This window comes from Tenrec ecaudatus, chromosome 5 (assembly GCF_050624435.1).
Source record: "Tenrec ecaudatus isolate mTenEca1 chromosome 5, mTenEca1.hap1, whole genome shotgun sequence".
Classification (NCBI taxonomy): Eukaryota; Metazoa; Chordata; class Mammalia; order Afrosoricida; family Tenrecidae; genus Tenrec; species Tenrec ecaudatus.
This window is the reverse complement of record NC_134534.1, coordinates 145,882,866-146,118,762: the sequence shown is the minus strand read 5'-3', so window position 1 is coordinate 146,118,762 and position 235,897 is coordinate 145,882,866. Positions and strand designations below refer to the sequence as shown.

The 235,897-nt window shown below is 42.0% G+C and overlaps 1 protein-coding gene, 2 non-coding genes and 1 pseudogene across 8 annotated transcripts; 3 read left to right on the top strand and 1 right to left on the bottom strand.

Moving 5' to 3' along the window:
* Positions 1-10,052: 10,052 nt before the first annotated feature.
* Positions 10,053-163,816, top strand: SLMAP (sarcolemma associated protein). 6 transcript variants are annotated; one of them, XM_075549992.1, is made up of 24 exons: positions 10,053-10,250; positions 83,168-83,315; positions 92,564-92,636; positions 98,692-98,728; positions 100,449-100,511; positions 103,080-103,175; positions 103,412-103,483; positions 104,751-104,891; positions 105,749-105,886; positions 107,751-107,919; positions 108,009-108,059; positions 108,556-108,606; positions 114,078-114,140; positions 126,430-126,489; positions 134,007-134,087; positions 134,368-134,427; positions 145,745-145,867; positions 146,935-147,009; positions 150,658-150,978; positions 151,420-151,537; positions 155,661-155,832; positions 159,626-159,760; positions 161,668-161,757; positions 163,050-163,816. In XM_075549992.1, the coding sequence occupies exons 1-23, from the start codon at positions 10,053-10,055 to the stop codon at positions 161,749-161,751; spliced, it is 2,529 nt and encodes an 842-aa protein (XP_075406107.1). In that variant the 3' UTR covers positions 161,752-161,757; positions 163,050-163,816. The 6 variants fall into 6 exon arrangements, with proteins under 6 accessions (XP_075406107.1, XP_075406108.1, XP_075406109.1 ...); XM_075549993.1 differs by lacking the exon at positions 108,009-108,059; XM_075549994.1 differs by lacking the exon at positions 114,078-114,140.
* Positions 78,205-78,299, bottom strand: LOC142449512 (U6 spliceosomal RNA; annotated as a pseudogene).
* On the top strand, positions 133,494-133,657 carry LOC142449415 (U1 spliceosomal RNA). Its single transcript, XR_012784604.1, has one exon. It is a non-coding gene; the product is annotated as a U1 spliceosomal RNA (small nuclear RNA).
* Positions 153,549-153,739, top strand: LOC142449393 (U2 spliceosomal RNA). The gene has a single exon (XR_012784583.1). It is a non-coding gene; the product is annotated as a U2 spliceosomal RNA (small nuclear RNA).
* Positions 163,817-235,897: the final 72,081 nt, after the last annotated feature.

The following is a 235,897-nucleotide window of genomic DNA, read 5'->3' as shown; positions in this document are numbered from 1 at the left end:
ACCCAGGGAGAAGGGAACAACAAGTGATTCAAAATCGATGGCAAAAAAAGAAAAAATAAAATCGATGGCAAGGAGGGCATAGGATGCCTGGTGGGGCTTGATCAAGGGCAATGTAACGGAGAGGAATTACTGAAACACAAATGAAGGTCGAACATGATAGTGAGACAAGAGGAAACTAAAAGGAAATAGAGGAAAGAACTAGGAGGCAAAGGACATTTATAGAGGGTGAATACAGGCATGTACATATGCAAATACATTTATATAAAATATAGGGAAATAGATCTATGTACATATATTTATATGTTAAGTATTAAGGTAGCAGATGGATATTGGGCCCCTACTAAAGTACTCCCTCAACACAAGAACACTTTGTTCTAATAACCTGGAATTCCATGATGCACACCTTCCTGACACAATCACTGAAGACAAATTGGGTGCATAGCAAATGTGGGGAAGAAAGCTGATGGTGCCCGGTCTTCAAAAGACAGTGTCTCGGAGGTGGGGAGCGGGGAGGGATGGGGAGGGAAAAAAGGAAAATGAGCTGATTCCAGGAACCCAAATGGAAGGTGAATTTTGAGAATGATGAGGGCAACGAATGTATAAGGGTGCTTTAATCAATTGATGCATGTATGGATTATGATAAGAGTTATATGAACCCCGATAAAATGATTTACTAAAATTTTTTTGAAAAAGAGATAGCATCTGGGGTATTAAAGACTTGAAGATAAACAAGCAGTCATCATCTAGCTGAGAAGCAACAAAGTCCACATGGAAGAAGCACACCCGTCTATGTGATCATGAGGTGTCGATAAAATCAGATATCAGACATCAAAGACCCAGAACAAAATATCATATCATTGAGAGTGAGGGGCAGTGCAGAGTAGAGACTCAAAGCCCATCTGTAGACAATTGAACATCCCCTTACAGAAGGGTCACAAGGAAGAGACAAACCAGGCAGGGTGCAGTATAGCACCGATGAAGCAACTTTCCTCTAGTTCTTTAATGCTTCCTCTCCCCATCCCCCCACTATCATGACCCTGATTCTACCTTACAAATCCAGCTAGATCAGAGTATGTACAGTGGTAGAGATAAGACCTGGAAACACAGGGAACCCAGGACAGATAAACCCCTCAGGACCAATAATGAGAGTAGCAATACCAGGAGGGGAAGGGGAGGCGGAGGGAGAAAGGAGGAACTGATTACAATGATCTACATATAACCCCTTCCCAGGGGGACAGACAATAGAAAAGTGGGAGAAGGGAGACATTGGTCAGTGTAAGACATGAAAAAATAATAATTTAAAAATTATCTGGGATTCATGAGGAAGGGAAAGTCAGGGAAGGAGGGCAAAAAAGGAGGAGCTGATACCAAGGGTTCAAGTCGAAGAAATGGTTTTGAAAATGATAAAGGCAACATATGTACAAATGTGCTTGACACAATGGATGTATGTATGAACTGTGATAAAAGTTGTATGAGCCCCCAGTAAAATGATTTAAAAAGATAACCATCTACATCGTGCTTTGGGGAGTAACAAGTGGGGTCTTAACTGTCTGTGAATGGCATTCTAATCTGCAACTATCTGTCTTTCCCTGTTCAGAGGAGAGCTTTGTGAAGAAAATTGAAGATGTGAACCCTAGCCTTTAGCACCCTGAGACGTGAAGAACTAGATGGTGCTCAATGATCACTTCTGACGGTTCTGAAAAGGACGCAATACAGGGTCTAGGATATGGTGGGCGAAAAACATGGAACAAAACTCGAAGCCATGGAAAAGAGCAAGCTTGCTGGTCTGATGGAGACTGGAAGAACTCCTGGGGCACTCGGCACTACGGTATCTCCAGTCCTGAGACCCACGTGGAGCCTTCAACTGCACTCATAAGTGTGGGTCAACTTTGAGCCACTGAATAGCCAAGCATATGAGGTGGACAATAACGATAGGAAGGTACACCCTTCTTAGAAAAACCAAGCGTATGCAAAAGGAAAGCTTTACCCAGGGGACAGGATAGAAAGCACAGCACTGGATAGAAAGACAAATGGAAATGGAAAACATAGGAAGAATTGGGAAGAGTGCTGTTACGTTATGTTCCCCATTGCAATTAATGTTATGAAACAAAATATGTATGAGCTGTTGAGTGGAAAACCAGTTTGCTCTGTAAACTTTCACCCTGTTCTAGAGGAATAGAGGAAATACTAGAAAACAAAACCCACAAACAAAACAAACTCACTGCCAGCTAGTCAATTCCAACTCAGCGATGAGACAGGACAGAGTAGAAACTCACTCCTGTGAGTGAGTTTCAGAGTTTGTAAATCTTAATTGGAGCAGGAAGTCTCATCTTTCTCCCAAGAAAGGGCTGATGGGTTAGAACTGTTGACCTTGTGGTTAGCAACCTACCTTGGAACCCACTAGGCCATCAGACCTCCTTTAGGGGAGAAAAGAGACCCCAAATTCAACATCAGTTATCAAGACACATTCATTCAGTCTTAAACAGGACAAAGACAAGACAGAGACAGAGAGAAATCATGCGGGTAAACAACACCATCAGCTCAAAGCAACAGTGTCATCCAAAGATTCACAGAAATGCAAACACCTCAATAGGACATGGAGCACAAAGAAAACAGCTACAAAGTCATGACTGGAAGCAGATCAATTCATCACAGTTGCAGGCAAGACTACAGAAGTGGAAGAAGGACCATGATTGGAATATGTTGTGTGCACTACAGCAGATTTGAAAGACTTGGAAAGAAAAGATTGGCTCCGGGCCCTCAGGGTATGGCTCATAACTAAGCCACGCTTGCGCTCCAATTTTCATCAAGGGCACATAGGGCAAGTCTCTGAGGGGGAGGGGGACCTGTGTTGGTCTGGTAGGGGAGTGCCGGGAGTCCACTTTCAAACACACTCTTCCTGGGGGCAAAGCTTTTCACCTTGCTGGTCAATGATCAGAAAGAACTCAATGGAGGCCGAATGACTGCTGTTCCTGTGAGGGGTCATCAAGTCAGCTCTGATTCATAGCGACCCATTTACACACAACAAAATGAATCACTGCCCCGCCTGTGCCAGCCTCACCATGGTTGTTATGTTTCAGTTCAGGGTTGCAGCCACACTGTCAATCTATCTTTAAAAAATGTATTCATTTATTTAAAGTCATTTTATTGGGGGCTCTTACAGTCCACCTATCATTTTGAGGGTGTTTTTTCTTCTTTTTCTGATCTACTTTAGCAAGCATGATGTGGAGACTAAAAAAAACCCCAATTTCTTCACGCTTCCATTTCTCTTCATAGAACAACAATTTTGCTGTGTCATTACCAAAATTATGAGCAACTCAAAGGAGTATATTTTTTCTCTTCATTGTTTGATTTCTAGGCCCTTCCAAAGTATTTGTCTCCCAGTAGGCATTTAATTCAATATTTATAGAATGAAAGAATGCATTGCTCATTTGTACGTTCATGTCCTCCTCATTAGAGAGTTACAGAGAGCTCTATCTTACTTCATTCCATATTAACCTACAAGATAAAAGTTTCCTAAAATGAACATTTTTTCATCCTCTGAAATGAAAGCCTTCCAGGGCATCCTTATTGCTACAGAATAAAGTACCCGGAGCACAGTAATAGTTCAATAGACATTTGTGAATTGATGAAGATTCTTCAAAAAACATAAAAGGGGCATTTGAATTGCACTTCCACCATCTTTCCATGCCTGTCAGATGCAGCCTGGAGATACTTCTCAAAGATCCATCACGTTGGCAACCCAAGGAGAACCCCAAGTCCTGTTCAAACTCGTACCGGTGGGTGACGGTGGTACTGGAAAAACGACATTTGTGAAATGCCACCTGATTGGTGAGTTTGAGAAGTATGTAGCTACCTTTGGGGGTTGAGGTCCATCCCATTGTGGTCAATACTAACAGGGGACCTATGAAATTCAACTTGGGGGATCCGACTGGTCAAGAAATGTGGGGGGAATGCCAGCACCCCACAACTAATCATGGGTCCAGTAAGCGCAATTGGACGGTTAAGCTTGCTTCTCTGCTAGATGGCTGCTTGTTTATCTTCAAGCCTTTAAGACCCCAGACACTATATCTTTTGATAGCCGGACACCATCAGCTTTCTTTACCATATTTGCTCATGCACCCATTTGACTTCAGCAATCCTGCTGGGAGGGTGAGCATTATAGAATGCCAGGTTATTAGAACAAAGTGTTCTTGCTTTGAGTAAGGACTTGAGCAGAGGCCCAAAGTCTGTCCACTTCCTCAGTGTATTGCCATATAAATATATTTACATAGGCCAATACCTCTATTTTTATGAATTAATATATTTACATAAGTGTACACCTATGTTTATACCTTTATCCATAGCTTTGCATACTAGATCTTTCCTCTGTTTCCTTTTACCTTCCTCCTGCCTCACCATCATGCTCGCCCTTCTGCCTCTTAGGAATTCCTCTCAGATAGACTGCTGTTGCTCCAACACCACCGAGAGCTCTACGTTTTCCTCCCTGTTGCTTTTAATTCCCTAGTTGTTCCCCTGTCTATGGCGTTGTTTGCTCACCGCTCCTTTCCTCCACCTCTCTCTCCCCACAAGTCCCTCCAGAACTGTCAGTCCCATTGCTTCCTACTTGGGCTTGCTTCCCATGCCTATCTTATATAGGTAGGCAAAGCAACAATAACAGAGACAAAACAAAAAGAAAACAAAAGATTGAATGAAGAGAGAGAAAAAAAGGGGAAAAACTAGCAAACCCCCTCCCCCCCAAACAAAACAAAACAAAAAAGCATACTGTCTGTCTGCCAACCTTTATGACTCTTCCCCACCAGTCCTGGGGGGTTCCGGGAACTGCTCCTCCTTGCCTGAAGTCTATTGCCACCTTGACTTTAGTCCGGCCTTGATACACACTAGAAAGTGCTCCCATGCTCACCTTTTAGTGGACTCCTTATAATCCCGGGTCGTGGGCAGCACAGCTGATTCTCGCTCTGGCTAGTTTTCATTCATCACATGTAAGCCGCCTGCGGATTTCCTGGGCTCCTTCAGTACTCACACTTTCTCAAAATGCATCATGGTTTGTCCTGGATTTATGATGACATCTTTCCAGGCCAGATCAGGGTAGGGTGAGGTACTGGAAGGCATCTAGGTATTGCTCTGGATTTTCTGAGTAGCTGGCTAGGTCACTTTAAAAATAAAAGTTTATTGATACAAAAATTCACATATCATAAACACTTTCATAGTTAAGTTGCTTTAAGAAAGTTGTATATACATCATCACAATCAATTGTGGGCTCCCTCCTCTCCTGCTGCATTCATTATTTGCTCCCCACATTGCCTCACCCTTTCCCCCTCCCACCCTTGATAAACCAGTGCATCAGTTATTGTCTCCATGTATCTACTCCTCCTGGGCTTTATAAACTGGGAAACCTAACAGAAACAATAAAAAAACAAAAAAGAAAGAAAAATAATACTATAAATATCAAACAGCCAGAGAGGAAATTTCTGTCATGGAACAAGTAAGAAATATTTAAACCTAGAGCAAATTCAGGTTGGGTCAAGAGGAATGTCAACTGACCAGGTATCAGATTATACCTTAATCCCTTCCACCATAGTCAAGTTTACAATCATCTCTGTCAGATAGGAAAGCTGGGCACATCCCTCGACTGTGACCAGAGGGGATGTGCTAGAGGTTAATCTGACTAGAGACTCTGCAGATGGATCTGGGGCTCCCACAGTCCTCCATCACCTTCTACAAATTGGGTGTTCACAATTCAGGCTCTGATACTTTTTGGTCATCGTGTTTGGATTTTTGCTATCATCATCTTTGGATCACATAGGCTGGTGTACTTCTTCCCTGTGGATCTAGTTCACGTCTCATGTAGATGGCTGCTTGTTTGAATACAAGCCTTTAAGACCCCAGCCACTATTCCGATGGGTAGCTGGGACCATCTGCTTTCTTTGCCACACCTTGGAACCTGAGGGCCTCAGACTGATGTCTCTGTCCTTGGCAGTTGGGACTCCACTTTAAATCTATGGCCAAACCCAAAGTGTCTTCTAGAAAGCAAACTAGGCATCAGAGGACCATGGGCTCATGGTTCATTTTCCGGAACCACCAGCTGATGGTGGCATCATATCAATTTGTGCGGCTTGGAATAGTAGGCTACTCAGAGCCACAGGATCTGTCTTCTGGCCAAATCTGAATGTGGTCTCCTATTGGGAAATTGGGATCCATGGTTATCTATTTACTAACTCAATGAAATTGGAACCAAGGATGTAAATAGACCAGTGTAGGGGGCCATTCACTGTGCAGGGAGAAAGGCGACATAGGCGGGGCTGAAGAAGCCTCTCGAGTGGTCTTTGGAATGACAGGGTTGGCGATTTTTCAATGACTTCCCAAATGATTTTGGGCCGTGGCTTGGAAAAAGGAAAAAAACAAACAAGAAAACAAAAACCCAAACCCCAAACAAAGCAGAGCTCAACTCTATAAAACAAGGGCCCTTGCCCCTTGGTTACTCTATAATTTGGAAGAAGGATGTCTGAACGGTCAGGAAAGGCATTAGATAACCCAAAATTTAGCTCCCACTAACACATGGCTGGGTCAGTGGGTAACTTCTGATGGGGAAAGGGAGTCCATTTTTGTAATGAGGCAGTAGAAGACCATGCGCCTAGCTTTCCTGCAGAATTTTAGAAAAGCCAAGGGATTGAAAAAAACAAGATAGAGTGAGTTCACTTGAACATAGAGACTAATAGATAGTGATTAAACAGCATGAGGCGGTAGCAGTTACATAGATTAAAAAGAAGACAGCCCAAATAGGGAGTGAAATGTCCCAGAAGAGGGAAAGAAGGTGGAAGAGGGACTCAGGAACAGAAGTGCAGGGCCATGGTTCTGCACAGGTGACATGAGAGACAAAGAGGCTGCAGGAGAAGGGCACGGAGTAAAACATGGGGGAGTAGAAAGGCTGGCATGTGGGGTGGGTGGCCAGATACAGGGCTCAAGGGTGCCCACCTTGACATGGGCCTCCAGAAACAGTAGGCCACAAACTCACTGCCTCTGAGGAGATGCTCCCTTCGAGCAATGCCATAGGACAAGGTTGACTTGCCTCTGAGACTGTACTTGCTGATGGGAGCAGAGAGCCCCATCTCCCTCCCACAGAGAGACAGGGGCTTTCCAAGTGCAGCCTTGCAGTTCCAAGCGCAGCCTAGTATGCCACCAGAAGGACTCCACTTCGTCATGGTGAAACATGAGAGTGGAAAGGCAGGAATGTGACCAGAAGGTGAAGCCAAGAGATTCACCCCCGCCTCCAGGGACACCCAAGTGTTCTCCTGAGCCTGGGAAGTTTACCTCGGAGGTTTGACTTAGGAAGTCAAGAGGGATATCTGCGTCACGGTAGCAAAAATATTAGCATTTGGGGATGGTTTTCCTTGATTCTGGCTTCTATATGTAGAAAGAATTCACACACGGCAGAAGCACAATTGTAAGTCACAGTAAACCTTTATGAGTGAAAATAGAGCTTTTACATCCTCACAGGCAAGAATGGATAATCTCAATTGATGCAGGATTGTTATAAGAGCGGTAAGAGCACCAATAAAATGATTTATTAAAAAAAGAAAAGGAAAACAAAATGGGTGATCTTGGGAAAATGTGGAGCGCTGTGTAAAGGGCCACGCGGAGAGACGTGGAGACTAGGTAAGGAGGCGTGGCAGAACGGAAAGAGGGAGAGAACGTGCCATCTCCAGGAAGGGTAGAGACAAGGGAAGCAGGTGGAGGTGGAACCTAAAAAGAGAGAGCCAACACCTGGCCTTCACTTTGATGTCCTCCCGCCCTGGCTGGTCTCTGTCCCCATCCACTGGGAGGGCATGGTTGTGAGCACCGGGGATTCTTAGTGGATGCCTTGCTGCGACGTGGTGTTGCTGGCTCTTATTGCGCACGCCCAAACTTTGATCCCTGTCCTGCGTCCAGTTCCTCGTGCACCTATGGTGAATGGATCTGTTGCGAATCATGATTTTGTGACAATCCTCTCTGTCCTACTTAATTAGCCATGAGTCTCTGAATCCTTGGACAGAAGATTGGCCTCACGCTGGTGGTCTCCCTCATCTGGATTAATTATTTTTGTCCTGTTTGTAAGACCTAATAAAGACAGTCTCTGTAAAATATACTTGAATTTGGGGCCTTTTACCAACTAAAACCAGACCAACGGTTGATTCACTGGAAATCCTTTTTTATTCCTCTGATGCACAAGTTGTGAGACTTGTAGGAGTTGAGCTGCTCAGCCATGAGACGGCCAGGAGTGGGTGGATGAGGGCATCATTTTACCCACAAATAAGATGGCTGTTAATGAACATCTCGATTGGATGTGTCTGTTCTTTTTCATCGTTGGAGTTTTCAACGAGCACCATAGTATATACAATGGAGGAAAGCCGGTCCCTTCTTATCCGTAGGTGCAGTAGAATGCCGGCAGGTTTCGCTTAAACACTCTTCAGCTCGCTGAGTCTTCCTTGCCCTTAACCAAAATGGTCGTCAAGGTGATCCCCTGGTTTGAAGCTGGCAGCCCTTCACAAGGATGGCCCTCAAAGGGGCGTTACAAACAACCTACCCGCTCCTCTGCCCTGGACCAACATGGCCGCCGCGGCGTCGCTCACGTGACGTCTCGCGACTACGGAGCGCGAGCAGGGGTAGGCGGGCCTTTGAAGGGTGCGCGCTCCCGCGGCGGTGCACCGGGTAGGTCTCAGTCAGAGTCACTATGGCGGCCGGCGCTGGCAAGGTAAGCTGCGGCGGCGGCGGCGGCGGCAGCGGCGGGGGCGGCGGCGGGGGCCGAGGTGTCCGGGCTCCAGTCCCCGCGCTCCGTCCGCGGGAAGGCCGGCCGAGGAGGTGTCCGGCCGCGGGGGCCGGCGAGAGGCGGGCTGAGCTGGGCTTGGGCTGAGGCGGGCGGGCACCGGCGCCTGACGGCCGTTTGTTTTGATATTTCCTCCACCAGGTCGGAAAGTTTCCTGCCTCGGCGGGCACCGCCTGAGCGCGCCCCGCGGGCCCCGAGCCGGGGACGTAGCGGCGGACTCTGCCGGGGCCTCCAGGCCTCTCCGCAAGCCCAGGGCCGGCCTCCCCCCCCCCCCTCCCGCCTCGTCCGCCGGGAGCCGCGGCTGCCGTCCCTGCGATGCGACCCTCGCGGAGGCGACCCTGAGCGCCGCCGGCCCGGGTGCTGAGCCGCGACCCGGACGTCCCACGGTCACGGACCAACTTCCCGCCGGCCGGGACCCACGCGTCTCCCCGGGGTCGCGGGCGGGCGCCTCCGCGGTCCGCACCGGCCTGCCGAGCCGGATCCCCGCCCTGCGCGCGGGGACGCCCGCCAGGTGCCCGGGAACCCCGGCCCAGCCGCTGCCCGCGCCCAGGTCCGTCGGCGCCGCCGCCTGGGCTCGCGGCGGCCCGGGGACCCCGCGCCCTCTCCCGCGGGCAGCCTCCGCAGAGGAGCGGGGCGTGCGGACCGCCTAGCCCGCTGGCCGCCCAGAGCCCCTTGCCGCCCCTTCGCTGCCCCCGCTTCGGGACCTTGCACCCCCGAGGCCCTCGAGCACCACGGGCAGGGCTGCCCGGAGGCGCTGGCCGCCCCGTCCTTCGGCCCCCAGGGACGTCCCCCGCGGCCCCGAAGCGACCCTTCCTTCATGCTGCAGTGCTGTAACGTTTCCGCCACCGAGGGGGGAGCGCGGCCGCGATCCCAAACCGAACCCGAGAATTGGCGTCTGACTCAGCTGCGTCGGCACCTCCAGTCCCCAAACTGTCTTCCAGGAGTTTTCTCGGCCCGAGCCGCCCGATGGTGGAGCCGATTTTTGTCCAGGGAAGAGGATGGATTGAGCTCTGCGGACGGGGGGCTTTTTGTGATCTGGGCACAGCCGGCTTTTAAAGGAGGTGATGGGGCTTGCGCTCGCCGGTCTCCTCGCCCAAGTGAAGAGTTGTTGATGCCCGCTGGTGATGCTTAGACAATGCGCAGTGAGCTGTAGTTGAACGTTTTGGGGGGGATAGGCTTGGGAAGAGCAGCCCGGATCCGGAGGAAGCCCTCTTTGTCTCTGCTAGGAGAGACACCCCGTCTGTCCTCGATGCCGTCAGCCCTGGCCATCTTCACTTGCCGCCCGAACTCGCACCCGTTTCAGGAGCGCCATGTCTACCTGGACGAGCCCATCAAAATCGGCCGCTCGGTGGCCCGCTGTCGACCCGCGCAGAATAATGCCACCTTCGACTGCAAAGTGCTGTCCAGGAACCATGCGCTCGTCTGGTTTGACCACAAGACGGGCAAGGTAATGTCACCACGTTCGTTGTCCAACTGTCTTTGCTTTTTTTCGTTGCTTGTCTGTGAGAGGCATCAAGCCGGCAGCACCCCAAGGTTTTCGCACCTAGACAACTGGCAGCCAGGCCACGGAGTCCCCCATTTTTTTTTGGTGTGCCTGTTTCTAGTGCAGATTTCATTGAACGGGTTGAATGGAAAACAGAGCTGGTGTTGTAATTAAATGCCCCAGGAGGGCAGTGATAGCTTGATAATGTGGTCATTCCCAGTGAAATCCCAAACCCTGACACTAGATAGTGAAACTTAGTCCTCTTTGTAGAAAGGTGAACTTGGCCGTCCCTTCTTTGTGTTTCCCTCCGTCCCCACCTCTCCTTGATTAAGACAGCCAGCAGCGATTCCCAGAGCAGTGCGGGAATCCCGGCAGCATTTCCCTGGCGTTCCAGCGGCTCAGCGTGGAGATGTGCTTAACACAGCTTTTGGTCGCGTTGTGATCAGTCTTTCGAGTAAGGGCAATGCAAACAGCCTTTCTTTTTGGAAAGATTTGTTGCATGTTTGCCTACAGCAGCAACTTTCAGTACTGTAACCTACGTAATTGAATCAAGTTTGAAGAACTGTGACTTGGACATTTTCTGAGGTCCCTTTACCATTTCGGTGAACAGCTGCACCTTGCTGTTGAAAATTGCTTTTTCATGTTTCCTGGAGCTCTGTTCTGAGAACCCTACTTAAGATGTACTTACAGAGGTGGCATTTGAAAGTTTATGTGTGGAAATGAACATCTTTGTGTATGGAACTCGTCCAATTATTATTGTATTACCTACTTGTGATAGGGTCAATTCCGTGTTCTTCATGTCAAGTGTAACCATTCTAACATTTTAAGTTGGCCTAATACCATGTGTACGGGTGCTTATATTTTAAGAATACAAAGAAAAAGATTGTGTTAGGTCATTTCAGTTTTTAAAACTCGATGTGTGTGTGGAGAGTATAGGAGAGAGCTCAGTTTTGGGCTTAAGCTTATTGTTTTTGATGAGCTACTGACTAATTTCCAACTAAAAGTAAGTTATGTAAGACTAATAGGAATATCTCGGGTTTCATCTCCTGACTTTTTGCCCCTTTCTGGGTTAAATGATTGTCTTGCTTAAAAGAAGACTTTACATCTTCAAGAATAGTGTTTTGAAATGAGAGACATCTGAGCCTCAAAGGGAAGAGAGAAAGCATACTTTTGGAGCGACTGAATTTTGGAGTTATTATATAAATTATTTTTAAAGAAAGGAGGAAGAGATCGCTAAAGTGCTTTGTGCTTGCATAATACCTGCACCCTACTCTGTGTAGGATGACAACTGAAGAGTATGGGAATTTTTCTGTACAACGGCAGATGCTCATTACCTGTGGCACAGACCGACCGACCCCCTTTTCCCTCCTTGAAAATGAAAATTTGGGTACTTTTGAAACTTAATAGGTTACTCATAATCTTTCAAAGTGAATATTCACAGAGCTCATCTTCCCAGTAATCTAGTTCAACAAAATCATTAACTACTGATACCTTCACTAGCTTTTATTCTTTTACCGTTTTTGTATCTAGGCAACCATGAAGGTCCAACCGAATCAGAGAGCAGGTTTAATCTCAGTGCATTCTCTGCACATGTACTTTCTTTTATTCTTTACTTTGATCCAACACTTAAAGGAGACTGAGTTTTTCTTTCACTTATTTGAGAATTAGTCATTGCATGAGCAGTCTAATAAAGCCCTCATAATAGCTAACTTTGACATGACTCAGATATATGAATAGTGACTGTACAGTGTGTGAATTGAGATATGTTAAAACCTTGACCCAAATATGCTAATTAGAAGAACTTATTTCTACCATTTTTACTTCCTTCATTAGCACAATAATAGTCAAGATTATAAGGCTATTACTTTATTGTACCATCCAATGTAACAAAAGCAAATGACCAGTCAGTTCCTGCCAAGGAAAAGGGTTCTTTTTTTTTTTTTTTTTGGAAAAGGGTTCTTTTGAGAATTAGATATCAAACTCAAAATTTAAGTTTGATCACCCAGTATCTGTTTATGGAGCATCAAGTGTATATGCTAGACACTGTACACAATCCCAAAGAAGACAATTGACCAAATATCTACTGCAGTTAGCTCGTAGCTACAGGGACTATTGAAAACCCCTTGGCCTACTGTAAATTCCGGAAAATTTCTGTTTATAACAAAGTAATCACGGACTTTCCCCCCCCCCCTCTTTTTTTAATTGACATTTTTAAGCCTTGGTTTTTTATCAGGTGAGAGTAGTATGTACTGTTCTTGTAAGATTGAGATAATCATTGAAGTTACACCCTTTCTTAAGACTCAGTACTTGGGGAGAGGGAAATGCTTCCAAACTGCTCTTCACAGTTTGTTGCAGGCTTTTAAATTCTAGGAAGGCAATGAGAAATTAATTTGTGTGTGTCTGTGTGTATATGTGTGTGATGGCATATATAGAAATAATTTTTTAGTGTAAGCACATGAAATTGAGAACTTTGTCTAGATTGGCACTTTAGGTCAATGGAAAGTAGAAAGCTGGGAAGTGGAAAGTTAGTAATGAGCTGGTTGACTTTCATTTGTGAGTGACGATTGCATTGCGCATTGGTCATGGGAGTTTATTAAAAGCTAGGAGAAATAAACAGGTAATGTTCATTGTAGAAAAGTGGTAAAATCTAATGAACCAGGTGAAAATTTAGGTGATACTTTTTTTTTTGATGTTGGGAAATTTTTTACTACCAGATTTCTCTTTTTAAAAAAATCATTGTACAACTCTTGTCACAATCCACATATATTCATTGTGTCCAGCACATTTGTACATCTTTTGCTGTTATCATTCTCAAAACATTTACTTTCTACTTGAGCCCTTGGTATCAGCTCCTCATTTTAGATGACACTTTTTAATGCTAAATTAATGAAATGTGTTACTATGTTTAAGCCTGTATATCGGAGGATTACAGGTTTGCCATAAACAAAATTGAATAATCTTCCCCAAATCATCTTTTCAGGGGTATGTTGTTAATGTGTTTAGGTGCTGCTGAGTTGGTTCTGACTTACCGTAGCCGGGTGTACAACAGAAGGAAACCATGCCAATCCTGCACCATCCTCAAAATTGCTACTATCTTTGAACCCGTTGTTGCAGCCACTGTGTTGATCCATCTCACAGAGGGTCTTTATATTTTTACTGACTCTACTTTACCAAGCATGGTGTCCTCCAGAGACAGATAACAGGCCTAACTTGTGTGAGATGAAGTCTTGCCATCCTCACCTTTAAGGAGCATGTGGAGTTTATTTCTTTCCAAACAGATTTGTTTGTTCTTTTGACAGTTCATAATATAGTCATTATTCTTCTCTAACACTGTAATTCAAATGGGACAGTTCTTCTGCTGCCTTCCTTTATTGTCCAGCTTTCACATACATAGGAGGCCATTGAAAATACCAGGGCTTGGGGCAGGTACACCTAATCCTCAAAATGATGACTCAGATATAACCAAAACAAACAAGCAAATCCATTGAGCCAATTCTAACTCACAGGGACCTTACAGTACAGAGTAGAACTCCTCCTTAGGGTTTCTGAGACTGTACGTGTTTACACAAGCAGAGTGGCTGGTAGATTTGAACCTCCAGTTTTGTGGTTAGCAGTCCAATGTTTAACCCAAGATGCCATTTCAGAGATAGTAGTTTGTCAGTGTCCTGCCTGTTATCTTTCACTCCACTTTGGCGACCAAGCACTTTACAACTGGTGGTAGAAAATAGACTGAGTATTAGTCCTTCTATTGACTTGAGGTAGAGTGGTTACATAGAAGGCCAGTGAGTGAACTGCCTCCTTGTGATGTGGATGACATTGTTTGACTTGAAGTTTAGGGGATAAGTGACAAGTTAGTAGTTGAACAGTAGTCTACTTCCAATCTCATTTTTTTTTCTTGTAACAAACTATTTTGGAGGACCTGGTCTATCAGGATCATCTTAGTGGAGGGCCTCGTGTTGGTAGGGGAAGAACTGACAAGAAACTGTTGTTTCCTTCAAGGACTTTATATTTTAGCTAGCGAAGGAAACCTGACCTTGAGAACACTTGATTATGATGTAAGCTTAAGTACTAAACTGCTAGTGTTTGAATTGGACTTTAAAATATAGGTAAATAGATAAAAGTTAAGGAAAGGTGAGGTTTAAGTCTTCCTTCTCTGGGAAGGAGAGTGAAATAACACTGGTGAAAGCAGATTATTTTGAATGAGTTTGGCATCTTTCAAATGATGCTGAAACTGAATTTGTTGGTTTCTTCTGGAAAATAGCTGTAGGTGAACTTCCATTCTGTGAGATGATTGTATGGTTATGTCTTGTCTTTGTAATTAATTGTCAACCTTGGAGGAGGAGGACTCTGCCGATGTGTCTGTTCCCCACTCTTGTATGAAATAGATGGTGAGTGGGTAAGCGAGTAGATCATGCAGTGCCTGACTACCAAGCTTAAGGACATGGACCTGTGGGCTAGTGAAGGCCATGTCTCGAGAGTCCTGAGTAGGTGACAGAGTGATACCACAATGGTGTGTGGAGTGGCCGGGAGCAAGGAAAAGTGGCTAACAGATAACTTATGTACTATGCTCCATCCTAAGTGCTTTGTGTGTTAATTTACTTAATTTTCAAATAACTGTTTGAAGTAGGTGCCTGTTATGCCCATATTTGCCATAATTTATGAGGCAGTTGGGACAAAGTGAGATTAAGTTAATTTGCTAAAGTTCACGCAGTTTATAAATGTCATAGCTGTGATTTGAATTCAGATAGTTCTGATTCTTGACTCTAGACTAGAGCATAGGTTTCCGAACTTACTTGGCCTACTGCCCCCTTTTCTGGGGCAGGAGCTGGGGAAAGAGTTGGGGTGAGGTAAGGTAGGCATTGCTTAGTGCCTCCTGGCATTACAAACTTCTGTACGTAGACCATAAACTGGATAAAGTGTAGATAGCTGCTTTTGCAGCTCCCCCTGGAGAGTGGTATTACCCATTTTGGGAAACACTGCTTTGCAGGCTAAAACTCATAGCACCCTTGTAGGGCAAAGTAGAACTGCCTGTGGCTTTCCACGACTAACTCTTTACAGGAGTAAAAAGTCTTATCTTTCCCCCCAAGGAATAGTGGGAGGTTTTGAACTGCTGACCTTAGGGTTAGCAGTGTAAAGTATAGTAACCAGTATGCCACCAGGGCTTCTAACCTCACAGTCACTCTGCTATGCCAAGGTGCTATCATAGTGTAGATGTGATGTGGTTTTAGTAGGGGCATAGCCCAGATTGGCAGGAGGAGTGAAAATAAAAATGTCAGAAAGTGAAGGGAAAAAGAGACAAGTGTGCTAATTTGTCCATTGAGACGTCACCAAGAGAGCAATTCTTTATGGGCTAAGATTTAGGGAAAGTTTTATGGATGAGATGCAATTTAGGACTTTGAAAAAGGACAGAATGTAGAGTCAGTCCGGAAAAGAACTTGGAGTGGAAAGAATAGCACAAGGGCGGGCACAGAGACAGGACTGATATGGCATGCTCCAAGGACATGGCAAAGCAGTCATTGCAAAGAAAGAATCTCCAAAACTCAGCAACCGAGACCATTTCTTTCCTATTTCTTCACATATCTTACCATGACCACAAAGATCCTGTCTCCGGTGTTCCCGAGAACAGCATCCACTGATTCTGTTTGTGGGTTTGTCTGAACAGATACTTAGTTTTTTCTTGTTGGCAGACATTAGAAAGGTCATTAGGAGGTGCTGGTTTTTGTAAGAAAGTAATTTATTTGACTTCTGTAAATGTCTCTGGGTGAGGCAAGTGAATAAGCTGAAAAACTGATGGTTCAAAAAATACTCCAAGGCACCTTGGAAGATAGGCTTGGCAATTTGCTTTAGAAAGGTCTCACTCTGGAAAATCCTACAGAGCAGTGGTGCTCTGCTCACCTGGAGTTACTGTAAGCCAAGCCGACCAGCAACAACACGAACAGTGTAAAAGGTACATGTTCCTAAGGTCAGGCTATTTATCCCCACAGATGACTCCACATTCATTCTCTTCTCTGCTCCTTTTCAGAGTAATGGGTAAGGACTGGCGAGCTGTATCTATTATCTCAAGCTGCTAACTGTGGGAAGTGCATCCAGTTAGTGTCTAACCTCCATTAGTTGGTGTTAGTTGCGGTTAAATTTACTTTTTATCTATGCAGGCTCCTATTTGGTTATCTTCAGTGGAATTCATACTAAAGTGGGCTGTCTATTTTGTTTGATAGAGTGCTAGAGTTTCAGTGAAAAGATGGTGAGATTGGTTTAAAATGTATGTTTTAAATCAAGAAAAATCATATTTGTTAGCTGCTGAAATGTTCTAAAGCAGTGGTTCTCAGCCTTTCTAATGCCGCGACCCTTTCATACAGTTCCTCATGTTGTGACCCCCAACCATAAGATTATTTTCATTGCTACCCAAAGGGGTCTCGGCCCACAGGTTGAGAACCACTGTTCTAAATAAAGACTAACTCTCCTGCCCAAGCTTCTCTCACATATACTAGATTAATGAGACAGTTCATACTTTTTAAAAAAAGTTTTATTGGCATATAATTCATGTATAATACAATTTAAAAAGAGTTGTACAATCATCACCATAATCAGTTTGAGAACATTTTAATTCTTTTTTGTACTTACTGTTATTAGAAGTAGTTGATATTTGTTCAAAAACCTTTGCTGTTGTCCTGCTGGTTTTTAGCATGATGAAGTCCTTTTAAAGTGCCTCATTTGTACCCCAGTTTTATCTTCTACTACTCTTTTCCTTTGCGTCAATCTCTGTGCACTCGCTATGTGACAGTGCTTACTGTTTCTGGAACAAGTGCCCTTTCTGCTGTTTTGCCTTCCAGAATGACCTTTCCCCTTCATCCCTTGAGGCTCAGTTCCACTGAGAAGCTTAACTCTTAACTTCTTACTCTGTACTCCCATAGAACTGTACACATAATTCCATTATGGGACATAGACACGAAATAACTATGATGCAGTTGTACTCTCACTGGACCAGATAGGAGCTCTAGAGAACAAGGGGATAGGCACTGTATAAATGTTTGAATGGTAAAATGAGAACAATAGAACAGTCAAAGGGCAGAAGGTCATTCTAGGTAGTAATCAATTTATGATCATGAACTCAATTATCAATGTTTTCTATTGAAAACTTAACATTGTGGAGTCACAAGCAATCTAATAACTAATCTAATAACTAATTTTGAGCTACTAGATATAGCAAAAAATTATATATGTATTGCAAAATAATATATTTTAAAAAGGGTTTATACTATTTACAGTGCTTTAAAATTTCATTTTATCAGTTGTGGCTGATTCTCCTTTATCCAGGAAGAGTTTGATGTATAGAGGTTATTTGTATAAGGTCGTCTAGTAGTAATTATATGTTAGCATCTAGATCTTCCTTCCCCAGAAGTAAAAGCCAACTGCTAGATACTTATTCTGAGCCATCATATTATGAACTATAGTGTTTGTTTTTTTTAACCAGGGGAGAGCACACGAACGCAGTTTTTTTTTTTTAAAACAATTGTTATGAAAAAATACTTTCTTTTGCTCTCTGGAAAGGTAATCTAAGCTATTGTTTTTGAGCATTGCTAAAATGCTGCTATTTGACAGACTCCAAAGACTGAAAAAACCTGAGTTAATTATTTCTCTGAGTCAGCTAGCATTTTGAGAAGTTACCTGTACTACTCCTAGCAATAAAAATACTCTTTCTTAGCTCGCATTCACACAGTGGATTTGGATTTGGGGCTTTATGCAAACAAATGGAAGAGTTTTGGAAAAATTTGTTGGGTCATGTAAATTTTTTGTTCTTTAAAGAGAATAGCTGGGAGGGGGGGGAAAAATGAGGAGCTGACGCCAGGGGCTTAGGTGGAGAGCAAATATTTTGAGAATGATGAGGGCAATGAGTGTACAAATGTGCTTTACACAATTGATGTATGTGTGGATTTTGATAAGAGTTGTTTGAGCCCCTATTAGATGATTAAAAAAAAAAGAATAGCTGGCAGATGTAAAGAAAAAGAGTAAAGTTTATGTAGGCATTTGAAAATGTAGACTTTTTTGATGATTAATATTGAATCCTTTGCCAAATATTACAATATGGATTAGATTTTAAATTTAAGGATATAAAGAACTTTGTGCAATAAGACTTTATCATTGCTTTTATACTTGTAGTTTTACTTACATTTATAACTACTGATTTTTCTGAGTCAACCAGGAATGGATTTTTAACATAGATATCAAGCTTATATATATATGTGTGTGTGTACATATATATATACGCATTGATTTAGTAATAAACAATAGGAACAGTTTCATAAAAGTTAAAATTTACAATAAAGAACTGTATAGAGTAAAAGATGAATGCTCCCATGTGCATACATAGCCAGCAATTTTTTCCTATTCCAGAAGGAACTGTTGTTATTAATTGGATATGTAATTTTCAGAACTATTTCTGTCTTTGTGTAGATAAGGAAGCATGGTTTTATTGTTGTTATTGTTCCTTTTTCCCATACACATTTGGATCATAATTTAAAATGTGCTTTTTAGCTATGAGATGATCTCATTTGGAAGTGCCAGCCTTACTAGACATGTCTCTATGTGCTCTCAAGGTTTGACCAGAGTTCAGACTGTTGTGAAACCACGGCTACTAGTCAGTGAGTGCTCACCGGGTGCTGTCTTCATTTAATTTTCAGAACAAACTTTAGAACTAGGTGCTGTTACTATCTCCCCTTTAACAGGCGAGAAAGCTTAGGCACAGAGGGGTGAAGGAATTTTTTCAGGTTTATACACGTAGTTAGTGGTGGAGGCATGATTTAAATGCCAGTCACACTCTTGACTACCGTTAATCATCAGTAGTTTTATCATCAATCCTTTAGTGAATGATAGATGAAATGAAAGAAAACACTGAAAGAACCGTTTTCCACTAATTCTTAGATATTTGGGAGGATCAGTGTAGAATTTTACTTTGTAGGCTTTATTTATTTGGTGGGTATTGAAAATGTACACTTAAAAACATACACCAGTTCATCGGTTTCTGCAGATACACTGAATGTGACTGTACGTTGGTTACATCCTTGGACTTGTGCAGCCACGTTCACCTCCTTTCTGACTTGCTCCTTCCGGGAACATGAACTCACTGCTCTCCGCCTCCTGTGGCATCTTTTGGTTGCTGCTGCTGTTGATTTGATCCCATATTGGTAATTCTTAAATGCTCAAGTTTGATCAGTTCAGAATTTCAGTTGAAGACTTGTTCCTCAATCAATATTTATCACTTAAATAAGCTAACAAGATGAGTAAAAACAACTCTTTACATGTAAACAGTTTTGGTGTATCAGTGTTCAGATACTATGATAAACTTATAAATAAATAAACTTCCCTTACATTGCATAAATTCTAAGGTTAATGTCTTTGGAGGTTTGTGTTGTAGGTTTAGAATTACATATTTATATCTATCCAATAAATGAGCCCTCTAGTTTAGAAACATGACTAGATTTGATTCTTAACCCATAGAAAGGATATAGCATTTGTTTTAACAAGATTTATTTATAAAATTCAGGCATTGTTAAAATAAGATCATGCTGTATATTATCAGCTTAGCGATAGTAGGTAGGTTTGTAGCATAAACATACTTTGTAGTTTTGAAACTTTTTGAAAAATTTGCTTTGTGAAAAAGAATGTTGTGGAATTCTCTGGTGATCCAAAAATTCCACTCCTATTACCCAAGAGACAATAAAAAAAAGCCTTCACAAAGACTTGTACATAAATGTTCATAGCAGCATTCTTCATGATAGCCCCGAGAGGAAACAACTCCACTACCCAACAACCGATACAACAGATGCATAAAGTGCGTTATTGTCACACACTGTTATATTAATTGGCATTGAAAAGGAATGATGTTCTGCTATATGCCACAATGTGGTAGCATACATCACTAGCACATATCACATATTTACTTGGCATGTAAAGAAGGCAGTTACAAAAGGCCCCATATTGTATGATTCTGCTTCTGTAGTGTACAGAGTGGCAAATTTATCATAGAGACAGAAAGTAGATTACCAGGCCTAGAGGGAAGGTTTGGGGGTGGGGTGGTTGTGGGTGAATGGATCCTGTTTAGTCATGGGTACAGAACTTTTTTCAGGTGATGAAAATGTTATAAAGTTGGTTATAATTATATCTCAACAAGACTGCTATAAAAGAATGGAATATTAGAGTACTAGCTTAATGAAAGTAGATTGAAATGTAGGAAGTGGAAGAGAGTAGAGTGAGAAGTCAAGAGTGGGTAGGATTACCAGAGCAGCATTTGAAGTACAATGTCGTTTGCTTTTTGTCTTCTGCCTCAGTGTGAATGTTTCTAATTTTGAAATATTTGTTAATGGGCACAGATTTTTGCACTGAGAAGTTATAATGCCAGAGTTTTACTGTGGGAGTTGAACAATGATAGGGGAGTTAAGTAAGATATAGTTAGGAGTTCTGGTGGCATAGTGGGCTCTATGGTGGGTGGCTAACCAAAAAGTTAGCAGTTTTAACCCACTATCCGCGCCTTGAGGAAAAGACGAGGCTGTTAGCTCCCACAGAGATTACATTACAACTTGGGTTTACCAGGGAGCAATTCTACTCTAGCCTATGGGGTCTCAATGTGCTGGACTCGCCGTGATGGTAGAGAGGTTAAGCTAGTTTGTTGTTATTGTTTGTTGCTGTGGAGTTGAGTCAGACTGGCCGCTGTCCTGCATGTGCGGACTAGAACTATACTCGCAGGGTTTTCAAAGTCTGTGACCTTTTCAGAAGCAGATTGCCAGGCCTGCCTCCCATGGTGCCTCTTTGTGGGCACATCTCCCTAATGCAGCGGTTCTCAACCTGTTGGTCGCGACCCCTTCGGGGGTTGAACGACCCTTTCACAGGGGTCGCCTGATTCATAACAGTAGCAAAATGACAGTGATGAAGTAGCAATGAAAATAATTTAATGGTTGGCGGGGGGTCACCATAACACGAGGAACTGTATTAAAGGGTCGAGGCATTAGGAAGGTTGAAAAGCACTGCCCTAGTGGTTTAGCTCTAGTTGAGCGCTAGCTGTGAGTGCCATCCAGGGGCAAGGTAGAGTTAAAAACCTACCTGGGGAAAATTAAGAGCAGAACATAGCTAAAGTTGGCACATCGGCACCTGCCCTGGTTGGCCCCTTCAGGGGGCACGACTAAGTAGTTTCAGCCATTACATATGCCATTGTGAGATCAGTCATCAAGATACAACTAATGTTTTCATATTTGAGAACCTCTCTGGGTCAAGGCAGAATGTGTGATCTTTCTCTGAATGCAGAAAGAGAGGAAATGGGAAAAATGACTCTGAGCACACCATAGGCTGGTTTTGATCAGTGAAAGCAAGGAAGGTGCAGTTGTAACCTTCTTATAGTGCCCTAATGTGCTACGTAAAAGATTACTGAGCTTGACTCATATTTTTGAGCTGTCATATGGCAGAGTTATCCGAAAGAAGGTTGTCAGATATGTGGACGGGGTGGAAGTTCCATGTTGCTGTAGTAGCTATTTTCTGGAGACACGCCTCTCAGATTGCTTGTTTTCCTCACCAATGAATCTTTCGTATGTATGATGGCACATCTCAAAGCCTACGGCCAGCGGATCTATTTTGACTCATAACAACTCTTCTTACAAAATAGAACTGCTCCTGAAGATTTCTGAGACTTTAAATCTTTAGGAGAGCAGACACCTCATCTCTTTTCTTTCTTTCCCTGAGCCTGACCTTGCAGTTGGCAGCTCAGTATATAACCCACTATGCTACCACGCCTCCTTCTGCTAGTCATAAGATATTGTTAGAATAAATGATGCTGTCCTGACTAAAAGAAAATATTAATTTATATTATAGTTGAACTTAAACTGGAAACATTGTACATCGCTAGTCTTTAACCTGTATTTGAGTATCTAATGCATGCATTGTAGGATAGTGCCCAGTTAGGTGACACTGTAAAAACATAACTACAAGTAAGTGCAACAATGGGAGTATCTTTGTATCATTGTTTTCACAGAGATAAATGAGTGGCATATTACATCCCCAGGGTTGGGGGCACAGAGAATATGGAATGAATGAAAAGGGTTTCATGGAGAAAGTTGTTTTTAAGCTGCTGTTTGAAGATTGGGTAAGGCTTTTGTAGATGAATAGTTAAAAATGAGAGATAGCTGGATATTTCAGACAGAGGGAACAGTGTGTGTTTAAGACCAGCTTGAAAAGGGGCATAATGGAGGCATTATGATATTATTTCAGTCTTCAATGAACTTGTAGTTTAATTGCTCAGCTAAAGCTAACTCCCATGAGATAATCAGGGGAGAATTAAATTCTAAATGGAATAAAGGTAGGGAAGGTTTGTTTGTCTAGGAAGAGGAACTGTATGTACCCTGAAGATATGGGTAAAGACAAAGGGGTGCCATTGGGGTATCTGTAGCTATGCGAAGGGATGAGCCCAGTGGTATCGTCATTTGAATTTAGAAGAGCCGTATACTCCTTAGGGTTTTTAGTTGTAAATCATAGACATTAAAGATAGTTGATTTCAAAGTTCTTTTGAAAGGGAATTGGATAGTTCACAGAATTCTTGAAAGGCTGAAGAAGCAGAATTGGAGACTCAGCTGTGGAGTCAGAGCTGTGGACAATCATGCCACAGTTGTGGTCTGGTGCCGACATGGCTGCCACATTGCTTCAGCATTGGATACCTCAGCTTGTATTACTGACATTGAATACTATCTGATGCCTCTGGTCCTGTTGCCAGTACTGCCTTTGGACACTAGGTGTTGATGCTTCTTTTCCTCCACCAGAGTAATCCTCTCCCACCACGTTTCATTGTGTCACTAACTGCTGATGTGAAGCCTGAGGCTAGTAATTGATTGGCTGAGCATAGACTAGGTGACACAGCCAATAAATCTGTTGCCCTTGAGTAGATTCCAACTTAGAGTGCCCCGTTAAGACAGAGGAGAACTGTTCTGTAGGCTTTCCAGGATTGTAAATCCGTACTGACGCAGACTGCCTCTTAGGTTCCAACCACTAACCTTTTGATGAGCAGCCTGATGCTTAACCTGTAGGATTCCACGGAGAAGCTCAAAAGCCAGCAATTATGCAGTCATGGTAGGGAGGGAGGCACAGGTGGTGGCAACCAGGAGAATGGTAACTGTTCTTTCCGAACAGAATCTGTGTATTAGGGAACTATACTGCTACGTTGACCAGAGTTTCTACAAAATGACAGGTGAACTTGAGTCAGTTTCTATTTTAGAAAGGCTGTAGATCAGGGGTCCTCAAACTTTTTAAACAGGGGGCCAGTTTACTGTCCCTCAGACCTGTTGGAGGGCTGGGCTATAGTTTTAAACAAAATCAAACCATGAACAAATTCCTATGCACACTGCACATATCTTATTTTGAAGTAAAAAAACAAATGGGGCAAAAGCACCCAGCGGGTTGGATAAATGTCCTCAGCGGGCTCTAGTTTGAGGACGCCTGCTGTAGAGAAACAAGGGTCAGACAATGAACAAGGGCAGAAACCTCTTCAGGGAACCAAGACACAAGTCTTGAGGGTCAGGCTCTTGGAACTATAATTTTGAGGGAGCCCATGCCTCCCCTTACTCTAGCCAGATAACCCTGAGAGCCAAACTTTCATGTCCTAGAGTGGGTTTTGAAACACTTGTCTGCTTTAGTATACTGACATCATATTAGGATGATGGGAAAATGATGAAAATTAGAGTCTTAGTGAGTAGACATGATTTTGAAGACTCTGAATGACTTAATTAAAATTTTTATTTTAAAAAATGTTTTTTATAAGGCTCACCACAAAGCTGCTCCTTGTGAGGCAAGGTTAGAGCTTAGAGATGGGCAGTTTCGTACTGCTGTACCACTCCATCGTCTAATCGCCACTCCTCCTCCCTTCAGTCTTTGGGCTTCATAATTTGCTGCAGTGTTTCACAGAATTGATGAATTGTTTAAAGTGACTTTAAAAAGTTCATGGAAACATTTCATTGTCTTGTGATTCCATTTTTTTCCTAAGAACTTTCTGAGGCCCCCTCACATGGATAATTATGTAGTTTATTGAGGGAGTACTAACAAGGTATAACTTGGGATCAGGACCACCTCAGAAGTAACAAGAACAATTCAGGACAGCGTCTTCTTGCTCTTCCCTGCAGGGTCCTGCTCTGGGCCTTCTCAAGCAGAAGGCCCTGATCTTCATGAGACAGCATGCCCCATTGCAGGTGGCTTGCGCTGTGATAGCTCGTGTTTCTGGGTGCTGCAGTTTCTGACTTCCACGTTATTGCTCGTTCCTTTCTCAATATCTCCCTTTAATCCTAGTGGCAAGGTAAAACTAACCAAACCACTTGTTGGGGTCCCATAGACATTATTTGCACAGACCTATACCCATAAGGGTTCTATAAACCTTATTTAATTAGCAGCAAGGTATTCCATCCCCTTGGTGAGCTAAATGCACCTTATTTTCATAGTTCTACCCAATTATTCTATGGGAGCCACAAGGACTTGAGTAGAAGGGACATAGTAATTCATGACACTGCAGCTATTTTTGAGGGGTTTTTTTGCCTATTGAAATTTTTAATTTGTGTGTATCATTTTAAGGTACATTTTTAATTTTCTTTTAAAAAATAATTTTATTAGGGGTTCATACAACTCATATCAAAATCCATACATATATCAATTGTGTAAAACACATTTGTACATTCATTGCCCTCATCATTCTCAAAACATTTGCTCTCCACTTAAGCCCCTGGCATCAGCTCCTCATTTTTCCCCTCCCTCTCTACTGTCCCCTCCCTCATGAACCCTTGATAATTTATAAATTATTATTTTGTCATATCTTGCCCTGTCCAACATCTCCCTTCACCCACTTTTCTGTTGTCTGTCCCCCAGGGAAGAGGTTATATGTAGATCCTTGTAATCGGTTCCTCCTTTCCATCCCACCATCCTTCTCCACTCCCTGTATTGCCACACTCACCCACTGGTCCTGAAGGGATCATCCGTCTGGAATTCCCTGTGTTTCTAGTTCCTATCTGTACTAGTGTACATCTTCTGGTATAGCCAGATTTGTAAGGTAGAATTGAGATAATGATAGTTGGAGGGGAAAGCAAGCATTTAGGATCTAGAGGAAAGTTGTGTGTTTCATGTTGCTACATCACACCCTGACTGGCTCATCTCTTCCCAGCGACCCTTCCATAAGGGGATGTACAGTTGTCTACAGATGGGCTTTGGGTCTCCACCCTGCACTTCCCCTCCATTCACAGGATATGGTTTTTAGTTCTGATGATGTCTGATCCCTTCGACACCTCGTGATCACACAGGCTGGTGTGCTTCTTCTATGTGGGCTTTGTTGCTTCCGAGCTAGATGGCTGCTTGTTTACCTCCAAGCCTTTACGACCCCAGACTCCATATCTTTTGACAGACAGGCACCATCAGCTTTCTTCACCACATTTGCTTAAGCACCTGCTTTGTCTTCAGTGATTGTGTCGGGAAGGTGAGCATCATGGAATGCCAGTTTAATAGAACAAAGTATTCTTGCATTGAGGGAGTATTTGAGTGGAGGCCCAATGCCCATCTGCTACCTTAATACTAAAATTATAAATATATGCACATAGATCTATTTCCCCATCATCATATATAAGTATATTTACATATGTACATGCCTATATTTAGACCTCTATAAATGCCCTTTACCTCCTAGCTCTTTCCTCTATTTCCTTTTACTTTCCTCTTGTCCCACTATCATGCTCAGCCTTCATTTGGGCTACAGTAATTCCTCTTGGTTACTTTACCTTTGGTCATGACCTACCAGGCCTCTTAAACACCCTCCTCACCACTAATTTGGATCACTTGTTCCCTTGTCCCTGGGTTTGTTACCTCAATATCCTTTCCTCCCAGCTCCCCCTCTTTCATGTCACCCGGAACTATCAGTCCCGTTGTTTTCTCCTCCAGATTGTTCATCCAGCCTATTTTATTTACACCGACCTGTGGAGATAATAACACGCACAATAACAAGACAGAGCAAAACCAAGCAACAAAATAAAATGAAACAACAAGCCAATGACAAACAATAAAACGAAACACAACAAGAAAGTAAAGGTTGTAGTTAGTTCAAGGACTGTTTGTTGGCCTTTAGGCGTGTTTTCCAGTCGAGTCTGTTGGGGTGCCAAGCCCTGACCCCAAAGTCTAATTTTGGTATTCCCTGGGAACTTCGTTGTTCTGTTCCCCTTGCTGTTCTGTTGCAAGCCCTTAATGTTTTGCCTCGGTGTGGTAGGATCACCACACTGTGTCTCCAGTGTTATCTCCTATAGGGCTGTGGGTCAGTGAGGGATGTCTTATAGTGGGGCCGGCCATGTCATCTTCTCTGTGAATTTGCTGCTCTGAGTGGGAATTTTGTCCTCAAGGGTTGGTGGGCCAGAATTTGCTCCACTCTCTCTTCCTCCCTCTTCATTTGCTCCCATGGGCTCTGATCAGACATGTTCCTCTCCCTGAGCTGCAGATTCAGTGTTGTCCTCTGAAATCAATTCTTCTGGGGGCATATTTAATTTTCATCAGTCACTTTAAATCCTGAAATTAACTCATTCAAGTGCCTTGGCTGATATTGCCAGAAGTACCATATATACTCGTGTATAAGCCGAGTTTTTCAGCACAACAAAAATGTGCTGAAAAACTGGGGTTCGGCTTATACATGGGTCAGTGGTACCCCAGCGAGATGTAACATCTCACGGGTGACTGCCGTTTCTCCACTGTTCATTCAAAGCCCCGCTGACACTGCAGGTCTTTGAATGTTTGTTTACTCACCTCTAACCAATCAGAGCCGTCCTATGACGTGGATGGCTCCAATTCGCAGAAGCACCCGTAGTGATTCACATACGCCAGCAGCTGAACCGGTAAGGATGTGTCTGTGGCTGCGCTCCGTCTCTCCCCTCTGGTCTCTGTGTTAATTCACATGCTGCATTTCCCACCCTAGGCTTCTACTCGAGTCAATCAGTTTTTCTGGTTTCCCAGGTAATAATTTGGTACCTCGGCTTATACTCGGGTTGGCTTATATTTGAGTATATACAGTATGTGCAAATGGGTATGTACTCCACTCCTAGCAAAAGATTTTCATTTGGAACCCACTCAGCAGCACTTCAGAAGACAAGCTTGGTTGTCTGCTTCCAAAAGGTCTCAGCCCTAAATACTATATGCAGCACAGTTCTACTTTGCTCACAGATATCACAGTGCGGTGGAACCAATTTAAGGACCATTAACAACAATAACAATGGATTAATACTTAGATTGAAAAACAGTATGTGCTAAAAAGCATATTAAAAATTGAAACCACAAACTAGTCTTTGATATATCTATCTATCTATCTATATATATATATATATAAATTCATACCCCAATTGAGTTTCTATGTGTAAATTTCAGTGACATTGATTACTTTCTTCCATTGTGCAACCATTCACACCTTGGTTTTGTGAGTTGTACTTCCTTCTTTTACCTAAACTCACTGCGTTAGTCTGGATAGACTAAAGAAATCTAGGGAGACTTATATGTGCATAATAAAGAGCTTTTTATCAAAGAGTAATTGTATATTAAGAAAACATCCCAGCCCAGTCCAGATCAAGTCCATCAGTCTGATACCACCAATCTATAAATTCCTTTTCAGACTCAAGCATTACATTCAATGACGCCAAATGCTGGATGATTACAGGCCAGGTGGAAAGTCTTGTGGATCCAGTGTTGGTGGAAGCATCTCAGTGCTGGTGTAGGTTCCACGTGGCTTCTCTAGCTGCAGGGCTCTGGCTACACCAGCATAGCTCCATCAGGCTTGTCATCAGGAATGTCTCAGCAAGCATGTATCTGGCCTCCAGTGAGTTATTTATCTCCTTTGTACCTCCTTGACAGGCTAGACTCCACCCCTACACAAGTTTACAGGAGATTATGTAACTGCTACACTCACTGTCCCTCAGGTTCCTATCAAATCTTTTATTGTGGTTAGATAAATCTTAAAAGAGCATAATGCTCAAGGCTATTAAAGTTAGAGGCTCAAAGGGTACAATACAATACAATTTCAGGATTCACCCACCTTCCATGACTCTTGAACAGTGGTTCTCAACCTTCCTAATGCCATGACACTTTAATACAGTTCCTCATATTGTGGTGACCCCCCCCAGCCATAAAATTATTTTCGTTGCTATTTCATAACTGATTTTGCTACATAAACTTAGGAATCAGGCCCCCAGAGGGGTCGTGACTCACAGGTTGAGAATCGCTGCTCTCTTGTGGATTCCTTGAGAATTTGAATTTCTTTATACTTTACCTCCTTTGATCAGGATTCTTCTCTAATCAAAATGTTGAATTGAAGTAGATGGCATCATCCAGTTCTTCTGGTCTCTTAGCAAAGGAATCGGGTGTTTATGAAGACTCTTAGGTGCACATTCCATTTCCTTATTCCTGCTCACCCAGAAAGAACCAGTTGAAAACAGCCTGAGCTGCTGGAACCTACCGTATTCCATGTGAATTCATGGCATAATAGTAAAATGGTATTTTGGATGTAAGGGTGTTAGTCTTTGATTTTTTTGTATAAAAATGTGGTTCCCCTCTCCCTTAAAGATGTAGTAGTAAAGCTCACTTTTTTTTCTAATTCACTTGGTGCGGTGATAAGTACCTTTACTTTTCAAATTTAATACTTGCTGATAGGGGAGGAAAGTGTAGTTGAAGTCATAGAACTGTCATATCCTGCTTTTGATATTGTGAGTGACAATTTTTAAATGTTAAACCAACCTTGCATTTTGGGGATAAATGCCACTTGGTTGTGATATATTACCCCTTTTATGTTGGATTTGATTTGCTTATATTTGTTATGAATTTTTATATCTCTATTTCTGAAAGATTAGTCTTAAGTGCTTGGTCAAATCCACCAGTGAAGTCATTTGTTTGTACTTTATTTTGCTTTTGTGGAAAGGCTTTTAACTATTAGCTGCTGAGCTTATTTTGTAAATATAAGGTTTTTCAACTTATTTTTTAAACTAACCTTAGTAATTTATGTCTTTTAAGAAATTTTGTTACCTAGGTTGCTGCATTTATTGGCTTAAAATTATTCAAAGTGTTATTCCTTAATATCTCTTGACTCTGTAGCAGTATCACTTGATTCTGTCATCCTTGTAGATTTTTTATCTTTTTAAGGTAGATGTTTACACCATTAACTTAAGGCTTTTCTTTTTTTTTACAATACTTTTGTGTTTTCTTTGCTAATAAAATGTGTTGCAGTGAATTATTACTTTATTGCTTTCTAATCATAAGTTTTGTAACTTCTACCAAATAACTGAGTACAACTATGCAAACAGGTGCTTGCAGCTCACCCAGGGGATCTGGATAACTTGTTATTATGTAAATAAGGTGCTGACCCCTTTGTGGGGGTAGGACAGAGCAAAAAGGTGTATGAAATCCTAATGTGAGGTTTGTTTAGTTTTGCCATTCTGCTAAGCTTCAAAGGAGCCATCCCAGAGATGGACAGAGAGGTTCAGCTTGCCATCAAGAAAGGAGATACAGCAATGGAGTGTCCTTTGGACTCAAGATCCATGTACTGAACCTCCTTGATCCAGGAGACAGCCATTAGCTGTGGCACTGGAGGCAGAGACTGCGAGAAGCAGCGGCAGAGAAGTGGTGGTGGCAACAGGATGCTAGGATGCTGGCAGGAGATGGCATGGTGGCTCCCTTGACCTACAGTGTGAGGAGATGAGTGCCTTTGGGCAGGAAGCTTGCTGACTTGAGTAGAGGGAGTTAAATTTGTCTACCCTAGAAGCTTGAGCTTAGGCTGAATTAACTGACAAAGTACAGGACACTATTGGTAGGACTAAAAGATCATTGTCACACTAATTTGTTCAGGGGAGAGGCCAGAAGGCCGAGAAAGGCTGAGGGCCTGGGTGTGCCAGTGCACACTGCTGAGAAGAGATTGCCCTAGTGAAACTATCCTGAGCTTTCTTGATCCTGAATTGTAACCTCTTGATTCCATGATGAACCCTATTATGAGTATTTTCTGCGAGTTTTTTTTGTGGACATTGCAATAGACAATCAAATTCAGCAGAGAAACAGAGAGTGCTGTAGGACGAGGGGTAATTGGTGTGATATTGTTAAAAAAATATGTGGTGGCATTGTCAAACTCTACGCTCAGGAATCATCCTTGGGCCAGTGATGCAGGTGATGCAGGTGATGCAGGTGATTCTCCTTCTCCTTTATTTTGAAGTCCGAGGAGATAAGATGTCACCCCAAGCCATTTTCATAGGTGTGCAGTGTTAGGACACCATTTTGAAAAACATTTGACATTATAATGCTAAACTTTGATATACCTAATGACACAGTAACCCCATTCTAGCAAAACACGTATATGCACCAGGAGATATGTCCAAGTATGTTTGTAGTACTGTTTTTCATAAAAGCAAAACACTGGAAGGAATCTAAATGCTCCCTACCAGGAATATGTTAGCATTTCTATATATACCATGGAATAATGCACAGGCATAAACATGAATGAACAACTATATATATCAATGTAGATAAATCTCAGAAATGTTGAATGAAAAAAGCAAAGGAATGCATATATTGTGGTGCCAATTAAAGCAATGCAGTGTATATGTCTGTTTTTACTACATATATATTAATAGAAGGAGCCTGGTTGGCCTAGTGAGTTATGAGCTGGGCTGTTAGCCACAGCTCTGCAGGAGAAAGGTGAGGCTTTCTGTTCTTGTAAAGGTGTTTTTATAACCTCAGAAACCCACAGGGGCAGTTAGGCTCTATCCTTATAGGACCACTTTGAGTTGGAATTGACTTAATGAGTTTGGTTTAGTATTAGGATCATAAACATATTTTCTTTTGGGGAAAGCAGGTAGTTAATACAAAAGTAGCTAAAATTGCATGCTGTTATATGCTGGACAGTATTTTAAATACATTAACGCACAGATTTCTATTTAGTTAAATTCTCATAATTAAATGAGCACCTGCTATGAAGCAGCTATTAATAATACTTTTAGAACTGAGGTGCAGAAGAAGCTTAACTTCCCAAAGTCACATTGCTAGTAACTAGTGGAGCTAGCTAGCAACCATAGCCAAGCAGTCTTCCTCCAGGGTCCATGCACTTACCCACTAAGTTGAGCTACTTGAAGAGGAGCTAGGGTGTTTCTCATGCTGGATGTTGGATACATGGTACTTGTTTATTATTCTTTTGTTTTACTTACGTTTATATATATATATTTTTTTTTTTCAAGAAAGAAAAGCTTGTAGTTAGTTCAAGGATTGTTTGTTGGCCTTTAGGAGTGTTTTCCAGTCCACTCTGTTGGGACACCACGCCCTGGTCCCAAAGTCCACTTTCAGCATTCCCTGAGGACTTTGCCGCTCCATTCCCTTGCTGTTCCGCTGCACTCCCCCAGTGCTTTGCCTCGGTGTGGTGGGATCAGGTCAGGTGCAATTCGCACAGTGTCTCCGGTGCTGTCCCCTGTAGCGCCATTGGTCACTGAGGGGCATCATGTCTCATAGTGGGGCCAGCCGTGTTGTCCTGTCTGTGGGCATGTTTATATTTTTATATGTATGAAATATTTCATTAGGAAGTGAAGTCAACTGAAAAGGAATGTATATTGTTAGGTAAAACAAAGCAGTTAACAAACTAGATAGCACAGTGTCTATAATATTCTACCTTTTGTGCAAAGGAAAGGAAAATAGAAATCATTTTTATTTGCTTGTTTATGCATCAAAGAACTCTGAAAACATTAGTGACCTTGGTTACCTGGGAGCAGGGTTGGGCATAAAGACTGGGCTGCTGTGAGATATGGGTGGCAGGGAGACTGCTGTATATCTTTCCAGTTCTTTTTGAACCTTGCAAACAGAATCATCTTCTGAATAAACAATCAGTTTTAAAAGAAAGTTTATTTTATGCCCTTTTTGTCTGGGATGCCACTTAGTTGGCAATAAGGCATTTCCATTTTTAAGCAAATCGGTTTTATAATCTCTTGAAATAGAAATTGAGAACTTCTCGGAATAATAATACCAATAATAAGGACTTATATTCAGTGAGGATTTTTTTTCAGTTAAATTCCGAAAATCTTTCAAGAAGATCACCCTCTTTTGTTACTTTTCCAGTTCCATTTTTGATGGATTTGACTTTGTGTGTATTGTGTATTTGTAGACAGAATTTTCCTTGTAATGGGAAGAGCTGTTTTTGCTAGAGGCAAGAGCAGGTAGAAAGCAAAGGATCACATAGGAAGTTGGAGTAGGTGAACTTTGTTCTAGAACTTGAAATATATTCTATGGATTTTCTAAATCTAAAATTCTGATTTTCTAGTACTTAATGTTAATAATAAAACCTAATATTTAAACAGTTGTACAATTTAAAAAGCACATTGGTATGATTTTGAAATTTCTGACATATAACTAAAATAAGAAAAGTTAGTGTATAAGTGACTTAAAGTTTCTTTTATATTTTGTTTTTTTTTAAGACACATTTTGCACACATTAAAAATTACTTCCTAGGCATCAGGCATCATCAGAACAAAAAATCTTACCATACTGAATGAGCGGGGGATTGCGAAGTGGAGACCCAAAGCCCATTTGTAGACCACTGGACATCCCCTTATAGAAGGGTCTTGGAGAGGAGAGGAGACAGGGTGTGATGTAGCAACGATGAAGAATACAACTTTCCTCTAGTTCCTAAATGCTTCCTCTCCCCCCTCCCACTGTCATGATCCGAATCCTACCTTTCCCAGTCTAACTAGACCAGAGGATGTACACTGGTACAGGTGGGAACTGGAAACACTGGGAAGCCAGGGCGGATGAAACCCTCAGGACCAGAGGTGTGAGTGGTGATACTGGGAGGGCATAGGAAGGGTGGGTTGGAAAGGGGGAACCGATTTCAAGGATCTACCTGTGACCTCCTCCCTGGGGGACATACAGCAGAAAAATGGGTGAAGGGAGACGTGGGACAGAGCAAGATATGACAAAATAATAATTTATAAATTAAGGGTTCATGAGGGAGGGGGGAGGGGGTAAGGAGAAGAAAAAATGAGGAGCTGATGCCAGGGACTTGGGTGGAGAGCAAATATTTTGAGAATGATGAGGGCAATGAATGTACAGATGTGCTTTACACAATTGATGTATGTCTGGATTGTGATAGGAGTTGTATGAGCCCCTAATAAAATGATTAAAAAAATAAAATAGGAATTAAGAATGAAAAAAAAGAGTCGTATGAGCCCCTAATAAAATGATTTTAAAAAAAAGAAAAAAATTACTTCCTAAATCCAAAGTTGCAGAAGATAGAGATTAATAATATAATTCTGCTATTTTAAAGAAATGGTTAAAGCCACTTAACAAATGTTCTAGAATTAAATTGAAAGAAAAAAATCTTTTATAGTTAACCCTTATTGGAATGTTGACGGAAATATGATGTAGACCGTACTACCTTAATGTTGACTGCATTTTAAAATCATCTGGGGAACTTTGTAAAACAAAAACAATGATGTTGATGTTTGGGACCCACCCCAGAGATTCTGACTTAAAAATCTGTTCATTGTTAATCACTAGGGCAATCATATTGGTGGCATGAGTATTATTTTGATAGAATTTAGAACAGTGATTATAGTTTGTTGTACTATCCACACATTTTTGCATTGAGTGGAATAATGTGACAACTTTTGTCAGGCATTTTATACTTAATTAAATTGCTGGTACATGCACTAAAATAAAAGAGAAAAGCTCCTTTAAAATTTTTTTAGAAAGTTATCGTTCTTGAGGCCTTAAAAGCCTGCTAGTGGCCATATAATACAACGATTAGTCTCCACCTGTTTAGAATAAAAGGGAAAGAAGGAAACTAAATACTTAAAGAAGAAAATAATCTGTAGGGCTGATGGTCTATGTGAACCAACCTCCTCTACATAGATATGAGAAGTAGTTGGTACCTGGCTCTATTTATCAACCATTCTTATCAGGACCACATTCGTCCTGATAAAACTGGAGAAAATGTGGACTGCAACTCACATTCTTATAATGTGTGCAGAATTATTAGACAAGTTGAGACCAGAGGATTTCCTGACTATCACCCTGAGATATTCTTTAAACCTTAAACTGAAGGCATCTTTTAGATAAATACAGAGTGCCTCTTATAAGATAAGAATTACTTGAAAGATGGTAAGGGGGCTAATTTTTAATATTGGAAAAGGTACAATCAGAATGGAATGAATGGGAATGACAGTGAAAAATGCAAGCAATATCACCTTATTAGAATATTATTTAAAAAATAAAACATAGTTTTGTTATTGTAACCTTTGGTTAGTGATGTGTGTAAAATGCTCTTAACAGATGCTAGTATAGTGAATTATATTTGTAAGAATTAGTGAGTAACTCAAATTTGTGTGTTGATAAAGTTTTAGATGCTTTAGGATAAAAATAATACACATGTTTAGGAAAAAATCACATAGATTAAGACCCTCTTTGTGGCATTAGATTAATATTAAAGTAGCTAGTTAAGCGATTTTATAAATGTACTGCAGTTAAGAGGCAACCTGATGGTACTGGGTTAGGCATTAGACTGCTAACCTCTAAGTCGGCAGTTTAAACCCACACTCGGTGTAAGAAAAAATTGAGACTGCTTGTTCTTATAAAGATTTAGTCCTGTAAGCCATTTATAGGGTCACTGTGAGTTGGATCCAACTCAATGGACTACTCCAATTATGAGAAAAATGCTTAGCAGGGTTTAATAAACAGTATTCATTTACTTGGATTTAGAGAATTTTAAGTGCTTCCACTAATCGACATATATAAAATTCAAATATATTGTAACGAGTCAGGAATTATACCAGTCAAAATAGTGGCATAGTTCCTAACACCCTTTGGGAATGAACTGTTTTTCAGAAAATAGGCTTTTCTGGTGAGTTGAAAATTTGCCCCTTTTGCACCCAGATCAATTTTGGATGGAACCTAAGTGGTTGCACATTTTCCTGTCTTTTAAAATAAAATAAAGGATTTAAGTTTTCCTTAATGGCCTAGTTGTATCCCATATTGAAGTAATGCACTTAGGATGATGCCTTTTTTACCCTAATGCTAGTGGCTTCAGATTCCCATTTTAAAATTACTGATTATAGAGCAAATAGTGTATGTGAGAGGGGGTGGGAGCGCTCTCTAGAACTGATGGTGATTACATAACATTTTAAAAGTGATTAAGCTTGTGGGGGTGATTGACTATCAATCATATTTTCAAACCCCAAACTTTTGAATGTATTAATTCACAAGGTCAACCTCTAATAGGATTTAAAATAGTGAGTGGCATAAATTATATAATATCTTATTGGGCATTCCAGTTGTGGTAGTTATATAAGCTGTTGCCAATTTGAGAGGATTAAGAGTGAAGGCGTGGAGTTTAGCCTGTCAATCAGGTCGCAGCTTGATACCTCATTTGGAGGCACTAAGGAGATAAATAGCTTGCTAGAGGCAGAATGCAGGCTCATTTCCTGGGAGACATTGCAGCTGACAAGACACATGGAACTCCACTAGAACCCTGGAACTGAAGAATCCACGTGGAGACCTGTGCCAGCCCTGAGATACCTTTATAGCCACTGAATCCACAAGACTTTCCACCCACTTGTCTGTGATCGCATCATTGCATGTGTTCTGTGAGTCTGAAGAGGAATTTATAGATTTGTATTGGACATATGGACTTAAGGACCTGATCTGGACTGGGCTAGAATATTTTCTCAATATTCAATTGCTCTTGTGTATAAAGCGCTTTCTTATACACATATGAATGTCTATGAATTTGTTTCTCTGGTCTACTAGACTTAACACACCAGTGTTGAAACCTTGAGGTTGAAATGACCATTGGTTAAATGGTGACCAAGGAGGGATTAGAATGTCTTCTTAAGAGGTGACATTTGAGACATTCCAAAAGATTTTAAAGTGTACAATTGCGTAGTTGTATTTTTAGAACAGCTGTCTTGGTGGTAATGTGGAAGACATTAGAATTGTGCCCAGAGCAGTGGTTCTCAACCTGTGGGTCGTGACCCCTTTGGGGAGGGGGGTGTCGAACGATTCCTTTCATAGGGGTCACCCAGTTCATAACAGTAGCAAAATTACAGTTATGAAGTAGCAACAAAAATAATTTTTATGGTTGAGGGGTTACTAAAACACGAGGAACTGTATTAAAGGGTCACGGTATTAGGAAGGTTGAGAACTCCTGGGTTAGAGCCAAGGACACCAGGCATAGTGATTTGGGGAAGGATCAAATAAAAAAATCAAACCTGCCTTTGAATACATTCCAACTCATAATGGATTAAGTAGAACTGTGCTCCATAGGGTTTCCAAAAGTACATTTTCCCAGAAGCAGACTGCCTCATCATTCTCCCTCAGAGAAGTAGGTGTGTTCAAATCTCCAACTGCACCATCAGAGGGCTTAGTCAGAAAGACAGAAATCAGTCCTTGATTGACCAGTGCAACATGGTCATCTGGATTTAGGAAGATTCTTTCCGGAGGCTTATCAAATAGTGTACTGAAGGTTTCAAGAAGTACACTCCCAGGAAATTCTAAATGTACACCTCTAGAAAGGGAGTGGCTAGGGAAGAACTCTGGGGATAATCATCCAAGCAGCTGGCAGAGAAAAAAAAAAAACAGACTTGGAAGAAAAACCCAAGCAGTAATCGATCCAGAAAAGTTTGATTTAAGGGGTACAAGGGAGGGGAGACTTTTTGAGAAGGGAAATGTTAGCAAAAGCACGCATAGCTACCTTATGAGGACTGACATGTTGTTTTTGACAGGTAGGGTTTCTGGTCTCTTCATTGTCTTGAAGGCTGTTCAATAGGGTAATTGGAATGGGAGTTGTTTGGCAGTGGGTTGAGAAGGCAGTAAGTGTTTGCATGTGAGTAACTCAAGAAAACTTTCATAAGAGATATGTAAGTGTTGGCATAGTTAAGTGATGATCATTTGTTACCCCCTCACCCTCCCCACCTTTCAGTAGTTGCTGTTCTGAAGGAGCCTATTATGGTTCTCCATATGAATATGGGGAAAATGTGGCATGAGAAAAGCCATACAGGTCAGCGGTCCACACTCAGATTAATTACTCAGTAGACTGTCAAATGTAAAGTGAAATCTTCAGTTAAATATAATTTATGCAAATGGGCATGAATCATAAATTTCAAAAATTTACAGGAACTTTGAAACAATAATTCAGCCCAAATTATAAATTCAGTAGCCATGGAGGATGTTTTCTAATACTTCTTTGGTGGTGTGATGCCCCCAACCCCCCAAACTTGGCAATTCATCTTTTCATTCTGTTTAGCATTCTATTTGCATTCTGTATAGAATAAGTATTCTATACGAAATATGTGCACATGTACAGCCTATGTTCAAAGCATATGGATGAGAGGATGAGGGGCTGTCTGAGGGCTCTTTAATCTGGGGCGACTGATTGTTATTCTATATTTGGCCAAAATTTAAAAAATTCATTAATCTTATACCACTCAAAACTTAAAGACTTTGAGGGGAAGGGGGATCTGATAGAAATGATGATTGTATAGAAACAGAATTTCAGGTGAACGAATACATTGGATGGTGTAATATATAGCCTATATATGTGATGTATGTGCATATATGTGCGCGCATAAATAAATAAATAATTGAATAAATGAATGAATGAATGAATGAATGAATGGATAAAATAAGGGTCCCTGGTGGGGGGAGTGTGGGGGAAGGAAGGGATAAATGTGAGCTGATTTAAAGGAATTCAAGAAGAAAGAAAATGTTTTGAAAGCGATGGTGGTAGCAATTGTAAAATTATGCTTTATCTAACTGAATTATTGATTGTTATAATATCTGTAAGAGCTCCCAATAAATGAATTTTTAAAAAAGCTTAAATGTTTTAGTATCCAGTCTGATAAACACCTACCTTATAGAGTTGATAGGAAGATAGACACCGAGGTTGAAAGCCAGTCAGGGTGCAGTACAGCACCAATCAAACACACAACTCTCCTCTAGTTTTGTGGTGCTTCCTTCCCCCACTATCATGACTGCAATTCTACCTTACAAATTGGATTAGACCAGATCATGCACACTGCTACAGATAAGAGACCAGTAATGCAGGGAATCAGGATAGATAAGCCCCGCAGGGCCAACAATGAGAGTAGAGATACCAGGAGAATTAGGGGAGGGTGTGAGAATAAAGGGTGAATTAATCACAAGGATCAACTTAGAACCCCCTCCCTGGGGGACAAATAACAGGAAAGTGGGTGAGGGGCAATGGAGGATAATGTAAGATTTGGAAATTATAATCTATAACTTATCAAGGGCTCATGAGTGAGGGAGGGGGAAGAAATGGGTAACTGATATCAGGGGCTCAAGTGGGAAGAGAATGCTTTGAAAATGATTGTGGTGACATATGTCCAAATCTGCTTGACATAGTGGATCAATGTATGGATTGTGATGAGATGTAAGAGCCCCCAATAAAAGTATTTAAAAAGGAAACAGGTTAAAAAAAAGTAAACACTGGTAAAATAATCTCTTTTGCAGTGAAAAGTATGTATTATTAATGATAAAATTCTATTATTTAAGGCTTATTTGGTCACTTATTTTCTATTTGTGTAATTCTATTATAGTTACCCAGTATTATATTCTTGATTTTTTTAAAATAGGTGCTGAGTATGTGACTATTTTTATTTTTTTGGTGTGTGTATGAAAAACAGCTCTCTATAAGAGCAGTTGGATATTGAGAAAACATCCCAGCTCAGTCCAGATCAATCCCATATGTCCAATAACAATCTATAGAGTCCTCTTCAGACTCACAAAACAGATGCAATGATGTCGAATGCAGGACCATCACAGGCCAGTGGATGGAAGGTCTTATGGATCCAGTGGCGGTGTAAACATCTCCGCGCTGGCAGGGGCCTCTACGTGGCTTCTCCAGCTCTGAGGCTCTGGCTGCCCATATCCATGTGGCTTTTCAGATGCAATGTCTCTCAGGGAGTGAGCTGTGTACTTTCTACATTAAGTAAAAATGAAGATCTCAAACAATTTTTTGATTAAGTATATGAGACTAATAATTCCCTCTAATTTATATAATATTAAAGGGGGATGTGTTATGTATAGGGAAATGCTTTTTAAGCTAGGTAGTTTTAAATTAAATAATTAACTTTTTATTTTTTAAGTAATTAGCTTTGAAGTTCAGGAGTAGTATTAAAAGTCAATATAAATTTAATAGGGAAACATACTTATTACTTTAGTGCAAAGAGGTCAAATAAAAATACTTTCAACTTCAAAATTAGGTTTTTTTAAGAATTAGATTATTGAATATAAAGATAATAGAGATGTCCTAAAACGTATTTTAAGTACTTTAGAAATTAATCATTTTATTGTGAGCTCTTACAGATATAACAATCCATGATTCAATTAGATCAAGCTAATTGTACAGTTGCTGCCACCATTAATTTCAAAACATTTTCTTCTTGAACTCTTTTATATCAGCTCCTCTTTATCATTTCCCTCCCCCACCCTATGTGTTTTAAATACTTTTTGTGAGTTCTGGGATGGAAAAGCTTATTTTGAACAGGGAATAAGGGAGTGAAGGCAAGAAGGAAATTAGAGGAAAAACTATTTAGGAGTTTTGTTCCCCAAAAGATAGGAACAGTCTGAAAAAGAAAGTATTGTTTTACGTAGTATATGTTATAGTTCTGAACCTCAGTACTCCTTCTTTACCTTGCACAATGCTTTCTATAGTAAGGCACGTATGTCAAAACCTAGAATCTGCACTGTCACTTCCTGCACATGTAACTCCAGCTCCGCTACCAAGATTAATAAGCCTGAGAACAGAGTCTGGAAGAGCAGTTTGTTTGAAAATGAAAAAAAAAAAAAGTTCAAGTATGAAAAAATTTTTAAGGTATGTTCGTTTATGCTTTTAAAAAATGTTCTAAGTATAAACTTTAAAAAAAAACTATCAAATGTTTTTTCGGGGAGGGATTTCCAGTGGTGGAGAGAGGGGTGAAGGGGAGACATGTAGAAAAATAAAGTTTGGAAAATGATTGTGGTAGCAATTGTACAATTCTGCTTGATGTGATTGAACTGTGGAATGATATGTTATATATATTAATAAAAAAAGAAGAAAAACCCTATCAAATGAACTCATCTATCTGTATCAACAGAAAACTCTGGAAATTACTTTGTTTTTGGCACAGCATATAAGTTGACTCAGATCAAGTACAAACAGTTACATGCTTTAATAAACTTTGAAGTTTGAAATTGTTTCACATAATGATAATATAAAAATTCTTTATATATCCATTACTAATAGAAACATTACATATCCATCACTAATAGAAACAGTGGCATTTCATCTGATTTTGTTTGATATTTTGGGTACAATAAAGTTGTCATAGAAGTAACTCAAAAACAGTATTTAGATGGGAGAAATACAGTTTTAGTGGGTTATTTTACTTTGTTCAAAGGGAATTGTCTGATTTTGAGCTGGAGCTTTTTTAAAATATGTCTGCTGCCTACAGGTATCTTGCTTAAAAAGAAACTCACTGTCATCAAATCTATTCTGATTCAGTGTTACCCTATATGACAGAGTAAACTGCCCCATAGGATTTTCACAGTTGTAATTTTTTACAGAAGCCAACTGCCGCGTCAGTCACCTGGGGAACAACTGATAGGCTCAAACCTTTTTGGTTCATAGCTGAGTGTTTTGGCCACTGTGCCACCAGGGATCCTTTGAAAAAGAAAACAAAGTAAGATGAAGTGAATTAAGTAGTGATATTTGCCATTGTGCTACCTACGGATAGAGAACTTTGATTTAAAGAAGAAAAGGGTGTCGTACTTGTGTTAAATGTTTTTTTTTAACATTTTATTAGGGGCTCATACAACTCTTATCACAGTCCATACATATACATTTCATCAATTGTATAAAGCACATCTGTACATTCTTTGCCCTAATCATTTTCAAAGCATTTGCTCTCCACTTAAGCCCTTTGCATCAAGTCCTCTTTTTTCCCCTCCCTCCCTGTGTTAAATATTTAAATAGAACTTTCTTAGTGATACTTTAATGTAAAACACCTTTTGTTTTCCTGTTACCAATTTTACTATTTATATGACAAATCTAGAAAATTTTTATACCTACACTAATGCTTTTTAAGTAAAACCAGTGCCTTTCCCCCTACAGATAAACTTACAATTTGTTACAAGTAAATTTCAGAATCAGTCATGTTACGGATTGTATTTATCCTTGATATATGTGTCACTGTTGTGTGTGTGTGTGTGTGTGTGTGTATTTTATTAGGCTGAATTTCTTTAAGGTGGAGAACTTTGTCTTACTTTAGTATTAATTGTTCTTTAGTTAACATTGAAAAGATTAACTTTTGTTTTTTCTTTTTGACTCTTAGATGTTGACTTGCCTATTATATTTTACTTAAATTGTATCTTCTTTCATAGAGAACTTTTTTTGTTTACAGTGTGTGTTCCATAACTTAATCATGATGGCTTCTGATGTGTTTTTATTATCATTGAAATAGTGAACTCTTGGGTAAAGTGGGGAATGAGCTGAGCTGATACCAAGGGCTCAAGTAAAAAGAAAATATTTTGAAAATGGTGATGTACAAATGTGCTTGACACGATGGATGTATGGATTGTGATAAGAGCTGTAGGAGCCCCCAGTAAAATGAGTTTTAAAAAAAGAAGCAATAGTGAACTCTTGAGAAGTATCTGGACTCAGTGTTTTCATTATACCGACAGTGTAAAAGGTGAAGGCAATTTATTAACACAATTACGCAATGTACAACACAATCAAGTTGTGTATGCTTGGTACGTGCCCCCAGGCAGCAAGGTGTTATTTTTCATTGTTTGTGCTGTGGGTGTCCTCTCCTAGAAGCTATTGCCTAATCTAAGGGCATGAGTTTATTTTAGCCATTTTTTTAGTACTCTCTTAATTGGCTTGTTCATCATACTGAAAATATCCACCAGTATTAACTATCAAAAGTTTTATGGTAAGGGTTTATTAAATGCTCTGAAAAAAAGCCCACCCAGAAAACCAAACTCACTGCCATTGGTTGTTTCTGATTCACAGAAATCCTATAGGACAAGGTAGAACGGCCCTGTGGGTTTCTGACGCTATACTTCTTTACGGGAACAGAAAGTCTTGTCTTTCTCCTGCAGAGTGTCTGGGGTTTTGAACTGCTGACCTTGCAGTAAGCAATTTAGTACATAACCACTATACTACCATGGTCTCCATTAAATATTCCACTCTTTAGAAATCAGCAAGGTAGTTCTCAGACTTTAAAATCTCTCAAGATGCTTACTGAAATACTGTTCTCCCTCAGACCAGGATTTGTTGTGTGTGGGACCACAAACTATTATTTTTGTTATTGGGCAAAGGATTTTAATACATGTATAGGGCATTTTATTTGGCTCTGATACATGAATTGTTAACTTGCACAACTTCAAAACTTAGATGATTAGATACTGACTGCGGAGCTAGAAGGGCTGCCCATATTCAGTAGCACTCCTTACAAAAGCAAAACGATGCTTGGCAGGTTAACACATGTCACAAAGTCAGAAAGAACGTCAAAGCAGCACATGCACATTGGTTCTGGGCTTCCGTTGGTTGGACAAGCGCTTCAGGTTATCCTCCTACAGACCATCGTTAGGTCACTTTTGCTCTGATGGAACATGCCCCTCTCCCCCAGCTGCAGCTTCAGTGCTGTCCTCTCAAGTCAATTCTTCTGGGGGGAGGGGCAGGTCACTTTGCTTTCCTCCAGTAGCTAACAAGGACAGCAAAAACGTATACTGAGTAACTGAGGACATAATAATGTTGAGCAACTTTTGTTGTTTGGAAAAGGAGATAGCACTTTAGTGATAATTGTGCCTCCTTTTAAAAAACTTTCCCATATGATCTCTTTATGTTCATGTCTTTATTGTGAGAATTGGAAAAATACCTTAATGTATGGAGAAAAAGAAATAGCTTCATCCAACTATATATTTCCTCTCTTTTCTTTTTTTTTCTCTCTTTTCTACATGTGCATGTGCACAAGTGTAGATGATTTTTGTACTCATCTTCTAGGAGACTTGGCATTGTGGGGTTTAAAGAATGTGACATTATAGTAGTCTAACATAATGATCAGTAGCTTAGATCCTGTACTCAAACACCTGGTAGTGAATCCTGGCTGTCATTTCCTAACTGTATGACCTTGGGAAGGTCATGTGTTCTCTCTGGGCCTTTATTTCCATCTTCATAGTGTGTTGCCAAGTTTAAACAGCCTAGTTGCCTGTGAAGCTGTTAGAACAATTTTGGCAATAGTAAGCACCATGTAAATGGAATAATCTTTTTAACTCAGTAATCCTATTTCGAGGCATTAAATATATAATCAGAGTTGCTACAGAAAGATGTATATATAACAGTTTCACCACAGATTAATGAAGAATTATGTTATTCAGTAGAGCTACAGTTAAATAATATTTATGAAATATATAGCTATTATGCTCATTATCAAAATATTTAATCCCATGAGAAAATGCTGATGATATAATTTAAAAAGTCAAATACAACTATATATAAAGTATGTTCCAAATATGTGGAATGGAATGTTGGCCTTGTAATGCATTAAAGAAATTTTCAATTATTGCCAGTGGTTGTCCTTGTAAGCTGGGAGTGGGGATTGGAATTTTCATCTATACTTTAATCTACTTTGAAGAGTTTAACTGTAAGTATATATTTTATATTCAGAAGCAATTCTTTGTTTTTGTTCTTTTAAATTTTACATTACTTTTAAGAAATGATCACTTGGGAGAAAAATGCCCCAAAGTGATTAGGGAGCATGATTCTTAATATATGTTCTGCTGTATAAAAGTTATGAACCTTGGGTAAAATTACTCTCTTCCTTGGGGGGGGGATGCAGTTGTTCATCTATGATGATGTAATGGCAGACTAGGAGAACGGTTAGGAGCTGGGAGGCCACGAGTGAGGAGCTAGATGCTCTGCTCTGGTGATGGCTGCTCAGGTTCATATCCAGCAGGGCTCTCACTCTTAGTGAAGTGACTTTTGGCAAGTTATTTAACATTCTTATGCCTTAATTTCTTTGATAATAAAATAGATTATAATGATAACTCACAGGATGGTTAGGAGAGCAAAGAAGCTAATATGTTAAAGGTCTTAATATAGGACCTGGCACACACTAGGGATTAAAAAAATGTTAACTATTTTTACTGGTATGTAAGGTATTTTCTAATGTAATCATTTATTAACAGTTTTTAGTCAACGGGGTGGTTCTTAAATTTGCTTGTTCTTTGAAAGTGTAACTAATTTACTGATTAGATGTTTCCTAGATCATGGAAGCTATTGTTTTATGAAGTAGACTCTTTGAGGATTCCCCTCCTCACCTCCACCCAGGTTTGAATACATGTCTTGTTTGCAGAAATGAGGGTATTTTGTAGACCGTTCTTTGCACTAAAATATTTTTTTCTCCCTTAAATCTTTTTTTACTCTGTTCTGAAGCAAATGTATGTGATCTTAATTTATCTATAATTACATAGCATGCCCAGTTTTCTTCATCTGGTGTTTCATTTAAAATGTTCAGAGTAAAGGATGCATAAGTCCCAAGGGAATAGTGTAGCTTAATTGAGTAGATTATTCTAGGAAAAGCTAAGTACAACACAAACTCAGCTCTAAAAAGGTCGTGTAACTTCAGGTAAAGCATTCAAAACCAAACCTACTGCCCAGTTAGTTGATCCAGACTTATGGTGACCATATGCATGGTTTCCCAGACAATCTTTATGGGAGCAGACAGACTCATTTTTCTCTCTTGGGGTGACCAGTTGGTTTGAACTATCGCTCTTTCAGTTAGCAGTTCAGTGTCTAACAAACAGCGCTGTCAAGGCTCCTTCAGTTAACCCTTAATGTTATTTAATTTAATCCCAGAAAAAAACTTGTATTCAATGTTGTTAAGAGATAAATCTGAGTATGTGAAAATCTCTTCTAAAATTGACAAGCATATTGCAGTTCATTTTTGGAACTTTGGTTAAGCTTTCAGCTGCTAACCAAAAGATTGGTGGTTTGAATCTATCAGTCACTCCTTGGCAGAAGGATGTGGCAGTCTGCTTCCCCAAAGATGACAACTTTGGGAACCCTGTGGGGGCAGATCTAGCCTCTCCTACAAGGTTGCTATGTGTTGGAATTGACCGGATGGCAGTGGATGAGTACAAAAACCACATATAGATGCATTTTATCATATATCATTATCTTTCATCGACTATATGAGCAACGTAATTAAATCTGCTGCTTATAACTCAGATATTACAATTCTTTTGGATATCATATCTGTGAGCAAGTCATTGGTACATCTGTTTGTAGTGGCAGTCACAGTGACAATGATGATATTTTTTCTTATGTTAAGAATTAAAAATGTGCATTCTTACATTTATTTTTAAATCATCAGAAGTTCTGTCCTCCACATTGTGTAGATAGCAAGCAGCCCAATATAGGGGTCATTACATTACTTTTATATTAGAAAATAATTACCTGAACATTATTGCCAAGAAGGACAAGACAAAGAGTTTGAGTGTCACAGTTAAGGGATTTGATAGGTTACTTATAACGATATTAAAAGATATTCCCATCCCATTACAGAAATTTATATACTCATAAAATATACTTAGCTAACTGCCCAAACAAAAGAGAGAGAAGTAAAAAAAAAGAGAGAGAGAAGTGGTGGTGTTGTCTGACCTGACAGCTAAAACTCAAGATAGCATTGTGATAGCACTGACAAGGGAGAAAAGAACTTTACTTGCTTTTAGGAATTAGATTTTTATTTTATGAGTTGTTTGTGTAAATATAGATGTGAGAGAATTACAGCAGTACATATCAGGTATTTTATTCTGTTTTCCAGGGATTTAACTGCATGCCTTCAAATTCCCCATGTGTGGACTTTGTATCTTCTGCTACTTGGGCCCATAGTGCTGCTTCTTTTTTAAACCATTCATGTCATTTAGTTGTACACACAATAATGTTGAACTATAGTACTTCTAATTTTCCCCACAATTTAGTTTTTAATGTATGAATTTAGTTGAAAATTTCCTTTAAACATCTTGAAGTTTTTTTAATGTTAATTTTGATTAAAGAACTCTACTTTCATTTTAAGGGGCTTCACAATTTGGAGTAAAAGTGGAATGAAAAGTTAATGGAAATTTTCTATGAGTTTTGGAAGCCTCGTATATGAGATAGGTGACACGCTTGCTTCAGCTGAGGGGAATTGAGTAGTTTTGGAACACTGCGAAGTAGGTGTACTTTTCCTTTTGTTTTATTGAACCTTTGGAATTTTTAAACATTTTTTCCTTAGCCTTTTCCACTGATGAGTTTCTAGCATAGCATAAACTCAGTCACTTTATTGTTTTTGTTTTTTTTTTAAATGGGATTGAGACCTCCTTATCAAAGCTAGGAGCCCTAGTGATGTAGTTAGTGGTTTAGAGTTGGTCTGCTAACTGCAAAGTCAGCAGTTTGAAACCACCAGCCGCTTTTCAGGAGTAAGACAGTTTTCTACTCGTGTAAAGAGTTATAGTCTTGGAAACTAACATTGACATATAAGATGGATTTCACTCAATGGCAGTAAGTTTGGTTTTTGGTTTAGTAGGGTCACTATCAGGAGGAATCAACTCAGTGGCATTGAGTTTTAAAAAATAATATATGGGAATCCTAACCTCTACATGTGGGTGTAATCCCTTTTGGGAATAGTTCCCTGCTCCTCCTGTTAATGAGGTCATACCAGTGCAGGGGTGTCACTTTGAGAAGAAATAGAAGTGCAGATTAGGAACGGGAAAAAAGCCAGACATATGGGGGAAAGATCAGATGCCATGTAGAGCTAGATCTCCAACGAACTCCAAGAACACTAGACAAGAATTTTTCCAGGGAGTGGACTGAGAGAGCCTCCCCTAGAGTTGGCAACCTGAATTTATACTTTATAGCTTTCATAAACTGCCAGGAAATAAATTTCTGTTTCTTAAAGCCATCTACCACTGACAACATAAGACAGCTTTATTAACACATTTATAATTTTCTTTAGTTTTTAATAGTTTTCTCTAAACGATCAACCTAAACTTGGTTGACTGATTTTATACCAAGAACTTCAAGATTTAGATCATCATAGTAGATGTGGTGTCCTAATTCTTAAAGGTGGTTCAGGATCAATTGTAGCAGACTAGGCCACATGTTCAATTTCTTCTCACATCCGCATCAGTTTCCTTTCCTTCTTCAACACTGGCAAGATGGTTGTTTACATTCTCATGATATTATGAAGAATGGGAATTCAGAACACATAATTGTGTTCGTGTACAATTTATACATAGACCAAAAGGCAGACTTTAGAACAGTACATGGGTATACTATGTTTAACATCAGGAAAAGTGTGTGTCTGAATTGTATCCTCTGCTGTACTCATTCAGTCTTACTGCTGAGCAAATAATCCAAGAATCGGGACTATATGTAGAAGACCGAGGATTTAGGATTAGAGGATGGTAAATTACCAATCTTTATAAGCAGATAACACAGCCTTGCTTCCTGAAAGCAAGGAAGATTTGAAGCTCTGGCTGATGAAGATAACTGACTACAGACTTAAGTATGGATTATAAATAAAACAAAAACCCTTACAATTGGAGCAATAGACAACATGATAAAAAGAGAAAAGATGAAAGTGGTCAAGGATTTTATTTCCCTTGAATCCAGTCAATGATCATGGAAGCCAAAACCAAACTTGCTTTCATATCATTGATTCTGACTTACACATGGTGACTTCTGAAGGACTGTGGAGAACTGCCTTTGTGGGTTTCCAAGACTGTAACATTTCATGGGAGTAGAAAGCTTTGTCTTTCTCCCAGTGGAACAGCTGGTGGCTTTAAACTGCTGACGTTACAATTAACAGCCCAACGTGTAACCCACTATGCCCCAGTGTTCTTATGAACCCTGTGAAAATAGTTAAATGAAATGATGTTGCATTGGCAAAATTTGCTGTACAAGAGATGATTAAAATATTAAAGAGCAAAGATGTTACTTTGAGGACTATAATATGACTGACCCCAGCTCCGATCTTTTCAACCGTATGTGCATGTGAAAGCTGGACAATGCATATAGAAGACAGCATAATTGATGCATTTGATTTATGGTGCTGGGGAAGAATATTGGAACTATTATAGAGTGTTAGAAGAAAAAACCAAATATGTCTTGAAAGAATACAACTAGAATGTTCTTTAGAAACTGGATGGTGAGCCAACTTTCCACATATTTTGAATATGTAATTAGTAGGGAGCCTACTTGGTATGATTACATCATACTTGGTAAAGTTTAGGTTCATCAAAAAGAGGAAGATTGTCAAGGAAATGGGTTGACAAGTGACTTCAGCAATGGACCCCAGCCTAAAACTTGTGAGGATGTCTTAGGACTGAGCAGTGTTGAACATAAAGCTGCTATGAATGGCAGCAAATTTGACGGCACCTAACAAGAACAGTCTGTCTCTGAGAAGCATAGTATGGTCACTTAAATGTGGTCAATGTAGTTTCAATTTCTTCTTGGGTATGATAATTGACTCCAGAATCTATGTTCCTTCCTGCTATTGGTAAATAGCTCAATCAGTATGAACCCCTTTCTAGAGCTACAGATGACAGCTACAAATTTTGGTGCTTCCTGGACACACACAGCCTCCAGTCGATCTAGCCTTAGTCCAGTAATAAAGTTGCCTCTCTTATACTCAGTGCTGGTTGCTGCTCTCAACATGTTCCCATTCCATAGCAGTCTAACAACTGAAAATATAAGCTAATTTCCACAAAGTCGCCATAGTAAACTTCGACTGTCAGACCCTGGCTCGCAGTGCCATAATTATATAAAGCCACCTTTAAAAAAAAACTTATTTCTATTATATTTACAGGCCAGAGCAGCCAGTACCAGCTTCCCAGGGACAAGTTAGTTATGACAATGCCTTTGCTTCCATAGCAGTTTTTGGCATACATACGCCTCTATTCTTTATTACAACTTGTTCATGTCCTGTGATAAGCTGTGTAAGAATTTTTGGAACAGAAAGTTCATAAGCAAAACTAGCCATAAGACCACTAGGCCATGATGTAATGATCCACAGGAGTTAGACTGCTCTCAACAACTTCTTGAGCACATGTGACTGAAGTCATGGATCATTTTCTGTTTGTACAGTTGATCTGCCATTCATTCCATTAGGGCAAGGGACACAGTCTGCATCCTCCTGCAGTGTTTGCACCCGTCCTCCCTGCTGAGCACCATTGGCTGAAGATCACGTTTCGAATTTCAAATGTAGCATCTGCAAAGTTACAAGATGTTACCAGCATTCTACTAGCTGGCTTTTGAGCAATAATCATGAGCTGTAGTCATGACTCCAGGCACACTTATGTCTTTATGTGGTGCTGTAATACATGGAGAGAGAGGGCCCAAACAATTTATAAGGCTGTGTGATATTTATAGGTGGACTGTAATTTTTGTAATCATCCTGTTGAATGTGTACATGGTGTTTATTTTAAACACTATCAATTGTGCTGAAAATCTTTAGAAATATTCATATTTCTGATTCCTTGCTGTGGCTGGATTCTTGGAAGTGCATCAAAGGGTGCTCTTAAAAAATACTGTGGATCACCTTGCCAATCTGTTCTTTAAATAGGATCTACCAATTCTGATGCCTAACACCAGTATGTGAATTTTTTTTCTTAAAACACCCTTGCAAGCACTAAACATTTATTCTTAAAATACTTTATGCTAATTTTTCAGTAACAAAATATTTAAAGCTTCATATGCCAAGGTTATGTGTTTCTCTATGTTTATATAGTGTTTTTTTCTACTCTGTTTATTGACTTAAAAATTACCTTATTGTGTAATTTATATCCCATAGATTCACTGATTGTAAGTATAAACTGTTCATTTAAAGTTAAAGTTTTTTCTTTAGACCGTAATTTTTTTAGTAAGTTGGTGCCGTTTGCAACTATCACCATAATCCAGCAGTAAGCCCTCTCAGCACCAACCCAAATTTCCTGGTGCTCATTTGCAGTTAATTTCTACTCCCCACCCTAACCTCAGGCAACCACAGACCTGTTCTTTGTCTCTCTAGATTTGTATTTTTTAGAAATTTTAGTGAATAGTGAAAATCATATTATATGTAGGTTTTTTTTGGACAAACTTCTTTCACTTGAAATGTGTCAGTAGTTTATTCATATTTATAACTGATATACTTTGTTATTCCAGTCAGTGGCTGGTGGACATTTGACTTGCTTCCAGTTTTTGGTTATGAATTACAATGCTGTGGGCATTTATGTTCATGTCTTTTTGTCTTTCTTTTGGGTACACTTCTAAGAACCTATGAGTGGAATTGGAATGGAACTTTGAAAAGTTTATCATTACTCTTAAAGAGTAGATGGTACACTTCAGGGAAAACGTATACGTAAATGGTGCATAAGGTTAAAGTGGAATGATGAGCATAGACAACAAGTTTTAAGGCATAGAGCACAGCTAAGGAATAATGGAACTATATCAGGATTTATTGGTAGATGAACAACTACTGAGCCTAAAATCAAGATAATGCAAAGCATTGACAAAAAGGGAAATAGGACATTATTTGCATTTATTATAACAGGAAAAAGAGTAAATACAGCAGATCCAGTACCCTTTCCAGTAGAATAGAAAGCATCAAGATTATGATAGCTTAACAAGCCAAAGTATCAAGTGGCCAATTCATTTTAAATGAATATATATAATAAATAGACATTCATTTTTACCTTGACCACAGAAATAACTTTTTTGCTTCTAAAACTTTTTTTCCTAAACCATTTTATTGGGAGTTAATAGCATATATCATTCCATAGTTCAGTCACACTTAAGTAGTATTGTATAGTTGCTACCACAATCAGTTTCAAAGAAATGATTTTTCTTAACTGGGAGTTAGGCTAAATTAGCAAAATTGAAAGTACCCAGTACTAGAAAGGGTTTGATACTGACATTAGCTTTGTATGTTGTAGTCCATAAGCAAGCAACAGGACAATTCCTGTTCAGATCCTTGGAGTAGCAAGATTCTGAAAAACTCATTTTCGTTTCCTTGAATGTAATTAAAATGCTTATAGTAAATTAGTCAAAGAGAGAGTGAGTCAAGAGAAGAGAAAGCAGATGCAGACTTCCCATGTGCTGAAGTCGAGTGTGGTGGTGGCTTCCTCTCCACGCTTGTTTCTGACTCGCCCAGACTCAGCACAGCTCTCTTCTTTCTGGCCCTGAGAATGCGATGCTGGTTTGCTTTGGTATGGTCTTAATCCTGCTTTTCCAGCTTTGGCTAAAGCCTGGGTCCTGTTTTTTAATCTAATACTTTGAGCACACCCCTTCCTGTACCCCAAGAATATACTGTTAACTCTGACATGTAAAGTGAATGATTCTATGCCATCCTTTTTACTGATCTGTTCTAGGTGCTCATCTGAAAATATGCTTTCTGTTGACTTTTCTGAAGTTCTTGTGGAGTTCTGTATGGGTGGGTCCAAAACACTTGTGAGTCACACCACTTAGTACAGTACAGTCATCACGAGTAAGTGATTTTTGTTTGACAAGTTGTTTGCTAAAAACTAAGTAATAAAACAGCTAAAAGGAGTGGAAATGCATTTTTGCTCTGTTGATTTAATATTTTTGTTTAATTATTAGTTCCAGGAGTATCTTTAGCTTGCATCTACCATAAGGATGCTGTATTGGATTGTTAGCATTTTGTATTCCTAGTAGGATATGCCTTATTTGAAGGCATGGATAAAATATAACATAATAATCAGCAATTCAGAACTGATAATAGTTTCCTATTTGTTTTATTATGCTTGGTGACAATTTTAAATTTATTTTAGAATATATTGCCCCATTCCTTCATATAGAGAGCAACTGTAAATAATCTTTTATGTAGTGTCTGTCAGTTTGCTATACTGTGCCTATTGCTACGACGCTGGAAACTATGCCGCTGACAGTTTACCTGCCAGCAGCATCACCCAGGGTAGACAGGTTTCAGTAGATCTTTTGGATCAGAAAAGGCTTGGAAGAAAAGCCTGATGGTCTGCTTCTGAAAATTTTCTAGTGAAAATCCAATGGGCTACAGAATATTGTTTGAGATTTTGACTCACCGACTTTCAGGAGTGTCATTACGAGATACGAATCCTAGAGAAAGTCATCGTGTGTGGTAAAGGGCCAGCTAAGCAAAAGAAACCCTCAGTGAGATGGATTGACATGCAGTTCATAACAATGGATTTAAACACAGCAATAGTTATGAAGATGGTACAGGCTTCGGTAACATTTCATTCTGTTAAACACCCAGTTATCATGAGTAGGATCAACTCTATGGCACGGAACAACAGCAAGTCCGTACAGCTTCTCTTTTAACCCTCATTTTAGGTATTAGCCCTTGGCTATTTCCCTTGCGTCCTGTTTGCTAATTTTCTTTCACCTTTCTGACTCTTCGACCTGAAATTCCTTCAAGCATATTTTCTACTAATTTCTCTTTGAATGCCCCTAAAAGTTCAAACCTTCTTTCCCTTGTGGCACGTTGGGATCATCTCAGTACTTCAGTTTCACAGACCAATCCAAATGCTTCTAATGCCTTTCAGATACATAGCTTGAAGCCTGAGATAAGTATTTTCTCCCCAACTGCCTGCCTACATTTTACTCTCCTCGCCTATAAAAACAAACCCAAACAAGCTATGTGTTGAACCCTATGCGGTTATATGCTATTGAGTTGGTTCTCACTTCTCACTCATAGCAACCCTGTGTGTGACAACAAAATACAGTCCGGTCCCGCACCGTCCTTACATCATTATGTTTGAGACTGCTGTTGCAGTCATGTTGGTTGACCCTTTACCAAGCGTGATGTCCTTCTCTTGAGGCTGGTCCAAAGTACGTGAAACCAAGTCTCTCCAACATTACTTCTGAGGAGGCGATACACTCAAGAATCCTAAAAGCAACATACTCCAAGCAGACATTAATCACTGACAACCACAAACCCCCTGGCACTGTGTCACTTCCAGCTCATGGTAACCTTACTATGTGTCACAGTAGAACTGTCTTCCATAGGAATTTCTTCTTTTTTTTTCCATAGGGTTTTCACTGGCTATAAGTAGTGGTTACACTTTGGACCACTAACCTCAAGATTAGTAGTTCAAAACCACCAGCCACTCCTCAGGAGGAAGATGGGGCTTTCTATTCATGTAAAGAGTTAATAGTCTTAGAAACCCACAGGAGCCTGTGGAGCAGTTAGGTTTGTTTGTTTGCTTTTTTTGGGGGGTGGGGTGGGGGGGGAAAGCACTGTTTCTTTGACTCTAGTCTAAAAGAACAAAAGCAGTATGACCCAAAGGCCAAGGAGAGGGAAAGCAGATGAGCGGTCCATAGGAACTGCATTCGTGGGCTCTGGTCCCTTTAGGTGTTCGCTTTTGCAGGAGGGCTCAATGGGGAGCTTCAGTGCAGATGAAACTCGAAGCTTCGGAGGAGGATCTGAGTCCTGATGAGATTATTCAAACTCAAATCTTGAATGCGTAAGGAGGGGACGCCATGGTCTTCAAAAACTTGATACTTGATGCTCTCCCGAAGTGTTATGATTTGAATGCCACAATACAAACTGATTCATATTTTTGTCCTTTGAAGGTCTGTGAGTTTCTTTAAATGAGGTCCATGTTAGAGTTCACAGATAGCCATGTTCTGTAAAACTGCCCCAGGTCCAAGGTGCCTCCAAGCGCTGTTTGTTTGCTTTTTAAAAAAAGTTTTATAGAAGTAGTTCACCAGGCCTTTCTTCTGTGGCACTGCTGGGCAGATTTGAACCACCAATTTTGGTTAGTAGCTGAATGTAAAATATTTGTGCCACCTGGGGAATGTAAACATTCACTAATCCTTCCATACATCTAAGTACAAGTAATGGCATTATCTGCTTAGAGGCTTAGGCTGCCTTCATGTCATTAAGTTCCCTTCACTATGCTGACATTGTCCTAATTCAGAACTTTATTATTTATTTATTTTAACAGTTTCATAACTGGTTTTCCTTTTTCTCGTTTAGTACCCCTCAAGCCTATCTCTTGCTGAGTAAAGTATAAGTTTGATTTCAGTACTTTGGCTACATAAGCCCTAGAGTGGTAAGTCCCCTAACATCTCTGCGAAGGGTTGTATTGTTTGATAGATGTAGGAAGGAGTCAGCTTACCTTTCTAACTTCATTTGTTATTTTTAGTCTTGCCAGCCAACCCCCCTCTTTAGCCTTCCATTTCCCCTCCACATGCACATGCTGTTCCAAACCTCTCTTCACTTACCCAGGCCCATATATACTTAGCCTTCATGACCTCTGCATGGGACCGCTCCTTCCAGAAGACTGAATCCTCAGGGTGGGGCCGAGTGCCCTTCTTATCTATTGCATCATTCTTGTTAGATATAAAACTAATTTTTCTTGAACAAGGTTTTTTGACCCTATTTTCCCTTTTAGCCACTGCTCATCTCTTCAAAGCACAACTCCTTCAAAGATTTATCTATATGGTGACTTCTCATTCTTCTTCCAGTTTCTTTTGAATTATTTCAGTTAGGCTTTCATTTTCTACTACATTTATGCTATTCTTACCAAGGTCCACCAGTGACTTCCAGGTTGTTATTTCCAGCGGTCAGTTCTTATTCCTGATCTTACTTATCTATCAGCCTCATTTCACCAAGAGGACAGCACTTAGAACATGGGTATAAATTGTTGAATGTAAAATTACCTCTCCATTCTCCTTCACTTTTTGTTAGGTTTTACTTTATTTTTCTTAATGGTCCATGATTTAAACATATTTAGTTTTATTTTAAACTTTTTACTGTGATTTAGGTAAAAGTTTACAGAGCAGGCCAAACCATTATTTTACATTCAACAACACAATTTTGTTACATCTCATCCATTTCAGTGCCCTTAATGTACCATCATTTACTCCATGTGCTCCGAGGGATGCCTTGCCTACCTTCATGGGGAGAGATGGGAGAGATGGAGGGCTGATATCTCAAGTTTATGAGCAGGAGGTCCCATATACCTGCTCTCCGCAAGTTTTTTTTACCTGTTCTGACATCAGTTGTCCCTCCCTCTGCTGGGTTCAATAATTTGTTGCAATGACTCACCGAACTCATAGATCATAATTCATGATTATGGGGTTTATTAGGGCCATGCTGTTTTTATTAGGTGCCACCAAGTTCATTTGGACTCATAGTGACCCTTGTAGAAGGGAGCAAAACACTTCCCTGGCCTGTATCATCTTATAATGGTTCTTATTTTCAAGCCCATTGTTGAAGCCACTGTGTCAATATCCTTGATCGCTTCGACCTTTTCTCCATTTATTGTGATGTTACTTATTGGTCCAGGATTGTGAGGATTTTGGTCTTTACATTGAGTGGTAATTCATACTGAAGGGTCTTAATCTATGATCTTCACGAGCACGTGCCTCAAGTCCTCATTTTTCAGCAAACAAGGTTGTGTCATTTGCATGTCAAAGGTTGTTAATAAGCTTTCCTCCAATCCTGATACTATGTTCTTTTCATATAATGCATTTTCTCTGATGATTTATTTAGTATACAGATTGACCCAAATATGGTAGAGGATACAACCCTGCCACAGATCTTTTTTGATTTTCAATCATGTAGTATTCTCTTGTTCTGTTCCTGCAACTGCCTCTTATCCATGTATAGTTTCCACATGAGTACAATGAAGTGTTGTGGAATTTGCATTCTTAAGGTTTGTGGGGGGACCAAATTCCACAACCGAATTGGTCCTAGGGGGTGATTGTGTAATTGAAGGGTAAATTAAAGAATCATCAGCCAAGACATGCAAACCCCACTTCTTCCATGTAGATTGGAACTAAAAAGTGAGGCAATGTGTTCTCTTAACATGCTTAGATAATCTTGGGCAAGCAAGCCACATCATACAGCTAAGTAACAGGAAGGGGTTGTACTAGAGCCATCAGACATGTAATAGGAAGGGGACGTGTGTACCAGGGGCATGCTCCTGACAGGAAAGTACATAGGTAACAAGATGGGTGGGTTCTAGAGTTAAGATGGTGCCCTAACCTTGGCTGTCCCTGAGCTGACCTGACCTTCCATATCCCTTGCTGAGCTCTTCTTCAAGGGAACAATCTAAGATTCCTATCAACAGGAAGTGGGCCATTGTTAGGGTGGGGTGGTCTGATTGTTCTTGATGGCAGACAGTCTTCAAGCAGATAACCTTCAAGTGTGTAGTAGTCACCTTGTGCTTGCAAGTAGCACCTTGAAATTGGTATTATTACAGGGGACATTGTGGGGAAGAACTTTCACTTAGGAGAATGTGACTGGAATGCATCTCCAACTCACAAGCGGGAAAGCCTCTCTCCAGAGCAGTGTTTCTCAACCTGTGGGTCACAACCCCTTTGGGGGTCAAACAACCCTTTCACAGGGTGGCCCGATTTATAACAGTAGCAAAATTACAGGTATGAAGTAGCAACGAAAATAATTTTATGGTTGGGTGACAGGGGAAGCCAGCCCCTAACACATCATTACGGGTCCTGTAGTTGCAATTGTACAGCGATAATAAGTAAAGATCATAGTAAAGCTATAGATAGCATGAGAGATAGAAGTGAAGTATTGAAGTAAATGGTGTCAGACACGATTCATGGTAGCATGCTCACCTCAGCCCCGCTTGGTGGTCCACATGGAGGGGGAGAGAGAGTTTAATACTAGCCCAGGCTTTTTATATTCTCTGGGGACATGCAAGCCCCCTCATTACAGGTGAGGACATACATCACAGGAAGGGGTTGTGCTGTAGGTAATACAGTAATGAGAGGGGGTGGTCTAGGGACATACATGCAATAGGAAGAGTAGGGATTGGGGGTATACATGTGACAAGATGGGCGGATCCTAGATTCAAGATGACAGCCTAGCCTTAGTCATCCTTGGGCGGGTTTGACCTCTCTGGGGTCTCCTACAAGGAAACAGACAACTACTATCCTTATCAGAAGGGAATGTGCCCCATTTGTGAGATAAGCAGTGGTGACTGCTTGGTCTAGATGGTTGATAGCTCTCAGGGAGAATAACCCCTGACCTACTTCTGATGACCTCCAAGTGTATGGTCATTCGCAAGCAGCTGCTTGGCATGTATTTGGGGGAGACAGCTTGGGAGAAATCCGTCTGTGTCCCACCTTTGGGGGGGGAGGTCACCACAACATGAGGAACTGTGTTAAAAGGTTGTGACATTAGGAAGGTTGAGAACCACTGCTATAGAGTCTAGTCTTCCCAGACTCCTTAAAATATATATGGGTGTAGAGAATTTGTCCCATACACTCTCTTCCTGGTTCTGTTTCCCACAAAGGTTATCCATAGTTTGTTAAGATCAGCACAGTCAAATGCCTAGCATAGTCAATAAAAACTGAAACATCTGCCTGGTGTTCTCTGCTCTCAAACAAGATCCATCTTACATCAGCAGTCATATCTCTTGTTCCATATCCTCTTCTGCTATAGCTGCCTGAATCTGGCAGCTGTCAGTGTAGTGGAGCTGCAACTGCTGTTGGATGATCTTCAGCAGAATTGTAGTTGCATGTGATGTGAATGGTTTTTGTAGGTGACTGTTGAGTCACCATTCTCTGGAATGGTTAAAAATATGGATCTCTTTGAGTAAGTTGGCCATGTAGTCGTTTTCCACATTTTCTGGCTTAGATGAGTGAGTGCTTCCAATGCTTCAATTTGTTTAAACATTTCAATTGGTTTTCTCGAAAAGTTCTGCGCCCTTGTTTTTGGCACATGTTTTCAGTGTAGCTTGAACTTCTTCCTTCAGTACTGTCGGTTCTTGTTCATATGCTGCCTTTTGAAATGGTTGAATGTTGACTAGTTCTTTTTGGCATAGTGACACTGTATAGTCTTTCCATCTTTTGTTGATTCCGGCATCGTTCATTATTTTGCCCATATAATCTTTCTTTTTAAATTGGGGACTCTTACAGCTTTTGTAACAATCCATATATCAATCGTGTCAAGCATATTTGTATATATGTTGTCATCATTGTTTTCTAGATAATTTACTTTCTACTTGAGCCCTTGCTATCAGCTCTTTGCCCGCCCAATTCCAAATAATCTTTCAATATTGCCACTCAAGGCTTGATTTTTTTTTCCCTTGAGTTCTCTCATTTAAAGATATATTGACTGTGTTCTTTTTAGGTTTCTCGGGTTAGAAATATCTGAGTCCTTGACTTCCCACGAGAAAGAATTCAGGCCGAAGCCTGGTTTGTATTTCAAGCGAGTTTTTATAAAGGATAGAAGGAGTTTCAGGTTTTGCGCAGGCACCTTCAGGGCACTTTGCACCCACAAGTAGAAACTTGAGGCTAGAGAGACCAAAGCAGTTGGAAGAAAAGAGACCTGTGGGCTCCTGGAATCTGGCTTTTCAGGGTCCTCCGCTAGGAGGTGTGGTCTATGGTACTGGTTGACCCCATTGCCTGAATTAAGCTCACCTGGCTCAAATTGGGGCCCACCTAGGTGTACTGGCTTGCTGTCTCAAAGACCTGAATGTGAGCATGCCTTCTAGCCTTAAGCAGCTGCCTACTACCTGTAAGGGGAGAAGGAGGCTTTGGCATGTAGAGGGACAAACATTAGTTCTGCCTCTAGCTACCTAACATTATTCCTTTCTGATTTTCTAACTAGGTTTTGCATATTTTATTATTTTTGTGTGTCTTCTTGAGCTTTCTGTCCTTTAAAATTTTCTGTTCATTTCTTTGACTTCATCATTTCTTTCATTTGCCTTAGTGAATCTTCAAACAAGATCAAGTGCGAGTCTTTTCTGGCATCCATGTAGACCATAACTTTCCTGTCTTTCACAGCCCATCAGATCTTCTTTCATTACTGTTTAATGAATCAAATCTCTTCTTGAGATGCTCTTGAAATTCAAATAGGATATGCTCAGATGGTATTTTGTGGACACAGTTTAATTTTCTTGAGCTTCAACCTGAATTTACATATGAGCAATTGTTTGTTTTACAGGCAGCCCCTGCCCTGAGTTAGCTGCTGGTATTGAGCTTCTCCGTTGTCTCTAAGGCATGTAGCCTATTGGTTTCTGTATCCCACCCGGAGAAGTCTACAAGTGTAGTTGCCATTTGTTGAAAAAAGTATTTGCTTTGAACAAGTCATTGCTTTTGCAAAAAAAAAATTTTTTTAATCATTTTATTGGGGGCTCTTACAACTCTTATCACAATCCATACATCCATCCCTGTGTCAAGCACATTTGTACATTTGTTGCTCTCATCATTCTCAAAACATTTTCTTTCTACTTGCGCCCTTGGTATCAGCTCCTAATTTTTTTCCCGTCCGAATCAGACACCCTTGGTAATTTATAAATTATTGTAAATTTGTCATGGCTTATACTGTCCGACGTCTCCCTTCACCCACTTTTCTGTTATCTGTCACCCAGGGAAGGGGGTTTTATGTAGATCCTTGTGATTGGTTCCCCCTTTCTACCCCACCATTCCTCTACCCTCCTGGTATCACTACTCTCACCACTGGTCCTGAGGACTTCATCTATCCTGGATTCCCTGTGTTTCCAGCTCTTATCTGTATCCATGTACATCTTCTGGTCAAGCCAGATTTTAAAAATAGAATTGGGATCATGATAATGGAGGAAAGGAAGCATTAAAGAACTAGAGGAAAGTTGTATGTTTCATTGTTGCGACCCTGCACTGTGGCTGGCTCATCTCCTCCCCACAATCCTTCTGTATTGCCTACAGATGGGCTTTGGGTTTGCACTCTGCACTGCCCTTCATTCACAATGATATGATTTCTCTTCTTTGATACCTGATACCTGATCCCATCAACACCTCATGATCATACAGGCTGGTGTGTTTCTTCTATGTGGGCTTTGTTGCTTCTCAGGTAGATGGCCACTTGTTTATCTTCAAGTCTTTAAGGCCTCAGGCGCTATATCTTTTCATAGCTGTGTACCATCATCTTTCTTCACTACATATGCTTATATACCTGTTTTGTCTTCAGCGATTGTGTCGGGACGGTGAGCATCATGGAATGCCAGTTTAATAGAACAAAGTGTCCTTGCATTGAGGTAGTACTTGAGTAGAGGCCCAATGTCTATCTGCAACCTTAATACTAAACCTATAAATATATGCACATAGATCTATTTCCCCATCATCCTATATAAATATCTTTACATATGTACATGCCTATATTTAGACCTCTGTAAATGTCCTTTGTCTCCTAGTTCTTTCCTCTAATTCCTTTTATTTTCCTCTTGTCCCACTATCATGTTCAGCCTTCATTTGGGTTTCAGTAATTCCTCTTGGTTACATTGCAATCGATCAAGCCCTTCCAGGCTCCTCACACCCTGGATCACTTGTTCTTTTGTCCTTGGGTTAACATCAGTTCTTTACTCCCACCTCCCCCTCTCCCATGTCCCCCCCCCAAATCAGTCCCATTTTCTCCTGCAGATTGTTTATCCCACCTATCTTATCTAGATAGACCTGCATAGATAATATGCACAGAACCAAGGCAGAGCAAAACAAAGCAACAAAAGAAAAGAAAGGAAAACAATAACAAATGAATGACAAAAAAAGAGAAAAGTTTGTAAATAGTTCAGGGTCTGTTAGATGACCTTTAGGATGGTTTTCCAGTTGAGTCTGATGGGGTGCCAAGCAAGCCCTGACCCCAAAGTCTATTTTTTGGTATTCCCCGGGGTCCTCCTTGCTCTGCTCCCCTTGCTATTTTGTTGCACACCCTTAGTGTTTTGCCTCTGTGTGGTGGGGTCATATTGGGTACATTTCCCACACTATGTTTCCAGTAATGTCTCCCGTTGGGCTATGGGTCAGTGAGGGATGTTGTGTTTCGTAGTGTGGCCATCCATGTGGTCCTCTCTGTGCGTTGGCTGCTCTGAGCAGGAATATCATACTAAAGGCTTGGTGGGCCAGGATGTGCTCCACTCTCTCTTCCTCCCCCTTCATTTGCTCCCGTGTGCTCTGATCAGACATGTCCCTCTCCCTGAGCTATAGCTTCAGGGCTGTCTTCTGAAGTGAATTCTTCTGGGGGGAGGGGCCCTTGCAAAATTTTATCATGCATTTTCCAAAGTCATTTCTGTAACCAAGAACATTTTTTCCAACTGTTATTCCTTCTTTTACCTTCCAAATGCCAGTAATTATTGGTACATCTTGATTGTGTGTTTGATCATTTTAAACTGAAGACAATGGTAGAATTCTTCAACTTCCTCACTAACTTTAGTGGTTGATGTATAAATTTGAATAATAGTTGTAAGGTTCGTATTTCTTTGGATTAGGATAGCTATCACAGACAGCATTGTATTTCAAGATTGGCTATGAATGCAATGCCATGTCTCTTGATGTGTCACTGCTAGCATAGTAAATGATAGGACTTTCTGGTTCAAATTGGCTGATACCAGTCCATTTCCGCTCACTTAATGCCTAGGACATCAATCTTTGTGGGTAGTGCCATTTAATTTATGACAACTTCCAATTTCATACTCTATACATTTCAAGGTCCAATTACTAATAGATTTTTGCAGCTTTTCCCTCTCCTTTTGAGTAGTGCCTCTTCAGCAAATGAAGGTCCTGAAGGCCTTACTCTAGTCACATCCTTATGATTGCCTCTACTTTGTGAAGGCAGCTCTTCCTCAGTCATGTTTTGAGTGCCTTCTGACTACAGAGCCTCATCTTCTGGCACTGTCTCTGACAATATTCTGCTTCTATTCATTAGGCCTCAGTGTCTTGCAATTGTTTGATGCTCTGCATAAGGTTTACAGTGGCTTCTTCCTCTGCAATGGACAGGTGAGTTTCTTCATAGTCTGTTTGTAGTCTGGAAGCTCTGGGTAAACTTGTTAACTTTGGGGTCTCTGCTGGCATTTGAAATACTAGTAACATCGCTTTTAGGATCGCAGTCACACACAAACTACCACAGTATGACAAACTGACAAACAAGTGGTGGATTAGAGATTGAACAAGACCAGGATTAACTAGGAAATACAGGCAGTTATGAATATCCAATGTAGAAAATTCCTACTTGCCATCAGTGTTAGGTAAATCATCCCTCACTTTGAAATGACGGAACCAATCCCAATTCAACCTTTGCCGGCCACAAATTCTTCTTCATAATCACGTCCACTTGCTGCACATACAGCTTTTAAGTCATTGAAAATTCTTTGGTTATTTTCTTTTGCTAACTCATGTGGACCCTGTACAACAGAATAGAACTTCCCTTAGGGTTTCTGAGACTCTAAATCTTTATGGGAGCAGATAGCTTTATCTTTCTCTTGCAGAGTGATTTTTAAGTGTGTGAACCACTGACCTTGTGATTAGCAGTTCAATGCAAGCCTGCTATAATACCAGGGCTCTTTTCTTGTACTAAAGTAAGCCTAAATAAGAAACATATGTACCCGTTATGGTTTACCTACAAATTATTGAAGATGTAGTAAATGGATCTTGTTATTTCTGGGGACTACTAGTAACAGAATACAACTCAGATGACAGCCTATCGTTCTTCAGTGAGTAGATTTTGTAATCAAATCAGCATTAAGTCCTTTCTTACCTGTGCCCACTGGCGCACTCTTTGCTTCAGGCTTACTGTCAGTTGGCTTTTTGCTTGATCCTACCTTTACCTAGCTTTAGCTTTCAATAAGTGCCTAGTGACACCTTATTTTTCTAGGAAGCTTTCTGACTTAAAATACTCAACTTACTTATTATGCAAGCTGGAAAACCCAGTGCAGCTGGTTTGTGTTGATGTGGTTCTAACCACTTGTGTTGCCTTCAGTATTCCAGCCCTCTCTCTCCTGGGTGCGGGAGGCAAAAGACATGTGCTGTTCCAAGCTCCTACTGTTGATGGTGAGGTCCCTGACCAATTTCCTAGGTAGGCCATAAGCACCTAGTTTGCATAATAGCCAGCCAATCCCAGCATTTTTTCCTTCTTAAGATTGTGGCTTCTGAATAGGGTGCTAAACCAGGTAAGCACAAGATTATATGTGCTTGATAACTAATTTGTAGTGAGCAATTTTATATAGGTTTCACCATATCTTTGGTATAATAAAAACATGAAACTGCTCAATATAAGATTAGTAAATAAGCACAAGTAAGGCAGTCCTTACCATGCTTCCTTGCTCTCTGTATCTGTTAAGGAGTATAAATTTGAATTTCAAATTTGAATTTTGTAGAAAGATGGCTGTACAGCAGCCATACTTGGAAGTAGAATCGTTGATGAGGTGATAAAATGTGAAATATTTTACTACAGATTAGTAGACCCTGTGCTTGCTTTGCTTATTGGGTAATCCAGCATTGACTAGGAAAGCATCTAAACCTGATAAATCAACCCAGGGCCAAAAGGCCATGTATGAAAAGAAACCTATTACCCCAAATTGCCAAATTGATGTTAACTACATTGTCAAGTGCCCATCTTTCTGACTTTTTATGTCACTTGGTAGTTTTGGAGTCTAATGCCTGGTTGGCTCTTCCCATGAGCAGATTCACACTGTTAAGTGAGCCATAGATCAGTAAACTAAAATTTAGCAAGATCTAAGTGTATTTACATGTACATGAAAGGTAGGCAGTATTTCCTTTTGATAGAACTTTAAGGAGTTCCCTGCTCCACATCAGTGTTTCATATTTTTCATAATTGGGTTTTAGGCCCTGCTGTAACACAAAGACTTTGCTCTCTTCCTTCTGTGCACAGGTTGGGGTTTTTATTATAATACTCACTTGTAATGGGGGCAGTGGCATACTATTTTTAACACCTGTATGTGTAAGGATTCAGCTGTTTCAGATCTATTTATATCTCTATCAGCTGTTCGCTGTTTAGTAATTAATTGGCAAAGAATTCTAGTGTTTAAGAACCTTAACCAATAAAGCAATGTCTTGAATGTATTTTCTGGCTGAGAAAAATCAAAGAGATTATGTGTTTAAACATAATCTATAAGTTTAATAATAATAAAAACCTCTATTACTATGTATAAAGACTATGCTAAATGCACATCATTTAACCTGTACAACAAACACTTTGGTAGGTGCTGATATTATTCTAGTTTAAATATTAACTACAGGGAGGCTCAGTTAATTAGTAGTGACAGAGTTGGGAGTCAAGCCTTTAATGTATGTATGCTGTGTGTATTAAGTTATTGTACAGTTTCGTCTGTTGTCAGTCCCCAATGACTCATGACAACCCCATGCAAATGAGATCCGAACATCATGATCCGTAGGTTTTAATTGGCTGACTTGAGAAGTAGATCATCTAACTTTTCTTCCTAGTCTGTTTTAATTTGGAAGTTCTGCTGAAACTTGTTCCGTTTCATAGCAACATGCAAGTCCCAGTGACAGTTGAGTGGTGGCTTCACTTGAGGTGCATTGCCTGGGAATCTTCTGCCCTATGTTAAATCACAACTTCAGAACCTCATTTCTTGTTTATTTGTTCCAAGTGAAAAAAAAATCACTTGTAATATGTGTCTATTGGAACTTTCTAACTGGGAATGAGTGCTAATAGATCGGGGAAATGACATAATACTTATAGAATGTGGATTTGAAATAAAGGTTTGAAAATTATCTGATTAACCTGAGATAAAGCCATGAGTCTCTGATTTAAGTTGAAGGAAGATATTCACTTAGTGAGAAGTGTTAAATAAGAGAGAGAGATGTTTTTTTTTCTCCAGATGTTTAAACTGAGTGTCAGAAAAGGAGGCTTTTAATTGTTAAAGAGGGTAGCTGGTTGGAAGCAAGGCGTTTTTCAGGTCTAGGAAACAGCATAAACAGATACAACAGAGGCCTGAGGTTTGTGTGGGGGAACTGCTACTCTTTAAGGAAGGCTAGATAGCCTCTGGATGGTAAGTTTAGGGAGAGTGGAAAAAGATCTAGTGAGACAGGGTGATTGGGGGATCTTGAAAGCGACCCCAATGTTTGAACTTGATTCTGAAGGCTGCAGAGCATTAACAGCTTTTTTCGAGGGGAACCTAAGTGATAAAGTTAGTATTTGAGGGAGATAATTCTAGCATCAGCATTGAGGGTGGAGAGTGTAGAAACAGCCATCATTTTTGGCAAAGGTTATGGACCAGGATTGATGTAACAATAATGGGAAGGAAAAGGAGGTTTTATTATTTCCACCATTGTGACTATAGATAGGTTACTTGGCTTGTGTGTCACCCTCAATTTACTGTTTACGAAATAAATAACATCATTCCTGTTGTACAGGGTGGTTGGGAGAAACATTAGAGACAAAAGTATGTAGGCATTCCAGACAAACTCAATTCGGTGGGATTTTTAAAAAATTTAAAATACATAATATTGCTGTATCACTTACATGGAGGGCTTTTTGGACAAGTTAACTTGACCCTTCATAGCCCCAATTTCTCTATCTATAAGATGAGGATAATTATAGCATCTGCTTCACAGGATTAGTGTAAACATTAAGGGGAAAAATGCATGCAAAGAGGTTTATCCAAGCACATGGTAAGCATTTAAATGCCGATGGTGATTACTGTAAATTGTGTGGTATCCTTGTGCCATTATTAACAACTCCTTGTTTGGCTTTACTGTCTGTGGTTAACATTTCTGTACAAATGAGCTTTAAAACATTTATGGAAAAATGCAATTAAAAGATAATGGAATTTTGGCACCAACTTTTGGAAGCCCACATGTAGCTGATTTTTGGATAAATGATGCTACCTTTTATTGTAGTTAAATAAATCCTATCTTGCTTTTACAAAAACTTGATAACTTCATCCACAAGAGCTCCAAAACTGTTTTAGGAAAAAAATGTTTACGGCCTCATAAATGGAGGTAGAATTTGAGTAAATTATCAAATTACATTAAAAAAAAGAATCAGTGATTCTTAACTAGGGCCATTAGCTATCCATCCTGGATTAGGTGTGTACTGTGTTTAAACATGTGAGTCAGAAACGTGAGGGCCTCTGCGCTCTTACTAAGGAGCCCCGATGACACAGCTACTAGATTCTTAACTGCTCACCAAGATGGGGGGTTTGAATTTACCAGCCTCTGAGGGAGATGTAGCAGTCTGCTTCAGTTCTGCTCTGTTCTTACCTGGTTGGTCTGACAGAATCAATAGCAGGATACTCAGTCGCATAAGAAGTTATTTTCTAATCCAAATCGTTATTTTCCAGCTAGTAAAAATGATTATTTCATAATTTGCATTATTATTTCTATTTATTCACCTCAGTCCTCCATGATTTTAATTGTTCCATTTCTCTTTCAAATTAACAATATTATTTTTCAATAACTCATCTGTGTAGGTGTAAATTATCAAAGCTTTGGGGAAATGAAACTTCTAAAGAATTAACTTATTGAAATTGAGACATGTAAAGCTCAGAGTTTTTTTATTTAATGAATCATTTTATTGGGGGCTCTTACAGTGCTTCTAACAATTCATACATCAATTGTATCAAACACATATGTACATATGTTGCCATTATCATTTTCAAAACATCTTTCTGCTTGAGCCCTTAGTGTTAGCTCCTCTTTTTCCCCTCCCTCCCATCCTCATGGACCCCTGATAAAATACAAATTATTATTTTCATATCTGACACCGTCCCTTCTCTCCCTTCACCACATGTTTGTTGTTTGCCCTCCCCCACGGTGTGTGTGTGTGATACATTGATTATTGTAATTGGTTCCCCATTTCTCCACCCACCTTCCCCCTATCCACATAGTATTGATACTCCCATTACTGTTTTTGAGTGGGTTATCTGTCCTGGATCCCATGTATCCAGAGCTCTTATCTACAACAGTGTACATTGCTCCAGTTTTGGCAGCTTTGTAAGGTAGAACTAGGGTCATGATAGTGGGGGGAGGGAACATTAAAGAACTAGAGGAATTTTGTGTGTTCTGTCATTTCTGTGCTTTGGCTTAGGGTTTTTTAAACATCAAAATTATATGCCAACCTTACTGGTTGTGGATAAGGAATGGACAAGGACAGCATGATTTCATTTTCATTACTCTATAAAACCATATTTTAAAACTATGAATGGGGCAAGGGGAAGGCTATAAATTTTCTGGGCATCTCTTTGTATCTTTCAGCATTCCTATTAAATTTATTTGCTAAATACATTGTTTTATATATGGGTGATTATTTCCTCCCCTTAAATAGATTTAAAGATTTCTTTGTTTGGTCAATCTTTATCAGAAAAACAGAGTTTGGTAAGTTTCTTTCTCTCCCTTACCTCTTAGCACCTGTAGACTAATGTAGTAAGGCTACCTTTAAACATAGGGACTTTGTTATACATTCTCCACAAATGTGATCACAGTGATTTCCTTTGTGGCCAACAAAGCTATTATTCTTTAGAGGAGGTTAAAAAAAAAGAGTGGGGGGTGTAATTATATTTTGTTGTTATTTCAGCTGATCTTAAGATGGCTTAAACTAATGTTTTGCAAGTATGACTTGTAAAATATAGCCAGAATATTGTATTTGAAATATCAAAATATCCCTTTGTCCTATCCCTAATTTTCTAAATAAAATGGTATTTGTACAAGTATAATTTAAATATTGGAGTTAAAATATTGATATTCTTTGAGGAGGTAATGAGATGCCTCTTGGGGTCTAAGAAGACTGAATTTGGAATCATGATTTATTTTTTAACACCAGTAATTGAAGTATGAGCCTGAGAGATGAAGTTGAATGCTTAAGATAACATGAGAAGGAAAAATGAATCAGAATTTGTTTGCCAACTCATCAGTTTTGAAATGTTGAAAATAGGTTAATCTCCAAATTAGCATTTAATATAGGCTCTCAGTAGCCTCTGCTCTCAGAATTCTGATGTTTATTTTATTGGGGGCTCTTATCATAATCCATACATCCATATATTGTGTCAGGCACATTTGTATATATGTTGCTATCATCATTTTCTTTTCTTTTTTTTATCCCAAATGGGTTTATTAGAATGGCTTCCCACTCAGCTCGACTCAGGGTCTTTTAGTGCTGCTTTCGTCTGAAGGAACATCCATCTGTGAGCCTTGCTTCTCCTCCTGTAGGCTGACAGAGGACAGTAGAGCAGCCAACACACAAAACGACTGTTTGTATGGCTGAAGACCGTGGTGATTTTATAGCAGCCTGGGCATTTTATTTTATCTTACATCATCCACTGCCTCCCTTTCCCTGCTTTTTGATGTTTGCCTCCTTTTATATCTTGCTGGGATTTAATAATTAATTTATTCTGTTCCAAATTCTTAGTGAAGGGTTGTCATGATTTGGATACATATTTAAGAAAGATGTAATCATTTTAGTTGCTTTAGAATGTTTTGATTTTTAAAAATTAAAATTTCTTCTTACCATTTCTACTTCTGCCCTTCTTAATCTTCTCACTGTAGAGAGAGACAAATGCTTTCTTCTCCTCATCTTTCTCATGTGTGTTTGCTCCCCCCCCCCAAAAAAAATATCATGCAGTGAATGTGTCTACAATGTCATTTGGAAAATGGAAAAAATCTTGGCAAGCACGTAACACTTGTTAGTCCTATAGGTGATATGATTGGCAAGTTGTTTGGCTTACATTTCGAATTTCATTTTGGTGAAAACATTTTATCTCTATGCTTTTCTTTCTTTTAAAAAATTAATTAATTTTTCTAGCAATTTTATTGGAACCGAATCCACAATCATATAATTTAATAGTTCTATCATTCAATCATATCAAGAATAATTATAAAATCATTACCAAAATCAGTTCTAGTGCTTCCTCCCCCATATGGACTTCCTTATTTATTGCCCAAATCCCCTTACCCTCCCTTACACCCACCTTTTACCCCTACATCTTCCATAAACCCTTGCATTAGTTATCATTATGTATCCACTCCTGTGCTTCACAAACTGGGAAACCCAACAGAAACAAAATACTAAATCAATATAAATGGTAAGGATAAATTAATAATAATGATATAAAGATAAAAATATAAATAATGAGTAAGAAAGAAAAGATTCCCATCAACATTTAAAAAAACAAGAAATTTTTGTCATGGAATAAGTAAGAGATAATTGCACCTAGACCAAGTTTAGGTTGGATCTATAAGGGAGGTCAACTAGCCAACTGTTGAGTTCGATCCAGTGTAATCAAGATTGCAATGCTGCTTCTGTGTGGACTTCATTGACTCTTCACTTACATGGATGCTTGTTTAAATACAAGCCTTTAAGACCCCAGACACTATTCTGATTAATAGCCGGGCACTATCCACTTGCTTTACCACACTTTGCTGTAGCACCCTTATCTTGAGTGATCATTTCATGAAGGTGAGTCTCAAGCAGGGTCCTGTTCTCAGAACTAACTATTCTTGGATGGGGGCTAGAGTTATGTGGGAGTCCACACTTCATCTGTTTGCCAAAGGGTATGCACAATTCAGATTTAATTTGGCTGTTAATATGACAAAACTAAAACTGTAAGATCAGGTAGACCAACAGCAGCCATAAGCCAACCAGCAAACAACAGAACACACATACACAAAAATAAAACCAAAACAAGCTATAAGCGGGACAGTAAAAATCCATAGAAACAGCAGTACAACATTGTCACTCACCCCCGCCCCCCCTGGAGTAGAAGTCAATTGTGGTCTTATCCTCATCAATTTTCCCAGTGACCCAGCACTCCAGATACTGACTGAATGAGTCTATGCAAATATGCCTTGAGCTGAAACCCACAAGTTTTTGCCCTACTTAGTTCAGTCACCCATTCAGTTGGGCTCTGTTGACCCAAAGTATGGGAATTGATGTCAGGGGGACCTTCCTGGATCAATTCTTCCAAGTTCATATCCCTGCTCAACAGATCAGAACCTTTTGTGTCACTGCAAAGTGGGCATCGAGGTCCTACGTATATGATGACCCTGGGTCCCTTTCCTTTGGACATTCACCAAGTTGGGGGGTTTCCCACCAAGGTCTAATGGCCGCCCCTTCCACAGTTGAGGGAGTCCAGTCTTTGCTTCCTCCCATCCAAGTACCCATTCCTCAGTCCAAGGGTGCAAGCAACTTTGAGGCTGGGTTCAGTTCATCCTCTGTTAAGTCCTTCTGGTGTAGCCTCTGCGTTATGCCATATCATGGTGCTAAGTCTATGCTTTTCTATACCAAAAAAGGAGCCCTGGTGGCATAGTGATTACAAGTTGGACTGCTAACAACCAATGCAGCAGTTTGACATCACAGCCCATTCTATGGGAATGTAGGCTTTCTACTCCTGTGAAGATTTATAATCTTGGAAATCCACAGGGGCAGTTCTACTCTGACCTATAGAGATGATATGGGTCAGAATAGATTTGATGGCAGTGAGTATTTTCTAAACCAAACAAAAAAACATTTCATTTCTCTCTTTAAGGGACACAGTTTAAAGCTTTCGGTCTTTGAAATGTGGTACTTTGCTTGCCCAGAATTCTGCCTTGAAGTTTGTATGAACAAATAAGTTCATACTGAAAGTGTGTGTGTGTGTGTATCTGTAGAGAAAGCCTTTATGATATAGTAGATTATACATGCGACTGCTAACTACAAGGTCAGTGGTTCAAAACTAGCAGCCACTTCTCAGGAGTAAAATGAGGCTTTCTAAGCTGAGTGAAGATGTAGTCTCAGAAACCCAAAGAAGCAGTTCTACTCTGTCCTGTATGTAGGGTTGTTAGGAGTCAGAATTGACTTGATGGCACTAGGTTTGCGTACTGTTAGAAATTACTAAATAGTTGGTGGCAAAAGAGAACAAGACATGGTTTCTTTATTTCTAGAGTCACCCACTGCAATTCATCCTACACACAGCTGTTAGATCATCAGAACTGTTAGAATAATCTCCCTAAAACAACATTTCTATTAAATCCTTTAATAGTGGCTTTACTCTTCAGAAATCTCTGCTCTTTAGTATAGTGCTCAAGAGTCTCTCCTATTGCTTGATTCTGTCTTGCATTTCTCCCACTTATTCTCGTATTTGATTTTGTTATCCTCCGGGACTGGGCATTGAGAGTGTATAGATGTACTGTCATACTTCCTCCTCCTCTTCTCTCCCGTGCCTTTTCATTTGACTCGTCACCCTCACACATAAATGTCTCCATAGCCGCTGATTGTGTCTCACATTTCTCATTAGCCTCTCAGGATTTTGGTATTTAATGCATACTCTTAATTCAATCTCAGTACTGAGTATGATTTTATGGATGTGGGTGCATACCCCTTTATCACATGAGGATGCGGTTTGATTGTTTCTGGTGTCAGGGACGTGTCTACCTCATTCATCACTTAGTCTCCAAAGTTTACTCCAGTGAGGCCCTAAAAAGGGGTAAAGCTGAAGCTTGCTCAGATTCTCATTTACTCATTGTATAGTATTGGGGGAAACCTTCCTTATATTTGTGCCTCATTACTAAGCTCAGAGAAGTTTGATTTGGGAGCATTTTTATGTAGTTTTTAAAAAAATCTCTAATGAAGAGCATTTTTTTATATTTTCCTCCAAAAGTATAGAAAACATAGTATTAGGAGTGGAAAAATGTAAAAATACTAAATCTAAATTATGAGAAAAAAATCTGAAAACATAATTTGTTAAGCTTTGTGTTTAATTTAAATTAAGATCTTCAGATAGAACTTCAAATAGAAACCTCAATATTTCTGGTCTTAAATTTATTAAAAATAAATCATGTTTAGTATTACACTTAAAAATGTTTTGTAACACTTTTTGGTATTTCCATACCATATTATGTCATCCTACATATATCAACTCATATTGTGATAAAAGATTTTTAAGATGGTATAAGAAAATAGAAAACCTAACTAGCCTATTAAAGAAATTGAATGCATAATTAAAAGCTTCCTTAGAAAATTTTAGGCTTAGATAGCATCACTGCTGACTTTTCTTTTTTAAAAAAAATCATTTTATTGGGGGCTCATACAGGTCTTATTACAATCCATATATCCATCTATTGTGTCAAGCACATTTGTGCATTTGTTGCCATCATCATTTTCAAAACATTTTCTTTCTACTTGAGCCCTTGGTATCAACTCCTTTCTCCCCTCCCCCACCCGTCCTCCCTCATGAACCTTTGATAATTTATACATTTTTTTTCATGCCTACACCAACTGCTGTCTCCTTTCACCCACTTTTCTGTTGTCCATCCCCCTGGGAGTGGGTTATATGTAGGCCATTGTGATCGGTTCGCCCTTTCTCCCCCCACCTTCCCCTTCCCCTTCCCCTTCCCCTTCCCCTCCCCCTCCTGGTATCGCTACTTTAATTAGGTCCTGAGGGGTTTATCTGCCCTGGATTCCTTGTGTTGTGAGCTCTTCTCTGTACCTGGGTACATGCTCTGGTCTAGCTAGGTTTGTAAGGAAGAATGGGGTCATGACAGTGGTGGGTTGGTAGCATTAAAGAACTAGAGGAAAGCTGTATGTTTTGGCTCATATCTTGCTTGTGATCCTTCTGTAAGTGGATGTCCACTTGTCTAAAGATGGGCTTTGGGTCTCCACTCCACACTCCCCCTCATTCACATTGATAGGATTTTTTCGTTCTGGGTCTTTGATGCCTGATACCTGATCCCATGGACACACCATGGCCACACAAACTGCTGTGCTTCTTCCTTTGGTGGGCTTTGTTGCTTCTCAGCTAGATGGCCGCTTGTTTATCTTCAAGCCTTTAAAACCCTAGGCGCTATGTCTTTTGATAGCTGTGCACCATCAGCTTTCTTCACCATATTTGCTTATGCACCCATTGTGTCTTCAGCGATTGTGTGGGGAAGGTGAGCATCATGGAGTGCCGGGTTAATAGAACAAAGTATTCTTGCATTGAAGGAATACTTGAATAGAGACCCAGTGTCCATCTGTTACCTTAATACTTAACATATAAATATATGTACATAGACCTCTATCCCTATATGTATATGCCTGTATCTAGATCTCTATAAATGCCCTTTGCCTCCTAGTTCTTTCTTCTCTTTCCTTGGTATTTACTTTCCTCTTGTCCCACTATCATGTTCGGCCTTCATTAATTCCTCTCCGGTATATTGCCCTTGATCAAGCCCCACCAGGAATCCTGTGTCCTCCTTGCCATTGATTTTAGATAATTTGTTGTCCCTTGTCCCTGTTTTTTTGACACCCCTTGCTTTCCCCCACCTCCTCATATCCTGTGTGTCCCATTCCCCCCCTCCGCCAGAACTGTTGGTTCTGTTTTCTTCTCCAGTTGTTTACCAGCCTATCTCATCTAGATGGACATGAAAAGACAATATTAAGTACAGAAATAAGACCAAGCCAAACAAAAGAAAACAACAACAAAACAAAAAAAGAATTCTATAAATCATTCCTGGTCTGTTTGTTGACCTTTAGGAGTGTTCTCCAGTTGTGTCTGATGGGGTACCATGTCCTGAACCCAAAGTCTATTTTTGGTTTTCCCCAGTTCTTCAGTGCTTTGCTCCCCTTGCTGCTCTGTTACATGCCCGTAATGTTTCGCCCTGGTGTGGTGGGGTCAGATTGGGCACAATTCCCTCATTGTGTCTCCACTGTTGTTCCCCAAAGTGCAATGAGCATGTTTTGTCGTGTGGGGGGGGTGGCAGTCCTGTGATCCTCTGTGTGTGTTGGCTCTTCTGAGCAGGAATATCATCCTTGGGGCTTGGTGGGCCAGGATGCGTTCTATTCTCTCTCCTTCCCTCTCCATTTGCTCCTCTGTACTCTGATTAGATGGTGTCCCTCCCCTGAGCTGTAGCTTCATTGCTGTCCTCTGACGTGCATTCTTCTGGGAGGGTGGCCTATGTGTCCGTGTAGTTGGGATTGGAATAGTGCTGCAGACCTCTCTTGGTTCCTTGCTTCATGCTGGTAGGTTGCATTCATGTCTTGGAGCACTGGGTACCAGAGGTACATATGCTTTGGACAATAATGTTCACTGCCGACAAGTGGGCACCCCATTCATGGCTATCCCATGTACAGTGACGTGAAACATGACTAATCGGGTTGGTTTTGGCTTAATTTTGGGATAAATAGACCTGTCTTCCTACTATGTCTTATTCGTGAAGCCCCACAGAAACCTGTTTAGCATCATAGATACAAGTCTCTCTTGAATGATGTATTTAGTAGGAATCAAACCCTGGTTTCCCACATGGGACTTGAGAATTGTACCATAGAATCACCCCTGCCCTTCGCTTACATCTTTTTCTTTCCATAACTGATATTTTTTATTGTTTTGAGGATCAGTACAGAGGTATTATGAACATTTTGTATATAGTTCTTAAAGCACATCCCCAAATTCTAAAATGCCATGGTTTTTAAAAGAAAATTACTCAGTTCCTAGCATTAAATTTGGAAGCAAATTTTTGTTAAGAGAACATCAAGTACCAATATATTCAAATGTTGATAAATTGTTACATGATGAGTTCTATTATTTCCCAATTTAATGTCACAATACACACTCAACTCTTTGACCTTTCACGTCATACTACACAAGTTATCAGGAAAACTGTACTATCCTGACCAAAGGTGTTACAGAACACACAGTTCTGTGAAAGCCATGATAAGGGAACGGTTTTCAAACAAGTCTAATAAAAAACATCATGGAAATAGCATTTAAAATGTTCAAATCATACAAATACATGACCATGACTCTACATTGCCACCAAGTACTCTTAGATCTCTCCTGGGAGAGATTTATCTCGATCTTTGGCTTCACGCGAGAATGAATTCACGCCGAAGTCTGGTTTGTGATCCCAGTGAATTTTATGAGTTAGAAACATTTTCAGGTTTTACAGTAAATGGAATACAAGGCAGACAGAGCCAGCATCATGGTTGTGGACGGTGGCCCTTGGACTGGAGCCTGACCTCGCTGCACTGTGTGGCAACACTGGGAGAGAGGGCACCAGTGCCAACTTCTGGCTTTTCACGCCACCCACTCTCCGCCCCCTTTGTTGGAGGCGTGGTCAATGATACTGGTCGACCCAATTGGCAGAATCAAATTCACCTGGCTTAGATGGGCCAATCCCAAGTGTAATGCCCACCCAGGTGTACCACCCCTCTTGGCCAGGAGCTTGAAACTTAACATTTCATGTCTTTAAAAAAGCATTTACTTTAAAAACTGGGATGAAGTGGGATTTCCTTCTCAAAACTTGGATTTTAAAAATAGTTGATAAAATATTCTGGGTTGTACCAGAACGAAGATACTGTAGGGTGCACTGATAACACACGGAAGGTAAACATTGATCAGACCTGGCTGGTTTTTCTCCTGCTTCATCTGAGGCTGGCCTCTCCTGGTTTTCCTTTCTCCATTATCGTCAGGTAAATCTGTTAGTGTGTTAGTCTGGGTAGACTAGAGAAACAAATCCATGGACACACACATATATGTGTAAGAAAGAGATTTATATATAAGAGTCATTGAGCATTGAGAAAACATCCCAGCCCAGTCCAGAACAAGTCCATAAGTCCGATATTAGCCCATACGTCTGATACCAATCTATAAAGTCCTCTTCAGACTCACGAAACACATGCAATGACGCCGAATGTAGAAGATCACAGGCCTGTGGGTAGAAAGTCTTTGGATCCAGTGGCATTGGAAACATCTCAGCGCTGGCAGGGGTCTCTGTATCAGGGTGGGTCCAGGTATCTTGCAAGCTGCTATGTCTCCTGGGGTGTGAGCAGAGTGTCTCCTACCTCCAAGGAGGAAATACCAGATTTCCCCGAATTCTCAGGAGAAAGCCATGCCCACACAGAAGCCTCATTGGCTATGATCCGACTGACAGACTAGACTCCACCCCTTCACTCATAATCCTCTCAAATTGACAATTATGTAACTACCACAGTTAACTTCATGGTTAGCCACTGCTGCTTGTTTCCCTTTGCTTCTCTTTTCTCTTTTGCTTCCAATATTTTTGTCTAGAGAGTTATCCTTTTTTGGTGCCCTTTTTTGTGTTCATCTCCAGTCTTCACTTTCTCAGGTGCAGGTTTTGGCCAAAACCTCATGGATCTCCTCTGGTCAATCTGACTTTTCCTCTTGAGCATCTTGGCTGCGGCCGCTCTGCCAGCATCTGGAGCTACTGGGACCTGCCCCTAGTACATCTTAAAGATACATTGTTATCTTGGCTACCCTTGCCTAACGGAGGAGAACTGGATTTCATAGCAAACAAGGCTCTAGAATCATGTTTGACCCATCAGCATACTGTTGGTTTCCAAGATGTCCCATGCCTGACCATAATTTTATGATAGAAAGTGAGAAAACAGCCATAGGAGTGAGATGGGCATGCAGAATATCACATCCCTTCTAACTCCTGGTTATGCTGAGAGTGGCAACCAGGGGGAACTTCTAGCCGAGCTTGTAATGACCCTTATGTCTCACTATATTAGTCAAGAGTTCGCTTGTGTTTGTGAGTCTCTGTGTGTGTATAGAGAGAGATGATGAGAGTGAGTGAGTTGATTTTATAGCATTGGCTCATGTAGTTGTGGAGGCTCATGCAGTTTGGGCAGGACAGGCAATAGGCTGGAAACTCTGGCCTTCTTTTATCTGGAATTGGTAGAACGAGTGGCAGGTTGGAAACTAGGACAATGTGTATTTTACAGTGTTGAGGTAGTGTTCTTTTGGACAGTTATATAGACAGGTCAACCTCTCATCTTTTGGTTAGTGGCTGAGCTCATTAACCATTTATACCACCCAGGGATTCTAAGTCGGGTTAACCGGTAATATACGGGACCTGTCGTTGCTGCAGTCTCAGCCTCTTTAGTGAGGACACCATTTAAGCTCCTTGGTTGTTTTTGCTTCTGTGGCTGTATTTAGCCCCTGTTGCAAAGTCTAGAGTGTTAGAGCCATTCAAGAAAGACAGCAAGGACTGAAATAACATGAGATGGTGATGGGGAAGAGGTGTGCGGACTCTCTAGGAGTCGATCTTGAGTCTGTGGAAGACATTGGAATCATAGAATTTGATTTGACTATAACTAAAATAAATCTTAGTGGTTGCCTTCTTGGCCAGTAGCTTTCTTTCTTTTCCTTCTAACTACTTCTTATAAAATAAAAATAAATATATTTATATCACAACTAGAATTCTCTCTCTCTCTCTCTCTTTCTTTTTCTCTCTCTCACTAAATACTAATCATGTTTAGTATTTCTCCTCCTAAACTAAGTTCTGCTAAATCGCTTTGAACCTTATTTCTCATGTACTCCTATTTCTAATCTCTTCTGCGCGTGGACGGGTTAAGGGTAGTTGTAACCTACCACATTGATTTAGTAGATCTATTTCGTTTACTTAGTTTGCCTGGAATACAAAGCGTGTGAAAATGGCCAGACCAAAGTTCAGGTACCACCATATATCCCAAGAATAAATTTATTAAACAAACAAACAAAACCCAAACCAACCTATTACCTATTTCATGGTTATAATAGGTTTCAATATAGAACAATATTTGTAGGATGACTGTTCCTACTTGAAAGCACTTCCTGTGCTTTTCTTCACTGGTGTGAAATCTTACGGCCTGTGCATTTCAACTGGACTTGTACAATGAACACAATTGTGAACAGAGTAAGTCACTTTATAGACAGCCTATGACTTTTAAATTGCCATCTAGGGATTAATGAAAAGAAATATCATTTTCTATTTTCTGACAATTGCTTATTATTTAGCTGAATTTCATTTTGGAAAAGAGTTTGTGCATGAGTGATGGGTTAATAAGACATAAAGGTTATTGTGAGGCAAAAATAAGGTCTTTTCAATGAAAACTAGAAAGGCATTTTTTTAGTCTATAATTTGAATCTTTGCTCCTTCACTCACTAACTCTGCTCTTGAAGACTATTTAATATGCTTACACCTCACTTTTCACAATTAGAAATCAAAGTAATAATATATTAATTTTAGTGTTAAGGGTAAATGAGAGCTTGATGGTGTAGCATATATTTTAATAAATATTAGGTGACTTTTTATTTTTTCTTTCATAGGAAGGACTTCAATGGAATTACGTTGCTAGAACAAGTAGGGTAGAGAACATAGAAAAATTCAAAAGGAAAGCAAAACAATTTTTTTCTCTTTTAAACTATAGAACACTTCACAAATTTGCATATCATCCTTGCTGGGGGGGCCATGCTAATCTTCTCTGTATTGTTCCAATTTAAAAATGTTTTTAATTGACTTTTCCTAGTTAGTACTGTGTATGATACCGTTTGTTTGTTTTTTATGTTTTGGTGGGTAATAATTAGGTAGGTTTCCTGTGCTTCTACCCTATCCCTTTTTCAAAAGGGACATTACCCATCTGATATAAGGAGCGCTGGTGGTATAGTTCCATGTTGGACTATTACCTGTGAAATCCACTGTTCAGAACAACCAGCAGCTCCACAATAGTAAGTTGAAGCTTTTTACCCTCTCAGGAACTCACAGTTCTACCTTGCCGTATAGGGTTCCTGTGAATCAGTATTGACCAATAGCAGTGAGTGGGGGGATGACCTCTGTGCGATAAAGCATGTTTGGGAGACCAGGAAGTAATACTGAGTATAATATTTTAGTTTCTAGTGCCTCAAATACCTTTTATCATAAAGAATTATATTACTGAAGGTGTGTCTGTCATTATTTCAAGTATGTTGGCTAACTGATTACTAAGCTATTATTCATAGATATTTCATAAAACCAGTTGTACTTGTCTGGAACAAAGTACACTCTCTTTGATTTAGCCTACACATCCTAGGAACAAAGTTATAAAGTCAATAGTGGAGTCAAAAGGTAGAATAGAATTTTTCCTATTCTAATTTTTCTTTTGCGTTAAAATATGTAAGTTTTTTGAGATAGTATTTGTAAAGCATAAAGATCACTCTTTCAAACAGTTACCCAGAGTGGATGATACTGCCCTGCTGGGAGCTCTGGAATGATCCAGGAGGGCTGAAAAAGCAGTTATCTACACTATCCTGGGTAATGGCTTAGAGTACAAAAGTTTTTCATTGCCGGGGATGAGGAGGGTACTAAGTTAATTAAAAAAATTTTTTTAAGTCAGTGATAGGCAACTTATGTTTTAAAGCAGGGTTGTCAAACTGGTGGCCTGTGGGGGCTGCATGTGGCCCCCGAGGTAAATTTTTGTGGCCCACGATGTTCTAAAAGAAAATACTCTCTCCCCAAGAAGAATTTACTTTACAGGATGGCACTGAAGCTGTAGCTAGGGGAGAGGGACATGTCTGGTCAGAGTAAACGGGAGCAAATGAATGGGGAGGAGGAGAGAATGTAGCAAATCCAGGCCCACCAGGCCTGGAGGACGTTATCCCTACTCCGAACAGCCAATGCACAGAGTGGGTGATATGTTTGATCCCACTGTGAGATACACCGTCCATCACTGACCCATGGCCCTATGAGGGAAAACACTGGAGACTCAGTGTTAGGACTTGCCTGACTGAACCCACGGCACCGAGGCAAAACACTAAAGGTGTGTGGCAAAGCAACAAGGGGGGTGGGGAGCAGAGCAGTGAGCTCCCAAGGGAGTACAAAGGATAGACTCTGGGGCCAGAGCTTGGCACCCCATCGGACTTGACTGGAGAACACACCTAGAGTCCAAAAATCAGACCTTGAACTATTTACAGGTTTTTCTTTTTTTAAATTAATGTATTCTTTTATGGGGCATTGTTTTTCTTGTTGTCATCGCTGTATTCTCATTCGTCACCCTGTCTTGCTATGCCTTGTTTTTTGGTGCATATTATTATCTCTATAGATCTATCTGGATAGGATAGGCTGGGTGAACAGTCTGGAGGAGAAAACATCAGGACCGATGGCTCCTGGGGGACATGGAAGGGGGGAGGCGGGGTAAGGAGGTGGTCTTGATCAACCCAGGGACAGGGGAACAACAAGTGATCAAAAATTAGTGGCAAGAAGGGTATGAGAGTTCTTGTACGTATTCAGGAAGGGCAAGGTATCTGAGAGAAATTACTGAAACTCAAAGGAAGGCTGAGCATGATAGTGGGACAAGAAGAGAGTAAAAGGAAATAGAGGAAGAACCTGGGAGACAAAGGGCATTTATAGAGGTCTAAATACAGGCATATACATATGTAAATATATTTATATAGGGTGGTATGGAAATAGATCTACGTGTACATATTTATAGGTTGAGTATTAAGGCAGCAGAAGGACATTGGACGTCCACTCAAGCACTACTCAATGCAAGAAAGCATTGTTCTATTAAATTGGCATTCTATGATGCACACCTTCCCGACAAGATCGCTGAAGACAAATGTGTGCATAAGCAAATGTGGTGAAAGCTTATGGTGCCCGGCTATTAAAAGATATAGCGCCTGGGGTCTTAAAGGCTTGCAGATAAACAAGCAGCCATCTAGTTCACAAGTATCAAAGCCCACAAGGTGTAGAAGAAGCCAGGTAGCAGACTTCAAAGAACAAAAAAATCATATCAGTGGGTACCCACCTTTCCCCATATGATCACTGAAGACAAATGTGTGCATAGCAAATTGGTGAAGAAAGTTGATGGTGCCCAGTTATCAAAAGATATAGCATCTGGGGTCTTAAAGCCTTGAAGATAAACAAGCGGCCATCTAGCTCAGAAGCAACAAAGCCCACATGGAAGAAGCACACCAGCCTGTGTGCCTACGAGGTGTCAAAGGGATCAGGTATCAGGCATCATCAGAACAAAAAATCGTATCATTGTAAATGAGGGTAAGTGCAGAGTGGAGAACCAAAGCCCATCTGTAGGCAACTGGACACCCACTTACAGAAGGGTCATGGGGAGGAGATGAGCCAGTCAGGGTGCAGGGTAGTAACAATGAAACGTATAACTTTCCTCTAGTTCTTAAATGCTTCCTTCCCTGACTATCATGATCCCAATTCTACCTTATACATCTGGCTAGACCAGAGGATATACATTGGTACAGATAAAAACTGGAAACACAGAGAATCCAGGACAGATAAACCCCTCAGGACTATTAATGACAGTAGTGATACCAGGCGGGGAAGAGGAAGGTGGTGGAGTAAGGGGGAACCGATTACAAGGATCTACCTATAACCTCCTCCCTGGGGGATAGACAACAAAAAAGTGGGTGAAGGAAGACGTCGGATAGTGTAAGATATGACAAAATAATAATAGTTTATGAAGTATGAGGGTGAGGGAAAGGGGAAGGAGGGGGGAAAATGATCTGATATTAAGGACTCAAGTAGAAAGCAAATGTTTTGAGAATGATGGCAACAAATGCGCAAATGTGCTTGACACAGTGAATGTATATTTGGATTGTGATTAGAATTGTACGAGCTCCCAATAAAATGATTTTTAAAAATGAAATGAAAAAAAAAACAAGAAAAAGAAAATAGAAAAATTTGTCATGAAGAAAATGGCACTTAGGGGAGATCTAGGCAATACCATACACACAATTCACTCGTTACATTTTATTTCAGAGCATCATGGGCCACAAAAAATTACCTCGGGGAGCTGTATGTGGCCCACAGGCTGCCAGTTTACATCCCTGTTTTACAGTGTACAATTCATTGGTTTTTAGAATCTTCAAAGGTTTGTCCAACTATCACTGATACCTAATTTTAGAGCATTTCATCATTTCTAAAAGAAATGTTGTATCCATTAGCATTCACTCCTCAGTCCCTTCCTCCCCTCAGCCCCTCATAACCGTAAATGTACTTTTTGTTTATGAATGTGTCTATTCTGGACATTTTGTATAAATGGGATCATACAATATTCGGTCTTTTGTGACTGATTCCTTATAAAATCTGCAGTTTTCTATGTTGTAGTGTGTATGTATTGACGATTGCTTTATTCCTTTTGTAATGGAAGGCTACGTGATTAATGATTAAACAAAAGGTTGACACTTCAAATGCACACAGCAGACAGCATAGGATAAAAGATCTTGTGGTCTCCTCCCATAAACTACCGAAAGTGTCCTGCTAACAGTGTAGAACTGCCCCATAGAGTCTACACAGCTATAATCTTTAAAGCAGACTACAGCATCTTTTTCCAATGGACCAGTTAGTTCAGTGGTTCTCAACCTTCCTAATTTTGCAACCCTTTAATACAGTTCCTCATGTTGTAGTGACCCCCAGCCATAAAATTATTTTCATTGCTGCTTCATAACTGTAATTTTGCTAGTTGTGAATTGTAATATAAATATATTATATTATGCAGGATATATTTTCATTGTTACAAATTGAACATAATTAAGGCTAGTGATGAATCCCCCAAACAATATGCAATTATATATTTTGAAATATTTATTTCTAATGAAAAAGAAATGAAATTTTGTCTGGAAGCATGGTGTAGTATGGGTAACAGTCTTCATGCCAGGTACTTGTTTGTGGGCGTATCTGCATGTAGGTGGACTCACCTGGAGATGGATAGAGGAGCAGTGTCTCGGTTCCTGAGATAATCGGAAATCTGTGTTTTCCGATGGTCTTAGGCGACCCCTGTGAAAGGGTCGTTTGAACCCCACCCCCACCCCCCCAAAGGGATTGTGACCCACAGGTTGAGAATTGCTGAGTTAGTTGGTGGGTTCAAACCGCTGACTTTTTGGTTAGCAACCAAGCATTTAACCACTGTGCCTATGGGACAGTTCTTCTCTGTCATATAGGGTCACTGTGAGTTAAAGTTAAGTCAGTGGCACCTGAAAACAACAGCAATCAGATTTTATGTGTTATTTCATTAATTGTTTGATATTTGGGTATCTTTCACTTTTTGACTGTTATGACTAATGCTGCTATGAACACATATGTACACATTTCCCCCCATTCTCTTTGGTTATTTGGAAATCTCGGCCATATAGTAATTCTATGTTTAACTATTTAAGAAACTGACAAACTTTCCCAAAGTTGCTGTGCTATTTTATGTACCTTATTTCATATCACCTGGGAGCGAAACCATTGCCATCAAATTGGAAGGAGAAGCTTAGCTGAATTGTGTGCTTTACCTGCAATTGTTTGTAAAGTTATAGTGCTTTTTGTTTAATTTAAAATTTTTAAGTAGGTATGGAATTATTAATCTTTGGCTCAAAGTTTTTTTTTCTTTTTGCAGTTTTATCTCCAAGACACTAAAAGTAGTAATGGTACCTTTATAAATAGCCAGAGATTGAGTCGAGGCTCTGAAGAAAGTCCACCATGTGAAATTCTTTCTGGCGATATTATTCAGTTTGGGGTAGATGTGACGGAGAACACACGGAAAGGTATGGGTATGGATTGTTTTTTCCTTTTATTTGTATTTTTAAGCTTACTTTTAAAATTCTGGTACTTAATGTTATAAACCAGCATTAAACACAGCATTATGTGCAGTGAAAAGCTAGAAATCCCTTACCTTCCCTATTTTCTAAAATTTTAAATTCTGAACTGTTAGTAATTTATATCCCTAATCACATTATGAAAACATTAGGAGGCAGTTGGCTTGAATGACAGCATACTCAATCATTAGGAGCCTGAACCGTGAGGATATCTATTGTTAACATGAAGTCTGGAGGTGGGTAGGTTCAGAGTTGGTCCAGTTAGCTCCATGACAACAACGTTAGGGTTCCTGATGGCTGCAGCCAGGCCTCACTTTCCTCACACCAGTAACTCTGACAAGGAGGATGGGCTGGGGACAAGAATGAGAAAAGGCTAGAGACGGGCAGCTGAGAGTCTCTGTTGCAAGTATAAAGTACAATTTTTTTGCCTCGGTTTTGGAAACTGGAATTCCTTACGAAATAAATGTAGGCTGGTCATTTTTACCATTCTGGAGATTTCCTGGCTTTACGTAGTTTGCTTTATGATTATGGACTTACATGGCTGAATCAGAAAATTTAAAGAAAAGGAACCCAAAGTATGCAGTTCCACTGTATTAGTTTATTGTAAACAGTGAAACTATTTGGCAAGTTTCTCCTTTTGTTTCTCTGAACACACTCTGCCTATGATGATAAGCTATGCCATCAGTCTCTGACATTTTACACAATAGAGATGGGTCGTGGTGGTGCTGCTGGTTTGTGTATGCATGTGTATATTTAGGTATATCCTTTTACTGGTATTATAACTCCAATTTATTGTTTTTATTGGAACTTTTGGTCTCCTCGTTTAGTGTTTGATACTCGAATTTTATTAGGGCTAAAACTGAACATTTCCATGTACAATTGTAAAACAGGAAAGATTGTATTTTTTATGCAAAATTTTGACTACCCCCTATGAAAGAACTCGCTTTGGATGTGGTCAAACATGGAACTGCTTTAGTGGACATTTCTGCCTCTTCTGTTGTTATATCTCACCTCCTATGGCTCTGAGTAACCCACAAAGAAGACAAAATTTAATTACACTGTGTTTTTTCCCTCGGAGTGCCTGTCATCTTGGTGTGCATTTTCCAAAGAGAAACTAGTAGGTGTTAGAGATAAAAACAGCCCACTACCATTGATTTGATTCTGACTCATAGAAACCCTATAGAGCACACTAAAGCTGCCCTTTAGACTATAAATCTGCACGTGAACAAAAGCTCATCTTTCTCGCACAGAGCAGCTAGTGGGTTCAAACTGCAGTGTTTTGAACCCTCTGCTCTACCAGAGTTCCAGATACATTTAGGAGATGATAAATAAGCCAAAGTTAAGTAGGATTTCTCGGAGCTTTTACTATGTTAGCACATGTGCAAACCTCCAAGAGACTGGCACGTGTGGAAGACAACCCTTTCCAAACCCCTTTCCATCCTTTCCTATCTAGCTGATGAACAATTTAACAAATGTAGAGAAGATGATACTGAAATTCAGGAACATTACTTGTACAATATTATTTCTGTAATCCTAGATTTCTACAGGATTATTTGAAAATTTAATCTTTTATGCCCACTTTAAGGAAATTAGGTAAAGAAAATGTTTTCTATCATTTAAAATGTTATTTCAAGAATTGACTTACATATAGGTTCTTGGTGTACAGCAGTGCCATAATTTGCGTACTATCTGTTTCAGTATAGGCCAGAAATAACTATAGACTTTGGTCTGTGCTCAACAGCGCTTTGAAAGCTTGTACCACTTGAAAATCTTGCTGAGCTTATACAACGCTGCAAAATAATTCTTGGATCAAAGAAGAAACTAAAAATTTTAAACTATGCTGAAAGGGATAGGAGGCTTTTATGCCCAAATACAGTCATATCTTTCAGTCAGATAAAAATTGATCATCTTATTCGTGGGTGGGACAGCAAGGCCTAGATAGAGTTCCTATTTATCTAGAACAGAGGTTGTAAGCCACTTAGTGGTTCATAATGCCAAGGCCCTTTAATATACTTCCTCATGTTGTGGTGACTTCCAACCATAAAATTATTTTCATTAATACTTCGTAACTGTAATTTTGCTACTGTTATGAGTTGTAAGGTAAATATCTGATATGAAGGATGTATTTTCATTGTTACAAATTAAACATAATTAAAGGATAGTGATGAATCACAAAAAAAAGATCATCTTAAATTCATTATTAAAAGGCAAACAGTGAAGGAATTTGACTCTTGAAAAAGAATTTTTAAAAAAAAAAACATTTTATTAGGGGCTCATACAACTCTTATACATATACATACATCAATTGTAAGAATTTTTAAAAAGAACAAAGAAAACAACAAAGACGCTGAGAAGAAATAAAAAGTAGTAGTTAATGAAACAAAACGTTCTAGGAGGGATAGACAGTCCCAAATACCATTTCTTTTATGGGCTCCGAACCTTAGTCTCAGTAGCCATCAAGGTTAAGCAATACAGTATAGTTCACAAAGAAACTGTTTAGCATCCTACTTTAGTGAGCAGCAGCTTGAGTCTTAAAAGCATATGAATGGCTATCTAAGGTGCCACTATTGATCTCTTCCAGACCAAAGTAAAGAAGAGTGATCAACATTGAAAGGTACATGGAAACGATCTGATAGCATAACTGATCACACAAACCTCTGCCCGCACAATCCTGAAACCAGAAGAACTAGAGAGTACATTGTTGTCACTACTGGCTGCTCTTAAAGGAATCACATTAGAAGATCTTATAAAAGCTGAGAGAAAAAAACATAGAACAAAATCTCAGAATCATTTTTTAAAAGGCCAGGATTACTGGCTGGATAGAGAACTGAGGAGTTCAAAGTCCATAATAAGATTATGACCCTAAACTTGCCCAAGTGACTCAGTTTTCAGCTAAATAATAGATAGGTCTATAAAGTGAAGAGTTACACTAGGGAGATATGTACTCCTTAGATCAGCCACCCATTGGAGATCACAGGGACACATTTGCCTCTGGATCCAGGTCAGGAGACAGGAACAGTTAGGAAATAAGGAAGCATAGAAATGGGAAACACAAGGAAGAAGTGGGAGGAATATTTTTACTTTGTGAGGACTGCAATAAGTGATGTGAAACAAAATGTATGAATAGGTAGATGGAAAATAGATTTGCTCTTTAAATCTTCACCCGATTGACACAAAAAAGTTTAAAATATAACCAATAAAATAGGCAATTAAAATTATTAATCAGATAAAAAACTAAACAGCAAAACACATTTGTTCAATTATAAAAATATGGAAAATATATTTATAGTTACAGTCTTGGAAATGCACAGGTAGGTAGGTGCAGTTCTACCCTGTCTTCTAGTATCACAATGAGTCAGAATCAATCTGATGGCAGTGAATTAATTTTTTATAGATATAAAATATCACTGTGAAAGTGGGGCCAGTTAATTGGATAAACTTTGCCCAGAACTCCTGTGAGCTCTGTATCACTCCAGGTCAGCTTCACAGATATCTGTCCCTATCAGCCCAAGACCTATTATGAGTAAGTTCTTTGGTATCTTCCTCCTGCTTCAGGCTCCATCTGCAATGAATTAGTTTTATTTCCTCTAACAAAATCAAACCCCCAATCCTGGCCTCTAAGCACGGTTTCCTGTGCCTGGATACCTTTCTCCATCTTCTGACACTGGACCAGATGACTTGCTCATGCCAAGGTTGTACCCTGCACTCATCCTACTTTGGAAAAGTGTGTCACTTACGTCACTCAACTGTAAATGTTGCAGTCAGTGTGTGTCTCTTGTTCATTGCAGAATCCGTACTCTGGTTGAATAACTTATAAATCCCCCGTCAATCTTCATTCACCATTTTACAAAAAAATCTTCTACCACTTTATTCTAGCAAAAGTTTAGGAGCCTTCTCCTAACCCCAGGAACTTAATATAATGATTGGAACTTGAAAACCTTTTTGTTACTCACTACCCTTTTTATTTGACTGCTATCTATAACCTGTCTGAGCTTTAGTTTCCTCACCTTAAAAAATGGAAATCACTATCAACACTGTCCATGGATGGTTGTGGGAACATCCAAAGAATGTACATAAAGTGCTCGGCTCAGGGCCAAGTACTGTTTTGATTCCTGAAACCCTGCAAGTCATCAAAGCTGATTCAGTACAGACTGTACCAAACTGACCGAGTGACTGAGGAAACCTTCTTAGTGATAGGGACGTCTCTTTCGCTCATTTAAAAATGGGTTCTCTCCCAGGCTGTGGTTCAAAATTGCCCACAGAGCTCTGTAAACCTACAGATGCCTAGAGTCTAAGAAGGAAAATTACTAAGTATGGGACCTGGACATGCCCATTATTTTTTAAAGCCTCACATGGTTTTGCTGAACAACTGCCTTTTAAGAACTTTGCTTAATTAGATTCATGGCAGCAAGTTTTCCTTCTCATTCTGCTCCATTCTTGCCAGCTCCTCACCTGTATTTCAGCTACTTGCTTATGGGAAGTCAAACCTATAACCTCTCTATGCATCCATGTATCTAGTTGTCTTGAGGATATTTGTAAAGGCAAGATATTTTGGACTTGTCTGCTTCATCAGGTGTGACCTCTGACTCCTTTCAACGGTGTAGCAACCCTGTACTTCCAAGGTAGTTAGCCCTTGGTTCAGCTTACAGATTTTTACATCCTTCGATTTGTTGGACTTGAAAGTGACCTATCTTTTTTTTATTTTTATGAGTAGTTCATTTTTTTAGGGGCTCATACAACTCTTATCACAATCCATACATCAATTGTATAAAGCACATCTGTACATCTGGCAATCTTTACAAGATGGCCATAATAATTTTCGAAGCATTTGCTCTCCACTTAAGCCCTTTGCATCAGGTCCTCTCTTTTCCCCTCCCTCTCCGCTCCCCCCTCCCTCATGAACCCTTGATAATTTATAAATTATTATTTTGTCATATCTTGCCCTATCCGGTGTCTCCCTTCACCCCCTTTTCTGTTGTCCGTCCCCCCGGGAGGAGGGAAAGTGACCTATCTTAGCAGCAAAATTTTTGACTTACTGCAGCCAGTTGAGCTGCCCCTTCTTCCTTTAGGGGCTAGTGTGTATAGACTGCCCTAAGGGATTTTGGAGACAACAATTTGCTGCCCTTTGATGACTTTGGCTAATTTTAGGTTCCCGTAACCTAGGCGTCAAACTGGGATGATAGGTGCTTTTGAGAAAAACCCAAAAGCACGGTGGCTAGGGTCCACATTGGTCAGGTCATCATGTCCATCCACATCAAGCTTCAAAATCATCAGAGCATATGATAGAGCCCTTACTCAGGGCTAACTAAGGTCAAGTTCCCTGGGTGCCAAAGAATACATATCTCAAAAAAGAAGTGGGGCTTCACCAAGTTCAATGCAGATAACTCATCTGAGTTGGCTCATCGCACAGGGCTGTGGAGTCAAATACATCCCTATCTGAGACCCCTTGTACAAGTGGTGGTCCCTGCATTCATGAAGGCCTGAGTTGCCCTGTGCCCTGCCTCACCTATGCCCACCAGTAAATAGAACTTCCTGATTCCAAAAAACCAAAAAAAGAATTTCTGACTTACTGCTCCACAAGCTATAACTTGTGTCACTGCAGTTTCATACTGTAACTTGCTCCACTTTTTAAGATAGCTTTATTCAATATAAGTATATTGGTAAAATGTTAGCATTGCTGGAGCTTCTTATTGTGCTTCTGTACTTATTGTAACCTGCTTTTAATAAATCTCTGTGGAACACCACAACTCATTGCCAGCTTACAGTGAGTGACCCTGGACAGCAGAATGGAACTTCCCCATAGAGTTTCCAAGAGGGCAGTCTTTACAGAAGCTGACTGTTGCATCTTTCTCCTGTGCAGCAGCTGCGAGGTTCATACTGTCAGCCTTTTGATTCGCTGCTGGGTGCTTAATCACAGTGCTACCATCATTAATTAATCTGCCCTTTCCTGGCTCTCTGGAATATTGGTAGCTTAATGGATTCTGCTTTAGACTGCTGACCGCAATGCCAGCAGTTCAAAACCAAAGGGATGATTGTACTCTGTCTTGTGTCATTATTAGGCGGAATCAACTTAATGTTATGGGGTTGTGTTTTGGTTTTCCAGGGAGGTGGGGGGCTTTGAGATATTTCAGTGGAGACAAACTTTATCGTTCTTAAAGTAAGCAACATTTTTATTACTCAGTAAGGGAAGCTGTAAAATATTAGCTAGGCATTTTTGTTTTAAATTTGTTATCATATATATATATATATATATATATATATATATATATATATATATCCCGTAAGACATACACGGAAATAAGACATCCCATAAAATAAAACCGTAGCAAGATTTCTAAGCATTTGTGCAATATAAGCCATACCCCAAAATACGGCATATTGATAGACGTGGCCCTGCAGGTTACCAGCGCAGAGCAGTCACGAAGACGGACAGGCATAGATGGAGACAGAGGCAGTGAAAGTAAATTATCCTCAGTGAAGCGAGGAGCAGGACGCTCTGCTCTGGGTATTGTGTGTCCTCAGGGGGGGAGAAGGGAAGCTGTGACTGCTGTTTTACTCAGCACCGTGGATCCAGGCTCCAGAACATGAAGATGACTTAACTATATTTGAATAAATGTAGATTGTTTTACCATACTTATAATACATCCCCTGAAAATAAGCCATAGTGTGTATTCTTGAGGAAAAATAAATATAAGACACTGTCCTATTTTCGGGGAAACACAGTACACAAAAGTTCCCCCTTGTCCCCCTTTAAAAAAAAGGAATTGTTTTTCTCAAAAGCTATATATTTAAACTTTTTTATATAACAACCTTATCACCTTCACAGTACTTTCTGTTACACTTAAAATACATTTGTCAAAGCTGAGATTCCATTCTTGGAAACATTTTTCAAACTCATGTGTTTGAATGCTGATAGCACCACCCTCATTTTTCCCTTCACCTCTTCTATGTCATCAAAGTGCTGTCCTTTCTTGTCCCTCTTCATTCGAGGAAACAAAAAGAAGTCCCATGGAGTGAGGTCAGGTGAGTAAGGTGCGTGGGGCAAGAGAGGTGTACTATTTTTTGCCAAAAAACGGGTGCACAGCGTGAGCAGGTGCATTGTTGTGGCAAAACCAGTCACCTGTCTGCCACAAAGCAGGCTTTTTTTGTCACACATGGTTACCCAATCTTTTCAGAACCTCTAAATAGAAAGTTTGATTAGCAGTCTGACCCTGTGGAACAAACTCCAAATGCACTACAAGTCAGCAAACAAGGTTTGTCATCTAGCAACATTTCACCATTTTTGAAAGGAAAACCACTTGTACAATTGAGATTTTCCCCATAACGCTGTCCTTGTAAGGTGTGTTCAACATCACAACATTTTCTGTGGCAATTATCCAGAGCAGCAAACAAAATTTCACAGCTGTACTCTGTTCTTTTAAATCAGTCATCACAAAAAACAAGGTTCGAGCAAACCAGGTTTCAGGATAAAATTCAGTGTGACCAGCGAGAACCTTCTAAGGTGAAGCCACTGGGTGCACTGAGCAAGTTGCTAAATGCTCGCCCAGCGGCGACAATGTGTACTCGAAAGCTCTGCCCAGTGGGGCTTTTCCCATTCTCTTTCAGGCGACACTCCCTTGTATGTAACAGGGCATTTTCCATTTCAGTAATTTTTTGTGTATTGAGTCAGTGATGCTAACTACATTCACCAATTTGTGCAACCATTATCACATTTGTTTCCAAATTTTCTGCCACCTGTAACAGCAATTCAGCGCCTTTTAATACCTTCCCTTTCTCTTCCACCGGCAATGACTTGTAAATATTGGTCTCTGCATTTGCCTATTCTAGCTGTCTCATGTAAGTGGGATCCCATAGCACATTTGCCATTTTGTGACCTTCTTCACTTAGCATGATGTTTTCAGTGTTCGTTTATGTCATAGCATGCATCAGAACTTTGTTTCGGGTTATGGTTGATTAATGTCCCATAGTATGTATGTACTGCATTTATTTATCCATTCATCTATTGATAGACATTTAGGTTGTTTCCGCTTTTTGACTATTATAAATATTGCCACGAATGTTGGTATCCATTTGTCTTTTAACATTTTTTTTCAATTCTTTAGGAATATATCCCTAAGTCATATGGTAATGTATATACCTAAGTCATATGAAAAGTCTTTATTTAACTTTTGTAGAGACTAACATTTTTTTCATAGTAAAGATTGATTAGCTTGGTATTGAGTATTTGATTCTTTGCTAATGTTAAAAATTAAAAAGCAACCAATCCTTGCTGGCCCCCTTGTACAAGTGCTAACTTTATCTGGCGAGAGACAGTATGTAAGTGAAAGTCACCATGCTCTGTACTCATTATAATAAGAAGTAGGTCCAGGGTTCTCTGGGAATACTGGTCAGATATGAACTTGGATGAAAGCAGCAGAATGGCTGCATCTGGAAGATAAAGAATGATTGATTGTGCAGACACGCGGTTAAGAGCATCCGTGACAGAAGGGGAATCTTAGGTTAGCAGCTGAGGCCTTAACCTCTTTTCCACTAGGGCTTCTCTTGTCTTTTTAAATCTTTAGTAGGACAAGGAAGAATAGGCAAAGTTTAAAAATTGCCTACAGAGTATCTGGTATAATATTATGCAAAGGTGTTTGGGGTGCCTGGTAGAGAAGCAACCATCAAAGAAAACAAAAATTTGAAAAACTAAACTGAGAATTTGAGACACCTAATAGTAGAAGTTATTGAGGCAGTTTCATTTGTCTGAGGTTTTGATTTTCTATAAAATAGAGGTTGACTGACATATTCCAAAATATTCAGAGTTTTCTGGAAGGCATGTAAAGGAATTAAAGGTTCAGGACAGGAGAAGTAGGACTAGGAGCTGTATTTTAAATTGGGAAACAGAAGTTAACAGGTGGGGAAAATGCTTTCTCTCTCAGTTATAGGTAATTTTTATATATTCAACTGGCTCTCTATTGAATCTAGAGTTGAAGGTTGCACACCTTTCAAAACAGTTCTTTCTGTATCCTGCTATGTGAGTAGACTCATTCTGGACAGAGATGAATTTCTCCTGAGTAATGAATGTTGTCATTAAGGCACCAGATTGATTTTCTTTTGGAATTTACTACATTTAAGCATAAAATATGTTTAGATATAAAAGGTATGGAGCATAATACTTTTAAACAATTATTTTCATCTATTTTGTTTGTTTCTACCAGTAACCCATGGGTGTATTGTTTCCACAATAAAACTTTTTCTACCAGACGGTATGGAAGCTCGCCTCCGCTCAGAGTGAGTATGATTTGGTGCGATGATAGGAAGTTTTGGGGTTAATAGCCTTGTTAAAAATATTCTTTTTCTTTTTTTGGTAAAAATATTCTTGATGGTACTAGTAATACTTTAGGAATATTTTAACATTGTTGAAAACTGTGAATTTAATACACTCTTTAACTGCGTGTCATTTGTTGTGATTCTAATAAGCAATCATCTATAAGGAGGCAGAGATTATCTTGTTTCTAAGTTTGACTTTGCAGTGTACATTTTGAAAATTATGTGTTTGTTAAAATATATGGGGGTTGTTTAAACTATTGGTCAGTAATAATGAACTCAATACTTTTTATTCTGTATTTCATGTAAACCGTTCTTAAAATTGTGCTTGTCTAGAAAGATAATGACAGTCTCCTGTCTTATTGGTTCTTGAGGATTTAGTTAGTAGTTTTTTAAATTGGAAATATTTGGAGGTTGCCCCCAAATTTTTTGTATGAAATAAGTGGGAGGCCACTTAGAGGCAGACAGAACTTAAAAGGGGGAAATTGCTCATAAATATAAATGTCAGAACGATCTTGAACCTTTAACAAATTGTTATGCAGTGTTGGGGGATGCTGAGTGATTATTAAAATTCAATGTTTTTTTTATTTTTAAGGGAAAACCTTGAAGATAGTTTCTATAGCCAATGCACTCTTGTCTTTCTTAAGCAGAGACAAAAACCTGAGGGCAAAAGGTTGAGAGAAGCGTAAGCTGAAGACAGAATAGAGTAGTGAGTAGGGAAGGAAAGAGAAGGCCTTCGATTACTATGATGATCTGCTTTTTTTTTTTATTATTCTGTCTTTAGCATCACTGTTTTATGTAGAAGCAACTATTATTTTTTTTCAGCCTTAAATATATCTGAAGAAAAAGAAATTGTAAAACATTTCAAAATTAAAATATTAATCTGTTTACTTTTAAAAATATAATTTCATAAATAGAGATAATTGGTATTAACAGATGCTTAAAATCTGTTTTCTGTGACTCAAATGCAAAATCAAAAAATTGCAACAAACCTTAGTAACTTTCATGTAACTTTTCTGAGTCAAGTTAAGATTTTATAAATGCTCATAAATGTAGCTGAGTCAACAAATGCTGTAATGAAAATCTAGATGTTTGTATTTCTTTTTTAAACATTTTATTAGGGGCTCATACAACTCTTATCACAATCCATATATATACATACATCAATTGTATAAAGCACATCTGCACATTCCCTGCCCCAGTCATTGTCAAAGCATTTGCTCTCCATTTAAGCCCTTTGCATCAGGTCCTCTTTTTTTTTTCCCCTCCCTCCCCACTACCCCCGATGTTTGTATTTCTTTCTTTTTTTTTTACACGTTTTATTAGGGGCTCATACAACTCTTATCACAATCCTTACATATACATACATCAATTGTATAAAGCACATCTGTACATTCTTTGCCCTAATCATTTTCTTTTTTTTTTAAATTTTAACAATTTATTGGGGCTCATACAATTCTTTTCACAGTTCATGCATATACATAGATCAGTTGTATAAAGCACATCTGTACAGTCTTTGCCCTAATCATTTTTTTCTCTTTTCTTCTTTTACATTTTATTAGGGACTCATACAACTCTTACCACAATCCATACATATACATACATCAATTGTATAAAGCACATCCATACATTCCCTGCCCCAATCATTCTCAAGGCATTTGCTCTCCACTTAAGCCCCTTGCATCAGGTCCTCTTCCCCCCCCCCCCTCCCGATGTTTGTATTTCTTAATAAGATTTTTGTTTCAGGGATTCAAAAGGCCTGAGCAGTTACATACGTCATCATTTGTGTTCTCAGACTGTCCAGTATGGCTTGTGAGTTATTTTAGTGTGCTTCAGTGAAAGATATCCTGATCCCCTTGTTTCCACATTACTCTTCCTTGTCCATTTACTTATCGTTGTTTGTTTTTTGGCTATTTTTTCCTATGTGCCTGAACTTAAGCCACTTCCATCAACTTTCTTTTGACGTATAGTGATCCTAGTGAGACTGGAAATCTTTCTGGGAGCAGGCAGCCTTATCTTTCTCTGGATGAGCGACTGGTAGTTTTGAACTACCAATCCTGGGTTGACACTTACTAGACAGCATCAGCAAGTTTCCTTGGCTGAACCTTGGCGTCATTGAAAATGTTATAGTTTCATTGTACATCATCCGGCTGTTTTCGGCAGAAAGTTACTTTTGGATAGGCACTTATGTAAAGATGAAGGAAAATCAGTAATGTCTTTCGGGGTGTGTAATTCATAACTACAGTCTAGGAAATCCACAGAGACAGTTCAGTTCTCTTCTGTCCTATGGGGCCACTTTGTGTCTTTCCACTGGATAGCATTGAGGAAGGGAGGGAGGGAGGGGAGAAGGGAAGGAGAAAGTGTTTGGTTTAAAGGAGCCCTGTAAGATATGATGAATTAATAATTTATAAATTATCAAGGGCTCATGAGGGAGGGGGGCCTAAGAAAAATGAGGAGCTGATTCCAGGAGCCCAAGTGGAAAGCGAGAGTTTTGAGAATGATGAAGGCAATGAGTGTGCTTTACACAATTGATGTATGTGTGGATTGTGATAAGAGTTGTATGAGTCACAATAAAATAATTAAAAATAAATTAATTTTAAAAATAAAGGAGCCCCTGTGAGGTAATGGTTTATACATTGGTATGCTAATTGCAAAGTGGGTAGCTGGAACCCATGAGCTGCTCTGCAGGAGAGAGTTGGGGCTTTCTGCTCCTGTAAAGGTTTGCATCTTTTGAAATCCATGGAAGCCTATCTCCTCTGCCCTATGTGCTCCCTGTGAATCATTATCAACTTGAGGGCGGTGAGAAACTGGTTCAAAGTCTGATTCCACATATTCTGTGACTTGGTCAAGCCTCACTTTCCTCATTTGAGAAATGAAGACAATTTGGTGCCTATTGAACAGGAGCTTTATGAGAATTAGATAGGATTGTGCATGTAAAGAGCCTGGCACAGTGTCTGGCATATAATAAGCATGTGATGAATGTGCACGGTTTCTGTTATTGTAATGTAATATGTAATGGCAATTAAGGTGCTTTGAGATGTGCCAGAATCATTTGTAGCTAAATATTCATTGTGTGTGTGGAATTTAGTGCTTTTTTTAAAGGCTTAGAATATTTTATCTTTTCACGATTCAAAGGTTCATTATAGAAGTTACATGTTATAATGCAGGTAAGAAATGCTTAGGATATAGTTGTGCATCAGGCTGTGTGTCTCAGAGTTCTTTCAGGGTTGCTAATAAATTCCCACAGTTTGCTGTAACTCAGATAGCTCCAGCTCTATGAGTCTCTGAACCAAGTTCCCTAACTTTAGCGCCCAGAGGCACTCAGCTCCAACTCTGGGTCAGCAAATCACTCTGTAAGCTAGTCTTCTGCCCCAAAGCACTCAGTTTACTTCTACTGTGGGCTGGGAAGTCCACCTATCTCTCTCATGCCCTGGCTCCTGATTCTGTTCAATTTAATGTGTTTAAAGATCCTCAACGAGCAGTTCTCAAAAAATAAGCCATTTTTCTTCCTAGATTTTTATTATGTTGCACACACAAAAAATGTTTAATGAGAGAGAAATTACCTATAATCCTTTGGCCTAACTCTACATAGCTGTTTATTTTTTTCCTCTGAATTCTCTTATATTATTAGACTTTGGGGGCATGCCCCCTTTCATAATTTAAAAAATACACCCATCTAAAATAAAGCTAATTTACAAAATACAAATATATATCACTTATGAAATTATTTGTTAAACTTTTGAGCCTTTTCATTTGTTAACCATATCTTCTTTTTTTCTAATAGTTTTACCACTTCGTTCACATGTCATGCAATTCAATAATTCAGTCATATCAAGAAGAGTTATACAATTATCATGACAGTCAATTCTAGAATATTTCTTCTTCCTTATACTCATTGTTATTCATATAATTTTCCCTAATTGTGGCAAAAATGTACACAACAAAACATTCTTCCATTCAACAACTTCTACATGTATACTTCAGAGCTATTGACGATATGCTTCATGTTGTACAGTACAACCATTATTGATATCTTTCTCCAAATCATTCCACCACATTAACTTAAACTCATTGCCCCGTAAGCAACAGCTCCGTCATCCATGGTAACCATTGGTCAAGTTTGGTATTAACCATATTTTCATGAGAACAAAAGATTTTGCACTTGAGTCACTGAGAAAAATGGATTTTAACTAATCTGTTAGTACTAACAGCTTCTATTTAGACTTTTTCATCTCTTTCTATGTGCAAATCTGCAGAGAGACTATATCCTCAAAACGGTTCCCTCTGGATGCTGACACTGGTCATTGTTTCCTTTATTTCCTCACATTTTCCTTAATATGTTTAATTTGTATAACCAGTAAAATGAAACAGATACGTCTTAAATGTTTATTTCATTTTTATGTAGTAGAGAAGAAATATTTAAATTGTAAATAATATTTTAAAACCTACATTGAACACTTAACAAAGGTAAATTTGCTAGAGCCTTGTAATAGGCTCGAGTCTAGAGATGAAGAATTGTTAGTAGCAGTTCCTCCCCCTGTGTGTCTCAGCCAGCTAGGAGAACACAGACTTAGAATCCAAGTAGTATAGTATGGGCTCATTGGAAGTCTCTGAAGGTTATAAATTGGTGCTCAGGAGGGAAGTGGGTACTAGTACCTCGGACTACAGTTTTCCCAAGATTTTTGTGTACATGAACTCACTGACTTGGAATAACTTGTAGAGTGTTTGCAGTTACTCGAGTGGGATCTGAATGATGATCCCTGATTTTTCAGTTGTGCTACATCCATTTCTCAGCAGCTTATACATGATTGAGCAGGTGAAGCTAGGATCTTTATCCACTCTTGGACTAATTTCACCCACTCTTTAAGTTGAACATCGCTAACCTCGAGGGTAGTGGTTCTCAACCTTCCTAATGCCGTGACCCTTTAATACAACTCATGTTGTGGTGATTCCCCACAACCGTAAAATTATTTTTATTGCTACTTCATAACTGTCATTTTGTTACTGTTATGAATGAGGTGACCCCTGTGAAAGTGTCATTCAACCCTCAAAAGGGTTGCGAACTGCAGGTTGAGAACCACTGCCGTAGGGAGTGGAGCTATAAACAACGTGTAGGGATTGTGGGTGGCATCCTTGTTCTGTGCTGCTTCTCCTCACTCCCAGCACCTGCCCAGGATGTAGGTATCTGGACCTCCTTAGCTGTTCTGTTCCTTATTTATATAAATATATTTACTTCTCATAATAACCCTATTGAATTTATCTTTTTTTTAAATCTACTTGATGGATCGGAGGGTGAAACTGATAGTGTTTAGGCAGTTTGCTTGATACTACATAGCTGGTGAGCTGAGATGGAAATTAGATCCGATCAGTATGCATTTAACATGCATACTTACTTGCTACTATACTCCCTCTTTGTCAGTAAAATGTTAAGGCTAAGAAGGCAGTTGGGACCAATTAATATGGCTTAGGTCATCTTTAAAAGCAATACACTGTGTTTACTTTAATACATCCTGTTAGAGTGACATGGCTGGGTGGAGAAGAGCCTTATTGCTCTTTGATTAGCTAAAGTTGTTCTCCACCGGAACAAGTTTCCAAACCATGCAGTTCTTTCCAGTGGAAGTTGCTTTCAAAGATCGTCTTTATGGGAATGTTTGGGCTTAAAAAACTTTAATTTACACACTCCAGAACAGAAAATGGATTAATTTTACAAATGCTTCTTTTCCATACAGATTTTATAACCAAGGCATACTCTGCTGCTCTTATTAAATAGTGGGTACCCAGGAAGCATTTAATAATTGTTTAATTTTGAAGTTGTTTTTAGAAATACATTGATAAAAGCTAATTCATCACTTTGTTTCTTAAGAATTCTATATGCTTATGTTGAATTGTACTATAATTCATAGTCTTAAGAATTACATGAAGGTAAATGTGACAACTTTGGGGCATAAGATACTCGGGTACTCTCAAACAGTTTCCTCTGACAGGAAATTAGATAAAAATTCTAAATTTTACTTTTCAGTGTCATCCATGCCCCATTACCAAGTCCTGTTGACAAAGTAAGTTGCTCGCAATTGTGTTCAAATTGGTTTATTGCTTTGGGAAGTATTTTTGTTTATTTCTAATATGTTCTACCTAGAAGCATACATTAATTCTTTTATAGCAAAATATATAGAATATGTATAGCTATATTGTCATACAGTCTTCTGATATTTAATATCTAGATAATTTAGAAAACTTTATATATGTTTGGCATTGGGGGCAGGGGCAGGGAACGACTGTTGTTTCATGTGATCTGTTGCCTGCGGACAAGGAATACTTGCTTTGGGTCTACCTGGAGGTACTCAGTAGTGTTAACCACTTGTTTTTATTCTGAAACATTGTTCTGTCTAGAAAAGTTTATTAAAACTATCTACCCAAATAGTTCCAACATTCGCCCAGACATGAAAATACTGACTTACAGAAGTTATTTTATTGTTCTTGAAGAGCAGTTTTAACCTGATTTTGTCTAGAAACTTTGCATTAATTGTTTTTAGAAAATGTCTGTTTTATTCAACATCCTTGACGTTAATGGAGATATACTGAATTTTCTTAGTATTGTAACTAAACTATGTATATTTTTATTTTTCACTTTTGGGAAACATTCTACATTTTTAAGTCATTGGAAGAAGAATGAAAGCCTACTTAAAACTAAAGTTCTCTGTTAGATTACTTTTTTAGAAATAAAAAGTCAATTTCACCATAGCAATACTAACTCCAACTTAAGCAAGAATTATGTTAGAAATATTTAATTTTGTTGCTGCTTTAGGACTAATCTTAAAAATAAAATAATGCCTCTACTTTGTCATTTCTATAAGGCATTAATATATATACAAACATACACATGTATACTTTATATATATATAATTTCACACACACACACACACACACACATATATATATAATTTCTGATCTTAGTGAGACACGATCGTTTTAACACTGGGTTTGGGAGTTTTGAAATGTAGATAAACATTACAACAATTACAACAATCCATTAGCACAGTGGTTCTCAACCTTCCTAGTGCTGTGACCCTTTCATGCAGTTCCTCATGTGATGGTGACCACCACCCCCAACCATAAAGTTATTTTTGTTGCTACTTCATCACTGTAATTCTGCTACTGTTATGCATCAGACAACCCCTGTGAGAGGGTCATTCAACCCCCAAAGGGGTTGCGACCAACAGATTGAGAACCGTTGCTTTAGAGGCTTAAAAAAAAATTATGCCATGCTTCTATGTTCACAATCTTGAAAAATTCCCTATAAAAGACACATTTGCTAATACTCTTAAGTTCTAAGCACTTAGACTGTTTGTAATAGTTAAACACCATTATTTTACACATTTCAACCCTAACAGCTACTACTTAGTTTTTTAAAAAAGAAGATAAAAAACTATCTTCATGACTTGTGTCCATTGGACAAAATTTTACTTCATATCCTACCACCGCCACATATGTACAAATACTTGAAAATATCTACATTGAAATGAATTGTGAGTTTTCAACACATTAAAAACAATTTAAAGATTAATTTTAAAGGAAAGAAAAAGACCTACTAATTAGGAAGTATTTAGAGAAGGCTATAGTACCTTTATGCTATGAATTTGTAGTTTGATTTGTCAGGGAATGTTTGTGTCAGTAGCTGTGTTCCACCCTGGTTAGTTTGAAAAGTCCCTTTCATTTTGTATCTGTGATAGACATTAAAGTCCCTGTGTGACTGAAGACAATGCCATTTTGTTCTAGGTTGCTGCTAACACTCCAAGTATGTACTCTCAGGAACTTTTCCAGCTTTCCCAGTATCTACAGGTAAAAGTGAATCTTGAGAATTCGTTGTTTTGAAGGGCAAAATCAAACAACCTAAATTTGATTTGGTCAGCTTATAAAAATGGAAAAAGAACTATTGACTAGATATACTAATATAAATCTTTATAATAAGAATGAAATATTTAAAATATGAAGAAAGCACAAAAGCTTAGAAAGTATAGAGGAAATAAGATTCTGTACAAGAGGGGAGGCTGTTCCAAAGTAGTTCTTTATCCATAGATGATTTTTAAATAAAATTATAACTGGAAACATTTTGTTTATTTCATAATAACAACTAATAATTACATAACACCTATTATATACCATCTAATACTTTACTTTTATTAATCTACTTAATTCTCACCATTGTCCTATAAGATATTTTATTTCTATTTTCATAGAAGTAACTGAGGGACAGTGAGGTTAAATAATTTATATACCATGTATCTAGTTAGTAGTAGAGGTGAGATTTGAACTTATCAGGCAAAGCCCCAAGTCTGTGCTTTTAACCACTATGCTTTGGGATCTTTAGAATGATACTTGGAAAAGCTTTCTAAAGACGTTAGCAATGTAATTAAACAGCAATGTAAATCTCTAAAAAGGAAACAGGTGTTAGATTTTTTTCTGGTTTTCATAGAACTGGGCTGGATATGATTCTTTGATGAGGGAGTATGGTTAAGCAACAACCTGGACCAGAAGTTAGAGATTTGTGATTTTATCTGGGATGCACTACTCAGTTCTCTCAGCAGGCCTTCGCTTGTTTTCTGTTGATTAATAAACCAGTCCCGAGTGCCTACCGTGGAACTCCACCTGGCATAAAGTAATGGTCCATAAATTACCTGTTACTGCCAAGCCTTTCTGACTGGGCAGCCTAATACGTGTAGAATAGACTGTGCTCCGAGAGTTTTCAGTGGCTGGTTTTCCAAAGGAGATCATTAGGCCTGTCTTCTCAGGTACAGTTGGTAGCTGAGCACGTGAGCCTTTTGTGCCATTCAGGACGGCCAGGGTCCCTAGAAAGCATACTTGGAGTATAGTTGTATTTGAAAACCTCTGCTCTAATCAGAATTCCCTGCGTTTAATCCTTGGCATTAACTTATCACCTCCTACGAATGTTGTATTTTTCTCTTTTGTGCCCCATTTCCCTCCTGTATGAGAAGAATATAGTAATAGTACCTCCTCACAGCATTATGGTGAATAATTGAATACATGGAAAACTGTGTTTGGCACATAGTATGTACTATGCAAATGTTAGCTGGTTTGGTTTTTTTTACCATTTCTTTAGGGAGGCACATTAATTGATACAGGTTTATTTTATTTTCAAAGGGGAAAGAAAATGTAAGTTGTAAACCTTTTGATTTCATGCTTCAGAACTGAAAGAACATTCCTCGAAGTTTTAGATTTCTTTCATGTTCATGGAGTTAGGAAACAAAACAAAATTGAGTTAAAAAGGTGAAATTGCACCATCTAGTGGAAGTAAACTCTGAGGAATTCGTATTTGGTGGTTTTGTTTTTAAGTAAAACTTGTAGCACCAGTACAATATCTCAGATACTAGGAATGTTTTAGGTGCTTAAAGTAGCCTTGGGAAGTAGTGGCTTTAAATTAAGGCTGTATTTTAATGTGGGTTCTGAAGGATAAAATTTTTATTAGATTTTACTAGGGATAAAATTTTTATTAGATTTATAAATCTATTGTGCTTGGTTTTTGTGTAAGAACTTCTAACTAATTAGAGTATGTTTTTATTTATCATTTATTGACGCTGTGGAGCACAATAAATTAATATATTAGCTCTGTGTGCTGTGTCTGAAGCATAGACTTCTTTCCTGAGGCGGCTCCGAGGTGTTATAGTAGGCTGAATGCTCTCTGGATGATGACAGGAGTAGCAGAAGTGAGTCGAAAGGTGTGCCCCAACCATGGCTGCATGGTCTGTGAGCAGTTTGACCTTGGCGTTCCGTGAAGGAGACTGTCTTAACTGCTGTCAGATGTTAAGGAGTCACTTAGTTGTCGAGCTTTGCTAGCCAACCTCTTTCTCTTTAAAATGCTCCTTTGGAGCTTCCAAGTAGTTCAAAAGTTTCATAATTCCTCGGCCTTTATAATTACATTGAACTGGCATTTGGTGGGCTCTTACTTATTTTTGGCATATTCTGTTGCGGCTAAGTAATTTCTCTTGGTATGTCATCAGGGAGAGAATCGGGACATCTCAAAATGCAATAGCCTGGGAGAATAAAGCAATCTCTCTTGTTCTAAATTAATCTCAGGTACACAGCTTTCACTGGTCTGTGTGTGTGTGTGTGTGTGTGTGTGTGTGTGTGTGTGTGAGAGAGAGAGAGAGAGAGAGAGAGAGAGAGAATTCCCACAAATTGTGAGTACAAAAAGGGTGGGTAGGGAGGTAGGTGCCTTGGTTTCTATGTTATAAGGAAATTACAGTGAGAATACCCCTAGCTGTAATAATTAAAGCCCAGTAAATTATGTTGGAGGTTAAAATGCTATGCTTAACAATTATGTAAAGTATAACAAGGTACTTTCACGTTGTGGTACAAATTGGTTAATTCTCTTGGGGTTTTTAATATTAGGAGGCCTTACATCGGGAGCAGATGTTGGAGCAGAAGTTAGCCACGCTGCAGCGATTACTGGCCATCACCCAAGAGGCTTCAGATACCAGTTGGCAGGTATTCATAGTGGTCTTGATATTCAAGAAGCATTTAAACATAGCTCAATCTTTCCTAGATATTAAATGAGCCCAAACTAAAATCTTACAATAGGTAAGACAAAGGTTTTTCCTACCCAATGAATAAACGTGGAAAATTTAGCATTTTTTAGTGAACACATTATCTTGCATGGATAACTTTATATTTAGTATTTAGTTACTCTGTGGTTTGATTTACACTTAATTTTTCTTCAACAGGCTTTAATAGATGAAGATAGACTCTTATCAAGGTTAGAAGTTATGGGAAACCAATTACAAGCATGCTCCAAAGTAGGTATCAATCTTTGTACATAAAAAAAAGTACAGGGTGTTCATATAGCTTCCTTTACTTGACTGTCATTTTTACTAGATGCTGGACATTTTTACCATTCTTTTTCATATTTTGTCATTGTGGAAATTGTCAAACGCATTTGTAAGTGTAAAGAATTGGATGATAAGTACACGTCCCTCCTATCACAGTTGATAATTGTTGAAGAAACTAGAGGTGATTTACCCTTTAAGTTTCCCTCAATTTGGATTATTATCTAAGCAATTTAATTCTCCCTCCCCATGAGTTAATAGTTTGATCAGACTTAGATTTATTTTCTTTGTAAGCCTAGAGCACGTCATAAATGATGTGTGTCCACTCCTCAGAGGTGCATAATCTAATGTCTAGTTACTTCTCTTTTAAAAACTGTTTGTAATTATTGATGAACGTTGATAGATCCATTATTTCATTAAAGATTGCAAAAATGATGATGTTATAATTCTTTAATTCCTTCATTTATGAAATTCATTACTTCTATAAAGAAAAATTTTTACCTTATTAAGTATTTGGTTATTCTGATGTTCTTATAGAGAAAAAGGATAAATGCTTTTTCCTCATTTTGTACTATATTTTAAAATAATGAGTACGTAGGCAGATTTTCATCCACTAAAGAATGACATTTGAGACATTTTCCCCTTAGTGTGTTTTAATCTACCGTCTTATTTTTCTTACTGGGTACTCAAAATGATCTCTCTTTGGCCCTTGGGAGCCCCTTCTGGTTGGTTCCTAAGTCCTTTTGATAGAACTGTGGAAAGCTTTAGGAGTTTCTCGCTGGCATACCAGGAAAAGATGTTCGTGTATGGACATTGGGCCTCTACTCAAGTACTCCCTCAACACAAGAACACTCTGTTTGTTCCAATAACCTGGCATTCCTTGATGCTCACCTTCCCATGCTTTTGAAAGTAACTGATTGTTTTTGCCTAGGATTGTAAATACTGTGGCTTCGGTCAAGATACAAATTATATGAGTAATTCATTTTGTGTACTTCAGAAAATTCTCAGCTGCTTTCAACATTTTTTTTTCTGTTGGAAGGATGAGTTAATAGATTTTTGAATTCATAATTCACTGATACAACTTTTAAGCAAACTTTACTTAATAGTGGGCCAGTATCATTTGTATATATAGGTACCTTAATGAGAAATTTTTAAATATCATATTGTTAGCTTTTTCAGATGGTAAATGCTCTTGTTAAATATTTGGGCTATAATCACACGTTTCTTTTCATCCTAGAATCAAACAGAAGATAGTTTACGGAAAGAGCTGATTGCGTTACAAGAGGATAAACATAACTACGAGACAACAGCCAAAGAGTCCCTGAGGCGGGTCCTTCAGGAGAAAATTGAAGTGGTTAGAAAACTTTCAGAAGTCGAGGTATCTTCATTTTAAGCGTATTAGATCCATGCCCACTTGTTGGTGACTGAGGAAATAAAAAGCTAGTCAAGAAGTCTTACTATTTTTACTGTGTTTAGCATTCGGCCACAGTACAGTGAACTATGATGTATTCTGTAGAGCTAATCACCTATCACTTAGTTTTTCTTTTTTTAGCCAAGGATGGTCATTGTAGACTAAAAACCCATATCATATGTTTTTTAGAAGGGATAATTTTGGAGGTTCAAAGGGAGAAATTATCTCTGAGGTGCTCTAGGTTTTTTGAGGAATAGCCATAATGTGATTATCATTGCTTAAAAGTACCTCAAAACAAAAAAACCCCTGATTCAGAATACAACCTATTCCAATACTGAAAAGCCACCACAGCTACTTGTGTTAAAAGTTTTAAATGGAATACTTTCTTTAACAATTTCATCTCATAGTGCCTGACTCACTGTCATGTCATTAATTTGAAATGTAAGGAAAGTCCATAGCTCTCTTCTGCTTTTCTTATTAAATTAATTACTGTAATGATAATATGCATTATTAACTCAGATTTCAACAATTGGTAAGCTTAAAATGTTTTATAGAATAAAAGTCATACTACAGCTGGCCTTGAGAAAGGCTAATTATAGTTATAATCTCATCCTTATCCTGCTCTATTCCCCCCAATTTTTGTTTGATAATTCTCTTTCAGTGTGTATATTGAGCATATGGAAATCCTTAACATTATTTGACTCAGGCTTATATGAAGACCAGGGCAAATTGTGATTTAGAAGAACCTTTAGCTATACTTTGTATAATTTGAATTCAGAATGTGCATTTATTCTAAATAAATCACCTGTAAACTTGAATTGCAGCGAAGTTTGAGTAATACTGAAGATGAATGTACCCACTTGAAAGAAATGAATGAACGGACTCAGGAAGAATTAAGAGAATTAGCCAATAAATACAATGGAGCAGTTAATGAGATTAAAGATTTGTCCGATAAGTTAAAGGTATGTGTAAATTAATAGTTCAGTCACGTCAAGAAGAGTTGTACAATTATCACCACAGTCAGTTCTAGAACATCTTCATAATACATCACCCTCCCCTCCCAGCTCCCCATTCCCTGCCATTCATCCAAGGAACTATTAATTCATTCACTGTCTCTATAGACTCACCCATCTTGGATTCCATATACAGAAAACATTGTAAAAACAAACAAAACTAACAGTAATAACAAAATAAAAGCCTCAATTAAAAACCAGAAAATGTTAAAAGCTACAACAAACTTAAAACAAATCATAAGGGAGATCAAATGATAAGGTGCCAGTAAAAGTCTTTTTAAGGTTATATATAAATTAGAGGTATATAACTTAATAGCTTAAAAATTTAGATCTTGCTGATAAGTGTTGATATAAATATTGGTCACAATTGAAATTTATAGGTCCTTGTATTCCATTTTAAGAGACCCTGGTGGTGTTGCTGTTGAGTATGCATTAGGTTACTAATCACGAGGTCAGTGGTTCAAACCCACCAGCCACTCCACAGGAGAAAGAGGAAGCTGCCTGCTTCCATAAAGACTTATGAAGTCTTGGAAACCCTATACAGGGTGACTTTGAGTCAGAATTGACTCAGTGGCAGTGGGTATGTTTTTGTATTATTTAGTCCAACCCATATTGCCATAAATAACTATAAGTGTATAAGAGTTAGCATATTTCTTTTTTTTAAATCATTTTATTAGTGGCTCATACAACGCTTATCACAATCCATACATACATCAATTGTATAAAGCACATTTGTACATTCGTTACCCTCATCGTTCTCAAAACTTTTGCTCTCCATGTAAGCCCCTGGCATCAGTTCCTCATTTTTCCCCCTCCCTCCCTGCTCCCCCCTCCTCATGAACTCTTGATAATTTATAAATTTCTGTTTTGTCATATCTTACCCTGTCCCTCTCCCTTCACCCACATTTCTGTTGCCCGTCCTGCAGGGAGGAGGTTATGTGTAGATCCCTGTAATCGGTTTCCCCTTTCTACCCCACCCTCCCTCCATAGCATATTTCTTCTGTATGAAAATGTAGTTAATATGCTGCAATAGGTGTCTTTTGGTGTGCAATCAGAAGTAGGTAATAATCAGCAACACCTAAGATATTCTGGATTTTTGTTGCTATTGTTGCTTTAAATCTTGAGACGGCTCATTTTTAGACAGCTCCAAAGGGAAAGCTCATATACGTCAGTGCTGGCACGTAGCCAATGGTCTCACTGTTTGAAGTGTAGTAATATGGAGTGATGACTGCTTCCACTGCATTCCCTGAACAAAAGCTGAGGGTGCATTTGAGACAGACTGGACCATAGAGTAATTAGTCCTGTAAACTATAGCTGGGTTTGTGAGGGCGCATCTGCCTATATTTGAACCATGTATTGAGCGCCAAGAAGATACAGTCAGTTGTTAAAGGAGAACAGAACACACTTCTCTTTTATTTTGTTTGAAATTTCAAAATACACAACACTTTGTAACTTTGATTCAAATGAAAATAATAGTAATTTTGAGGGGAAATTCTTATTTCCATTTGCAAATGTAGAATCTTTCACTTTGATCTTTTCTATGCACATTGAGCAAGCTTGCTTGCATGGAAAACATTAATGTTTTTCTTCTCTTCGGTGGTATGTAAGTGAGATTCCAAAGCTGATCACTTTTTACATCAAGCCTTTGACTTTATCTTCTTTGCCAATTTAAAAAAAAGCATCACAAATATGTTCTATAGGATTAAATAACCTTCCTAAGAGATTTAAATGATGAAGATTGTCTTGGCTTGCGTCTCTTAAAACCAAGGTCAGGTTTTATTAATAACTGAACTTTCTTCATCATTTTCAACAGGTAGCAGAGGGGAAACAAGAGGAAATCCAACAGAAGGGACAAGCTGAGAAAAAGGAACTACAACACAAAATAGATGAAATGGAAGAAAAAGAACAGGAGCTCCAAGCAAAAATAGAAGCTTTGCAGGCTGACAATGACTTCACCAATGAGAGACTAACAGCTTTACAAGGTAAGTCAGCTCATTTAGAAGTGGATTTGGTTTGGTTCTTTTTTTCTTTTTATCTGTGAAATATCTTTTTCTTGGACTTTTATTTACAGTACGGTTAGAGCATCTTCAGGAGAAAACTCTTAAAGAATGCAGCAGCTTAGGTAGGTGTCATCCGGATTCCTTACTTATAGCTGAGTCTTAGCATTAAACTTTTGACCTTGTTTACTATCTCAAACTGGATTTTTCTCCTTTTTTAAGAGCAAGGGCTATTTTATTAGGTTTAAAGTATACTCTTTTAGGGGAAGTTTATTTTCTTTAATATGCTTAGTTGCCACCAGTGGGCACTCTTGCTTAGTCCTTGAGATAAATGACCTTTTTGCATCTGACACATTTTACTTAGAGATATTTAAATACAAAAATACATGAACAGTAGGATCCTTTTTCTTTTTGTGGTTCATTGGAGGCTACCATGCAACTGAAGTTTTTCCTGTGATAGAAATTGACGCATTGAACCCTTTTTGTAAAAAAAGAAAAAAAATTTAATTGTTCTACATAATGTCAATGTAAGTAGGAATACAAATGCCATGATTTTACTTGAGACCAGTTTTAAAGTAACACTTTGATTGATCAGGCAATGATGCACTGTCTTAATCCTAGGGATACAAGTCGATGACTTCTTACCTAAAATAAATGGGAGCACAGACAAAGGTAGTGTAAAAAGCTTACATACTTTTCTTTCATAATATCCTTTTACTATTTAAGCAAGATAGGGATACCAGGACTTTTAAGGCTTTAAGTATTTGAAATGAAAAGCATGATATTCACAGACCACTGAATCCTGTCTTAAAATCGTGTTTGCCTTTATTTTGCAAGATCTAGTGCTATGACGATATCCTTTGTTATATGGAAATTTCTCTTATGTAGTAAAAAACTTATGAATTTCAGCAATAGCATTGATTTAAATAATTTTGTCACCACCTTCTACTCCCTCCTCCCCACTATAAATAGTATTTCAAAGAAATCTTGTTTCTTCAAGCTCTACCTCCTGGAAATAATTGATTCCCATTTCCAATGTTAGTGCCATCTCCTCTTGGAGCTTCACTAGGAGTTTAATTATCAGTCCGTTGAGTCCTTGCATGTATCATAAACCCTATCTTAGATATTCATCTGTTTCATCAATCACAATCAGAACACAGTTATCATTTCTGCCAATGAAAAATCCTTAATTAGTTTTGGATCCATGTCTTTTATTTCTGAGTTACTTGGGTTTTCTCTTGTCTCAAAAACCTACACCTACTATTGGCTACCTCATAGTGTATTTTTTACCCCATTCCTTCTATATTTCTTTTGTCATTACAACTTCTATTCATTTTTCTCCCCATCCATCCAACACTAATTGAATACTAACTGTGTGGCCAGAGCCCACACTAGATAGATCCTTAGAGGAATGAATTAATAGAACTACTTTTTGTGTATATATTTACAAATTGTAAGGCTTTCGTTTCAATTTTTATGTAGACCATATATTTCTTCCCAAACGTAAAAAAATAAAATTTACTCAGCACTCCCCGACAATTAAAAACTTTGATATTTTATCCCATAATCCAGGAGAAAGTGTAGGTATCTACTTTGCACTCCTTGGGTCAGTCCAGCACCTCTGAGTGGGGATGTCACCCACTTTGGGAAACTGATAGAGATAGTAGCGGAAGACATCAAGGGCAATATCCAGAACCTATTTTTTCCATCTATCGGGGGATATCTGGGATAGCTTTATCATCTTTAGACGGCAGCTAAAATCTGATAAAGTTTTTAAGGTGTAGTTCATAATCATTATACAATAATTACTAATTGCTATTCATTAAGTAAACCCATGTAGAATTATTTATCTTCTAAAAGCTAGTTATAAAAAAAAAGCTAGTTATCCGTAAAAGTTTTTAATTTCTATTGTCATTTTATGTTTATTTCTCTCCCTCTGGCATGCACCTTTTTATTCAGATCCATCCTCCTCTAGACTTGAGCATGATTTAATTAATAATGAATATTGATCCAAGGTAGGACCCTTATAGTCCTCACTTAGAGAACCCTCTTTTGTACAACCATTGTTACTGTTAGAACTGTCAAATTACTACGGTAAATATTTGCCAATTCCAATTGATTTAGATGAGAACAGTTCTAGATGGCAATTTGATTGACGTTGAAATATGGTATCTTAGGTATGTAGCCATCCCTATGATAGTATATTTGGTTTTTGGTAGTCATAAATTAGGTAGTGAGAGAATGACTAATGATGTTTTTAAAGAAAATGAGTAGTAAATTTCTGGATATACACAATCTCTTATACCAGATTTAGTTAAAGAATGGGCTTTGGGACAGTATAGTTTTCTTTTGAATCACTTATGATATAATAATGACCCAACTCTCAAATTAATATTATTTCTTCAATGAACCCTATTTTTGAAATTAATTTAAAGTATCCTGGGATAGCCCAGGTTTTTGTTTTATAAGATTGTTTTGTATCTTGTCTGTTAAACACAATTTAAAAATATCTTACGAAGAATAAAACAGTGCTTTCCAACATATATAATTTGAATCTTTCTGGTAGCCACATGTTAAAATATGAAAACCAACAATTATATTTTTATTTGACCCACTATTTGTAAAATATTATTTTAACATGCCATCGATATTTTAAAAATTAATGATTTACTTTTTTTTCATATGGCTTTGCAATTGAATATGTACTTTTTTCTACTTACAGCACATACCAATTTGAACTAGCCATCCTTAAAGAGATCAGTAGCCACATATGGCTAATGTTAGATCAGATATAGAAAATAAAAATTCATAGAAAGCATATGTGTCAGAGTAAAATATATTTGAGTACGTCTTTATTATTTTTTGTTTCTGTCATGGTCTTTTTTTCTTAATACTTACAACCATATTTAATGTTAATAGATCCCATTCTCCAATAAGTCTCTGATTGATTCCCTTAACTTTTATATTTTTAGTAAAATGAATTCTCAAAGGCCTAAATTCAAATAATGAAGTATTAAAAGTGTCATGATCCAAATCCTTTACATATACAAGATGGCTTCAAAAATGTGTAGAAAATTTTCAGTATATTTTAATCCCATTTTCCCACAAGCTTTTGAAAAGCTACCCTTGTGCTGAGAGACTTTTCTCTCGGGTTTTTAGGAAATGCCTTTGTGTGAAAGAGATATAGGTTTCTTAATACTGATTTTAGATCTTATCTAAGTCATTGTAGTAAGTATTTTAATGTAATGTTGGGATATTTAAATCAGTCTAGAAAAAGTGATTTTCCTTATTGGGTGATAGTGAGATGTCCTGCTTTAGTGAATGTCATCTAAAGTCCTTTGGTAAAATTTTGTTTCAGTTAAGGTTCATAATGCCTTATAGTTAAGTTAAAATTTGCTTTCAAATAAGCTTTCCTATTTAACAATGATGTATATATAACTTGAATTCTGAAAATGTGGTTTACATGACATTTATATCACGTAATGTCCTACTGAGACTTTTGGTTTTCTTGACTCCAATTGGCAAATTCTATTAATTAGATTTAAATTTTTTCCCTAACTTTTGTCACCCTTAGATTTTACCTTTCTTATTTTGTGGCTGTGTTGTATTTCTTTGTAGTATTCTAAGTATGTAATTCATTGGACTCTCAAACATGAGCTTTACCAAACTCCACCCCCTCCCATGTTTTTATCTTGTACTGGTGGTGGCTGTTCACTGGAGGCTCTATACTTCATGTAACTAAGCAAAGGATAACTGTAGATGTGACTAGAGTTAAAGAAGAAGGCTGACCGGGTGGTGGCCAAGAGATGCTGAGGAGTGATCAGAATAGCAAGTGCTGTCTCATGTAAAGTTTATGCACAGGTGAATAAGAGCAAGGTTGATGAGATGGGGAAGAGAAAGAGGCTTTCTCATCAGAGTGATGCTAATTCATGTGTCCTCTCTACCAAGTTTTTGTACTTTTGCACCTTCTAAGTTATCGAGAGCCATTGTCGAACAGAGGGTTAAGCATTGGTCTGCAAACCACAAGGTCAGCAGTTCAAGTTCACCAGCCTCCCAGTGGGAGACATGAGGTTTTCTGCACCCATAAAGACTTACCGCCTTACAGTCTTGAAAACCCAATGGAGCAGTTCTGCATTGTCTTGTAGGATTGCACTAAGTTAGAATTGACTCAGTCATCATCTTGGAATATATGATCAAAAAGTGTTGTTTCTAGGGTTACGGTTCATACATGCACAGGTTTCCAAGCAAAATGTGTTCAAACATGTTTCTGTGATTAGTAGATGGCTGCAGACAAGTAATACACCTTGTCTTAATCTCATTAGTGTGCCTTCCTGAAATAGGTTGCATTTTGTGCCATGGGAAAAAATTATTTTGAAGCTAATTTCAGTTTTTTAATAGAATTCAAATGGACGTGTTTCCAAATCACTGAAGCTTTGCAACAAGTTTATGAGAATATTGCCCACTTAAAACAAAAGTTTTTATGTAGCTCAAATATTTTAAGGAAAACCAGGATGATTCAAAGAGCCAAGAAAGGGAAGACTATCAACTCTTTATGTGAGTGAAATAATTTCTGGTTTGAAGTCCAGAAACTGGTGGATGAAAACCGTAGAATTACCATTGATGTGAGGCTACTGAAGTTGGGATTTCAGTGGTTTAGCATTTTCAATTTTAAGGGAACATCATGATCTCAGCAAGCTTTCGTCTGGATGGATGCCCAAAACCCTGCAGTTTGAAAATCAGCTAGTTCAAAGAACCTATTTTTCCACCAGTCTTTTAAGCAAGGCAGATGAAAGCTTTGTCTTCATAGGACAATTTTTAATCAGGGACATTTTGGATCAAGAAAGCAAAGTCAAATCCGAACAGTGGCTTCTCAGGGGATCTGCTTAGCCAGTTAAATTCAAAACATAGAAGTCAGATCAGAAGGCAATGAAGACCTTTTGGAGGGGAATTCCAAAATGGGAATCTTGACATTTTCTCAAAGGACACAGGATGATCGTGGGGGCTTTTTATGAAGACCTTTTTTAACATTGAGAACTGCAATGGTGAGGAAAAGGTCAGGGAAGTTGCACCTAGAATTTCTTCTTCTTCTGTCGACACCAGGTTCTTGCTCATTCTTCCAAAGGGTAGCAAGGGCTAGCATAGGAGAATTTTATTGGGAAACCTTACCCTATCCACTGGCCTTTTCCCACTGGACTTCATTATGTTCCCGAAACTCATCATAGGAAGGAGTACAAGTTGAGTCCATTGAGGATAGCACAACTTCCATTTTGACACATAAATTGAAGAGCACAGAATTCTTCAAGGATGGCTAGAGAAATGGAAACACCTCCTTCCGAAGTGGATAAACCTAAATGGGAAGATGTTGAAAAACAACTTGACAATTTACTTTAAGAAAGTGTTCTGTAATTTTGTAGCATTATTTTTTGAATTACTCTCATATTTCTAAGGTGACTTTCCATTGGAAAGGTTATGCAGATCTGTAATTGAAGGATATTATCTAGATCCAGATTTAATTCTTTGAACCACAGCAAACAAAGATGGTTAATTAAGGAACAAGCTGAAATTTAAATAAAATGGACAAAGTTTTGATTGTCCCCATCCATTTAAAAAATTTAAAATTCCTTTGACCTGAACAAAACCATCTATTTAAGGCATTACTTTATGGTGCTCATAAGGTACTTCTTTTTACCTCTTAACTAAGGTGAATGGATTGAAGAGGACTAGTAGAAAACATTTATTTGAAAATTGATTCAGCAATAACAAGTAATAATTATAAAAGTAATTAAAGGTGTTAAGCTTTTGTGGAGAAAGAGACATTTTAAAAGTGAAACTTTTAAAAAAATTATGTGAATTTATACATATATACACACATACATATGGTTTTCTTGAGCTTTTTGTATTAAAACTGCACCTTTAAAAGCTGACCATTAGGGTACAAATGAATGATTTTCAAATTAATTACAATTTTTGTCATGAACTTTTATTCCATTCTAACATGTATCTACTTTTAGTATTAAATAAGATATACTTGACTTCTATCAGTCTTACCAAAATTACTTATGTAAATACAGTTCCTACCTTTGCGGTTGGTTTTCAAAGACAGCATCAAACTATGTCCTTAAAGGTGTTTCTTTCTTTATTAGAGTACTTGCTTTCAAAGAGTGGCGGGGACTGCACTTTTATTCATCAGTTCATACAGTGCCAGAGTGAGTACAGAGTGTTTTCACACCAATTTTAATAAAGTCAGGGACTAAAACTGAAGAGTGAGAGGGAAAACGAGGGTCTTCTTGTTTTGGCCTAAGCAAGAGGGGCAGAAAGGGCCATCTTCAGATAGCAGCAAACCTCTCTTTGTGTCTCTCTTGGAGAAAAATGCAATTTTTTCCATAGCATTTCCTTTCATGTGTAGCTGAGCATTTCATGTTAGCATGGGGGTGGGTGGGTAGAGGAAATATAAGCTTACTTATAAAAATGGTTTACTGTGCAGGGATGTTTAACTCCTAAACTTTTTGTTTGGATACCCAATGAAGAGTAATAGTAATAATTTGTTTCATTTTCTGAATTTGATGTTTACGTTTTTGTTTTAAATAAAAAGAATGATCTCGTTTGGCACTTAATTCTGAAAATGGCCCTCAGGATAGCAGGAGCTCCGTGGGAATGTGTTCCTCGTTTTATGGTGCTTCACTCTGTTACACCTTGCAGCTACTGTGTTTGGAATCAAAGGTGTGTGGCAACCCTACAACAAGCAAATCTTTTGGTGTCATTTTCAACAGCATGCGCTCACCTTGTGTCTCTGTCACATTGTGGTAGTTCTCAGAGTAATTTCATTGTGGTGGTCTGGAACTGAACTTGGAATATTTCGGAGGTATACCTGTAATAATATGTTGTCTTATAGTCCGGCATGTGCTACTGTCTACCCTGGAGAGTTATTTATGGCTGCCTTGAAGAATATTTTAAAGATACCTACGTAGGCTAACTTTTGAGATAATTAGGTCCTCTACTGTATTCTGAGAATAGTAATCACTTCATGCTACGATCAGCAGCAACCATGAGGGCGTAAATATCTTTTGTTCTTTTAAGTGACATCTGGACGTCACCACATATAATAAGGTTTGTTGATAATGGTTATGCTTTTTCCTGTATAGCATGCATTTTTCTTTTTCTTCCCTCTTTCTTTTTGAAATGAGGTTTCAAAGTTTTTATGCTTATCTGCTTATTTTATGAATATTCACATATGTTCTGTGTTCAGCCCTACAACCTCAGGAACATAGCCAACCCTTGCTTACATCTAGTAATTACAGCAGGCAGAAATCCAAATGTGACATTCCCTCCAGAGTCTTCAAATAGCAGTTTTAGAAGAGCTTCTGTTTTTTGTCAGTTTTAGGTATTATCCTGTTGAATTTGAATTCATTATTGCGTTAAGGCAATTTATTTAATAAACATTGCATGTTGCCACTTAAATATATTTTATGTAACAATGTTTTATTAAAATATCTTCTGATTATTAAATTTATTTTATAGAAAATTAGCATAGGGATTTGGGACAAGATCATTGATATTGATGTCTGCCTAAATAACTATAAATAAATATATAATGTAAAATAAAATTATTGGGAAGGATATACTTTTTATATGTGATGATTTCTTTGATAAGTTACCTATATCTTTAACATTTAGAATTAATATTTTGAGCTCAAAGAAATAGAACAGAATTTATTTTTTTAATGTTTTACTGAATTGCCATTTGCAAAAAAATCTTTTTCACACACACAAAATCCTTTCTCATTACTTCTCAATGTTTTAAAAATATACTGGTTACTTAGTGAACATCTTATTTAAAATATTGTTATAAAATTTATGTAAATCTTAGTTGTAATTATAATGCAGAACAGTATGTTTTAAATAGAGAGAAATGTATCTGGAGATTTTTATTACAGTATAGGAGGACATATGAACTAAATAATATTCAGACATAGATAAGATAGATAGCCTCAGTCTTTTCCATGGAGTATTAGATAGCTAATAAAAATAAAAGTGAGGATTATCAGGACTGTGTAGTTAGATGGAGAAATGTTCAATGTGTGGAGTAAAAATATAAATATGATTCTGTGTGGAAAGAACAGAAAAATGAAAATAGGCGTATTTATTGGCATTGTAATCCATTTATTTTGAGTGCGAATAGTGAAGGTTTGGACTGTCCCGTTGGCTCCTGATGAGTAATTAGCAGGAGCTCCGTGACTGAGTGAGGAGACGAGTTTCTTACTTTAAGTTTGGACAGCCAGTCAGGATAAGCAAATCATTTTAAATAAATTCTGTTTTATTTCTCCGAGCTCAAAATATTAACTCCTGAGTGTCCAAAATATAGGTAACTTGATCTGGATAGCCAGTCAGGATAAGGGCATTTTGTTACTTTGTGACAAGCACCTATCTTAGAAAATATTGTGTTTAAAAAGTTTTATCACACGTAAGACAAGATAAGCAAAAATCTTACTGAGCTAAGTTTTTTCCCAAGTACATTTGAAACAATTTTGGATTATTCATGGGCAAGTGTTTGTTGCCACTGTTTTCACTGATCGGCTTGAGCTGCATTCTGATCCTGGTCACTAAGCAGATATTTTGTGTGCAGTGAGCTGTCCATTGCAGTTCTCTCACCACTGTTTTACAATGCAAATGTTAGTACACAGTTTGCATTATTTATTATAATTATATAATCTAAATTCACCCTGTTTTAAAATTTACCAATCAGATCTTTCACTTTGATGTGATTCTTCATAGGTAGCTCTCTCAAGGGATATAGTTTTCAGTCATACACATGAATCTGCAAGAGGGTGACTTGGTTCTTGGCTGTCTTCACTTACAAGATGATTTTGAGGGAAATAAAGGATTGGCACACATTTCAGCGTGTTTTCCTTTTATGGTAAAACAGACTTCTTGTTTCTTTTACTTCTCTTTTAGGAGAAAAACTTTTAATCCCAGGCAAAGAAATCAGACTTTGAGCAGACTTAAATATAACCTTTGGCCTTATTCTAGAACTATGAAGTAAAAAATTCTGTATAAAAAGAGCTTCACTACTGAAAATCTAGAAGAAACAAGTAACTTTACTAAAACCTACTACAAGTTTTACAAGTATTTTCCTCAGACATGAATTTTCTCCTTATTTCTGAGGCGTTTAGTTACACAAGGCTTACTGTACAAACTTAATGGATACATTAAAACTGCTGTGTGCCACTAAGGATGTTTTCTGAGTTAACAAATTGTTTGCCTGTAAACTTGTTTCCTACATATTTCATTCTGCTACTTGACTACCCTGTATGCTGAGTGAAAGATGAAGGCTAAAAGGTGGAGGAAGGATCTAGGGGTATAAAGACCTCCCTTCAGGCCATCACTTGGTGGCCTGTGCTGCTGCCTGTCAGGAGGCGTTCTCTCCCCACTAGAGAGGGGGAGGCAGCACAGCTGGGTACCACACAAACATTCCTAAAGGGAAGCCCCTCACCATCAAGGGCACATCCCTCTTGATGGTTGTTAAATATCCAGAAATAGGCCTCGTGCCTTTCTATTGTTAAATCATAGGACTCACCATACTATGTACTTACTTGTTCTTTATTGATAATTAGAGCCTGTTTTTTACCTGAAGATCTAATTTTCTTAATATTTCAGTCTTAATACACACCCCACCCCCACCCCTGTGATGTGTTTTTCTCCTTAACCCACCTCCTAACCCCATTTTGAAGTTAAAGTCATTATCAGTGTGTGCCGGGAGAAAGATGAGCCATTCTGTCCCCATAGAGAGTTTCCCAGTCTCAGAAACCCACAGGACAGGTCGGTCCTGCCCCGCAGGCTTGCTATGCATGAGTCAGAGTTGACTCAATAGCACTTGAATTTGGAGTTTTGTTTGGATCAGTGGTGTCTGCTTCTTCCATACCCCCCTCCTTTCTCTGAGGCCATGCCCTCAAATACAAATCGCCTAATTTGGAAGATTGCATTGAATTCGTGTGGCTCTTGAGACTTACTGTTTACTTTTCATCACTCTCTGCGTTCAGCCTTTCTGAACAATTCCAGGACTATTCTGATCACATATTCTAATTGAAACAGCTTTTTCATTTTCATTTTTAAGCCTTATTTCTCTCACCAAAGCAGTTTGTTGATGGCCCAGCATAGAAACGTTCATGGTTCTTTTCTCATAGCGCACTCAAGGGAAAGAAACAACTGGATGTTGCAGGTTGATTGTTACCCTTTTCGGTGGTTGCATATTGAATCTACGTGATCTGGGCTTGGTTTCTTCACTGTGTCTGTGTTAAATGTCCTTTTAGGCAACTTCAGCTCATTTCTACTTTTGGGTCTGTAATAGAGTAAGAAAGATCTTGATGCGAATCCTCACCCAGTCTCTCCCAGTCTTTGTGATTCTAGGCAAATTATTGAGTCTATATAAACATGATTTCCTCATTTATAAAATGAGATAATAGTATCTACCTAATAGGATTATTTTTAAAAAGAATGCCAGGCACGTAATAAAAGTATAAAATAAATGGTAGCTCCAAAACCAAACTCACTGCAACCCCATAGGGCAGGGTAGAACTGCCCAGGTGTGTTTCCAAGACTAACTCTTCCTTATGGGAGGAGAAAGCCTGGTCTTTCGCCCACGTGATAGATAGTAAATAGAAAAGTATTTGAGAACCTGCAAGGAGTTTTTAATGGAAACTTTCTTACTGAAGCAACCTTTTTTTCCTATCATTTTATCCTGTAACAAAGCAATGAAAACTGGTAGATCTAGCTCAATTATTCCTTTAAGTTCTGTTTTTTTCCCTGATAATTGAGAACTTACTGTACATATTAATTACCAATATATCTGCCACTTTTAAAGTTTGGATTCATCTGTGTTATTTTGATGTTCTAGTCCTGACATTATTGATTGAATGAAATCCAAACTTGAGAGCAAGGAAGGTTGGAAATTATAGCAGCAGTTTAGCTAATCTCATTTAGATTAACCCAACCCGCCTGTCTGTCAGTTTGTTTAAGATCCCTAGGCAGCGGACATCAGGATCTGAAAGTGCTTCTGGTTTAGCATGTTAATGAGCTGTAGCTGTCATGTGAGGAAAATAGCCCCTTGACTTGACTTTAAGACCCTAAATCCATTCTTGGCGTACCTTTGTTTCCTTTAAGCTTCTTTTGAATGCACTGTTGGATTAGTATCACATTTTTATATTGTGCCATGCAGTAATATGGGTAGAGCACTATTTATTTCTGTCAGTCAAGAAGTAAACGTGGTTATGTCCTTTTCAGTCTTTGGAAAGCTTTGGTCGTATGTACAACTCCATCCTGTGTTTTCTGACTAGACAAAGTGCTTAGATAATGGTTTTCAAGTATCATTAAATGTGTTTGTTTATACAGTTCCACTCCTTGGTAGAATCCTTATGGAAATACCTAGACATGTATACAACCAGTCACTGTAGAGTTAACTCCCAACTCATTGTGACGCTTTGTATTTGAGAGTGTAACTGCCCTGAAGGCTGTCAGGGGCTGACTTTTGCAGAGTAAATCTCTGGATCTTTTTCCCAAGAACCTCTTGTGGTCAACTGGAAGTAGTACAAAAGACCGGCATTGGTCAAATTGGGGGATCATACAGAGGCGTGTTCAAGAAAAGAGCCTGGCAACAAAAGAATACGTATGACTATTTAGTTCATATTTAGAGGTCTGACTATAAAGAAATGGAAGATATTAAATCGCATTAAGGTAGAGTGATCGCTGCCTTTGTGTGAGGGGGGAGGTGTTTGGGTTAGGAAGAAGGATATTGAAGAGATTTGGCGTTAGGGGAAAGTTCTAAATTGGGTTGGGCATTTGCTTTATAAGAACAATTATTAACCTGTACATTTATATTTATGCCCCCTTATTGGGGTTATTTATTATCTCTGTAAATAGAACTTTAAAATAGGAGAAAATGAATAATTACTTCCCTGAAGTGTTTCTAAAAAAGGAGTTTAAAAAAAGAGTACCAGTATTGTTCAACACTTTTTACATTGATTGAATTTATTTTTAAAAATAAATCAGCTAGTGATAAACACACTGAAGAAAAATGAAAGACTATAAGGAGACAGGAAATGGCAGAGGTGTGATTCTCAACCCCTTGGGAGATGGCACTTCAGTTGAGATGGGTGGATGAGGTATACATGTATGTAGGTGGACTGAGGAGGGGCTTTTAGAACCAATGCCTTTAGAAAGAATGCCTTGTTTTCTCTGAAGCGCCAGATAAAGTATCTTATGCTTTGTTGGCTATAGGGTTACAGAACTATCCTACTCTGCTATTGTAGTGAAAAGCAGCCAGAGACCGTCTATAAATGAGTAGTCTTGGATGTGTCCCCATAAAACTTTATTCCCCAAACAGACAGAAGGCCAGATTAGGCCCCCATGTGACTGTAGTTTGCTGACCCCTGAGCATATGATAATGGTTGGGACATCAGATTTTTTGCCAAGAGTGAAACTCAACTGAAACGACAGAACAAGGTTGTAAACAGTAATGGGAGAAGGGCTACAGAAGATAACAGATGTCATTAAAAATTACAGAAGGTGTAGAACAGATGTGGGTTTTCACTTTCTCTAAGAAGTATGGAAGAAGTAAAAAGGTCAAGTTAAAACTACGACTCCAGTATTTGAGATACTTAGTACCTCTGAAGCAGGACAGGCAGAGGAGCAGGGTGGTGCTGGGAGCAGAAAGGTGAGAAATCGATACAATGGATAGTTTGACCCACCCCATTTTTCCTTCCTCAATTCATACTGAGAAATCTTACTTTCCTCCCATAAAAAAGATTGGGAGATCCCATTCTGGAGAATCTCTAGTCTAGGATACATCAGCAGAATTGAGCATCTTATTGGCAAAAGGTGGCCAAAATCAGTGAAAATCTGTGTACGGAACCAGAATGTTGGTCACCAAGTTTCCATTCCTTAAAAAGAAGATAAGAGGATTTCACGTCAGTAAACTATCAGACCAAGAGTAGACACTGATAGGGACATTTGAAAATCACCCAGCAGACTACCACTGTGCCACCCAACAGATCGTCAGCTTATTATTGTCTGATCCGGGAAGATGAACAGACAACTAAGAGCATCAGGTTTTGAGGATATTCTTGGTGGAGAAATACTGAGGTGAAAATAAAGAACAAGCACCACCTCCATCTCGGCATGTTCACAGAACTTGGTAGGATGTCGGCTGGTGACAGGACAGCTCCTTTCAGCTCCTTTTTTGTGAGTCTTTGAATTACCTCTTTGAAATGCAAGGTTTTTCCAGTGGGCTCAGCTTAAAACCCTGAGTAACAATACTTCTGTGTGAGAAGAGAACTCTATATAAATCTAGAGATTTCAAAAGCAGAAAATGTGATTTGGGAGAAAATGGTGGGGGGAAGGGGGAACTTGCAAAAAGCAAAAGGAAACTTCAAAGAAAGTACAGCTGATTTCTTCAGAAACTTAGATATTTTATGGATGAAACTAGAAAAAGGAATAGCATGCAAGTAGAATTTCTGAAAACTTGTAATGTGATACAGGTACTAAAAAGGAAAGCAATAAGTAGGATTAGCAACATTAAATAATGATGAAGTACAGTCTAGCACCGATGAAACATACAACTTTCCTCAAGTTCTTTAATGCTTTCTCTCCCCCACCCCACCCACCCATCCACTGTTTTGACCCGAGTTCTACCTTAAAAATCTGACTAGACAAGAACATGTACACTGCTACAGATAAGAGCCCGCAACACAGTGAATCCAGGACAGATAAACCCCTCAGGACCAATAATGAGAATAGAGATGATAGGGGGAGGGAGGGGGGAGAAAGGGGGAACTGATCACAATGATCAACATCTAACCCCCTCCCAGGGTGACAAACAACAGAAGAGTGGGTGAAGGGAGACAGTGGACAATGTAAGATATGAAAATAATAATTTATAATTTATCGAGGGTTCATGAGGGAGGAAGGGTGGTGAGGGAGGAGAAAAATGAGCTGATATAAAGGGCTCAAGTAAAAAAAATACTTTGAAAATGATGTCTACATATGTACAGATGTGCTTGATACAATGAATGAATATGGATTGTGAAAAGAATTGTAATAAATTGTAATAAAAAGAAGATACAATAATGCTAAATAAAAAATAAATATAGTTATTTAATACAAAAAAATAATGTGGAATCTGCAGAACACATACGTGGATAAACTTGGAGGACCATATGATGAGCAATCTTAATAGAATAAATATCACAAGACCACTATTGTAAAAAGGGAAGAAAAGATTTTCACATAAAAAGCAAAAGCAATTTTTGTTGGTTACCATAGTTAGAAGGGGAACAACGGGGAAGTGACCGGCTATAAGGAAACCAAACCAAAATCAATTTCGGGACCATGGAGTTGATTTTAATTCATAGTGACCCTTTAGAACAGAGTGGAATTACCCCCTGGGTTTCTAAGACTGTAAATCTTGAAAATCTTATTTTTCTTCCAAGGAGTGACTAGTGAATTTGAATTGCTGACCATGGGTAACCCAGTATGCCATGCTACCAGGGCTCAGCTAGAGGGTAGACGGTGAAAGGGCCGGCAACATACAATGAGAGGAAGATGAGTAAACAACAATTGAGGCAGCACTGGAATGAGAGCAGTCATTGATGGCAACAGGGGTGAATGATGTGACATGCATAGTCCTATAGTTTTAACTGTGAACTATGAGTAGATGAATGGATAGACACATAGACTAAATGAATATAGGAGAATATATAGGTTTGACGGGATATTTTTTATGGATAATCTTCTCCTTTGCTGCAAATAAATGTATGAACATGGTGGAACATATAGGAGATAAAGTTCAGAAACTTATTCGACATTACTAAACAGCTTGGAGGAATGTGTCTCTGGCCTGGGGGCTAGGACCATAGTCTTGGGAGATAGCATACCATAGTCCACAGATAATGTTCTACATCCAGCTTTGGTGAGTAGCTACTGGAATTTTAAAAACTAGGAGCCACCATCTAAGGTGTCCGTTGTTCTCTCCCTGTCTGGAGGAAAGAAGAGTGTTGTGAAAGTCACAAAAACCAAAGACAACTGGAAACAATTAGTCCAGTGAACTAATGAACCATGCAAACATCAGTCTCCACAGACCTGAGACAACTACTACAAAAGGGATCACTTTGGAAAACTGGAGAGAGTGAGAAAAATATGGAACAATCCCAGATTCATAAGGAATTCTGTGTACTGCTCTCTAAGAGACAGGTGAAACCCCAGAAACTATATCCCTTAGTCACCCTTTAAGTCTGCAGGACAACTCTAGTGAAGTGCACACACCTTAGAGCAGTGGTTCTCAACCTGTGGGTCACGACCCCTTTGGGAGTTGAATGACGACCCTTTACAGGGGTCACCTAAGACCATAGGAAAACGTATTTCCGCTGGTCTTAGGAACTGAGCTGCCGCTCCTTTATCCTTCTCCAGGTGGGTCTGCACACATGCAGATAAACACCCATGATGAGTACCTGACGTGAAGACTGTTACTGATGCTACACCATGCTTCAAGACAAAATTTCATTTGTCATTATAAATATTTCACAATATATAATTACATATTATTTTTGTGATTAATCACTATGCTTTATGTTCATTTTGTAACTGAAAATACATCCTGCATATCTGATATTCACATTATGATTCATAACAGTAGCAAAATGACAGTTATGAAGTAGCAGCAAAAATAATTTTGTGGTTGGGGGGTCACCACCACATGAGGAACTGCATGAAAGGGTCGTGGCAGTAGGAAGAACCACTGCACTAGAGCAATAGAAACAGGAAACCCAGGAGGAGGGGTGTTAAGTGATGATCCATTGGGGGGAATAGAATGAGTGAGATGAAACAAAATGTGTTTGAATTGTTGAAGGTGAAACTGATGATCTGCTGAAAATCTTTCCCCAATTCACAATATAAAGTTTTTTAAAATCAAACTATTAGAGGAAATATTAATGGAAAATATAATAAAAATGAGTTTCTTGGTTTTTTGTAAGGGGAAATGTTAGAAAATTAGATGAATCTCTGAGACCTACCATCTGAATAATAAGAGTTCCAGAGGTGGGGGGAATAGGGAGAGAAAAGGTAGAGAGGAAAAAGGTTGAGGGAAGAAAAGAAGAATGTATTAATAAAATAGAAGATAATTCCCCAGAAATGTGCTTCTAAACTGAAAGGATGGACCGGACCGAGTGCTTAGCACAATATATGAATGGGACTTCAATAACTTCTTGGAAAGGATGAACAAGCAAGTGTGGTGAAGAAAGCTGATGGTGCCCAGCTATCAAAAGATATAGCATCTGGGGACTTAAAGGCTTGAAGGTAAACAAGCAGCCATCTAACTCAGAAGCAACAAAGCCCACATGGGAGAAGCACACCAGCCTGTGCGATCATGCATCATCAGAACAAAAAATCTTATAGTGAATGGCGGGGGGTGGGGATTGGGGGGGGTGGGAGAGGGGAGTTTGGAGTAGAGACCCAAAGTCCATTTGTAGGCTACTGGACATCCCCTTACAGAAGAGTCTCTGGGAGGAGACGAGCCAGTCAGGGTACGATGTAGCAATGAGGAAACATACAACTTTCCTCTAATTCCTAAATGCTTCCTCCCTCCCCACTGTCATGATCCCAATTCTACCTTGCAAGTCTGGCTAGACTAGAGGATGTACACTGGTACAGATAGGAACTGGAAACACAGGGAATCCAGCACAGACGATCCCTTGAGGACCAGTGGTGTGAGTGGTAATACCACTCAGGACAAGAGGGTAGAGGGAGGGTGGCTTGGAAAGGGGGACCCAATTACAAGAATCTACATGTGACCGCCTCCCTAGGGGACGGACAAGAGAAAAGTGGGTGAAGGGAGACGTCAGACAGGGCAAGATATGACAAAATAATAATTTATAAATTATCAAGGGTTCATGAGTGAGGGGGGGAGCAGGGGAGGGAAGGGGAAAAAGAGGACCTGATGCCAGGGGTTTAAGTGGAGAGCAAATGCTTTGAAAATGATGAGGGCAAAGAATGTACAGATGTGCTTTACATAATTGATGTATGTATGGATTGTGATAAGAGTTGTATGAGCCCCTAATAAAAATATTTTTTTAAAAGAAAAGGATTAAAAACCTTCCTGGAAAAATGGAATTAAAATATTATGGTGAAATTTTTCTATAAATTTGTCTAGTCCTTCTCAAACACGTTTTGTAGACCACACACTAATAAGCAAAACAGAATGAAAATATCCCTGTATTGTATGATTTCACTTCAGAAACATGCAGCATAGGTAAATCCATCCAGACACACAGCCGATAAGTTGTTGCCAGGGGCAGTGGGGAGGAAGGAATGGGGAGTGGCTGCTAATGGTCCATGTTTCCTTTTAGGGTGATGGAAAGTCTTGGAACTAGATAGAGCCAGTAGTTGCACAACATTGTGAATGTACTAAATCACCGTTCACTTTAAAATGGTTGATTTTTGTGATGTGCGTACATCTCAATTGAGTATAAAACAAAAATCACATACACTGAAATTTAAAACACCATGGATAAAAATTCTAAAAGCTTCCAGGCCCCCATAGGAGTTCTAAAGGTGTAAATCATATAGATGCAGACTGCCAATTTTTTATCTTGCTGAGCTGCTGATGGGCTTAAACCACTCGCCTCAAGGTTGGCAGTCAAGTGCTTAACCACTCTACCACCAAGGTTCCTTGTATTAGTGATAGTGTGTGTGTTCAATAAAATAGAATAGGATTAAAATTTATGAAAAGGAGCCATAGGCTTTGGCTGAGGTGGTTGTGGTGATTTTGAAGTGCTTTTGACTCAGTAGTTAGTGTGGACCAAGTTGCAGTTTGTTGAAGAATGCGAGAGTAAAAAATTGTATCTCATAGTGCAAAAATAGACATTGGAGGAGACTGACATGCACAATTAGGGGATTAAAAGAAAAGGGATACATTATCTGCTCTTGGAGATGTAAAATATGAAAATCTGAATTTAAATTAATTTTTAAAGTTGCATTATACATTTACAGAGAATCTCCCATAAAACACAAAGGAATTTTAAAATTTAATTCTAAAATTATTTTCTTGTGGAAATATTAAGGTATCTGATGAATTTATCATTAGGGAAAAGTAAACTATTGGTATAACAGAATTCTGATGCTTTATTTAAATAAAATACCTTCCAGAATTCCTTTATTTCAAATTTTAATATCCTTGATTTAAAGAATGTTGGTTTTGAATCATCAGATCTTCTGATAAGGCAAAAATTAATCAAAAGTAAAGGCAAAACTTCTATTTCCAAGTTGTTCTACATTAATCTGGTTTTTCTACTGAAGTCCAAGAGTTCTTTCAGTTCCCCTCCTAGGTGCAAGCCTGGTAATAGGAGTAATGGTAAGAGTTTTAAATTTGGTCATGGAATGTGCTACACTGCCCTGCTCGGGGAAACGCTGCGCAGTTTGGCCTTGGAGAGTAACATTTATTTTCTTTGGCAGAGAAGCTGATCGTCGAGGGGCATCTAACCAAAGTGGTGGGAGAAACAAAGCTTTCAAAAGGTTAGTTCTCTGATTTTTCTGTGGATTTTGAAAATGTTTTTGAATAATGAAAACTAGGGTACATTTTCAAGGTCATTGTGTTTTAACCATCAGTGTATTTTATTTGAAGCTCTTAAAATAGCAATCCAGTGACAATACTAGGGGATATACAAAATAGTTGGACCTGGTTTTTAAAAGGATCTATTAATTAGAAAATTTATTTTAAATTGGTGTATGCCTGTACATTTTTTTAAGTTTGTGCTTGATTAGTTTCTCTACATATTACAGATTTTCTATAATCTCTGTCACTTTCAGCTTCCATCTCAAAATTTTAATCAAACACAATGTAAATCTTTTATAATACAGCTTAATGGGTGAAAAAGTTGAACAGTTCCTGGTTATATTTAATATCTCCTGAATGTTTGACATCTTGATTTTTTAAAGTAATTTGTAGAATCTGCTTATACATTATAATAAATATTCTGTCTATAATTATAAATGTAGTTTATTCAATATAGTTTATTCTGTTCACTTTTTTTACAATGTTATATAAGAAAGGGAAGTTTTAAAACATAATTTTCTCGGTTACTTTCATGCAGAAAGAATCATGCACATACTAAAAAGATAACGTTCTTTCAGATTTCTGATAGCTTCTATATTTGGAGGAAGAATGTGTAGAATATGCATCAGTGATATTGTTCTGGCAAACAAGGTGTTGAGTCTCAGAATGGCAAACTATTTTTAGTATATGTAGAAATTTATTTCATCTTATTAAAATGGTATGAGAACAGATTTTAAAATAGCCTTTACATCACCACCTAAGTACCTATTCACATTAGTTCGCTGACTAGCCAGCATTTTGAAGTAGAAGCAGAACCTGAGGGAGGGGGCTTGAGAATCATCCCCTCTTGAAGTACCTTGCCATCTTAGTGCTTCTGTTTAATTTGAAATTATATGCGGTCTTAATGGCTTTCCTTTTGAAACATGACTATAAAATATGGATTGAAAGCTTTACAGAGCATATTATTTATGCAGAAATCCCACTTAAGCGTTTTCTCCTAAGAAAACAACCTGAGCAAATATGCAAAAACACTTGTTTCAGTGTGGGTTTAAAAGTAAAAAGAAGAAAACAATTGTCCAATAATAAGAGCATTCATTAAATAAATTAGAGCAAGCCCTTGCAGATGAATAGGATGCAATCTTTAAGAGTGATATGATACAGGTGCAAGCTTATGACCTGGAGAAAAGTTGAGTGAAAAATTGAAGTTAAAAGCAATATATGTATGTACTTTTTTAAAAAACAATATGCACAACACATGCTTTAAAAATAATTTTTTATATAATAGAAAAAACTGAAAATATATATACCCAGAAACCAACATTTTTATGTTATTTCTCACAGCACATAATGATATATTACTATTCCTCATAATAAGCTAGATGACTAAATAATGCTTTGCATCCGATTAAGGACCCCTGTTGTCACTGTGGATTAGGCAGTGGGCCGCTAAAGGCAGTTCAAACTTACTAGCCACTTCCTGGGAAAGATGAGGTCTTTGCCCATAAAGAACCAGTCTTGTTAACCCTGTCGGGCTGCTGTGAGTTGGAATCGAGCTACATGGCAGTGGATTTCCTTTGGGTTTTGTGTTGTAGCTGACTGTCAAGTATTTTATTTTGGGTTTGATTTCATTCTCTTTAAGATGCTTTCATTGGTGAATTTTTTTGGTGGGATTTTAATTTTTAAAAATTTTTATTGGGGGCTCGTACAACTCTTGTAATCCATCCATCAATTGTGAAAAGCACATTTGTACGTTCGTTTCCCTCATCGTTCTCAAAACATTTGCTCTCTAAGCCTTTGGCATTAGCTCCTCATTTTTTGCCCCTTCCTCCCCAGTTTTAGCATTTCTTTCTTGAGCTGTTTAAGTACTCACTCAACTCGTAGTTACTAAATGTCTATATACCCAACAGTCAAAAGTTACCTACAATCAAAGACGAAAGTGTAAGGAGGCAAGGAAGCCAGATTAATAATAATTTATTTTAAAAACCGGAACAACCAGAGATTGTGAAGAATGTAACTAAACTGAACTGCTAGTGAAGAAAGTGTTGAACGGGAATCTACACTGTCGCTGCTTACCCCTCACTGAAAACAAAATGTTATTTTAGAGAAACCTGTCTACGGTACCTTTGAAGGTAGTAGTTTAAAGAATACTACTAGGTAAAATAGATTTTACCACTCACTGTATGCCCTCAGCCAGCTGACTTTATACTCTCGAGCTTCATTTTTTTTATTTGTGAGATTGGATCAACTATTTTCATTCTCTGAGTTGTAAAACAGGAAGCCCTATGTTAGTTTCCAACAAATATTAGTCTCTTTCCTCCTCTTGATCATTACACTTTTTCCCAAGTAGTGGTGTAAGACCACTACCTTTCATGCACTCCTAATTGTTTCCATGTGGAGACGAAAATACAGTTCCTTTGTGGCTTCCCACTCTGGGAACAGCTGGGGTATTGGCCTTGCTAACTATTCTTCCATTTAGGTATACTTGAAAATAACTAACAACTACAAGGGCTTGCTAATGTCCTGGAGTGGTCCAAAATGTGCTCTACTGCTAACCTGAACGTTGGCGCTTGGAACCCCACCCAGTGATGCATGGGGAGAAAATCTTGACAGTCAAATTACTGCCACGGCAACTCCGGAGCGATTCTCCTCAAACGCAACTACCAATAGCTGATTAAGTACGGTAGAGAAAATTAATCAGGAGTGACTTTTAGAAAGTTGGGTGCTGCTTCATACTGAAGACTAGATGTTTTGGAAAGAATTAGATACCACCCTTTGTTGAGTTCTGTTTTTCATTCCTGTATATGTTTGGTTTGACTCTGTATAATAACTAATAGCAGGATAGAGCGACGGTGAACTGCTTGCAAGGTTTATGCCTTCGAGTAACTTTGTTCTATGTGATTTTTGTTTTTGTTGTGAGGACCTAATATGTAGTAGAAAGATTGTTGTATTCTTTGGACATATGACAGTTAACACAACAAACACGAACCCCTGTTCTCACAAATCTTACATTCAAGTGAGAGCTGAATGTAAGATTTGTACCTACCTTTAAGACAATTTTATCTCCCAGGCTGGAACACTAAATACAAAATAAAATCTCCCTCTAAGCTAAAAGAATACTATATACACACACACACACACACACACACACATACCCCTCTTGCTGTGCTTCAATATCTTAATCATAAATTGCCAAGAATGCTAAAATCTGAAGGGAGTAATTTCTCTTGTTTTCCTTTCTAGTCCCCCAAAGAATTCCCCTTTTCTCCATATATAGATTAAATGTGTACCACTCTTACCTGAGACTGATACTTTGTGATCAAAATTAGAACATTCAGAAATGTCTGATTATAGCACACTGTGAATACAGCAAAGCTCAGATTGGTTTCCCATGGGCCTTGTTGGTCAGTGACTTCACTTCTAATCTGAGCTCCCTGTCTCTCAGCAGTTGTCTTTAATTACAAATGACAGAAGATGTTATAAACTTCCTGTAAATACATCACCCATTTCAAAAGTAAAACCACAAATTTTAAGTTTCTTATATAATAACCTTAACAAGCTATTATTAAATATCTTTATAATTTTTTGTGGTTTTGTTGGAATTTTACATAGCAAAATAAGTTGATATTTAGTAATTTTTACACAAATTATTCAGTGGTATAGGTTACATTTTGCACTGTCCATATTCGCACTATTTCTGTTTTGATTATACCATTTACTTATACTTTCCTTATCCTTCCTTCCCCTCTTCATCTTCTCATAGTAAATATTGACTATTTGGTTTCCTAGAGATAATTTAAGGGAACATAATACTCAGGGGTAATGTTTCATATATAAAGAAAAATTTCATTGAGACATAATCAAAATATAATACAATTTAATAGTTCAGGCATATCAAGAAGAGTTGTACAATCATTATCACAATCAATTTTAGGACATTTTCTTCTTTTTTCATACTCCTTGTTAAACAGTTCCCCATAACCCCCAACTGCCCTGCCATCCCATTATTCCAGTTACTATCTCTGTATTCATCCATCCTCGATTTCATATACCAAAAAAAAAAACCCTTAAAAATGTGTCAAAAAGGAGATCAAATGATGATTTTAACCTAATTACATAATCTACTTTCCACTGCACTCTATATGATAGTAAGGTTGTTCACATCCCTGGTCTATGTTCACTGGAGGTTCAATCCACATGTATTTTCCCTTCACCTTTTTTTTGTTTTTCATGAGTCATTTTGTTCTTCAGCTGAAATGTAACCTGCAAGAGTAGTGGTGTTCAAATTTAAAGGTAGTAAAGAATTTGAATTGTGCTTTACATTTTTGTACCATTCTATCAGGGTCCATCTCTTGTGTCCCTGATCAGAATTGTTTGATAATGGGGCACCGTTTAGTTCTTGCGGTCTTTGAGTAGGAGAGACCATGGATTGTAGGCTCTTCGACCTGTGGAGTAGTTTCATCTTCAAGCCTTTGGTTTCCTTCTTTCTCTTGTGCTCCAGCCATGTAGAGACCAATCCTTGTATCTTAGATGACTACTTGTAAGCTTTGTAGTTAAACATTTTGACAATAATGACTATAAATATGTTTCTCATTTCTTTCAATATGGGAAATGTATATAGATAGATTTATTTGATCCTAAAACAATGTATATTCACTGTACATTTTTCCAATAATACAAAATTATGTGGCATTAAAAAGTGATGTCCTCTATGTGCTCTCCTACAGAAACCACCGTAGGTTATTCTAGACTTCTGCTACAGTTTCTCTGCCACTTCTCTTCTGTCTTTGGTAGGAGCTCTCTATCGCATGTATTAAGGAGGTTCAGTGGGCAGGGATGTCAGGTTCCAAAAGATATACCCCACTCCTGACTTTTCTTTCTTGATGATAGTGAGCTTCTCCATCTCCCCCACTCCCTATTCCCACTTCTACTTCTTTTTAAAATGTATGACCAGTCCCCATGTTAGAGTTCCATATACTTCATTTGCAGAGGCATGCGCCACATTGTTACCACATACCTATTTGCATTATTATCAGGTTATCCAAATCCCTTGGTGAACTATAAACATTAGGGATTTGATGGAAATTGCAAAGACTATAGCTTATTGTCATTATGTAATATCAAATAGATTCCAACTCACAGCAACCCGATGTACAATAGACTGAAACACTGGCTATTCCCGTGCCAGCCTCACAATTGTTGTTATGTTTAGCCCATAGTAGCAGCCTCATTGTCAATCCATTTTCTTGATGGTCGTCGTCTTTTTCCATTGTCCCCGTACTTTACTGGAGGAGCCCTGATCGGGTAGTGGTTATGTGTTGAACTTCTGGTGCAAAATCAGCCGTTGGAAACCACCAACTGCTGCGCTGGAGAAAAATGGGACATATACTACCATAAAGAGTTACAGGAGCAATTCTACCTACCATACAGGGTTGCTATGAATCAAAATCAACTTGATGTTTTGAGTAAGCCATTTATCAAGTATGATGTCCTTTCCCAGTGAGTGGTCTCTCCTTATAACATTTATAAAGTGCATGAAACAAAGTCTCATCCACCTCACTTCTAAGGAGCATTCTAGTACTTCTTCCAGACAGATTGGTTTGTTCTTGCAGTCTACGGTACTTTCACTATTCTTCAGTAGCACCGTGATTCAAACACATCAGTTGTCCTTATTGCATGTCCAGGTTTCACATGCATATAAGGTGATTGGAAATATCATGGCCTCTTGTCAGGTTCACCTTAGTCCTCAAAATGACATCTTTAATACTTCAACATGCTTTTCGTAGCAGATTTTCCACAGCAATATGTCATTTGACTTCTTGACTGCTACTTCCGTGAGCATTGATTGTGAACCAAGTCAAATGAAATCCCTGACAAATTCCATTTGCCATGATGTTATTAATTGGTCCACTTGTGAAGATTTTTGCTTTCCGCAGCCAGGTTGGGTCATCTTCACAAATGAGTGTACGTGAACAAGTTCACTGTTTTCTAGTAATGGACAAATACTACAAGGAGCATACTGTTACTGCTTTCAGGAAGTGGATATGCTCATTGTAAATGTAGATGCACATTGCCACAAACAGTAGAGTCAAGTACATATGTTTTTAATCATTCCCTTACTGTTAAAGGAAATATATTTATACACACAGAGAATGATATAAAACATAATTAATGCAAAAAATATTATGGCCCAGAACAGATGTAATGAAAATGAGCAGCATGCTCGAGAAATAAAAACTTCCATAGAAGTGCTGACACTCAAGCTACATCTTGTGGAATAAATAGACCAAGAAGAGAAAATGAATGTTGAGGTTTGGGAAATAACAAGCCCAAGGAAAAATTGCAGGCCCTGCACCAGCCCTGTAAAAGGTCGGCCTGACTGATGGCAGATCTCATGTGGGAATTAATTCTGGATCTATATTATGGCTAACCTGTGGGGTGCAAAGCTTGGCTGGAGCCTTTTGAGGGTGGTACAGTCCTTAGAGAATCTAGTCAGAAAAATGCCTGTCTCGGTTGTCTGTGAATGTTGTCCCGACGTGTGCCGTAGTAGACACACCTGCGTTGTCACAGATGAAGAAACTGGGCTTAATTCAGTGCCACTCATCTTTAATAAATCGTTGGATCTATAATTGGAGTTTTTTTAGGACAATTAGTTGAACACGGTACCTACACAATTTAACGTTTCATTGAATGAGTTAGGATGTCACATACAACTAGTTTTAGAACATTTCTTAGTTGTAAGCTCTTCTCATGGTGGCTCAGCATAGTTTTTGGTTCTCCCCCTTTGGAAATTAATTTTAATTGTATCTGCTTTAAATAGCATTGTGGAACAATAGTGAGCTGTAACGTTTAATTATTCGAACACAAATACTTATTCAGGCAGTATTGTAGCTATTGTTTTTTCTGTATTAGAGCTGTTTCCTTATGCCATCTTTATACAGGTTCACGCTGTCTTAAGAATTTTGCCATACTTACCTGGCAGGGGAGATACCATGATCACGAAGGTGGTTTTCCCAGGGCGAGGCTTATCCATTGCACTCCGGATGTGCTGACCCCTGCGATTTCCCCAAATGTGGGAAACTCGACTGCATAATTTGTGGTAGTGGGGGACTGCGTTCGCGCTCTCCCCTGGTAAAAAAAAAGAAAGAAAGAAATTTGCCATAATGGGGCAGTTCTCTGAATACTTTAGCAAAACTCACTTCATCTGTGTTTTCCAGTTGGCAAGTGTACGGCCTTGAACAAAAGCCAAAGCCTCTGTACAACAGACAGGGTGCACATTAGATTTCCGTATGAGCTGCGTGTAATAACTGGCATTCCATTTGGGCCAGCATGGTGCAGGAGTAAGCGATTCAGTGACCTCCGTTATTTCTAACAGGACTTTGCGTGCCGGCAGATTTTGAGCACTCCTAGCCGATAGCAGAGGTTTATTGATAGAAAGTGTTTAATTATGAGTGTTTACTTTTCTATTTTTTCTTGGTAGAAAACCAGGCAAGAGCTAAGGAATCAGATTTATCAGATACTCTGAGTCCAAGCAAGGAAAAAAGCAGTGACGACACTACAGGTGAGTTTTAACCTCATTGTTTATAGACCTGCAGATGTTACTGTGACCGACCAAGCAGGTTACGTGTCCAGGGAGATACAGTTGGGAATTTTAAAGTCTGTGTTTGGAAACTCACCGCTTCATTTCTCAAGTCATTCTCTTGGATCTTGGGATGTTTTGTTTAAACCACTTCCAGTGATATCAATACAGTAGCTATATGAACTCGGATTGTTTATTCTGATAATGTTAGTTTGCTGATAGATCTGTGTATGTGTGTAATTATCTCTTTTCCCTCATGTAGACGCCCAGATGGATGATCAAGACCTAAATGAGCCCATTGCTAAAGTGTCCCTATTAAAAGGTACTTTCACCTCCTTTTATAATATTTTACATAGGACATCAGAATCGCAAAATCGGTTTGATGTGTAGTGTAATTTTTAGTTGAGGGATTGCAATAGGTAATAAAGCAATAGGAACTAAAATTTAAAGTGTTAATGTTGGTGCCAAACATTTGAAATAAAAAATATTTACACCATAGAATGCTTTCGAACAAATAAGTTTTTTACTAAGGGTAAAGTAGTAAGTGGTGGTATATGAAATACAACTTTTTTGTTTATGACCATGTTTAACCTACGCTAAGAATGATGAAAATATTGACTTTCTTGAAAGATCTCCTGCTTGCCCTGGTATTACATGGTAAAACCTGTAAATGTGCTCACTTTCTGGTCTTCCTCATCCTGCACATGATGGCAGTAGTGGACTGGCACCAAGGCAACTCTCTGGCATCCGAGCCGCAGGAACAGCCTGCGAAGTGTTTATGCGGAAGCGGACCCATGCTTCTGTTTGGTCTCTTAAGACCAGACCCTGAGCTTTGAAGTTATGTTTGGTAGCCTTTGTTTTACCCAGGGTGACCCTGCAGCTGACCTATCTGTGTACAAAGTTGACAGGTTTGGGGTGGTTAGCAAAGAGATTGTCCACATTCTCTCGGGAATCTTTTGTCTGGGCAACCTGATCTCCTCCTTTCTTCTCAATGGATGTTGGCAATCACATGGCTCTTTGAACCACCTTTGACCTAATTCTACAACCAGGAGAGCCCTTGAGGCCTGTTGACCCAGGCAGGAAAAGCCCCCCCCCCGTCCTTCAGTGTGATGGCATAATTTCCAGGACCGCTGCTGATCTGTATTCTTCTCAGGTGACCTGTGCTGTTGTTGATCATGCTTGCTTGCTTTTTAGTGTCATAATAATAAATGTAAGTTAATGGTTGCACAGCCCGGAAATCTCATCTTGGACGCAGTATAGTTATTGTATAAAATATTGTTACTGTCAACTGAGCCTTTATGGGAACAGAGAGAATAAGCACTGGACTGCTAGTTGAAAGATTGATGGTTCAAACCCACCAGCTGCTCTGCTGGTAAAGAAGCACAGCCTCAGAAACCCTGGAAGGAGGCTAGAGAAACAAGAGGAGAGGTAAATGGGTAATGGAAACTTCTTAACACAAAAGTAGCCATTTTCATAGTCTTTTGTAATTTAGAAATCTTTTCAGAAGTAAAATTCTGTTTGATATATAGCCAGCATTTGTGTTTGTGTTTATTATACTCAGCTATATTAGTGATTTTATGTGTAGCTTGTTTTAGATTTGATTTTTAATTCCCCTGCCTACCACAATGCCAAGGATTTAGTAAAAATGAGCTGCTTGAAAAATTAATTAATAGTAGACCCTTTAAATCAAAATTATAATGTCATAAGAAATTAGCAAATAGCACTCTAGCTTGGAAGTTAAGAAAGACTCAAAGAGCTCTGGGTTCAAGTTCCCTCTGTTACTTACTTGTGATATGCCCTGAGGTAAATTACTCAGTTCCTCTGTGCTTTTCTTCATCAGAAACTACTTCATAGGGCTATTGTGAGGATTAAATGAAATATACAGAATACAACCTTTTAACCAGCATATTGAAGACACCAATGGTGAGAAAAGGGTAGTGATTGACAAAAAGAGACCTATCTCTTGAAGATACCTGAGTGCTTCTAAATGAATTGAAAAGATTGTTGGTTTTTGTGTGCCAATATTTTTTATCTTTTGGAGAAAAGCAGTTGATGAGGATGTTTTGCAGTTAGTACAGGTTGCGCCCAATTTACCACGGGGATTCTGAAGATTCTGTACTAAGTCCATTTTGATTGAATTCGAATACTTCGTTTGGTTTTAATTATCATTATCAGTATCCTTTTAAATCCAGCAGGGTTTGAGCAATAAATGTGAAAATAAACTTCTATAAGTGACTCTTAAAAATAACTTAAACTACTATTTATTACTAACAAAAATGCATACCAAAAATGTTCATAAGTGTGGGTCATCATAATGTCCTCTCAAGTTGAAGACTACCTGTGGGGTATCTACAGTGGAACCTGTGCAAGCTAGAGCTCACTGGGACTGCTTTGTTTTTCTGGGTCTCACAAGTTATTTTGCATTTGAAAAGTTTTTTAATTTAATTTTTAATTTTTCTGCTTTTGACAGAGCGCTTACCACCCACCTTCCTGTCCTATTCTGCCCTATCCATATCCTATCATATTTCTCTTGTTCACTAAGCGTCCTGCGTCGTGTGCATTCCTTTTTTCCGTGGACAGGGGCCCACCCTTACAGAGGTTATGACTTTTGCCGACTATTCTCTGTTTGCTAATTTGTCAGGTGTTTGATTTTTTTTAAAAAATCCATAAGAACTACTGTAAAGTTACACATAACTTTACAGTTATGTAAAAGTGCCCACTATGTAGGAAGTTTCCTAGCCTGGCTTTTAAGTTAGGTGACAAAACAAAACAAGTTCCCACCTCCATACAACTTCCTCACACTGCTGTATGATTTTCACCTTTTGTTAAAAAGCTGTATGTAAGAACTTCAACAATTACTGAAACATTTTGTACCTTGATTTTAATAACATTAATTTAGTCACTGACTGGGTGTAAGGGAAAATCACCCCATTAGAGAGCAGTCATGTTTTTAGAGTTTTCAAAAACAATCACCTCGCCTTAATTGATAGCAGTGTTTGGCTTTTTAAACCATTGTTTTTCTTTTGTAAGAGTTATAAAATTCTTTAAATTGATGTATACTCTGATGCTTATTAGAAACACTTGGGTTATGCCTGGTTATGCTTTGTAATCTATATAATTAGTTTCAGTAGACTGACAGAATTTTCCTCTTAAAGTAAAAGTTTTAATTATCAGACCCCAGTGTTAACTTTTAGAACCAAAGGAGCTACATTTAACATTCTGCCTGGTTTCTTGAACCATTGTAAGAATTTTCATAAATAATTTTATTGGGGACTCTTACAACAATCCGTATATCAATTGTATCAAACACATTTGTATACACATTGCCATCATTTCAAAAACATTTTCTTTCTACTTGAGCTGTTGGTATCAGCTCCTCTTTTCCTTTCCCCCACCCTGTGACCCCTTGATGGATGATGGCTTGTTATTGTTTTCATATCTTACACTGTCCACCGTCCACACCTTCACCCAGGTTGTTTGTTCCTCTGGAAAGGTGGTGGTGGTGCTAATACACCTATCATTGTGATCTGTTTTTTGTTTTTTTTGTTTCTTTCCATTTGAATGAACAACTAATCTTGACTTAGAATGATAATGTACTGCCCTTCACATTAGTCATATAAGGGATTAGTAAAATCATCTAAATTAAATAATAATTAAATAAGGTAGATTAAATGTTGACTGTGGATATAAATAAAATTAGACTTTTTTCCTCCCTGAAAGAGTATTTTCTACTAACATGCCATTTTTGAAAGAGCAATAAAGATGTAGCTCAAATAACTGATTTCCACGCACTTAAACCAACCCCCACTCCCAAAGGAGCAGAGAGAGAGAATTAAGCCTGGATGCTATCTGATTTGTATTTACTCTATTTAGGCAGCTGTACTAGAGACTGTATTGGTTTTAAAGTATTTTAAGACTGTCCTTGTGGTTTCGGTGTTTCTTAATCAAATTGAGGAGCTCTGGTGGCATAGTGGTTACAAGTTGGGCTACTCAACTGCAAGGTCAACAGCTTGAAACCCACAGCTGCTGCGAGGGCAATGACGGGGCTCTGTACTCTGTGCCACTACAGTCTTGGGAACAGTTTCATCCTGTTCTATAGGGTTGCTATGAGTCAGCGTTAACTCAATGGAAATGAAGGGTTTTTTTGTTTTGTGGAGGGGTAGTTTATGAGTTAGCTGCTAACCACCGTTCAGCAGTTTGAAAGATAAGGTTCTACTCCCTTAAAGTTAAAATAGTCTCCAAAATCCACTGAGGTAGTTCTACTCTATCTTCTATAGTTGCTAGAGGTCAGAGGTTTTATTGTTGCTAATTTTTAGTCAAATTGGTGATAGGAAAGATGCAAGTGAAAAGAAATCACTAAGTCAAAAGCAGGAAAGAGCTGGGGGGGAGGTTGTTTGTTTGCTTGATTCTTTGATTTGGAAGATAAGAGGGAGGAAAAGCAATTTGACTTTTGTCCTTTGTAGAAGAAGTATTGTTTGAGTTGACTCTGAAAGTGTGTAATACCACATGTGACATGCTTCTGACAGAAAACTAACCCCAAACTGAGCAAGACTCTAGATCCAACTGCCGGCTTGGAAGACAAGTAAACACCAGGGGCACATTCTAAATGTTGGCGTACGGACACGGTCAGCACAATCAGACTGTGGAAGATACTTTAGACACATAGCAGCGTAGGTTCTTCAGCAATTACATTGAAGAGGATGTAGAACCCTATAGATTAAAAGTGATTTAAGAGTTGTGTTAACTAAACTGTAATATATGGACCTTGTTTGGATTGTCATTCAAACAATTTAATGGTAAAAGAAATTTGAAACAGTGGGAAAATATGAATTCTAATTGGATTCTTGATATTAGTAAATTACTTTTGTTTTGATATCTCAGTAGCGTTCTATCTTTTATGAATTGGTATATTCACTTTTAGTTCTTTCTTTTAGACATTGTGTATATGTTTATAAGAAAAAAATGTAGATAGTAAAATATCCCACTTAGTACAGTGACACCCTTCCTGACCTGTTGATCCAAAGGCATGAGAAGCCCAAAGTGGCCAGGGGGCATTCTCAGTTGTGTTTCCAGGTGGAAGAGTTCCTTGCTTCGGGACCAGGACCTCCAGGCCTGAGAAACACAGGGTTGCTAGGACAGGAAGCAAAAATGCTGCAAGGGGATCACTAGGATTAATAGTGAGTGGTGCCACTCCAGCTTCCACCCCTTGGTTCCTGGACCCATGAATTCTGGCTATTGGAGACACAGCACCATATATTGGCCGCTGGTTTACAGCGTATACAGCTTCCTCGAGAACATTGCCCCAGCCCCGCAAGTTGTTGCCACCTAGTTGGCGCTGTAATTGTGTCTTTAGGAGCCCATTCTATCATTCTATCAAGCCGGCAGCTTCAGGATGATGAGGAACATGATACGACCAGTGGATTCCATGGGAACGGGCCCATTGCTGCACTGTATTTGCTGTAAAGTGAGTTCCTTGATCTGAAACAATGCTTTGTGGATGCCATGCCGGTGGATGAGGCATTCTGTAAGTCCATGCATTAGTAGTTTTGGCAGAAGCATCGCCTGCAGGGAAGGCAAATTCATATCCAGAGTAAGGTGTCTATTCCAGTAAGAACAAAACGCAGTCCCCTCCATGATGGAAGTGGTCCTATGTAATCAACCTGCCACCAAGTTGCTGGTTGATCTCCCCGAGGAATTGTCCCAAATCTTGGACTTCATGTTGGTTTCAGTTGCTGGCAAATGGGACACTCAGCAGTGGCAGTGGCCAAGTCAGCCTTGGTGAGTGGAAGTCCACGTTGCTGTGCCCATGCATAACCTCCATCCCTGCCACCATGTCCACTTTGTTCATGTGCCCATTGGGCGATAACAGGGGTGGCAGAGGAAAGAGGAGGACCAGTCTCCACAGCGCGTGTCATCTTATCCACTTGATTGTTAAAGTCCTCCTCTTCAGAGGTAACCCTTTGGTGAGTGTTCACGTGAGATACGATTAACTTTACTTCCTTGGCCCATTCAGAGAGGTCTATCCACATACCTCTTCCCCACACCTCCTTGTCACCAATTTTCCAATCATGGTCCTTCCAATTCCCTGACCTGAGCCAGTTTACAGACCCACAACAGGGATTAACAAGTATGAATGAAATATGTCCACTTAATCATTTGAATGTGGTTTTTTTTGTAAGCTGCATTAATTGTTATTGCAGAATTTATTAATTTCTGAGAGATGTGATCAAATCTATTTTGGGGAAGTTTTTTTTTGATAAATTGGAGTTAAGTAGAGGCTACAAGGAAGGAAATCAGTTTGCAGGTGTCATTAATCCTTGGGAATATAGGCTATGATTGCTATGATAATGTAAATGAAATAACAGACTCTAGATGAAGGTCCTTTTTTTCTTGCTTTTATCTTCTATTACTCACTTCATCTAGACTTGAAAAACCAAATATGGAAGAGAACTAGGAATAGATAGAATCCAGGCATGCACCTCTGGCTGGAAAGAATGATGGGGTTATTAATAGAAACATTTCTTTCTGGAAGAGGAGGAGTCCTGGTGAGGAAATTGAGAGTTCTCATTTGCCACATGCTGATCAGAAAAACTGACACATGGGTTTTGGGTTTTTTACAACTCTATATCCCTGCATAATTAGTCAAAGCTCTCTATTCACACTCACAGGTGTGTCCCAGTGATCTGGTCACTCTAGCAACTGCAGATAGAACTGGAAGTGCAGTTCAGAAATTAGGACTAAATTTTTTTTTTCAATTATTTCAGAGACTTTTAAAAAAATTTTATTGGGGGCTCATACAACTTTTATCACAATCCATATATCCGTCAGGATTGCATCCCTAAAAGAGGTGATTGAAAAAGAAATGAGAATATGCTAAGAAGGAAAGGGGGGCGAATTATATTTCTTTTAAAATAATGCTAATTTGGAAGATTGTTTGAAATAGAAATAATATTTATCAAGAGGTGTCTTAGTTCCTAGGAGCTGTTATATCAGAAATACTACACGTGGGTGGCTTTAATAAATAAAAATGTATTTGCTCACTGTTGAGAGAACACTAGAAGTCTGAACTCGGTGCCAGCTCTAGGGGAATGCTTTCTCTACTGGCTCTGGAGAAAGGGGTTTGTCTTCCCTTGCTCGTCTCCTTGGTGATCTTTGTGTACCTTAGCAGCTGTTTTCTTTCCATCTCTGTTCTAATCGGCTTGGTTTATATCTCAAAGGTGATTGGCTTAACACATACCACAAGCTACACTGATATTCATTTTGACATAATATAAAAATATTCCCCGATGGCTGCATGTACAAGTATAGCAGTTAGGATTTACAACACATTTCGGGGGAGACACCATTCAATCCAGAGCAGGAAGGAAGTATGTGTAAAATACAGACGATGTGGGAAAATATGGTGAAATGATAAGACTTTAGGAGACAGAAGGCATTCATAAAGTGTGGAGATAGAAGGTGGGAGCAGAGGATTTGATAGAGAAAGGGAAGAACAGCAGGGAGGACCAGGAGCAGCAAATGATCTAACTGTACAGAGAAACTAGGCTAGTCAGAATGAATGCCATTGGAGTGAGACTTGACAAAAGACTGCCAAAGTTAAAACACGGGTCCCTGCTAGTGTAGAGTGTGACCTGTTGGACTGCTAACTGCAAGGTCAGGAGTTGAAAACCACCAGCTGCTCCACAGGAGAAACACAAGGCTTTCTCCTCCTGCAAAGAGTTACAGTCTGACAACCCACAGGAACAGTTCTACCTGTCCTGTAGGATCTCTACGAGTCAGAATTGGCTTCATGGCAGTGAGTTTTTTGTTTTTTAAAGTTCAAAACAGCAAGCTGTCCTGCTTGCATCTATCTCACAGGGCTGCACTATCCCACTATGGAGGAGTTCTTGCCGAACGCCTGCAACTTCCAGGGCCTCTAAAGAAAAGAACTCAAAGACTCATTGCTGTCAAGTCAGTGCTAACTCAGTGACCCCATAGGTCAGGGTAGAACTGCCCCTGTGGGTTTCCAAGACTGTAACTCATTCTTCTGAGGAGTGGCTGGTGGTTTCAAACTCCTGACCTTAAAGTTAGCAGCACAATGCATAACCACTGAGCCTCCAGGGTTCCTCGGAAGGGATGGGGGATGGTAGAAAAGGATGCCCCCCTCCAAGCTGGCACACTTCAACCAGATCATTTCTGGCAGTTGATCAGTCAGCATACACATGCAAAATAGAATTTGGGAAGAAATGCACTGATTTGATCCTTTACCAAGTGGTTCATAGTGTTTTGTGCAAAAGTTGGAATTTAAACAGACTCTTCAGTCACGCTTCTCAAGATCTCGCTTGACACCAAATTTATATATATATATATATATATATATATATATATATATATATATATATATATATATATATATATATATAATTTAGATGTTTTAAGTTAGTGGGTCTAGTGGGGTCTGAAAAAGGATGGCTCAGCCTTGGTTACAGGTTCAGGGAAAACCCCTTCTGTTTTCCCTGAACCTGTCTATGTCTTTTTTCCTACCCTCTCTGTGTGTTGTATAAAATATCTTTTTTCATGTGACCTGCACATCTAAATGAAAAGGATTTAACTCATTAAGGCCTTCATTTACCTTCATCTGCCCACTTTTCAGCATCGGATTTTTCCCAAGGTTTTGAAGTAGATTGAAAAAATGCCTTTTCTGGGACAAAAGTAGGTTGATACAAAAGCTCCCTTTCGTGGACAACAGAGGATACTGTGAGAGGGACCCATGACAGAATAAACTAGTAATGCATTTTCCCACATCAGCGTATGAAACACAGTGAGCCCTTGGTCAACCTTAGCACAAAGAGATTTGCTCATTAGTCTTTGGTAAAAATTTGGCACCCAGTTTTCTGGGAAAAGTAAATGTACCTAACTGCTTGATTAATTGGAATACAGTCCTTTGTTTGTTTTCTGTATTGAACTTAATTTGTATAAGCTTTATGGTTGATCTGTACTTTAACAAACAGGTACTATGCCGTTTCCTTATGTTACTTGATAAGTGACATTTACTCAGATTGAAATAGTGACCTCTCTCATTATGTGGTCCACAGAGCTAATTTGGAAATAGTAGATCCCTGTGATAGCAAAACTCATTGCCGAGATCATATTCTGTGTCCTGAAACATAATTATTTAGTCTAGCCATTGTTTCATTCGTATTTAGTTTGAAATATAGTTTGGTCCACAACATAACTGATTAAGGGGTGTATTTACATATGACTTGTAATCTATAAAAGGGCCCCTTTGCTTAAAACAAAACAAAATGAAAAAGTACTCCGTTAGTTTTTGTGTTAACTCACTTCTGATATGTTTAATTTATGTATTTTTGTACAGCTCAGTGGCTTAATTGTTTATTTTTTAATCCTTCACCTATACATTCTATATGCATATTTTTAATTTATAGATTAATCAGATAGTTAAATGACTACTTTGTGTAGCTAGTGTTGCGGTAAGCATCTTAGTATGAAATATAATCTGAAGCATTGTATTCCATGTATCACTAAAAGCAAATGATGATAGGAGTCCTTTTGTTCCTAGAGAAGAAAAATAATTGGTTGTTTTTTTTTAAAAAACATGCTACTTAATTCCTATAACTGAGGGTGGGGGGGTTGTTTGACTTCGTTTCGCATGCTTTGGACATGTGGTCGGGAGAGACCAGTCCCTGGAGGAGGACAGCATGCTTGGTCAAGCAGGACAGTGAAAAGGAAGAAGTGGATTGGCACTGTGGCTGCGACCGCACGGGCGGCATTCCTTCCATTGTATTTGGACCACTGAGTCGGAATTGACTCTAAGACACCAAACAACAACTGGGAATCTAGAAGTGAGAGTTCTAGTCCTGTTTCTTCCACTTCCCAGATACTTAGTGGCAACTAAATACAGCATTAACCAAATTATTAACATATAGTAGTGCTTGTCAACATGGGACAGTTTAACCTTCATCACCCCTGGGGGACATTTGGCAGTGTCTGAATACATTTTGATATATTGCACAGGACAGTCCCCACAGCAAAGTATTGTCCAGCATAAATGTCAATAATGCTAAGGTTGAGAAATTCTAAATAGAGCTAGGATACTTTCTATTCAAGGATTTTATGTAGATGTTTCCTATATAATGGCAGATCTAGAGATGGGGAGGTATTAGGGCCTTTATAGATTGCAGGGAGTAATATAAGAGTTGTGAACAGAGCTTCCAACTGGTTCATTCCAGTTCAAACCTCTACTGAAAATGTGCCTTTCTAACTAGTTCTCCAGTAATGCTAAAACCAATTCTGAGAATCACAAGAGTAGAGCAGCAGTACTTAAAATTTACTATACTTAAGTACCTCTGGATCTTGTAGAAATGTTGATTCTGATTTCGGAACACTGGGGTGAAACTTTTAGCATTGCCTGGAAATTTGTTAGCAATGCAAATTAACAGCAGAGGTTTGCCATCCTTAACCCCAGAATGAACTGGTTCAAAGGCCCTCCCTGATTGTGAAAGATGTTTTGCAGTTGTGACTGTCCCTGCTGCTGGAAAATGTCTTTCTCAACATGCCCCCACCCTGACCAAGAGACCTTTGGAAGAAGGAGCTGATAGGTTGACTAGAAAAGATTACCCAGAATCAAAATTTTTTACCTGGAAAAATAAGATATAATCTAACTGTTAAAAAATACATGTATGTAACATGCAAGACCTAATGTCATTGTCTTGTGAAAAGTTACTCTTTAACTCTTTCTTGTTGGGTTAATGTTGTTATGGCTGAAGTAATAGTCCATTCAAATGCCCTAGAACAGTGCCTCTCAATCTTCCTAAAGCCGTGACCCTTTAATACAGTTCCTCATGTTGTGGTGACCCCCCCCAACCATAACATTATTTTCATGGCTATTTCATCACTGTCATTTTGCTACCGTTATGAATCAGGCGGCCCCTGTGAAAGGGTCGTTCGACTCCCAAAGGAATTGCAACCCACAGGTTGAGAACAGCTGCCCTATAAAAAGACAATGCCCTCCTTGCTAATACCTTTCTGCCAGGGAGTGTTCAGTTTTAGTACAATGAAAGATGAGCAGAGTAGCTGGAAAGAAGGCCTGTAGGGGAGGGGGAATATCTGACCTGTGTAATGCTGGATCTTGATCATTTAAGTTAAATCACAGAATCATTTAGCAACTATTTGCTTGTTAGATATTTGGTGTTAGGGAAACAGTGATGACAAAATGGGCATAGTCCCTGTCCAGATGGAGTTTTTATTTTGCTTTCAAAAACTGGGAAATCTGTGCAAAATGACTTTTCTTGGAGAAAAGATTAGTTTTAATTTTCCATTTCCCATAAGTAGCAAGTGAATTTTTGTCATTATCACCGCATTTCAAGGCTTGCATAATCTTTTGATAAATGAAATATATAATTCTTTATCTACTAATGTGATTTAGAGCACCATTGCCATTACATATCAACGCTATTAAATATGTTTGATTGTATTTGTGTTCTTTATCATGGTTAAAATGACTAAAATGCTAACTATAAATTGCTTGTAAGTTTATTTAACTCATATTTTGTTGTTTAACAATGCTTGCCTACTCTTTGGTTGTAGAAATTTTAGTGTGATACTAACTCTGGCTTTTAAAATAAACATGTTTTTGTCAGATGAATTGCAAGGTGCACAGTCAGAAATTGAAACAAAACAAGAAATTCAGCATCTCCGCAAGGAATTGATTGAAGCCCAGGAGCTAGCTAGAGCAAGTAAACAAAAATGCTTTGAACTTCAAGGTGAGACCAAGATTGCTTTGATTCTCGGGGATATGTGGAGGTACCTTGATATAACTGGAGAGCCCCACACTTGGATCCCAGAAGAATAGTATGTGTATCCTTTTCCAAATCTACAACTTAATTAGATCTGTGGTCTTGGGGAATCCGCTTAACATTAACATTCTGAACTAGGTTTCAGATCAAATGAGTAGAGTTACCTCCTTCACAGCATTGATGTGAAAATTAAGTAGCCTGTACCAGTGAAAGATCTGGATCATATTTACTTATGAAACTTTGAGCGAACAAAAGGGGAAAATGTCTATGAGTGCCCCAAGTTTGGGGTATACAGAATGTTCGATACTCAGTGTAAAATTGATATGTGGTCTCTGTGATCTTACAGTATAGTCAGTAGTAAATGGGAAGAACCAGAAAAGTTAAGGTCTAGAGTCTCCTAATTGTCCCAGCTGTTTACTTACTGTAGTGAGATTATGTAGTAGCCAGTGAAGTCTTCTCCCCAGAGCACAGTGCCCACCTAATTCACAGTAACTACCTGGTGGAACCTAACTGATTAGTGCTGTAAGAGAGTCTTAGAACAAGGAAGAAACGACTGGCCTTTGAGTCCTTGTGTTCTATTTAAGACAGCCTTTCTCACCAAGAGCAGATTCCCACTGTAGGAAGAACCAAGAACTTCGGTTACTACTTTCTTCTGTGTCTTTACCTTGAAAAAACTTTCACTCAAATCTTTGGAAGGTCCAAGCTAATTTATTCAGCGTACAACCCTGAAGTGGCAGTAGCAAGTAGTTTGCAGTGTTTACTGTGCACTTAGTAGCACACATGAAGATTTTAAGTCGGCTTTGAAAATTTAAGTTACTTTAGTTATCTTGTTGATACAAGGTATACAAAACTCCACTGCTGTTGAAATCTTCTAACTGCTAATAATACTTACTACCTAACCTTTATTTCCTTCAAGAGTCTTACAGGAAAAAAATTGCTTAGAAATTTCCAGTCAATTCTGAATATTTGAATTAATAAAAAATTTTAATATATTTTTAATGATAAAATTAAATATACTCTCTTTTCCCTCTTAGCTCTTTTAGAAGAAGAAAGAAAAGCCTTTCGAAATCAAGTTGAAGAATCCACTAAACAAATACAGGTTCTTCAAGGTAAGGAATTGGCCAGGTTGGTTTGAGATTATTACCATTTGCTTACTTGTTTTCAGTAACTACAAAGGGATGGAAATTAAGAATGAGGGCCCTCATTTGTTACAGTTTTCCTAGAACCTAAGTCTATAAATGGCCTTGGTGGAGATTTTTTAATTATTATTTAAGAAGATACAAAGAAAGGCTCCCAACACTCCAGTATTAGACTCTTGGGATCCGTAGGGCAAGGGTAAAGGATGTAGATATGGCAAGCCTGTCACTTTCTTGGCTACGTAAGGAGTCAACTACAGAGAAAGCTTTCAGCAAGAAATCTATTTAAAGTGCTCTTTGCATCAGTACTATTAGCTTGCTGGTAGCATTATTTTTCATGCTCAGAACACTTGTGTTGCAACAAAAAAGATGCCACGTGGAGTAGAATAATGATCCCCGAATTACCCTAACAGTGGGTGATGGTTGCTCTTCACAGTCTGCTCTGTCTCAGGTTCTTTACAGAAAGATCCTTGTTACCTGTCAAGAGTTTTCTTTCAGTTGGAGCTTTTGGTATTATGAAGCTGTCATTGTGAGAAGCCTCAAAGAGATCTTTCGTTCCCTTATAATTTTTTTAATTAATAATTTTATTTGGGGGGCCTTTTACAAATCTTGTAACAATCTATCATTCAGTAGTATGAAGCAAACTTGTGTATATATTGCCATCAACATTTCCAAAACAATTTCTTTCTACTTGAGCCCTTGGCCATTATACAATTTTAAAAGGAAATTTAATTTGCCTTTATTGCCAAAGAAAGAACTAATGTTCATTTGAAAAATGGAGTGAAGAGAAATGAAATAGGCAAGTAATCACAGTTCAGAAAAGATGGGGAGCCATTGTAGGAGACCTCTGCAATATTTGTCCTAAAATATCTGAGAGAAAAGCTGAGTTTTTTTTTGACATCTTTCTTTAATTTTTCAGTTGGGATGTTTGTGTTCTTTAAGTTTTGGGGTTTGGGTCAAATTAAAGTATAGGGGGTAAATTGTGCGTTTCATATTAGAAACTCTTTAACCTTACTGTTGATTAAGGCCACCATTCACTAGTTTATTTAAATCTGATGTAGTTGAATCTTTATTTCCATTTTGTATTAGGTACATGCAAATTTCCCTATAGGCCCTGTTCCACTAGTAGCCTTTTGTTCTGAAGCCGGCTTGCCCAGACCTTATCGAGTGCCCCCACCCCCCCCCCGTGTCAGCCTGTGTATTTCAGGACTTGACCAACAAGTGCTGTCATCTCATCAATGGCCTTTGTGCCTTTTCAGATGTTGAGCCTGTTCAGCCCTCAATCCTTCCTACAAACTTAAAAAGCAAATTTTATATAGCAGCTTCCTCTCCTCCCTAAATCCTCTTAATTATTTTAATTGCTCTCTTTTAAAACTTTATTTTACTTAAACTTTCTTGTATGATGGTAGACAGAAGTGAACCAAGTGTGATTTTGTACAAATTGTTTCCAAATTATTTGAAACTCAGCTCATGTCATAGGGTAATTCATTCAATCATTCTCGATAGTTTACTCTGTTAGGTATTGGCAATAGAGCAGAGAATAAAACAAAGGCCCTGCAATGCATGAGGTTTCCCGTCTAGCGGAGATGGCAGCAAGCACATAAATGTATAAGGCGATGATCACCCAGAGGGAGTTTAGAAAGAAAATAATGTGGAGTTAAAGGCTAAAGAACGACAAAATGCTGTTCAGATATGTCATCAGGGAAAGCCTTTATAAGGAATTACTATCTCTCAACAGAAGAAGGAAGGAAGCACATCAAATGTTTTGCTGATGCTTGCCATCTGACCCAGCAATTCTATGTCTGAGAGTTCACCTTACGAAAATAACCACCACCTTCAGTGGCCTTCCAGCCTCTTGTGATTCATGGTGACCCGTGTGTGTCAGAGAAGAGCTGCACTCCCTGGGGTTTTCCCAGTGGTGATTTGGAAGAAGTAGATTGCCAGCTCTTTCTTTTGAAGTGCCTGTGGGTGGTCTTAGACTTTTCATTTATCAGCCAAGAGTATTTACTGTTTGCACTGCTCCAGGATTCCAGCAAAATGATCAGGATCACACCAAACAGCCTACAATGCCTATAGGAAGTTATTGGTCAAGTATGTAATCGTGTAACAATTTGTATAGGCAGATGTTCGTTTCTGGTAGATTAGAATGAACTATGCATATCGTGGTCCCTCCCTACTTAACATATTGCGGACGGATCCCGAGATAACGCGTGAAGCAGCATGAACCTGTGTTCATGTCAAGCAATGGAAAAAAGAAATCACCTACCAGAGCCTGTAGAGTTTGCGCTGCCCATGGAAAAAGGAGTGAAACCAGGTATACTTGCAAAGTTTGTAAGGTACCGCTTCACAGAGAAAAATGTTATACAGAGTAGTACCATACATTAAAAAAGTACTAGGAACCTTTGTTTACATATTGGTCCTATGGTAACTACACTATATGAAATAATTGTGACTATTTAGAATAAGGTCTCCACAACTAATTAAAGCAAAGGGCTGGGAGGTCGTCTTTGCACAGTGTTTCAGGGATGATATTTGCGCACTTTGTTTCTCAATGTAGTTGTAGAGTAACAATAGTACATTGTATAACAAAGGACCATTCAACAAATGAACACTGGGGAACAAAGAATGTATTTTTTGTTTCATATACTGTATTTTTACTTTATCAAAGTAATATGGATTGTTGATTATTTTTACAAGAAGTTTATAATTTCATGAAGATTATAGTTCATAAAAGTAATAATGTTCCACATGCATTGAAAAATGTTTCATGTGAGACAATGTTTTATATTCAAAAACTGAAAGCTATAAATAAATATAAAAAGTTGGTGAGCTGTAAACCCATTTATGGTTTAATGCAAAAAAAACCCCTAACAACTGAAAAAAATACCTGGCCACTTGGGTAAGTTGGTAAAAAAAAAAATCCAGTCTTTAATGTTTTAATATATTTATATGTGTGTAATTAGTATGCATAGGGAAAAAATCTGGAGAAATAAATAGCAAAATGTTAAACATAGTTTTCTCTGTGTAGTAAATAAAGATCACTTGATTGTTTTGTTTTGGTTTATGGCTGTATTTTGATGTTTTCTGCATGAAATATGATTGCTTGTATCGTTTCAATTTTTCAAAAGCCCCTTTGAAGGTATCATACTGAGTGAAATAAGTCAGACACAGAAGGAAAAAATACTGTATATGCTCACTTTATGGAATGATAGGATCAGCAATGCCTAATAACCAAAGTTTATTAGTAGTTAAAGGGGCACATGACAGGACTTCAAAAACTCCGTAGAAAATAGAATTATAGTAGAATTTTTCCATGAACTTTTTGAAGCCCCCTCCCATGCCTCGTTAAGCACTTTGGTCATGGAACTGGGGGATACGGAGTGATTGCTTAGAGGGATACTGAGTTCCTATTAAGTGTGAAGAAAAAATATGGAAATGGATATTAGTGATGGATGAGTTACACAGCATGATGAACACGATTAATGCCACTGAATAAAATGTTGGCAAAGGTTTTGTTAGCCTGGCCTAAGCAGTAGCTACAATCCTAAGTGAGCCATTCTTTTATCCCTAAAAACTAGTTATTTATGCCAAATTATTGATGATTGCATAATACCTTTTTAGCCCAACTGCAGAGGCTGCATATTGATATTGAGAATCTCCGGGAGGAGAAAGACAAAGAAATCATAAGCACTCGAGATGAATTACTTAGTGCCCGAGATGAAATTCTGCTTCTTCATCAAGCGGCAGAGAAAGCTGCCTCTGAGCGGGACACTGATATTGCTTCCTTACAAGAAGAGCTTCAGAAGGTACGAGCGGAGCTCGAGCGGTGGCGGAAAGCTGCCCATGAATACGAGAAAGAAATTGTGAGTCTGCAAAACAGTTTTCAGCTTCGATGTCAGCAGTGTGAGGACCAGCAGAAAGAGGAAGCAACAAAGTTGCAAGGTAAGTAAATGAATTTTACATGAAACTCTTACCATGGTAGCCCTCTAATTTGTACCCCAAAAAACGGTAGCCGGTTTTTCTGTTTGATTGCATAGACCATGTAAAACCAGGTTTCTCATATTAGGCCTAGAAAGATATTTTTCGGGCCTGCAAGTTCTACAATAGTTAAAAACTTGTAAAATAATTAAGGAATGTTAAAATGTGTTAGCTTAATAAAAGTGCAGTGGGTTGGGGGACAACCGTAATCAAGGTCAAGGAAATGGGGCTTTCTTGAGATAGAGTTGCAGAGAGTAACGAGTCAACAAGGAGCCACAAGCTACACATTTTTGAAGGAAAAGAAATAAAAGATTCTTCTCAGAAATATTTCTCTTAATTTCTTAAATTTTATGGCAGTTACAGCCCCACATTAACTTTTTTTTTTTTGGATGATGATGATTCTAGGTGAACTGGAGAAGCTGCGAAAAGATTGGAAGGTACTGGAAACGGAATGCCGTTCGCTAAAGAAAGAAAATGTTTTGCTCTCATCAGAACTGCAGCGGCAGGAAAAAGAGTTGCACAAGTATGCAAGAATTCTCTTACAGCTTCAAAACCTTTCTTTATCTTGGGTTTTCATTTGGGTTAAATTTTGATACTTAAATACTTTTTTAGAACAAAATGTTTAGCCAGACAGTTGGGCTAATGAATAATTAGCTTCTTTTTTTTTTTCTGCCACCACCATCATTTCGCATATCCTTCTCTTTTTGTGTGCTCACAAAATTTAGACGCATGAATTACCCTCCCCCCTCAAAAAAACTAAAGAAATTAATTGCAATAATCCATAACTAGTCATTGACCTTCCACTGTAACCTAGTGATAATGAACTTTAAGTAGAAGCTTGTTTTTCTCCCCTACCAGTGATTGCTTCTGTTAGGAAGGATAACCAGAAGATGACTATAATAAGCTATCTGTAATATTGATTGTCATAATTTTACCTTCTACATTTCAAAGAGAGAATATAGAGGCCAAGGATTTTCAAAAACCAATGAAATGATTCTAATAGCCAATATTTTCCAGGCAAACTAGTAGATGTGATTGTTTTATTACACAAATTCAGTGGGAGCCTGTTTTCCCACCAATATTTGTTGCATTGTTTAAAATTGATTTCTTGTTTTAAAATTGGGTTCATTTTATATTTTTATATAATTATTGTATTCTAATCCAAAGGATGGAAGTAGTACATGTTTATTGTTGAAATCATACTTAACTAACCCTGCCTCATCCAGTATACCAGAATCAGGTCATTACTCTCTTTCAAACGTATGTTTACATTCTTGAAGATCATTAAGGTTAGCGAAAATTCAGTAATCAAGGTCAGTTTCTGTAATAAAGTTTAGGGAAAAATAATAAACCACCTGATAAACTAAGTCAGAACAACATAAATCTGCTGTCAAATTGATTCTGATACATAATGATGAAATTTCTAAGGCGTTGAAAATCTTTACAGAAGCAGTCTCATCTTTTTCCCTTGAGTGGTTGTTGGGTTTGAACCGCTGATCTTGTGGTCCAAGAACTGACAAAACAAGCTATATTGATCTTGTTCTAAAAGCCTGCCTTATGTTCTCAATATAAATATCTATAAGACACTTTCAGTGTCATGACTGTTTAGTCTTTGCATACATTTGATTTTATTACTTTGTGAATGCATAGAGACTATTAAAGATAAAGAATAAAACAAATGTTTTTGACACATATGAAAAATGTATACAGCGTATATACTTAAGTATAAGCCGACCTGAATATCAGCCGAGGCACCTAATCTTACCATAAAAATTGCACTAAGAATGTGCTGAAAAACTCAACTTATACACGAGTATATGTGGTAAAAGCATTTCCAAAATATGAGTAAAGCGAAGGCCAAAAAGATATTTAAAAGGTGGCTTTAAAATGTTTGTGGGAACATGGAAGTACCAGGTACTGAAATGATTTGGGAGCCCTGGTGGCGTAGTGGTTACCCAGTTGCTAACCACAAGGTCAGCAGCTCTAACCACCAAGGCAGATGAGGCTTTCCACTCCCAGAAGAGTCAGTCTTGGAAATACAGAGGACACGCCTACCCTGCCCTGTCGAGTCGCTATGCGTTGGAGTTGACCTGATGGCAGTGCGTTTGATTTTTTGTTTTGTTTGAAGATGTTTCTATGAAGTTTTTAAGCATACCCACCCCCCTTCTGTTTGTGAGTATGTGACACTTTTTTTTTGTTACACACACTGGATGTATGTATTAGTTATGAGAAGCAACTTACTGCTGTGTCGCAGCACACTAAGACAAATCATTTGTATAATATAGTGTAGACACCTGAGCTCTCTCCATTTTGGAATGCATTAGTATCTTTCATTATTACTAGGAGTTAAAACATATAATATTCCATAGTTCAATCATGTCAAGCAGAACTGTACAATTGCTACCACAATCAGTTTCCAAATCTTAATGGGTTTATTTTATTTGGATTTTTATGAAGCGATACTGACATTGAATTATCACCGCTGATCACATTGACATTTTCTTACTTTTACAATTACTTTTAAAGATTTATATATCGCTTCTCGGCCTTTTGGCTAAGATCAAGTGTAGTATCTGTTCTTATCAGTTTAATATCTGATACGTCCTCTATCCGAGGACAATATATTAAATGGATTTTTGGAGCAGGGAGTTGGAATAGGTGCTTGCTCTGTCCACTCCACGCATCGACCTGGTATTGCAGTACTTCCAGGAACGGTGCACCCTTTCGGGGGACTCATCAAATGGTCATTAAAGTTAGAGGATTTTATTGGGGGAAAAAAAAAGATTTAAAAATTACTTCAATGTTTGTTTTTGAAAGCAAGGTTATAAATGCTAAATGAGTTAGAACCTTGTGATTTACATTGATTCCTGGAAGAGTCTTCCCAGTTTCCAAGTAAATATCACTTTAGAGAGCTAAAAAAAAAAGAAGAAGAAGAAGCCTATGGTTTATAAATTCTAGGTCTCAGAAAGCTAGGATTATTCAATCATTGGTCAAGTCATCTGCTTAATGTACAGAAACTATTTGAAACAGGCTAATTCTGTTTCTTTAGTTTTTCCAGCTTAGAAAGTCACTAAATTTACGTAGCATTTAAGTAGTATTTAGAAGCTAGTCTTCTTTTACAGAGTCTTAAATTTGTAACTGTTGTCCTGACAGCATTTCAGCCTGCCCTCTTCATGCTGTCACGACGGGTAACATTTACAGTACTGAGTCTGATTCTTGTCATGCTGTCTTGAGGGGCATAAAACTGTCATAACAAGAACAACAAACAAATCCACTGCCATCAAGTTAATTCGAACTCATAACAACTGTATGTAGGTGCGCACGTCTGTAAATTGTACGGGAGTAGCGAGCCTTGTGTTTCTCCTGCAGACTGGCTGGGAGATGTGAACCATGAATCATGCAGTTAGTAGTCCTGCAGCTCCTATTTCTGTCATAGGTGAGAGCTAAATTAACTAAGACCACTAACTACGAGTCTTGTTCCCTGTTGTCTTGTGATGCAAAAGAAATAAAAGAATTTCTGTTCATGTATATCAAGCACTTTTCCTGATGTATAAATATTAAGTTATTTAAATTATCCCATAATTTAACCTGGAAACAGCCTCTGAAACTGTTGAGTTCCATCATCATGTGTGACGGCGGAAGGCACGAAGATTCTGTGCCATCCTGGTCTGTGTAACACATAGATCTAAGAGTTCAGGAGAGAATTGCTCAAGGAATGCTTCTGCTCCAGGTAGTGACTTACCTCAACATCCCCTAACTGAGTAGTGACAGAGCGAGGGTCTAGAACCCACCTTCCTGCTTCATTGCCCCATCGTTCCCTCCTAACTTGGGTGTTCATTCTCATTTAAGCAGAATTACCTTTGAGTTGGTAGTGGCTCCTATGCTTTATGTTTTTGTACCCTACCCTGTTTAGCTAGTACTTAAACTTGTAAGAAATGGTTGAAATAAGTGCCTTATTTTCTTCCTGTAGAAGACCTGCAGTGAATCTTCTTAGGGCATAATGTAATAAAACAGAAACAATAATTATCTCCTGTTTCTTTCTCCAAGTCACATCCTTTGCGCATATGAGCATCCCTTGGAGATGGTTCAGATTCTGCTCCGGAGTGCTGCAATAACGTGAAGGCCACGGGAAAGCTAGTCATACGAGTTTTTCGGTCTTCACGAACATATGAAAGTTATGTTTGCGCTATACTCTTGTCTATTGCGGACGTAGTAGCATTATGAAGAGTTTGACGTTATGTCAGAATTACTATAATGTGACACTTTAGGTCACAAAGTGAGCGCATTCTGTTGTAACAGTGCCACCAGCAGACTCACTCAACTCCATGCAGGGTTGCCACAACCTTTAGTTGTTAGAAATTGTAAACAAAAGTACAAAAATGCATTGCCTGTGAAGTGCAATAAAATGAGGTGTGCCTGAATTTGATTATCTGGAAATAGGACACAGCTTTAAGTTGCCTTTTTTCCCCTCAATGTTTTTGTGCTTTTCAATTACTAGAAACATCTCATTCTTTTTCCTTTTCACCTCTAAATTTTACTCCATCTTCCCTAGGGAAACCGAAGAAATTGGACTGCCTGCTGGGTCCGTTTCCCGCCTGTGAAATGACCATTGCGTCATGAACCTGACTGGCCTTTTTCTGTTGCAGTTCTCAGAGGCAGAGCTTCGAGCTTACCAGTGACCTCAGCACCCTTCAGATGGCTAGAAAAGAGCTTGAGAATCAAGTGGGATCCTTGAAGGAACAGCATCTTCGCGATGCAGCTGATTTAAAAACTCTTCTCAATAAGGCTGAAAACCAAGCAAAGGATGTACAGAAAGAGGTAAAGCGAAAAGACAGGAGCCCAATTCTGGTTGGACTTAAAGCCAAAAGCAAGTCAGAAATCCATGCTAGTTTGAAATGAAGGGCAGCAAACGTCACATTCCCTGTCAGAGTGGAAATCTGGAGCATCCCTGCTTGGTGATTTTCTAGCTGCGAATCCTGGTCCACATAGAATTCATCCATAGGCTTTGACTTCAAAAATCGAAATAGCTATCTCTTAATGGTTATCTACCAGTTAGTTAACCTACAAGAGATCCTTTGGACCAGATCATTTGACCCATTGTTTTCCTTCCAACACACATCATATTTAATCTAGAGTGCTTTTGAAACCCAAACTAGGGCCACACTGTAAGGCTTCCCAAACCCCCCAGGCGAAAATGGCTGAAAAGGGTACTTAAAATTCACCTCCTAGTCAGCCAGCCAATCACATGTTCTCTGACCCTGTCCCCATACCCTACCCCACCGCCCTTTTTCCCACCACAAATTTGCATGTTCACAAAAACCTAGTCTTGGGTGAATTAAGTGTGTGCGTGTGTGTGCGTGCGCGCGTGTGCGCTCGCGTGGCCTTGCTGTGATTCAAGTTGACCGGGAGCTGCCAAGGGGACACTTCGTGACTGCACTGGGCCAGCCTGGACCATAGAGAAGGCTGATGCCGTTTGATCCACTGGGCAGGGACCACACCCCCGTTGTAGACTGTCCTTACATGATGGCGTCATTACAAATTTGAAGGAAACTGAAGACAGCTCTGTGTCTTAAATACCTAATCTTCCCAGAATTGCTGTTTCAGTAAATGTGCATTTCTTTGCACTTTCCTCTCCTTGTAGAAACCTGAAATTGGAAATGATCATTGTTCTTCTGTCTTCGTGTTTGTTCCTTAAAGGGATGTGTGGGAGACAAAATGAAACACTGTAACATTTTTATTTACATGTACACATACTAATCTTGTAACGTGTTTTTTTTTCTCTTTTTCTTTTTAATCTTTTGCTAAGGGTATGCTTTTGAGTGAAATCTCAGTTTATTTGGATGGAACACACATTTTGTTCCAAAGTAAATATCTTATTATTTAATACTGTAAGCACTTTGGTGTGTCCTTCCAATGGATCAGTCCTAGTTCTTTCAAAATGTGGGAAGAATGCTGCGATTGGAAGCTCGCTCTGTTGTATGTTACTGTGAATGCATCGCCGTTTTCTTGCGTTATTTGTTGCTGTTTGGTCAGGGAGCGATGGATCCATCGGTACAAAATGTTTAAACTGTTCCCACCTTGGCAGTGGCATGTTGTCACAGCATCCGAATTGTTGCTAGTCTCTGGATTGCATTAAATGCAGCACCTTGAAAAAGATGTCTGATCTTGTCAGTATGTTTCTTTTCTATTTTCTTGTTCAGTGTTTTCCATTGTGAAATGATTGTAACCATCACACGTTTCCTGTAATGTGTAATTGCTTCTCTTTCTGTTTGTCCTGATGTCTCCCTGCTGGATACTAATTAATATGTTCTTTGATGAGATAATTTGTGTATACCGCTGCAAATGAATTGTTACCTTTTATTAACATATCGCTAAGTTCCCTTTCAACATTTCTCCCTGGGCTCTCCTGATCGCATAGATTCATGTTAATGTGCGCCAGAGAATGATTATTATGTATCTTCAACACTGTCACACAATTACGAGCTAACAAGCCCAGCTATGATTGTTCTTATTAAGGAGACCCAAAGGTGTTGATAATATTGTTTGGTACTTCCCTCTTATTCAAAACTGAGCTCAGTTCTCACCTCAGGGTTAGAAAGCAAGACATGACCCAAATGAAATATGAAACTCGGGCTACAGAAGGTGGCCTTTGTTTCACTAGCTAAATTTTACATCTGTGGCAGCTTTTATATGAACACTTAACAAAGAACAAATACAGGAGAGAAATCAGTTTTCATCTTCTGTGTTAAGAAAGCCTCTTCTGTAAAAGATAAGGCTTAGTCTCAGAAACACACAAGGGCAGCTCTCTACCCTGTCCTGTAGGGTCGCTGTGACTCGGAATCAATTAGATGGCATTGAGTTTGATTTCTGGTATTCACAGAAAAATAATAGTATAACATGTTTCTATTTGGCTTTAGAACCTTACCTGGATATTTCAATTTAGTAGTGATCTCTGGGATATAAGAATTCATAAAATATTGACCAAATGTCCACTCTGCAAGGACTGACTGACTTTGGAAGGTTGTGTGGCATTGCCAGGTTGCCCTGGCACCAGAGCCTCTCCCGTCCTGCTCACAGGCTGCAATTGAGCAGCGGGATCTTCTGGACTGACCTTTCTGGAGCAGAACTCCTGGAACGGGGAAGTGACTAAGTGCTTTGCTGTGAAGGACAGACTTGACATAAAGCTGGTGGAAGAGTAAAGGAATACAAATTTTGGTCAAGAAAACGCTTTTTACTTGGTCCTTACTAGTCACTATTAAGAGTCTCATCATGGATGGTGGCGAGGTGGCATATTCTAAGAGTCAGAATAGTGGAGGTGCACTGGCCATGCCGTGGCAGCCTGCTGCGGCCGCTCCTGGGGAAAAGCTCCTTTCATGTTTTACCTCCCGCTCTGTACCTTATCCTTTTTTCTTTCTTTTTTTAACTTTCTGGTGACCTCTGTGCTGACTCTAATCTTCCTGCTCCAATCTCTTCTAATGTTATATGTTTGCTTCCTCTTTCGTGTTTATCTAATTTATCACTGCAATATTTTAAATCACCATTTTAAGGGAACTTGTAGGACACAGGTGGACAGGGACTGGACACCTCGGAGGAAGTTTTTAGGGATGGTATGTAACACTTGTGCTATATAAGTATTCATGTTCAGTGCTTGTCTGGCTGCCTTTCTTCTCAAACCTTCAGAGATGGTAGAGTATGCAGTGGAGGCCGAGACAAAGCAACAGCCAGCCGAAGAATAGCCTCTGTTCTGCGTGGGGCCCCATCTTCCTTATTTGTAGGATGCAGTTATTAGAAGTTGAACCAGTCTAAAATTCCAGCTTCCCAGGACCATTTAAAGTAGGATATGCCACACGGTGTTTCACATTGGCCTTACCTGTGCTGAAGGGTGAGCTAGCCCTAATGAAATCTAAATTATGAACTATTTCCAAAATAAGAGGTTGTGCTGTTTCACCGCAGAAAAAATATTCTGTTAGAAACATTTAGTAAATTAGCTTCATTTTCACTTAAAATGTGCTTAAGTGGTAAAAGAAACATCCCAATCATAGTAGTTGGTAATGTAAGTACATATATTTCCTTTGTTTTCCTTTTTTAAAAAAAACAGAAAAATGTAAGCACTGATGCTTGATAAAGGGTGGTCTATTTGGGGTTAGCCCTTTTTGATGTCCTGACTAAAGTAACCTCACTGGCCTGTTTACTGGGATATAATTCCAGCCTCCTACCCCTGCCATTGTCTCAGACTGTCAAGTTTTTCTTTACCTGCTTTCCTGCTGCTCAGTTTGAAACTTCCCTTTTCTCCTGTAACTCACTTAATGGGAAAAATGACCCCTTTTTATTAGAAACAGATGACAAAATGGTGACTTCTCTTTTGTTGTTGTTGTTTTGTTTTTTTAAATGGACTCCAGCACTAAAAAACATTACTTTGAAGCAAGTCAACTTTAAATACTCCGTATGAGTGTAAATTACTCATATCCTCCTTACAACAAAGAGGTTTGTATATAATGTAATGTAGCTGACTAAACAGGCAGGGAGGGCCTGGGATACACGTCTGACGAGAACCTTAGCTTCCCATCCATTCTAAGTTCAGCCTGCACACTCTCTTTTTCTTTGCCTTTAGTATGAAAAGACACAGACTGTACTCTCAGAACTGAAGTTGAAGTATGAAATGACTGAGCAGGAAAAGCAATCAATCACAGATGAGCTCAAACAGTGTAAAGACAACCTGAAGCTGCTCCGAGAGAAAGGAAATAATGTAAGTCTTTGCAAATGTGGCTTAGCCTTGGTTGAAAGGCAAGTGAGGGCCCTGAAACTTTTTTTTTCCCAAGAGAACTTTATTACTTGATTTGAGAAACTAAGGGCCTGTACTTCAAACGAACAAAACGTTTCCTTACGGAATTCCATGATAGAATTGCTCTGGAGCCACATTCCAGAGTAAGAATTTACCCATTTAGCCTATACCCCTAGGAAATCCTGGAGGAAGCGCCTTATTGACACAGAAAACAGCTTATCTGAGAATTCTCAGCTTTCCTCAGAATTCTGTTCCTGAACCACCTGACTCCTGTTTCTCCCCTGCTGGGGACAGGAGCACCAGAGACGCCCCTCCACAAGAGTTGGTTCCTTACACTTGACTATTGAAAAATGGAAAAGAAAAATGAAGACATTAGTTCTGTGTTTTCCATTTTATACTGATGTATATACAATAAGGCACATTCCTAAAAAGTTTAGTGATTTTTTTTTTGGCCTCCTCAAAATGTTAGAAAATATTTGGTGAGTTCCTTAAAGGTTTTTTTGAATGAGGGGATCATGTGTAGAGAATAATAACATTTTGGTATAAATGGATTTAATTTTTTTCCTTCAATTTCAAGAAAGGCAGGTGTTCTTTAAGAAGATGTTCTACTAAATAAATGTTGTGTTGTTTGTTTTGGTGACCATTGCCCCGTGGGCGCTAACCGATGATGTTCAGTGTGGTTGGTTGTGCTCGGTTTATTTGGGCCCGTCATGGCTTGGACACTGCACTTGGAGTGGGAGCTGCGCACTTCCCTCGAGACGGGCACTCGGCTTAATGTGCAGCACAGTACAGAGGAATCATGTTGCATGGCCATCCGGTTACACTGTTGTTCACTCAATGCTCACGAGTTGCATCCAAATGTTCTTCAATGAAAAAAGTCATTGTTTCTAGACAATAGAAACTTGTGGCCAAGGGAGAAGGCTTTTATTTGTTGACAAAATTTGGTGTGAAGGCTTTATGCTCAGCAAAAGTGGATGATAATTATTTTTTAAAATGTGGATGATAGAACTCTTCTGAAAGCACATCAGAATGGCTAGATTACTTCTCTCGTGCATTAATTTGTAGCCCTCTGATTTTGGAATTTTAGCCTAATTCCTCCTAAATTATGATGAAGACATCTAGCATAATCAGAATAGGTCCCTTGTACTGTTGGGAACTTTTCAAAAGTAGCCTTGCTATTATTATTTTATAATTTAGAAATAATTTACCTGTGAGAGAAATGTCCTCATTTTATGAAGTACTAAAAGATTACTCATTATAGTAATTACTTACCTTCCAGTTTTAAAATTTCTTTGCATTCCAATAATACAATGGAAAGCTGAGATTCAGCTGTCAGTCTTCATACATGAAACATATATCCATTGTGTCAGGTCTCTTGCTTGGTATAGGAAGTAGATCACCACCAAGTGTTTATTTGCTAACTTGAAAACAACACTATCTATCTCTTGGGCAAACAAGTTTGGTTTACCAAAAAAAAGAAACTGTGAGAATATTAGGATAATCCTTAGTTATTGGGGTATTGAGCAAAACATAATGTATCACAAAGCAGAGCCTCAGATAGTGAAAGCTTACTGCTCTCTCTTACTGTATAGCCCTCTGATTTGGGGATTTTATTTCATGTTACTGGAGTATTGGGAACACCCACACTGCCTGTTCCCCAGTGGTTTCTCTTAGGCTTGCGTACCACAGAGTCCATCATTCTGGATTGTGTTAGATGTCTCTAAAATATTTGAATCAGTGCAAAACCTGAGTACTAGTATGTCTGTTATCTCAGCCTTCATCCCCTCCTTCCTGCCCTCCTGGGGTCTAAATCATCTTACATGATTTTTTTTATAGCACAAAATGATTTTAATATCCCTTCCCTTCTTTAGCCTTGCATATTACAACCCGTCCCAGCCGTATTCATCGGCCTATTCCTGGCTTTCCTGTTTTGGTGTTTCGGTCCATTGTGGTAGAGAAAGGTACAAGCACTGCTGTTGAGTCCTTGTCTGTTTGTCCCCGTCACTTGTTTGTGCCATATGTGTAATGTAGTGCATGGCAAAACCACACAGGTATCTTGCTACCTGAAGCAAACCCTTCATTTAGTATGCGATGTATTGTGTCATCCCAGTGAACTACACAACTGACTAATCACATAACATTTTGTCTTGTTTCTTTTGTAGTAATGCTAACCATGGCTTAATTCCAACCTAACCAGTTGTTAAAATGTTTTCTTTCGCCGAGTCTTTGTCCCTAGCCACCGGAGTACTATGAACTGCTGCAGTATTAGTGTACTCCTCCCAGTTACACGTTTGATCGCATTTGGATGAGAAATGAAGAGTTTGCATCTGTGAACTTTTTAGCCAGCTTCCCGCCCCACTTTTCCTTCTTTCCTCTTCCTGTCCACAGTGTAGAGTTCCTCTCTTTACACTGTGGCCGTGAACATGAAAAACGTTGAGACTGGTTTAATGGGCCAAGGGCTCACAGTCTCAATCCTATGTGCACATACCTGTGAGAGCATAAATCTATGTGCAGTATCAGAATCTTTCTTGAGAAACCAACTTTCTCAGCCAGGCCCTCAGAACACACGTGAAATGAAGGCTGTCAACCAAAACAGTTAGATTAGCGTTGAAGACCTGTGGAAAGTTACCAGGGAGCAGCCTGTCCATGGCATTCGCCTTGGTGCAGCCTGCGAGGTGATGGCTGGCTGTGGACCACTGGCTTCACCAGAGTGTCACACAGGCAGCATCCCTTGTGGTGCTTCCCATCTGATTTGATCTCCACCAGTTTTCAATGAGAGGGTGTTCTTTCTTATCCTTATCTACCCCCCGAGGAAATAAACCTCTGAACGTGTGAACCTGGGGCTTTCAGCAAGAAATATGCGTTTGAGACAGAAAACAGTTCCCGTGTCTGTGGACGACAGCTATAGTGAAGAATGTAGAGGAGCCAGTAAGGAAGCCTGAGCTGAGAGGGTTTCTTAAGTCACCACTAGATTCCCCTTTCACAGAATTGCAGACAGCCTAGCACTCCCTGGGTGTGTAAGCTTCACGCGGCATCCTCTAGAAGGTTCCTGAATGGTGGCAGTACTCACACCTGCCCTCCCTGCCTGTTTTCCTTCTCTCTTTAGAAGCCATTCTTCCCGGTGCAAAGATAGGATCACCCCTCCCCCACCCACCACGTCTGTCGTATATCCAGGGCTCTGGATCCACTGGGCTAGGATATATGGTGATAGAGGGGAGAATGTGATATTGACTCTCGGTTTCTTTCCACACAGAAACCCTGGCCCTGGATGCCCATGTTGGCGGCCCTGGTGGCGGTGACAGCCATCGTGCTGTACGTGCCAGGTCTGGCCAGAGCTTCTCCGTGAGAGCGTTTCTTGAGTCCGCACACCGTCCTCCCTCTAGAAGCTGCCATCACACTCATGCTGGGGATGAAACAGAACCTTTTTCTTCCTTTTTACCTCTTAAAACAGATGTGCAAGAATGCAACTGTAGGATCATTGCTTTAAATGACATAAAATGTATCTGTCTATAAAGAGGATATAAAATTGTGACTTTATTCTCCTGTAAGCAATAATTTGCTTGCAATTTTTCATGTAATTTTTAAATTAGTATGTTGAGATTCTAAATATTATGGTGGGTGGCCTAAAGTAGGCTTCTTGGTACACCAAATTATTTATAACATGAAATTTATGGGTATTTTACTCTATTCTGACAGACAGTTGGTTTTTCTGATTCGATAACTACCCAAACCAAACAACCTTTGCGACCTGGGAGAGAGGCCCTGTGTGCTCAGTGCCTATCAGTTTGAAATATATACACATATATATATATTTTTTACATAACGTCATTTTTACTTATTATAAAACCACTGAGCTATTGGGAACAAGACTTAGAGACAATTATTTGTGTGGACCTTTTTTTTTTTTAAGGAAAAATACATTTGGAAAATACTCTGTTATATGGATAATTTGAGGAATATGTACACGCTTGCTCAGCCTTAATGTGACTTGAAGATGTGGAGGACATCAACTTCGAAGAACTTTCCATGAGAGTTGCGTATTTTCTTGAACAAACTGAAGTATTTCTGGGAGCAAAACATAGTAATTACACAATTTCAGTGCAGTAAACCAAACTGTTGAGTCAATTGGAATGTAATTTATTAAACCTCATGTATTTAAAGAAATATTTTCTTTAAACGCCAAGTTACTTTCTCATATACAGCATTGTAGGAAGCATGCTTTTATTTTAATTTCTTTCATCTGTTCCTCCAAGCATGTTTAAATTGAAGAAGGACTCAATATCTCCTTAGAAAAGCTTTTATTGACTTAATTTGGTTTTGATGTGACAGAGCTAATTAATGTTCAAAATTAACTGTTGATACTTACTTATCTACCTACTACCTGCCAGCAGATGCCCTCCTTGTGGATGCAAATGGTGATTTCTTTCTCTTTGCTGTTCATGGGTCGGTCTGTCTGTGGGAAGCACTGTCCCCACGATTGGTCTTGTTCTGTGCACAGTGTAGCACCAGACACACTGCCTGATACTGTAAACTTTCCATCACAGCAGCGGGAGTTTTGCTATGGTTTTGTGCAGCACCACGGTTACGTCAATAAAGTTCATTTAGGTCATAGAATATCCTAAAGTTTCCCATGGTGAAATTTGACAGTCAGTGAAGACAGGAGGAATGTTCTAACTTGAATGTTCTGTGGTAATCCACAGGTAGAGCCAAATACTGAAATAGGAGTGTAGGATATAATTTACCTTGTGTGTTGACAGTCATTGTTCAGATGCTAAAGTTTTATTTTAAGCTATTTGGATTTGCTGTTGGGAGGATCACTCGGTTTGTGGAGGAATTAGTCACAAATGGCTTGTAGACAACACTGTCATATAGTTCATTTCATCATGCTCTGTGGCAGGAAGCCACTCCCCCACAGAATGCTACTAGGCCAGTGGTACCCAGTACCTCTTGTATATAGGTTATTGCAAATCTTGTTCTGAAATGCTTAACTTCAGAATTACATTTTTTAAAGTAAATAATTGTTTTAAATCTATTTTGTAAAGATATAAAGTACAATAGAATTTCTGGAGTACAGATTAAACTATTTGCACTAACACACGTGATGTGCATGATTTAATAAAATAACTTTACTCTCCCTATGTATGTTTGAGTTGGATATCATTGACGTTCCTAGTGCTGGCTTTGCTATTGGATTGTTAGCAGTCTTTTCCTGAAATGGTGTTTTTCTGGATAGGACAAAACACCCAACTGTTTCCTCCAGGTTTTATTACCCTTTTATTTCACTTACTGCTTTACTCTCCCTTCCCTCCCACATGCCCCCCTTTTATGATGGTTACTGTTAAATACGACTCACTTGCCAGACACCTCTTTAAATGTGAGGTCTAGTATCAATATTTACTTTATTCGAATTGGTGGGGGAGGGGAGGTTGTAGTTACTGCCAGTTTTCCTCAAGAATATAAACGAGCCTATTCATAAGCAACACCCTCCAGTCTGGTCAGTTCACTTCCAGGTTACATAAAGAACCAGTTTTCGTTGTTAACGACAGCGTCGTTGAGAAATGTTGAGCATAGCAGTTAAGAAGGGAAGGGCCCTGTGATGGTATGTTTAAGAAATCAGTCAGAGGTGCTGCACGGCTGGCTCCAACAATGAGAAGCACGTGGCCTTTGAGCCTAAACAGACCCGTTTTGTCGTTCTGATCCAACCTGTGCTGTGAGCAAAAGGATGCCACTTCTGAGTCTGCACCTCTTGTTTTGTAAAATGGGGAGTCGGATATCAGGATTTGGGGTGATAGTATGAAAACTAAAAAGTTGTATGTGAAGTGCCAGTCAAGTAATAAGAATGTGTGGCAAGGTTATTACTGAAAAAAGACACTGCAAATATTAAACTTTGGGGTGAACTCTTGGATCTATTTGAAATGGGCCGACTCGACTGTGATGAGTCTGTGATGTGTATGGGGATGAGCTGTGGCTGCAGAGGAATGATCGAGTGACAGCTGCCCACTTGTGTCTGTCCCCTTCACCGTTGTCTCTCTGTGAAGATTCACGCTTATGTTGGTCACGAGCCACTAACCGTTCTGGAAGTCCTGCTGTAATTGCCTTCACAGCTGCGAAGACCAGTCCCGCTGCAGTACAGTCTGAGGTTGTCAAGCCACGTTAGTATTGCCCAGCCTGGGCGCTCCTTTAATCAACAGACCCGACTCCCAGGGGCTCCTGGGGGCTCCTAGTGAGGACATCTGCTTTCAAAGGGATGGGAATTCTACTGGAGACGAAAGATGGCATATGGATCAGCTATGTTAAAATCGGGCTGCTCTGTCTCCAAAAAAGCACCTCTGGAATTTTAGTCTCGTACCTACCGTAGATACTCATGTATAAGCCGAGTTTTTCCAGCACAAAAAATGTGTTGACAAACTGGGGTTCGGCTTATACACGGGTCAGTGGTACCCCAGCAAGGTGTAACATCTCGTGGTGATTGCCGTTCCTCCGCTGTTCTCTCAAAGCCTCGCTGACACTGCAGGGCTTTGTTTGTTTACTCACATCTAACCAATCAGAGCCGTCCTATGACGTGGATGACTCCAATTCACAGAAGCACCCGTAGTGATTCACTTACGCTGGCAGCTGAACTGGTAAGGATGTGTCTGTGGCTGCGCTTCGTCTCTCCCCTCTGGTCTCTGTGTTAATTCACATCCTGCATTTCCCACCCTAGGCTTCTACTCGAGTCAATCCGTTTTTCTGGTTTCCCAGGTAATAATTAGGTACCTCGGTTTATACTCGGGTCGGCCTATATTCGAGTATATATGGTAATTCTGTGCACATCTTCCTACCAGGACATCCAATGAGGCATTGTTGGTAACATGCCAAATAGGTGGAATGGGTTGATACTGCCCCCCTACAGATAGATATCTGTGTTTGCCGTGCATCTGGGAAGATAATCTTACTATGTTAAGTGAAAGAGATGGCTTATCTGTGCAGAATGAACCTGGGTTTATAACAAAAGAAATGTAGAGATAGAGAATTCACTTCCAGCAGGACTTGAAGACACTGTGCTTGTTTGTGGTTGAGTATGCGGGTCAGTGAGTTCCTTTAACCCTTCGTAATCCCTGGCTGCTTTTCAGTAGAGGAACAGCAACAGAGGCCCTCAAAAAGATGGTTTGGCGCAGTGCCTGCAGCAGTGGACTCAAACACAAGAGTACTGACGGCCCGCCGCCGCGGGACACAGCCGTGTCGTCCCGCTGTGCGTTGGTTGAGTGGCTGAGTTGTGACTGGCTGCATGGCACCTAACAAGCAGCACACGTTGCTTTTCTAAATTTTAAGGGTTATTTGCTTTGGCTCTAACTGGGGGGAGAGCATGCTTTCTACGGAATTTCGAATCGGTCCTGCCATGGTCATGTCAGCTGCCCTGGAGTTGGCCCTTGCCTCCTGGTGGACACCAGGCACAGTGATAGGAAACACTGCCCTGAGCCGTCCCCAAAGGGGTTGCAGCCCAAACGGTTGGGGTTCCACGGGGTTTCATGGGCTGATTCTCAGCAGTAGATTGCTAGTTCTGTGTTGGTGATTCCTCTTAGTCTGGAAGCTCCACTGGAGCCCGCTGAGCCTCACAGGAGCCCACAGGTCTGCACGGATGGGCGTGTGGTACCTGTGCTGAGCGCCCTTGCCCAGGACTCTACCCTGGGTTCCCTGCTCGGAAGGCATGAGTTCTGGTACTGAACCACCACGGAGCCAAAGGCATTGTGGGAGACTAAGTCAGGGCTCAAAAGTACCCACATGCAGAGGGCTCATGTTCATTTAAACTAGTAAGTTCTGGTGTGCATGTTTAGAAATCCTTTTTTTTTTTCAATCATTTTATTAGGGCTCGTGCAACTCTCTTCACAAGCCATACAAAGATCAATTGTGTAAAGCACATTTGTACATTCATTGCCCTTATCATTCTCAAAACATTTGTTCTCCACTTAAGCCCCTGGCACCAGCTCCTCATTTTTCCCCTCTCTCCCTGCTCCCCCTCCCTCGTGAACCCTTGATAATTTATAAATTATTATTTTGTCATATCTTACCCTGTCCGATGTCTCCCTTCACCCACTTTTCTGTTGTCCGTCCCCCAGGGAGGAGGCCACATGGAGGTCCTTTCCTTCCCACCCTCCTGGTATCGCCACTTTCACTACTGGCCCTGTGTTTCCAGCTCCTGTCTGTACCTGTGTCCATCCTCTGGTCTAGCCAGATTTGTAAGCTAGAATTGGGATCATGATGGTGGGGAGGAAGCATTTAGGAACTAGAGGAAAGTTGTATGTTTCATAGTTGCTACACTGCCCCACTGGCTCATCTCCCCGCGACCCTGCCCTAAGGGGGTGTACAGTTGCCTACAGATGGGCTTTGGGTCTCCACCCCACACTCCCCTTCATTCACTGTAAGATTTTTTGTTCTGTCCATGCCTCATACCTGATCCCTTCGACACCTCTTGATTGCACAGGCTGGTGTGCTTCTTCCATGTGGGCTTTGTTGCTTCTGAGCTAGATGGCTGCTTATTTACATAGAAATGAATTATATAATTAATAAACATGTTTTATCCATATAAAATGACAATGCTGGAAGAAGTTTTAAGCAGTCCCATCTCATCTTTTTACTTATTCAAGAGAAGTTTTTTGCTTGTTTGTTTTGTTTTTAATAATCATTTTGTCTGTCGGGGGCTTTGCAGTTCTTTTTTTTTTAACATTTTATTAGGGGCTCATACAACGCATCACAATCCATATATATACATACATCAATTGTATAAAGCACATCTGTACATTCTTTTCCCTAATCATTTTCTTTTTTCTTTTTTTTTTTTACATTTTATTAGGGGCTCATACAACTCTTATCACAATCCACACATATACATACATCAATTGTATAAAGCACATTCTTTGCCCTAATCACTCTCAAAGCATTTGCTCTCCACTTAAGCCCTCCGCATCAGCATCAGGTCCTCTTTTTTTTCCCCCTCCCTCCCCGCTCCCCCCCCGGCTTTGCAGTTCTTACAACAATCCATACATCTATTGTACAAATCAAGCACATTTGTACATATGTTGCCATCGTCCTTTTCAAAGCATTCTACTTGAGCCCTTGGTATCAGCTCCTCATTTTTTTCCTCCCTCCTCCACTCTCCCACCCTCATAAATCCTTGATAAGTTATAAATTATTATTTTCATATCTTACACCATCCACTGCCTCCCTTCACCTGTTTCTATTGGTCATCACCCTGGGATGAGAGTGGCGAGTTATACATCGACCATTGGGATGGTTCCCCTTTTCTGTCTCCCTTCTCCCTACCCTCTTGGTATTACTACTCCAACTATTCTTCCTGCGGGGGTTAACTCTCCTGGTCTCTGTCGGGACCTCTTGTACCAGTGTGCATGCTCTGGTCTAGCTGGACTTGTATGGTAGAACGGGTCATGATAGTGGGGAGGGGCAGAGGAAGCAGTAAAGAACTAGAGGACTGTTGTATGTTTCATCAGTTCTACACTGCCCCCTGACTGGCTCTTCACTCCAGAGTTTTTTACTTTGTTTAGCAGTGATTCAAACTATTGTTCTCATGACATAAAACCAATAAAGATACGAGTTCATTGCCAATTCTGACTGACAATGAGCTTACATTTTAAATTGCTTTTGTTTTGTTGCTTAGATCATCACAATCCATGCATCCACCATGTCAAGCGCATTTGTACATTCGTTGCCATCATCATTTTCAAAACATTTTCTTTCTCCTGGAGCCCTTGGTATCAGCTTATTTATCCCTTCTTCTCCCTCCCTCATGAACCCTTGACAATTTATAAATTGTTATTATTTTTTCTTCTCCTACGTTTTTATACATTTCCTTATCCGGTTACACAGAATTTGAAGCAGGCCCACCTGCTTGGACAGACTCTTTTTTTGTAGTTGGCAGGAATCCTTGCCCCTCAGACTGGAGTCCTTCATGCCTGCAGAGGAACAGGGAGCCCCGAAAGCTCTTTGGGCCCAGCCTTCTGCCCCAAGTGACTTCACTGTCCATAAAATCTTTGCATAGTTCTGCCATTCTGGTTTGGGTTGAAAACAGTCTGTGAGATAATGTTGACTGCCTCCACTGCTCCATGTATTCCGTAGCTAATCTCCTAAGAGTTGATGGGTTTGGGATTTTTTTTAAAAAATCATTTTATTAGGGGCTTATACAACTCATCACAACCCATAGGTACATCCATTGTGTAAAGCACATTTGACATTCATTGTCCTCATCCTTCTCAAAAAATTTGCTCTCCACTTAAGCCCCTGGCATCAGCTCCTTATTTTCCCCTTCCTCCCTGCTCCCCCTTCCTCATAAACCCTAGATAATTTATAAATTATTTCGTCATATCTTGCACTTTCCGACATCTCCCTTTACCCACTTCTCTGTTGTGTGTCCCGCAGGGAGGAGGTAATATGTAGATCCTTGTAATCAGTACCCCCTTTCCACTCCACTCTCCCAGTATTGCCACTCACACCACTGGTCCTGAAGGGATCATCCGCCCTGGATTGGGTTTGGGATATTTTTAGCCAACCTCCCCTCTCCCCCACCACCACCACCTCTAAAGATGCTAGTGTCTAAGACCTGGCCGCATTTTCTCCTACCGAGTACATTTAGTGTCATTTTAAAGTTTAGTTCTTCCTGGGCTAATAAAAGCATGTTTTAGAAAACCATTAAGAATTGTTTTCAGTCCTGCAAAGTTGAAGAGGAAGAGCGTTATTTTTTTTAGCTAAAATTGTGTGGTGTGTATGCTGTGCCCACGAAGAGCCTCTTTATCCCCGAAGATAGGTGAAGCTTGGTATCCCCGGGAATAAGCCCTTCAAAACCTGTACTGTCTAGTACTGTGCACCAAGACTTAGGAGCTTGGGGCAGCAGTCAGGAATTACTCTCGTGGATTCTCAGGGTGGGGAATCCAGGAGAGATTTATTTTAGCTTGTGGTCCGACTCGGGTCTTGTGAGGTGGCCATCATCTGAAACGGCTGGACTGGTGGACGCACTCTCAAACTGGAAGCTGACGGCCTCTCCAGGACTCCTCAGGCAGAGCTGCTGGCTCCCCCGTAGCTAGTGCCCCAAGGGGAGGTGAGAGCACGGGAGGTGACAGCCACCCAAGAAGCCACCATTCTTTTTGTTGCTGCTGCTGAGAGGATGCACACCCATGTAATCACTTGTACTTGTGCAATTCAGTGACATCCTTCACATTGTGGGATCCCCTCCTCTAAATTGTTCCTCCTACATTAACATAAACTCAGTCCCTAAGGTTCTTATCTTTTAGTTATTGTTATTCTGATTCCACATAATCGCTGCTTTTTAAAGAGCACATTGTTCAAGACACAGGCATTCTGTCCTAGTCAAGCTACACTGTTGTTTGGTCTTAAAACTTGTCAGTATTTTGGGTTTAAGCTCTAGAGATTATATCACAGGGCAGTGGTTTCAGGGGTTCATCAAACCTGTCTGGCTCCAGAAAGCTTGAGTTCCATGAGAATTTGAAATGCTACCATTCTTTTATAGCCTAATCTCTGGAGTGACATGCTGTCTTTCCTACTGCTTTCTGTTGATGACCCAGAGTGGCCTTGGAACCACATGGAAGGAGATTACCAAAGAGGGTGTCTATCAAGAGGCAGCAGGGACTGTTTTGGAGACTGGCTAACTTCCCATTGGGTATTTAGGAATGGTTTGTATCCATATGAGCAGTCTAAGGGAGACGTCTGAAAAGCACTCTCGTCCCTTCCATCGGGGATATTAGTAACTCCAAACAAGCTATCTGTAGAAAGTCTGAGACCAGCAAGCACTTTGGAAATGCATTGCTTTATGTGGTGAATTACCCATTCGAAAGTTGTATCAGTCTCCGTTTTTTTTCCCCCTAAAATGGTGTCATTTCATCTTCTGTTTTATTAGACGATAAGCTAGGTGCCGCTCCCCACAATTTATCTTTCCCGCCATAGTACTTGCTGCCCCGCTCTGGTTCCTTGTTGCAGTGTAAGCTCCCTTCGGTCTGCTCTCTACACCGTAGTTCCGTGCTGAGCCCTTGCCGAGTTCTCCGTGCAGAATGTATACTGCAGGTGTGAAGTGGACTTGATCAGAACTGCTTTCTGGTGGTTAGTGGTCACCAGATTGATAGGGTGCTGTGGTGCCTCTGGTCCTGAATAAAAGTGTGTGCCAGTGAGCTATGAGGGAACCTGGAGGGTTTTTGTTAATATGTTTTACAGTTTTTCAACCTTGTAGTATAAACTTAAATATCACAGTGATAACTTCAGGATCTAGTTTTCACTAATTACCAAGTAAACTATTCTGAATGAGCATTTATTTATACAAATGTCTCTTTCAAGATGTAAAGGTAGCCTGCACTTTTAAATACTTAAAATGGTAAAAATAGAAAAGGCAAGTGCAGGGGTGAGGGGTGGGGGATAGGAAAATGAATAGGGATACAAAATCAAGCCAGCTATAAATGTTCAATAAATGAAATCCTGCTTCATTACCAAATTCAGTGTCTATAAGCTTAATCATAATTTATTGAGAAGTGTAAAGACTGTGTAGAGGTTTCTCTCCAGAATCTTTTTTAAAGTACATGGGAACTCCTGAGTATCTTTTCAATGTTCTTATAAGTAGATGAAGGAAAATTAATACTATTTCTCATAACAGCAATAAGTAAATCAGAGTTGGGGAGGGTATGTGTGCAATTAGCCACAATAATTTGTGTATGTTTATAAGCTGTATGATACATTTGATAAAATCCAATACCCTTTTTTGATTAAAAGCCCTAAGGAAGATTGGACTGGAAAGCACATTTCTCTGTGATCCAGGGCATATGTGCAGAGCCAACAGCCTACATTATACTGAACGGAGAAAGCTTTCTCCTTGAAATCTGGAACAAGACGCGGTGCCAACTTCTCACTACTTCCATTCATTATTGCCCTAGAGACCGGCAAACCAAAGTCCCATCAGCAAATAGAAACAATTCCATTTCTAACAGCACCTGGGAACACATGTAGCCAGACACATGAAGGACTTCTCAATGAAGACTATAAAACCAAAAATAAAAGACATTCCATGCTAAAGGATTGGAAGACAGTATCATCGCAATGCCTACACAAAGTGACCCTATACAGAGGGTTTTCAAAGGTTGGTGGAAAATTGGAATTGAAAGATAATTTTTCTATGAATTTCTTGAATCCCCCCTCAAAGATTCAATGCAAACTGGATAATAATAAATTCCAACAGCCTCCTTTCAGAAATAGAACCAATCCTCAATTTTATATGAAAGCTAGAGGACCTAAATAGCTAAGACAATCCTGGAAAGTGCAGAATTTTTTTTTAATCTACAATACAACTTAGTAATCAAAACAGCCTGGTGCTAAGACCACAGCAGATACGGTGGATTAGAACTGAGAGCAGAAATAAGCCCACTGTGGTCAACAGGTTTTTGACACGAGTGCTAAGTCCATTTAATGAGGAAGAATCTCTTCAATGAATTGGTGCTAGGAAAACTGAATTTCCAGATGCAGAAAAATTCAAAAGAATCCATGTATCACACCATAAGAAAAAAATTCAAATAGAATAAATGACCTAAATATGCAAACTAAAGCCATAAAATCCTAAGAAGAAAAGCAAGGCTGGCCCTGTCAGGTCTAGGTTTTAACAAGTTTATAAAAGGGCAAACAAAGCAAGGTACAAAATAAGACCTCATAAAAATTAAAAACTTTGACCCATGAGAACTTTTCCCCCAAAAGGGAAAAGACAAGTTCCTGACTTGGAGAATATCTTAGGAAACCATATTCATAATGGCATAATAGTGGAGAGAGCTTAAATGCCCCTCCACAAAGAAATGGGTTAACAAAATCTTTGTACATTTGAGCTAGTGAGAGAAATGGAGACTTGATATGTACCACAATATGGATTGAGCTTGAAGACATTGAGCAAAATATGGCAATCAAAAAGACATATCATATGACCTCATCTATATAAAAAGACAGGAAAGGTCAAGTTTATAGGGACCAGTGTTTATCAGTCATAGAGGTTACTTGGATTACCAAAGTAATAAGTAATAAGTAAAAGTGCAGAATTCTTAGGGGAAAAATCAGATGGAACACCGCTTTTAGAGATGGTGGGTATGTTGTGGAACATTAGGTACTTTCACACTTTTGTTGTTTTGTTTAATAAACATGTCTCATTTGACTTCCCCTCACATGTACAACAAAGTATCAAAACTATCATACTTGATAGGGTGATGTTTACAGTGTGTTCATTTAGATCGAGAGCTTGTTCATTCTCACCCTCTTGACATTGTACCAATTCAGTACAACATAAAAGAAATGAAACGGGGGTGCTTCAAAAGCATGGTGGAAAAATGACAGATAGTGGAGTTTCCCTGTGAACTTTTGGAGTCCCCTTGTACAGGGACTGGAAAGGAGGACACTAAAAAGCTGATGATCAGTAGGTCTCCCTTAGGAAAAGCAATCTTCAAAGATTTAAGGTTCTCAGTACAAGATCAAGTTGCAAACATCATTAGTGTTTCTAAACGCTAGTAACAACTAACCAGAAATGTAAATTTTTAAGAAGCCCCTGTATGCCATCACAAACTGTAATTATAAAAGACATTTTTTAAAGATCCCATGTTTGGTAGCATAACCTATGAAGTACCTAAAAGAAAGCTTTAAAAAATGTCCAAGACTCACAAAAGTTGCTGGAAAACACAAAGGCGTGAATTAGCAGGGAGATAACGTTATGTACGGCAAGGGGGAAAGGCAGTATGATAGCGATGTCAATTCTCCAAATCAAGATATAAATCTAGTATAATTCTTTTTTTAATTTAGTATAATTCAATGGGATTTTTTCTTTGAATTTAACAAACATAAATTTATGGTAAATTTTAAAGGTTCACAAATTGCCCAGGACTTCTACTAAAGAAAAAGCGCAGACTTGATTCATGAAAATGTAAGGCTAATGAAGCTGTAATGATGTAGAATATAGCATTATGGCAAGGAGACAAATTCATCAGTGGAACAAAACTCAGAAACCACCACCTATGGTGTGTGGGTACATTAGGAGAGAGCCCACATTATAAATCATTGGGGGAATAATTCAATAAACAGTTTGAGGACAATTGGTTTCCATATGGAAAAAACAAAAGCCAAGCTGTGCCCTACATAAAAATAAATAATCAACTGGATTAAAGATTTTACAGGTATAAGAGTCCCCAATAAAATTATTTTTAAAAAAGATTTTTAAGGAAAAGAGAAAGGGGAGAGCAAAATACATTTATGATTTTGAGGTTGGGCGTACTTATGAAGGTAAAGATAAATTCAACTACATTGATGTTAAAAATGCATAAAAATTTTAAAATACATATATTTAAAATATTGTAATAAAGTACCTATTTGTAGGAATGCCTTGACATGGTTTACTGTGCCCCTTTACAATAATCTCAAATACATTGTAATTATTGCTTAGGGTTTTAGAGGTAATGGTCATTTTGATTATATATTTATAAATTAAAATCTTTATTATAAAATTGTCGGTAAGTACTATGCTTGAGATAAGTTTTTTTCCCCATGAATAGAGGTCATTAGAGTATTAATTAGTACTGAAAAGTAGAAAAAAGATTTTCCAACCTGATTGACTTATTAGGAAATAACAGTAGTCTTACATATGAGATACAAGTTAAAACTTCTTGCCAAGTGTTGTATTTCTAGTTATTGATTAAAAATTGCAAAGGATCCATATAGGTTTTTGTCTCATTAAAACCATATATAGATTGAGTGTGGAACTTATATGTTGAACAAATAACTGCAAACCAGCAGTTCAACCCCCACCAGGAGCTCCTCAGGAGAAAGATGAGGCTTTTTGTTCCTCAGGAAGATTTGCATCCTGGGAAACCCAAAAGGCCCGTTCTTTTCCGTCCTGTGGAGTTGCGGAGTCAGAATCAACTCAGAGGCAGTGAGGTGGTTTGTTTGGGGCCATAGATTGGGAAAAAGCAAACTTCTATGCAAAGGAATGTGCTTTAAAAGTTAGCAGATGAACTGAGAAAGGTGATGTTTGCGATGTTTATCACAAAAGAGTCCTCTCCAAAATAATAACTACAATCTGGTAGGAAAAATCCATAGGAAGCCTGGTGAATAAAGGGTGAAAACTGGCAGTTCTCAGAAGAATCCAGATAGCCAGGCAAATAGAAAGAGCTCATTCATAGAAATGCAAACTAACCACCAGGGAGTTATTATATCACTCCTACCACCCTGAACAAACTTAGGAAACCTGGCAATGCCAACTGTTTGCAATGATGTAGAAAAACAACAATTTTCATTCTTTGCAGGTAGGACTGTAACTTGATATGACCACCTGAGTGAGCAATTGGACAAAATTTAGCAAGAGAAATATATATATATATAAAATAAACAATCTGGAGGAGAAAACAACAGGACCAAAGGTTCTGGGGGGACATAGGAGACGGGGAAGTGGGAGAAAGGAAGTGGTGTTAACAAACCCAGGGACAAGTGATCCAAAATCAGTGGCGAGAAGGGTGTAAGAGGCCTGGTAGGGCTTGATCAAGGGTAATGTAACCCAGAGGAATTACTGAAACCCAAATAAAGCCTGAGCATGAGAGTGAGACTAGAGGAAAGAACTAGGAGGCAAAGGGCATTTATAGAGGTCTAATTACAGACATATAAAGATATATGAGGATGGGGAAATAGATCTATGTGCATATATTTATCGGTGTAGTATTAAGGTAGCAGATGGACATTGGGCCTCCGCTCAAGTGGCGTTCCATGATGCTCACCTTCCAGACACAATCACTGAAGACAAAGCAGGTGAATATGCAAATGTGATTAAAGCAGATGGTGCCCGGCTATCAAAAGATATTGTGTCTGGGGTCTTAAAGACTTGAAGATAATAAATAAGCGGTCATCTAGCTCAGAAGCAACAAAGCCCACATGGAAGAAGCACACCATCCTGTGTGATCACAAGGTGTCAAAGGGATCAGGTATCAGGCATCAAAGAACAAAACAAATTATTGAGAATGCGAGGGAGTGTACTATGGGTCCCCAAAGCCCATCTGTAGACAACTGGACGTCCCCTTAAAGAAAGGTCACGGAGGAGACGAGCCAGTCATGTTGCAGTGTAACAGCAATGAAACACAACTTTCCTCTAGCTTGTAAATGCTTCCTCCCCTGATCACCCCTGCCCCCATCATGATCCCAATTTTACCTTAAAAATCCAGCCGGACCAAAGGATATACACTGGTACAGATATGAACTGGAAACACAGGGAATCCAGGACAGATGATTCCCTCAGTACCAGTGGTGAGAGTGGCAATACTGGGAGGGTAGTGGGAAGGTGGGGTAGAAAGGGGGAACTGATTACAAGGATCTACATATAACCCCCTCCCTGGGGGGACAACAGAAAAGTGGGTAAAGGGAGATGTCGGACAGTGTAAGACATGACAAAATAATAATTTATAAGTTATCAAGGGTTCATGAGGGAGGAGATGGGAGAAAAATGACCTGATACCAAGAGCTCAGGTAGAAAGCAAGTGTTGTGAGAATGATGATGGCAACAAATGTGCTTGACAGGATGGATGATGGATTGTTGTATGAACCCTCGATAAAATGATTAAAATATATACTATAGACTAATACATAATATATTGAAATACATATATAATACTTGTATACAAGGAAATGTGTACACGGACCCGTCTTCCCAGGAACAGTCTTGGGAAGGGAATAAGGACAGTCTGAAACAGCCTCAGTGTCCATCCAGAGAGAAGGAGACAAGGTGTTTGGCAGTAAACGCCAAACCAAGCCTACTGCCAAAGTGTGGATTCTGACTCATAGCAACCCTGCAGAGGGCTCCCAAGGCTGTTGGTCTCTACAGAAGCAGCCAGCCTCATCTTTCTCCCAAGGAATGGCTGGAGGCTCTGAACTTTGCCCTTAGCATTCTGTCACTTACGAGATGGGGCCACCAATGTGTGGGAATCCACCAGTGCAGTCTGTATCAACTTGGATAAACTCCAACAACAGTACCAAACAAAAAGCACTCTATGCTGTCCATGTAGGAGCAAGTCTAAATATTGACTGGATCAACACCATCCTGCTACGCTCATCTCTGGAGTGGGTAGAGGGACATGAGATGGGCAGGGAGGGAGAGAGGAAGAGAGAACAGGGAAGGGACAGCAGCTTTAACTGAAAGGAATGTTGTTGTTTTTTTTGGGGGGGGCAGGCCAAGTTGCTTTTATTATAAACTCTTCTATATGGTGCATAACTTTCTGCATGTGTCACTTAGAAATTTAATTTTTTTCTTAGTTTTTTTTTAAATCATTTTATCAGGGACTCATACAACTCTTATGACAATCCATACATACATCCATTGTGTGAAGCACATTTGTACATTCATTGCCCTCATCATTCTCAAAACATTTGCTCTCCACTGAAGCCCCTGGCATCAGCTCCTCATTTTTCCCCCTGCTCCCTGCTGCCCCCCAAATGGTTGGTATTTTAAAAGATGCCCGTGGAACAACATTTGACATGAGTTCGTTTGGTGAGCCTTGCACAGGTGTCCCTATGTTCCATGCTCTCGTACCCATCATTGTTCATTGTGCCCAGTGCATCGGGCAGCAAGGCGACAGTCTTCTCTGACCGTGGCATTGGCCCTGGTGGGCATGCACAGGCCTAGGAGCCAAAAACCAGTCCTCTGCTTTGCAGTGAACCTTTGACAGACATTGAAACTGCACCATCTTGGTACAGCTGCTGTCCCTCAGCATGCCACCGTCCTTGTGGACAGAGATCCCCATGGCAAGCGGGCTGTGACCAAAGCTCCCAGGACGGCAGCCTTGCAGAGTGCCTGTGAATCAAAGGAGCTCTTTGATGTCAGCTGAGGAGCCCCAGCGGCACCTTGCCCTTGGCCGTCTGGCCCTCCGGGACATTGGACTACAGCCTATTTCTAGGCAGGCCTTTCCCAGAGCAGCTACCACCTAGTTTTCATTCAGTGCTTCAAAGCTGTGGCTGGGGAGGCTTTGGTTAGGGCCACTGTCTCCCGACCCAGAGGTGGGGAAGTCGAGAGGTGGGGGAGGAGGGGGAGGGTCCGACCTCCGCCCCAGATGGTTGTTAACCATCCAGATGGTAGCCGAGATCTTTTGCATTTTCAAGAGAAACAGGACTTTTATGGTCTGTCTCCAGATGAAAGCGGGAGGACTCGCCATATGAGACAAAGGGCACCCAGGGCCAGCCTGTATGGTAGGTCACGACCTCCACTCTCCGCCGAGGGGCGTTTGCTGGAGTTAATCTCCACACACCAATAAAATGCTACAGGACACTGAGCGGCCAGCTTTTTATTTTACAGAGCATCAACATGAAGGCACACACAACAGCTACTGTTTATTCTCATGATTTCATGAAGGAAAGGTCATTATAACATCGAAGGCGCCCTGGTGGCAGAGTGGGTCACCAGTTGGGGCTGCTGGGCCCAGGTCCGCAGATGGAACCCCCAACCACCCCTCAGGAGAATGATGGGACCTTCCGTCGTCGGCGTCAGACGCCATCAAGTCCGTTCCAACTTGTAATGAAATGACAACACAAGGAAACACCTGTCCCGTGCTGGAGTCACCGTTATTTATGTTTGAGCCCATTGTTGCGGCCACTGTGCCAGTCCACCTCTGTCAAGGGTCTTCCCCGGTTTCGCTGCCCCGCCACTTTATCCAGAGTTTGTCTTGGAAACAGCCACGGGCACTGCTACTCCGCCGTACAGGGTCTCGTGGGTCAGAATTGCCTCCGTGACCGTGAGCTTGGTTTTATCTGAAACATAGGATGCCCTTGATGATGATCCACAACCTCTCGTGTGAGATCCTGGGAGCAAAATGTGGTTTGGGAGTTGAAAGTAGGCTTTCAGTTAACAGCAGAGCGCTTAAAGAATGTGCAACCGCGGCTCATACTAGAAGGCAAAACTTCTTCCCTGCCGCTACCAAGGATTCCGCCGAGGGCACTGAGCCAAGACTATGAGGAACCAACCCCACTGCAGGTCAGGTCAGACTTTTTGGTCAAATGAGTTTCAGTGCTGTGTGGGAAAGTCAGAGTTCCGCTTCTCTGACCCCAAACTGTCAAATCATTGTCATTTTGTGCCCCTGGGTTCTCCTGAACAACTCCCACCTGACCTGGGGCTCAGTCAGAGCTCGCCAGTGAAAGGGTGCCATGCCCCAGACCACTACATCTGCCTAGCGCCTCAAGTGCCCCTGCAAACTTAGGAGGCAGTGTCCTTCCCCCCCCCCCCCACAACACCCTCACTTCTGACCAGCTGGCCACCCATTAGAGGTGCCCTTTACCCCTTCAGGATACCAGCTGGAACTTCAAGGTCCCGGGTGCCTCTGAACTTCTGATGTGCGGCCTTCCACTACTTCCTAGGGTTCTGGAACTTCATTGAGCTCTGCAAGTGCTATGCCTACAGTTTCCTGGTAGTTAAAAGGATACGAATGGAGCTTGGGCATCGTGGGAAGGGTCCCCAACAGCAGGCGCTTCCTTGTGCATCCAATTCTATCAGGAGTGCTTCGCTGTGGCGGTCTTGTCGTGTTCCGTGGGGTGTGCCTCGCATTGGGGTCGCTGGTATTTCCTAACTTCTCAAGTCCTCATCCGGAGTCCACCCAGCTCCGCAGGGACCCCTCCTAAGCGTGACCCTACACCGGCCTGGTCGCGCCACGAGGCTGCCCTCCAGGCGGAGTGTCTTCTGGCGCAGGCGCGCGGTTGTCAGAGGTTTCCAGAACGGAAATCAACCCTGCACACGTGGGATCTCCTCTATGGCAACCAACAACGGCAACAACAAAACAGTCGAAGGGTCGGCCAGGATGTAAAGAAACTCGTTCACTTTTGCATTGTTGGTGTGAATGCAAACAAACTACACTAAAATGACAACCCCCATGTCCAGCTTTCCCGGGGATGTGTCCCCAGCAAGCTGAAAGGTGCGTGGTTAAGGGATGCGCTCTGCTATTATCTCCTCCAGGCACACAGGAAGGGACTGGTGAGTGGCGCACACTCAGGGTGGACAAGCCCCACGGGAATGGTGCCGATCTCCAATGTCCACCTAGGGAAGGGTTTCATATCTGTAGTGACAGAATGAAAGCCATAGGAAACCGCTCCATCGGCTGCCAGGGGCTAGGTAGGAAAGGTGAGGGCACGCGGTGACAGCTGTGCCCAAATGGACCTACAGGTGGATGGCGGGGCGGGCGCACATATCCACCACGTGACCAAATGATCGCGCGCGCTGTCGTCCCATGGCACTGGACCGAGGTGCGTCTCCTGGTTTTGTTTTATGTGCGATGCTGCCCGCTCCTCCATGGACTTAGGAAGTCTTGAAGCCCTGTGTATAGGGTCTCCAGGAGTTGAAATCAGCGTAAGGGCGGTAGGGGTTTGCTTTTGTTTTTTAATATACAATAATTTTGTGGGAGTTACCTGGATGGTCTAAATAGTGTTTTCGGTTGCTAATGGAACTGTGGGGCATTTGAGTCAGCCCAGCGGCATCTTGAAAGAAAGGCCGGGCAACTTACTTCCCTAAAACGCAGCGACCGCTAACCCTGCAGCGCACAGATGTACTCTGACTTGCGAGCAGTTGCCCCAAGTTGGTGTCCCACCCACTGGCACCTGGTACCGATTATATCAGATGTGACATCTTCTCCCTTCTCTGAGCAGCTATAACGATTTCAAAATAAAAATGTTTATTTAAAATAGAAACAAAAAACGGGTCCCAGAGGGATGTGAGCTGGGGGGGGCTGAAGTGACACCAGTCAGTTCCCAGTGACTTCCTGTCTGTGTATAGTAAGGGAGTATTGAGTATTTTTAACGGCCCAATCCTGGCGGTGGCTCCGGATCAAACCGCTGTGCAGGGAGCAATCTGAGAACCGAGCTCTTTGGAGACGGGGCCTTGAAAGGCAGGAAAGACCTGGACTTACCAGGAATGTAGTAGGACCGCAGGGTCTCTGAGTTGTGTCAACAGTTAATGAGCTTGGCTGCTAGCCAAAAGACTGGGGGTTCAAGTCCATCCAGAAGTGCCTTGGGAGAAAGGCTTGGCGATCTACCCAAATCCATCGGTGCAAACCCTTGGAGCACAGTTGTGCTCTGTCCGGAAGGGTGTGTTGCAAGGGACCCTGGGAAACAAGAGAGGTTTCCCGTGGGGTCAGTGAGGGAGATGCCAGGGATGTGGGGGCCTGCTGCTGGTGGTCACTCAAGATCTTGGTGGTGAGGAGCCTGAGCTCTGACTTAAGCCGAAGGCAATTTATCCGAGGCCTTGCCAACGGGTGTCTCTGGTTTTGCCTGTCTTCTCTGCCCCGATCTCTTTTGAATATTCCCAGGCACCAGCCTCTTCCAGCTATCTGCCCCAGGAGGACTGTTTCTGTGACCCTCCTCGGACAGAGCGCCGTCCACTCCAGGACACACACCCCACACCCCCACGAGTAGGCAACTTCTCGCTTGGGGTTCACTGCCCCTCCAGCCCTGACTGCTCTGGGAGACACCCACGCCTCCCCTGCATGTCAGCTCCCACAGGCCCCAGCAAGGAGCAGATTAGAGGCTCTGGGTATCACATTTTTGTAATCCAAGCAGGGTGTTTTCCATCCCAGGAAACTTAGAGGCCCCTGAGTGAGTCAGGGAAGAAGAGTGAAGTGATTGCAATTTTCTCCAGTTCCTGGGTTGGTTTAACACAAGAAAAGGGGTCTGGCCCTTCCCCAGCTGCTGCTAGAGTGCCAAAATGAGCACTTGAGTCAGTTACACAGTGGATGCACATACAACATACATACCACATACATACCGTACACCCCCCCAACATTCCATACCCATATTACCATGCCACACACCACACACACTAGACAGACATCAGATACACACCACACATATCACACCACACCCATACCCTCATACACTCACACACCATAAACACCACACATATCCACCACACACATATCATATACACATACACCACATATCACACACACACACATATCACACACACCACCTTCAAATCACACACACGCACATCATACACACACTTTTCCTTACATTTCACTATTGTAAAGTTGATATATTTTCAAATTTACAAACAAGTTGCAAGAGTAGAATTAGAATTCACGATTGCTTAAACTTTACCTAGATCCACCAAATGTTTACATTTTCTCCATTTATTTCTCTATCCATCTAAATAAAAAATATGCCACAAACTGCCAGATGAATGAAGAAATAGTTCATAGGAAAAAGCACAACCAAATGTGCCTTAGAAGTGAGGCTGGTCGGACTCCGGCACACGTACACTGGACATGGGGTCAGGAGGGACAGGTTCCGAAGAAAGGCATCCTGCTTGGCAGAGGAAAGAGTCAGGGAAACGGAGCTGATGCCACGATGAGCTCTGACGTAATGTGGGTGAGGCTGGGGTGGCACTGGGCAGCGTCCACTCTGGTGTACCCAGGATCAAAAGGCATCAGAACGGACTTGACCTTAGCCCCTCACCACAACAGCAGCATACAGACATGTGCACAGGCACATTGTTTCCTTGACTGAGAATTTGGAGATCTTATGTCCCTTCCTTCCCATTAACCCCCCATTTTTGTGTGACTTTCCTAAGAACAGGCCGCCTTTTGGTTTTTGTTCTTCTTTAAACTTCGCTGAGCAGAAGCAACAAAGCCCACATGGAAGAAGCACACCAGCCTGCGTGATCATGAGGTGCCAAAGGGATCAGTTATCAGGCATCAAAGAACAAAAAAATCATATCATTGTGTGCTCACCTCCCTGACACAATCGCTGAAGACAAATGGGTGCATAAGCACATGTGGCGAAGAAAGCTGATGGTGCGTGGCTATCAAAAGGTATAGCATCTGGGGTCTTAAAGGTTTGAAGGTAAACAAACAACCATCTAGCTCAGAAGTAAGAAAGCTCACCAGCCTGTGCGATCACGAGGTGTCAAAGGGATCAGGTATCAGGCATCATCAGAACAAAAAATCATATCATTGTGAATGGGGGGTGGGGTGCGGAGTAGAGACCCAAAGCCCATTTGTAGGCCTCTGGACATCCCCTTACAGAAGGGTCTGGGGGAGGAGTTGAGCCAATCAGGGTGCATGTAGCAACAATGAAACATACAACTTTCCTCCAGTTTCTAAATGCTTCCTCCCCCCACCCCACCCCCCACTATCATGATCCAATTTCTACTTTACAAATCTTGCTAGACCAAAGGATGCACACTGGTACAGATAGGAACTGAAAACACAGGGAATCCAGGGTGGATGATCCCTTCAGGACCAGTGGTATGAGTGGCGATACTGGGAGGGTGGAGGGAGGGTGGGTTGGAAAGGGGGACCCAATTACAAGGATCTACATGTGACCTCCTCCCTGGGGGACGGACAACAGAAAAGTGGTTGAAGGGAGTCGTCAGACAGGGCAAGATATGACAAAATAATAATTTATGAATTATCAAGGGTTCATGAGGGAGTGGGGAGTGGGAAGGGAGGCGAAAAATGAACTGATGCTAGGGGCTTAGGTGGAGAGCAAATATTTTGAGAATGATGAGGGCAATGAATGTATAAATGTGCTTTACACAATTGATGTATGTATGGATTGTGATAAGAGTTGTATGAACCCCTAATAAAACGATTAAAAAAACCAAAACAACAAAAACTTTGCCAGGAAGCCCTAGTTCTTTGGCCCCAATGAGGAGTTGATGGCAGTGGGGGAGAGGAAGTCTCTGGGACCTGGAGGGAATGGGTTGCCTAGTGGTTATCACAGTGTTTGTTTACACAGTGACACCTTTCTCCTGTGCTACAGCACCAGGCAGGAGCGCTGACATGCTGAGTAAGCACTGGGCTGCTAACCCAGCCACGTACCTTGGGAGGAAGACCTGGGGACCCGCTTCCCTAAAGATCCCAGCCCAGAAACCCTAGGGGACAGTCTTGTGGGGTCATGAGGGTCTCAGTGGGGTGGGACCGACCCAGCACCCAGCCAGCACCAGACTCCAGGAGGCTAGGCGGAAGGGGCCCCTTTAAGCTTGTCCCTGCTGCCTCTGCTGAGGGCCTCGCTCCGCCCAGCAGGCCTGGATGCCACCTCTTCCTGCTGCCCTTGGCCTACTCCCAGAGAGGCTCAACTTGGAGATCCCAGAAGAGGCGTGGATAAACGCCCTCCTCAGGTGCCTCACAGTTTGGGTGATGCCAGGCGCACAGACAGACGGACGGGGAGAACATCTTTTTCCCTCTCCTCGGTGTAAAAAATCATGCGTTTGTTGGGGGGTGGCAGGGGGAGTAAAATGTACTTTCATTGTCGTTCCTTTCGGACCCCGGGTATGGCTGGAATGGCGGATCCACGTTCTGGGATCCGTCAGAACCGGTCATAGTGCTACCAGCCCTGCCCTTACCAGGGGGCAAGGCACCTAACGCCTTTGAGACCCCGTTTGCTCTCTGTGCGGTCATAGATAACAACAGCACCTGGCTAACTCAGCAGAGGCATGCGGAGGGTTTACTCCAGTGCCTCTCTGGGGACAGAGCTGGGCCACGCCTCTGTGTGTCTGCCAGCTGCCTTGCCAGGTGCTGCCATGCCAGTGAGACTCTGCCTCCCGGTGACTCGCAGTAGAATGCCGGCAGCTCTGCGCGCCCTGCACGGGCTCACAGTGGTTCGCATTGTCACAGCCACCGTGTCAGCCCATGTCGTTACCGTCTTCTCTTTCTCTCACCTCTTCCAAGCGTGTCGTCCTTCTCCAGGGACTGGGCCCTCCTGAGGAAGTCTTCCTGTCCTCTCTTCCAGGCACCCCCTGGCTGTTCTTCTGCCCAGACAGATTTGTTTGTCCTTCTGGCAGTCCGTGGTTTCCTAAGAGTTTTGCCAACACCCTATTCAGAGGCATCCCTTCGTGGGCAAGCTTCTTCAGCTCCCACACGGACATGAGGTCACGGCTCGGGTCAGATGCTCATTCGTCCTCAAAGTGACAGCTCTGCCTTGGGACACATTGAAGAATCTGTGCAGCCGATTTGCCGATAGCTCGGCTGCTGCTTCCATGGGCACTGACTGTGGATCCCAGTGAAATAAAATCCTGACAACATTAGTTGCTTCTTCATTCCTCACGTTGCTGCAGTTGGTCCTGTGGTGAGGAGTTCTGTTTTATATTCAAATGTGGTTCATATTGAAGGCTTGGCCTTGTTTTTGTTTTGTTTATCTTTGTCACTTAGTTCTTCAAGTCAAGCCTGTTCCCTCTCAGCCGGCAGGGCTGTGTCGTCTGCAGCCTGTTCATGACTCTTCCTCATTAAGCCCAGAGACAGTCCACCTTCTCAAATCATCTGCTCAGATGGAAAAGGATGGCGGAAGGGCACTTTCCTGATGGTAAACTGTTTAACAAGGCACCCCGTTGTTTCGAGTGGTTGCTTCTTGGTCTATGTACTGCATGCACAGAAGTCAGGGTGCTGAATCCTCACTCTCTGGATTGCCCCCTCCCCAAATCTATCGTTTGCTATCCTCTGCAGAGCGGAGTCAGGAAACCACAGACAGACAAACATCTTTCTGGAATTCCCTGTTTTCAGCCAAGATCCATCGGACATAGGCAAGGAGCATCCTCTTCCCACATCCTCTTACTGGTGGCTGCTGTGTTCAAAACACACAACATTTGTGTGCCCATTCCGTGCCAGGCCTAGTGCGGAGGGAGTCCTGGCCGTTAGCCGACAGCAGCCTTTGGCCTCAGGGATGACGTTCAGGAGGAGAGGGAGGGGAATGTGGGATGTGTTCCAAACGAGGTCTGGGCTCAGCAAGTGCCCTGGAGGCCAGGCCTGCACGGTCCGTGACTGGAGACCCCCCCTCAGCAGGCCGCTGTTTTACATGAGCCCTGGTGGCACCATGTCCAGTGGTCTGAACCGGCCCAGCAGCTCTGCAGGAGAAAGACCTGGTCACATGTCTTTGCCCATAAGACAGCCTAGAAAACCCCATGACTCACCACCCAGTGAGTCAAACATTGGACCAATGCTCCCAAGGGCCAGGACTCCCATGACCTGGGACTGCGTGCTGGGGGACTTGAAATCACAGAACTGGGTTCGCTCACAGGCCAGGAGGCCGAGATCATGGTGCTGGCCACACGACTGCCTTCTGCAGGCACTGAGCGAGCACTGGCCTCAGGCCTCTTTTTCCTGCCTCCAGGTGTTGGCCAAGAATCATCGGCATCCCTTGGCTTGCAGCTGCACCGGTCTGGTATCTCCCACCATGTGATGTCTCCCGGGGCTTGTCACTGTGTCTTATGAGGACCACAGTCACATCAGACAACTCGCTTCTGGGGAGTCAATTCCAGCTCACAGTGACCCTGAAGGACAGGTAGAACCCCTGTGTGGTTCAGAGGCTGGAAATCTTTACAGGAGTGAAAAAATACACCACCCAAAAAAGCCTCATTTTTCTCCCTCAGAGCGGCTGGTGGGTTTGAACTGCTGACCTTGCAGTGAGCAGCCCAATGCATAACCCAGTATGCCGCAGGGTTCCTTGATATTGCATGAGGGCCCATCTTAATTGAACATGACCTTATGTTTACTTGAATACATATTCAAAGACCCTATTTGCATGTAAGGTATGTGGGTTGGGACCTCAACAGAGCCTTTGGAGGGGGGGCACATAATTCACCCCGAAAGAGTGGCCCCAATATGGCTTTTTGGAGAGGTGGCATTTGGGCATTGTCTGTGTGAGGATCTTCAGGGAGCACGTACAAGCAGGAGCCTACATGACCTATTTGAGGCCCAGCAAGGGGACCGGTATGGCCTGGTCCGAGTGAGCAAGGAGGATGGTAGGAGAGGTGGAGGTCAGGGATGTGGTAGCTCCTCACTCTGTGGGCTCCTTAATGCCATTGACAAGATAGGAGCTCTTCCTCAGATCGAAATGAGGTTCCTGAGGAGGTTGGAGGGGAGGAGGGATTTCAACTGACCCTCATTAGATCTCAGCGCCTGTGTATCACAGTTAAAATAAAAAGCAACACAGATTTCTGGACTCTGCCAACCTGCCCCAACCCTACAGGCCCCTCTCCCCAGGGGCTGGGTCCAAGCTGGCCTCCTCACTCCACCCGCCTCAACCCCATTCTTCTGAGCAGGACTGACAGGTGACCAGCCTGCCCAGAGGCTCCCAGATGAGACCACACTCCCCTCCCACCGTTAGCTTCTCACAAGTCATGCAGCCAACGGCCACCGTGAATTGCGTGTGGCCCTAATCCAGGCCCCGTCCACCTAGGCAGACCCTTAATCCTCACTACACCACTTGCCCCTTACAGGTGGTGTAGTGGTTGATTAACTCAATTGTCATTTAAGCTCCTGAAGCTGGGGGAGGGGGTGTGCTGGGGACGCCAGGTCCTCTAAGGATTGGGGCCAGGATAAAGACCTGGCACACTGTGTCTACTCAAACTCATGCCACCAGGCAGAGGCCAATTCCTGGCTATCCTGGAGGACAGGGTAGACTTGTCCCCGGTGAGTTTCCGAGACTGTAACTCTCCTGTGGAGCAACGGATAAAGTTTGAGCCACTGACCTGCGGCCAGCAGCTCAGGGCATAGCCCCCTGCACCCCAGGGCCATCCTAGGGAGCAGGTGGCAGGGACGGAGCCTCTTTTTCCGTCCCGCAAGCTCTTACTCTGCTGAGAAAATGCCTGGGAAGGCCTTTTGCAGACTGCAAATCATGACGCCCACACACGAGCTGTTCGGAAGATGATTCGGGCTAAAGTCCCAGGTTCAGGTTGGGCTTCAGACTTTTCTCCTCCTAGGCATTGGCACACCAGCCCAAACACCTGAATTCCCTAAGCCTCAGGCTGTCGCCCCAGCTTCTCCTTCCCTTGGTCTGAAACAAAGCAGGTCTTTATAAAGCAGAGGGGTGTGTGGAGTTCTGGCTTGTGGGGAACTTTTTCACCTCCTTCAAGGCCACTGTTTTCATATGGAATTCCAGAATTCCAGACACACAGGGCAGGCACACAGAGCCAGAGGGCCCCAGGCTGGCACACTCACACGCCGCCCCTCACGTCAGTCATCTGAGGAAGTTGTGACCCACACCAGTAGACTGGGGGTGAAGGAGAGTCTGTTCAGAGCTGACGGGGGGCTGGTGGTAGGGGAAGAGCAGGGATGGGCTGAATTTTGCCTCCTCAAAAGATACAGTGGAATCCTACCTCCAAATACCTGTGGACATGCCCATGTTTGGAAAGAGGAAGAGGAAGGAATGGCATTCAAATGAGATCATCCTGGACTAAGGTGGGTCTCTAACCAAGGATGGAGGGACGTAGAAGAGGGAGATTGAGAGAAACACAGGAAAGAAGCCCCCCGTGAAGACAGAGGCAGAGATCGGATCAGAGAGATGCTACCATGGAAACCCGAGCATCATCAGCTACCACAGGAATCAGGGATTGACCAGGAAGAATCCTCCGCGTAGCCCTTAGACTCTAAGGCTTAGAGGGAGCCTGGCCTGCCGACACCATGAACGCAGTCACTGGCCGCTGGGAGACAACTTGTTCCCATTTTCATAAGCCACCCGGGGTGTGGCTCTTGGTGTGACACTAGTCCAGGGACAGCTGCATGGTGGGGAAAGCCCTGGGGTTGGCTTGCTGGTTCTGCTGATCAGGAGTCAAAGGCCCGCAGGCAGGTCATTTAGCCCTGAACCAGTGGCCCTGGGGCCAATTCTGACCCATGTCTGTGAGAGGAGAACGACACTGCATGTGGCTTTCTCATTTGTAAAATAAATCATTTATTGCTGTTTTTGAGAATATACATAGTAACCCAATGTTGACCTTGCAGTTAGCAGCCCGGATGCGTAACCATGAAGCCGCCCGGGACTCCTTTTCCATAGCAACAGCATACGTCCATGCACCAGTGTCTCTGTGTACAATGTAGCAACGTGTCGGCCTTCTTGGATTGGTGCAACCACACTGGCCCTGTTTTCTGAGTTGTCCTGCCCACCTCACAGTACACCCGTTGCCCCAGGTTCCTGCGGTAGCTTTCCAGGAGCTCTTGCCCATTCAGTCCCACAGAGGGAGAGCTTGTAAAACCACAGTGCTCAATGCAGACAACTTTAAAACTAGTTAGCCAAACGAATTTTGGGGATTTTTTTTTTTTATCATTTTATTGGGAGCTCTTTCTTACCGATATCATAGCATTCCATAGTTCAATCACATCAAGCAGCATTGTGTAATTGCTACCACAGTCAGTTTCAAAACATTTTCTTTCTTCTTGACCTCCCGGATATCACCTCCCCTTTATCCCCTTCCTACCCCAGCCAGGAACCCTGATTTTATTTATTTATTTTTTTGCTGCATCTTACACCGTCCAGTATACCCATTTATGTACATTTCGGTTGCTCGTGTTCTTTAGTGTTTTTTTTAATCGTTTTATAAGGGGTTCATACAACTCTTATCACAATCCTTAAATACATCCATTGTGTAAAGCACATTTGTACATCCATTACCCTCATCATTCTCAAAACATTTGCTCTCCACTTAAGCCCTTGGCATCAGCTCCTCATTTTTCCCCTCCCTCCCCACTCCCCCTCTCTCATGAACCCTTGGTAATTGATAAATTATTGTTTTGTCATATCTTGTCCTGTCCGATGTCTCCCTTCACCCACTTTTCTGTTGTCCACCCCCAGGGAGGAGGTTACATGTAGATCCTTGTAATCAATTCCCCCTTTTTACTCCTACCTTCCCTCCATCCTCCTGGTATCACCACTCTTACCAGTGGTCCTGAAGGGATCATCTGCCCTGGATTCCCTGTGTTTCCAGTTCCTATCTGTACCAGTATACATCCTCTGGTCTAGCCAAATTTGTAAGGTAGAATTGGGATCATGATAGTGGACGGGGAGAGGAAGTATTTAGGAACTGGAGGAAAGTTGTATGTTTCATCATTGCTACATCGCACCCTGACTGGCTCATCTCCTCTCCAAGACCCCTCTGTGAGGGGATGTCCAGTACAAATGGGCTTTGGGTCTCCACTCCGCACTAGCCCCCTCATTCACTATGATAAGATTTTTTGTTCTGATGATGCCTGATACCTGACCCCTTCGACACCTCGCGATCACACAGGCTGGTGTGCTTCTTCCAAGTGGGCTTTGTTGCTTCTGAGCTAGATGGCCGCTTGTTTCCCTTCAAGCCTTTAAGACCCCAGACGCTTTATCTTTTGCTTATTCTTTAGTTTTAAGAAGACTCCAGGATCTGTTCAGTTTAAGATTGAAAGATTATCTCAGGGTGGTCATTCCAGTGGCTTAATCACGTCTCTGTAGCTCCAGAAAGTCTGGACTCTGGGGAGTTTGACATTCCTTTCTGCATTCCCCCCCTTCTGGGTCAGGGTTGGCCTATGTAACCTTTGATCAAAGACACTCAGTTATGGTAGTTGTACACCACCCGGTTCTTCTGGTCGCCTGGTGTCCGAGGAGGCCATCAATGAGCCACACAGTCTGCAGCTGCCTCCTAATCTGGACTCTGGCTCCGGGCAAATACAGACCCAGTGTTATGCTTGTTTTACAAGCTTTTAAGGCCCCAGGCTCCGTAGGGTTTTCAATGACTGCCTTTTCAGGGAGTGGATTGTCAGGCTTTCCAAGATGCCTTGGAGAAGACTTTCCAGCGAGTATTGAGCATGTTGGGGGGGGGGGGGGGGCAAGATCAACCACATCACTAGATTAATAATTAAAGCCTTTATAACATTGCTGGATCAAGAATAGGCTAGCATCTGGAAACCTCTCCATCCAGAACAGAGAAAGGTCATGAGTTTTCTAGTTCAAAGTAGTGGGCGGGCTCAGGCGTTACATTTTCATCATTGGGGGAACAGCACAGCTGCAGGCCCTACTTCAGGGTCTCCCAAGATGGTGTCAGTTCGCGCTGGCTGGGCAGGCAGAGCCTGGCAATGTCTAGGCAGGCAGAGTTAAGGTCTTGTTGGGGGAGCCGGGAGGGGAGCGGGGAAAGGGCTAACAGCTAGCAGGGGGGAAAGGCAGTTTAAACAGGATGAGCTCCTCAGGCTAAGCTAGGTGACTGCAGGCACGTTCACAGTTGGCTTCACGCAGGGCCTGCTGTTCGCCTCCAACCCAAACCAAGCTCAGTGCCACGGAGTCAGCCCGGACTCCCGGCCACCCTGTCTGGCAGAGGGGAAGGGGCCCTGTGGGAGTCCGAGGTTGTGACTCAGGAGCGGGCAGAGAGCCTCGTCTTTCTCTCGGGAAGAGCCGGGTGGGTTCCGGATGCTGCCCTGACCGCTCCAAGCAGCTGCCACCTGGGGCAGAGGGCACAGCTCCTCCGGGCGTGCTGCGGTGGCCGATGGGCACGGACCGCGCGCTCCGGGACTGTGCTCAATTCGACCTCACCTCTCAAAGCCTGCCTGGCACCAGGCACTGGCTCCCCCCACCCCCAAACCCACCCACCCCTGTCCCTTGCCCGGCCCCGCCCTTCCCTGTTGGTGTCACTTGCCAGTAGTAAAACCACAAACTGCACAGCGTGTGTATGTGTTTTGTTCCAGGACTTAAATCACTGACTTCCTCAGGCCCACACCTTCTGGTGGGCACGGGGCCCGCTGCTCCACACGGGGTCTGTGCCGCCATCTGCAGTGAGCTCTCTCGGCCTGAAGGAGACGAGGGTGACTGACTGGTCTGAAGGGGTTGCTGGGTAACGAAGCGCAGGAAAACAGAAATGCTCACGTGCATTCCGCAAGGCGGGCCTTTTTTGAGGGGTGGGTGGGGGTACGGGAGAGTGGGGCTTGTGGGGGCCTCTTTGTGTTTAAGCTTTATACAGTGAACCCATTTAAAGCCAGTCTTTAGTGGAAGGTGTTGCTAGTATGACAGTAGCCATGTTTTTAACACATAGCGAGCCCAGGTGAGAGTAAAGCTGTCCCGAGGACTTTCAAAGCTGCTGTCTTGATGGGAGCAGCTGCCCAGCCCTGCTTCCCTAGAGGCGATGGGTGGGGTTGAACCGTCCATCTTTGGGCGGTAGTCAAATGCTTAACCATCTGCACCACCAGGGACTCCCGGGAAGGAGAACTCCCACCAACGAAACTGTGATAGAGCCCCCATTCCTAAGACACATCTGGGTTTTCAAGTGTTAAAATCTGGAGGGGGTGGTGTGAATGGCATGGCATCATTTCATTTTAAGTTGTATGCTGAGTTATGAATCTATACAGCGAAAGAGCACAAAGCACAGTCAGCCAAGGGAGCAGGTTCCTGGGACAAAACCCGAGGAAACCGGGCCTGGGGTGAGCAGCCCAAGCAGTAACTACCCCATGACGCCCCAGGGCTCCTGGTGGTGTCACATACCAACACCAAACTCCCTGTCACCCAGTCTGTCCTGACTCACCGGGAGCCTACAGGGCAGGGGGCGGGGGACTGCCCCGTGAGTATGCCTCATCTTTCTCCATGGAGACTGGCAGTTCTGAACTGCCAACCTACTGGTTTGCAGCCCAACGTGTAACCCCTGCACAACCAGGCCCCTCTCCCAGGCCGTGCTCAGTTCTCAAGGAGCTGAGCTCGCACACTGTCTGCCAATAGAGGATCATTCGAGGCTCAAGGCCCAGGGGCTTAACTGGGGGCTGGTCACATAGGCAACTCCTGCCTGGCACCTAGCTAATGTCCAGAGGGAAATCAGGGGTTCGGCCTAGACCATATTGTGTATATAAACAGTGTGGGCAAGGGGAGCTGCTGTGATCAGTTCCGAAATCGGTGGGAGCCCTCCGATACCTAAATTCCCAGATACCAGCCTAGGGCCAACCTGGCCTTTTTCAGAACACCGGGCAGGCCTGTGGCCTTCACTCTGTCTGTGAACTGGTCCTCAAGACTCCCGATAGGTGGGGAGGGTCCGTGTGTGTGCATGTGTAGGGCAGGAGGGGTGAGGATGGGAAAGGGTGGGTGGGAATTCCACCCCCCCCAAGGACAGGCGGCAAAAGACGCCAACTCCCTACACCTGGATGCCTGGTGTCAGCGCAGCCCTGCTGTCAGCACGAGGTGATGGGGGTGCCAGGTGGTTTTTTTAAAATTAAACAAATTTTCCATTCTCGGGGGTGGGGATTACTTCAGTTTCATTTCCCACCCACCTGTCCTCAGAGTGATTCTCTCTGTCAAAAACAGGCCACACCAACCAGTGGCCATTGATTCAATGCCAACTCAGAGGACTGCCCTGCATGGGGTTGACCATGGCTGATTGTTTCAGTAGATCACCAGACCTTTCTACCAAGGGCCTCTGGGTGGACTCAAACCGCTAGGCTTTCAGTGTGTGATCCATTTGTGTTATCCAGGGACTCCTAAGGTGGGGGGAGGTGGGGAGCCCGGGGAGGGAAACGGAGTGTTGTTGAAAAACAGAGATGGCATTCACTCGTGTGCCAGCTTCATGCTGGGCCCTGTGCTAGGCGTGTCCTTGTTGCCAGTCTATCAGGGCCCCGTGGGGACTCCAGGAAAGGCAATTATGTTCCAAACAAGGAAACTGGAGGCCAGGTTCTCCCAGCCTGTCAAGGAGGGAGGCGGGAGAGAAGACTAGAGCCCAGCCTCCTTTCCTGCCCCTCCCAAATCTCCCACAGACCTCAGCCTGGCCATCTAGAACCCCAGCTTCTGAGGCAAAGCTTCGCAGCCACTGGGCTGAAGGCCTGACCGTTCCCCTCTCCCAGCCCACCCTGGGCTCGCTACATTCATCTGGTTCTAGGGAGCCAACGCCCTCCTAGCGCCCAGCTCCCTGCCAATCTGAGGGCGTGGACTTCCGATGACCTCACTGTCCACAGGGGGGTGTTTGGCCTACTGCTTTGGGTCATGGGCCCCACCCCGGGCCCTCCTGCCAGGTTCACAAGCAGTCCCTCTGACTGGCTCCTCAAATGTGTGGCCGGGGTCCCCCACTCTTCAGCTTGATGTCTCCCGGCTGCTACCAAAGGAGAGGGTTGTTGACCTCCCACAGGCTCGGGGCTGCCAGGTGCTCCCAGCCTGGGGTCAGAGAGGAGTCCCGCTGGGGTGGTGCCAATGGTGCATGTCCTCAGCTGCTAACCAAAGAGTTGGAGGTTCGAGTCTGGCCTGAGGAATCAAGGCCTGGTGATGTCCTTGTGAAAAAGCCTGTGGTGCAGTCCTATGGATGCCCACAGGTGGGCACCGTCCCATGAGCCGCCTGGGGGACAGGAAGGTGGGTGGGGTGTGGCTGACCAGAGCGGAGTGGAGGGAGCTGAGGTAGCAGCTCTGGGCCTCTGCTATACCCAATGTCATTTTCAAAAAGATTCTCTGGCACGCCTATAGTGGTCACAGGCCAGCGCAGCGTTTCGCTGCCTCATGAGGGACAAGCACAGCACTGGTCCCAGAGATGGTGTGAGAAAGGGACTCAAGAGACGTTAAAAAGGGGGTGGGGAAATCCCACGACCTCTTTCTACCACCTTCCCACAAACCTCCTCATATGTATTCATGGGAAGGGGGTAGGCGGGGAGGAGCTCAGAATGAGATTGCTCAGTCAGCTACAAAAGTCAAACTGGCCCGTGGGCCAATACAGCCTCAGCCTTTGGAATTATCTCTTCTATTAACCAGAAATCATTTGCGTCCCTACCAGACAAACCGTCTCTGCATCCTGTTCGTTAGCATTGTCTGGCTTAGTTAACAGCGAACGTTTTCAGAATTGGCCGGGTCGGAATCCACAGTAAGTCGTAAGACCATAAAACGTATCTTCCTCTAGTGCCTGACCCACCCTGGTATTTCGGGTGAATGGGGGCACTGGAGAAGAATGTTGGAAGTACTACGGACGGCTAAAAGGGCAAGTTTTCCTTAGAGGCAAGGATGGGGAGACTTCGTGGCTTGTACTTTGCACACACTGTCAGGAGAGACCAGTCCTTGGAGAAGGACTTCGTGCTTGGGAAAGTGGAGGGACGGCCGGGAGTAAAAGGAAGGTGGATTGACACAGCGGCGGCCGCCCCAGTGGACTCCGGCCGAGGAACAACTGCAAAGATGGTGCTGGCCCGGACAGTTTCCCTTGTGGTGCAGAAGGTGGCTCTGGGTTGGAACTGACTCAATCGCGCCCAAGAATAATAACAACAGTGCTGGTTAAGCTGTGGGCTGCTAACTGCAAGGTCAGCAGTTCAAAGCCACCAGCCTCTCCTCAAGAGAAAGACAGACTTTCTAATCTTGTAAAGCGTAGCAGTCTCAGAAACTCACAGGGGCAATTCCACCCTGTCCTGCCGGGTCGCTCTGAGTTGGCATTGGTTCGATGGCAGGGAATTTGATGCTTTGTTTGGAAAGCTGTGCCTAGTGAGGTCACTGCTGGCCGGATGTGACCCTTCAAATATAAATTTATTAGCCGTGAATGAAGTTTAAAAGTCGCTTCCTGGTCACACTTGCCACATTTCAAGTGCTCGAGGGCCACCTGAGCCACCTGAGTGGAGAACCACTGCCCGTGGTAGAAAGTTATACTGGGCGGCACCGCCTTAGACCCGAGCGAGGCAGCCTGTTGGAAAAGGCTGAGTTACAAACTTGAAAACAACACATAGGAATCATTGTGCTCCCTGGTAAAATCTGGATACTTTTCCTGGACAAACACATACAAGCAGGCCTTCAGTACTCACGCTCGGAGTTCTTGCCCTCCCCCGCCCCCCCGCCCCAATCGGTGGGTCCGGCCCCCGTGGGTGGCCCTGGGTGAAGGCCTCAGCTTTTCAGCATGAAAACAGGTCTGCTGGGCTGTCTGGGCCTCGCGGTGAGGGGGGATCTTTGCAGATTTGGGCCTGATGTTTTCCTAAAAGTGTTCAACTCCAAGCTCTCACTCCATGGACTGGTTTCATATTACCTTAACCCTCCTCTCAAAACAAACCAAACTGAATCCAGAGATGTGTCAGAAAATGCCTCCCCTGCTTCAGTCACTTCTTTTACCAACAGACTTATGTGGAGCATCTCCTCTGTGCCAAACATGAATCTCGACCCTGGAGCTGCGGTGAAGAACGAGAGACACCGCCTCTGCCTTCACGGACCAGGACTCTTCCCGTGAGACGAGGCGCTGAGCAAACAAACAAATAACGAGATACAAGAATTAGCTCATCGAGAAAGCCAGCCAGGGGAGGCCATTGTGGAAAGGCTGACTCAGGAAGGTCTCTCTGGAGACGCGACATTGGAGTCGAGAGCTGGCGGATGAGTTAGCAACTGCGAGTGTGTTCTGGAAGGTGCGTCTCGGTGGTGGTGGTGGTGGCTAGGGCCCGTTGTGCCCTGCAGAAGGAAACCCTGCTGGGCCCTGCACCGGCCTCACCACTGTTCTTATGTCTGAGCCATGGGCGCAGGCGCTGTGTCCATTCAGCTGTTCGAAAATCTTCCTCTTGTTCGCTGCCTTACTGCTTTAGCAAGTGTCCTCCAAGGACGGTCACTCCTGACTGCATGCCTGAAGTGCCTTCTCTAGAGGAGTTCCAGAGGATTCTCTAGAGGAGTAAAACTAGTGATTAGATACACACTTACTATATATATATACTTTTATCCAAGGAAATGGCTCCTGCAATTGTAGGGACTGGCAATTCTGAATCCATGAGCCAGAAGATGGGCTGAAACCCTCTGTTGCTCTCGTGATTGTAGGTACTGAGGAACCCCCAATCTACAGGTCAGGTGGCAGGCTGGAGGCCACTGCTGGCTTATGCCCCAAGAACGGGAGAGCAGACACTGAGAGGATGGCAGGGTCGGGAGAGAGAGTCCACTGTGCCCCAGCATGCATTTATCTACTTGGGAGCCTCCCCTCAAAGGAGACCCCTTTAGTTCAGATCGGAGCGCACAGTGACGAGGATTGCAGAGGTCGGGCAAGCCAAGGGAAGCGCAGCCTCGCCACGTCAACACGGAGCGGAGCACTGTCACAATGTGCGGAGCACCTCCTGCCTACCTGGCCATGCCCATTTCTCCGTGCTCAGCATCACTGACCCCGGCTTCATGAAGCCAGCTAGGGGTGCAGGAAATGTCCGCTCTGGCCAGTCCCTGGTCTTCTGGGCTGCATTAATAGAGTTTAGTAGAAGACAAGGCAGGTCCGTGGCAGAACCAGCACCACATTGTACATAAAGGGAAAGCTCTGAGCCAGCTGCCAGGGCTTAGTTCCAACTGCTGCTGTGTGTGACATCTGAGATTTCCACTCCTTCCTGGGCCCCAGTTTCTTCATCTGTCAAGTGGGGGCAACAGTGGTAATGGTGATTATGGCACGATGAGGCAACCGTAGAACAACACATAACCAGAAAAGCCCAAACTCATTGCCACTGAATTGATTCCAACTCATTAGAACTGCCCCTTTGCATTTCTGAGACTTGAAATCTTTCTGGGAGCAGACAGCCTCATCTTTCTCCCATAGAGCAGCTGGTAGTTTTGAACCACTGACCTGAGAGTTAGTAGATCAGTGCCTTGCCTCCTGTGCCATCAGGGCCCCTGGAACAGCATGTAAGAAGCTTTGACTAAGCCTTCCTGGTCATCATCGCCAAGCCTGTTATTGTCCTGCTATTGGGTGCCGTTGACTCACTTCTGACAATGGTACCCCTACTGGACAAAACCAAAGTGTCTACAGTCGTCCCCCTGGCTGTCATTTTACCAGGGACATCACCAGCTCTTTTCGCTCCTGGAGTGACTGATAGATTCTAGCCATGCCTCGCCGGGCTCTCTATGATTGTCCGAATCACCACTCTCCCTACCTTTCCTCTTCTGGGGTCGGAAGGGCTGTCTTGCTGGAGACACTGGGAAGTTCTCCTTCCCACCTGGACATGGCTGTTCCAGAAAGAAGACAGTCATAGTTCAGTGTCCAGAAAACATTGCAAGACCAGTGCCTGGTGAGCAACCAGGAGGCCTCTCGAGTGTCCACCTGACCAGTGAGTCCAGGCGGAACTCAGCCCAGACCCAAGCGGGGCTTCCCAATTCGCCGCCTTTGGGAACGAGCTCTTCAGGGCGTCTGTTCTGGGGCCACCTCATAAATCAGTGCAGCCTTCCCTTGTTTGCTCTGAGCACTCCTGCCCGAGGTAACCTCGTCTGGGCCCTTGGGGGCCCACAGGCAGAAGGGGGGAATAGCGACTTCTGTGACCAGGCAGGAGAAAGCAGGGCTCCCTGGCCAAGCAGGCTGGTGAGAACACTGAGCTAACTCCAGGCCTAGCACCTCCAAAAATGGCCACTAGAAAGCTAGGGCCTCCTGCCATCTGCCCAGACCTCCTCTTCCCCTGCCTGTGGTCGAGAGAGGAGCGAGTGATGCCTGGCCAGGCCGGGGCCAGGGAGGGACTGTGCTGTCACTGCTGCTGTTTTGATCATCACCCGCAGAGTGCAGGCCTAGGGCTGTAGGGCCAGCGCATGTCCTCACTCAAGCCTCCTTGGTGAGTTTGTTTGCCTTCTTAGAGGGGAGCCAGCAGGGGCCAGGCCCACTCTCTGGGCCCTTCTGAGACACACTTTCCTGCCCCCAAGTCTTCTCCTTTCCCTGCCTCAGAATGAGCAGGGGCTCCTCTTGGATTTAAATAGAAAAGGGATGGATGGCTTTCTGGAAAAGGCAAACTGAGAGAAAACAGGCTAGGTCTAATCCGATATGTAAGGTAGAATTCAGGTCATGATGGTGGGGTGAAGGAAGCACCAAAGAACTAGAGGAAAGTTGTGTGTTTCATTGGTGCTATAGTGCACCCTGACCGATTCATCTCTTCCCTGTGACCTCTCTGTGAGGGGATGTCCAATTGTCTACAGATGGGCATTGGGTCTCAACTTCGTGCCCTTCCTGTCCACCTCCCCCATCCCATTCACATTGGGTATGGCTTTGTTCTGGGTCTTAAATGCCTGATACCTGATCCCATTGACACCTCTTGATCACACAGGCTGGTGTGCTTCTTCCATGTGGACTTTGTTGCTTCTCAGCTAGATGGCTGCTTGTTTATTTTTCAAGTCTTTAAGACCCCAGACACTTTATCTTTTGATAGCCGGGCACCATCAGCTTTATTCACCACATTTGCAGAGCATGCACACTGCTACAGATAAGAGCCCACAAGGCAGGGAATCCATGATAGATAAACCCCTCAGGGCCAAAAATGATAGTAGAGATACCAGTAGGATTAGGGGATGGTGGAGGGCGAAATTAATCACAAGGATCAATCTAGAATCCTCTCCCAGGAAGACAAATAACGGAAAAGTGGGTGAGGGTTGATGGAGGACGATGTAATATATGGAAATAATAATCTATAACTTTTCAAGGGTTCAGGAAGGAGGGTAGGAAGGGAGGGAAGGGGAAGAAATGGGGAGCTGGTATCAGGGGCTCAAGTGGGAAGAGGATGCTTTGAAAATGATGAAGGCAGCATATGTGCAAATGTCATCATCACTGGATGAATGGATGGATTGTGATAAGAGATGTAAGAGCCCCCAACAAAAGTATTTAAAAAAAGAAAGAAAGAAAGCAGGCTAGGGGTTGTGAGGGCTGAGAGGCGGGGCTGGGCTGAAGGTGGAACAGGGTCACTGACTGGGAGTTTAAAGGTCATGAAAACTGGTTTGTGACCGTAACAGCAATATTAAATATGCTCACTGGAATTCATTCATAGCCTCTGAGGCAAATATAATGTCATGCAAGTGATATGACAATAAAGCTGTTAAAGTGTGTGTGTGTGTGTGTGTGTTATGTGAAGTATTAGAATAGGCAAATCTGTAGAGACCAGATTTGATTAGTGGTTACCAGGGGTGTGGCAGGGGTGGTCGGGGAGAAGAGATGCTTGATAAGGGAAAGGAAAACTCATTTAGGAAGCACTGAGTATCTGTTTGGCAATGGAAGCAAGTGATTGTCATTATTATTCAGTGTCACTTAATTGTACATGGAAAGGAGTCTTGGTAGCGTAGTGGGCTAACCTGCTAACCACAAGGTCTAAAGTCCAAATCTACCAGTTGCTCCTTGAGGGAAAGATGAGGCTTCCTATAAAGATTTGATGTCTTAAAACTCAATGGGCAGATCTATGCAGTCCTACAGTGCCAAGCATTTAACCATTGTGCCAGCAAACCAAACTCCCTGCCATTGAGCTGATGCCAACTCACAGTGACCCTATAGGACAGGGTAGACCTGCCTCCATGAGATTCTGAGGCTAACTCTTTCCTGGCTCACAACAGAAAGGCCCGGGGACTTGCTCAGATAAGATGACAACCAAGAAAACCCTATCCTGCCACATGTTCTACAAGTCGAAAACCGACTCAATGGAGGTGCCAGCCTCAATCCCAACTAGATGGACAACACCCCTCACCCCCCAGAAGAATTCAGTTCAGAGGACAGCACTGCAGCTATAGTGCAGGGAGAGGGACATGTCTGATCAGAGCACACGGGAGCAAATGAAGGGGGAGGAAGAGATAGTGGATCACATCCTGGCCCACCAAGCCTTGAGGAGGATATTCCTGTTCAGAGCAGACAATGCACAGAGAGGAATATGAGACAAGATATTCCTCACTGACCCATAACCCTACAGGGGACAACATTGGAGACACAATGTGGGAATTGCACCCAATCTGATCCCACCACACCGAGGCAAAACACTAAGGGCGTGCAACAGAACAGCAAGGGGAACAGAGCAACAAAGTCCCCAGAGAATACCAAAAGTAGACTTTGGGACCAGGGTTTGGCACCCCATCAGACTCCACTGGAAAACACTCCTAAAGGCCAACAAACAGACCTTGAACTATTTACAGGCTTTTCTTTTTTTTGTCATTGGTTTGTTGTTATTGTTTTGTTTTCTTTTGTTGCTTTGTTTTCCTTTGCTTTGTTTTTGTGCATGTTATTATCTCTGCATGTCTATCTAGATAAAATAGTTAGGATAAACAATCTGGAGGAGAAAACAACTGGACCAACAGTATGCTTCCCAGGGGACATGGGAGAGGAGGGAGGCTGGGGAACAGAAGTGGGTGTTAACAAACCCAGGGACAAGAGTATGATCCAAAACCGGTAGTGAGGAGGGTGTAGGAGGCGTGGTAGGGCTTGATCATGGGCAATGTAACCGAGAGGAATTAGTGAAACCCAAATGAAGGCTGAGCATGATAGTGGGACAAGAGGAAAGTAAAAGGAAATAGAGGAAAGAACTAAGAGGCAAAGGGCATTTATAGAGGTCTAATTACAGGCATGTAAATATGTAAATATATTTATATATGACAATGGGGAAATAGATCTATGTGCATATATTTATAAGTTTGGTATTAAGGTAGCAGATGGACATTGGGCTTCTACTCAAGTATTCCCTCAGTGCAAGAACACTTTCTTCTATTAACCTGGCATTCCATGATGCTCACCTTCCTGACATGATTGATCGCTGAAGACAAAATGGGAGAATCAGCAAATGTGGTGAAGAAAGCTGATGGTGCCTGGCTATCAAAAGATATAGCGTTTGGGGTCTTAAAGGCTTGAAGACAAATAAGCAGTCGTCTAGCTGAGAAGCAACGCAGCCTACATGGAAGAATCACACCAGCCTGTGCAATCACGAGGTGTCGATGGGATCAGGAGTCGGGCATTAAAGACCCAGAACAAAAAATCATATCATTGTGAATGTAGGGGAGTTTGGAGTGAAGACCCAAAGCCCCTCTGTAGCTCTGTAGGCAACTGGACATCCCCTTACAGAAGGGTAGTGGGGAGGAGATGAGCCAGTCAGGATGCAGTGTAGCAACAATGAAACATACAACATTCCTCTAGTTCTTTAATGCTTTTTCCCCACCTCCACTATCATGACCCCAGCTCTACCTTACATATCTGGCTAGACCAGAGCATGTACATGGATACATATAAGAGCTGGAAACACAGAGATTCCAGGACAGATAAACCCCTCAGGACCAATATTGAGAGAGCCATCCCAGGAGGGTAAGGGGAAGGTGGGGGGAGAAAGGAGGAACTGATTACAATGATATAATCCCTCTCAAGGAGATGGACAACAGAAAAGTGGGTGAAGGGACACATCGGTCAGTGTAAGAGATGAAAAAATAATAATAATTTATAAATTATCAAGGGTTCATGAAGGAGGGAGGGGAGGGGAGGGAGAGGGAAAAAATGAGAAGCTGATACCAAGGGCTCAAGTAGAAAGAAAATGCTCTGAAAATGATTATGGCAACAAATGTACAAATGTGCTAAACACAATGGATGGATGGATGGATTGTGATAAGAGTTGTATGAGCCCCCAATAAAATGATTAAAAACAAAAAAGGCAAGAAAATCAGCGGAGTGGCACTAACACTAGCAGACACTTTATAACGCATGCTCAATCAGTGGCTGTGGAATTGAAAACAGGATGAAGGAGGCCCTGATATGGCCCCAGGATGACCTAGGACAGGCCTGCTCCTGACCTGGCCCTCAGTTTACCCCCATGACAGCCCAAGGGTGATGCTCCTGGCTCAGCTCTGCAGGTGCTGGCTGGGGATCTCAGGGAGCAGACCGGCCGCCCCAGGGGCACCTCCGCCTTCCTGCCTTTGTGCAGAGAATTTCCTCCTTCCAGCCTCAGGGAGCAAACTCGTGGTGGCCGGGAACAATGGGGAAATCCGGGTTAGCTGGCCTTGTCCGCCCCCAACCCTGGCCCTTTCCTTTAACCTGGACCAGAGAAGAAGCCAAGAGTACGTCATGAAGAACACCCTACTCGATATCCAGTGGGTTAGGTGCCTACTATATTTTGAACTTGGCTCCTTCTCCCCGGAAGCCCTGATAATAGGTAGCCTCAACCTATTTTACAGAGGCAGAAACTGAGGCTGAGAGAGAGAGAGAGACAGGGACAGAGACTTGTCCAAGGTCATGCCGCTGGTAAACATTGAGCTTCCTTTTCTTTTGGCTGCGACCGACCCTTTGCCTGGGGCTCTGGCAGGTGGGAGCTGGGCGGATTGGGATTGTTGGCTTGGCCATCGCCTGCCTTTCCTCTCCTGCCTCTTTCCAGCACAGATGCCACCTCCTCCTGGAAGCCTCCCTCGGCACACCCAGTGGATTCTAATAGCCTCTTCTGGGCCTGAGCAGCAGAGGTGCAGGGGAGTCTGCCGCTGGACTCTTGCCAGGGACTCATCGTAGCTCCCCGGCAGAACTGAGGTGTTGGGAATCCGAACAAACTGCGGCCACGCCACCATGGGCCATGGGGAGTGGCGGCAGAGTTCTGAGCTGGATGGGGACCAGCGGATGTAGTTTCAAAGTCTGTGGTTCAGACAGGAGGCAGTCAGATCAGAGCGTGGCTGAGGGGAGACTGCATGCCAGGCTCCAGCAGGTGGGAGTGGCCCTGTTTTCTTCCCCCCCCCCCCCCCACGCAGCTCCCGGCCCTGCTCACTCCCTGGAGCCCTGGTGGACTTGGCTGTCTCATAGCTCGAAGGGTTACCCCATTTGTTGGCTTGCTGCTTCGCCCTGAGATAGATCTCAGACAATGTCTTCTGGAGGCAGGGCTGAGCTCTGGTCGCTGGACTGGGGGCAGGCCTGAGGCCATGCTGAGTGCCAAAGCTGACTCTTAGCTGACTCAGGCCTCCTGCTCCTCTTTATCAGGCCTTGGGAGCGATAAGGGTGCAGTTCCTGGACGGCAGGTTCTAAGCCTTTGTTTGGGGCCGCCAGGAAGTGACTGGTCGGTTTTGCAGTGGGTTAAGGAGTAGGGCTGACTCACGGGATGGGCGGCTGGGTGTGCCAGGGAGTCTGCTGATGCTGGGCCCCACTGCCCAGCACCAGCAGGCCAGCCCAAGGCTGGCCGGGTGGGAGAATGTCCGGCCTCCACACCCACCTCCTGGCCATGGGTCACAGGGACCTGGATTCCTCATCTGAGTTTAAGATGGGAGGTGTGGCCCAGGGCGTCTCTTCTTTCTTTGTTTTTCAAGCAAAACATTTCCGGCCTAATATTTTCCCCCAAAATGTGTTGACGACTTGCTAAATGGAAGGCTCTAGGTTAAGGTCTGTGCTTATATGGTCTCCCGTAATCTCCCCCCCCCCCCAGTAACAACAATGCGGGAGGGCAATGCCATGTTTATCTCCGTTTTGCATAAGGCCCCACTGAGAACCAGGGCCCACTCACTGCTGTCGAGAGTCAATTCTGACTCACAGCCTAGAGGACAGAATGGGGTCTCTTGGGGTTTCCAAGGCTACAACTATGGGAGGAGAAAGCCGCATCTTTTCCTGTGGAGAAATGTGTGGATTTGAGCTGCTGACTTTGTGATAAGCAGGCCAATGCGTTACCTTGTGTACCACCAGAACACTGGAGGGACCAAACCAAAAACCAAACTCGGTGCCATCAAATCAGTGCCAATTCATAGTGACCCCTCAGGACAGGCTAGAACTGCCCCTGTGAGTTTCTGAGACCGTAACTCGTTACGGGAGTAGAAAGCCCCATCTTTCTGCCGAGCAGCGGCTGGTGGCTTTGAACTGCAGACTTGGCAGTTAGCAGCCCAGCACGTAATCGTTACAGCTCATGTCCACTCAGCTAGGAAACAGCAGGGACAGATTTCAAACTCGGGCCAAAATTCATGGCTAACTCCCTTGAAAATCAGGACAGAGCGGTGTTAGTGCAGGCAGGGACATGGCTTTAGCTGTGGACGTGGCTGGGGAAGTGTCCATAGCTTACATCAGGTCTCAGAATAGCCCAAAGAAGTAGTGTCCTTGCTCCCAGAGTCTCCCTGGGAGCTGGTTTTCTCCCGGCCTCGGCAGCCTGCTCTGGGTCAGAGGTCCTCCATGAGTCATCCTTAGGTGAGTAACCGCGGGTCAAGGATCCGGATGGGGTAGCCATTAAATGCTAGCCCACTGTGCTCGGTGGTTCCCCCTGGGAGGAAGACGGGGCAGTCTGCTTCTGTCAAGAGCCTTGGAAACCCAATGGAGCAGTCCTACTCGGCCCTGCAGGCTCCTGTGCGCAAAATCCCACTTCGATCAATTCAGGATGATGAGCTGTTCTAAGTGAGGAGCTGGGTGGCCCTGAGGCCTGGCAGACTCCTCTTCCAGACTCCCGAAAGGGATAGATGGCAGTGGGAGGGGCACAATGCCTCCAGATGAGATAAAAGAACAGGAAATTCCCAGCCCAGTGGGAGAGACAGGGCTCTATTAGTCAGGACAGAAAATCAATTCCATAAAAGGAAAAAGGTTCTGGCTCATATCACTGAGCCATCTATTATTGTCAATCAGACATTCTTCCCATGTGTCCCCTCCCTCAGTGTCCCCTGGATGTTCATGTCCTACCAGCTTGGTGCCTCTAGTATGCATCTGGCAGAAAAGTCTCAGAGAAAATTCTGATTGGCTTACCTTGAGTCACATGCCATTCCTGAACCAATCACCATTGACTGAGGAAGAGGTTTTCATTGGATAGTGTTGTGGGGCCAGGACAGTCCCCACAACCGCCAAGCAGAATGGGTTTGCACCGGGAAGTAGAGGAGGAAGGAAGTGGTGGGGGTAGGCAAAATCCGCAGTGTGTGCCACAAAACCCAACTCTCCAAGGGCTAGCTCCCACCCAGCTCCTCTGGGCCATTTGAGCCAGACCAAGGGTGCTAGAAGGTTCTCCCATGGAGGGAGCCATTCAGTGTTTTGGGTTTAGGTCAGATATTTTCAACCTCAGCACTACTGATATTTTGTTATTAGGGGCAAGGTGTGGGTAGGGTGGAAGGGGGCTCTCCTATGCCTCCTGAGGAACTCCTGCCTTAACCCAGGTAGGTGCCAGCTGCAAGCTTCCACACACCTCCCTGTGATAGTCACAATTGCCTCTACAATTGCCCAATATCCCCCGAGGGGCCAACTCTCTCTGGGTTGAGGAATCTGTGGGCAAGCCTTCCCCCTGTAATCCAGACCAGGGGCTCCATCGCAGGGCAGGTGGCCACACAGAGGAGGCTGAGTCTGCAGGCCCACAGCTCCGATAGGAGCCCTGGTGTTGTGGCCGCTGATGGGGACTCTGGAGGCAGGAGTCCTCCCTCTCCCCACTGGTCTTCAGCCAGCGCTGGCCCCTGAAGGAGCAGCTCGGGTGGGGGCATTCAGGCTTACTCTCCAGCTACTACTGCGGGTCGTCCTCCGTGCTTTTGTTTGCCTTTCAGAAGAAAGACAGCCACTTGGTGTGAGACCTGAACAGGGCCGTCTCAAAAGCTGACCGGGACAAAGCACCTGCTGTACACGTGTGAGGAACCCTGCTGATGTAGCGGTTAGACTAGGGCTGTTAACTGAAAGGTCAGCAGTTCGAAACCATCAGCTGCTCCCTGAGGGAAAGAAGAGGCTGTCTGCTCCTGTAAAGATTTACAGCACTCCCTGCCCCACTCCAAACAACCACAATACAACAAAGGAAAAGACTTACCGCCTTGGAAACTCACAGGTGCAGGTCTGCTCTGCCCCATGACAACGCAGTTGGGGATTTTGGTTGGTTTGGATCTGCACATGTTCTCTGACAATGAGGCAGCTCCTCCTCTTCTCCCCAGTGTACTAAGAGTGCAACTGAGACTCGGAGAAGGTAAACAGGTATCTGCCAAGAAAATCGCACTGTCTCTGGGCTCCATTCTTCAGCTTGGCTGGTCTGAGAGGTTTAAGATCTCGAGGCATCTTCCACCCTAACCAGCACCTATAAGCTGCCTGGCCCCATTCCCAAGTGCTGCTCTCCCAGGTCTTGTCGCTGAATTTCTCCCAGACTGCTATGAACAGCCCCATTCTACAGAAGAGAAAACTGAGGGTCGGAGGGTGAGCCAACATCACATGTGAGTAAACAGCTGAGCCGGGACTTGAACCCACAGCTACAGAAGTAGCCAGGCAGTATAAGCCCTGGTTCCCATGGTCAAGCAGCCTGGGCAGAGACGTGGGAAATGGAGGTATGAGGCCAATGACCCACGTCTAAACATGCTCCAGTGGGTATATGCTTTGTTGTGGATACTTTCACCTCCTCCCTCACCCACAATTTTTTTAAGTAATGATTATCAAGTTTCAGTGGCATGAGGCGAGGAAGACAAACAAAAGGCGGAACCAAGGGTTTGGAGGCTGAGGGTGAGAGGGGATGAGGATTTTCAGGGCACAGGGGTGGAGGCTCTGGGATTTGGAGCCCCTCCCTCGGTATTCTTTAATAAATGCCATCATCAATTCAGGACAATGAAAAAAATGGCCTTATGACACTTGTAGCTATGTAGCTACGTTCTTCTAATGAGAATCAACTCTTTACTTTGATGGTCCAAATGTCCCCAATCTTCACTGGGTGGCGGGAACCAAAGGTAAGTGTATTACTCATTTCATTAGCTCTCATGATTTACTCTGTTGGTTAAGCGGTTCTTGAACTACCATCCTGCATCCTCCAAGCTTCCGGCTCAGCTTGCTCTCGTGGTCTGAGTGTCTCAGCAGCAAAAGAGGACCAACCCGAGGTGCAAATACATGTCAAGCTTCTGCTTCTGCTGCTTTTGTAAAGGATTTATTGGCCAAAGGAAGCCACACGGTCAAACCTAGCTGTCAAGGAGAGAAATAAAGTCCACCTCTGGATGGGAGGAGCTACAGAACCCCCTGACATTCATTTGTTTATTTCACTGGTGTACACTGGTGTGTGACAGCCTACAAGGGGGCGCAGGGGGGTCTTGGGTCTGGGGAAAACTGCCCAGGAGTTCCAGGGTCAGATTGAACTCCAGGATATAAGTGTTCAGGGACTGGGCGTCCCCGATGAAGACTGGGAAGCAAGCGTGGACCTCGGAAGTACGCTCTGGATGCAGCTGTACACTGATGAAGGGTTATCGTCTTGGGGAGTTTTGAAAACACTGATGCTTGGGCGCCGCCACCACCAGAGGTCCCGATTCGGTTGTTTCCAGGGTACAGCTGAGAATCTGGCTTTGGTTTTTGAAGGGCCCCGGAGGACGCCAGTGTGTGCTCAGGCTGCAAGGCACTGATGAAATCATCGCGCCTCCAGAAGAGTACCTGCTAGTCCCTCCAACCGAGGAGAGGCTGTGAGTAGATCCTTCGTGAGTGGCCTCTCCTATTTGTTTCCTAGGGCTGCTGTGGGGGTCACGCAATTTCACGCCAGCGGGATAAAAGAATGAAGGGGTGGAGTCTAGCCTGTCAATCAGGTCACAGCCTGATGATCCCTCCTTGTGAGTGTGGCCTTCTCATGAGGATTCTGGGAACTTCCTCTCTTCCTTCCTGGGGGCAGGTTTCTCTCTCTCAAGCCACATGGAGCTTCACTGATGGCAGCCAGAGCCCTGGAGATGCTTCCACCGCCACTGGATCCACAAGACTTTCCACCCATCAGCCTGTGATCTTCCTGCATTTGCAGCATTGCATGCTCTGCGTGAGTCCAAAGAGGATTTTATGGACTAGGATCTGACATATGGGCCAATATTAGAATCATGGACTTGATCTGAACCGTACTGGGAAGATTTTTCAATATACAATTGCTCTTTGACATAAAGCCCTCTCTCACACACATTTGAGTGTCTCTGGATTTGTTTCTCTAGTCAACCCTGATTCACACAGCTGAGCAAACAGATTACTCCCAGTGTGATGAGCTTAGAGCAGTGGTTCTCAACCTTCCTAATGTCTCGACCCTTTAATCTAGTTCCTCATGTTGTGGTGACCCCCAACCATAAAATTATTTCTGTTGCTACTTCCTGTCATTTTGCTACTGTTATGAATTGGGAGACCCCGTGAAAGGGTCGTTAGATCCCCAATGGGGTCAAGACCCATAGGTTGAGAACCGCTGGCTTAGCTCCACGGACATTGATTCTCACCCTGCTCTGAAGGTCAGAAGTCCAAGATGAAGTTCGCAAAAGGGTGGTTCCCTTGGCCCTCCGAGAGAACATCTGGTTCATGCCTCCCTCCTAGCTTCCGACGGCCGCTGCAAATCCTTGGTGCTCCTTGGCCTGGGTCTCTCTAACTCCAGCTTTGCCTCTGTCTCCACACCACCTTCCTCTCCACGTGTCTCTGTGTCTTCTCCCTCGCTGTCTCTTAGAAGGACACTCACCACTGGGTTCAGAGCCAGGATGATCTCCGCTGGAGAAGCTTCCCGTCATTTTATCAGGAAAACTCCTTAGTGCAAATACGATTCATTCTGAGCTTTGGAGTGAGCATTTCTTTTGAAGGTCGTATTTTAATCCACAACAGGTCTCAGATGTCACCTTGCGCATGACCCTAACACGTGATCCTCCCAGCTACCCAGGCCCAAGGGACTCTGTGTGAGCGCTTTATATTCTTTGTTGCACTGATCACTTCCTAAATTTCCCATTATTTATTTCTTTGGTCAGGGTTTACGGTAGCTCTTCCTCCAACTAAAATTTAAGCTCCAGGAGAACAGAGGCAAAGTTTGTCTTTGCTGGATCCCTTCCTTCCTCGTGCAGGACCTGGCACCTGTTGCATACCCAATACTGTGTGTCCAATAAATAGGCAAAGGTTTTTTTCTTTGATTTTGTCCTTACGAAGCTCAGAGCCTATGTCTCGTAAATGATGGACTTCGTAGTTATATTCCGTTTCCAACCTCATTCCTGGCCTCCTCTTCCTTATTTTCCATTCCACTTGTGAGAAAATGGTGTGGAGACTCCCCCTGACCTCCAGCTCCACACAGGAGGAGAACCCACGTCCTCAGGAACCCAAGGCAGATCGCCACAAGGCAGAGGTCACCCGGGCCTCCATTCTTTCTTCCACCTTCACCCCACTTTTTAAAAGTTATTTATTTTACTGGGAGCTCTTACAGAGATCATACATTCCATAGTTCAATCACATCAAGCAGTATTATACCATTACTACCACCGTCAGTTTGAAAACGTCTCCTGACTTCTTGGACTCCTTGATATCAGCTCCCTTTTTCCCCTCCCTCGCTCCCCCTTCCTGCCAGGAACTCTTTTTTTTTAACTTTATTTTGCCACCAACAGTTCCTCCCACGACACTCTGCTTCTCTGCTGGGTTTGATAATCCATTGTAATAGCCACACAGAACTCACAGACAACACTCATGATTATGGGGATTTATTGGAGAAGTCAAGAGGTTCCCTCAGGTCAGTGTCATAAGCCGCCAAGTCTCTCTCTGGTCCTCAAGTTCCCAGCCACGTGGTCCCTTGGCCTCTGCCTCCATGGGGCAAGGAAGCCAATCTGCTGCCCTGCTTCCCAGCCTTGTAATCTCGGTGCTGCTCCTCTGCACTGCCTCCCAGTCTCCTGGCCTCAGCCTCTGGTCTCAGTGTGGCAGGGCCACTGCTGCCTCTCCCACTGCAGGCAGGAATCTCCAATGTGCTCCGCTGGTGGTCTCAGGAATTCTCTCTATCTGCTGCTGAGATAGATGCCCCATCTTTTGACCCACCGGCCCACCACCCACTGGTGCTTCCCACGCCTTGTTTGCAGAGGCCACTCGTGTGGTGGGTGTGACAAAGACACGGATGGAAGAGCCAGTCCCAGTCATGTCACGTCACCACAACTTCCTTTTTCACATTTACTTTAGATTTATTATCTTACATTGCATTCAGACTTCCTTATATGAATCATAAATTCATTCGTCCAGCAAATATGTCTTTAGCAACCAGTACACCCAAGCACTGCTCTAGGCCTAGGGATAAAACATTAAAGGTCCTGGCCTTGTTGGATTTGTAGTCTAGTGAGGGCAGATGAAAGATCATCCATGTAATCAATCTGCAATGTGGTCTATTGCTGTTGCTATTTGCCATCAAGCTGATTCTGATTCAGGATGGCCTTAGACGTGGCAGAGTGAATGCTGCCCAGTCCTAGCCTGTCTTCAGGGTCACTGGGGTGCTTGAGCCATCCTTGTGGCTCTTGTCTGTTTTGAGTGCCTTCCAATCCAGGGCTCATCTTCCAGCACCATCTATGGGGCAGTAGTCTGTTTTGCTCTGCAAAGGATTCAGTAGATCGCCAGACCTTTCTTCACACTGTGCTGAAACCTGTCCACTCCCAGTGACCCTGCAAGCCAGGAACATGGCACCCCAACATCATGGTAACTTGAGACTGATGGCACATGGGGGTTATGTAAAGTTAGAAGGTGAAAATGGAGCAGGTGAGGGGATTGTGTCACAAGGAGATGGGGTCACCATTTAAAAACCAGTTCAGGGAAAGAGGGTATTCTCAGACCCCGTTTACTGTGTTCCATAAGTTAACCAAAGTGAGGTTATCAATGAAAATGCTCACATTCATTGAGATAAATACAAATGTACTGTACAATGACAATCTGGGACTTGCTTGACAATATTCCATATGTTTACACAGCACACACACAGACAAATGAAAGAAAGGAGAAAAAAAATTTTAAGGAGAAAATAAGGATGGATGAGGTGATGGAGGCACTACCGACTCTGAGTAAGTGATGGGAGTCAGGAAACCCACAGCCACCTTCTCTAATATTGCGTGTGGTTGAAATGGTCCTAATGCAGATAGCCTATTTTAATGAACAAAAGCAAGCACATTGTCTGTACAATACAGTTGGTTAGTAGTCTGTCTGGGAAAATTTGGAGTGGGGTTGGAGTGAGCACAACGTGAGGGGACTTAAGGGGATGAAGAGATCATGACATTGTCCCTGGGATTTTTGGGAAGCCTCCGTGGTCATGCATCACCTGAAAGCTAAGGGAGGGGGCAGGATTGGCTCTCCATTTTGTTGGGATATGACTCCCATGGTGGATAAGACCACTCATGTCCCTAGGGTCCTAGAACCTGAGGGGCAGGTCCCATGAGGACAGCTCAGTCAGCCCTGGCTCTAGGCAGACAATCCACCCCAGGTATTCTTTGGAAATTTAACTGCTCCCTCCTCCTCATTCCTTCCAGGAAACCCAGGCTTTCTGGAGCCTCAGGGCTGCAGGGGCCTCTTCTTGCCCTGGGGTATAATGGGGATGACAGGAAGAACAGACTTGGGGGGGTGGGGGGGTGGCTAGCCCTGACCTCATCACATGCATGGAGTCTGGGAAGGAATGAGTCACCCCACTACCAGTACCAGCCTCCCCAATCCTATTGCCCTAAGCATTCAGTAGAAAGGGCTCTACCTAGCCCCCTGTTGGGGAAAAGAGCAGCGTGGACCTGGGTTCAAATCCCAGCTCTGCATGTCCGACTGTGCTGACTGAGCTCAGCCCCCAGCTGAGAAATGAGTAGAAATGTGGCCCCTAAAACGAGTGCTCCCCCCCGCCACTCTGTGGAGAAAGCGGTGGGTGGCAGTCAGCTTCCTAAAAACTGCAGCCTGGGAACCCACAGGAGCAGTTCTGCTCTGTCCCATAGGGTGGCTAGGAGTCAGAATCAACTCCAGAATCAATTTGCAGTGTTGCTTTGAAGATCACATGAGACGCTTGAATCCTTTGCATTGTTCTCTGTGCACAGTAAGTATGTTACCTGGGACACAAAAGCGTTGAGAGACCAACTCCCTCTTTCTTAGGCAGTGAGGGACCCGCCACCAGGACAGGAGAGACTGGCAGTGCCACAGCATGGGTTCCCATCCCGACTGTGTGATGCTGGCCCGTCACTTCATCATCATTGTGCACCTCTGTGGGATTCACGGGCATGCCAGCTTCCCAGGGTGACCATGAGGATTTGAGGGCTTCACCATGTGGCTTCTACTGAGAACAGTGCCCGTGCACGTGTTGGCTGTTACCACGCAGATTAACTTACATGCCTGGCCAGAATCCTCTTCCTCCGTCCTCAGTGCCAACAACAATACCCGCTCCGTTCACTTGTACATTGGAGCCCTTGTGGAGTCGTGGTTATATGGTGGGCTGTGATCCACAAGGACTGCATTTCAAAACCACCAGCCCCTGCAAGGGAGCAAGGCGGGGCTTTCTACTCATGTAAACAATCTTGAAAACTCACTGGGGCTGTTCTACCCTGTTCTCTGGACTTGCTGTAAGTTGGCATCGGCTAGAGCGCAGTGAGTTTGTTTTTTGTTGTTTGACTTATACATTCTCTCAACCAAGCCATGACACCATCTTCACCTTAGAGGTAGAGAAACCAGGCCTGCAAGTCAGTTCATTCCCGTTGGAACCCCTGCTGAGAAGTTACCTGTTTGCCCAGGACATCTAGTTAGAATATGCAGTAAACAGATCCTCAGTGGGTTGTGTAATAAGACTCACCTGGATTCGGATTCAGTTTCCATGTATCCAGGACAGAAAGGCGCATGCTCAGCTGGGGTCAAGCTGAACGAATCGGCTGGAAGCCCTGAGAGAGGCAGGCTCAGGAAGGCGGCATGAAGTGCCAAGTATTCAGGGTGGAGTCAAGATTTGAACTCGGGTCTTTTCTTCCACTCCAGAGCTCACACGTTCAGCCATTGGCTACATTGCACTGAGGAGCCATCACTGAGCTTTGAGGGGAATGGCAGGAGGGGGGGCATCAGCCCTCAGGAAACAATAGAGACAGTGGCCCGAGGAGGTGGGCTAGTCTTGGACCTTTGGGAGGGCTTAGTTTCCTGTAGAGCAAAGGTGCTGAGGCGGGGCTGGGAGGTGCGGGTGGGGCCTGGGTGGGAAGCAGTGTTTGGCAGGGTGGAATAGGTCAGGGGCAGGTGAGGGGACTGGCCAGCTTCCAAGTGGAATCGAGACCCCATGCTAAAGGCTGAAGCTCTTTCGCTGTTGTCCAGTTTTCCTTTCTTAGGGACTCTCGAGATTTGAGCTCTCCCATAGGAGCTTCTGTCTCTGCCCCTCAATACCCCCAGAATATGGAGACCCAAAGAAACAAAAGGGCTTCCTGCTCAGGCTCTGTTCGCTCAAGGAGCAGAGAGAGTGGGTGGAGGCCCTTGTAGCCTATTGATTGGGTTATTCTCCTCTGGTGGGGTTGGGGCTTGGGGGGAGCACACCTAAAGGGTGCAGTGGACAGTCACTACATGTCCCTGTCCTTCCTCCCCACCCGCCTGGAGCGAGGTGGGACCCAGTTTGCACAGTCACTCGCTCTCCAAAACCAAATCCAACTCCCGCCACCAGAATGAAAAGTTTTGCTGACGTTTTCTTTCTTTTTGTCTTTCAGAAGGTCAAGGGCAAAGTTCCTTCAACAGCACCCACCCACTGCCACCAAGTCCCTGTGGGCTTGCTGTGTAGGTAAGACAGACCAAAGTAGAACCACGCCTTAGGGTTTTCAAGACTGTAAATCCCCCTCTGCTGATGACTCACAGATTCTTGTTTGTTTTTTTTAATCATTTTATTGGAGGCTCATACAATGCTTATCACAATCCATACATGCATCCATTGTGTCAAGCACATTTGTACATTTATTGCCCTCATCATTCTCAAAACATTTGCTTTCTACTTGAGCCCTTGGCATCAGTTCCTCATTTCCCCCACTCCCTCCCCGCCATCCCTTCCCTCATGGACCCTTGATAATTTATAAATTATTATTATTGTTATGTCTTACACTGTTTGACGTTTCCTTTCACCTAATTTTCTGTTGTCCATCTCCCAGGGGGGAGGTTATATGTACATCATTGTAATTGATTCCCCCTTTCTACCCCACCCTCAGGTATCTCTACTCTCCCCACTGGTCCTGAGGGGTTTATCTGTCCTGGATTTCCAGCTCTTATCTGTACTTGTGTACATGCTCTGGTCTAGCCGGATTTGTAAGGTAGAATTGGGGTCATGATAATGTGTGTCGGGGGGGGGGGGGGGGCGGGGAGCATTAAAAAACTAGAGGAAAGTTATATGTTTCATCCTTGCTACACTGCACCCTGACTGGCTCCTCCCTGTGACCCTTCTGTGAGGGGATGTCCAGTTGCCTACAGATGGGCTTTGGGTCTCCACTCTGCACTCACCCTCATTCGCATTGATATGATTTTTTTTGTTCTGAATCTTTGATGTCTGATACCTAGTCCCATCAATACCTCATGATCACACAGGCTGGCTTCTTCCACGTGAACTTTGTTGCTTCTCAGCTAGGTGGCCACTAGTTTATCTTCAAGCCTTTAAAACCTCAGATGCTGTCTCTTTGGGGTACTACTCTTCTTGATATGGTTGAACATTGCACTGTATGATATGTGGATGAAGTGCCAATAAAACTGTTAAAGAAGAAACACGGTCTTCTTCTCTTTCACTGATCTTCTCTTTTTCCAAGCATGATGAACTCCAGGAACGGAGACCTCCCAGGAACATGTCCAAAGGACATGGTGTGATGCCTCACCATCCTTGAGTCCAAGGAGCAGAACATTCTGGCTGCACTTCTTCCAGCATGAATTTGCTCATTCGTCTGGCAGTCTGTGGCACAACGTGGTGGGTCACTCCTTGGACCATTCACCCCAAGATCAGCAGTTTGAATCTACCCGCTGCTCCAAGAGGAAAGATGAGGCTGTCTACGTCCAGAAAGATTAGTAGGCTGGGACACACAAAAGGTCAAGTCTCCTCTGTCCTGTAATGTTGCTGTGAGCCAGAATTGACTTGGCGGCAGTGCGTTTGAGTTTGGCTTGGCCAGCACCATGCTCTAAAGACATTGATTCTTTGTCTCCCTTATTCCTCTCAGCTTTTGCATGCAATTGGAAAAAAAAAAAACATGGCTTGGGGAAGGCACATCTTAGTCTTCAAAGGGACCTTTCTGTCTTTCTCTTGTGATCCTTGAAAGAAATTTTTTTTTTTCTTTAGGTGCCCAATGCTATTTGTCATTCAGTTTCCAGACTACTTCCCTGGGCATTGACTGTGGATCCATGTAAAATGGAGTCCTGGATAACAGGATACAGTTTAGGATCGGGAACAACTTGGACGTAACCAGAACATTCTCTGACGAGAACAGTTTCTTCTCGGCTACGTCCACAGGCAAGCCTCTTCTGGTGGTTCTTGATTTCTGTCCTGCTGGGCAAGAGTTTTGGTCTGATAAATGCCTGGGGACACCCACTCCACCAGGAAGCCTTCTGGCCAAACACACTCAGAGCTCGTGCTCTGGGGGTCTTGAACCCGTTGCAGTTGTCTGCCAGTCCTCTGCCTAGGCTACCTCAGTGTTTTAGCTGCTTCTTGGGCATAGGCGGTTCTCAGCACAGGGTCTCCTGGTTCTTCATCTTGATGGTAGTAAGGCTCCCCCACCCCTAAAGGGTGGATGGGCTCTTTCTGAACCCAGTGGGATGGCAAAGCTAGTCAGTCCCTCAGTGGGCCACATATCCCTTCTTTGTGTGGTCCCACCAAATCATTTGATGGGAGTAAGAGACCATGACCAGACACGAGGAGAGCCTGAAGACCAGGAAGCAGCAACGGAAGGAGCGGCTGTACCCACTGCGCAAGTACGCAGTCAAGGCCTGAGCGGTGCGCATCAATAAAACAAACTGGCTGGAAAAAAAAAAAAGAGACCATGACCAGAAAGGCCATATAAAAAAAGAAATCCATTGCCCTGTGATTGCAATGGAAGGACAGACTGGCCCCATATACGCCTCATCCAGTTTCTCTCACGATCAGCATCTTCTATCGCCTTGGTACCTTTGTCCAAACTAAGGAACAGGCATTGGGACATTGCTCGTAGCTTGGCATTCGCTTCCTTTCCACTAGTGCTGCCTTTCTGTCCCAGGATCCCATCCAGGCTCCTGATTGCATCTGGTCACGTCTTCTCCTGCCCATGGCAGTTATTGTTTTATGACTTTAACAGTGCTTTGCAGGCCAGCTCGCCTGCAGCATGGCCCCCAGCCTGGGATTGTCTGATGGTTGTCTCATGATTAGACCCAGTTGTGGCTTGTAGACTGAAGTGACAGGTCCTGCTCCTCACACCCCCTCAGGGATACAGGACAGCATTCTGTATCCTTGTGAAAGGTCATCACTTGCTTAAGGTTGTGTCTGCCAGGCTGTTTTCTTCTCCCCACGATATCTTTGAGAAGCTCTGGGAGCACTGTGGGCTGCTCACCGTGGGTCAAAACCATGAGCTGCTCCTGGGAAAGGTGAGGCTGCTGCTCTGGAAAGATCGACAAACTGGAATCCCTCTGTGAGTCTGACTTGATGGCGGTGGGTGCTCTGGTGGCGTGGCAGGATGGAGACATCCAGTGCCTGGCTGCTAACCAAAAGGTTGGAGGTTTGAGCCCACCCAGGAACTCCGTAGCAGAGAAATCTGGAGCTCATAAGGATGACAGCCTAGAAACGCCTATGGGGCCGTTCTACTCTCTCCGACAGGATCCCTCTGGGTTGAAAATGGCCCTGATGGCGCCCAACAAAAACTGTCATCTACCAAAGGACACGCTGTAAAAATCCCTCCCTGCCTCTTTAGCTCAGAGTAGCGATATTACCATCCTACTGTGAACCGTTCCAGAGGAATTGTATATGCACATAAGCCAACATACATCCCTGCTGCCACCTTTTTTTACACAACATACATCCCTGCTGCCACCTTTTTTTACACAACATACATCCCTGCTGCCACCTTTTTTTTTACACAACATACATCCCTGCTGCCACCTTTTTTTACACAAAAGCCTGGCTGCAGGCTTATTCGAACTAGTGTAACTCCAATAAGCAACCCAATTGTCCCACCTGGAGGGAGATGGTTAAGTAACCTACATTACCGTGTGGCAAGGGCCTGGCCACAGCCATCAGCAGTTACACCAATGAGTGGTACCTGGTATCACAGAAGAGACAGATGCTACAGGGAAATCAGATCAAGTGCAGAGTCCATCCTGATTCCAGTCGGCCGGAAGTTGTCTTTCAGGAGGGTGGGCACAGAAGGGGCCACAGGAAGCTGTGAATCAGTGAGGGGAGGCGTGTGCTATAATGCTCTATCATGCTTTGCTATTTGGGTCATGAGAAGATGAGGTTTCCAGCTTTGGGGAACATGACCTCGAGACTCCTTAAGACATCACATGTGGGCGGCGAGACCTTGTGCCTCTTTTCCTGGTCAGGGATGGGAGGGACGTTTGACTTTCTGGAATCTGTCTTCCTGGGGTGAGATATTGGCATTTAATTGCTTTGTAACACTAAAGAGTAGAGAGCAAACACCACACCCACAATGGGGACAGGATATGGATTCTGTAGGCGGAAACTGGGTATGTATGAAGCCACAGAGTGGCTGTCCCACCCCTAGCACTAACGGGTCCTCTTCAAGATGAAGTGTTGGTGATTGTTCATCTATCTGTCCATCCATCCATCCATCCATCCATCCAACCATTCATTCAAGGCTGAGCATTTACCTGCCTTTGTGTGTCTCTGCTCAGGGCCCAGCCTAAGGCCTGGATACACAGAAGGTGCTCTCAAGTCCTGCAGATGGAACGGAAGGATGCAGACTAGCCTCTGTAGGATAGGTCCCCATTCAATGGGGAACCAGGACTATCTCTCCCCAAAGCCCTTGGTTCCCAGCTTGCTGGTCTGTGAAACAGGGATCCTCTCTCTCAATAGAGCAATGGTTCTCAACCTTCCTTTCATACAGTTCCTCGTGTTGTGGTGACCCCCCCCCCAGACATAAAATTATTTTCTTTGCTACTTCATAACTGTGATTTTGCTACTGTTATGAATTGGGCGACCCTGTGAAAGGGTCGTTCAACCCCTAAAGGGGTTGCAACCCACAGGTTGAGAACCACTACATTAGAGTTATGTGCTATGCTGGCAGTAAAAGTGAACAAGACAGAGTATCTGTATCAGGAACTTTGTAGGAAGGTCTGACAAGTTACCAGGCAGCTGTGACCCACTCCTAGGAGATGCTGTGTCTCGTGGAGGGCACCAGGATGCTGGGCAAGCGCAGCTTGGGTTGTTATCAGAATTAATGAGCAAATATATAGGGAAGGTAACTACAAATGAAGCCAAGGGCCTCCTCCCATGAGCCCGTTCTCTGCTCTGAATTGCTCTCTGCTCTGCAAACGGCTGTACTGTCTCACCTCCTGACCGCTGGGGCCCAGGAGGTTCAGTCATTTGGTCACAAAGCCAGCTTGAAGAGGAAGCACCCAGACCCAGACACAAGCCCAGGCCGCCAGGCCTGAAACCCGCGTGCTCCACCAAGGTGGTGAGCTGCATTGCAGCACCCGGTGATATCGACATCCTGCCCCCCAGGACCTGAGACCGAGGCCACATGTAGCAGAAGGGCCTGTGGATGGGGGAATTAGTTAAAGGTTCTGAGATAGGGCCTTAGGCTGGATTATCCAGGTGGGCCCAGCACGTAGTCGCTGAGCCAAAAACCAAATCCCTGGCCCTTAAGCCAATTCCAACTCAGAGTAGAACTGCCCCCAAGGGTTTCCCAGGCTGTAAATCTTTATGGATTTTTTTTTGAAAGACAGGCTTTGCTTTATTTAAAAATTTTTTTCACACTTACATATTCAGGTGCCCACCTTTTTTTATTTCTTTTTTTTAAAACAATTTATTGGGGCTCATACAATTCTTATCACAGTTCATACATATACATACATCAATTGTATAAAGCACATCTGTACAGTCTTTGCCCTAATCATTTTTTCTCCTCTTTTCTTTTTTTACATTTTATTAGGGACTCATACAACTCTTATCACCATCCATACATATACATACATCAATTGTATAAAGCACATCCATACATTCCCTGCCCCAATCATTCTCAAGGCATTTGCTCTCCACTTAAGCCCCTTGCATCAGGTCCTCTTTTTTTTTTCCCCTCCCTCCCCATTCCCCCCTCCCTCATGTGCCCTTGGTAATTTATACATCGTTGTTTTGTCATATCTTGCCCTATCCGGAGTCTCCCTTCCCCCCTTCTCTGCTGTCCCTCTCCCAGGGAAGAGGTCACATGTGGATCCTTGTAATCAGTTCCCCTTTATGGATTTTATGGACGCTGACTGCCACATCTTTCTCTCATGGAATATCAGGTGGTTCAAAACAGATGATCCTTTGCTTAGCAGCCCTCACTTAACCCTACACGCCCACAGGGCGCCTTCTGTGTAGTCGCCAGGAGCCTAAGAGGGTGTTTGAGGGAGTAGGAGCCATAGAGAGAATAAGGCTGATGACGAGGCAGGGGGCAAAGAGATCTGAAGCTGCTAAAGGAGTCAGAGTGTCAGGTAGGCGTTAGACGGCTACCCGAAAGGTTGGCGGTTCAAAGCCGCCAGCCCCTCCATGGGCGGAAGAGAAAGTTATCTGCTCCTATAAAGATGCGTAGCCTCAGAAACCCGGTACAGGCTTGTTCGGAGTTAGAATTGACTTGATAGCGGTGGATTTGGTTAGTTAGGACAAGGTTGGCTTTAAAAATGTAGGGAAGGGCCCCAAGACCAGGGAACTCAGAAGCCTCTAGGGGTTGGCAAAGGTAAGAAAAGGGTTCTCTCCTGAAGCTTCCAGAAGGCACCACCAACCTTGCTAACCCCAACTTGCGCTCAGTGAAACGGAGGACAACTTCTGACGTCCGAGACTGTGAGAGTACAGCGGGGCTGATTTGAGCAACTAAGTCGGAGCCAACTGATGACAGCAGCTATAGAGGCGAAGTGACCATGGACTGGCCGATCCTGCCCTCCACAGCCAGTGCAGCGGCAGGCACAGGTCCGCCCCACAAGCGGGCATCATGAAGCTGGCTCCCTGCCATCCAGTTTCGGGCGATGATAGCACAGCATTGGGGAGATCTGAGGGCCGGGAGGCCACCTAGAGGGTCTCCCTGGCCTGAGAGAGAGCAGGTGGGGCTGTGGCTGGAAAGATGAGACGGAGTCAGGGCGGAGGAAAGAAAAGGAAGTCCCCTGAACTGAGTGCATAACTTAAGTCGGAAGGTGAGAGGAAGTGCAGGCTTCAGACAAGCAGGCAATGAGGGATGCAGCCTGACCGGAAGGAGGAAGGTGTGTGTGGTGGGTCAGAGCGTGGTGCCGGAGCTATGAGGGCCAGCCTGGCTATAGCCCAGTCGTGGGACTTGGGCAAGTAATTTCGTCTGTGACCCACGTTTTTCTTCTATCCGATGTGGGTTGTGAGCAGGACTTGCCTCACAGGGTTCTGCGAGATTCAGATTCATCACCAGCGTCTGGCACAGAGGAAGGGATTAGGTCACCCTGTTCTTCCTGCCTGCCCCCATCCATAGCCTGCCCGCACACCTCGTGCCCGGATGAGCATATGCTCCCGGGCTGGCTAGAGAGCCCCATGACCTCTGATTCTGAGATTGGCTTAGCATGGCCCAAGGCCAAGAGCATCAGCCTGTGTCTTTGCTGGGAAGGAGATTGGCTTGGGGTGCTGACAGGCACTTTGTCATCACGTAGAGAGGGCCTGCCTGCCCCAGGGGGAAGCCAGCGGAATGGGAAGGCAGAGCCCATGACGGATGGGGACCGCTCATGATGTTGTCACCAGGCAGAGGGAGCCGGCCTTGCCTGAATTGTCCCTTGAGGACTCTGGTTCTAGGGAGCCAGTCAATTCTAACTTTTCGCTTTAGGATTTGAGTCATTCCTGTCACTGGCAACCAGGTGAGGCCTGGTGGATTGATGCGTGCCTGTTATGCATTCAATTGTCCAACTTAAGGATAAGTTGACGCCCTAAGCCCCTCTCTCCGGCCCAAAGTCTGTGATGGCATCCTTGCTTGGAAATAGAATAGATGAAGATGTTGTCCGATAGCCACCAGGCGTTCATATGCCAGTGGGGTGGGTTCTAATCCTGTCTGAGTGGTGTCCAGCAGAATAAGGGGAGGAGCCCAGAGATCTGACACCATGTGATCCTGCAGCTGCAAGCCCAGGAAAGCCTGGGCCCAGCCCTCGCCAAGTGAGGACCAGGGTACAGAGTCCCCCTCGGCGCCTGCAGAAGGAACCCACACTGCTGGTGCCTGTGAAATTGTGGGACAGCGAATGTCTCCTAAGCAACCCCATCCGGTCTGTGGTGGTTTCTCACAGCAGACCTGGGAAATGAAGGCAGTGCCAACTGAACACGTCCTGAACCACCCAGCCAGCACTGGGGGTCCTGGTGCTGGTGCTGGAAGAGCCCTTGAAGTTTGGGGTAGCTGCTTGCAGGGTGAGTGCCCCTGCCCTGTGGGACCATTGGGACTTGCTGGGGAGTCTTCGTTTAACCTGGGAAAGCACCTTCTCCACTCTGGCCCCTCCACAGCCTGGTGTTCAGGGCTGGGCCCCTTCAAGAGAAGAATGGGCCTCAGCTCAAGGCTGGTTGTGCTCCTGGCCCAGGAGGCTGAATCTCTGTTGTCCATTCCTCTCCCTGACCCAGACTTTCCCATGAGGCTCCCTTTGGAGAGGAGAGATGGGAAAGGAGGCAGAGGCTAGGAATAGCCCAGGAGGTTCCTGGATGGGCCAGGTGGCCTTTTCAATCCCATCTCACAGGTAAAGACACTGCGGTTAGAGGGGATCCGTTCACCTGGGGCCTACCACACCGCACTTGAAATTCCCTCCCACGTCCCCCTTTGCTTCTTCCTTTTCCTCTTCCTCCTCCTCCTCCTGCCCAGCCAGTTCTCATCTTTGGCAGGACATCTTTTCCTGGCTTTCCTGCCCTCTGAAGTCTAGATGCATCGATGCCTTGTAATGACTCACTCTTACTCTTAGGCCCTAAAGAAGGGGATGTGGAAGTCAGTTTGCTCTATTAATCAATGTTCTACAATTTACCTCCTTGACATGATCCCGGGTTCTAACATCCATTGTAATGGCTACGCAGAAACTCACAGGCAAAATTCATGATGGTTTTCATGCCCCTGCCTGAGTGGATCCATGGGATCACAGGAGATCCTGAATGCAGAGTGTGCGCCCTTGATGAAGGGTTGCGCAGGTCAGAGTTCCTTCCTGAGCCCCCGGTTGCTATTGGCAGCAACGCCAACCCCTGGCAGCCCTGTGCCTGGCAGAGTAGAACTGTTCTCTAGGGCATTTTCAATGGCTAATTTTTTTGGGGGGGTGGTGGTGGAGGATTTTTCCTTGTTAATTGGGTGGTGGCGGGAATTTGCATTTCATCCAACACTGCTCCCCTGACTTCTCTTCTCTCTTTTAAGGACCTCCATCCTCCCGCCCCGCTCCTCCCAAGTCAACACCTGTCAGCCTTCTAGTTTGTGGCTTCATCTTCCCCCCTGGGCCTCCCTCCCTTGGTGTGTTAGTCCAGGTAGACCAGAGAAACAAATCCATAGACACTCATATGTGTATAAGAAAGAGGTTTATATACAAGAGCAGTTGAACACTGAGAGAACGTCCCAGCCCAGTCCAGATTAAGTCCATAGATCCAGTATTAGCCCATATGCCCAATAACAATCAATAAGTCCTCTTCACACTCACGAAATACATGCAATGATGCCAATGCAGGAAGATCACAGGCTTGGCAGTCTTGTGGATCCAGTGGCATTTTAAACATCCCAGTGCTAGCAGGGCTCTCTACGTGGCTTCTCTGACTTCAGAGGTCTAGTTGCATCAGGGTAGGTCCATGTGGCTTCTTCATCTCCCATGTATGTGTCTTGTCAGTAGAGCCACCAGGGAGTGAGCAGAGAGAGAGAAATGTCTCTCACCTCCAAGGAGGAAAATACAGGTGTTCCCAGAATTCTCAGGAGAAGGCCATGCCATGGTTATATCTTGATTGACCAGACTCCACCCCTTCACTCGTAATCCTCACAAATTGACACCAGATTATGTAACTAACACACTTGGGAACATCCACAGTCTCTTCCCCTGGGTAGGCAAGTCTTTATCTTGGTTTTCATCCTTATAGGAGGGCTGGACTGCCACTCAGCCTAATGTTGTCCAGGTCCAGCCACGTCATGGGATGTCTTGTGAATCCTTCATGGTTTTCCAGCAATGCTTACTGTCCTGCCACGTGTGAGTGGACCTAGGGTTCTTACCCATTCTTCAGCCAACCGTCTGGTGGTTTCCAACTTCTTGGAATCGTGACCAGCGCTGCGATGAACTCGGAGCGGAGACGTCTGCTCGCTCCCGACAATTCCTCTTCGGAGGCTACACCCAGAAGAGGGATTGCTGGTATGTGTGGAATTCCTGTTCTCACTGTCCCTTTCCGCCAGGGCTGTGCATATTTACAGGTTCGCCAACAGTGGATGAGCGTGACCGACAGAGCTGGACTTCCCAGAAGCCAATCGCCAGCCTTTTCCCCTGAGGCTCTCTGTATGGACGGCCTCCCAGTCAGCAGCTGAGCACCTTCCCCGTTTGCACAACCCGGGGCTCCCTCACCCCAACAGACGGTGAGGACTTGTTGACACCTTGGGGACATCTGCCACACTGACTCAACCAGACCAAAGTAGAAGTGGCTTTAGAGCAGTGGTTCACAACCTGTGGTCCTCGACCCCTTTAGGAGGCAAACGACCCTTTCACAGGGGTCGCCTCAGACCATTGGAAAACACCGCTCCTCTATCCATCTCCAGGCGGATCCGCCTAAATGCAGATGCACCCACCTATGAGTACCCAGGGTGAAGACTGTTACCCATGCTACACCATGCTTCAAGACAACATGTCATTGATTTGTAATTAGAATAAATATTTCACAACATATAATGACATATTGTTTTGTGATGAATCACTATGCTTTCATGATGTTCAGTTCCTAGCAATGAAAATACATCCTGCATATCAGATAGTTACGTGATGATTCATCACATTTGCAAAATGACAGTGATGAAGTAGCAACGGACATGATGTTCTGGTTGGGGGTCAGCACCACATGAGGAGCTGTATGAAAGGGTGGCGGCATGAGGAAGGTTGAGGACCACTGCTTTCGAAGAAGACCTTTCAGGACAAGGGGACGACAGTGGTCGCTTTCAGTTACCTGCTGTGTGCCAAGCCAGCACCTCGTTTTGCCCACACGGGCTCATAAGCATTTCACAGCAGCCATGTTGGCAAAACAGGAATTGGAACCTGGGTCTGGACTCAGAATCCCCACCATGCCCGATTCCCATGGTGCCCTGGGGGCCACTTAGTCCCCGCTCAGAGCTTCGACTTTGGATCCAGCCCTCTTGGCATGACTCGCTCCGGACACGGGGCAGTTGCGGTGAGGATCATTGTCCCGATGAGTGACGCTTTGCCTTCCACAGAGTTGTTTGATCCAGTGGCCTCCCTCTGGTCCGTACCCACTTGAGACCATGTGACTGGTCACCCTCCCTCCAACAAGGATGGATGGCGGGTTCTCGACCAATCAGAAGCTCCCAGTTGGAGACGTGGTCTAACTGTTCTCTTGTTGCGGATTAATGAGCTTCCGGGCTGGGCTCTGGGGAAACCGAGGACACTTGCTGGCCTCGGTTAAAACGGGAGGCATTCCTTTAGTGGTGGAATTAAATTGTACAAATATTTCCTTTTATCAAAAAGTGTATTTTCTGTTAAAAGTTTAAAAGATTTTTGCTATATATTATGGAAGAAAATGTAATCGTAAATATTAATTTTGTACCTATATTGTGCAATACTTGGAAAAAAACAGTATAAAAGTATTTTGAGTCAGTGTCTTATATGTTAAGAGGGACTGAAATAGTTTATATTAAGTTTGTATTAAAATTCTTTAAAATTAAAAAAAAAGCGGGAGGCAGGGCAGGTGAGAGAGGACTGAGTCTAGCTAGGTCACAAGGGTTTATCCTCCATCAGGGGCTGGTTCTGGTCTCAGGTGAGGGTGTATTTGCTGGCCAAAGTTGCCTCCAAAGTACAGGCGTCATCACGTTCCGTGCAGCCAATGAGCTCCGCAGGGAGAGACCGGGCCATCATGGTGGGAGGGAAGCAGGAAAACCTTATCTGACTCCTTTTCAGCAGGATCCCACTCCATTCCCTATTGGTGGGGGTGGGGGGAGAGAAAGGAGCAGAGTTTGAAATAAGTTGACTAAGAGAGCAGCCCGTTTGGTACCGTGACCCTGGGCCGCTTGGGGTTGGGGAGACTAGGAGCTTTAGAAGCCAGAGTGGTGGGGGGAGCATACTTTTTATGTGCCTTTGAATGTGGGCTTATTTTTAGTTCTTTTTCTGCTCATAGTGTAGTATAGATTTGGATTCTTTACATCTTATTTTTGGAGGTATAAATGACATATTTTTAAAATATAGAATTGGATAAATATTTTAAAAATCATTTTATTGGAGGCCCTCACAGCTCTTATCACAATCCATACATATATCCATTGTGTCAAGCACTTTTGTGTATATGTTGCCATCGTCATGTTCAAAATATTTTCTACTTGAGTCCTCAGTATCAGCTCCTCATGTTTTCCCCTCCCTTCCCCACCCTCCTTCCCTCGAATTTGATAAGTTCTAACAAACACACCCAGCTAATATAATGAACGTATAGTAAACAGATCCTTATCACAAAATAGTGAAGTATCCATCCCCCCAAAGTGTATTCACGTTCTTTTTTCCAGACGTTAATTGATGTTTTGTTTTGCTACGACCTCCTCAACCAGCCTCGTAACCATCAAAGGCTGCCTCTCTGGGTATGGTATCCCGATTTTTTCCCCTTTTATAAAGAAACCCACAGGGGCAGTTCTACTCTGTTCTATAGGGTGACTATGAGTCAGCATTGACTTTGTGGCAGTGGCTCCTCCCCATCAATCTCCTACCTCCCCCACTGACAGCTTTCTGTCCCCATAGACCAGTCCCCATCTGGAATGTTCTAGACATGGAATCACAGGGAATGTGCTCTTTTTGTCTCCTTCTTTTATTTGGGCAGCGTTGTTTGAGGCTCATGATGGGAGCGGAGGGGTGTCAGCCCTCTGTTTCCTTTAATCGCCAAATGGCCTTCATCCTATGGCTGTTTATCCTTTCACCTGTTAATGGACATTTGGGTGGGTTCCAATTTGAGGCAACTGCAAATAAAGTGGGGACGGAACTTTCAAGTTCAAGTCTTTGGATAAACACAAGCTTTTATTTCCCTTGGGTGACTATTTAGCTCTGCAATGGCTGGATCATATGGTAAATGTATAGCCAACTCTGTAAGAAAATGCCTGTTTTCCAGAGTGCTGGCACCATTTAACATCCTCACCAGCGTGTAAGGTTTAAAACCTTCAGAGAGGGATGATTTTAGGTAAAAAGTGTTTAAACTTGAAAGAGAAAAATGGAAAAAAATATAAAAATTAAAAAAAAAGAAAAACGGTTATCATTGCACCTCCCCGTGAGTGCCCCGACCTTCTGGGACTCCTTTTGCTTTCTTCTCCGTTGCTGCAGGCACGGCGGCAGCACATCTTGTGCAGGGTCCTCTTCTTTACCTGACCTTCTACTTTACCAAGCATAACGCCCTTCTCCAGAGACTGGTCCCTCCTGGTAACATGGCCAAAGTATGTGGAACACCATCTTGCCATCCTAGGTTCTAAGGAGCATCCTGGTTGGGCTTTGCCCAACCCAGATTTGTCTGTTCCTATCCTAGCCCACAGTACGCTGACCATTCTTCTGTTGGGAGGCACCGCTGAGTCTCTGGTCTCCTTTCTCATTGTGTGCTGTCTGTATGCCCACGAGGTGATTGAAACTGTCATGGCTCGGGTCAGGCACGCCTTAGTCCTTAGTGACATATTTTCTCCTAAAGATCCCCCCACCCCCACCCAGCAGATTTGTCAAGTGCAATACGGGGCTTGGTTTCTTGACTGTTGGTTCCATGGGCATCGATGGCAGATCCAGGTGGGACGGAATTCTGGATGATTTCAATCTTTTGTCCATTTATCATGTTGTTGCCTATTGGTCCAGTTTTGAGAATTTTAATTTTGTTAATATTGAGGTGTGTCCTTTTTGTCTGCGTCTAAGGCTGCTGTCTTCGCTCTTCCTCAGTAAGTGCTTCGGGTCCTTCTCATTCAGAGCAAGCGAGTGTGTGTCGTCTGCATCTTGCAGGTTCCCAGTGAGCCTTCCTCCGATACCCGGGCCGTGTTCTTGTTCATGTCGTTCAGCGCTTCCGATGATTTGCTAGCAGAGCGAGAGAGTACCTGCAGTGAAAGGATGGAGCCCTGAGTACACCTTTGCTGATGTCATGCAGTACTCGCTTGCTCTATGGACGGGAACACTCCTTGATAGGCGTTGAGGCTCTGCTGGAGCACAAGGAAGTGCCCTGGAGTTCCCATTCTTCCCCATGTCATCCATACTTGGTTATGAAACCCAGCCATCGTTTTGCTTAGAGTTAGTTACAAATGTCTGCCTTGGGTGTGTGTGTGTGTGGGGGGGCTCTTGTAAAGAACTGCCTGCATGGGGGAGCCCTGGTGGCCTAGTGGTTAGGGCTGAGACCCATGCAAAAGGTCAGCAGTTCGAAACCACCAGCCACTCTGCTGGAGAAAGGCAGGGCCTTCTAGTGCCATCAGCAGTGACAGTCTTGGCACTCACGGGCAGCTCCACCCTGTCCTCTAGGGTCGCTCTGAGTGGGCATCGACTTGATGGCAGGGAGTGAGTGATGTTGACATAAGATCAAATCTTTAGGAAGCTTAGAGGGCCGTGAGTTTATGTTGATGCGGGAGGAACCGCTCAGAGGGGAACGCGGCTTATGATCATTGCCACTGAATTCACTTAGGAAAATGATGGAGTCGCTTTATGTTCTGCATATTCTCAACTACCACAACACAGGCTATTTTTACAAATAGCCTTCCTTCTGCCTCTCAAGCAAAAAGATGGATTATGCATGGACTGCAAGCTAACCTTGGAGCCTATATGGAATTGTTTTGGAATGGCAGTTGTCCAACCCAGTCAGATTCCTGGGGGATGTGTTAAACAGTGCATAGATCAGAAGGCCAACTAACAGATCACTAGGTCTTGGGGCCAGCTTGTAACCCTGATCAAGGTCTAAGTTGACAATGACCAAGGACTGAGAGAACGGGCCAGTAGCTGGACTCTGGGGTGGGGCACCGAGCACTGGCGAGACCTGTTTCAGCTTCCTCCAGGGGGCACTCCAAACGCTGATCACTGGCGATGCCCTGTCTGTCCTGTGTGGAAACTTGGCAAGAAGCTCCTGAGCTAGGCTGGTGCTGTGTGGCTTCCCTTCTAGGCTGGCACCTGGGCAGCTGCTTCTCTTAGCATCTCTGTGTACAGATGAGCATAGATGGGGATTTTGATTTTTAACATGTGTCGGGGAATCGGATGATGCGGAATCATGTTGATCCATAATAAATGTGGAGATCTTTCCACCACCACACCTCACATTCTTTTCCAAAGTGCCAAGGCAGTGCATCTGGTGGGCGTACTGTCATGTGGTCCCTATCAAACTTTACGAGTTCAATGTGTGAGTCACCTGGGATCGTGTTAAATGGCAGCTTTGGATGCAGAGGGCTCCGAGTTCCTAGTAAGTTTCCAGAACCCAGTGCAGCTGGGCTTGGGGTAGCAGGGCTCTCATGCACGTAATCAACTCCTCTAATTAAAAATAAACACCAAATGCCAGAACAAAAGGAATCCCTGTGCTCCCAAGGGTTTTTAATGGCTAACTTCTCAGGACACGATCACCAGGCCTTTCCTCTGAGGCCTCTCTGAAGAGACTTAGCCCTCTAGCCTTTCAGTTAGCAGCTGAGCACGTCCACTGTTTGCACCACTCAGGGGCTCCCTCACCCCAACAGGTGGTATTTCTTGGCACCGCCTCTGTCTCCCCAAGTAGGGTGTAGGTGCCAGGAGGGCAGGGCTCTCTGATGCAGGTCTGCACCCCACAGCGCCTGCCCCCTGCCTGACACTACTGCTCCTGGAGGATGCAGAGGGGGCTCTGTCCCACATCACCCTGCGGCTCCCTGAGCCTGTGCCAGCGACATAGGGAGCACGGATGTTCCTGTTCTCTATCGACCACGGAGGAAAGAGAAGCTTGTTGGACAACTAGGTGAGCATCGGACGACGAGACAGGAGCAAAGGCTGGCCCAGCACAAGACACCGAGACAAGGCTTCGTGCGTTTGGTTCTTTAGCCAATGTGAAATATTTACCGAGCACCTGCTGTGTGCCAGCACCTGGTCCCACCTGGTCCCACCCCCCCGGGGCTCTCTGAGGAACGTCGGGCTGTGATCCACGGAAGAGCCCCGTGGGCTTGAAGCTTTGGGAGTCAGAAGATAGATGCATCCTGCATTCTGTTCTCCCTTCCCCCCGTGACCTTAAGTGAGCCGCTTAAGCTTTCTGCACCCTCCTTTGGGGCAGCCCCCAGAGTCTTCATAGCACCTCCATTCTGTGAGCCTCTCTAACAGGTAAACAGCCCCTGTCTCTGGGCGCTCGGAGTTGAAGAATGGCTTGCCCAGGCACCAAGGGAGCATGGGAGATCAGGGTGGAAAAGGGTCTTGTCAGCTATGGAGTCGTCCACAAAAGGCCAGTTGGAAGACAGACGGGCCGACCAGGTGAGCAGTGACTACACTGGGTTTTTCTTTAGCCAAAAAAAAAGAGGGTACTCTAAGACATTTGTCTAGTTTTTTGAAAAACAAACCCGACTCACCCTTGAACCTTCCAAAGATTCCAAAGACAGACAGGGTGGAGAGAGAAGGCTCAGTCATGTACACATTTTTGTGTGTTTGTGTGATTCCAACCAGACTGGGGTGTGACGGGCGTCCCACCCTGGGCTGGGAAGGCCCTGTGGGAGGAAGCCGAGGCCCTCAGCAGGCCCTCTCCCCACCCGGCCGAACCAGCCACACACAACCAACTTCCCTGAGTGGCGGCCACTGCCCTCCTGCCTTCGTTCCATCTCCGTGGCTAGGCAAGCTAGGCCGGGCTTGGGAGGGCAGGGCTGTGGGTGCTGACCTCGGGAGAGCTTAGACTTCAGAGGCGGCCCCTGGAATTGGCTAGCGCAGAGTTCCGATTCAGACTCTCTCACCCTGGGACCTTGAGCAAGTGACTTGATTTTTTACAGCCTCCGTTTTCCCATCTGTGACATGGGAATCATGTGTTCTTGGGAAGACTTAAAGAGATAATGCACATTGAGGCACTCAGCTCAGGATTTGGGATTAGGAAGTGACCTTGCAAATACTACAAGGAACCGAGGAGAGAATATAGATTCAAATCACTCCTCCCCATCGTGTAAACACAAAAAACCGTGTGTCTGCGAGCACTGCGCTGCCCAATGGGGCCCACTGTAGCCAGTGGATGAGTGGGAGCCTGAGGGGCAAGGTGTATACCTTCCTCCAGCAGCTGCCTGCTGGGCACCCCTGTCCTTACTGCAGGGGGCGGGCTTCGATGGTGGGGATCTCTGCCTTCAAAGCACCCTTTGTCACCTCCCCCAGGGAAAGCCTGCACTCCCAGCACCCCACCCAGGGGGCCTCAGAACCTTTGTAGGCTACACTGGGGTGCAGGGGACCTGCCCACCTCTCTAGGGAGCTGCTGAACCAGCTCTTCTCTGCCCGGGGGTGGAGGTAGAACCCATATTCTCATTTATATTTGCTTCTTGTTCTTTTCAGCAGGGTGTGGACAGGGGTGTAAAGAAGGCCCCCGCCCTGGGGGAAGATGCAATTGGGGAAGGGCCAGGTTTGTTTTGTGGAGCCTGGTGTAGCTTCGCAGTTCTCTCTGGGTAGCAGACTTGGAAACCTGGAACTTTCCGACTGCAGCCTTGGGACGCTTGCTCGCAAAGGGGTAATAATAGTCGTGGTGATAAAAGCAGTAGCGTCTCCCTTGCCGGGCACATACCTTCTCATTGCTGATGTAGGTCAAGGCAACAACAGCAGCTGCTGTCCAGGAGATGCTGGCTCCTGCCAACCCCACACGAGGTGAATGACAGGGTTTTCAATGGCTGTTGGCTTTGGAAGTCGATTACCAGGCCTTCCTTGGGAGGCATCTCTGGGTAGACTGGAGCCCCCAAGTCTTCTGTTAGCAGCTGAGCTGGTTAAAAGTTTGCACCACAAGGGACGCCTAATGTAGGTGACAGAAGAGGAAACAGTCGGGGGCAGCACCAGATCCTGGCTCTTAATCATGACAATGGCTTTTCTAGTCCTTCTCAGTTTCTGAGTTCTGACCATCCCTTCTCAGCCTCAGTTTCTTTATCTGCAAAATGGGCATAACAACAGTCTCCTGGGGTGGGTGTAAAGATTAAGTTAGATGACATCAGCACTCTGGGAAACGGAAACTTCTATGATTGCTATTGCTACAATGATGGCTGGGGTCGTCCCCCAGCACCCTGCTTTGAATAGTTAGACACTTTGCTGTAATCGTTAATTCCAGGATGCAGAAGAACTATAAAAGCAAGTCCACCTTGGACCCCTCTCATTGAGCCGCACTTCCGTGTGTGTGTGTGTGTGTGTGGAGTTAGAGGTCAGAAGACATGCCCATGTCCTTTTACCATCTTCAACTTATTCCCAGGTTTAATTCAATCTAGCAATCATATCTGCCCGTCTTAAGAAGACAGCTATTCATAGGACAAAAGCTCTGGTGCAGCAGAAGGTAAGCACTCTGGTGTTAACCGAAAGGTCATCGGTTCAAACTCAGCACAGGAGAAAGATGAGTCACTCAGCTTCCGTAAAGATCTATAGCCATGGAAATCCCAAGGGGCAGCTCTGTTCTGTTCCTGTCGGCTCACTGAGCCATGATCAACTTAATAGCAATGGGATTGGGGGATTTTTTCAGTTGTCAGAGGTGGTTAATGAGCACTTGAAATGTGGCCTGTCTGAATTGGGCTGCAAGCATAAAATGAGATTCAAAAACATTAAACTGTCTTTTATAGTGAGTACATGTTGAAGTGGTAATGGGGAGTCTATTGGGTAGCATGATCAGCTTGTTCTGGTTTCCAGAACTTTCAGGGTTTCAGTAGTCACAGGCTCGTGTCCCAGGAAAACCTTTGGTCCTCAGCGCACTGAGATGGTGGGCCGAGTCATCTCTTGTGGCTGTCATCTCTAAGTGCCCCAGACCAGGTGGCTTAAAACAACATACACCCGCTCTCTCACAGTTCTAGAGGCTACCACCGAACCAAACCAAACCAAACCAAACCAAACCAAACCCATTGCTTTTGACTCCAATTCACATAGGGCAGAGTGGAGCTGCCCTGTAGGGTCTCCCCCACAGTGAGTCCTTTTGGAAGCAGACCGCTATACTTTCCCACAGAGAAGTGAGTGGCAGGTGGAATCCTGGCTGGCAGCCGGGGACATTAACCAGGGCTGTTTTGGAGATGTGTGAGATCAAGACGTTGGCAGGGCCATCTCCTTCTGAAGGGTCTAGGAACCACTCCTTGGCTTCTTCCTGGTTTGGTGGTCCCAGGCATCCCTCCATTGGTGGCAGCACAGCTCCAATCTGTGCCTCTATCTTTACTGTCTCTTGGTGTCTCTTCAAGGACCTCTCACCTTATAAGGACACCGGTTATGGCATTCAAGATCCACCCTAATCCAGTAGGACCTCCAGTTGATGAGGTCTGCAAAGTGTCTATTACCAAATAAGATCGTATTCATCGAGCTTAGGGCTCCAACATATTTTTTGTGGGGGAGACAACACAGTCCACAGTGGGCCCCCATAATGGGAGTTTTAAGATATTATTGGAATTAGTTTAAAAATAAAAACATTCAATTTATTTTTTACTTGCTTTTAATGTAGCTGCAAGAATGCTTCAGACGACATGTGTGACTCTCCTTATATTTCTCTGGAACAGCAAAGGCTCTACTAGATTTTAGTCCCCAGGCCAGATCCTGCAAGGGGACAGACGAAGTCCTCCATTGGGACAAAAGAGTCTTGTCTCCTTTCAGTAAACAATAATTAAACTTCAAAAAACGAGTGCTAGGATGGCACCGTGGGAGTCCTTGGACAAAGTCAGGATAGCCGGGATTCAGAGCAGAGCCCATGCTTCCCCTTCCGGTGTAATTCTGCTCTCAGGGACTTACTGAGCGAGCCGAGGAAAACCTATGAATCAGAGATTTGGTATTTGTGAACTCAGGTGAAAATTCAGAGAGCAGAGTCTGAACTGCTCCCTGTTGATATGCCTACTTTGAGCTGTTGGGGCGCCATCTCTTTTCAATTTTTTGGTAGAGTCATCTGAAAATCTTGTCTGCGTCTTCCCCAAGTTCTAAAGCCATGGACTCTGCTCCACCCTCTTGTCACTGTCAGAGAACTGGAGAGCCCCAGATGGGATGGCCAACCGGCGCCACTACTAACCAAAAGCACGTTGGAAGAAAGGCCTGGTGCTGTGCTTCCCACAAAGCAGCCATGGCAAATCCTCCTGAGCACAGCTGTCCTCTGCCATGGAGGCCGCCATGAGTCGGAGCCCACAGGAGGGCAACTGATAACTGACACCTTCAAGTGTCTGATGAGAATCACCTGATCCCTCCCAGGACGGGCTGACTCATCTCAGAGTGGGGTAGACTTAGTACTGCATGTTGAAGGGCAGAGGGACTATCAGAAAGGGAAAAGTTAGCCCCTTAGCAGCTGCTGGTACCAGGAGTGCCGGTCTCACCTAGCAGGGAGGAGGGCCCCAAGGGAAGGAGGCTCTGGCTGATGAATTGATCATGGGTTTGGGTGGAGGAAAGATTCAGGGACCTGGGAGCCTTGGACACCAAGAAGGCAAGAGTTACCCATTTTGCCTTTAGTGAATCCACTGCTGAGCTGGCCCATTGTGTGGAGCAGTGGTTCTCCACCTGTGGGTCGCGACCCTGTTGGGGTCGAACAACCCTTTCACAGGGGTCACTCCATATATAACAGTAGCAACACGACAGTGATGAAGTAGCAACAAAAATAATTTTGTGGTTGGGATGGCGGCCTTAGGAAAGTTGTGAGCCACCGGTGTAGAGTCTACACTGTAGACGAAGGCAAGACCTGGGCTGCAGTGGGGGTGGCGGGCAGCACAGAGGTTCTTAGGCAGTGTACAGCCTGTGGAGTTAGGCCCAGGCTCAAATCCTGTTTTGCCTGGTCTTTAACCCGCTGACCGCCAGCTAATCTCTAGTGAGGGGACCTAAATAAACCCAAACCCATTGCTAAACTCAGCGACCTGTCAGACTGAGGTCCCAAGGCTGTGATCTTTAGAGAAGCAGATTGCCACATGGCATTCTGGTGGCATCGTGGGCACAGTTGAAATCCACCTGTTCCTATCCACCAGCCACTTTCAGGGAGAAAGATGAGGCTGTCTGATCCTGCAAAGATCCATAGTTTTGTGGAGGGGTGTGAAAAGGGGGAACCCATTACAGGGATCTACATATGACCTCCTCCCTGGGGGAAGGACAACAGATAAATGGGTGAAGGGAGACATCGAACAGGGAAAGATATAACAAAAATAATAGTTTATACATTATCAAGGGTTCCTGAGGGAGTGGGGAGCAGGAAGGGAGGGGAAAATGAAGGCCTGATGCCAGGGGCTTAAGTGGAGAGCAAACGTTTTGAGACTGATGAGGACAATGAATGTACAAATGTGCTTTACACAATTGATGTATGTATGGATTGTGATAAGAGTTGTATGAGCCCCTAATAAAACGATTTAAAAAAGATGATAAAATAATAATTTAAAAATTATCAAGGGTTCATGAGGGGGGAGGGTGGGGGAAATGAGGAGCTGATGCCAGGGGCTTACATGGAGAGCAAATGTTTTGAGAATGATGAGGGCAATGAATGTACAAATGTGCTTTACACAATTGATGTATGTATAGATTATGATAAGAGTTATATGAGTCCCCAATAAAATGATTTTAAAAAATCTGTAATCTCAGAAACCTACATGGGCCGTCCAACCCCATCCTATAGGGTTACTATGAGTCAGAATTGACTCAAAGGCAGT

Coding starts and splice junctions, on each gene's coding strand:
- SLMAP (XM_075549992.1), top strand. CDS start 10,053: ATGCCGTCAGCCCTGGCCATCTTCACTTGCCGCCCGAACTCGCACCCG. Junction 83,316..92,563: donor GACGGAGAACACACGGAAAG/GTATGGGTATGG, acceptor TGTTTCTACCAG/TAACCCATGGGTGTATTGTT. Junction 100,512..103,079: donor AGCTTTCCCAGTATCTACAG/GTAAAAGTGAAT, acceptor TTTTAATATTAG/GAGGCCTTACATCGGGAGCA.